General features: G+C 39.9%; 1 protein-coding gene across 4 annotated transcripts; it reads right to left on the bottom strand.

Annotated features, from left to right (window-relative positions):
• Window positions 1-70331: 70331 nt before the first annotated feature.
• On the bottom strand, window positions 70332-233245 carry TAF1A (TATA-box binding protein associated factor, RNA polymerase I subunit A). Of its 4 annotated transcripts, none has more exons than XM_053712525.1 (11): window positions 233118-233245; window positions 232753-232857; window positions 229335-229504; window positions 223402-223515; window positions 221807-221999; window positions 197122-197252; window positions 154751-154909; window positions 140152-140218; window positions 99187-99310; window positions 72427-72581; window positions 70332-70891 (listed from the first exon to the last, which is right to left on the bottom strand). In XM_053712525.1, exons 2-11 carry the CDS (start codon window positions 232853-232855, stop codon window positions 70782-70784), a joined length of 1326 nt encoding a protein of 441 aa, XP_053568500.1. In that variant the 5' UTR covers window positions 232856-232857; window positions 233118-233245; the 3' UTR covers window positions 70332-70781. The 4 variants fall into 4 exon arrangements, with proteins under 4 accessions (XP_053568500.1, XP_053568499.1, XP_053568502.1 ...); XM_053712524.1 differs by having other exon boundaries at window positions 233062-233199; XM_053712527.1 differs by lacking the exon at window positions 229335-229504.
• Window positions 233246-288358: the final 55113 nt, after the last annotated feature.

The following is a 288358-nucleotide window of genomic DNA, read 5'->3' on the forward strand; positions in this document are numbered from 1 at the left end:
CAAGTTTGCCAAAAGTTTCCCTGTTTTATTCCCGTAGTGATATAGCTTGGACTGTAATCTAAGATCATTTTGTGTTGTTTTGTATATAATAAAAGAGTCTCTATCTGCTAAAGCAGATATATATCTGGACCAGTTCTCTGGGGTTTTCTGGTATATGTACCGATTATAAGCGTTTGTTACTGCTCTCAGAAGCTCCCCTTCCCTAATCTTTAATTTCTTGGATCTAGATATACTGAAAGCCAAAATTTCCCCTCTTAAGACTGCTTTGGCTGTTTCCCAGAACAAAGCCGGTCGAGTTATATGCTCACGGTTAAATTGAGCATATTCGCGGAACTTAATGTTCAACCAGTTTTTTAATTTATTGTCAGAGGCTAAATAACGTGGGAACTGGAACCCTCTAGTCCCTTTTTCAAAATTGTTAAGGTGAAATTCGAGGAAAATCGGCGCGTGATCTGATGTAGTGATTGGTGAAATTCCAGCTATTATCTTAGATTTACACAATCTCTTGTCAACAAGGAAAAGGTCTATTCTAGAAAGTGTCTTGTGTGCGCGGGAGTGACAAGTGTATTCTTTAACATCAGTATTCTGTAGTCTCCATATATCGCATATTTTTAAATTTTTGGTCAGTTTGATAAATAGTTTTGATTCCAGGTTATCCCTCTTCGTTTTCTGAGGAGTAAGATTCCGTCTAAGCCTATCGATTGGAAATTTGGGTGCCATATTAAAGTCTCCACCAAGGATCAGGAAACCCTCTGCACATGTCATGAGTTTATTCTGCAGATTTTCCCAAAACTGGAAGCTAAAAACATTAGGGGCATAAACATTGCAAAATGTATACAGTGCTTTTAAAATTTTAATTTTAACAATAATGTATCTACCCTCTCCATCTGTCTCAACTTGTATCACTTCGTATGAGATTTTCTTTCCCAGCAAGATTGCTACCCCACTTTTTCTTTTAGATGTGGAAGAGAATATAACTTCCTTGACCCAGGAAGTTTTAAGCTTACGAACTTCTTCAGGTTTTAAATGGGTTTCTTGTAAGAAAGCTATATCTGTGTTATTTTTTTTTTTAAGTGGGAGAGTATTATTTTGCGTTTAATAGGGGAGGTAAGGCCTCCTATATTCCAGGATGTCATCTTGAACTTATTCTTTATACACATCTAGTGAGACAGAAGAGGAAGAAAATAGCAAAAAAAAAGAAAAGGAAAAAGAGAGAGGGAGAAAAAAAAAAAAAAAGGAGAGGTTCAATATCCCAATATCCCTTGAAAGCCAAGCATTTGAGGAAGAAATGACCCTGCTCCCTCCCCATGCCTTAGACTGGGAGTTTTTCATCTTTATTATTTAGTGGAATGATTTACTGTCCTATTATGCAGCATCTAAATTCTATGTTGGCGCTGAGGGGTAGGTCTCAACATAAAGTTTTTCAGCTTCCTGTGCTGACTCTAAGTGATAAGTGTGTCCGTCTATTAATACTTTCAGCTTTGCAGGATAAAGAAGAGTTGCCCTTACACCTTGTTTTATGAATTTTGTGCAGTGCGGGGCAAGTTCCCTACTTCTTGCAGCTGTCTCTGATGAGTAATCTTGAAAAAGAAGGATTTTTGCCCCATCTAGGAAAATAGGTTGATGTTTACGGTATGCTTGAAGCAAAGTGATTTTATGCTGAAAGTTTAGAATTTTTGCAATTATTGGCCTAGGCCTAGTATTAATTTTACTCAAATTAAGGGGTCCTAGTCTGTGAGCCCTTTCAAAGATTATCTGAGGGTGGGTTTCAGGTATGTGTAGTAACCGAGGAAGTGTATTTGACAGCAGGGTTTCTAGGTCTTCATTTGATTTTGCCTCTGGGACCCCGATAACCCTTAAGTTATTTCTTCTTGACCTGATCTTCAATTTTGTTCTGCATTTTTTTGAGGGAATTATTTGTGGATTCAAGAAGAGATTTATAGGATGCAGTCAGATCCTCAAGATCTGAGATTCTTTGTTCTGCCTCGGACATTCTGCAGGCAAACTGTTTTACTTCATTGGACAGAGATGCTATATCTTGTTTTATTTCGTCTCTCAATAGGTCGAATTTAGGAGTTAAAGCTATCGAGATACTATTGACCAATGTCTGAATATCTATAGACTCCATCGCAGATACAGGGGTTAACGAGGATGTTTGTATCTCTACCGGATTTTCAAGGGTGATTTTATTTCTTTTGTCTCTTTGTCTCCCCGTCATGGCTAAGGGAGAAGTCTTAGGGTGAGCGTGCAAATATTTATCCATATATATCGGTGAGCACCAGGGATATAACGTGTATTGTGGATTATATTGAAGAAGGGGAGAGAGAAAAAAAAAAAGGGAGTGGGGGGAGGGGTAGTGGTGTATGTGAAGTGAGGGGAAAGAGGGCAATGTGCAAAAGAGTGAAAATAATGTCCCCCAAATTAATTTGGGTGATTGTGACAAAAAGAAAGAAAGAAAATTATTCCGTGTTATGTTAGTGAGAGTGTGAATTCTTGTGTTAATATTCTCCCTTACAGCCGTGAGGGGAGGAGAAGTGGTTTGTTTTACCGAGTCTCTCGCTTCCTCTTTCTAATATAACTATATCAGGGCCAATAATTACCATGATTATGTGTTATGTTATCTGCAGTAGTGGCTCACAGACTGGGTGGAGAGCCACAAGGTCTGTTATATTCTACTTTTTATCTGAGTAGACCAATGTCGCTTCTATTTCGATTTATGATAATAGATTGTGTTTACACTTTGTAGACAATATTATTTACTTCCCTCTCCTCTCCCTCCCTCCTCTATCGTCCTATTTGTGGAAATTTAACTTTATGTTCCAGTGTTGCCTATAAAGAATATTAATCTTGTTAAAGGCTTAGAGATAGAAGATACAATATCTGAACCAATTTTAAGCTAAGTAGGCCCACAAATTAATAATCTCCTGAGTGTTAGAATTTACTCTCTTATTCCCTTCAGTAGAGGGGGCTCAAACTTCAGTAAGTGTTCTTTTTATCAAGTTACCCTCCTTCCCCACCCTCGTAGCAATTTAGAGATGGGAAAGTCAGCTTTTCTCAATTGCCACAATTTATCTTGCTATGTACACTTATATTTTAGGGAAGCCCCAAAAGAGAAAAGAAAAACATAGGAAACACATTTTTTTCCCCTTCTCTCACTCCCCTCCCCCTCTCCTTCCTTCCCCTCCTCTCCTCTTCCTCCCCCTTTCCCTCTACCTCAATTCAAGTTTTGAAATATTGCTTTAAATGTTAGTAATATCTCCTGAGATAGGCGAAAAATGTATCAGCTTCAGCTTAACATAAAAAGATAGTTGTATCAAGACAGAATGAGAGCATAATATAGCATTATTTCAGTGATACTTTGTACCCAACCTGTGGAAAGATTAATTAGTTCTGATAATGGCACCAGAATGATAGTTTGCAACACTTAAAAGTAGCACTTTTCCTTTCCTTCTTTTTTAGTGATAAAAATAACAATTACTGTAGCTTTAAACTGTCTATGGAGGAAGGGTTACATTACGATGTCATGTTTTTTATCCCCTGGGTTACTGTACTTTGACTCAGAATATTGACTTTTATACTGTACAGATATAATTTCTTTATGTTTAGCAAGACAAGTAGGATAGTAAAATGTGTATAAGAGAAAGGGCTAGATTACTCCCATACAGACTAAGCGTTGTACCAATATGTTGTACAGCTGCACACCTAGATGCTTATAACATGTTGTATGGAATTACATTTTCCTGCTGAAGTGACTACTTATTCATTATTAAGGCATTTTGAAGGGACATAGTACATATCATGAAAGCCAAAACATAATATAATATCTTATGAGCAGATGCCCCTGCAGTGTGCCAGTACCGATACTCAGTAGCTCAAGATCCCAGAGTCAACAGGGGAGAATAGGAGTAATGTTCCACTCTAGAACACGGCAAACAGCGATATTGAGTATCACCCCAAGAGATAGATCAAGCTTGGCACTGAAAAGAGAAATACAATAATACCTGACCCAGTCCGTGGGAGTCGCGGCTATCAGAAAAGGACTTCACACTCAGCAACCATCCACAGCCCCCTCATATAACACCGGTAAGGGGGAGCAGCCAAGCATATCCGTCTCTGAAATTCTTACGGAGGCACCATCCAAGGCCAGTGCACCTGTGACCGAGTGAGGCTGTGTACCGGAATCCGCCTCAATCAAGCCCCCCTCTCACAGTAATAGTGAAAGGAGAGAGACGGTAAGGAAACCCACAAAAGCACCGGCCTCAGTCAGCGGGTCAGAGAAAGCAGTGAGCCGAGCAGCTCCATCTCAATAGGTCCCCAACAGCAGGCGTGGAGCAGAGATCGCAAACATGGACAGGCTCCAGTTGTCCAGGGGTCACCTCCGTAGTCGCTTCAGGAATCAGGCACCTCAGATACCCAGACGAGCCCCCTCATGCAGCATCGGTGGGAGGGGGAAGGAAGCGCAGTTCAAGACCAGACCGGGATGACAACTTTCGATCCGGTGTCAGCAGGGAGACCACAGCCAAGTAAGTGGAGGGGGAGGTAAAGATGTAAAGGCGGTGCACCTCCACAACTCACCCGAGGGCTTTTACAGAGGAAACAGCTGATCACAGGTAGAGGCGAGTACCCCGCTGGAACACTCCTCAGATCATAGGGGGACCGCAGCTGATTGCAATGTTTCTCTTGGGCACCGAGCCAGAAGCCCCAAACGAGGTGAAAGCAGCAGCAGGTAGATTCTTTTTTTATTCCTCCTTTTTCTAGATGTTAGCCGATGCTGTGAAGCGTGTCCCCCCTCACGCAGCACTCGTGGGAGGGGGGAGGTATTGGTCTTGTTTTAATACTTATTGCACCTGGGATTATAACTCTTAGCTGGTGCTTGTATGAGGAACAAGAAGACTGATATGGAGCAAGGTAGATGAGTAAAACACCCAGTCTTTTTCAGAGGCTGTATTAAACAATGTAGTGCGATGATATGGCACTAATGGGGCTCCGGTAGTGGTGGTAGAAAACTAAGCAAGCCACCCAAGGTCTGGGTTTTTCCGTCGCGAAAATCCTCCGCCAACAGCTCACAGGGAGACATAGAGCAGGTGTTTCACCGACCTTACACACATGCTCCTCCCCCGGAAGCCCACAGAACATCAGAGCCTGGGATTTTAAACAACTTTCTAATTTACTTCTATTATCAATTTTTCTTCATTCTCTTGGTATCTTTTGCTTAAAAGGCAGGGACGTGTGCTTAGGAGCCGTCCCATTTCTGGAGTTTTGCAAGAACGTTATCCATTTTTTTCTTTCCAGGCATGGAGAGTCCACAACTTCATTCCAATTACTAGTGGGATATTCAACTCCTAGCCAGCAGGAGGAGGCAAAGAGCACCCCAGCAAAGCTGTTAAGTGTAACTTCCCTTACCCATAATCCCCAGTCATTCAGCCAAAGGAAAATGGAAAAAGAAGAAACACAAGGGTATAGAGGTGCCTGATGTTTACTCAAAAAAACTGCCAAATTACAATTAAAAAAAGGGCGGGGTCCTGGACTCTCCATGCCCAGAAAGAAAGAAATTTATCAGGTAAGCATAAATGTTGATTTCTTTCCTATGGCATGGAGAGTCCACAACATCATTCCAATTACTAGTGGGAACCAATACCCAAGCTAGAGGACACTTAATGAACAGGGAGGGAGAAAAAGGCAGGAAGCTTAATTTTTGAAAGCCCAAGAAGAGGAGACAGCCCTAGTGGAATGAGCCGTAATTCTCTCAGAAGGCTGCTGTCCAGCAGTCTCATAAGCAAAACAAATTATACTTCTTAACCAGAGGGAAAGAGTAGTAGAAGTGGCCTTCTGACCCATACACTTTCCAGAAAAAACAACAAACAGGGCAGAAGATTGCCGAAAATCTTTTGTAGCTTATAGGTAAAATTTAAGAGCAAAACACGTTCATTATTAGAAGAAGGATTAGGAAAAAAGAAGGAACAACAATTTCCTGATTAATATTTCGATCCGACACCACCTTAGGGAGAAACCCCAATTTAGTACGAAGGACCGCCTTATCTGCATGAAAAATAAGGTACGGGGAAATCACACTGCAGAGCTGAAAGCTCAGAAATTCTGCGAGTGAAAGAAATAGCAAGAAGAAACAAAACCTTCCAAAATAACAATTTTATATCAACAACATGCATCGGCTCAAACAGAGCCTGCTGCAAAACTTTAAGAACAAGATCAAGGTTCCAAGGAGGAGTAACAGGTTAAAACAAAGGCCTGATTCTGACCAGCGCCTGAAGAAAAACTTGAACATCTGGCAAATCTGCCAGACGTTTGTGCAAAAGAATAGACAGTGCAGAAATCTGACCTTTCAGAGTATTGACTGACAAACCTTTCTCCAGGCCATCCTGAAGAAAAGATAAAATATTTAGGCCATACCTGATGTAAATCTTGCGAGTAACCGGTTTGCAAGCCTGAAGCATAGTATCAAAGACTGCTTCAGAAAAACCACGTCTAGACAGAACTAGGCGTTCAATCTCCAAGCAGTCAGCTTCCGAGAATCCAGGTTTGGAATGGATCCTGAATTAGAAGGTCCTTCCTCAGAGGTAACCTCCAATGAGGTATAGATGACATCCTTATCAGATTCGCAAACCAGATCCTGTGAGGCCATGCAGGAGCTATTAGAATTACCGATGCTCTCTCCTGTTTGATACGAGCAATGACTAGTGGAAGGAGAGCAAACGGAGGAAACAGGTATGCCAGAGAAAAGATCAAAGGAACTGCTAGACCTTGAACCGTAATTTGGAACCTTGGCGTTTTAACGAGACGCCATCAGATCAAACTCTGGAACCCCCCACTTGAGGGTTATCTGAGAGAACACTTCTGGACGGAGAGCCCACTCCCCGAGATGAAAAGTCTGTCTGCTCAGAAAATCCGCCTCCCAGTAGTCCACTTCTGGAATGTGGATGGCAGATAGGAGACAATCGTAAGCTTCCGCCCACTGCAGAATGTGAGTCACCTCCTTCATGGCCAAGGAACTCAGAGTTCCTCCCTGGTGGTTGATGTAAGCCACTCAGGTGATGTTGTCTGATTGGAATCTGATAAACCGGACTAAAGATAACTGAGGCCAAGCTACCAAGACATTGAAGATTGCTCTCAACTCAAAGATGTTTATGGGGGAGAGTGAACATCTCCCGAGTCCACAGGCCCTGAGCTTTTAGAGAGCCCCAAATTGCTCCCCAGCCTAATAGGCTGGCATCCGTAGTCACAATCACCCAGGAGGGTCTCAGGAAGCAAGTGCCCCGAGCCAGGTTTTCTTGAGAAATCTACCACGAGAAATGGTCTCCGTTCCACTGACTGAGCATGCATAGTTGCAGAGGCCCCAGATGGAACTGAGCAAAAGGAATGATGTCCATGGAAGCCACCATCAGACCAATCACCTCCATGTATTGAGCCACTGATGGCCGACTAGCTGACTGGAGAGAAAGGCAAGAAGCAAAAAGTTGATTTTCTAACATCCGTCAGGAAAATCTTCACAGACAGGGAATCTATGATTGTCCTTAGGAAACACATTCTTGTAGCTGGAACTAGAGAACTCTTTTCCAGATTCACTTTCCACCCGTGGGAATGTAGAAAAGACAACAACATCTCAGTATGGGATTTTGCTAGTAGAAAAGATGACGCCTGACCTAAGATGTCGTCTAGATAAGGCATTACAGCAATTCCCTGGGATCTGATCACAGCCAATAGAGCTCCCAGAACCTTTGTGAATATTCTGGGAGCCGTGGCAAGACCAAACGGAAGTGCAACAAATTGGAAATGCTTGTCCAGAAAGGCAAACTTTAGAAACTGGTGATGATCCCTGTGAATGGGAACATGTAAATATGCGTCCTTCAGGTCTATAGTTGTCATGAACTGACCTTCCTGAACCAATAGAAGAATGGAACGAATAGTTTCCATCTTGAAGGATGGGACCCTGAGGAATTTGTTGAGGCACTTTAAGTCTAGGATTGGACGAAAAGTTCACTCCTTTATGGGAACCACAAATAGATTTTAATAGAATCCTAGACCTTGTTCCTCTAGAGGGACTGGTATAATAACTCCCAGGGAGGATAGGTCCTCTACGTAATTTAAGAAGGCCTCCCTCTTTACCTGGTTTTAGGATAGTCTTGACAGGAGAAATCTGCCCCTTGGAAGGCAAGACTTGAATCCTAAAATTTTGTTATTCCCAGGCTGGCTGGACTTCCAAGAAGACTTTAATTGGTCTGGTTTGGAAGAAGAAGAGGAAGACTTCTGTCCCTTAAAGTTGCAAAAAGAACGAAAATTAGAAGTCTGACAACCCTTAGGTCTTTAAAGACGCATCAGCCGACCAAGATTTTAACCACAGAGGTCTACGAAGCTAAGACAGTGAAGCTAGACATCTTAGCTCCCAGTCTAATTACCTGTATATTCGCATCGCAGATAAAGATATTGGCTAGTTTAAGAGCCTTAATCCTATCTTGGATCTCCTCAATCGTAGTCTCCTCTAAGATCAGATCAGACAGGGCATCGCACCAATAAGATGCTGCTCCCGCAACCGCAGCAATACTTGCCGCAGGTTGCCACTGTAATCCTTGATGGATGTACATCTTCTTTAAGCAAGCCTCCAGCTTTTTATCCATTGGATCCTCAAAGAAACAACTATCCTCTATAGGAATGGTAGTTCTTTTAGCTAAAATGGAGATAGCTCCTTCTACTTTAGGCACAGTGTCCCATGAGTCACAAATGGAGTCATCAACAGGAAACATCTTTTTGAAAACAGGGGAAGGGGAAAAATGAACCCCTGGCTTATCCCATTCCTGAGCTATAATTTCAGACATCTTGTCTGGAACAGGAAAAACATCATCAGAAGAGGGAGAATCAAAAATTCGGTTAAGCTAAGAAGACTTTTTAGGGTTGACAGAACCGAAGGTTCAGAGTCATCCAAAGTAGCTAGAACCTCCTTCAGTAGTAATTGGAGATGTTCAAGCTAACTGACAAATGTTTAGCTTTCCTCTTACGGTTGCCCGAAGTAGGGAAAGCAGACAAAGCCGAAAGAACTGCAGAAGAATTCTGAGCGGCAAATTCCCCAAGTAAATAAACACCTCAGGAGGTTGAGAGGACACAGAAGGCACAGTATGAGAAACAATTAAGGCCTGGGACATTTGAGGAGAAAGCTGAGGCATATCATGCACAGCATTATCCTGAGAGACACTTGGCTCAGAATGGAGTAATAAGGATTACTATGTCCCAAAATGTATCCATATGAGGATGAACCTCTAAAGTGCTGCTTCAGTACCTAGAAGGCAAAGGCACTTACCTTAGATCCAGTTGCAGGACAGACACTGCTACTTCAGTGTGACAGGTACTTCACTCCCTGTCATTGACCTGTAGAAAAAGTAAAAACAGAGTAACCAACTCTGGCTTTCTACAAAGGGGTACCAAAGTGTTAAAAGTAAAGCAAAGACTACCTCGCCACCTTTGTCCTGCTAAAAGCCACCACTACTCTTACTAAAGAGATTGATGTGGACACAGCTAGACCCCAAACCTTGCTTGCAGGAAAAAGGACCGTATCTTCAGACATCAACTTCACACATCATCCATTGACAGAGGCAAAGAGAATGACTGGTGATTATGAGTAAGGGAAGTTACACTTAACAGCTTTACTGGGGTGCTTTTTGCCTCCTCCTGCAGGCCAGGAGTTGAATATCCCACTAGTAATTGGAATGACGTTGTGGACTCTCCATGCCATAGGAAAGAAAACAAATCATGTAATCTCCAAAGTAAATATTCACGAGAACTTGCTAAACACTTGCATACACACAGACACAGGGACACACACACAAAGAGTTATACACATACACACGCACAAATACATATACACATAAACACACGCACAAAGACAAATACACACATATACACATACAAACATCTATCTATTAATGCAATATATATGAAACCCCCAAATGCAGATTTCTTGATACAATACTTACCCAAACTACAAAGTGTGAAAGCCAATAGAACTAAAGGCAATAGTTAGCTAAATAAATTAAAGATTCAGAGTTACCTCTAAACTGTAAGCTCCATGGGCACTCTCTTATTATACCCTCCTAGAATGTAAGTTCATTGGGCAAAATCTCTCATTATATACTTGTATAAAACTTTTAAAATAACTGTAAGCTTCTTACAAATATAGCCATAAAAAGTGCTGCCCCCCCATTCTGTCGCAGGCCAAAATACACCCCTGGGTGAAGGCAAAGACTGGGAGGAAATTCATGAATGCCTAGGAAAAGCATAGGGCTATTTTTAGAATTAATTAAATTTAAATTATTAAACTTCCAAAAGAAATATGGGGAGATTTGATTGGTCATCTGGTGCTTATCTGCCACCAAAAGCTTTGATTATATGCAAAATATTGTATTTAACAAAATAAATAAAATTACCACTGACAGCTTTTGCTCTTTATAGGATGTAAAATAACACAACGTCAAGAGTCCAGCCATTCAAATAATATAGAAATTGTATGATGATTCTTTACTTCTGGAATAACAATTTCTTACAAGGTAAGGACACGTGTACAAACAGTAAGATTACATTATTATTCAGTAGAGCCATTTACTACTAATTTTATAGAAGTGCTGAATTCTTCAGCGTTGGAACTGTTTTTTTCATTGACTTCTAGGCAGTCGTCCATCATTTGGTAAACGAGCTTGTTAAACAACAACCATTAAACTTCAACCAGGTACAGAAAGAGTTTATTTGGTTTGTCACTTCTCTCTGCCTATAGGATAAAAACAGATGTGCTTCAATACATCCAAAAGTATTTAGTGACAGAAGTATTTAGTGATATCAAACTTTCATTACAACCTAGTGCTGACCTGTTTACACATTTGCAGCAACTCTCCTTCACATACCTGTAGTGTAACCTAGGTTCCAAAATTAAGTGTTTAGTGTCCCTTAAGCACTGCATTACATAATATCTACATACAAAATGCCTTGCTTTAAAAGCAATTAAAAAGTATACATTTCTTATCATAAGTTGTATTTCTTGCAATCCAGTGACATACTCCTTGAAACGTTAGCGTCCCTTTAAGCACTACTTTACAAAAAATCGACATACAAAATACCATACCCCCCAACTGTACCGATTTTTGCGGGACAGTCCCGATTTTAGGGGTCTGTCCCGATTTGCCCCAGGCATGTAAAAAAAAAAAAAAAAAAAAAATTTTTTTTTTTTTTTTAATTCTATTGGGCCCATACTCAGAAGCAGTTGGCTTTGCTCTCACAGGGTTAGATAACTGTTATATTCCCTGTGAAAAGGAATGGTGTGTGGGTTAAGCAGGAGTAAGAAGGCTGTATACACTCTGACCACGGGTAATGGTGACCTCTCTAACCTACCTCTGGTAATGATGATATCTAACCCCTGGTGATAATACTAGCATGCCTTCATGAGCAGTGCTAATACCAGGTTAACGAACAGTGTAACGAACAGTGGCAGCTGCAGACTGCCAGCTAATGTGCTTGCCAACCCCAGGACCCCACACAATGAATTACAGATACCCATATATGATGTAGTGTGTGTGTCTATCTGTATCCATAACTGTATGTGTGTATCTGTATGTATACGTTTATGCTATGTAGTGTGTGTGTGTCTGCATGTATAAATGTAAGCTATGTAGTGTGTGTATGTGTATCTGCATGTATAAGTGTGTATCGGCATGTATAAGTGTATGCTGCATGTATAAGTTTATGCTATGTAGTGTGTGTGTGTGTCTGCATGTATAAATGTAAGCTATGTAGTGTGTGTATGTGTATCTGCATGTATAAGTGTGTATCTGCATGTATAAGTGTGTATCTGCATGTATAAGTGTATGCTATGTAGTGTGTGTGTGTCTGCATGTATAAGTGTATACTATGTAGTGTGTGTGTATCTGCATGTGTAAGTGTATGCTATGTAGTGTGTGTGTATCTGCATGTATAAGTGTATGCTATGTAGTGTGTGTGTATCTGCATGTATAAGTGTATGCTATGTAGTGTGTGTGTATCTGCATGTATAAGTGTATGCTATGTAGTGTGTGTGTATCTGCATGTATAAGTGTATTATATGTAGTGTGTATCTGCATGTGTAAGTGTATGCTATGTAGTGTGTATGTATCTGCATGTATAAGTGTATGCTATGTAGTGTGTGTATCTGCAAGTGTAAGTGTATGCTATGTAGCGTGCTACTGTGCATTTTTGCTGACTTTAAAGGCCAGAATCTAGAATATTAATGGGGAATGCAGAGAGTAGTTTTAAAGAATTTATTAATAAATGTGCAATTAAGATAAAAATATTTAGCAATGTCTTTGCAAAGGCTAATTAAATACAGCGCACACATAGCCATACCAGCAGTTTGAGCTTGTGTTTGATTTGCTGCCTAAGTGTATTAAAATATATGACTTTATTTAGAATTTTATTTTTATTACTTTGGTCTTATGATTTTTTAAGCCCCGCCCACCACGTTTAATTTTTTTGCGGGGGGGGTGTCCCTCTTTTGAATTTTGAAATGTTGGGAGGTATGAAATACCATGATTTAAAAGCAATTAAAACTATTATTATTATTCTTTATTTATAAAGCGCCAACAGATTCCGCAGCGCTGCCCATGGGTACAAGGATAAAAATACAACGGAGAAACAATACAATAAAAGACAAAAAAATAATCAGACAAATACAGGGGGAATTGAGGGCACTATTCCTGTGGAAACTTACAATCTAGATGGGTAGGAGGATGGGAAACAGGAGGTGGGGACTGCAAAGGTGAGAATGATATTATTGATGTGATATATGAGGGCAACTGTTAGGTAACTGAAATTCATTTGTTAATGAGCTAGGTCTTTAGGAAAAGGAGGAGAGGTTAGGGGAAAGTCTGACAGCTTGAGGAAGTGCATTTCAGAGGGTTGGTGCTGCACGAGAGAAGTCCTGTAGTCAAGCATGAGAGGACAGATATGACAGATATGTCAAGCAATCTGACGTGACGTGCGGTGAGGTCAGAGGCTGGGGAGGCAGTACATTGGTGACAATCCTCTAAAAATTTATCTTGCTGCCCATATACAAATTTATACTACACTGCAGTGGGTGGAGATCCATTTATTATTTATTTTTCCCATTGCCACCAATACCATCTCTGCAGCATATCAGGCTTTATTGTTAGTTTTGTACTATACTGCACTACACAGCAGAACTAAAACTAAAGGCTGAAGGAAAGAGAGGTAGCAGTCGCTTTCTGACCTCTCCTCTTACCAGAATAGACAAAAAGGATGATTTTTGCCTGAAATCTTTAGTTGCTTGTAAATAGAATTTTAAGGCACAAACCACTTCAAGATTGTGTAAAAGCCGTTCCTTCTTTGAAGATGGATTAGGACACAGGGAAGGAACAATGATTTCCTGGTTAATATTCCTATTAGAAACAACTTTCGGAAGAAAACCAGGTTTGGTACGCAAAACTACCTTATCTGCATGGAACACCAGATAGGGTGAATTACACTGCAAAGCAGACAATTCTGAAACTCTTCGAGCAGAAGATATAGCTACCAAAAACAAAACTTTCCAAGATAATAACTTAATATCTATGGAATGTAAAGGTTCAAACGGAACCCCTTGAAGAACTGAAAGAACTAAATTTAGACTCCATGGTGGAGCCACAGGTTTATAGACAGGCTTGATTCTGACTAAAGCCTGAGCAAACGCTTGAACGTCTGGTACCTCTGCCAGACGCTTGTGTAAAAGGATAGACAGAGCAGATATCTGTCCCTTTAAGGAACTAGCTGACAAACCTTTCTCGAATCCTTCTTGGAGAAAAGACAATATCCTTTGAATCCTAATCTTACTCCACGAGTAACCCTTGGATTCACACCAACACAGATATTTCCGCCATATCTTATGGTAAATTTTCCTGGTGACAGGCTTTCTGGCCTGGATCAGAGTATCTATAACTGATTCAGAGAAACCACGCTTAGATAGAATTAAGCGTTCAATCTCCAAGCAGTCAGCCGCAGAGAAACTAGATTTGGATGCTTGAATGGACCCTGTATTAGAAGATCCTGCCTCGTTGGCAGTGTCCATGGTGGGACAGATGACATGTCCACTAGGTCTGCATACCAAGTCCTGCGTGGCCACGCAGGCGCTATCAGAATTACCGAAGCCTTCTCCTGTTTGATTCTGGCTACCAGACGAGGGAGAAGGGGAAACGGTGGAAAGAAATAAGCCAGATTGAAGGACCAAGGCGCTACTAGAGCATCTATCAATGCCACCTTGGGGTCTCTGGACCTAGATCCGTAGAGAGGAAGTTTGCTGTTCTGACGGGACGCCATCAGATCCAATTCTGGAATGCCCCATAGCTGGGTCAGCTGAGCAAAAACCTCCGGGTGGAGTTCCCACTCCCCCAGGTGAAAAGTTTGACGACTTAGAAAATCCGCCTCCCAGTTGTCTACTCCTGGGATGTGAATTGCAGATAGATGAGTGATCCTCCACCCACCTGATTATTTTGGTTACTTCCTTCATCGCTAGGGAACTCTTTGTTCCCCCCTGATGATTGATGTACGCTACAGTCGTGATGTTGTCCGACTGAAATCTGATGAATTTGGCCGCCGCTAGTTGAGGCCATGCCTGAAGCGTGTTGAATATCGCTCTCAGTTCCAAAATGTTTATCGGGAGAAGAGTCTCTTCCCGAGACCATAGGCCCTGAGCTTTCAGGGAGTCCCAGACCGCACCCCAGTCTAACAGACTGGCGTCGGTCTTTACAATGATCCACTCCGGTCTGCGGAAGCACATTCCCTGAGACAGGTGATCCTGAGACAACCACCAGAGAAGAGAATCTCTGGTCTTCTGGTCCAGTTGTATTTGAGGAGACAAATCTGCATAAACTCCATTCCACTGTTTGAGCATGCACAGTTGCAGTGGTCTGAGATGTATTCGAGCAAAAGGGACTATGTCCATTGCCGCTACCATCAATCCGATTACCTCCATGCACTGAGCTACAGATGGCCGAGGAATGGAATGAAGAACTCGGCAAGTAGTTAAAAGCTTTAACTTTCTGACCTCCGTCAGAAATATTTTCATTTCTACCGAGTCTATTAATGTTCCAGATAAGGTGCTACTGCAATGCCACGCAGTCTTAGTACCGCCAGAAGGGACCCTAGCACTTTTGTGAAAATTCTGGGAGCGGTGGCCAACCCGAAGGGAAGGGCCACGAACTGGTAATGCTTGTCCAGAAAGGCAAACCTTAGGAACTGATGATGATCTTTGTGGATAGGAATATGTAGGTACGCATCCTTTAGATCCACGGTAGTCATATATTGACCTTCCTGGATCATAGGTAAGATTGTTCGAATGGTCTCCATCTTGAATGATGGAACTCTGAGGAATTTGTTTAGAATTTTTAGATCTAGGATTGGCGTGAAAGTTTCTTCCTTTTTGGGAACCACAAACAGGTTTGAGTAAAAACCCAGTCCTTGTTCTGTAATTGGGACTGGATTACTCCCATCTTGAGTAGATCTTCTACACAGCGTAAGAACGCCTCTTTCATTGTCTGGTCTGTAGACAGACGAGAAAAGTGGAACTTTCCCCTTGGAGGGGAGTCCTTGAATTCTAGAAGATATACCTGAGTAACGATCTCCAATGCCCAGGGATCGGGAACATCTCTCGCCCAGGCCTGAGCAAAGAGAGAGAGTCTGCCCCCTACCAGATCCGGTCCCGGATTGGGGGCTACACCTTCATGCTGTCTTAGTAGCAGCTGCAGGCTTCTTGGCCTGTTTACCCTTGTTCCAGCCCTGCAAAGGCTTCCAGGTTGCCTTGGGCTGTGAAGCGTTACCCTCTTGCTTTGCGGTTGCAGAGGTTGAAGCAGGACCGCTCCTGAAGTTGCGAAAGGGATGAAAATTAGCCTTGTTTTTAGCCTTAAAAGGCCTATCTTGCGGGAGAGCATGGCCCTTTCCCCCGGTGATATCTGAAATAATCTCTTTCAACTCGGGCCCGAAAAGGGTCTTTCCCTTGAAAGGGATATTTAGTCATTTTGATTTGGACGACATGTCGGCCGACCATGACTTGAGCCAAAGCGCTCTGCGAAAGCAGAATTTTTCGCTGCTAACTTAGCTAATTGCAAAGCGGCATCTGTGATTAAAGAATTAGCCAGTTTTAGAGCTTTAATTCTATCCATGACTTCGTCATATGAAGTCTCCCTCTGGAGCGACTCCTCCAGAGCCTCAAACCAAAAAGCCGCTGCAGTAGTTACAGGAATAATGCAGGCAATAGGTTGGAGAAGGAAACCTTGTTGAACAAATATTTTCTTTAGTAAACCTTCTAACTTTTTATCCATAGGATCTTTAAAAGCACAACTGTCTTCAATTGGGATGGTTGTGCGCTTGGCTAGTGTCGAAACTGCCCCCTCTACCTTAGGGACCGTCTGCCACGCGTCCCGCCTGGGATCAGTTATGGGGAACATTTTCTTAAAGATAGGGGGGGGGAACAAAAGGTACACCTGGTCTCTCCCACTCCCTACCAACAATATCCGCCACCCTCTTAGGGATCGGAAACGCATCAGTGTATACAGGGACTTCTAGATATTTGTCCATTTTACACAATTTCTCTGGGACCACCATAGGGTCACAATCATCCAGAGTTGATAAAACCTCCCTAAGCAGTACGCGGAGGTGTTCCAATTTAAATTTAAACGCTAGTGAATCTGATTCTGCCCGCTGAGAAACCTTTCCTGAGTCAGAAATTTCTCCCTCAGACATCACATCCCTCGCCCCTACTTCAGGGTGTTGTGAGGGTACATCAGATAAACCTCCCAAAGCTTCCGACTGCTCCTCATCTGTTCTTAAAACAGAGCTATCGCGCTTTTTAGGGAAAACTGGCAGTTTGGATAGAAAGGCCGCAAGGGAATTATCCATGACTGTCGCTAGTTGTTGCAATGTAATAGGTGCCAATGCACTAGAGGTACTAGGTATCGCTTGAGCGGGCGTAACTGGTGATGACACATGTTGAGAGGAAGGCGGACTATCCTCATTACCTTCAGTCAAAGAATCATCTAGGGCTATATTTTTAAGTGACACAATATGATCTTTAAAGTGTATAGACACATTAGTGCACTTGGGACACATTTTGAGTGGGGGTTCCACCATGGCTTCTGAACACATAGAACAAGGCCTTTCCTTAGTGTCAGACATGTTTAACAGATTAGTATTATACACAAGCAGGCTTGGAAAACACTTTAATCAAATAAAAAACACAAATTGAAATAAACGGTACTGTGCCTTTAAGAAATAAAAAGCGCACAGAATTTTACAAAACGGTGAAAAATGAACCAAATCTCTTGACATTTTCACAGTATGTGCCTAATGCTTTGATATAATTGCACAACAAGTTTCAGCCTGATTAACCCTTTAATGCCCAAACCGGAGCAGTCTAAAGCCTACAACCGGTTAATAAACTACAGCACCTTGCCACAGCAGCCTGCTGTGGCCCTACCTGCCCTTAGGGATTAGTTTTGGGGAAAGCAAGCCTCTTGAAGTCCTCAAACAGTCTCTGGGCCCTCCATGTGAAGCAGCATGAACTATCTGTCAGAATTAACTGCGCAACTGAGGCGTGAAATTAGGCCCCTCCCACTCCACTCCGGAGTTGTGAGGCCTTCAGAAACCCAAAATAGGTGACTAAAATAATGCCATGTGGAAAAACCCCGCAATAAACACACCAAAAGTGTTTAAAAGTGTCTATAATGAGTATTTTGTTAAATAAAATAATCGATTGCCCTGCAACAGTGTCAACCAGCCTATTGAGCCCTCTTAAATAAGCCTTTAGTTCTATACTGAGTCTCAGAACATGGCTTACCCTTCCCACATTGGGATTCTTGTCAGTCTTCTAGCATTACCTTGTCTTGACTAGAAAAAAGATGACTGAAACATACCTTAATGCAGTTAAGCCTGCAAACTGTTCCCCCCAACTGAAGTTTTCTGGTACTCCTCAGTCCTGTGTGGGAACAGCAATGGATTTTAGTTACAACATGCCAAAATCATTTTCCTCTCAGCAGAATTCTTCATCACATTTCTGCCAGAGAGTAAATAGTACAAACCGGTACCATTTAAAAATAACAAACTTTTGATTGAAGATATAAAACTACAAATCTAACACCACATTCACTTTACCCTCCCGTAGAGAGGCCCTGCTGCCAGAGCCGGCAAAGAGAATGACTGGGGGGTGGAGCTAGGGGGGGAGCTATATGGACAGCTCTGCTGTGTGCTCTCTTTGCCACTTCCTGTAGGGAATGAGAATATCCCACAAGTAAGGATGAATCCGTGGACTGGATACAACTTGCAAGAGAAATATCTTCCTTTTTTACATAGAGATGCTCAGGTGATATTTTCCTGTCAGCTTTTTACAGTTATGCTGCATCAGTTTCAAGTGATTTAGCATATGAGTATTATGTCCCTTTAACTACCTAATAGATGATTAGACTATAGGTGTAATAATGAATTTAATATTTAATGTTTATTGGGGATTGGTAACTAAGTAGTTTAAATAGATATTGTCCCTAAATGTATATTAATTCATTTTTCCCTTATACATTTTTCTTTAATGGTATCATAGTAAAATATGTGTTAGTATTTCCATATATTTACTTGTGTTTTTTAACAGAGATTGGAGGTTTTTTGTACATAGATCCCATTGTAAAATTTGTGTATGTTTTTATTAACAATTGTTGTTTTAACATTGTTTGTCAGCACTGGAAGGGTTAATATTTCATCCTTTAAATAGGTCTCACTTCCCTTGCACCTCAGCCTATGAATAAGCGCCACTAGGGGGCGCAAAACGCATCAGGCCATCTCTCTACTTTCCTCCCTTGTCCTGTGTCATGCCCATCTTGTATTTTATATATATATTTTTTCATTAAAGTTCATATATTTTTTAAATTTTTCTATTGCGCCTGATTTTTAGTAGTACCTGCCATCTCGCCTTCCTAGTTTGTATTGCACATTTGCGGTCACGGATCAGACCGCGGCTACGGCACTCTGCCAGCTTACCTGTCATTGGAGGAATTCACTGAGTAAACAGATTCCGGTTCCGGACGCAGCTATACCGCGTGGATTACACTGTGTTTGCTAGCAGCTTCATATCCACACACCACGTTTGGCAAGCCGTCGGATTACACAGATATCCTATCATCTTCAGTATACCCAGACAAGCTTCTAAAGCGAAAACTAGCGAGTAAATGTTATTTGCCCACGCTTTGTTTTTTGCATTGCATGTTAACTGTCTGGTGATTGCGACAGGGATATTTGACCCGTTCTCAGTTTAAGTGGTAAGGACTTGATATTTGTATACCGGAGCAGTCTGTTGACACAGGCATAAGTAACTAAGGTGCATTAGATACATATACAGTTTGATATTATGGCTGACACAGACAGGGAGGTTTTGGGATCTAATTTAACCCATTATGTACTGGACTCTGTTTCTGACATGGGTATTGTGGAGACTAATGACATATTTGACATACACAACTGAGAGGAATTTTTTAATAAAATATTCTCAAAAGCAGAGAGTGACATTGAAGATTCAGGTTTAAAAGTTAACTTTAAAGCTTTACAAAATATCTCTGATTTACGATTAATGTGGGATATTGTGGCATTCAATAAATATGTGGAGGCGGATAGGATCCCTAGGGGTCTTAGAATTAAAAAATATCCTTCATTTGAATTTGATGATCCACCTGATATGGAGGAATGGAATGCAGCCCTAACAGAATGCTCTTTTAAACTCATCAATATTTTGATCAGAGTAAAAGAAAAGAATAGAATGAGGCTAAAAATTAAAGTTGAAAACATTAAACAGGATCTTAAACCCTTAGAAGCAAGTCCTAAATATTTAGAACATAAGAAGAAAATGGATGAAACACTGAAGAAATGTGATCAGGAACAAGCCTCAAGAAAAGGGACTAAATTCATACGGGACAAAGAGGATTATGATCAAGACAAAGTATATAATTGGGCGGAGGTGCGTCAACAACAGCGTGACTATAAAAATAAATCTTGGAAAAAGAAACAACAGTCACAGAAAATGAATAAAGAGAAAGATCCAACTAAACAAGTTCCTAAAGCCATCCTTAAAAAGAAGAATGCCAGGAAAGCAGCATTCAGCGCCTCAGAAGGAGAGTCCACAGATTAAGAAGCAAATTCTTCAGCAGCATCTTCCATTTCTTCTTTTTGTTCATCTACACCTTCTTCTTCCTCTTCTCCTTCTTCTTCTTCTTTTCCTCCCTCATGTGCTTTTTTACAGGTGTCGTCGGGGGGAAGAATTGGAGGAACAACCAGTAGCTCGTTTGAAAACAAGGAAAAATGTAGAAAAAGGAAAAAATATAGAAGAAGATGGCGAAAAGGAAGAAAAAAGAAAGAACAAGACGAAAAGGGGACAGAAGTAATCAGTCCAATGTCACCTGCTACATCTTTGGTAGAAGGACTTAATGTCATTAACATTTCTCAATATGTGTTAAACGAGAATGAAATGTCAGTTTTGTCCAAAGGTTTGGGCTTTGCCCCCACGAATAGACTTTCAGGTTTTAACACACTTTTGGACATAAACAAGTTTATTCGTAAATTATCTCTAAAAAGTTTTTTTGCCCTAACAGATAAAGGAATTGAAAAGGGATGTAATGAGTCTATTGAGTCTAATGTTGATAATATATTCCCTCATTTACCATTTATTGATGCATGTTCTGTTGCCACTCTCAATGAACTATACAATATGGAGGGCAGTGATCATGAGATCCCCAAGGATAGGCTTCAGAGACCAAAGAAACATGGGTCGAAGTTTTATCCTGTTAATTTTAGGGGCCCTATGATCAATGCCTACCAGAGATTGCTTCAAGATGATATACTTAAACTAGATGCTGAAGTTAGCCTTGGCAACGATGCTGTCACCCGTAATCTTAAATATCAGGAACGTATTGCTATAAACACATTGAAAGATAATGGTGATATTGTGATCAGAAATTCTGAAAAGGGTGGCAGCATCGTTGTCATGGATAAATCTTATTACTTTGGCGAGGCACAGAGACAGCTTTCTGATACCAGTGTATGTATATAAGTTGCTGCCATATAATCCGGTTCATGTTTTTAAAAAGGAGATGGGTAAGCTTGTTGAAGATGGCATTCTTAAAACTGAAGATATGGAAATACTGGTTCCTGAGTATCCTATTACACCACTATTCCATCATGTACCAAAAATACATAAGGATAGTAAATGCCCACCAGGTAGACCTATAGTTGGGGGTATTAGCTCCTTATTGGAACCTTTAGGAGAATGGATGGATACCATATTGCAGCCCATAGCAAAAAGACAACTTAGCTATTTAAGGGATACAACAAACTTGTTAACTACACTTGACACTATCCAAAGGCAACCAAACTATAGCTGGATCACTGCGGATATTACTTCACTCTATACCAGCATACCTCAAAATTTAGGTATTAGAGCTGTTGAATACTTTTTGGAGAATTCAGACTAAAGCCTGTATACACTACTTACAAAAAGCCTCTTGAGTACGTTGATATTTGCAATTCAAATATCTTTAAAATAATTTTTGGAATATGCTTGCATTAGCAAAAATGTTTCTGAAAAAGTGTTCACAAGCTTAACTCGTTTAGTACGAGTATACATAATTAAAGGGATTCTGAACCCAATTTTTTCCTTTCATGATTCAGATAGAGCATGCAATTTTAAGTAACTTTCTAATTTACTCCTATTATCATTTTTCTTCGTTCACTTGGTGTCTTTATTTGAAAAAGCAGGGATGTAAGCTAACGAGCCAGCCCATCTTTGGTTCAGTACCTGGGTATAGCTTGCTGAGTGGTGTCTAAATGTAGCTACCAATCAGCAAGCTCTACCCAGGGTTCTGAACCAAAAAGGGTCCGGATCCTAAGCTTACATTCCTGCTTTTTCAAATAAAGATACAAAGAGAACGAAGAAAAATTGCTAATAGGAATAAATTAGAAAGTTGCTTAAAATTGCACGCTCTATCTGAATCGTGAAATATTTTTTTTGGCTTCGGTATCGCTTTAAGCTAGGTGCATCTCCTTTGGGCTCTTTTGCATGCTCCTAGCTTTGGATGCATGTGCACACCGTCTAACTATACTTAATGACCCGTGTGCACAAAAAAAGTCTTCACAAAATGAATGATCATGGATTTCTGCAAACATAAGCCTGATGCAGAATTTGAGTCCCTTTAAGTATGGTATATTTAATCCAGCTTCTCTGGGGATAACTATAAAGCACAATTTAGAGAGCATTTTTAAAGGTAAACTACTGGAAACATGGTCAAAATAATTAGTGAATGGACATATTTTCAATTATGTATACATTTTGTGGAGGATTTTAATTTAAAGGGACATTTTACACTAGATTTTTCTTTGCATAATTTTTTTTTAGATGATCCATTTATATAGCCTATCTGGAAATGTTTTTGTAACAATGTTACATGTGACTCTTGCTTATGTGTCTTTTCATATGCAGGGAAGGGGGGAGTGTCTGCTCCGCCCCCCAGTCCTTTTTACTGGGTGTCCCAGTCAACCTCATCAACACTGCTAAACTGGGAGCTTCTAAGTAAGTTTCTAAAAGGTTTTTTACTGGATTTTTAGATCAGTATCTGTGCATATTCTTGTTTATAGTAGTGTCTATTACATGCAGTTAAATGATTATTGGTGTATACCGTCCTTTTACAACAAGGTATACATTTAAATGTAGACAATATAGAGCAGACGTGCTCAGTGAGGTTCTTCTGCAGGCCTCAAGTTTAAAAGCAATCAGAAGGGACATAAGATACACAACAGCACTATCCCTCAGCTTCCATAGGTTCACCAATGAAGAACAGCAATGGATGACAGCTATCAGATAGTAGGTGATTGCTGAGGTTTATGACCTACACTATAAATGTTTGTATCCATTCACTGATAACAGGAGATCCTTATCAGTGCACTATGATACCAATCTTTCAATTTATGTTTTACAAAATAATACAGTTGGTTTTAAATATTTTTTAAAGTTCTAATATCTATTTGTCCAGTTTCATCTGGGAAAATGCCAGATTGGATTAAACATCTCCTGGACAGTTTCCTCTGTTTTCAAAGAAGGGGTGACACAGCATTTTCCCGTGCATGATATTTGTAATTTTGTTACCTGGCTGCAATGAAGCAGCCAGGCCCAATGTCCTCTGTTTAATGTCCCTTGCACATATGTGGTGATTTAGGAACATTTGAGGAAACAGAAGAAGCATATTGCAACATTCACACAACATGATTTAAAGGTTAGCGGGTACAGGGCCAGGTATCTGATGTGTATGTATAAGTCTGACAGAGAGGTTACACATCTGATATTGGTATGTGGCTAAGGGCCTTCAAGGCCTTGAAAAATGATCTAAGGACAGATTTAAGTATGTGACATAAAGAGGCTTTAAACCATAGCTGTATGATCTGAGGTCTATTTTGGATATGTGGCTGAGAGGGGCTTCATGTAATATCTATTAAGTGGTATTAGATGTAAAAAGTGTTACTTGCATCACTGGTGACCAATTATGTTAAAGTGAAGTGAAAGCATGATGGTGTGGGTGGGCCTGAGGCTAACTGAAAGCTCTGCTATTGGTGGCTGTCTTTGATCCACAGAAGGTTGCATTTTAAAAATTAACACTTTCAGTGGTGCTCATTTTTTAACAGAAAAATATTAATAAAATCAAGTATACTGCAAAATGATTTCTAATGATATTTAAGATAAACAGCTGTGTATTTCAAAATATTGTTTTTGTGATCCTTTAAAAGCTCTGGATATACTGCAGGGAAGTCAAGGATATTCTTCTATTAATTTGCCAAAACAAACAAGTCTAATCAGTTTCTGATTTATAGGCTTGACAAATGTTGGCAACACTTTATCAGAGAACCTCTCGTTCTTCGCAATCAAGGTGTCAGTAGCCAAGCTTAAGTTTTTTTAGTCATATAAAACTGAAGCAGATAGAAGACAAGAGAAAGAATGCTCCAGAAGAACCATATAAAAAAACAAAGTGCTTCTCAGCAAGGATGGAGAAGGGCGGATGGTTTTCTTTTTTGACTAGCTCTAACTTCAACTGTTGAATCACAGAACACAATAAAGACATAAACTTGATAAAGTCTGTTTTGTATCCTTGCATGTGTCTCAAAAAAACCTCCCTTCAGCACAATACTTGATCGCCTGAAAAGGCTGCAGAGTACTCCTTGCTTTATAGTAACTGATTTTCTAATCAACAAATGATACACTTACATAATGCAAGAATGTTTTATGTTCTCATTGAGTAAGAAAAATGCATGCAAAGCTACCATAGGGAAAACAATCAATTCTTTTCCTTGCACAAAAATAATGCATGGTCCTGCAATCGCTGACTAGTTATGTTGATCCTCGGAAGTGAAAACACCTTCACGTTTCTTTCCTGGGAATAGTCCTAGATATAATTAACAACAATGACTGTGAAGGGATTAAATTAACAGGAAAATGTTAAAGACTGCTTTCTTTGTTGAAAAAAAAAACATTGCTTTGCTATAATGTTAAGATAAAAGGTCACTAAGGTCTGTTGAAACTTGATATTAGCTAGAGGAGCAGCAAGGATCTTGGTGACAAAGTGGAACTGAAAGCGTCCTACGGCTAGGTTGTCAGCCTTTAGAGCAATGAAGATATAAGAATACAATTGTTCACAAGACACTTGCAGAAACTTGGAAAAACAAAACCTTTCAAGGAGAGTTCTGATAAAGTCATATTTATCTTTGGTCTGAAAAGCCTGAAGACCAGGTTCCTGAAAATGAATAACTTGAACATCAGGCTTCCTTGGGCTTGAGTTATGGGCCCTTATTGGAAGGCTTCTTAGAATTCCAATAGAGTTTCATAGGAAAGGAAGACCACCTGTTTTGAGAAGAACCAATTTTATCCTTACAATTCTATATTGTGGAATGAAATACATCTTTAACCTCTGCCATCAAAGATTCCAAATCAGATCCAATCAAAAAATTACCTTCAAAAGTAACACCCATAGGCAAATGCTTTCAACCAATATTTACTACCCAGGTCTTAGCCATAAAGTCTCATGATCCTGTATCAAGAAGGGTTTGAATTTAACAGAATATTAAAAATGTCATTGCAATAAAAAAAAAAAAATTAAGATTAAAAATATATATCACACGTAGACTGACAAGTGCTTACACCAGATAACCATAACCTCTCCTTTTTGATAGGAGCAGCCTTATGGGTAATCATACCCTTTTCTGGTGTGTCATCTTACAAACACTGGGCAATTGTGCCCCTTTTCTTATGTTGTCTTTACATAGGAGGTTTTTCTCTTTACTTAAAAGGACATGAAACCCAAAATGTTTATGTCATTATTCAGATAGAACATGCAATTTTAAACAACTTTCCATTTTATTCCTATTATCAAATTAGCTTTTTTCTCTTGGTATCCTTTGTTGAAGTAGCAGCACTGCAATTCTGAGAGCTAGCTGAACACAACAGATAAGTCAATCACAAAAGGCATATATGTGCAGCTACCAATCAGCAGCTGACTCCTCAGTAGTGCATTGCTGCTCCTGAGCCTTCCTAGATATGCTTTTCAACAAAGGATACTAAGAGAAAGGAAATACATTTGATAACAGAAATAAATTGGAAAGTGTATCTGAATCATGAAAGAAAAATGTTCGGTTTCATGTCCCTTCAATGCCCCTTTTTTCTTCTTGATTTAAAAAAGTAATTATTGACGAATCTTCGGGAATCATTTAACGAGGATTGTATAAGATATAAAGTATATGCAATATATTCAGATTTATATATGTACTGTATATATCATTTTTCAGTCAGGTTATGTTCTTGTGAGCTGCAAACTTTGCAAATAAGGTAACAAAATGTATTAATTACTCCTGATGGAACAGCTGTTTTTAGAGGTGAGAAGCGTGTTCTGTTATAAAATAAATTACTTTTATTGAAAACTTTGCACCGACTGTTCCATCTAGAGCTTGGGAAAGTTGCCTGCTTTTAACGTGGAACAGATTGCTGGGAAACTGAAAAATACTCATTTGTCATTCAAGCACCTGTTAGTGATATTTTATCACATTTATTTGCAGGGAAAACAATTGTGCTACTGGAGTGGTTCTTTGTTTTATACAATTTGAAAATTTCAGCTGAGCTTGTATTTATTCCTGTGACTACTGGAGAATCCGTTTGCTGGGGAAAGAACCCAGCAGGTCTATAGTGCATCTGTTTAATTTGTTTACTACTTGCTAAAACAATATTATACCATATTCTTCAGAATAATTAAGATTGCCATGATAACAAAAATAATTCTATACAAACTTTAATTTCACTAAACTAATAGGCAACATTCTTGACAGACGCTAATTAAGCCTTGTATTTGGCAGGAGGCTCATGCCTTGGAACACCTAGTGGACATATTTTTTTGCTCTGTAGTGAATAATATATATATATTAAAGGGATAGAAAACCCCAAAAAATATCTCATGATTTGGATAGAACATGCAATTTTAAACATCTTTCCTATTAGCAAGCTCTTCTTAATATATTTGCTTTATTCTATCTTTATCATTTGCTGAAGGAACAGCATTGCACTGGCAGCTTGCTGAACACATCTAGTTAGCCAATCACCCAAAGACAAATGTGTGCAGGCATCAATCAGCAAATAGCTCCCATTAGTGTATGATATGTGCATATTCTTTTTCAGCAAGGGATACCAAGAGAACAAAGCACATTTGAAAAAAAGAAGTGGATTTATAAGTGTCTTAATATTATCTGAATCATGCAAGTTTAATTTTGACTTTCCTATCCCTTTAAGTCCAGGGTAATGACTAAGCACAAGGGAGGGGCTATTGTGTGCACCTCTACCAGTATTATTGCAAAGGATAATTGTCAACCCTATTCCCAACTTATTCTTGGGTAAGCTACACATAGGCATTCATATGCAATGCCAGTCAAGCTTTTTGATCGACTCCCAGTGTGATTAAACTGTTTGGAGAAAATGGCATATGCACAGATCAAACTCTGTGGGGAGCGTGGCCTGAGAAAGACTGCCATCTGACTAATCTACAGACAAACATGATAAGACAAAATCTTTTAAGAGGTCTGTACAAAAAAAATAATAATTGAATCAATGCAAGAATGGGGGAACTTCTGGGAGTTGGCCATGTTTAGGCGCATTGCTGTCTGCTACTTGAGCTGCCATGATGTTTAAAATCACATTCTATTGCTGCCATCCATCCTTGAGAATTCCAGATCTGTAGAATAGCATGAATCCTTCATCAAATGAAGCTAATATCGTTAAGACTGTAGAGAGCACCAGCATATCGGAGCAAATAAAGGTTGTGTCCTGGTGCCAACTGTTCTCAAGAAAAGTTTAGAGGATGCAGTTTGGGACAAAGCAGTGGGTGACCTCTCCCAAAGGTTAGAAGATGCACACCTGGAAGCATTGCTCTATACTGTCCCCTTTAGGGTTAACCAAAAGTAAGGAATGCCCAGCACTTACTGCAACCAGGTGCACATACCCCACAGATCAGATCAAAAAGTAGCAGCACCACTTGGTTCAATATTCAACAATGTTTATTGAGACACCATATAAACATTTAGCACAACGTTTAGGTCCAACTGACCTTAAACATGTTGCAACATCATTAAGGTCAATTGGACCGAAACGTCGTGCTAAATATTTAGATGTCTCAATAAACATTGTTGAATATTGAACCAAGTGGTGCTGCTACTTTTTGACCCCTCTAGGGTTAACCCATGATTGAATGGCATGACCAGAGATTATAGTGGATCTCATACTCTGAAGACCTTACATATTGAGGAGTTGGGACAAAATGTCTCCCAAGAGAAGGATGTTATTTTTTCTGCCTTAGGGCGCATACTATCTGGAGGAATATCTGACTCAAAGAAAGCAAAGCCTGCAAAATGGTTAGTCATGTTGAGACAGCAATGGGAGATTGAGAGACATCTTTGTGGCGTAAGTAAAACGGAGTAGGGTAAACTATGGGGCCTATTTAACAAAGGTCTGTCGGACCTGATCAGGTGCGGATCAGGTCCGACAGACCTCGCTGAATGCAGAGAGCAATATGCTCTCTGTATTCAGCATTGCACCAGCAGCTCTTGTGAGCTGCTCGTGCAACGCTGCCCCCCTGCAGATTCCCGGCCAATTGGTCGCCAGCAGGGGAGTGTCAATCAACCCGTTCGTACTCGATCGGGTTGAATTGCGGCAATGTCTGTCCACCTGCTCAGAGCAGGCGGACAGGTTATGGAGCAGCAGTCTTTATGGCTTCAATCTCCATACGGAGCTCAATAGATATGCCCCTATGTCTTGACGGTAGTGGAGTGGACAGCTTAGTGACTATTGTCCTCTTGGGTCTAAACTGCAACATATTTTATGACCTACGTGATGTTATTGCCCTCTCATTGGTTTCCTTTATCTCTTTATCACGGCTGATAAGCCTGAGATTTAAGAATATATTTAGTTATAAAGTACACATACAGCAAAGGGATTGATGCAGTGGTTCTCAACCCAAGTCACCTCAAGGCCCAGTAAATAGTAGGGTGTGTCCAGGGCCCGGTAGAGGTGTGTGTATGTATGTATGTATGTATATATATATATATATATATATATACACACATACACATAATTATATATATACACACAGTAAAGGAAGGCACTCACTGGTCTTTTTCTTCAAAATAACTTTAATAATTGTGACGTTTCGGGGACACACTCCCCTTCCTCAGACAAAGACAAACTAAAAGTGACTGGACTTATAAAGCCAAACTAACCCCTCCCAGTGAAAATTGCGCCAAAACAGTTGTCATGGTGATCCTCAAAAACATTATAGTCATGTGATGAGTGTTACTCATGTGAATTAATGCTGTTCAACAAACTATGTAATGTTCACATATAGGTATATTGCAACATATTAAAAATTATATTAAAGTATGTGGAAACAAACTGATATATAGCATACTATACCAATAACCACATAAAGTGAACAAAAACACAAGTGTAATAAAATATAACATATTGTTGTGTTAAAAGGTATCGTGGGAAAAACTATACATTCTCCTGCTCTCAAAGTGAGTGAAATGGATGAATACCTAAGTGTCCCCTAACACATATTGTGTCCCTGAACCTGTGTAACGGTGTCTATATCAAAGTGTATGTGAACTAAATTATGTACATAATAATAGCCTTCTGGATAATCTGAATATAAATGCTGATTGCATAACCTAATCAGAAAATCTCTAAACGTTAATTTAAGAAAATACTGTAAGCAGCGTTATAGGATCAAAAGTACTAGTCATTTCAACAATAATGAACTAGCAAGTTACAGCAGGTAATTCATCCTGTGCTATAACACACAAACCAGATATAGTAATACGGCTATGAATCCAACCATCGGCTCATATGTTCCATGCATTCTATCGCAGCCCTTTCTACTTGTTAACTCAAGGGAAGCATACCTGTTCCTTCTCTTTCTTGTGTATCCGTAACATCACCGTAAATACAACTAATCTGAGAGAACAGCGTGGCCCCACGATGAGTATCTGCGACGCACATAGCCGGCAATGTGTACTGACGTCAAGCAGCTGCGCGCTGTATTGTGTGTCAGGTAGTCATGGTGATGGTACACGCTGTGGCGAGGATCATTTAGAGGGAATGCCCTTACTAGAATTACTCACATACTGTGTAGTCCAGCATTATCAAGTAAATAAGTTAAATGCTAAGTCTAAAGGACTCTAAGCAGCCAATTCACTACGTGCAGTAATATGTGTGATGCTGGACTCTAATCACTGTGTCTATAATCTATAGAGTTATTCAACAGCACTACTTATAGAACATCGTATCTATTCAATCAGAGTGAGCCAAACATCAATGTTGCCAGTGATACATAAAAAGCCAGAGCTATATGACAAGATAAAAATAAGAATAAAAATAAAGTAAAATTAAAATAAAATTGAAAAAATAAATAAAAATAAAAAATAAAAAATAAAAAATAAAAAATAAAAAATAATAAAAAATAAAAAATAAATATAAAAGAATAAAATAAAATAAAATAAATAAAATAAAGTAAAATAAATTGAAATGTAACAGAAAATATAGGACAAAAACAAAACTGAAATTGAAATAAAGAAATGCAAGGACTGATGAAAATAAATAAAATAAATAAAATAAACTGAAGTAAAATAAACTGAAGTAAAATAAAATAAATAACATGAAATAGCATAGAATAAAACATAAATAAATAAAAATAAAAATAAATATATAAAAATAAAAATAAAATAAATATAAAAATATAAAAATAAACCTAAAGAATACACATATATAAACATAAAGGATGAAAATATAAATAGAGACAAGAGTAGAAAAGAATCCCAAAAGATATGAAGAGAGTGAGAAAACAAAGCAAAGAAGTGCATAGAGAACCCAGAACATCCCATGAGGATATAGACAAAGAAATTAAATAAAACAAGGAAGAGGAGAAAAGAAACTAAACCCCATAGTGAAAAACAAAATAGAAGGATGAGAGTGGAGATGAATGGATCGTCAACTCTCATAGGTAGAATTCAAAGGATAAAGTCATATAGTCCGTCTTCTACTCTAACTTCTTCATAGATATCCACTGCACAGCCATCGGAGTCCCCAATAGTTCAAAGGAAACAGTGCCAGTCCAGGTTCACGTTCAGTCCCTTCGGGCGTATGGTATTAAGACGGAAGGTCCACTTGGATTCGATTTGTAATAATTTGTTGTCCCGGTCCCCACCCCTAGAGGGCACAGGGACATGGTCTATGAGCTTAAATCTAAGATCCTGTACACTGTGTCCACTGATAGCAAAGTGGTGTGCCACCGGTTGTTCACTTCCATGATTTTTGATGGCTGTTCTAATGGCCGATCGATGGTTCGCCATGCGGGTGCGGATGTCATCCACTGTTTTCCCTACATAGAATAAACCGCATGGGCAGTTGATTAAATAAACCACATGTGTCGTGGTACAGGTCAAGTAATGTTGTATCTTGAAAGTTACATTTGTATACGGATGACGGAAGGTCGCCCCCGGAATCATCGCATGACAGGTAGTGCAACCACTGCAACGATAGCACCCTTTCTTGTTAGAAGATAGCCAGGTTTTTCTATCATAACAATGTTTGGGGTCTGTTATTACCAATTGGTCCCTCAGATTGCGGTTTCTCTTGAATCCCACTCTTGGACTTCCCCATTCGCCAAATGGAAGACCTGTATCATCCTTAATGATATGCCAGTGGGTCCTTAGACACTGTCCTATGTTCTTTACATCTGGGCAGTATCTAGTTACAAATGTCATCCTCTGTGTATCATCCCTTGTTAGTCCCTCCTTGGGAACATCCTGTTCCTTCATACATGCCAAGAGATAGTCCCATTTGTAGCCCCTAGCCAAAAACTTCTTTGCCATTTCTTCTAGCTGTGTTTTCATGACATCAGCATTGCTGTTGTTTCTGTTAACTCTTGTCATCTGGCCCCGTGGTATAGCCTTTAATAATGATGTAGGATGGCAACTATGGGCGTGTAGTACTGAGTTCCTATCTGTAGGCTTCTGGTATAATGTTGTTCCTACAGACATGCCATCCCTAAAGATACATAGATCCAGGAACTCCACCTTCTCTTCACTACAGCTCATTTTAAACTGAATGGGGTGGTTCAACCCATTCAAGTGGTTGAACCATTCTTGTAAGGATTCTTTTGTGCCCCCCCAAACAATGAACAAGTCATCTATATAACGCTGGTACATAATGACTTCTTTCTTCTGGAACACCTTCATGATCTCTTCCTCATAGTTTTCCATATAAAGATTAGCAAATGAAGGGGCAACATTCGAACCCATGGCGGTTCCCTTTATTTGGCAAAAATACGAATTTTCAAATTTGAAGTAATTCAGTCTCAGGCTTAGCTCCAGAAGTTGTAATAGGAAGTGTGCTGGTGGCCCCACATACGGATATCTGCTCAGGGTTTTCGCTACCACTTTAATTCCTTCCTCTTGGGGTATAACCGTATAGAGGCTGTTCACATCTGCTGTTACCAAGATCCACTCCTCTTCCATCCTAAAGCCTTTTAATTTGCCAATGAGATCCATAGAGTCCCTAACATACGATCTCATATTCTTGACCAATGGTTGTAAAAAGAAATCAATCAGTTGAGATAATGGTGATGTAATGGATACACAAGAAAGAGAAGGAACAGGTTCCTCAGATTAGTTGTATTTACGGTGATGTTACGGATACACAAGAAAGAGAAGGAACAGGTATGCTTCCCTTGAGTTAACAAGTAGAAAGGGCTGCGATAGAATGCATGGAACATATGAGCCGATGGTTGGATTCATAGCCGTATTACTATATCTGGTTTGTGTGTTATAGCACAGGATGAATTACCTGCTGTAACTTGCTAGTTCATTATTGTTGAAATGACTAGTACTTTTGATCCTATAACGCTGCTTACAGTATTTTCTTAAATTAACGTTTAGAGATTTTCTGATTAGGTTATGCAATCAGCATTTATATTCAGATTATCCAGAAGGCTATTATTATGTACATAATTTAGTTCACATACACTTTGATATAGACACCGTTACACAGGTTCAGGGACACAATATGTGTTAGGGGACACTTAGGTATTCATCCATTTCACTCACTTTGAGAGCAGGAGAATGTATAGTTTTTCCCACGATACCTTTTAACACAACAATATGTTATATTTTATTACACTTGTGTTTTTGTTCACTTTATGTGGTTATTGGTATAGTATGCTATATATCAGTTTGTTTCCACATACTTTAATATAATTTTTAATATGTTGCAATATACCTATATGTGAACATTACATAGTTTGTTGAACAGCATTAATTCACATGAGTAACACTCATCACATGACTATAATGTTTTTGAGGATCACCATGACAACTGTTTTGGCGCAATTTTCACTGGGAGGGGTTAGTTTGGCTTTATAAGTCCAGTCACTTTTAGTTTGTCTTTGTCTGAGGAAGGGGAGTGTGTCCCCGAAACGTCACAATTATTAAAGTTATTTTGAAGAAAAAGACCAGTGAGTGCCTTCCTTTACTGTGCATATTCATCTGCTGGCACCCTGGCATCAAGTTTGGAAAGTGAGAGTGCTCTCTATCTACATATATATATATAATTATATATATATATATATATATATACGTATATATACACACACTGTATACACAAATACATATATATACTGTATATATATATATATATATATATATATATATATATACACACATATATATATTATATATATACACATACACACACACACACATATATATATATATATATATATATATACATACACATATATATATATATATATATATATATATACATACATACATATATACATACATACACACATATATCGATGACGAATCTGGCTTCCTCAAATAGTTGCATGCCCCCAATCTAATCGTTGCTGGAGTCCAGCTTGTGAGGCAACGTAACGATTGGAGGAACCCGGATTCGTCATTGATCTGATAACTACAGCAGGAGATGCGGGCGGAGGACCGTCAGTCTGCTTTCCATAAAGAAACGGTAAGTATTTTAAAAAAGAAGCTCCAATGTAAAGTTTAATTAATTTAAGTACCCCTGTTTTTAAGAGTATTTTTAGATACCGGGCACTTATTCATTAAACTTTACATTCACTTTAGCAAAATTTGTTTCAAGTTAATTTTAGAGGCAAAAAGAAAATGTATGCTTACCTGATAAATTTGTTTCTTTTTAGACACGATGAGTCCACGGATCATCTTCATTACTTATGGGATATTCACCTCCTGGTCAGCAGGAGGAGGCAAAGAGCACCACAGCAGAGCTGTTAAATAGCTCCTCCCTTCCCTCCCACTCCAGTCATTCGACTGAAGTTAGGAAGAGAAAGGAAAAGCCAAGGTGCAGAGGTGTCTGAAGTTTATAATAAATAACAACCTGTCTAAAAGAACAGGGCGGGCCGTGGACTCATTGTGTCTAAAAAGAAACAAATTTATCAGGTAAGCATAAATTTTCTTTTCTTTTTAAAGACACGATGAGTCCACGGATCATCTTCATTACTTATAGGATACAATACCCAAGCTAGAGGACACAGATGATACGGGAGGGACAAGACAGGGAACCTAAACGGAAGGCACCACTGTTTGAAGAACCTTTCTCCCGAAAGCAGCCTCAGCCGAGGCAAAAGTATCAAATTTATAGAATTTCGAAAAGTGTGAAGAGAGGACCAAGTTGCAGCCTTGCAAATCTGTTCCACAGAAGCTTAATTTTTGAATGCCCATGAGGAAGCAACAGCCCTAGTGGAATGAGCCGTAACCCTCTCAGGAGGCTGCTGTCCAGCAGTCTCATATGCAAAACAGATGATACTCCTCAGCCAAAAAGAAAGAGAGGTAGCCGTAGCCTTCTGACCTCTACGTTTCACAGAGAAAATTACAAACAAAGAAGAGGACTGACGAAAGTTCTTAGTCGCTTGTAAGTAAAATTTTAAAGCACGGACGACGTCCAGATTGTGCAGAAGACGTTCTTTCTGAGAAGAAGGATTAGGACACAAGGAAGGAACAACAATCTCCTGATTAATGTTCCTGTCTGAAACAACCTTATAAAGAAAACCTAGTTTAGTACGTAAAACTACCTTATCTGAATGGAAAATAAGATAAGGCGAAGTGTATTGCAACGCCGAGAGCTCAGACACTCTACAAGCTGAAGAAATAGCAACAAGAAATAAAACTTTCCAAGATAACAACTTAATATCTAAGGAATGCATCGTCTCAAACGGAACCCCCCTTGAAGAACTTTTTGAGAACTAAATTCAGACTCCATGGAGGAGTAACTGGCTTGAACACAGGCCTGATCCTAACTAAGGCCTGACAAAAATGATTGTACATCTGGAACCTCTGCCAGACGTTTATGTAAAAAAAACAGATAAAGGCAGAGATTTGACCCTTTAGAGAACTTGTCGATAAACCCTTCCTCAAACCTTCTTGGAGAAAAGACAAAATTCTGGGAATCCTAACTCTACTCCATGAGTAGCCCTTGGATTCACACCAATAGAGATATTTACGCCATATCTTATGGTAAATCTTTCTACTTACAGGCTTATGAGCCTGAATCATGGTCTCTATGACCGAGTCAGAAAAACCCCGCTTGGATAAGATTAAGCGTTCAATCTCCAAGCAGTCAGCTTCAGAGAAACTAGATTTGGGTGAAGGAAGGGCCCTTGAATGAGAAGTTCCTTCCTCAACGGAAGTCTCCAAGGTGGCAGGGATGACATGTCCACCAGATCTGCATACCAAATCCTGCAAGGCCAAGCAGGTGCAATGAGGATCACTGATGCCCTCTCCTGCTTGATTCAAGCATTAACCCGAGGAAGAAGCACAAACGGGGGAAATAGGTAAGCAAGGCTGAAAGACCAAGGAACCAACAGAGCATCTATCAGTTCCGCCTGGGGATCCCTGGACCTCGACCCGTATCTCGGAAGCCTGGCATTCTGACGAGATGCCATGAGATCTAAGTCCAGCCAACCCCATTTGAAATTCAGGTTGGAGAACACTTCCGGATGGAGTTCCCACTCTCCTGGATGAAAAGTCTGCCTGCTCTGGAAGTCCGCCTCCCAGTTGTCCACCCCTGGGATGTGGATCGCTGACAGATGGCAAGAATGGGCCTCCGCCCACCGGATTATCTTGGCTACCTCGGTCATCGCTAAGGAACTCCTCGTTTCTCCCTGATGATTGATGTAAGCCACTGACGTTATATTGTCCAACTGGTATCTGATAAACTGGGCCGAAGCCAACTGAGGCTAGGCCAGAAGAGCATTGAAGATCGCTCTTAGTTCCAGGATGTTTATAGGAAGAACAGACTCTGCCTGAATCCATACTCCCTGAGCCTTTAGGGAACCCCAGACAGCTCCCCACCCTAGAAGGCTGGCGTCTGTTGTCACAATCACCCAGGATGGTCTGCGAAAGCAGGTTCCCTGGGATAGATGATCCAGAGACAACCACCATTAAAGAGAATCCCTTGTCTCCTGTTCCAGGGTTATTCGAGGAGACAAGTCTGCAAAATCTCCATTCCACTGCCTGAGCCATGTTTAACTGCAGAGGCCTGAGGTGGAACCGAGCAAACGGGATGATGTCCATTGCCGCCACCATCAGTCCGATTACTTCCATGCACTGAGCCACTGACCTCGACAGGTATCTAGAATCTTTGATTTCCTGACCTCTGTCAGAAAAATCTTCATAGATATAGAATCGATTAGAGTTCTCAAGAAAGTTACCCTTGTCCTCGGGATTAAGGAACTTTTTTCCAGATTTACCTTCCACCCGTGAGTTCTCAGGAAGGATAGCACAACGTTGGTATGAGATCTTGCTTGTTGACAAGATGGCGCCTGGATTAGAATATCGTCCAGATAAGGTGCCACCGCAATGCCCTGCGGTCTTAGAACTGCCAGCAGAGACCCCAGAACCTTTGTGAAAATTCTGGGTGCCATGGCCAGACCGAAAGGAAGAGCCACGAACTGAAAGTGTTTGTCCAGAAAGGCAAACCTCAGGAAACTGTGATGATCTCTGTGGATAGGAACATGTAGATATGCATCCTTTAAATCCACTGTCGTCATAAATTGATCCTCCTGGATCAATGGAAAAATGGTACGAATAGTTTCCATCTTGAATGTTTAGACTCTTGAGGTCTAAGATAGGTCTGAAGGTTCCCTCCTTTTTGGGAACTACAAACAGATTTGAAAAAAAAACCCTGCCCCTGTTCCTGTACTGGAACGGGAATAATCACTCCCAGAGAGGAGAGGTCTCTTACACAATGTAAGAATGCCTCTTTTTTATCTGGTATGCAGATAATCTTGAAAGAAGAAATCTTCCTCGAGGAGGAACTCCAGTCTGTATCCCTGAGACACTATTTCTATTGCCCAGGGATCCTGAACGTCCCAAACCCAAGCCTGAACGAAGGAAAGTCTGCCCCCTTCCAGATCCGGTCCCGGATCTGGGGCATGCCCTTCATGCTGTTTTGGATTCAACAGCAGGCTTCTTGGATTGCTTACCCTTGTTCCAAGACTAGTTGGGTCTCCAAGTAGGCTTAGAGTGTTCTGGTTTAGAAGAGAAAGAATTTCCCTTGAAATTTCGAATAGAACGAAAATTACTCTGTCGTCCTTTCTGTTTATTTCTCTTATCCTGAGTGTAATGAATTAATTAACTGTATCAATTCAATCCTTTGTATGGATCACAACTGTGGATGATAGATTTTGTATCACTTAGCTGTAAATTAACATATGGATAAATGTTAATTTTAGGGCACAAAGTGAGTTTATATCGAATTCACAAACTTGGATTAATATGTGAATAGGTGTAGAAACTCTCACTATGTTTATACTTGCAAATTAATAAAGTATAAATTTTCCACACTGGAAAAATAGCAATGAAGATTTTATGCTGGTAAAATAATTCGAAGTACAGCCAAAATGTTTAGGAAACCTCTGAGACCACACTACCTGCATATAGAGATTAGCAGGGAAATGTTCTGTGGCAGCAGAGCATGTGAATCAGTGAGCCAGGCTGAGACAGAACGGTTGAACAGCTGATATGAAGTCTGCTTGTGAGCTGAGCCGTCTGGAATAGTTGTGATGTCACTGCTTAGGAATGTCTTGCAGTGAGCAGCTCCGTGTTTGCTGAAACTTGCAATGCAGAGTGGCAGTTGAATTAGAGGATAACAGCTTACCGGGAAATGTAAAAGTATCAATCTTGCAAATTGTGACAAGCAGGTCACGCTGTTGTAGTGTCAATAAATCACTTGATAAACTTCAGCAGTAGCGGAGCAGAAGTAGCAAGTTCTGCCTAGGCAGAAAGCAATCCAGTTTCCTTGTAGAAATTCAGGTTAACAATTTAGGAATAAACTTTCTAAGGTTTGAAATAGCTGGAGCACGGGGGGCGGAGCCAACTTTGAAGCAAGAAGGTCACATATCTCCACAGCTCTGAACATATACATAAAAAAATTAAGCTTTGCGGCCGTCTGTGACCTCTTATTTACTCTTATGCCCATTAGAGAAGACCAGAAACTGTAGCTGCTCTCAGCAACGAATCTTAGTGTGAGTAATTCTACAAAAATGGACCTCCATAACCTGAGTGCGCTCAGCGCTGAACACGCGATCTGAGGTAGCCATTTTACGGCCTAAACAGCACATTCAATAGGGAGCTAAAGACTATAACTTCTGATCTCTAACTTAAGGATCTACTGTCCTGTCTAGATATGGAGGATGCGGAGCACATTTTGGGGCAGATGCACGCCCTTTTAGACAGTTGTGGAGACGTGTTCGGATGCCAAGTTATAATGGAGCCCCGACAGACAGTTACAGCGCTAGCAGCACATGCTGTTCAGTCACGCACTTGCCATGAAGCCCCGGAGTTTGGGAAAGATCAGGGATCGCAAAATCTGACATCCCCTCCGCATCAAGTACGGATCTCTTTGGAAGGGACACGCATGACAGCAGGACTCTGCATAGCAGTAGCGGATTTAGGCGACAAAACCTCTGTCATTGAGAACCTGCGATCCCCAAGCGGTGTTGGCCGAGCCTATACATTATTAGAGGAGGCAGACTGCAGTACTGTGACTAAGGGATATCCTCGGCCAGTGTCAGAGCCACTTCCCCAGGGTCCGCGACTACTACCACCCCGCATCCGGCAAGGGCCTTTACATGGTAAAGTTAAGCATTACGAGCACATTCAAGTACCTCCTCACATTGTCACGCTGGGGTCAAGAACGGAAGACCCTATATCTCTGAAACTGTGGCACCAACTGAAGGATAACACGGAGCGGCTTATGCCTCTCACCTCTTGGCACAAAAGCTCAGGCATTGGATAGACTTGAGGGACAGCTATAGGCTAGAGTGCCTGCCCTAATTCAGCCCTTCATCATATAGCAAATAAGGACACACACACTGTTATAACATTAACATAGGCTCCACATGTTTTATATTGCAGGAACAGGATTCTATGATGGTGACTGATGCTATATCCTTACCCTGCAAGTGTAGCTTTTCGACCCATAACCATAAGTCTTATATCTTGATATTGCCCTTTTTCAAATTGATGTTTGCAGCTACTTACTATTTTGGAATAAATAATAATATAATATTGGCAAACTCAAGCTCTGAGCTTTATACAAATTTCCGCCCAGATATAATTACCTTTTTATACTTACAGGCTCTTTCCTGCTTACTTGCACCCAGCATGATGTAAAAAGAATCTAAACACTCTACTACACAATACCCCCATATCTACAGTTTTCATACTTTAAGCATATGATTGGAGTTTAGGTATAGTTCCTAGCTACGACACATTGCTGCCAGCGGCCGGGGCAGCGGTGTGCCTATTTTTTGTAAATACAAAGCTCCATAGAAGAGTTTTAGCCACAGTCTCCCACTGTAATGTAAATCTGCCCTTATAAATAATGTACTGATATGCTTACCTGTATATAATTGACTAGTTCTAAGAATACACAAAAGCTGCTCATAACCTAAGTGGGGGGCAGTAGAAATGTTAGCATTGAATGCATTGGTGATGGTAGTTTATTTGGGTATTCCTTTAAGGGATTCAGTTTTGTCTGGTTGGGCTCTATATATTTTTTATGACTGTTGTGTTATCCTGTTTGTTGTCCCACGCCAGACATCTATGCTTAACAATGTGAGAGTAACAGAAATATATGAGAACTTGAGAATAGGTTGGTCACCTGACCATGTCTACAACTATTGTACTGCAAGTAAGATTATATTCACTATCCTGACCAGGTGTTATATAAATAGAAGTCACTTATGCCATAACGTCTAATGTAGCTATATTGCGTCTAAACCTTACAAAATGTGATGTATGTTTTTTCCTTTAGTAGTTGGTTCTCTGCTTGCTGTTGTGTCACACTTGTGCTGGCCGGGTGTAGGGCCCATGCCTGGCCGGCGAAGTTTAGCCACACTGGTAAGAAAAATTATGACTTTTTCGTTATGGTAAGGAAATATTTATAATTTGCTTCTCAGCAACACAGGCCATCCTATGGTATTCCTTCCATCATAAAGACAGGTTTGGTGTTACATTATATTTATAGATTATATCTTTGTCTTGGGCTGCTTAGTTTGTTCATTAGACGGAGACTCATACAGAATTTTCATGCCTTTTGCACTCTCAGACACATGCGTGGAATTTGTTAAATATTCTCATTTAATACTAATTAACATTAATATGTGCTGCAGGTTCTCCATGTTGCGACAGTGGCTCCCTGGAACAGAGCTAATGATCTCTTCACAGGAGAAACCTAGTTCAGCAGTACTAACCCAAAACCTCACTTTCCTTGACCTCATAGAGCTCCTTTAGGGGTATTTACTTTCTATATTCTTAGCACCGTACTTTTCATATAGATAGTGCCCTAGCACACTGAGCCCTTTATTGATACACACTCTTTCAGTTTACCTAGGATATGGGTCTGCCATCTCTGTTGTGAGTGGGTACATAATTCCTAAGCAGTTCCCTTTGCTCCAGTATATATCTAGATAGAAGGGTTACTCCAAATAGCTAATTAAGCTGTCCGTATGCATATAATCTTAGTTCTTTATCAGTATTGCTACAGTAAATTCTCGAATTTATAGAACCCATTATATAACACATTTTCGCTTGGTCTTGTTTATTATATTTTAATTACCACCTCCCCCCCCCCCCCCATAACGACATAATGAGTCTCCTAGATATAGGAGAACTACATTTGCGGTTTCTCTTGCTTATACCGCACCTTCTACTACTCCCTTAGAAATTTTCCTTACTATATCATACAACACCATAATAAAGAGTCCATCTAGTCCCATTAGACCAGTAGGTCTGCTCAGATGGTGGTTTGATGGTTTTCTGGAGGATCCTATTTATTACTAGGGGAGATCTTACTATACTATACAGAACTTACTATACTATACAGAATCTATTGTATCCTACATATTATACTATAATTTGTATTTCTCTTTTCTTTTAAACCTAATAGATGGTTAATCTATTTTTCAGAGTTATACAAACATTTCACTATATTATAAACTAGAGGTTCCAGTTTAATCCTTTGTAATTTGTTGTGTTGATTCCATGAATGCTAATGGTTAATGTAACATTGACTTGTATAACACTTTTGTATAATTGGAATTCTTCTTTGTTATTTTATTTGCACAACCTCAATAAAAAAATTAAATTAAAAAAAAAAAAAAAAAAAAAAAAAGAAATAGCTGGAGCACAAAACATATGCAGAGAGCTCAGTTAGGTTAATTTCTTATCACTAAGCACCTGGCTGGCCTCAAGAGTAACTTTAAATAGGGTAAGGGGTTGGCCTGAGTTTGTAAAGGTGGTATAGAGAGATTACAGCTTTTTGTAAAGGTGTAACAGAATTCCTGACAGAATGCCCCCTTCAGGCATGTCGTCCCACGGCTTGCATGCGTGGTCTTTCGGGATTCCGTCGATGGAACTGAGAGATAAGTCTTGGGGTATTGACATGGTTAACGGGTTCCCATGTGTCCTCGTCAGAGGAATATCCTTTCCACCTAACCAGGTACTGAAGTTGACCCCTGTTGATGCGTGAGTCTAGTATGTTACCTACTTCATAAATATTATCCTCTAGAATTTGTGTTTTTGGAGGTAATACTTGGGTGCTGTTAATAGCTGCTGGTTTTAGTGAGGATACATGAAAAGTGGGATGTATACTTAAAGATGAGGGTAAGCGAAGGGTTATAGCATTTTGATTGACGACTTTAATAATCTGGAAGGGTCCAACAAACAGAGTAGCTAACTTCTTACTGGGAAGTTGTAGTTTTAGATTTTTTGTGGAAAGCCAGGCCCAATCTCCTATGGAATATTGTGGAGATGGTCTTCGTCTGAGGTTGTAGTATTTCTTTTGTACAGCTTGAGCTGTCTGGAGGTTTTCTTGGAGTAACTTCCAATTCTCGTGTAAATGGATTACAACAGGATTCCGTTGTTGTTAAGACCATCTTTGGGTGGAATGCGTAATTTGCGTAGAAAGGTGTCATTTTGCTAGAGGAGTTAAGGGAGTTGTTGTAAGCAAATTCAGCTAGAGAGAGGTATTTATTCCAATCTCCCTGATGGTAGGTGCAGTAACACCTCAAGTACTGTTCAGACCACTGGTTTAATCGTTCCGTTTGGCCATTAGTCTGGGGGTGGTAAGCAGTACTATAACGATGGTCGATTTGGAGTTTCTGGCATAAGTTTCTCCAAAAACGAGAGGTGAACTGCGTGCCTCTATCGGTGGTGAGAATCTCTGGAATTCCATGGTACTTTACTACATTATCAATGAATAACTGAGCTGTTTCGGCTGAGGTTGGGAGTTTGTGGTGAGGTACAAAATGAGCCATTTTAGTGAGGAGGTCTATTATAACCAAGACTGTATTCATTCCGGCTGAAGTAGGTAATTCAACAATGAAGTCTAGGCCTAAGTGAGTCCAATGTCTTCCAGGGACTGGTATTGGCATGAGTAATCCGTATGGGGGTCTTTTTTCGGATTTTGATGTGATACATCTAGTACAAGCCTGTACATAGAGGCGAATCTCCAGAGCCATTCCTGGCCACCAGTAAGCCCTACTTATCAGCTCTTGAGTTCTCTGGATCCCAGGGTGTCCAGAGAGAGGAGTATCATGATGTTCTCTAATGATGTATTGTCTTAAAGTAGTCGGAACATACAACTTATTTTGTTTGTAGTAGAGACCATCCGATCCTATACGTAGATCAGGTGGAAGTTCCTGTTCAGTTTGCAAGGCTTTTTTAAACTTGGAAGTTGTGGTGGTAATGCTTCCAATGTATGAGTCGTGTGGAATTATAGCCGAAGGGTTTTCGCTACAATCGGGTTTAGGGTCTCTACGGGATAAAGCATTTGCCTTACCATTACGAGAGGCTGGCCTATATACTATCTGGAATAGGAATCTACTGAAATAGAGACTCCACCTCACTTGTCTTGAGTTTAGAGTCTTATTCCTTTGAAAATATTCCAAATTTCTATGGTCTGTATACACTATTATTGGTAGTTGAGTTCCTTCTAGTAGATGTCTCCAAGTCTCAAAAGCTCTTTTGATGGAGAGTAGTTCCTTTTCGCCTATGGGGTAGTTTCTTTCGGCGGGGGACATCATCTTGGAAAAGAAGGGTATCGGATGTAATGGATGCATTAGGCTTTTTCTCTGAGAAAGAACTGCTCCCAAAGCATAATCAGATGAGTCTACTTCGAGGAAGTATTGGAGATCAGGATTGGGGTGATGTAAAATGGGTGCTGATGTAAAAGAGGATTTCAAATATTCAAACACTTCTGCTGCCTTTTCATTCCAAAGAAATCTGGAAGTGCAACCAGTAAGCGAGGTCAATGGTTTAGCTATACCAGAATACCCTTTAATGAATTTTCGGTAGTAATTACTAAACCCTAAAAACCGCTGTAGATCCTTGCGGCTTTGTGGGGTAGGCCAGCTCTTTACCGCTTCTACTTTGTCTTGTTGCATTTGAATGCCCTCGGATGAGATATTGTATCCCAAGAAGGAGATCTTTTCAGCATGGAATATACATTTTTCGGCCTTGGCATATAATCGATGTATTTGAAGTCTGGATAGGACCCAGCTGACGTGTTTGATATGGTCTTGTAAATTCTGGGAATAAATGAGAATGTCATCCAGATAGACCACTACACATATGTCAAGGAGATCCCTGAAAACATCATTGATGTAATGCTGAAAAGTTGCAGGAGCATTACATAATCCAAATGGCATAACCAGGTATTCGTATAGGCCATATCTCGTTCTAAACGCAGTTAACCATTCATCTCCCTCTCTTATGCGAATGAGGTTGTAGGCCCCCCTGAGGTCCAATTTGGTGAATATCTTAGCTTGATGGAGTCGCTCAATAAGTTCAGGAATTAAGGGGAGTGGATACCTGTTTTTAACGGTAACTTTATTGAGCTTTCTAAAATCAATGATCGGACGTAGTGATTTATCTTTGTTTCTAACAAAGAACATACCAGCTGCCGCAGGAGACACGGACGGCCTGCTGAACCCTTTTTTTAGGTTTTCGTCTAAATAGCCTTTTAAATGTGCTAATTCAGGTTGGCTTAGAGGGTAGAGATGACCATGTGGTATTACTGAACCAGGTTTCAGATCTATAGGGCAGTCATAGCTACGGTGTGAAGGTAGTGTTTCTGCCTCCCTCTTACTAAATACTTCGGTATATTGTAAATATACTTCAGGTATATCTGTAGTTTGTTCAGCTATGTGGATGGTATGTGATGAATGGTAACAATTTGTTTTACAATGAGAGGAGTTCAAAGTGACTTTTAAGGTTTTCCAATCTATGGAGGGTTCATGGAGGCGTATCCACTGAATACCTAGAACGATTGGAAAAAGATGAGAAGGTAAAACATCAAATGACATGTATTCGAAATGGCAGTTTTGCGTGGTAACCATTAAAGGAACCGTGTGGTGTGTTATCGGACCGCTAGCTATGTATGTACCATCCACAACACGAATGGAGACAGGAGAGCTTTTTTTTTCAAGTGGTATTTTATTTGCCTTAACAACCTCTATGTCTATATAATTCCCATGTGCCCCAGTGTCGAGAATGGCCTCAGAAGATAGGCGTCTACGGTCCCACTGCAAAGAGAGAGAGATGAAACAATAATTAGGTTTGTTCTGCTGTGAGGTAGTACAATTGGTTAGCAGACACTTACTGTTTTTCAGAAGAATGGGGCAGTCCTTGACTGAATGTGCTGGACTAGCACAATAAAGACACAACGAGAGAGTTTTTCTTCTTTGCTTTTCCTCAGTAGACAGAGGTCCCCTCAAGAGCCCTATCTCCATTGGTTCCTGAGATGTCCCACCACTACCTATGGGTACTGCGGAAGTGGGGGTTTTACGATAAGTAGGTTCTGGACCATGGCGTTCAGACTTCCTCTCCCTTAGGCGCCTGTCTATTTGCATAGATAATCTCATCAATGCTTCCAATGTGTCAGGTAGCTCCACTCTGGCAAGCTCATCTTTAACACTATCTGAGAGTCCCAGTCAGAATTGATTTTTCAAGGCTACCCTGTTCCATTGAGAGTCCGTTGAATACTGTTTGAACTCAGTAATATACTGTTCAACTGGTTTCGTACCCTGTTTGAGGGCTCTCATCTTTGTTTCTGCTGTAATCTGTGAATTTGTATCAAGGTATAGCTCATCCATGGCCTGAAGAAAGTCTGGGAGAGAGAATAGAATGGGGCTGTTAGATTCATAGTATGAGTCCGCCCATATCCTGGGTTCTCCGCGCAGATAGGAGATCATAGTCAAAACCTTTAAATGGTCGGTAGGATAAGTCTTTGGTTTGAGTGTGAAAGTGAGCAAACAGGCATTTTTGAACTGACGATAAGTTCTTCTGTCCCCAGAGAATAAATCAGGACTGGATATTTGTGGCTCAGGATGAGTGTCTTGTGATGGTGTTTTGTGTCCTATGGAATCTCTAATGACCTTTCTTAGAGTTTCATTTTCTATTTGTAAACTGTTCATAGCTTGACCTAATTGGTCCACCTTCTGTGACAGTTCATAAACCATCTGTGGTAAATCCACTGGATCCATCTTACTGGCTTAGTGATTCTGTAATGAATTAATTCACTGTATCAATTCAATCCTTTGTATGGATCACAACTGTGGATGATAGGTTTTGTATCACTTAGCTGTAAATTAACATATGGATAAATGTTAATTTTAGGGCACAAAGTGAGTTTATATCGAATTCACAAACTTGGATTAATATGTGAATATGTGTAGAAACTCTCACTATGTTTATACTTGCAAATTAATAAAGTATAAATTTTCCACACTGGAAAAATAGCAATGAAGATTTTATGCTGGTAAAATAATTCTAAGTACAGCCAAAATGTTTAGGAAACCTCTGAGACCACACTACCTGCATATAGAGATTAGCAGGGAAATGTTCTGTGGCAGCAGAGCGTGTGAATCAGTGAGCCAGGCTGAGACAGAACGGTTGAACAGCTGATATGAAGTCTGCTTGTGAGCTGAGCCGTCTGGAATAGTTGTGATGTCACTGCTTAGGTATGTCTTGCAGTGAGCAGCTCCGTGTTTGCTGAAACTTGCAATGCAGAGTGGCAGTTGAATTAGAGGATAACAGCTTACCGGGAAATGTAAAAGTATCAATCTTGCAAATTGTGACAAGCAGGTCACGCTGTTGTAGTGTCAATAAATCACTTGATAAACTTCAGCAGTAGCGGAGCAGAAGTAGCAAGTTCTGCCTAGGCAGAAAGCAATCCAGTTTCCTTGTAGAAATTCAGGTTAACAATTTAGGAATAAACTTTCTAAGGTTTGAAATAGCTGGAGCACAAAACATGTGCAGGGAGCTCAGTTAGGTTAATTTCTTATCACTAAGCACCTGGCTGGCCTCAAGAGTAACTTTAAATAGGGTAAGGGGTTGGCCTGAGTTTGTAAAGGTGGTATAGAGAGATTACAGCTTTCTGTAAAGGTGGAACAGAATTCCTGACACTGAGGAAGGAGATGACCCTTACCTCCCGTGATATCAGAGATAATTTCTGTCAGGCCAGGTCCAAACAAGGTCTACGCCTTGTAAGGAATCGCTAGAAGCTTAGACTTAGATGACACCTCCGCAGACCAAAGCTTTAACCATAAGGCTCTGCGGGCTAGGATAGAGAACCCCAAACTCTTAGCTGCCAATTTAGTAATTTGCAGAGAAGCGTCCGTAATAAAAGCATTAGCTAACTTCAGAGCTTTAATTCTGCAAACAGGTGTATAATATGTATTAATACTTTCCCCTTCTGGTGAACCGCAGCCGTCCCACAGTCTCTCCCAAGGTCTGTGTGAATAGATCAGGTGTGCTAGCTGGAGGCGCTGGTTCAGCTTGTATCAGTCGTTGGTATCTTCCTTTCCTTTCTCGGTTGTATAACTCTAGGTGCAAAATAGTGGTGCTGAAATATCAGACAATACACCCTACAAAGGTGAATATCTACTCACAGTGTATATTGCAGGTTACCGGCTCCTTCCCAATATGAAAAAACAATATCACAGATTCAGTAAAAAAAGTTTGTCTTTATTTGGCTCAACGCAAAAGCGTTTCAACGGTCCCAGCCGTCTTTCTCAAGAGCAATAAAAGTGCTTTACAAACCAAAGCATACCTTTCCGCTGTACAGGCGGCCTTTAAATACATGTCAGTTACGCTACCTGCTTCCCCATTGGAGGAGAGCAGGTTTACACCCGATTCAAAATTTCAATTGTAAATTTAAAATAAACATCTAAAAAAACATAAAAAACAATATTAATTATATTAGAAACTATAAGTTTGTTTTAAAATATAAAATTTCTGTAGATATCATCATTTTTGCCGGTTTTGTAGCTCCCTTTCAGGTAGTTTTCTGTTTCAAGTTCTCTTTCAGGTCCGGTATGTCAGTGAAGATCACATGTTATAGGTTGTCCAATGAAATTCAGTTTCTGGTATAGTGATGTGTTGTAGTTCCCTTTCAGGTAGTTCTCTGTTTTAGGTTCCCATTCAGGTCTGATATGTCAGTGGGTATCACATGTTATCGAATGTCCAATGAAAAACAGTTTCTGATATAGTGATATTGATTGCCTTTTCTTTTTTTTCTCAAAATAAAAAGACATAAGTGTTATTCACAGATACAAAGTTTCTTAGATGAATTCTGCTTATCCAAATATTTAGAGGAGGTAGAATAAATTGCCACTTAGAAGTTTGTTATAAGTTGGAATAGATACTTTTCATAATTAAACATTCATATTATAAATAGACTTCTATACTTATTGAATGTTAAATATTGACTCAGCGACTTGTGTGTTGCATATAATTTCTTGAAATTAAGTGTGAGAATTATATTCTTTTGGACAATATGTGTATATATAAACATTAAGTGTGATGATATAACATGAACTGTCTGTATAAATACATGTATATTTTGTCCCCCTTTCATGTACTAATGTTTTTCAGTATTCACTTTACACAAATTTTACTGGTTTATTCGGGCCCCAATTTTTCTTAGGAACACATTATAGATTATCATCTGTTTTGCCCCCCTTTCATATGTTGAAGGTTTTTAAGACAAAAACAGCTTCTTTTTTTTTGTGTGTGTCCTTATACTTGTATTCACCTCAACAAGAACAAAAAATGTTACTGATTTATTTAGGCCCCATATTTTCACCTTTTGAATTTATCATTTATTTTGCCCCCCTTTCATATGTTAAGAGTTTTTTTAGACAAAGGCAGCAATTTTTGTGTCCTTATTTAGACCCCATTGGGCATATGTTCTAAGTGTATGTATCCATTTTAATTCTCTTTGGTCTAGTTGTTTTGCCAGATTACCACCCCTCCAATGAAGTTCAACCTTCTCAATTCCTATCCATAGAAAGGATTCTTTTGTGAAATGTTCACAATTGTTGCAGTGTAGCGGCACTCCGTGGTCATCATGATTCTTTTCTATTTTATTTTGATGTTCCATGATTCTTGTTTTTCAAAATCTGGACGTTTGTCCTAAATACTGGATTTTGCAGCCACATTGCAACAAATATATCACATTTTTACTTTTGCAAGTAATGAATTCTTTTATTTCAAATTTTTTTCCTGTAACTGTGGAGTCAAATGTTTTGTGTGTTCTTCTGGTGTATTTACAACCTTTGCATTTGCCGCAAGTGAAGAAGCCTGTCATGTTACTTATTTGTAAAGGTTTTTTGGGGGCTATGCTATGTTTCAAATGTTGTCCTTTTCTGAAGATAACTGTGGGCTTAGCTTGAATTATAGGTCCTAGATATTCATCCTCCTTTATAATGTGCCAGTGCTTTTGTATAATTTTTTTGATTGTATGATGTTCTACATTAAATGTGGTCACAAATTTAGGGAAATTATTATTAAATGAGGTCTCATTTTTGTGTTTGTTTTCTAACAGGGTTGATCTTATTTTATTTCCAACTTCTTTTCTTTCTTGTTCTAAAGCTCTTTGGTCATATCCCTTTTGTATGAATCTTTCTTTGAGTATTCTTGATTGTTGTTCGTAATCATCTATATTGCTGCAGTTCCTGCGTATTCGTAGGAATTGGCTTTTTGGTACTGACTTTAGCCAGTTAGGATGGTGGCAGCTATCATGTCTAATGTAGGTGTTAGTGTCACACTTCTTAAAGTATGTTTTGCTGTGGATTTTTTCATCTATAGTGTAAAGAGTTAAATCTAAAAAATGTATTTCTTTTTTGTCATATTCTACTGATAATGTGACTTGCTGATAATTGTTATTAAGTATTTGTACAAATTCTATGAGTTTGGACTCACCCCCCCTTCCATATGCACAGAATGTCATCTATATATCTATGCCAGGACACCAGGTCTGCACCAAATTCTTGATTATGCCATATATGAGTCGTCTCAAAATAATCCAAGTAAATATTGAAATAATCCAAGTAAATATTGGCATAACTTTAATCCTATCTTGGATCTCCTCTAAGGAAGTCTCAGTCTTGAGAGACTCGGACAGAGCATCAAACCAATAAGCTGCTGCACTAGTGACAGTAGCAATGCACGCAGCCGGCTGCAATAGCAGACCCTGGTGAACATAAATCTTTTTAAGTAGACCCTCCAACTTCTTGTCCATGGGATCTTTAAAAGCACAACTATCCTCAATGGGAATAGTAGTTTGTTTGGCTAAGGTAGAAATAGCCCCTTCAACCTTAGGAACCGTTTGCCAAGCTTCCCTGATGGCGTCAGCTATAGGAAAACATCTTTTTGAAAATAGGAAATGGAGAGAAGGGAATACCTGGTCTCTCCCATTCCTTGGAAACAATCTCCGAAGCTCGCTTTGGCACTGGAAAAATGTCTGAGTAAGAGGGAACTTCAAAATATCTGTCCAATTTACTCGACTTCGCAGGAGCGACCACTACTGTAGAATCACAGTCGTCTAAAGTAACCAAAACCTCCCTGAGTAACAGGCGGAGGTGTTCTAGTTTAAACCTGAAAGATACAACCTCTGAATCAGTCAAAGGCAATGAACTTTCTGAGTCTGAAATTTCGCCTTCTGATAAAACCTCAATACCCTCCATCTTAGTTCCCTGAGAGGGTACATCCGAGATTGCCACCATTGCATCAGAAACCTCACTGACAACATGGTTGTCTTTCCTCTTACACTTGCCTTGTAGCATAGGAAAAGCAGACAACGCATCAGAAATTATGGAAGACATAAGTGCAGCTATGTCTTTTAAGGTAACTCCAGCAGGTGCTAGAGCAGAAGTACAGGGCACTGCTTGTGCGGGCGTTAAAGTTTGGGACACTTGGGGAGAAAGCTGCAGCATACTCTGAATCTCGTTAGACTCCTGAGAAGCATCCGCTTTCGAAAAATTTTGTTCATGAAAAATCTTTTCTCTATAACTGAAAGCCCTCTCAATACATGAGGGACAAAAAGGAATTGGTGGTTCCACATTGGCATCCAAACACATGGAGCAAGTAACATTTTGTACGGCTTCTATATACATACTGAAGTACAGAAAAAAACATTTTTTTTTTTTTTTACAATAAACTGTTTCTGGCACTTTAAAATTTAAAACTAAACGTTTTTACTGCAGGAAGAAAAAATGTGTTCTAAAATGAAAAGCAAAATTTATACAGATTATCTTAACTCAAATAATTTTGAATGTCTAAAACAATACTGTATCTTTAAATTTTAAACGGAAACTATTTTCCTTGCCTTAAAGAAAAAAACGTATCCTCAGATAAATATTACAAAATTCAGACCCCTCTACGCCACAGCAGCTCTACTGAGGAGCCTACCTGCCGACCGGTCTCACTGCAATGTCCCAGTGGTGCAGATGATAAGGGCTCTATAACGCCAAAAACCACTTGCTTCTAGTTTACTGAAAAACCATGCGGTTCTAGTGCGACACTGATTCTCCAGCTGTCCTGATTGTTTGAGAAGTAAAGTCGCCCCACAGCAAACCGGGAACAGCTCCGTGTACCAGACAAACTGAAAACTGTGCAGCGTAATTTGCAAGCATGCAAAAACAATAGCCCAGCCCATCGTGGGCGTTAATAATACACACAACCCGACCGGCTTCATTTTTAGCTAAATAAACTGATAGGGAAAAAATAAACTTAACTCCCAGCCCCAGTGCCTGTACTTAAGCTGTAAGGAAAAAAAACCTCCATACACAGAGAACATGATGTCCCATCATACAGAGCCCCAAATTTCGGAGCCTTATAGGTGATAGAAGTATAATCAAAGTGCCCACTTTCCTCTGAGTCTGTTTCTTCCCAGAATAAAAAAGTCAGCACTTACCTTAATGCTGTCCGACAGCAGGACAGCCCAACAGGTTTAAGAGGTCCTCTCCCTCCCATAGCCCTGTGGAAATTGATAAGGCCTGAGTTAGACTTGCTTCGGCCATCAGGATAAGGGCAGCATAAATGTATGGGAGGCACAGTGAGAATTATGTCCCACCAGTTCCCATTGCTCTAAAGCCACCAAGAGCTCTACTGAAGAGACTGATATGGACTATGGCTACACCCTAGAACAAAGCAGCACAATCTTGCACTACTTAGAATCTATTCTAAAACCTAACTTTACCTCTTCCTAGCACTAACGTAGGCAAAGAGAATGACTGGAGTGGGAGGGAAGGGAGGAGCTATTTAACAGCTCTGCTGTGGTGCTCTTTGACTCCTCCTGCTGACCAGGAGGTGAATATCCCATAAGTAATGAAGATGATCAGTGGACTCATCGTGTCTTTAAAAAGAAAATGTTTCATTTTATTTTCTAGCCTGATGTATTTAACCGTAACAACTATAGGTGTCTTTGTTGCTAGATATTTTATTGGTTTCTGAACATGCAATACTTTATATTTTAGTACCGTCTTGCAGGTAAAGATGTTTGATTTACCTTTTTGTTGTACAGTGTTCGCCTATGTGATTTATGTTCACGTAATATGTTATACATGTATAATGTGGTAGTGGTTTATCTGTGATATGGGTGTAATACTTTATATTTTTAGCCTCAATAAAAAATGAATAAAAAAAAAAAAAAAAGAATACAAAAACACACATGTATGATATTTTTTATATTCAATTTGTATTGAAATTTACATAGAAAATACAAACCAGCACCTGGTTTACCAATATTCATTTCATATGATAATACTACTTTGACAGGAGAGAATAATAGGTCCTTACCATCCTGAGAATTGATAACAGGTAAATTGCAATGTTTATAGAAATGCGTACACCAAAATCTTAAAGGGACATGATACCCAAATGTTGAAGTACTTTTAAAGTGATGCAGACTACAAAATAATTACCTGAACATCTCTATGTAAAAAACAGAATTTATGCTTACCTGCTAAATTACTTTCTCTTACGGTGTATCCAGTCCACGGATTCATCCTTACTTGTGGGATATTCTCAATCCCTACAGGAAGTGGCAAAGAGAGCACACAGCAAAGCTGTCCATATAGCTCCCCTCAGGCTCCGCCCCCCCAATCATTCGACCGACGGTTAGGAGAAAAAGGAGAACCATAGGGTGCAGTGGTGACTGTAGTTATTTTAGAAATTAAATTTGAACCTGACTTAATTGTCAGGGCGGGCCATGGACTGGATACACCGTAAGAGAAAGTAATTTATCAGGTAAGCATAAATTCTGTTTTCGCTTACTTGGTGTATCCAGTCCACGGATTCATCCTTACTTGTGGGATACCAATACCAAAGCTTTAGGACACGGATGAAGGGAGGGAACAAGTCAGGTCACCTAAACGGAAGGCACCACTGCTTGCAAAACCTTTCTCCCAAAAATAGCCCCTGAAGAAGCAAAAGTATCGAATTTGTAAAATGTGGCAAATGTATGCAGTGAAGACCAAGTCGCTGCCTTACAAATCTGTTCAACAGAAGCCTCATTCTTGAAAGCCCATGTGGAAGCCACAGCTCTGGTGGAATGAGCTGTAATTCGTTAAGGAGGCTGCTGTCCAGTAGTCTCATAAGCCAATCGGATGATGCTTTTCAGCCAGAAGGAAAGAGAGGTAGCAGTCACTTTCTGACCTCTCCTCTTACCAGAATAAACAACAAACAAGGACGATGTTTGTCTGAAATCTTTAGTTGCTTTTAAATAGAATTTTAAAGCACGAACCACGTCAAGATTGTGTAAAAGTCGTTCCTTCCTAGAAACTGGATTAGGACACAGAGAAGGAACAATGATTTCCTGGTTAATATTCTTATTAGAAACCACTTTTGGAAGGAAACCAGGTTTGGTACGCAAAACAACCTTATCTGCATGGAACACCAGATAGGGTGAATTACACTGCAAAGCAGACAATTCAGAAACTCTTCGAGCAGAAGAAATGGCTACTAAAAACAAAACTTTCCAAGATAATAACTTAATATCTATGGAATGCAAAGGTTCAAACAGAACCCCTTGAAGAACAGAAAGAACTAAATTTAGACTCCATGGAGGAGCCACAGGCTTGTAAACAGGCTTGATTCTAACTAGGGCCTGTGCAAACACCTGAACGTCTGGTACAGCTGCCAGACGCTTATGTAACAGGATAGACAGAGCAGATATCTGTCCCTTTAAGGAACTAGCTGACAGACCTTTCTCCAATCCTTCTTGGAGAAAAGACAATATCCTTGGAATCCTAACCTTACTCCACGAGTAACCCTTGGATTCACACCAACAAAGATATTTCCGCCATATCTTATGGTAAATTTTCCTGGTGACAGGCTTTCTGGCCTGTATCAGAGTGTCTATAACTGATTCAGAGAAATAACGCTTAGCTAGAATTAAGCGTTCAATCTCCAAGCAGTCAGTTGCAGAGAAACTAGATTCGGATGCTTGAAAGGACCTTGAATTAGAAGATCCTGCCTCGATGGCAGTTTCCATGGTGGGACCGATGACATGTCCACTAGGTCTGCATACCAAGTCCTGGTGGCCACGCAGGCGCTATCAGAATTACCGAAGCCTTCTCCTGTTTGATTCTGGCTACTAGCCGAGGAAGAAGAGGAAACGGTGGAAAGACATAAGCTAGACTGAATGACCAAGGCGCTATTAATGCATCTATCAATGCCGCCTTGGGATCCCTGGATCTGGATCCGTAAAGGGGAAGTTTGGTGTTCTGATGGGACGCCATCAGATCCAAATCTGGAATTCCCCATAGCTGGGTCAGCTGAGCAAAAACCTCCGGGTGGAGTTCCCACTCCCCCAGATGGAAAGTCTGACGACTTAGAAAATCCGCCTCCCAGTTGTCTACCCCTGGGATGTGAATTGCAGATAGATGGCAGGAGTGATCCTCCGCCCATTTGATGATCTTGGATACTTCCTTCATCGCTAGGGAACTCTTTGTTCCTCCCTGATGATTGATGTACGCTACAGTCGTGATGTTGTCCGAATGAAATCTGATGAATTTGGACTCCGCTAGTTGAGGCCACGCCTGGAGCGTATTGAATATCGCTCTCAGTTCCAAAATGTTTATCGGGAGAAGAGATTCTTCCCGAGACCATAGACCCTGAGCCTTCAGGGAGTCCCAGACCGCACCCCAGCCTAACAGACTGGCATCGGTCGTGACAATGATCCACTCCGGTCTGCGGAAACTCATTCCCTGAGACAGGTGATCTTGAGACAACCACCACAGAAGCGAGTCTCTGGTTTTCTGGTCCATTTGTATTTGAGGAGACAAATCTGCGTAATCCCCATTCCACTGTTTGAGCATGCACAGTTGCAGTGGTCTGAGATGAATTCGGGCAAAAGGGACTAAGTCCATTGGCGCAACCATTAACCCGTTAGTGACAGCTGACGTAAGGCACTCAGCATAAGATGTTTTTTTTAAAAAAAATAAAATAAAAAAAGTGTATTTTAAATAAAATAAATATTATATATACTTTGCCTGCAGGCAAGATGGTGTCTGCAGGCAAGATGGTGCCGGGTGCTGCCCTTCTAAGGGCATGGCTTCAGTTTGGAGGGTGTTCCTAGCTTGCCTCATCATTAGAGGCAGGCTAGTAACATCCAATCAGAAACTGCCTCTAAATGTGATCACTTGTTAGAGTGATCACCATTTGGCTGATCAAGTCAATATTTGTAAATATTGACTATGACCACCATGGATCTGCCTCCCTCTCCTCACTTGTTGTTTAGTGAAGGAGAGAGACAGATCTGTATTGAGAGGGAGAGTGCAATTGCATTTAAATATATAATTGTTAACCCTGCCTGTGCCATTGATCTCTGCATAAGCATTGATCTTGCACAGGAGCACACAGCAGCACCTTTTTTGCTGTCTGCATTTTTTTAGGGGTTAATTTAAAAATATAATTTTTTTTATTAATTTTTTATATCACTGCTTTAGGCATTGATTATAGTTAATATTTTTAGGCGTTGATATCACTGCATTGATATACAGGCTCTTCTAAGAGTCATTAACACCGTCTGTGCGCAGATCACTGCTTTAGGCGGTGGTTAATATTTATTTAATTTTATTGTAAGACCCAAAGTCTCTTATAATAGCAATTAACCCCTTTTTTGCTGCAGATAACTGCTTTATCACTGCTTAGGCATTTATTTAAATTTATTTAATTTTTTTTGTAAGAGCCATTAACGTAGGTTCTGTGCGTAGATCACTGCTTAGGCATTGATTAATTTTATTGTAAGACCCAAAGCCATTGACCCCTTTTTGTGCCGCAGATCACTGCTTTAGGCATTGATATCACTGCTATTTATTTTTTTGGTAAAAGCCATTAACCCCTTTTCTGCAGCAGATCACTGCTTTAGGCATTGATATCACTGCTATTTTTTTTTTTTTAAAAGCCATTAACCCCTTTTGTGCTGCAGATGACTGCTTTAGGCATTGATATCACTGCTATTTAATTTGTTAATTTTAATTTTATTGTAAGACCCAAAGTCTATTATAATAGCCATTAACCCCTTTTGTGCTGCAGATAACTGCTTTATCACTGCTTAGACATTGATTTAAATTTATTAAGTTTTTTTGTAAGAGCCATTAACGTAGGTTCTGTGCGTAGATCACTGCTTAGGCATTGATTCATTTTATTGTAAGACCCAAAGCCATTAACCCCTTTTGTGCCGCAGATCACTGCTTTAGGCATTGATATCACTGCTATTTATTTTTTTGGTAAAAGCCATTAACCCCTTTTGTGCCGCAGATCACTGCTTTAAGAATTGATATCACTGCTATTTAATTTGTTTGTAAAAGCCATTAACCCCTTTTGTGCCGCAGATCACTGCTTTAGGCATTGATATCACTGCTATTTAATTTGTTTGTAAAAGCCATTAACCCCTTTTGTGCCGCAGATCACTGCTTTAGGCATTGATATCACTGCTATTTAATTTGTTTGTAAAAGCCATTAACCCCTTCTGTGTGTAGATCACTGCTTTAGGCATTAATATATATTTATAATGGCACAGCGTTTTTATACTGCTGACGAGGCTTATGCCATCCTGGCTTCAGATTCTGAGGCCTCTGCCTCTGACGCAGGCTCTGATTTTGACCCTGGTCAGTGCTCAGATACATCATCTAGTGAAATAAGTGTATCTAGAAATGAATCTAGTGCTAGTGATGTATCTGTGGCTTCTGAGCCCCCTTCCAGAAGGAGACGTGTTGCTCCAGCTGCTGAGGAGTGGGTAGTGCCTAATCTCCAGAGGCCAGATATCCCTCCTTTCACAGAAAATCCTGGCATCAATCTGGATGTCACAGGATTTACCCCCCTTCAATTTATGCAGCTTTTTATGGGGGATGATGTTTTGGGGAACATTGTCTCCCAAACTAATATGTATGCCCAGCAATTCCGTGCTGCTAAGCCTCAGTCTTTTTGGGCAAAGCAGCAATGGGCCCCCATTGACGTGTCAGAATTTCTAAAATTCTGGGCACTCACAATGCTGATGGGCATAATCAAGAAGCCATCCATCCGCTCCTACTGGAGCACTAGCCCCATCTGCTGTACCCCCATTTACAGACAGTCTATGCCTAGGCAAAGGTATGAAATTATACTTCGTTTCATGCATTTTAATGACAACAGCCTTTGCCTCCCTAGGGAGCATCCCCAATTTGACAGGCTGTACAAGATCCGCCCCCTGATAACCCACTTCACTGCCAGGTTTGCAGAGGCTTATACACCTGGAAAGAATATCTGCGTAGATGAATCCCTGATGAAGTATAAGGGAAGGCTGGGATTCAAGCAGTATATTCCTTCCAAGCGCTCCAGGTATGGAGTGAAAGTGTATAAGCTCTGTGAGAGCGACAGTGGGTATACTCAGGCCTTCCGGGTGTATGAAGGGAAGGATACCCAGCTTGACCCTCCAGGTTGCCCAGAACATATGGGAACCAGTGGCAAGATTGTCTGGGACCTAATTCAACCCCTAATGAACAAAGGGTACCACTTGTATCTTGATAATTTCTATACAAGTGTCCTTTTATTCAAGCTACTGTATTGTTTTGATACAGTAGCTTGCGGTACTATCCGTAAGAACCGCATAGGATTCCCAGAGCAACTGTCACGCACCCGGCTACGAAGGGGGGAGACCTCAGCTCTGCGCCAAGAGGAGCTCTTGGCAGTCAAATATAGAGACAAGAAGGATGTATACCTTCTCAGCACCATCCACACTGAAAGGACTGTGGAGGTCTCTGTACGTGGCACAGCTGAGGTCACAAACAAGCCAGTGTGCATCAAGGCCTATAACCGGCATATGGGTGGGGTTGATCTGGCAGATCAGCTGCTTCAACCCTACCTAATTATGCGGAAGACAAGGGCCTGGTACAAAAAGGTTGCAATTTATCTTATGCAAATTGCAACCTACAACGCTTTCTTGTTGAACAAAAAAGCAAATCCCGAAATGAAACTCACTTTTTTGCAGTTCCAGCTCCAGGTCATTTCGGTGATTTTGTACCAAGATGCACCTGCTCCCCAGGCGGTGATGGGGGAAAGCAGAGTTGGGGCTACCCACTTTATTTTTAAAATTCCTCATACTACCACACAGCAGAAACCACAAAAAAGATGCAGAGTCTGCTATAAAAGGGGGCTGAGAAAGGATACCACATTCTACTGTCCTGATTGCCCTGGACAACCTGGACTCTGCATTGGTGACTGCTTTAAACGCTACCATACATTGGTGAAATTTTAATTTTTTTTTACATTTACTGTTCCTGAATTTATTTTTATTTTTTACTTTTACTGCTCCAGACTTTTTCTTTGTAATAACTTACAACAGGATCTCCTAAATTAGAGTAAAAAAGCAGTGTGTGTGTAAAACTGAAAATTGAAAAATTACCACCATACACTGTCTCCAATTTGTTTGGCTAAAACGGTTCCATCAAAGGCATCAAAGCACTCCATATACAATACCTTGGGGTGTCAACATTTCAAATATATACACTTGCATGCCAATAAATAGACCTGGGGTATGCGATTGGCCCCAAACTAAAGATAGGCCTATGAGAAGAAATACTCTCACTTTTAACTAAAATTACAAGACATAAAATTCTAACAGAACCTTCCCAAACTCCTGGCAAACCTATGCATGGGGGACATAGGTGTACTCAGGAGGTCTTACAGAAAACAACCTGTATTGTGTTTTTGCAATAACTTACAACAGGCTCTCCTAAATTATAGTCAAACAATGTAAAACTGAAAATTAAAAAATTACCACCATACACTGTCTCCATTTTTTTGGGCTAAAACGGTTCCATCAAAGGCATCAAAGCACTCCATATACAATACCTTGGGGTGTCTACATTTCAAATATATAAACTTTAATGACAATAAATAGACCTGGGGTATGCGCTTGGCCCCAAACTAAAGATAGGCCTATCAGAAGAAATACTCTCACTTTTAACTAAAATTGCAAGTCATAAAATTGTAACAGAACCATCCCAAAATCCTGGCAAACCTATACATGGGGGGCATAGGTGTACTCAGGAGGTCTTACAGAAAACAACCTGGACTGTTTTCTTGCAATAACTTTTACCACGTTCTCCAAAATCACAGCCAAAAAGCAATGTGTGTGTAAAAATAAAAAATACCACCACACACTTTCTCCAAAGACTGTTGCTTGAATTAGTGCATGGAAAGTGTTAAAATACCAGCATTTTAAATACCCTAGGGTGTCTACTTTTCAAAAATATATGGTTTGTTGGGGGTAAATTACATTGGCTGGCTTCAGAAATGTTCCAAATAGGACATGGGTGCATGATGACAGATTTGAAAATTTCAAGTTGGAAAACTGGAATGCACCCCCTAAAAATAAGGCCTTTTAGCCCCCAGGGTACCCAACACACCTATACATGGGTGGTATCACTGTACTCAGGAGATGTTGTTGAACACATATTGAGGTGTTTTTTGACAGTAACACATAACAGGAATTGAGAATCCATGCCTAAAGTACAATGTTTATGAAAAATAACACAAACAAAATGACTACCCAAAAGTTTGCCAAAGACTGTTGCTTGAATTAGTGCATGGAAAGTGTTAAAATACCAGCATTTGAAATACCCTAGGATGTCTACTTTTCAAAAATATATGGTTTGTTGGGGGTAAATTACATTGGCTGGCTTCAGAAATGTTCCAAATAGGACATGGGTGCATGATGACAGATGTGAAAATTTCAAGTTGGAAAACTGGCATGCGCCAACTAAAAATAAGGCCTTTTAGCCCCCAGGGAACCCAACACACCTATACATGGGTGGTATCACTGTACTCAGGAGATGTTGTTGAACACATATTGAGGTGTTTTTTGACAGTAACACATAACAGGAATTGAGAATCCATGCCTAAAGTACAATCTGTATGAAAAATAACACAAAAAAATGACTACCCAAAAGTTTGCCAAAGACTGTTGCTTGAATTAGTGCATGGAAAGTGTTAAAATACCAGCATTTGAAATACCCTAGGGTGTCTACTTTTCAAAAATATATGGTTTGTTGGGGGTAATTTACATTGGCCGGCTTCAGAAATGTCCCAAATAGGACATGGGTGCATGATGACAGATGTGAAAATTTCAAGTTGGAAAACTGGAATGCGCCCCCTAAAAATAAGGCCTTTTAGCCCCCAGGGAACCCAACACACCTATACATGGGTGGTATCACTGTACTCAGGAGATGTTGTTGAATACATATTGAGGTGTTTTTTGACAGTAACACATAACAGGAATTGAGAATCCATGCCTAAAGTACAAAATGTATGAAAAATAACACAAAACAATGACTACCCATAAGTTTGACAAAGACTGGTGGTTGAATTAGTGCATGGAAAGTGTTAAAATACCAGCATTTGAAATACCCTAGGGTGTCTACTTTTCAAAAATATATGGTTTGTTGGGGGTAAATTACATTGGCTGGCTTCAGAAATGTTCCAAATAGGACATGGGTGCATGATGACAGATGTGAAAATTCCAAGTTGGAAAACTGGAATGCGCCCCCTAAAAATAAAGCCTATTAGCCCTCAGAGAACCCGACACACCTATACATGGGTGGTATCACTGTACTCAGGAGATGTTGCTGAACACATATTGGGGTGTTATTTGGTAGTAACCCTTAACATTCTCAGTACATGTATTCTTAAATTGCTATTTTGTCAAAAATTCACCACTTATTTTTTTTCTTTTAAAACTTTGGCATTGATTGGTGCTAAAATGGTTGCATGAAGAGAGTCAAAATACCCCAAGTTTAATACCTTAGGTTGTCTTCTTTTTAAAAATATATACATGTGAAGGATTATTCAGTGATTCCTGACAGATATCAGTGTTCCAATGTAACTATCTCTAGTTTTGAAAAAAAATGTTTTGGAAATAGCAGTGTGCTACTTGTACTTATTGCCCTATAACTTGCAAAAAAAGCAAGGGGCATATAAACATTAGGTATTTCTAAACTCAGGACAAAAATTTGAAACTATTTAGCATGGTTTTTTTTTGGTGGTTGTAGATGTGTAATAGATTTTGGGGGTCAAAGTTAGAAAAAGTGTGTTTTTTTCCATTTTTTCCTCATACTTTATATATTTTTTTATAGTAAATTATAAGATATGATGAAAATAATGATATCTTTAGAAAGTTCATGCAATGGGAAGAAAAACGGTATATAATATGTGTGGGTACAGTAAATGAATAAGAGGAAAATTACAGCTAAACACAAACAGTGCAGAAATGTAAAAATAGCCATTGTCATTAAGGGTAAGAAATTTGAAAAATGGTCCGGTCATTAAGGGGTTAAACCAATTACCTCCATGCACTTAGCCACAGAAGGCCGAGGAATGGAATGAAAAACTCGGCAAGTATTCAACAGTTTTGACTTCCTGACCTCTGTCAGAAAGATTTTCATTTCTACCGAGTCTATTAGTGTTCCCAGGAAGGGAACCCTTGTGAGCGGGGACAGATAACTTTTTTCTACGTTCACCTTCCACCCGTGAGACCTTAGAAAGGCCAGAACAATGTCCGTATGAGCCTTGGCTCTGTGAAAGGACGACGCCTATATCAATATGTCGTCTAGGTAAGGTGCTACTGCAATGCCCCACGGTCTTAGTACCGCTAGAAGGGACCCTAGCACCTTTGTGAAAATTCTGGGAGCGGTGGCCAACCCGAAAGGAAGGGCCACAAACTGATAATGTTTGTCCAGAAAGACGAACCTTAGGAACTGATGGTGATCTTTGTGGATAGGAATATGTAGATATGCATCCTTTAGATCCACGGTAGTCATATATTGACCTTCCTGGATCATCGGCAAGATTGTCCGAATGGTTTCTATCTTGAAAGACGGAACTCTGAGGAATTTGTTTAGAATTTTTAGATCCAGGATTGGCCTGAAAGTTCCCTCCTTTTTGGGAACTACGAACAGGTTTAAGTAAAAGCCCAGTCCTTGTTCTGCAATTTGAACTGGGTGTATCACTCCCATTTTTAGAAGATCTTCTACACAGCGTAAGAACGCCTGTTTCTTTGTTTGGTCTGAAGACAAACGAGAAATGTGGAACCTTCCCCTTGGGGGAGAATCCTTGAATTCTAGAATGTACCCCTGAGCAACTATTTCTAATGCCCAGGGATCTGGAACATCTCTTGCCCAAGCCTGAGCAAAGAGAGAAAGTCTGCCCCCTACTAGATCCGATCCCGGATCGGGGCTACCCCTTCATGCTGTCTTGGTAGCAGGAGCAGGCTTCTTGGCCTGTTTACCCTTATTCCAGCCCTGCAAGGGTTTCCAGGTTGCTTTGGGCTGGGAAGCGTTATCTTGCTTTGCGGCAGCAGAGGTTGTGGCAGGTCCGCTCCTGAAGTTGCGAAAGGAGCGAAAATTAGCCTTGTTTTTGGCCTTAAACGGCCTATCTTGTGGAAGGGCATGGCCCTTGCCCCCAGTGATATCTGAAATAACATAATTTATGTAAGAACTTACCTGATAAATTCATTTCTTTCATATTAGCAAGAGTCCATGAGCTAGTGACGTATGGGATATACATTCCTACCAGGAGGGGCAAAGTTTCCCAAACCTTAAAATGCCTATAAATACACCCCTCACCACACCCACAATTCAGTTTAACGAATAGCCAAGAAGTGGGGTGATAAGAAAGTGCGAAAGCATAAAAAATAAGGAATTGGAATAATTGTGCTTTATACAAAAATCAAAACCACCACAAAAAAAGGGCGGGCCTCATGGACTCTTGCTAATATGAAAGAAATGAATTTATCAGGTAAGTTCTTACATAAATTATGTTTTCTTTCATGTAATTAGCAAGAGTCCATGAGCTAGTGACGTATGGGATAATGATTACCCAAGATGTGGATCTTTCCATACAAGAGTCACTAGAGAGGGAGGGATAAAATAAAGACAGCCAATTCCTGCTAAAAATAATCCACACCCAAAATAAAGTTTAATGAAAAACATAAGCAGAAGATTCAAACTGAAACCGCTGCCTGAAGTACTTTTCTACCAAAAACTGCTTCAGAAGAAGAAAATACATCAAAATGGTAGAATTTAGTAAAAGTATGCAAAGAGGACCAAGTTGCTGCTTTGCAAATCTGATCAATCGAAGCTTCATTCCTAAATGCCCAGGAAGTAGAAACTGACCTAGTAGAATGAGCAGTAATCCTCTGAGGCGGAGTTTTACCCGACTCAACATAGGCAAGATGAATTAAAGATTTCAACCAAGATGCCAAAGAAATGGCAGAAGCTTTCTGGCCTTTTCTAGAACCGGAAAAGATAACAAATAAACTAGAAGTCTTTCGGAAAGACTTAGTAGCTTCAACATAATATTTCAAAGCTCTAACAACATCCAAAGAATGCAACGATTTCTCCTTAGAATTCTTAGGATTAGGACATAATGAAGGAACCACAATGTCTCTACTAATGTTGTTGGAATTCACAACTTTAGGTAAAAATTCAAAAGAAGTTCGCAACACCGCCTTATCCTGATGAAAAATCAGAAAAGGAGACTCACAAGAAAGAGCAGATAATTCAGAAACTCTTCTGGCAGAAGAGATTGCCAAAAGGAACAAAACTTTCCAAGAAAGTAATTTAATGTCCAATGAATGCATAGGTTCAAACGGAGGAGCTTGAAGAGCCCCCAGAACCAAATTCAAACTCCAAGGAGGAGAAATTGACTTAATGACAGGTTTTATACGAACCAAAGGTTGTACAAAACAATGAATATCAGGAAGATTAGCAATCCTTATGTGAAAAAGAACAGAAAGAGCAGAGATTTGTCTTTCAAGGAACTTGCGGACAAACCTTTATCTAAACCATCCTGAAGAAAAATAAGTCTTCCAGACTCTATAATATATCTCTCTAGATACAGATTTACGAGCCTGTCACATAGTATCAATCACAGAGTCAGAGAAACCTCTTTGACCAAGAATCAAGCGTTCAAACTCCATACCTTAAAATTAAGGTTTTGAGATCCTGATGGAAAAAAGAACCTTGAGACAGAAAGACTGGTCTTAACGGAAGAGTCCACAGCTGGCAAGAGGCCATCCGGACAAGATCCGCATACCAAAACCTGTGAGGCCATGCTGGAGCTACCAGCAGGACAAATGAGCATTCCTTTAGAATATTGGAGAATACCCTTGGAAGAAGAACTAGAGGCGGAAAGATATAGGCAGGATGATACTTCCAAGGAAGTGATAATGTATCCACTGCCTCCGCCTGAGGATCCCGGGATCTGGACAGATACCTGGGAAGTTTCTTGTTTAGATGAGACGCCATCAGATCTATTTCTGGAAGTTCCCACATTTGAACAATCTGAAGAAATACCTCTGGGTGAAGAGACCATTCGCCCGGATGTAACGTTTGGCGGCTGAGATAATCCGCTTCCCAATTGTCTATACCTGGGATATGAACCGCAGAAATTAGACAGGAGCTGGATTCCGCCTAAACCAGAATTCAAGACACTTCTTTCATAGCCAGAGGACTGTGAGTCCCTCCTTGATGATTGATGTATGCCACAGTTGTGACATTGTCTGTCTGAAAACAAATGAACGATTCTCTCTTCAGAAGAGGCCAAGACTGAAGAGCTCTGAAAATTGCAAGGAGTTCCAAAATATTGATCGGTAATCTCACCTCCTGAGATTCCCAAACCCCTTGTGCCGTCAGAGATCCCCATACAGCTCCCCAACCTGTAAGACTTGCATCTGTTGAAAATACAGTCCAGGTCGGAAGAAAAAAAGAAGCCCCCTGAATTAAACGATGGTGATCTGTCCACCACGTCAGAGAGTGTCGCACAATCGGTTTTAAAGATATTGATTGAGATATTTTTGTGTAATCCCAGCACTATTGGTTCAGCATACAGAGCTGGAAAGGTCGCATGTGAAAATGAGCAAAGGAGATCGCGTCCGATGCAGCAGACATAAGACCTAAAATTTCCATGCATAAGGCAACCAAAAGGAATGATTGTGACTGAAGGTTTTGACAAGCTGATATCAATGTTAGACGTCTCTTGTCCGAAAAAGACAGAGTCATGGACACCGAATCTATATGGAAACCTAAAGCGGTTACCGTTGTCTGAGGAATCAATGAACTTTTTGGTAAATTGATCCTTCAACCATGATCTTGAAGAAACAACACAAGTCGATTCGTATGAGATTCTGCTAAATGTGAAGACTGAGCAAGTACCAAGATATCGTCCAAATAAGGAAATACCAATACCCTGTTCTCTGAATACAGACAGAAGGGCACCGAGAACCTTTGTAAAAATTCTTGGAGCTGATGCTAGGCCAAACGGTAGAGCCACAAACTGGTAATGCTTGTCTAGAAAAGAGAATCTCAGAAACTGATAGTGATCTGGATGAATCAGAATATGCAGATATGCATCCTGTAAATCTAATGCAGACATATAATGCCCTTGCTGAACAAAAGGCAGGATAGTCCTTACAGTTACCATCTTGAATGTTGGTATCCTTACATAATGATTCAATATTGACAGATCCGGAACTGGTCTGAAGGATTTGAGCTTCTTTGGTACAATAAAGAGATTAAATAAAACCCCAGCCCCATGTTCCAGAACTGGAACTGGCATAATTACTCCAGCCAACGCTAGATCTGAAACACATTTCAGAAATGCATGAGCCTTTGCTGGGTTTACTGGGACACTGGAAAGAAAAAAATCTCTTCCAGGAGGCCTTAACTTGAAGCCAATTCTGTACCCTTCGGAAACAATGTTCCGAAAAACAGAGATTGTGAACGGAATTGATCCAAATTTCTTTGAAAAAAACATAATCTGCCCCGTACCAGCTGAGCTGGAATGAGGGCCGCACCTTCATGTGGACCTAGGAGCTGGCTTGGGTTTCTATAAGGCTTGGATATATTCCAAACTGGAGAAGGTTACCAAACTAATACTGCTCCTGAGGATGAAGGATCAGGCTTTTGTTCCTTGTTGTGATGAAAGGAACGAAAACGATTATTAGACCTAAATTCACCTTTAGATTTTTTATCCTGTGGTAAAAAAGTTCCCTTCTCTCCAGTAACAGTTGAGATAAAAGAATCCAACTGATAATCGAATAATTTATTACCCTGGAAAGAAAGGGATAGCAAAGATGACTTAGAAGACATATCAGCATTCCAAGTTTTAAGCCATAAAGCTCTTCTAGCTAAAATAGCTAGAGACATATACCTGACATCAACTCTAATGATATCAAAAGATGGCATCACAAATAAAATAATTAGCATGTTATAGAAATGCAAATGATAATTATGATCTGTTATTTGTTGCGCTAAAGCTTCTAACCAAAAAAGTTGAAGCTGCAGTAACATCCGCTAAGGATATAGCAGGTCTAAGACGATTACCTGAACACAAGTAAGCTTTTCTTAGAAAGGATTCAATTTTCCTATCTAAAGGATCTTTAGCAGGAGTAGAGACAGTCCCATTAATCTTAGGGATTTTGTCCCAAAACTCTAATCTGTCAGATGGCACAGGATATAATTGCTTAAAAACGTTCTTAGAAGGAGTAAATGAATTACCCAAAATATTCCACTCCCTGGATATTACTTCAGAAATAGCACCAGGGACAGGAAACACTTCTGGAATAACTACAGGAGATTTAGAAACCTTATTTAAACGTTTTAGATTTAGTATCAAGAGGACCAGAATCCTCAATTTCTAATGCAATTAATACTTCTTTAAGTAAAGAACAAATAATTCCATCTTGAACAAATACGAAGATTTATCAGCATCAACCTCTGAGACAGAAACCTCTGAACCAGAAGAACCATTATCAGTATCAGAATGATGATGTTCATTTTAAAAATTCATCTGAAAAAAGAGAAGTTTTTAAAAGACTTTTATGTATACTAGAAGGAAAAATAACAGACATAGCCTTCTTAATGGATTTAGAAACAAAATCTCTTATGTTATCAGGAACACTCTGAGTATTAGATGTTGACGAAACAGCAACAGGTAATGTAATAGTACTAAAGGAAATTTTATCTGCATTAACAAGTTTGTCATGACATTCAATACAAACAACAGCTGGAGGAACAGATACCAAAAGTTTATATCAGATACACTTAGCTTTGGTAGCTCCAGCACCGGGCAGCGATTTTCCTGAAGTATCTTCTGACTCATCTGAACATCTTGCAATATGTAATAGAAAAAAACAACATATAAAGCAAAATAGATCAAATTCCTTAAATGACAGTTTCAGGAATGGGAAAAAATGCCAGTGAACAAGCTTCTAGCAACCAGAAGCAAATAAATAAAGAGACTTAAATAATGTGGAGACAAAAAATGACGCCCATATTTTTTAGCGCCAAAAAATGACGCCCACATTATTTGGCGCCTAAATGCTTTTGGCGCCAAAAATGACGCCACATCCGGAACGCCAACACTTTTGGCGCAAAAGAACGTCAAAAAATGACGCAACTTCCGGCGACACGTATGACGCCGGAAACAGAAAAAAAATTTTGCGCCAAAAAAGTCTGTGCCAAGAATGACGCAATAAAATGAAGCATTTTCAGCCCCCGCGAGCCTAACAGCCCACAGGAAAAGTCAAATTTTTTAAGGTAAGAAAAAATGATTGATTCAAATGCATTATCCCAAATATGAAACTGACTGTCTGAAAATAAGGAATGTTGAACATCCTGAGTCAAGGCAAAGAAATGTTTGAATACATATATTTAGAACTTTATAAAAAAGTGCCCAACCATAGCTTAGAGTGTCACAGAAAATAAGACTTACTTACCCCAGGACACTCATCTACATATAGCAGATAGCCAAACCAGTACTGAAACGAGAATCAGCAGAGGTAATGGTATATATATATATAAGAGTATATCGTCGATCTGAAAAGGGAGGTAAGAGATGAATCTCTACGACCGATAACAGAGAACCTATGAAATAGACCCCGTAGAAGGAGATCATTGCATTCAAATAGGCAATACTCTCCTCACATCCCTCTGACATTCACTGCACGCTGAGAGGAAAACCGGGCTCCAACCTGCTGCGGAGCGCATATCAACGTAGAATCTAGCACAAACTTACTTCACCACCTCCATAGGAGGCAAAGTTTGTAAAACTGATTTGTGGGTGTGGTGAGGGGTGTATTTATAGGCATTTTAAGGTTTGGGAAACTTTGCCCCTCCTGGTAGGAATGTATATCCCATACGTCACTAGCTCATGGACTCTTGCTAATTACATGAAAGAAATAAAATATTTTACCTCAAAATATTCTCAGTAGCCACATCCCACTGTAAAGGGACTTTAAGCAGCCAATCAGGATGCAGGTCCAGGACTTGCAAGGTAGCGTGCATCTGGCATGTGCAGGCACTGTGATGTTATTTCCTTACTTAGTTTAAGGAAGGTTAATATGAAATCTCATGAGATTTCAGTAAAATGTCATGAGATCACAGTGAAGCAAAACATGACCTCAGCATTGCTGATGTTAACTGGTTATTTTTTTTCTTCAGCCTGCAGATAGAGAGTATCTGAAGGATAACTGTTCACAGAGCACTTACTATTGTGAGCTGAAGACATTTTGAGGTAAAATATCTTCCTTTTTATATAGAGATGTTGAGGGGATATTTATTTGTCAGATTTTACAGTTATGCTGCATCACTTTCAAGTCATTAAGCATATGGGTATTATGTCCCTTTAAGCAAAATCAAAAACAGTGAATAGAAAATGGAATGCGGAGGTGATAACTTTATGTAAATGATGATAAGACGGATTGGGAAAGGGGAAAAGAAAAAGAGGTAAAGAATGGAAATAAGGGGGAAAAGGGGGGGTCGTGAAAGCCCAAGTATAACTATGACAAACAGTTTTCTTTCTCAGACATCTAATAGGCCTACCTTGGTTAAAGCGTGATATGGATTGTTAAAATATAGGGAAATCACTTTTGTATTAAAGGGACATGAAACACAACATTTTTATTTCATGATTCAGATAGATTATACATTTTTAAACAACTTTCCAATTTACTTCTTTTATCAATTTTGCTTCATTCTCTTTATATCTTTTATCGAAGAAGCAGAAATGCACTCCTGGGAGCTAGCTGCAATGAAAATGGGCATGCAGCTAGCTCCAAGCTTCTGAGCGTATCTAGATATGCTTTTTTAACAAAGGATGCCAAGAGAATGAAGCAAATTAGATAATAGAAGTAAACTGGAAAGTTGTTTAAAATTGTATTCTCTATCTGAATCATACATTTTGGGTGGTTTCATGTCCCTTTAATAAAAAACAAAATAGAAAAGTCAAAAGTGAACTTTCATGATTCAGATAGAACATGTTATTTTAAGACACTTTTAAATTCACTTTATTTTCACATGTACTTGGAAACCAATGTTGAAAAATAATATGAACATATCCTACACTAGTGGGAACGAGCTGGTGATTGGTGCCTGCAGACAATTGCCTCTTGTGATTGGCTCAGTAGATGTGTTCAGTTAACTCTCAGTAATGCATTGTTGCTCCTTCAGCTATGGATATCAAGAGAATGAAGCAGATTTAATAATAGGAGATATCGGAAAGTTGTTTAAAATGTTATGTTCTATCTGAAACTTAAAAGATAAAGATATCCCTTTAAACCATTTCTATATATCAGTGTTTTTCAACCAGTGTGCCGTGGCACACTAGTGTGCCGTGAGAGATCCTCAGGTGTGCCGCGGCAGACTGACAACAGTGCAGGTTTTTTTTGACTGAATGTCAATATGTCATGTATAGTTTGTAGGAGGCATGGCATGACAGCACAGTACAGTGTGTGTGTATATATATATATATATATACTGTATATATATCCTGTATTAGGCTACAATGTGTGATTTTGTAAAATTTTGGGATGGTGGTGTGCCACAGGATTTTTTAATGTAAAAAAGTGTGCCACGGCAAAAAAAAGGTTGCAAATCACTGCTATATATGCATATAAACAATACAAAATTGCATACATTTAAATCCAGGGAAGCATACTTTGAAAAGCCTCAAGATACGTTTCTCTTATTGCCTCTGTTGTAGCTAATTAGGGTGAAAACCAGACTTTAAAAATGACAGCATTAAAACATAGAAAATAAAGCAATGATATCCTGTAAAAGTAGAATGGAAAACTGTTATAAGCCCTTCTTAACAAGAATAATGCTTCTATTTGCCCGATTCAATGAATATGGTATTCAATAAGGTGTTTAACGTAAGAGAGATCTTTTCAATGTACAGTATATTAGAGTTTGGGTGTTTTAATGCATGTTTCTGTCCTAACTAAATCATTTTTCCTGTCAGACTTGACTTAATGGAATGTGCACAATAAATACTGCTGTATTAGATTCAGTTGAAATAGCTTTTATTTGATACGATTTTAGAGCAAAAAGAAATATAAATAAAAAATATCAATTTCAGAATGTGCTTTGTTGTAACCTCTGCATAGCTTTTCTTAGAAAGCCTATGTTTTTATTGTGCTACCTTGGGACATCACAAACCATACAAACACCAAGAGAAACTTTGGTTTGTGTTGTCATTGAATATATACGCAAGCATAACGGGAAAAAGTAATAGCTATCGGCAATTCCAGTGTAAGAGGAATACTATGTTCACTTTATTCCCTATAGTGAAACTGAACCTGCAGTAAACATCAGTGTTATTTCTATAAGTTGGAAGCCGTGGGAAGCTCATTCTCTAGTATATTATCAGATACCAATAATGCCACTTGATCTTGACAACCGCTGTGCAACGGCAGCAGAAAGACTAGAATCCATAACAATGTCATCTGTAGAGAGTCAGTCAGGATTTGAAGAGCTGTGATGCTTTACAAATTTCAGCATTGAAGTAATGTTTTTGTTTGGTGATTCACTTCCAAGACTACAAACAGCAGCAAAATACCTGCAATCTATAAAATGAACTAAAATGGGTTATTTTGTTAAGTAATATTCACTTTTTTGTTTTTATGTTTATTAATAAATACAGTGATAAAAACAAGGGATAAAATGTAAAACTATGGCTTGGAGCTTAGATTACAATAAAATATAGGAGTACAGTTAGCCCTCAGTTTACGCCGGGGTTAGGTTCCAGAAGGAATGGTTGTAAATCGAAACCATTGTAAATTGAAACCCAGTTTATAATGTAAGTCAATGGGAAGTGAGGGAGTTAGATTCCAGGCCCCTCTCAAAATTGTCATAAGTAACACCTAATACATTATTTTTAAAGCTTTCACATGAAGACTTTAAATGCTAAACAGCATTATAAACCTAATTAAATAATCACACAACAGACTGTATCATCAAACTAAGGTTAATGAACAAAAACATTTTTTTACTTGCATTTTTCTGCAAACAGTTCTCTGCATTGTTAGCATGTTAGATAATATTGGGTCTGCACCTATTCTATTCATTTCAATGTGGAGTAATTAATAGGCAGTTAGGCACCCTCACGTCAAGCAGCTGGACAGGAAGATAATAGGGAAGTGGCTGCTAGATCTTGTTGCTCGATAGGTCTGGTCTGCTCTGTGTACACAGATTAATTTCAGTCTGCTAAGTTGCATAACTTTGCTGCAACACAAGCGGACAGCTCCACCTACTGGCTATTTTAATTAGTGCACTGCTTTTCGATGCTTTTCAATACCAGTCACATGACTGAAAAAAAAAGGTTGTTATTCTGAAACGGCGCAAATTGAACCGGCGTAAACCGAGGGCCACCTGTATAATGAATGTATCTCACTGTGTAGAGACAAGTTACAGTGACATTTGAGTATTCAGAGGTCATGGTCACCATCACTTGGCATGCAAATATTTCATGTGAAAATGACATGGGATTTTGGCATTCGAGTAGTCAGCTGTCATTATGAATATTTACTTGTCTTTTTAGTATTTCAGTGTGAAACTGCATTAGACTATGAATCTTTTTATTTGACTTGTCAGACCACACGGTTACCTGCAATAATGGGTTTTGGCATCTCAAATATCATGTAATTTCAATAATACGGTCACTTCAATCAAAATTATATATATCATAAATATATAAATGTTTTATTTTGATTGACATTTGAGTTGGCGAGAAACACACCCAAATAAATGACTCATCACAGACACCCTCAAACAAACTGCATCTGAGTGAGCTTTTTTTTATTTATTTTTTTAAATAAAAAAAAAAAAAAAAAAAACATGTTCAGGAATCCCAAAATCTGGTTTGCATCTGCAACTCAATACCTGAACGTGGTACATTTAAACGTGGGTGTTTATGGCTGTATATTCATTTTAGCTATTAGTAAAAAAAATAGTAGTTTCATATTTAACTAAGCGTAACAAACATAGCGTTGTTGTGCTTCCAATGTGCATAACACAGACTCCTACAACCTAAATTAGACAGTAAACATTTTTAGCATTATAAGAAGCAGAGAAATAAGAAAGACAATTAAAAGAGACTTGCCTTGTCCTAGTAAAGTTCCAGCCACCAGGGCTTTATGTATTGCAAGGTTAATATCGTTCTTCCAGTCCTTTTTTACATGGAATTTGTTGAAGTGATAAGCAGGCCACCATCTCTTCCTGGACTGCCACTCTTCTAGTATCCAGCTCTTGTGCCTTCTAGCGATAAAACAGAACACACATTTATATTTAATAAAGATGGTAAACACTCCCTGCAAAGTAACTGTCCTGTACATCTCCAGGAATCTAAATTTTATTCAATAAAGCTGAGACTATTTTTAAGGGAAACCCAATAAAATACAGGGTATGGGTCTTAGCTTTCCAGATTTTTACCCCATTCCAATCAATCAAATTCTTAAGTGAAAACATTGTACGGTGTATCAGGAGATTTCTGTTCTTTTTCTAAGCCATCTTAATCTATTAGAAGACCATACAACACAGGACAAATAATGATTAAAATATAAACAGACGGGGCGGAGCCAACTGTAGAGCTAATAGGACGTGTATTGGTGCAGCTCCCGGGCCCAAGATCCTAATTTAGGGGTCTATCCACATTCTACAGCAACCTTTTTGTACCCAACATATATGAGGATGAACCTAAGACCTCATATTGACTTTTCATGAACCTTTGGGGACCCGGAGAGTCTGTACCAGTCCGTCGTCACTGCTTTATCCTGCAGAGGTGGGAAAGTGAGCCGCCATCTTGGAGACGCACTACTCTGTTTACAGGCCTCTAGCCGTCTATCTAACTGAGGGACCGCTGCAAGCCAACTTCTCATCAGGGATACTAACTCAGCCAGTAATATGGAGTTCTCGCTACTATTCCTGGAGGAGATGAGGCGCCTATTGAAAAAACACCATACTAGTTTGGCTGACAATCTGTACGCAGCTCCTAGCAGACAGAGCGCCTGTCAGCCCCGACGACAACCCGACCTTGCTGAGCCTGTTCTATATAGGGCTCATCAGCACACATATACAGATGCGGTCTACCCATCTCAGGGAGCCGCAACAAATCGGAACTCCCCCAGCATAGTTCTAAGCCCAGTGAAGACACTGGCTTTGCGGCGGCGACCTGTGAGGGGTAAATACCGGGAGCCTCAGGGGAATTTTTTACCGCTCCACAGCAGCATACTACTGACCGTTAACCTCAGTGACACAAAAGCATGGGGGCGTTTGCCCTGGACTTTCCCATATATCTGTACAGCTAAACCTTTTGACTTTCAGCTTCAGTGCTCTCATGACGGGAGAGGTGAGGAGCTGTATTCACCTACTGATACACAATGCACTGGGGCGGGAGCCCGGCTCCACATTGAAACGCTATACCCGCAACTTCAGCCCCGGACCCAGAAGAGGGCAGAACAGCGGGAACAGTCTCTCTCACCCGCATTTGGTAATCCTTGCTTATTTGGGGCTAGCTGTAGCTCTAGACCGTTGTCAGAACCTTACCTCTTGAGCGATCCTCAGCAGTGTAACGCACATATCTCTGAAGAGACTTTGGGCAAACATCAGAACATCTGCAGTGGTGAAACGGCCTCTTTCCTAGCCATAAATTTAGATCTGTTCCCTGGTAGCACATTTGTCTCTGTTTTCTTCGTTATGCACTCAGACCAACCTGAACAGTTAGCCCGGAGAGATTGCTCCAATCTGCGGTCTGGTGTGGGGTAAACAATCTGCTATGTTGAAGCACCACATCTGATTTATCTCAGACTTACCCTTGCCTCTATGATAGTTAATGACTCGATGCTACAGTTACCTCCTTTAGTTTATTTAACCCTAGTTTACTTCAAAGGTTCAGCTGGTTTGTTTTTTACCAGATACAATATGCTCCCATCACTTATAGTGTCTTTATTGCTACAGTTTTCTTCTGACTAGTTCAATTATGCTATCTATATACTGACTAGATTGTTTTATGGGATAATGGTGGTGTTTATATATTGTTATATTCTATATAGCCTCCTTATTGTATGCACTCACCGTTAGATTAACAAAATTTCAATGTTTCTCTGCATAGTCTTTCCATATTTGCAGGCTCTCATGTTATGTGTATGCTCATTGTGCCTAGGTGCAATTTGTGTGTGTGACTTCTTGCCGCCAGCGGCCGAGGCGGCGGGACGTTCTATTTATCAAACAGCCTCACAAACCAGCTTTAGAGATAGTCTTGTAACATAGTACCGCCTGCAGCACACAAGCAAAGCTCCAGCTCTTCATTGTGTATTAAGACTGCAGTTTTGTTCCTAATATTATATTTATGCCAGAGTATTTATCTAGGAGTGCTTTAATCATACTGGTATTTATAGCCTTCTCTACGCTTTGATCCCAATTACCTTAGGTTGTCACACCTACTAGCGCAGGCTGGCCCTGCATTTACATTTAGTAGCACTATGTCTTAATTCTATAATTATTACGAGTACTTTATGGCTCTCCCAAATGGTTCCAAATTGAATTACTAGGTTTCAGTATATAGAATATAGCTTTCATTTACGCCCATCTAGCTCTTCCCACGGACATAAAGTCTTGTTTTCTCGCAAATAATATACTCCTTATTGGGATGCAATGCCTTATTACATTACCTCTCTTATTTTCGTGTCCCCTTCATATTTACTATAGGTATGGCTTTTATTGTGTCTATCTCATTTGATATAAGTCCATTTACTGCATTTAAATTCCCCCCCCCCCCCCCCCACTATTACCCCCTTAGAATAAACCTCCCTACATTCCCTCATCATAATCCCAGAGCTAAGCTTTATAAGATGTGTCAGGCCCATACAGTTAGACCTTTTTCCCTTGATATTTTGGATATGACATTGTCCCACTATACACTGGTTCTTTGTTAAGCATTTATTGTTAACCCATATATGCTTCTTTTCATATAGCTAGGATATTGAGTCATCCTGAGGCATGTTTACTCAGTCTCTTTGTCACAATTATTGCAGGTATGGCCATTAATGTGTATATCTTATTTAACATAAGTCCATTTCCTGTATTTAACTTCCCACCTCCCCCCCCTCACCCCCTTCACTATTATTCTCCTGAAATATACCTCCCTGCATGGGAGATTTCACCACGCGGTTTATCTTGTACATACCGCACCTTAGAGATTTTACCAATCTTACATTTCATATCGCATTATATAGTTGGAAATGACATGTTTTGAAATATAGCTGGATAATTTAATATATCAATGGGACCATCTAAAGTATATAGCGTATGAGTAATAGAGTAAATGAGGTTCCAGACCTTAGCCCAGTACTTCCCCCAGTATGAATCTTGTTTTTCTACATGTCAACCATTTTATTGTGAAGTATTATATCTGTGCTATCCTTGGCTTAATACCTTGCATTAGTTGTATTGTTTTTTCCATGACCTTAAAGTATTCACTGTATATGTAATTATGAAAATGAGGTTCCAATTTTCAGTTCACTATTTTTTCCAGTGTGAATCTTGCTCGTCTACATGGAAACTGTTTTATTGTGATGTACTATATGTGTATTATTTCTGGCTTATTACCAAGCATAAGTTGTATTGATTTTTTCCACAACCTCAATAAAAAATTTAAAAAAAAAAAAAACAGACATAAATCAGTTGATTAGAAACAAAATTTCCCTCTGGATCTGCTGCAGCTTCACACAGGATCTCCAAGCAGCCAAAACCCACAAAAGTGCACAAAGCTTCTGAAATAACAAAAGTACTACTGATGAATGTGTTTTCACACTGGAATTATATAAAGATTCTAATATTTGTAGGTTTGTGACTAGATTCTCTCTTTCGTCCATAAGTGGATGCTTTTGTATCTGGATAATCTGATGCAGGAGGATTTATAACACCAGATGAGTTTAGATTGTTGAGCACAGAAACTATTTGTGATTTTTGGTCTAATAAAAAATAAAATAAAAAAGATAATCGAGTAATACTAAGGTTTAAACATTTTTCATGTTAGCAATATGGTATTATGTTGGCAAAGATGCCCTAAAACGTTGTTATTACTATGAGAAAAATGTATCAACTTTGCAAGCGGACACATTCTCAAATAGAAAACCTGTTTGCCTGCAGTCGCCACTTGAGATCCAGCATTGCATGTCAAAATGTACTGTTGTACAAGAGCTCTCTTGTACAACCAATTGCACAAGAGCAGGGCATATCAATCACCCCCTACAAGTGGGGTCAGGGTGATTTATCTCACCTCCTCTGCAGTGGCAAAGAGGTTAAAGAAGCTGTTTCTGCTCCTTAAATCTGTGGTTGCCGGCTCATGCAAGCTGCACTGTAAATCTTCAGAAGCTGCAAATACAACTTAATAAATATTCCCCTATGAATAAGTTACTAGGATGTAAGACAATATATCAATAAACTGCTTGAAAGTGGAGAACAATTCTGGTATGCTACAAAGAGACATAAAAGTAAAAAAAGAAAATGCTGTGATGTGATAGTTATATGCAAGCAATGGTGCAATAACAAAATGTGTTTAGCCGCTGATTTACTGGGCTTGGCTATGCACATATGCTTCTTCTCATTGGCTCAGCTAACTATCTCCAGCTAGCTCCCAGTAGGGCATTGCTACTTCTGAGTCTACGTTTTCCTAGGTAAACTTTTCAACCATGGATAACAAGAGCATGAACTAAACTTGCTTAGTTTTGACTTTCATGTGGTTTCAAGGAAAATCTAATTGAAAACATATGAAAAACTATGAAAACAATAAAAACTATATTGCATCATTGGCCTTTTAAATAAGTTTTTTTCAGTCATTTTCACAAAAGCATTATGCTGCCAAAGCAAAATTGCAACATAATGGTAAATGAGTCTAGTACTGATAATTATGTAACATGCCTGAGTGCAGGTTATTTCACATGACAAATAGTATACATTTACGGCATGTGCACAATTAATTTGATAAAAACCGGGTCATGTTATAATTACATTATTCTTCATTGCAATCACTCTGATGATTATATTTAAAGTACAATTTTCAGAATGTAAAATGTGATTAAAGGGACAGTCAAGTCCAAAAAAAAAACTTTCATGGTTCAGATAGGGCATGTAATTTTAAACAACTTTCCAATTTACTTTTATCATCAATTTTGCTTTGTTCTCTTGGTATTCTTAGTTGAAAGCTAAACATAGGAGGTTCATATGCTAATTTCTTAGACCTTAAAGGCCGCCTCTGCATTTGACAGTTTTTCACCACTAGAGGGCATTAGTTCAGGTGTTTCATATAGATAACATTGAGCTCATGCACGTGAAATTACCGAGGAGTGAGCACTGATCAAAATGCCCTGAGAGAAGAGGCGGCCTTCAAGGGTTTAGAAATTAGCATATGAACCTCCTAGGTTTAGCTTTCAACTAAGAATATCAAGATAACAAAGCAAAATTGGTGATAAAAGTAAATTAGAAAATTGTTTAAACTTACATTCTCTATCTGAATCATGAAAGTTTATTTTGGACTAGACTGACCCTTTAAGAGAAATCTCATGAGATCACAGTAAACTAGTTTATGACCTCAGTACTGCTGATACTGATTGGCTGCTGTTCATTTCTTCCTCTTTTTTTTTTTACCTGCAACTGGGCAGTAACTGAAATAACTTTTTACACAGCACTTACTTTGGTGAGCTGATGAAGTTGTGACGTAAAAACAGAATTTATGCTTACCTGATAAATTACTTTCTCCAACGGTGTGTCCGGTCCACGGCGTCATCCTTACTTGTGGGATATTCTCTTCCCCAACAGGAAATGGCAAAGAGTCCCAGCAAAGCTGGTCACATGATCCCTCCTAGGCTCCGCCCACCCCAGTCATTCGACCGACGGACAGGAGGAAATATATATAGGAGAAACCATATGATACCGTGGTGACTGTAGTTAGAGAAAATAATTCATCAGACCTGATTAAAAAACCAGGGCGGGCCGTGGACCGGACACACCGTTGGAGAAAGTAATTTATCAGGTAAGCATAAATTCTGTTTTCTCCAACATTGGTGTGTCCGGTCCACGGCATCATCCTTACTTGTGGGAACCAATACCAAAGCTTTAGGACACGGATGAAGGGAGGGAGCAAATCAGGTCACCTAAATGGAAGGCACCACGGCTTGCAAAACCTTTCTCCCAAAAATAGCCTCCGAAGAAGCAAAAGTATCAAATTTGTAAAATTTGGCAAAAGTGTGCAGTGAAGACCAAGTCGCTGCCTTACATATCTGGTCAACAGAAGCCTCGTTCTTGAAGGCCCATGTGGAAGCCACAGCCCTAGTGGAGTGAGCTGTGATTCTTTCAGGAGGCTGCCGTCCGGCAGTCTCATAAGCCAATCGGATAATGCTTTTAAGCCAAAAGGAAAGAGAGGTAGAAGTCGCTTTTTGACCTCTCCTTTTACCAGAATAAACAACAAACAAGGAAGATGTTTGTCTGAAATCTTTAGTAGCCTCTAAATAGAATTTTAGAGCACGGACTACGTCCAAATTGTGTAACAAACGTTCCTTCTTTGAAACTGGATTCGGACACAAAGAAGGTACAACTATCTCCTGGTTAATATTTTTGTTGGAAACAACTTTCGGAAGAAAACCAGGCTTAGTACGCAAAACCACCTTATCTGCATGGAACACCAGATAGGGCGGAGAACACTGCAGAGCAGATAACTCTGAAACTCTTCTAGCAGAAGAAATTGCAACCAAAAACAAAACTTTCCAAGATAATAACTTAATATCTACGGAATGTAAGGGTTCAAACGGAACCCCTTGAAGAACTGAAAGAACTAGATTTAGACTCCAGGGAGGAGTCAAAGGTCTGTAAACAGGCTTGATCCTAACCAGAGCCTGAACAAATGCTTGAACATCTGGCACAGCTGCCAGTCTTTTGTGAAGTAAAACAGATAAAGCAGAGATCTGTCCCTTCAGAGAACTTGCAGATAATCCTTTCTCCAAACCTTCTTGTAGAAAGGATAGAATCTTAGGAATTTTTATCTTGTTCCATGGGAATCCTTTAGATTCACACCAACAGATATATTTTTTCCATATTTTATGGTAAATTTTTCTAGTTACAGGCTTTCTAGCCTGAATCAGAGTATCTATTACAGAATCTGAAAACCCACGCTTTGATAAAATCAAGCGTTCAATCTCCAAGCCGTCAGTTGGAGGGAAACCAGATTCGGATGTTCGAATGGACCCTGAACAAGAAGGTCCTGTCTCAAAGGTAGCTTCCATGGTGGAGCCGATGACATATTCACCAGGTCTGCATACCAAGTCCTGCGTGGCCACGCAGGAGCTATCAAGATCACCGAGGCCCTCTCCTGATTGATCCTGGCTACCAGCCTGGGGATGAGAGGAAACGGTGGGAATACATAAGCTAGGTTGAAGGTCCAAGGTGCTACTAGTGCATCTACTAGGGTCGCCTTGGGATCCCTGGATCTGGACCCGTAGCAAGGAACCTTGAAGTTCTGACGAGACGCCATCAGATCCATGTCTGGAATGCCCCATAATTGAGTTATTTGGGCAAAGATTTCCGGATGGAGTTCCCACTCCCCCGGATGGAATGTCTGACAACTCAGAAAATCCGCTTCCCAATTTTCCACTCCTGGGATGTGGATCGCAGACAAGTGGCAGGAGTGATCCTCCGCCCATTGAATTATCTTGGTCACTTCTTTCATCGCCAGGGAAGTCCTTGTTCCCCCCTGATGATTGATATATGCAACGGTCGTCATGTTGTCTGACTGAAACCTTATGAATTTGGCCTTTGCTAGTTGAGGCCAAGCTCTGAGAGCATTGAATATCGCTCTCAGTTCCAGAATGTTTATCGGGAGAAGAGACTCTTCCCGAGACCATAGACCCTGAGCTTTCAGGGATTCCCAGACCGCGCCCCAGCCCACTAGGCTGGCGTCGGTCGTGACAATGACCCACTCTGGTCTGCGGAAGCTCATTCCCTGTGACAGATTGTCCAGGGTCAGCCACCAACGGAGTGAATCTCTGGTCTTTTGATCTACTTGAATCGTCGGAGACAAGTCTGTATAATCCCCATTCCACTGTCTGAACATGCACAGTTGTAATGGTCTTAGATGAATTCGTGCAAAAGGAACTATGTCCATTGTTGCAACCATCAATCCTATTACTTCCATGCACTGCGCTATGGAAGGACGAGGAACAGAATGAAGTACTTGACAAGAGCTTAGAAGTTTTGATTTTCTGACCTCTGTCAGAAAAATCCTCATTTCTAAGGAATCTGTTATTGTTCCCAAGAAGGGAACTCTTGTTGACGGGGACAGAGAACTTTTTTCTTTGTTCACCTTCCATCCGTGAGATCTGAGAAAGGCTAGGACGATGTCCGTATGAGCCTTTGCTTTTGACAGGGACGACGCTTGAATCAGGATGTCGTCCAAGTAAGGTACTACTGCAATGCCCCTTGGTCTTAGAACCGCTAGAAGGGACCCTAGTACCTTTGTGAAAATCCTTGGAGCAGTGGCTAATCCAAATGGAAGTGCCATAAACAGGTAATGCTTGTCCAGAAAAGCGAACCTTAGGAACTGATGATGTTCCTTGTGGATAGGAATATGTAGGTACGCATCCTTTAAATCCACGGTAGTCATAAATTGATTTTCCTGGATAGTAGGTAGGATCGTTCGAATAGTTTCCATTTTGAACGATGGTACCCTGAGAAATTTGTTTAGGATCTTTAGATCCAAAATTGGTCTGAATGTTCCCTCTTTTTTGGGAACTATGAACAGATTGGAATAAAATCCCATTCCTTGTTCTCTTATTGGAACTGGATGTATCACTCCCATCTTTAACAGGTCTTCTACACAATGTAAGAATGCCTGTCTCTTTATTTGGTTTGAAGATAATTGAGACCTGTGGAACCTTCCCCTTGGGGGTAGTTCCTTGAATTCCAGGAGATAACCTTGAGAAACTATTTCTAGCGCCCAAGGATCCTGAACATCTCTTGCCCAAGCCTGAGCAAAGAGAGAAAGTCTGCCCCCCACTAGATCCGGTCCCGGATCGGGGGCTATCCCTTCATGCTGTTTTGGTAGCAGTGGTAGGCTTCTTGGCCTGCTTACCCTTGTTCCAGCCTTGCATTGGTTTCCAGGCTGGTTTGGGTTGTGAAATATTACCCTCTTGCTTAGAGGATACAGAATTAGAGACTGGTCCGGTTCTGCGAAAGGGACGAAAATTAGGCTTATTATTAGCATTAAAAGACCTATCCTGTGGGAGGGCGTGGCCCTTTCCCCCAGTGATGTCTGAAATAATCTCTTTCAAATCAGGTCCAAATAATGTTTTACCTTTGAAAGGAATGTTAAGCAATTTTGTCTTGGAAGACACATCCGCTGACCAAGACTTTAGCCAAAGCACTCTGCGCGCCACGACAGCAAACCCTGAATTTTTCGCCGCTAATCTAGCTAATTGCAAAGCGGCATCTAAAACAAAAGAGTTAGCCAATTTAAGTGCTTGAACTCTGTCCATAACCTCCTCATACGAAGATTCTTTACTGAGCGATTTTTCTAGTTCCTCGAACCAGAAACACGCTGCCGTAGTGACAGGAACAATGCATGAAATTGGTTGTAGAAGGTAACCTTGCTGTACAAAAATCTTTTTAAGCAAACCCTCTAATTTCTTATCCATAGGATCTTTGAAAGCACAACTATCTTCGATAGGAATAGTAGTGCGTTTGTTTAGAGTAGAAACCACTCCCCCTCGACCTTGGGGACTGTCTGCAATAAGTCCTTTCTGGGGTCGACTATAGGAAATAATTTCTTAAATATAGGGGGGGGAACAAAAGGTATGCCGGGCCTTTCCCACTCTTTATTTACTATGTCCGCCACCCGCTTGGGTATAGGAAAAGCGTCGGGGGGCACCGGAATCTCTAGGAACTTGTCCATCTTACATAATTTCTCTGGAATGACCAAATTGTCACAATCATCCAGAGTAGATAACACCTCCTTAAGCAGTGCGCGGAGATGTTCTAATTTAAATTTAAATGTCACAACATCAGGTTCAGCTTGATGAGAAATTTTTCCTGAATCTGAAATTTCTCCATCAGACAAAACCTCCCTCATGGCCCCTTGAGATTGGTGTGAGGGTATGTCAGAACAGTTATCATCAGCGTCCTCTTGCTCTTCAGTGTTTAAAACAGAGCAATCGCGCTTTCTCTGATAAGTAGGCATTTTGGATAAAAGATTTGCTATGGAGTTATACATTACAGCCGTTAATTGTTGCATGGTAATAAGTATTGGCGCACTAGATGTACTAGGGGCCTCCTGTGTGGGCATAACTGGTGTAGACACAGTAGGGGATGATGTAGTATCATGTTTACTCCCCTCATTTGAGGAATCATCTTGGGCAATATCATTATCTGTTGCATTACTGTCCTTACTTTGTTTGGACACTATGGCACAATTATCACATAAATTTAAATGGGGAGACACATTGGCTTTCATACATATAGAACATAGCTTATCTGATGTTACAGACATGTTAAACAGGCTTAAACTTGTCAACAAAGCACAAAAAACGTTTTAAAATAAAACCGTTACTGTCACTTTAAATTTCAAACTGAAAACACTTTATTACTGAATATGTGAAAAAGTATGAAGGAATTGTTCAAAATTCACCAAAATTTCACCACAGTGTCTTAAAGCATTAAAAGTATCGCACACCAAATTTCAGAGCTTTAACCCTTAAATTAACGGAACCGGAGCCGTTTTTACATTTAACCCCTATACAGTCCCAGAATGAGGCTCTGTCTATTACTAGAAAGGCCCCCATCTGAAAAAGGTGTCCAACACAGTGCCTGCCGTTTTTCTAAACATTCCCCAAGATTATAATACCAATAATTAGTTAGAATCTGCATAATATGCCTAGTAAAGCAATTGTTTTAGCCCAGAAAAATGTCTACCAGCTTTTAAGCCCTTTTTGAAGCCCTTTATTCTTTTATGTTTAACTAAGAAAATGGCTTACCGGTCCCCATGAGGGGAAATGACAGCCTTCCAGCATTACATGGTCTTGTTAGAAATATGGCTAGTCATACCTTAAGCAGAAAAGACTGCTAACTGTTTCCCCCAACTGAAGTTACTTCATCTCAACAGTCCTGTGTGGAAACAGCAATCGATTTTAGTTACTGTCTGCTAAAAATCATCTTCCTCTTACAAACAGAAATCTTCATCCTTTTCTGTTTCAGAGTAAATAGTACATACCAGCACTATTTTAAAATAACAAACACTTGATAGAAGAATAAAACTACAAAAAACTCTTAACCATCTCCGTGGAGATGTTGCCTGTGCAACGGCAAAGAGAATGACTGGGGTGGGCGGAGCCTAGGAGGGATCATGTGACCAGCTTTGCTGGGACTCTTTGCCATTTCCTGTTGGGGAAGAGAATATCCCACAAGTAAGGATGACGCCGTGGACCGGACACACCAATGTTGGAGAAATATCTTCCTTTTTTACATAGAGATGTTTAGGTGATATTTTCCTGTCAGCTTTTTACAGTTATGTTGCATCACTTTCAAGTGATTTAGAATACAAGTATTATGTCCATTTAAACCAGAAAAAAACATAACTTATGCTTACCAGATAATTTTATTTCCTTCTGTACAAGGAGAGTCCACGGCTTCATTCCTTCCTGTTGGGAAATACTGAATCTGGTCACCAGGAGGAGGCAAAGACACCCCAGCCAAAGGCTTAAATACCTATCCCACTTCCCCTATTCCCCAGTCATTCTGCTGAGGGAACAAGGGACAGTAGAAGAAATATCAGGGTATAAAAGGTGCCAGAAGAAAACACAAAATTTGGAGAAAACATGGGCGGGAGCCATGGACTCTCCTTGTACAGAAGGAAATGAAATTATCTGGTAAGCATAATTTATGTTTTCCTTCTTTATACATGGAGAGTCCACGGCTTCATTCCTTACCATTGGGAAACTTATATCCAAGCTCTAGAGGACACTGAATGACAACGGGAGGGACAAAAAGAAGACGGGCCCTAATCTGAGGGCACCACAGCCTACAAAACCTCTCTCTCGAAGGCTGCTTCAGTAGAAGCAAAAACATCAAATTTGTAGAATGTAGAAAAAGTGTGTAAGACATACCAGGTAGCCGCCTTACAAATCTGCTCCATAGAGGCCTCGTTCTTAAAGGCCCAAGAGGAAGCCACTGCTCTAGTAGAATGAGCCGTAATTCTCTGAGGAGATCTATGTCCCGCTGTTTCACAGACTAAGCGGATCAGACTCCTCAACCAAAAAGATAAGGAAGTCGAAGAGACCTTTTGACCCTTACGCTTCCCAGAATATGCCACAAACAAGGTCTAAAATCCTTAGTAGCTTGAAGATAAATCTTCAAAGCACGAACCACGTCCAAATTATGAAGTAAACGTTCCTTCGAAGAAGAAAAATTAGGACACAAAGAAAGGGCCACAATATCTTAATTGATCTTACGGTCTGACACAACTTTAGGAAGGAACCCTAACTTAGTTCGTAGGACAGCCTTATCCGAATGAAACACCAGATAAGAAGGCTCACATTGCAAGGCCGGCAATCTGATACTCTATGCGCTGAGGCAATAGCCAGTAGAAAGAGAACTTTACAGGTCAACAATTTAATATCAATTTCATGCATAGGCTCAAACGGAGCCCTTTGCAAAATTTTAAGAAACAAATTCAGACTCCAAGGTGGAGCTGAAGATCTGAACACAGGTCTGATCCTAATCAGAGCCCTAACAAAAGACTGAACATCTGGAAGCTCAGAAATCCTCTTGTGCAGTAAAATAGACAAGTCCGAAAATCTGTCCCCTCAAGGAACTGGCCGAAAGACCTTTCTCCAGACCATCCTGGAGAAACAGCAGAATCCTGGCATCCTTAACTTTATGCCAAGGAAAACCACACTCTTCACACCAGAATAAGTAGGTTCTCCACACCTTATGATAGATGCGACGAGTAACCGGCTTACGAGCTTGGATGAGAGTATCAATAACTCTCTCTGAAAAACCTCTCTTGGCTAGGACTAAGCGTTCAATCTCCACGCAGTCAGCCTCAAAGAATCTAGATTTTTATGAAGAAAAGGACCTTGTACCAGCCGATCCATGCGAGAAGGTAACTTCCATGGAGGAGAAGATGACATCTTCACTAGGGTCCGCAAACCACGTCCTTCATGACCACGATGGAGCAATCGGTATTACTGACGCTTGTTCCTGCTTGATGTGAGCCATAACTTGAGGAAGGAGTGGTTATGGTGGAAAAAAGGTAATTAGATTGAACCTCCAAGGCACCACTAATGCATCTATTAGCTCCGCCTAAGGATCCCTGGACCTCGATCCATATCTCAGTAGTTTGGTATTGAGACGAGACACCATGAGATCTATCTCCGGCGTCCCCCACCTGAAACATACCTCCGCAAACACTTCGGGATGGAGAGACCATTCCCCCAGATGAAAAGATTGTCTGCTGAGAAAATCCACTTCCCAGTTGTCCACACCCGGAATGTGGATCGCTGACAGCAAACAGCAGTGGGCCTCCGCCCACTTCAGAATCCAAGATACTTCCCTCATCGCTAGGGAGCTTCTCGTTCCCCCCTGATGGTTGATGTAAGCCACCGAGGTTATATTGTCTGATTGGAATCTGATAAACCGGGACAAACCCATAAAAAGCCAAGCATTCAGAGCATTGTAGATTGCTCAAAGCTCCAAGATGTTGATCGGAAGCGTTTCTCCTGAGACCACAGGCCCTGTGCCTTCTTGGCACCCCAAACAGCTCCCCATCCTGAGAGGCTCGCGTTCGTAGTCACAATCTCCCAGGATGGTCTGAGAAAGGATGTCCCTCTGGACAGATGATCTGGACAAAGCCACCAAGAGAGCGATTCTCTCGACCGGCTGTCCAGGGAAATCTGTTGAGACAGATCTAAATGATCACCGTTCCATTGCTTCAGAATGCACAGCTGTAGTGGTCTGAGATGGAAACCTGGCAAAAGGAATTATGTCCATGCTGGACACCATGAGACCAATTACCTCCAAACACTGAGCCAAAGATGGTATTAAGGAGGTCCGGAGGGCAAGACATGCTGAAGCAAGCTTGCACCTTCTCTGGTCGGTTAAAAATATCCTCATGGATTTTGAATCTATTATAGTACCCAGGAATTCTACCCTGGTGCTTGGAATAAGAAAACTCTCCATCCATGTGATCGGAGAAGAGAGAGAAGAGATGACGAATGGTCCTCTGCTAGACGAAAGGATGGCGCTTGAACCAGAATGTCATCCAAGTAGGGAGGTACTGCTATACCTTGGGTTCTGGCGATGGCCAGGAGAACTCCTAGAACCTTTGTAAAGATTCTTGGGGCTGTAGCTAGACCAAACGGAAATGCAATGAACTGGAAGTGCTGATCCAAGAACGCAAACCTTAGGAACTGGAAATGGTCCCTGTGGATTGGAACGTGAAGGTAGGCATTGTTCAGATCTATAGTGGTCATGAACTGTCCTTCCTGAACTAGAGGAAGAATGGACCTTATTGTCTCCATCTTGAACGAGGGGACATTTAGAAATTTGCACTAAGGGCCTCAGACACCGCCATTTTTAACTGCGCTGTAAAGTCTGATGGTAAAAGGCTCCCTCCAGATGGAGGATCAGGCGTGCTACGGGAAGTTGCATGTTACAATGGAGATGATTGATGGGTACGCACCTCACGGGACGGCGAGTCCTCAGAGGTGGACAGCTCAATCGTACTAAAGGGGTTAACCTTCTTAGACATAATAACCTAGTTGATGCATATGGAACATAGTTGAGAGGGCGGGCACACCAAGGCCTCCTCACACTATAGACAGGTATTACTATTAGGAATTGAGGGAGTACCATCAAGCATATCAGGATCCTCCATAGCTTGTACTAACAACAGTAGGATACAAATAAATGCACTTTTTTTTATTTCTCACAAAAACGGCACCTTTATACCCCCAATGACTGGGGCACTCACCACCTCCTAGACCCAGGCAACCAGAGAAGAAGTGACCTCTCTGACAGCTAGCTCGGTCAGGAAAGAGAAAACGAAAGTGTGACCACACCTGATCACACCCGGCCACGTGGTGCGCAATGCAAGACTGGCCCTGCTATGAGAAAAAGCGCACCAAGCTACGAAGCATTCAAAGTGAAAGTAAAATACCTGTATGTTCTGTTAACGCATAACAACAGTCTATGAGCCCAAATAAATCTGACACATAAAGCAGCATAAATCAAAGAAAACCCATTTCATTAATCTCCACTGTTCAGTAACCTCCATCAGGAAATATTAACCCACGATTCTATAAAGAAAAAATGAGTCACACTGTGACCCTGTCTTCAGCAATTTCAATATAAGTAAAATTTGAAACGATCTTACCAGAATCCATGCTGTGGAACAGAAACACAGCCTCTCACGTGTGACAGTCTTCTAGCATCGCTCCTGAAATGGACTTGAGTGAAGGAAGCAGACAGTGAAACTCGTCAACACTTGTTGCTTAAGGAGCTGTTAGCGAGCAGTCTGGATTGGTTCGCAGAAAGACTCTCCCTGCATCTCCAGACTCTAACTTTTGTCAATTCTCTCACTGAAAGGCTGACAAGACTACTTAAAACTCCAGTTCCATAACGAAAGGCATATATACCTCCTGAGGAACAACTCAGAAACCTTCTGACACTTCTCTGCCATCCTCCTGTGACAAAAGGCAAATAATGACTGGGGGATAGGGGAAGTGGGAGAGGTATTTACGCCTTTGGCTGGGGTGTCTTTGCCTCCTCCTGGTGGTCAGGTTCAGTATTTCCCAACAGTATGAATGAAGCCGTGGACTCTCCTTGTATTAAGAAGGAAACAATTGTGTTTATAACTGTGTAAAATCATTGAAACGGAAAAAATAGACTATGAATAACCAAGAAATTACACTTTAAGGCCGGTCTAAAAACTGAATTTGCAAAAAGCTGCTGAAGCTTGTGATCACTATGTTTGCTAGCTAAAATGAATTGCTTAAATTCTGAAAACCTATGAAAAGCTATGAAAGGCTGATTTGTTAAGGAATTCTGATAGTTTGGAATAACAGCTTCTGTTGAAAGCATCTGTTTACTTAGAATAACAGTATCAACTGCAAATTTGACCTGATGCACAATGCTAAGGGGGTCAGGACACTACACAATTAAAAGGGACTTTCACAAATCAGATGCAATGCAATTAAAATAAATAAATAAATAGAACTGACATTTCTTTGCTTTCCATTTAACCCACCAACCCTCTCCAAGAGATGGCACCAGTTGCAACTTCACAATAATAGGACGCAAATGTCAAATTACACTTCACAGGTTTTACCACGTTAAAGGGACATAAATCCCAATATATTTCTTACATGCAATAAAAAAAATTAATTTACTTTTATTATCGAAAGTGCTTAATTCTATTGGTATCTGTGATGAGAGTGGGAGGTGACGTCACCGGATGGGGGTGTGGCTTATAGCCGTTATGGTCTTTGTCGCAGTTACTAAGTTAGATGAGTTGTACAAGCTGTTTACTTCTATGCTCTGCAATAAAATAGCGTTGTACCTTCTATGCTGTGTCCTGCATCTCATGACATGGTGTCAGAAGTACTTGCCTGCACTAATGTTTACTGAGTAATGACGATGTCAAAGTTTACGCCACCTGAGCCTTTTGATTTCTCTCAGCCTGCAGCTTGGCCCACATGGCGTCAGCGGTGGAGAGTGGTGAAGTACAAGTTAATTCTCTTTTATACTCTATGGGGAAAGATGTGGAGCCAGTGTTTAATGCCTTTACATTCCAAGAAGGGGAAGAATTTGACTTTGAAATAGTTATGAACAAACTTAGTGCTCACTTTGTGCCCAAAAGAAATGTGATTCATCAGAGGGCTTGTTTTCACAAACATGTACAGCATGTGGGAGAATCTGTGGAGTCTTTTGTGCGCAGCCTGTATGAACTAGCTGAATTCTGTGAGTTTGGTGTTGCTAAAGAAGAGCAAATAAGAGACAGAATAGTCATAGGAATTGCAGATGCTGAGGTCTCACTGAAGCTTCAGTTGGAGGCTGAATTAACGTTAGATTGGGGCTATTAGGATGGCCCGCCAGAGTGAACTGATGAAAAAGCAAAGTGCTGATCTGATGTCTGAGAGTATTGTGGATTAAAAAAAAACAGTTCAGGAGAGCTACAGGTGAAAGGCACAGTGTGAGCGGTAGACCAAGGGCAACAAATAGGCCCAGAAGCGAATAGGCGCAGCAGGCTCGCTGCACGCGGTGTAACCGTACCCATGATCAGAATGTCATATGCCCCTCTAAAGTACAAGCAGAGGAAATTCACCATGTGGGTACATGTAATTATAGGTCAGTGTGTTAACAACCTATTGAGCAGGAAAGCAGCCTGTGGTTTGGGCCTTGTCGCCAGAGTAATTGAGATTTCGGAAGACATGTTTGGTGAATTGGGCCTACTGAATTGCAACCCAGTCTGAATATCACTTAAAATTGATGCAGTCCCATACAGCATTACCACTCCTCGTAGAATTCAGACTGCCTCAAGTGGAGAAGGAACTTCTGCGTATGAAGAATATGGGAGTTATTGAAAAGGTTGTTGAAGCAACTGACTGGTGTGCTCCCATTGTGCCTGTTGCAAAGAAAAACGGGAAGGTACGCATCTGCGTAGACTTGAAAAGGCTGAATGAGGCGTTGAAGAGAGAGAGATATGTGCTGCCGACGCTTAAAGATATAACTCCGAAATTGGCTGGGGCGAAGTTCTTCTCTACACTGGATGCTTCCAGCGGCTTCTGGCAGATACCTCTAGATCCACAGTGCCCGAAACTAACTACCTTCATTACACCGGTAGGTCGATTTTGCTTCTGCAGACTCCCCTTCGGGATATCCTCTGCTCCTGAAATCTTTCCAAGAGAGATATGTTCCCTCCTAAGGGACCACAAGGGCACGGCAGTCATCATGGACAGCATTTTAGTGTACGGGTCTACATTGGAAGAACATGATCAGTGATTGAGCTGTGTGCTGTAGACCATTAGAGAGTCCGGTCTGAAATTAAATAAAGAGAAATCCCATTTTAGAAAATCTGAGTTATGTTACTTTGGGCATATCATCAATGAAGGTGGCATGAAGCCGGACCCAGATAAAATCCTTGCTATTGAACAGATGAAAAGTCCTTATGATGTACACGAGCAGAGACAAATATTGGGCCTTGTGAATTATGTGACAGGTTCCTTCCAGATTTATCCACAGTACTACACCCTATCACAGAGTTGTTGAAGAAAGATGTTGCCTGGGTCTGGGGTCCTTCACAGGAAGAAGCTTTTGTACAGGTCAAGTCCTTGCTGGGGTCTGCCCCAGTGCGAGGGTTCTACAGCCCTTCTAAAAAGACTGTGGTTAGTGCTGATGCGAGCAGTTATGGGCTAGGGGCCGCCCTCCTGCAACTGAATGAGAATAAACTACAGCCCATTGCCTATTGTTCCTGTACACTGACAGCTGCTGAGTTGAAATACACCCAAATTGAGAAAGAGTGCCTGGCTGTAGTTTGGGCCTGTGAGCGCTTCCAGCGTTACTTAGTGGGTTTAGAGAAATTTAGTCTGGAGACTGACCATAAACCGCTAGTCCCTCTAATCAACTCCTATGATATTGACAAAACACCCCTAAGATGCCAGAGACTTCTGATGAGGCTGCTTAGGTTCAACGTTCAGGCAGTGCATTTGCCGGGGAAACAACTGGTAGTGGCAGATACACTTTCCAGGTTCCCGCTGGCTGCTGCTGAAGAATTTTCAATGGAATCAGATGTGAAAATGTTATGTGGATTCAGTTATGGCATCCAAATCCATTTTGTCAGGAAAGCTAGAGCAATCAAAAAAGGAGACACGTTTAGATACAGACCTTCAAGAAGTTATTAAGTACATAAAAGAAGGTTGACCCGAGAGCCGGGCAGCCTGGATGTCTAAGTTCTTACCAGTCAGAGAGGTTGCAGCTCACGGAGCTGGATGGGTTAGTGCTGTTTCAAGACCGCATTGTCATTCCTGTTAGCATGCGGCAGGAGATGTTAAGCAGGATTCATGAAGGCCACTTAGGCATTACAAAGTGCAGAGAAAGGGCAGCTAAGGCGGTACGGTGGCCTGGGATCAGTTCCGACATTGCAAGCCATGTGTCAAAATGTGCCTTTTGCCGGGAACGCCTGCCGACTCAGAGAAGGGAGCCATTGATTTCTACCCGACTCCCTGCAGGCCAATGGCAGAAAATAGCTGCATATTTGTGCGAAATGCATAGGAAAAAGTACCTAGTTGTGACTGACTACTATTCCAGATATTTGGAGATTGCACTCTTGAATGAGATCACCAGTCAAGCCGTTATCACTCGTCTCAAGAGTTTGTTTGCTCGGTGGGGCATACCAATGAAGTAAGAAATAACGGAATACAGTTTGCTTCCATGGAGTTCAGTTCCTTCAGCAGTGAATATGATTTTGTCCATTGTACGTCATGTCCACATTACCCGCAGGCCAATGGAACAAAGTTCATTTTGAAGCAATATGAGCCGTACCTAGCTCTCTTGGCCTATAGGGCGACTCCCATCCAAGCCACAGGCTTTAGCCCAGCACAGTTGATACAGATCCGCACTACACTACCCCCTGTGTGTGTTTTCCAACCAGCCCGCTATGTTCCTCGGGACGAGGTTCTTAGGAGGGATGAAGAGGCAAAAAGGGGCTACCTATTCTTCTACAACAGAAAACACTCCGTGAGGCCCTATCAGGAACTGAATTTGGGCAAAAATGTCAGAGTTAAGCTGGATGATAAGAAGAAATGGAAGACGCCTGCTATGGTAATAGGACGCTCTCCAGAATCAAGGTCTTATGTAGTCCTTACTAAAGAAGGGAGAGTCACACGTCGCAATAGAAGACATCTTCAGCCAGTACCTGAGAGTTTTGGACTAAATGCCTTAGAGCCACAGCTGGTGGGATCCCGTTTTAAAAGGTGTACCTTCCCCTCAGCAAGACCACAGAGGGGATACTTCTTTGCTTCCAGCAGACTCTCAATCACCTACTTCTGTATCAGAGGACAATTCACATAAAATGACGTCAAGTGGAAGAGTTGTGAAACTTGCAGCCCGCTACCGGGATTAACACTGTAGTTAGAGCAGTGACCAGAAGACTGGGCAGAATAATCCCATGGTCCCTGTGGACTAGGGTAGTCTACCCCAATGTTCAAGTCAGGATTTTATTTCTTGTTGTTCATATATATTCTCTTTAACTTGTTATTTGTTGCACACTAAACAAAACTATTTTTTTATGCTTCTTGTATACCTTGTTATTGGTTGTGCTATAAAAAAAAATGTATGCTTTGTCCTTTGAAAAAGGGGAAGATGTGATGAGAGTGGGAGGTGATGTCACCGGATGGGGGCGTGGCTTATAGCAGTTATAGTCTATGTCGCAGTTACAAAGTTAGATGTGTTGTACAAGATGTTTACTTCTATGCTCTGCAATAAAATAGCATTGCACCTTCTATGCTCTGCCCTGCATCTCATGACAGTATCCTTTGCTGAAATGTAAGTGGAGTGTACAAATGTCTGGACCACTATATGGCAAACTTGTTATACATTTGTAAGAGCACTAGGTAGCAACAGTGTTTCCTGCCACATAGTGCTACAGAAATCCAAGAAAGAAGACTATGAGAACAAAATAAATTTGATAATAGAAGTAATTTTTTTAAATTGCATGTTCTGTCTGAATCACAAAAGAAAAATTTGGGGTTTCATGTTCCTTTCATTAAAGGTATTTTGCAGGTACTTATAGTTTTCAGTTCACGTTCACGTTTCTTGTAATGGTTTTCAGTTTCTTGTATTTTTATGTAACAATGCTTAAGTAGTAGAACAGATTAGCAAAAGGCAACAATCTGTAAGAACACATCAGCATTTTACCTGGTAAAATTTATGTATCCCACACACACCATTTTATTTCTTGGCTAACCAATATGTTTTGATAGGATACAATGATACACATATGTGTTACTTCATATACTACAAAAATTATGCTGGAGACCCATAATAACATAAATTATGCTTACCTGATAATTTTCTTTACTTCTGATGGAAAGAGTCCACAGCTGCATTCATTACTTTTATGAAATAAGAACCTGGCCACCAGGAGGAGGCAAAGACACCCCAGCCAAAGGCTTAAATACTCCTCCCACTCCCCTCATCCCCCAGCCATTCAGCAGAGGGAACAAGGACCGGTAGACGAAATTTAAGGTGAAAGGTGCCAGAAGAATAGATAAGGACGCCCCACAAAAAATTAAGGGTGGAGAGCTGTGGACTCTTTCCATCAGAATAGAAAATTATCAGGTAAGCATAATTTATGTTTTTCTTCTTAAATGGAAAAAGACCACAGCTGCATTCATTACTTTTGGTAAAACAATGCCCAAGTTATAGACGTCATTGAATGCCAAGACCGGAGGGTACAATAGGCGGCACATACTGAGGGCACCAGGCCTGAAATCCTACCCAACAAAAAAACTTTAAAAGGAAAGGCCCCAATGACATTGACCCGCAGATAGTCCAGAATCCAAGCTAGAGACCGCAAATTGGACTCAACTGAGCCAACAGTGAGCCAACAGTCCTCCAGGAGACACAGTCGCCCAACAGTCGGTTCTTCACCACTCCTCCCACACTAATGAAGGGGACACCAGCCTAAACTCCCAAAGGGACAAGGCAAAAGGAGAACCAAAGGAAACTAAAAGGTCACCACAATCCATAAAAGGAAACCTCCAATAGTGAGCCCAGCTCACAAAGTCCAAAATGGGCATAGAGAAAAGGAGGCTACGCCTAGACCAAGCGGAACCCGGGATAAAACCAGGCAGAGAGTCAGAGAAAGTATTCTCTCCAACATCATGTAAGCAGTGAAAGACAACTGAAGACAGTGTCCACACAGCGTCTGAACATAGAATACAAAAGTATCCAACCACAAAAAAGTGTGTAACAGACTCAGACGAAAAACCCTGAGTCAGAACACAGAGTCAACATCAGAACGACACAGAGGATACTTGCTAGTAAGTAGAAGCAGCCAACAAGAGAACAGACTGCAAAAGCAACCCCCAGACAGAGGGCACACTCTAGGCAACCTAAGCCACCAGACCTACACACAGGTCTCCAAAAGGGGAACACATAACCACAATCGAGGCCCCCCGAGGAGAGGGTACACCCAGAGCCCGAAGAAGGTGTAATCCTGGACCCTCTGCCTGTAAGCCTATGGAGCTAGCAACTATGCCCACCTAGATCCTGAAAATGACAACGTCTTTCAGAACCCACACCCAGCCGGACAAACCCAGCATCAGCGGATCCTAAACAGGGGAACAGAAGAACCCCGAAAACAGCTCAAGAACGAGCGGAAGAATGGCCACAGCCATCCCCACAGATCACAGGTACAACCGGACTCTTAAAATAGACGACAAGGCCGTAGACCGAAAGAATCTTGCAAAAAGGCCCAACAAAGTCTCAACTTGGGAGCCAGCAAGACTCCAGATGGAACGTAACAACCCAGAGAGACACCCCTCTCCAATAAATTAACCCACAGTTCGAACCTCCTGAATCCAGGAGAAGCCCCAAGAAAGGGACTACATCTCCATAAGAAGGAGAGTAACCCCTTAAGAAAAGGGATGGAGCCAGAAGGGCAACATCTGTCCTCAAGGCACGAAGCCACCGGCTAAAGGAGAGATCAATCCCCAACACAGATGTCCTGGGAAAGGACCCCCCTAAAATTAGCTTGCTAACACACATTCCCTGTGTACTGGATGCAGCAGAGACACTTTAAATCCATTTGCCTGCAGAGTAGTTAATCCAAGGGTAACCCTAGCAAGCTGACCTGGGGAATCCAACCCTAAGGCGCATCAAGCCTAATGAGTAACAGACACTCAGAAAACCTGGCCAACCGTGACCAGGTCAGGCAGATTGAGTAAGGGACATAGCTCAAGTTCCCAGTACTGGGGAACCCCAAACCAGCCCTTAGGCCTAAGATTCCAGTAACAACCCATAACTGGGTCCACAGGGGAAAACGCTGAGCGAAGCTTCAGCAACCGGAAGCCTCAGGGAGAAAACAGGTCAGGGCACCCAATTGTTCAATCAAACAATACCGAGAACTAAAACACCCCGTCTGACAAAAAAACAGACACAAGGGATAAAAATGCAGGGCTAGTCTCCACATCACCTCCATACAAACAGAGGAATACAGGGATAAAAGGCGCAAAGCCCTCCCAGATCCGGGGAGCCCCGAGCTAAGCCCAATGTCCCCACAGCGATCAACCATCTCCCAGAGGGAACCCAGGTCCCTAAAAGGAGACCTTACTCACCCGGAGACAACGTAAGAAGATCAAGAAAGTCTTATAACTCAGCTAGACAGTACACGGTCAATGTGCAAAAGCTGCAGCTAGTTCCATTAAACAACTTGCGAGCACACATTCAAGGTGCAAAGAGATGCAGCTGGTTTCAAAATGAAACCTTCCGCATGCTAGTCAGCTATACACACTACTAGCTGTTGATGGACCAAGTCCAAAAAGGACAAATCCAGAGCCAGAAAAAAGGCCAAACCGCTCAAACAGCGGTAAGAGGGTGCTAAGCCTTCCAACCCTCCACTGCGTGGGGGAGGAAACTCTAGGGTCTGATAATACCAGACGTACAAGAGAGTGACGCAGCGGAAACTCCACTGACCCAATCATCCATGATTGAAGGCTATAAGGACTGAAACAATCCTTCCCGCCTCACGGACTCACAGGTCCTCTTGAATGCTTAGTTGAAACATGTAAAACAAATGTTAACCTGAGCACTCGGAGCCTCGTCCAAACCAGCCAAGCAGAACAGCGCCACGTATCTGAACAGCCACAAAACAGAACGAACCCAACAGGACCAGCGTGCACCCAAGGCCCTAACCGGCAAGCTGCATAAATCCTCCCTCAGAGGGGAAGAAAGGAAAACAGACATTTTTAACATAGGACTAACATGTCCAAAACAACTTCCGAAGAAGCAACAAAGAGTATCGATCACAGAAGGTTCCCGAAGGAAACAAACAAAATAAAAAACATCCTATCGGATAAAAAGAAAATATAAGGCAACCCGGAGGTTAACGCCCAAGAAGAAACAGGCCTACCCACAGGACCAGCCAAACTGAGCCCTGATCTTCCATAAACTGGGAAAGATCTCAATAAAATAACAATCAGGAGATTACATCATCCCCACATGTCTAATTAGGTGCACCATTCGAATTAGCAGACTGAAAATTCCCGTATCCGATAAGGATAGGGTCATTTAATAACTGAAAAACATGTCTGAGTAATACGCGAAGGCACGCAATTCTGTAACGAAAGGCACAACATTTAGGGACAGTTACACCCGCAGGGATCTGTAGAGTCCCTCCCCAAGGCGGGAGACCCGGGACAATAGGGCACGCAAATATAAACGTCTGGACTCTGCAGACGAAATAATCACCAAAAATACGTGGAAGCGAAAACGTGCTGCAACCTCCGGGGGGAACACACTGCCCTGCATGGAGGAATAATCATAAACTGGGTTACCCGCATGTGTAGAAGTATTAAGCGGTAGGGAACTCACTTCTCAGAGGACGTGACCCCCAGAGGTGGATAGCTCAGCTGTCCCCTTGATTCCCCAAGCCCAAAGAACAAGGCGCTCTCATATGGCATACAGAACATAACTGGTTGACATGTGTCAACGAGGCCAATCCGGATTCATCGGATGCAGAATCTGAGTCTGAAATTAAAACCGTTTCAGCATCAGAATCCTCCATAACTGGATAGAGGATATGCAAATATGGACTAAGAATTAAAATTAAATGGCAGCTGACACCCAAAATGGCTGGGGCACTCACCACCGCCTAAGAACCAGACCCCTGCGGACTAGAATTGCTCCTTCGCCACACGGTCAGGAATGCGGAAATGGAAGACGGAAAGTAATCACGCCCGGCCACAAGGTGAACCGTACAGTCCAAAAAAACGCGCCCAACCATAAGGTTGCGTCACTTCAAGAGGCCTTAATGTTCCAAACCATGAGCCCAATTAACACGACACATAAGCAGGTTGAATCACATAACAAACATGATTAAAACCCCCCTGTTCAATAACCCCCCTCAGGAGATATTAACCCTCGATTCCAAGATACTAAAGGAGACTCACTGAGACCCTTATGTTAAGTTAGACCCGCAAGGTGGTAGCGTCTCGGGAAAACATCTGAATTACAGTACATTCATGAAGAAAGTAAAATGAAACGATCTTACCGGAATCTACGCAGTGGAACAGGAACACGGCCCTTGAAGTGTGACGGATAGTAGCATCGCCTCCACCATGGAATTGAGAGAAGAAAGCAGGCAGCGGAGCGAAGTTCGACAACGCTGATTGCTTGAGGAGCTGTTAACATGATTCGGGATGGTTGCGCAGAAAGACTCTCCCTGCATCTCCAGACTCTAACTTTCATCCAAACCCTCACCGAGAGGCTAATAGGATTACTTAAAACTCCTGTCCCATGTCGAAGAGTACTACCCTCCATAAGAGACAAAAAAAATTCTGACACTTCTCTGCCAACCTCCTGGGATGAAAGGTAAAGAATGACTGGGGGATGAGGGGAGTGGGAGGAGTATTTAAGCCTTTGGCTGTGGTGTCTGCCTCCTCCTGGTGGCCAGGTTCTTATTTCCCATAAGTAATAAATGCAGCTGTGGACTCTTTCCATTTAAGAAGAAAATCAGGGCTAGTTTTTTCCTCAATGTTTAGAAAAAGGTAACCATATATTACATATACATTTTACACAAAAAAGTACCCCTTTTTTCAATATTGTACTAAGAAAGTTGGAGAACAAATGTAAAAAAACAGTCAATGTTACATATAAAAGGCCTAACTTCCTAGATAGACTTTTAGAATTAACAAAAATATATTTTGATAGTACAGATATTCTAAAATCGCCCGTATTTAATAAATAAAATACCTTTAAAATCTCTGTCCAGAAGTGCCATACTGACTGCTGCATTTTTTACAATTTTATCAAAAGCGAGCAGTCCAGCCAACCCCACAATGACTGCTCACTTCAATTAACAGTAGGTAGCTGCTGTGCACGTGTAGTAGCGGTAACTTGAGTTGTTACTCAGAATGTGCAGACAGATCACTGGGGCGCATGGTGACTTTCCGTTTGGATTAACTGCCGCTTGCTTATTAGAATAAAAATAAAAAAATGCAGTCAGTGGGGTCAGCTGGCGGAACCTTTTAGGCAGAGATTTCAATGGTACTTTATATATAAAATAAAGGCAATTTTTAATAGCTTTGGCAATACTACCACATAGTAGTCCTTTTATTTATAACCTTCATTGTGCATTTCAATCATTTTAAAAAGCCACAAAAATGCAAAATGCCAAAGACAGAGAAAAACTAATTGTTTACAGAAATTTCCATATCTTGGATGGTGTCCCTAAGTGGCACTTACCAGGAGCCAATCAGAAAGACTAAAGCCTGAAACCTACCTTTTCAGGTGGTTATACAACTCCTTCCTGCTACATGCCATCCATTTCTTCTTTAGAAAAAAAATAAAAACAAAGAAACAAGACAGACATTCTCTGGAACAAGCGAATATAAATCATTGTCTAAGAGAAAACAGTCCCTAACTCTGGTTTATACGATTCTAATGTTTAAAATAGGAAAGAAGCCCCCTACAAGCTAATTTTGCATTTTCCAGACTACCTTTCTGGAACTTATTTGCAGCATATGGATTTGCAACTAAAGTGAGTTTTACAATCAGAGAAAAAGCTTTTATGGATGAGAAATTCTAAAACAGGACTTTTTACCTTCTGAAAGATTTTTTAAGTTGCTTTACTAAACAGTGCCAGGCATTTACTTCACTCTTCCAGCCAGAGAAATCCAAAATATTAAAAATAACTTCCACTGCAAGCTGGTTATGTTCCTCCGACTCTGTAAATACAAAAACTGTACAGTTTACAAAACATCACAATAAAGAAGCTCATGCAATAATTCCAAAAGTATTAGTGGGGAATCCTAAAAGAAACAGCAAATAGGAAATATTAAATTTATATATTTCCCTTAAAGGGATATAAATCTCAAAAATTTTAATTTCATAATTTAGTTAGAGCATGTACTTTTAAACAACTTTCCAATTTACTTCCATTATCTTTGTTGAAAAGCATAGTTAGGGTAGGCTCAGCAGCAGCAATGCACTACTGGGAACTAGCTGCTGATTGGTGGCGGCACATATAAGCCTATTGTTATTGGATCACCTGATGTATTCAGCTAGCTCCCAGTAGTGCATTGCCGCTCCTTCAACAAAGACACTAAATGAATAAAGCAAATTTGATAATAGAGGTAAATTGGAAAGTTGTTTAATACTGTATTTTCTACCTGAACCATGAAAGAAAAATGTGGGGTTTCATGCCCATAAAAAAAAAAAAACCTCAAACCAATTTAATGATCACAAAAAAAGTAAGTGAAAAAAACAGAATTTATGTTTACCTGATAAATTACTTTCTCCAACGGTGTGTCCGGTCCACGGCGTCATCCTTACTTGTGGGATATTCTCTTCCCCAACAGGAAATGGCAAAGAGCCCAGCAAAGCTGGTCACATGATCCCTCCTAGGCTCCGCCTACCCCAGTCATTCGACCGACGTTAAGGAGGAATATTTGCATAGGAGAAACCATATGATACCGTGGTGACTGTAGTTAAAGAAAATAAATTATCAGACCTGATTAAAAAACCAGGGCGGGCCGTGGACCGGACACACCGTTGGAGAAAGTAATTTATCAGGTAAACATAAATTCTGTTTTCTCCAACATAGGTGTGTCCGGTCCACGGCGTCATCCTTACTTGTGGGAACCAATACCAAAGCTTTAGGACACGGATGAAGGGAGGGAGCAAATCAGGTCACCTAAATGGAAGGCACCACGGCTTGCAAAACCTTTCTCCCAAAAATAGCCTCAGAAGAAGCAAAAGTATCAAACTTGTAAAATTTGGTAAAAGTGTGCAGTGAAGACCAAGTCGCTGCCCTACATATCTGATCAACAGAAGCCTCGTTCTTGAAGGCCCATGTGGAAGCCACAGCCCTAGTGGAATGAGCTGTGATTCTTTCAGGAGGCTGCCGTCCGGCAGTCTCGTAAGCCAATCTGATGATGCTTTTAATCCAAAAAGAGAGTGAGGTAGAAGTTGCTTTTTGACCTCTCCTTTTACCAGAATAAACAACAAACAAGGAAGATGTTTGTCTAAAATCCTTTGTAGCATCTAAATAGAATTTTAGAGCGCGAACAACATCCAAATTGTGCAACAAACGTTCCTTCTTCGAAACTGGTTTCGGACACAAAGAAGGCACGACTATCTCCTGGTTAATGTTTTTGTTAGAAACAACTTTTGGAAGAAAACCAGGTTTAGTACGTAAAACCACCTTATCTGCATGGAACACCAGATAAGGAGGAGAACACTGCAGAGCAGATAATTCTGAAACTCTTCTAGCAGAAGAAATTGCAACCAAAAACAAAACTTTCCAAGATAATAACTTAATATCAACGGAATGTAAGGGTTCAAACGGAACCCCCTGAAGAACTGAAAGAACTAAGTTGAGACTCCAAGGAGGAGTCAAAGGTTTGTAAACAGGCTTGATTCTGACCAGAGCCTGAACAAAGGCTTGAACATCTGGCACAGCTGCCAGCTTTTTGTGAAGTAACACAGACAAGGCAGAAATCTGTCCCTTCAGGGAACTTGCAGATAATCCTTTTTCCAATCCTTCTTGAAGGAAGGATAGAATCTTAGGAATCTCAATTGCGAAAAAATATGAAGGAATTGTTCAAAATTCACCAAAATTTCACCACAGTGTCTTAAAGCCTTAAAAGTATTGCACACCAAATTTGGAAGCTTTAACCCTTAAAATAACGGAACCGGAGCCGTTTTTAACTTTAACCCCTTTACAGTCCCTGGTATCTGCTTTGCTGAGACCCAACCAAGCCCAAAGGGGAATACGATACCAAATGACGCCTTCAGAAAGTCTTTTCTATGTATCAGAGCTCCTCTCACATGCGACTGCATGTCATGCCTCTCAAAAACAAGTGCGCAACACCGGCGCGAAAATGAGGCTCTGCCTATGATTTGGGAAAGCCCCTAAAGAATAAGGTGTCTAAAACAGTGCCTGCCGATATAATCTTATCAAAATACCCAGATTAAATGATTCCTCAAGGCTAAATATGTGTTAATAATGAATCGATTTAGCCCAGAAAAAGTCTACAGTCTTAATAAGCCCTTGTGAAGCCCTTATTTACTATCTTAATAAACATGGCTTACCGGATCCCATAGGGAAAATGACAGCTTCCAGCATTACATCGTCTTGTTAGAATGTGTCATACCTCAAGCAGCAAGAGACTGCTCACTGTTCCCCCAACTGAAGTTAATTGCTCTCAACAGTCCTGTGTGGAACAGCCATGGATTTTAGTAACGGTTGCTAAAATCATTTTCCTCATACAAACAGAAATCTTCATCTCTTTTCTGTTTCTGAGTAAATAGTACATACCAGCACTATTTTAAAATAACAAACTCTAAGCCATCTCCGTGGAGATGTTGCCTGTACAACGGCAAAGAGAATGACTGGGGTAGGCGGAGCCTAGGAGGGATCATGTGACCAGCTTTGCTGGGCTCTTTGCCATTTCCTGTTGGGGAAGAGAATATCCCACAAGTAAGGATGACGCCGTGGACCGGACACACCTATGTTGGAGAAATAAATGTTACAGTATCACATCCAGTGTTCTCCCCGGGACCTTTTTAGCGGTTGCACCACCCGGCTGATTTCACTGACCACCCGCCTAAAATGTTAGCCAATATTAAAAATGTTCAATTTTTATTGCACAAATAATACTTAAATACATTTATGTTAAATTATGCAATTCATTTGTGCTTTGGATAGCTGAAAATGATATAATATTAGAAAATACTACACTTCCCTACCTCGATACTTCATTATGCCACCCGGCTGGCAAAGTTTTTGTGGAGAACACGGACATCTATTAAAAAAAAAAGTTTTTGTACGTCTTCTTAAGGTGACAGTGACTGCTTTTGTTAATACAAGGTTTGCAAACATATCAAAGCATTTTATTAGAATAGGATTTGCAACGCTGCTTAGGGCTATCACTGTTCAACATATCTGAAAGGTGCACAGGACCATAAATATCTCTTACACTTTGAGGATGAGAATAAAGATTTCAAACATTGAAACATATTTGCTTAAAAATACAAACAATATGTTGTTGTATTTTTAATGCAGTCTCATTTAAAGTGGTCTGGAACTCATCTGTTTTTAGCATTATAATTACTCCCCCTCATAGTCATAACTCACAACATGTTTCTAAAATCCGTGCAGATACAGGAATGTTTTATTCTGATCCACAACAGCTTAAATCTGACTATTTGTAAAGATTAAAGACTCCGAACATTAATGACTGTACCTTTTAATCCATCAAATCAAACAAAATAACATTTCAATTTGGGAACCCCTGACCCCGTACTGCTGATGTTCTGACGTACGGCAGAAAGCAGCTCTGAATTCTAATGAATTTACTGGAAATAGTTTATCTCTAATGGCTGTAAATGTGAATAAGAAAGGATGTCAATTAACACTTAATTGAAATAGTATTGAAGGACATCCTTTCTGTCTTTTTTTTTTTCCATTCATTGTGTTAAAATAGCCCCCTTTTGCTGTTTTCTTCAAACCACAAACCTGGTATAATTGTAAGGAAAGGAACTAGTCACATTGTTTTGAATATTGACTTGTTAGTTTTGTTTGTAGCTTTATAGCCAAAAAGCTCAATTATTTTCAAGATAATGAGATCATCATAATGGATAGTCATAAGACAAGACACACAGAGGTAGGTATACAGAAATGGGCATAAAGGGGTAATAGTAAGCTTGGAGTGTACAGCAATGTTTAACAAAAGCTAAACAATGTTGAAAAATGTTTTCAGCATTTTTTATTCATCCCATAACTGAGGCTGGTAACAAGTACATGTGCTGTGTGAAGATCCCAGAGTACTAAGCAGTCAGTTCCCTGGTAAACATATTGTCTAAGCAGCAGGATTTGTTCATTAGTTCTACATAAGTGAGGTATGTTCCATATAATCTCTCAGCAGACCAACCCCAAAATATCAGTGGTATGGTCTGCTGTTCATTTGATAGGGCATAGTATATCAAGAAAATAGATCAAACCAACCAATAAGGGACATCAGTGGACTGAGAAGGTAGTGCATTTTAAGGCTACTTTATCACTATGGGAGAACTGTTTGGCTTCTTTGGCTTCTTTGATTATGAAAGACAAAAATTCCTCTGCCTCCGATGTATTAAATGGTACAGTAAACACCTTGTAATTAACAGACACATTTGTTGTGTTGCTATAGAATAGTATATCAGACAATTATTGACGTTTTTAAAACAAAATATCCTATTTACTGCAATCACTTTTACATAGCCAAACTCCACCTACCATTTTACTCATTTTGAGGAGCCAATCAGTGCGACAAGGCTAGTCACGGTCATAAAGTTAGTATAATATGCATTGTTTTGCCGTTACCAGATAAAGCCACTTAGAGACACAGAGGTAGTCGAGAAGTGTGTGCACCAGCCGGCTCCCAGCGTTTGTCTTACCTAGGGATCGCTTAGGACGGACATCCTTTTTAATCTTTTACAAGTGCAAGTATCTCTGTTTTTAAAGAATATATAGAAAGAAGTGTATATGTGCGCTAGACAGCTCACGGGGTTATTAGATATTTCATCAGACTAGTGTCTCTATTTATACTGGATACTGTGACTTCAATGTCAGCAATCTCTGTTTGTACCATCAGAGATTGCTGGCATTGAAGTCACAGTATCCAGTTGAAGGATTGAAACGGATTCAAAAGGGACTCTATTTCTGCAAAAGGAATCCACTAAAACTCTGCGCAGAGTAAGGATATATGAATCGTCACGGAACTACTTCCCATAGTAGTGTATGCAAACAGTGACGTCATCAACCCGGAAAGCCAAACAAACGGAGCTGCACAGACACCTGTGCCCTGCTGGATGCACGGAAAGTTCCCAAACTGAATCAAGGTAGGCACATAGAGGTGTAACAGCCCGTTTGAGTGTGGCATTCCTCTGAGGATAATATTATCTTTTTACAAAGTGTAAAATAAAGCCATCGAACAACTGGACTTTTCTCTAACAATTCGGCAGCAATCTATTAAGATTTCAGACATCTGTCCACTATACAAATTGGACTATTGTTTGTCTATTACATCTACGTTAAGGACAATAATATCACATATACCTTTGAGTTAAAAAGGACTTTTCAAACATCTAAGCGCTATAAACTGCAAAATTCCTGATGCACAAGGAAATTAAAATATAAGGTGGATATTGATTAAATAGAGATGTTTATACAGAGGACCGGTCATATACAAGATTAAGTTTTATATACAGTTGTATGTTTTAAATAGATTTGTGCATGTCACAGACCTTTTTACTATCATTTTAGAATCTTGCATAGTAATAAATATATATATTTTATTATATACCTTCTGATTTTGTTTTTGTTTTCCATTTGATTATTACTATAATTATCCAGGCAAATTTAAATAGAGACACTAGTCTGATTAAATATCTAATAACCCCTTCAGCTGTCTAGCGCACATATACACTTCTTTCTATATATTCTTTGTATCAATCCTATCTTTTTTTTTGGGAGCAGATTAGTATATGTGTAGGGGGCTACTTGCGAACTATTTTACACTCTCACCTTACATATCTCTGTTTTTAAGCAGCGTTATGTAACAGTTTAACAAAGCTTTTTGAGTCAAGTCTTATTGTACTATTGAAGGCTTCATTCAGTGCTGTCTTTGGGTTAAACACTGAATGACTTGGCTTTCATCAATATGTAGTCGGGCTAGCCTTGAGAAGTCAGCATGGTGCATTTAATTAGAAATTGCTCAAATTTTAGAGCCAAGTTAAATGAAAAGGGGGCCAAATAATAATAATGAAAATATATTGCAAAGTTGATTCATTACGCATAACTAAACATTTTATATAAAATCTCTCAAGATATTTACTGTCCCTTTAAAAGGGACAGTATACACCAATTTTCATATAACTGCATGTAATAGACACTACTATATAGGCACAGCTACTGATATAACAATCAAGTATAAAACCTTTTAAAAACTTACATATAAAAATTAGTGTATGAATATATCTTTACTTCTATTTTTCATACAGTGTCTAATTGTTTACACAATTTCATACCGTGTTTATACAGACAGTACTAGGCCATTTTGGCGCCCTTGTTCCTTTGTGTTTTAATTTATTTGCCAAAGCTGCTTTGACACATTGAAACGACACAGAAGGTGAGATAATTAGAGGGGAAAATAAATACGTAAAGATGATAGAGGGAGATACAAAACAGATGTTTTCCAAGAGTGAAGTGCTACCCTGACAGGTAATTTGTCCTAACAGTAGGGTGACCATATTACCGCTTTAAAAAGGGACACATATGAAAAATACATATGTCAGGGTTATTATACAAAACATTTCAAACAGCCCTGACATATGTATTTTCATATGTGTCCCTTTTTAAAGCGATGATATGGTCACCCTATCTAGCAGGGTAGTAAATTAAGCTAAAAAAACTGCCAAAACATAGCTACTATACTAGAAAGTAGTATTCCTGAGAAAAACAAATTCACATTACATCACTTTTTAACCAAAACAAAAAAACAAACAACAAATACATGTTGCCAGGAAATGTTTGTTGTGCAGGCTAAAGCCAATACATAATAGGTCAGTTATGTGGAGAACTATAATCTTGGCTTATTTTTGCATTACGATTTGAGCATGGACAACTGTTAAACATTTATGATATACAGTATATTTTAGTACATGTGAAACGTATCCATACAATTACTCCTTTAGTACTGAACCATTTCACACCCTTGGCAGTGTTTTCCACAGGAACTATTTTAATGGGTAAACAAACCGCTGACTGATTTCACTGACCACCCAGGTCAAATTTAAGCCAATATTTATTTTATTTTAAATCATTGTTTTGTTGCACCAATTATCATTTAAAAAAAAAAAAAAGGGATATTATCCCCCCCCCCAAAAAAAAGAATCTTTCATGATTCAGATAGAGGTTACAACTTTAAAAAAAAATCCATTTTACTTCTCTTATCCAATTTGCTTCATTCTTCAGATATCTTTTGTTGTAGAAATAGCAATGCACATGGGTGAGCCAATCACAAGAGGCATCAATGTGCAGCCACCAATCAGCAGCTACTGATCCTATCTAGATATGATTTTCAACAAAAGATATCAAGAAAACTAAGCATATTAGTAAAGTGGAAAGTTGTTTAAAATTGCAAATATGGGTTTCATGTCCCTTTAAATTAGCTTTTTCAGAATACGATACAGCTGGCAACATTTTCTATGCAGAACACTTGTTTGTGCTATATTTGTGTTTACATACAAACAGCTTTTCAGTTTCTTTCACATGTACGGATATATACAGTATATATATTTTAGCCTGAGGGGATGAGCAGAAAACAAACAGCTGGATTTGTTTTATTAAAAGTGCTGCTCTCAACAATCCCAAGATGCTCTGAATCTGTGTTGGCTTTTATAAAAAGCATATCGAGGATGATTCAGCAAAAGCGTCAGATAGAACTAGGAATATTCAAAAATGTTTCTGGAATGATAGTTTTTTACATAATCATCAGAGGCACCGGTATATCTTTATGGCATTCACGGCAACAGAGTTGACAATTAGAAATAAATGTGTCACTGTTCCTGACACAAACATGACTGTGGAGTGATGAATCTGAAAAAGATGAATGTTTGCAGGAGCATAAGGGGAAACCTTAATCAAAACATGCAGTATATGTGTGGGTGTGTGTCATATATATATATATATATATATATATATATATATATATATATATATATATATATATATATTAAAAGGGTCATGAAACCCAAAATTGTTCTTTCCTGATTCAGAAAGATCATACAGTTTTAAATAAGTTTCCAATTTACTTCTATTATCTAGTTCACTTCCTTCACTTGGTATCCTTAGTTGAAAACCATACCTTAGTAGGCTCCAGAGCAGCAATGCACCAGCTGCTGATTGGTGGCTGCACACATATTCCTCTCTTCATTGGCTCACCAGATGTGCATTGTGCTCTTTCAGCAAAAGATACTAAGAATATTAAAATTTGTTTAAAAAGTTGTTTCAAATTTTATGTTCTATCTGAATCATGAAAGAAAAATGTTGGGTTTCATATCCCTTTAAGTGAAGGTTTTACTTTCCAATACTCACATATTAGTACAAATCATTAATATGACAGCGAATACTATGGTGCTACGCTAAATGAGTGGTATAGAGCTATCATTATCCAGGAAGCTGAGTGAAAGCAATGTTAGATGTTACAAAGTAAGCAATTATAACGTGGATAAATTAGAACTCACTAGTGGCCATGTGAGTTTTTATTAACCTGTGGTTTAATATAATTAATGATAGCTATACATGAAGCTGTAAAATTAAAGGCTGAGTTTCCATTGAGGTAGTAAAATTGGAAACGGGTAGTAAAAACAGTTATCGCCATTAAAGTCTATGGAGAATTTTTATCTGATCCCCAGTTGCCAAATGTTAACACCTCACTGGTAACTGGACCAAAGTTGGTAAACATTATGAACGAGGTGGTCATATTTCTTTTTGTCTTATACATTTTTTTAGTTATATGTTTCATTAAGAAAGATTTTTTCTTCTTTTAAATGTTTGTTCTGTAATGTTTTTAACCCCTTAACGACCAGCGCCGTACCCTGTACGTCGCTGCAGTCCTGGGCTTAATTCTGCCGCAATCTCACTCAAAATAGCGAGATTGTGCTATATCTGCATGCCCCGCGAGTGGGGCACTGCAGAAATAGATTTGCAGAGTTGTCGATGCAGAGAGGGCTACTCTGTGGCCCTCTCGGCATTGAACAGCGCTGGTGCCGATCGTTGGTGGGTGGGAGTGTAATGAGGGAGGTGGGTAGGCGGCCCATCGCTGGAGGAGGCGGGAGGGGGGCGGGACCGCTAAGCCACGCAACACGTTAGGGAAAAAAAAAAAAGTGTGAGGAAGGGCAATGAGGGGATCCTATGTGGGTTCCATTGAGGGAAAGGGATCTGGGAGGAGGAGGGGCAGCTACACTACAGAACAAAACTGGGTACTGGCAGAAAACTGCCAGTACCTAAGATGGCGGTAAATAGGTAGAGGGGGAGGCTTAGAGAGCTGTTGGGGGGGGGGTCAGGGAGGATAATACACTGCAGAAAACATAAAAAAAAAATATTAAAAAAGCAGCCTTTTATTTTAGTACTGGCAGACTTTCTGCCAGTACTTAAGATGGGAGTGATCTTTGGGGGGTGGGGGAGGGAAGAGAGCTGTTTGAGAAGGGTCAGGGGGTGGGATGTGTCAGGTGGGAGGCTGATCTCTACACTAAAGCTAAAATTAACCATACAAGCTACCTAATTAACCCCCTCACTGCTGGGCATAATAGAAGTGTGGTACACAGCGGCATTTAGCGGCCTTCTAATTACCAAAAAGCAATGCCAAAACCATATATGTCTGCTATTTCTGAACAAAGTGGATCCCAGAGAAGCATTTACAACCATTTGTGCCATAATTGCACAAACTGTTTGTAAATATTTTCAGTGAGAAACCTAAAATGGTGAAAAAGTGAACATTTTTTTTTTTTTTTTGATCGCATTTGGCGGTGAAATGGTGGCATGAAATATACCAAAATGGGCCTAGGTCAATACTTTGGGTTGTCTGCTAAAAAATATATATAGTTTTGAAAGGTAAATATAAAAAGGCTCTATTTCTGTTTAAATGTAGTGATGGCAAAAATGCTAAAAATGCTCTGGTCTTTTGGGGAAGTTTTTGTCTTTAGGGGTTAAGGCATTTTCATGATGCTGGTATCCTTTATGAAGTCACTTGTTCTATGCTCTAAGAGAAAAATTATATAGTGTTGCAGGTACAAATGTCTTTGAATTGCCCAACCTCTTACACATGCGATTATATATATATATATATATATATATATATATATATATATATATGTGTGTGTGTGTGTATGTGTATGTGTGTGTGTAAATATGTGGTCAATCAGATGCCTCCCGGATGGTATTGCATGATGGATAAGTACCTGCCTGTACATGCTTTCCTGTTTGCCTTCAGACACTCATTCTTGTATCACTCTCCAGTCCTTCAGCAAACAAACTGCACCTGCTGACATTTTTCTGCACCTCAGTTCCTATCTTTTTGTGCTTAGTTGAGTCACTTGGCCTAGTTTCCATGTCAAAAGTGTGGCTTTTTGGCCACAAGTCTTCCATAAAGACCACTTCTGACAAGACTTCTCTGGACAGTAGATGGGTGTACCAGCGTCCCACTGGTTTCTGCCAATTCTAAGCTGATACAACTGGTAGACATCTTGTATTGGTTCTTGTCCAACCAATATTTTTGAAAGCATTCTTACTTTTATGCTGGTGTGAAAAAAACATAAATTATGCTTACCTGATAACTTAATTGTCTTCCGTGGGAAAGAGTCCACAGCCGCATTCATTACTTGTGGGAAATAAGAACCTGGCCACCAGGAGGAGGCAAAGACACACCAGCCAAAGGCTTAAATACTCCTCCCACTTCCCCTATCCCCCAGTCATTCTGCCGAGGAACAAGGAACAGTGGAAGAAATATCAAAGTGAAAAGGTGTCAGAAGATCAAACACAACAACGCCTCAAAAACGGACGGGGGGCTGTGTACTCTTTCCCACGGAAGAAAATGAAATTATCAGGTAAGCATAATTTATGTTTTTCTTCCTAATGGGAAATAGTCCACAGCCGCATTCATTACTTGTTGGAAAACTTTACCCAAGCCAAAGATGACACTGAATGCCAAGACAGGAGGGTAAGAGGCACCAGCCTAAATCACATTCCCAGAGAAAAAAGTCCTGTTTCATCTGAAAACAGGGAACAAAAATAATTGAACAAAACGGCCCGATGGACACAAATAACAGACAGTCCCAAGCTAGAGACCACGAGCAGACACAACTGAGACAACAAACCTCGAAGACACCGTCTCTCAGAGGCAAATCCAAGCCACACCCCCTTAGACCAACTAGGGGACCCCGACTAATAATTCCGAGAGGGAATAGCAAGTCAGAAAAAAGGAACAAAACCAGGTCTTCCAGGAAGACAACGAAGGTCCGCTCTTGAAGCCCATCAAGGACCAAAGGAAAAAAACAGAATTTATGTTTACCTGATAAATTACTTTCTCCAACGGTGTGTCCGGTCCACGGCGTCATCCTTACTTGTGGGATATTCTCTTCCCCAACAGGAAATGGCAAAGAGCCCAGCAAAGCTGGTCACATGATCCCTCCTAGGCTCCGCCTTCCCCAGTCATTCGACCGACGTAAAGGAGGAATATTTGCATAGGAGAAACCATATGATACCGTGGTGACTGTAGTTAAAGAAAATAAATTATCAGACCTGATTAAAAAACCAGGGCGGGCCGTGGACCGGACACACCGTTGGAGAAAGTAATTTATCAGGTAAACATAAATTCTGTTTTCTCCAACATAGGTGTGTCCGGTCCACGGCGTCATCCTTACTTGTGGGAACCAATACCAAAGCTTTAGGACACGGATGAAGGGAGGGAGCAAATCAGGTCACCTAGATGGAAGACACCACGGCTTGCAAAACCTTTCTCCCAAAAATAGCCTCAGAAGAAGCAAAAGTATCAAACTTGTAAAATTTAGTAAAAGTGTGCAGTGAAGACCAAGTCGCTGCCTTACATATCTAATCAACAGAAGCCTCGTTCTTGAAGGCCCATCTGGAAGCCACAGCCCTAGTGGAATGAGCTGTGATTCTTTCAGGAGGCTGCCGTCCGGCAGTCTCGTAAGCCAATCTGATGATGCTTTTAATCCAAAAAGAGAGAGAGGTAGAAGTTGCTTTTTGACCTCTCCTTTTACCAGAATAAACAACAAACAAGGAAGATGTTTGTCTAAAATCCTTTGTAGCATCTAAATAGAATTTTAGAGCACGGACAACGTCCAAATTGTGTAACAAACGTTCCTTCTATGAAACTGGATTCGGACACAAAGAAGGTACAACTATCTCCTGGTTAATATTTTTGTTGGAAACAACCTTCGGAAGAAAACCAGGCTCAGTACGTAAAAACCACCTTATCTGCATGGACCAGATAGGGCGGAGAACACTGCAGAGCAGATAACTCTGAAACTCTTCTAGCAGAAGAAATTGCAACCTAAAACAAAACTTTCCAAGATAATAACTTAATATCTATGGAATGTAAGGGTTCAAACGGAACCCCTTGAAGAACTGAAAGAACTAGATTAAGACTCCAGGGAAGAGTCAAAGGTCTGTAAACAGGCTTGATTCTAACCAGAGCCTGAACAAACGCTTAAACGTCTGGCACAGCTGCCAGCCTTTTGTGAAGTAAAACAGATAAAGCAGAGATCTGTCCCTTCAGAGAACTCGCAGAAAATCCTTTCTCCAAACCTTCTTGTAGAAAGGAAAGAATCTTAGGAATTTTTATCTTGTTCCATGGGAATCCTTTAGATTCACACCAACAGATATATTTTTTCCATATATTATGGTAAATTTTTCTAGTTACAGGCTTTCTAGCCTGAATAAGAGTATCTACTACAGAATCTGAAAACCCACGCTTTGATAAAATCAAGCGTTCAAACTCCAAGCAGTCAGTTGGAGGAAAACCAGATTCGGATGTTCAAATGGACCCTGAATAAGAAGGTCCTGTCTCAAAGGTAGCTTCCATGGTGGAGCCGATGACACATTCACCAGGTCTGCATACCAAGTCCTGCGTGGCCACACAGGAACTATCAAGGTCACCGAAGCCCTCTCCAGATTGATCCTGGCTACCAGCCTGGGAATGAGAGGAAACGGTGGGAATACATAAGCTAGGTTGAAGATCCAAGGTGCTACTATTGTATCCAATAGAGTCGCCTTGGGATCCCTGGATTTGGACCCGTAACAAGGGACCATGAAGTTCTGACGAGAGGCCATCAGAACCAAGTCTGGAATGCCCCATAATTGAGTTATTTGGGCAAAGATTTCCAGATGGAGTTCCCACTCCCCCGGATGCTCCTCCATCGCCAGGGAACTCCTTGTTACCCCCTGATGGTTGATATATGTAACAGTCGTCATGATGACTGATTGAAACCTTATGAATTTGGCCTTTGCTAGTCTAGGCCAATCCTTGAGAGCATTGAATATCGCTCTCAGTTCCATTATGTTTATCGGGAGAAGAGAGTCTTCCCGAAACCATAGACCCTGAGTTTTCAGGGGTTCCCAGACCGCGCCCCAGCCCACCAGACTGGCGTCGGTCGTGACAATGACCTATTCTGGTCTGCGGAAGCTCATTCCCTGTGACAGGTTGTCCAGGGTCAGCCACCAACGGAGTGAATCTCTGGTTATTTGATCTACTTGTATCGTCGGAGACAAGACTGTATAATCCCCATTCCACTGTCTGAGCATGCCCAGGTGCAATGGTCTTAGATGAATTCGTGCAAAAGGAACTATGTCCATTGTCGCAACCATCAACCCTATTACTTCCATGGACTGCGCTATGGAAGGAATAAGAACAGAATGAAGTACCTGACAAGAGCTTAGAAGTTTTGATTTTCTGGCCTCTGTCAGAAAAACCTTCATTTCTAAGGAAACTATTATTGTTCCCAAGAAGGGAACTCTTGTTGACGGGGACAGAGAACTTTTTTCTATGTTCACTTTCCACCTGTGAGATCTGAGAAAGGCTAGGACAATGTCCGTATGAGCCCTTGCTTTTGACAGAGACGACACCTGAATCAGGATGTTGTCCAAGTAAGGTACTACTGCAAAGCCCCTTGGTCTTAGCACCGCTAGAAGGGACCCTAGTACCCTTGTGAAAATCCTTGGAGCAGTGGCTAATCCGAATGGAAGTGCCACAGGTAATGCTTGTCCAGAAAGGCGAACCTTAGGAACCGAAAATGTTCCTTGTGGATAGGAATACGTAGGTACGCATCCTTTAAGTCCACCGTAGTCATGAATTGACCTTCCTGGATGGTAGAAAGGATCGTTCGAATGGTTTCCATTTTGAATGATGAAACCCTTAGAAACTTGTTTAGAATCTTGAGATCTAAAATAGGTCTGAATGTTCCCTCTTATTTGGGAATTATGAACAGGTTGGAGTAAAAACCCATCCCTTGTTCTCCTAATGGAACAGGATGAATCACACCCATGCTTAACAGGTCTTCTACACAGTGTAAGAATGCCTGTTCGAAGATAATTGAGACCCGTGGAACCTTCCCCTTGGGAGTAGTTCCCTGAATTCCAGGAGATAACCTTGAGAAACTATTTCTAGCGCCCAAGGATCCTGAACATCTCTTGCCCCAACCTGAGCAAAGAGAGAAAGTCTGCCCCCCACCAGATCCTTCCCAGATCGGGGGCCAACACTTCATGCTGTTTTGGTAGCAGTGGCAGGTGACTTGGCCTGCTTACCCTTGTTCCAGCCTTGCATCGGCCTCCAGGCTGGCTTGGTTTGAGAAGTATTACCCTCTTGCTTAGAGGGTGTAGAATTTGAGGCTGGTCCGTTTCTGCGAAAGGGACGAAAATTTGGCCTATTTTTAGCCTTAAAAGACCTATCCTGTGGGAGGGCGTGGCCCTTTCCCCCAGTGATGTCTGAAATAATCTCTTTCAAGTCAGGGCCAAACAGTGTTTTACCCTTGAAAGGGATGTTAAGCAAAAGCGCTCTGCGCGCCACGATAGCAAACCCTGAATTATTCGTCGCTAATCTAGCTAATTGCAAAGCGGCATCTAAAATAAAAAAGAGTTAGCCAATTTAAGAGCTTGAACTCTGTCCAAAACCTCCTCGTACGAAGATTCTTTATTAAGCGACTTTTCTAGTTCTTCGAACCAGAAGCACGCAGCTGTAGTGACAGGAACAATGCATGAAATTGGTTGTAGAAGGTAACCTTGCTGAACAAACATCTTTTTAAGCAAACCCTCTAACCTTTAATCCATAGGATCTTGAAAGCACAACTATCTTCTATAGGAATAGAAGTGCGTTTGTTTAGAGTAGAAACCGCCCCCTCGACCTTGGGGACTGTATGCTATAAGTCCTTTCTGGGGTCGACTTTAGGAAACTAATTTCTTAAATATAGGGGGAGGACAAAGGGTATGCCGGGCCTTTCCCACTCCTTATTTACTATGTCCGCCACCCGCTTGGGTATAGGAAAAACATCGGGGGGCACCGGAACCTCTAGGAACTTGTCCATCTTACCTAATTTCTCTGGAATGACCAAATTGTCACAATCATCCAGAGTAGATAATACCTCCTTAAGTAGTGCGTGGAGATGTTGAAATTTAAATTTAAAAGTTACAATATCAGGTTCTGCTTGTTGAGAAATTTTCCCTGAATCTGAAATTTCTCCCTCAGACAAAACCTCCCTCCTGGCCCCTTCAGATAGGTGTGAGGGTATGTCAGAAAAGATATCATCAGCGTCCTCTTGCTCCTCAGTGTTTAAAACAGAGCAATCACGCTTTCTGATAAGTAGGCATTTTGGAAAAAAAATGCATGCAATAGAATTATCCATTACAGCCATTAATTGTTGTATGGTAATAAGTATTGGCGCACTAGATGTACTAGGGGCCTCTTGTGTGGGCAAAACTGGTGTAGACACAGAAGGGGATGATGCAGTACCATGCTTACTCCCCTCATCAGAGGAATCATCTTGGGCAATATCATATCTATGGCATTATTATCCCTACTTTGTTTGGACATTATGACACAAATATATCACATATATTTAAATGGGGAGACACATTGGCTTTCATACATATAGAACATCGTTATCTGATGGTTCAGACATGTTAAACAGGCTTAAACTTGTTAACAAAGCACAAAAAACGTTTTACAATAAAACCGTTACTGTCCCTTTAAATTTTAAACTGAACACACTTTATTACTGAATATGTGAAAAAGTATGAAGGAATTGTTCAAATTTCACCAAAATTTCACCACAGTAACTTAAAGCCTTAAAAGTATTGCACACCAAATTTGAAAGCTTTAACCCTTAAAATAACGGAACCGGAGCCGTTTTTACATTTAACCCCTATACAGTCCCAGGTATCTGCTTTGCTGAGACCCAACCAAGCCCAGAGGGGAATACGATACCAAATGATGCCTTCTATAAGCTTTTTCAGTGGTTCTTAGCTCCTCACACATGCATCTGCATGCCATGCTTTCCAAAAACAACTGCGCATTAGAGGCGCGAAAATGAGGCTCTGTCTATGACTAGAAAAGGCCCCCAGTGAAAAAGGTGTCCAATACAGTGCCTGCCGTTTTTATTAAAACAATCCCCAAGATTTAACAACTATTAAAAGTAATAATCTGCCAAATATACTTAGTAAAGTAATCGTTTTAGCCCAGAAAAATGTCTACCAGTTTTTTAAGCCCTAATGAAGCCCTTTATTCTTTTACTTAAACAAAGAAAATGGCTTACCGGTTCCCATAGGGAAAATGACAGCTTCCAGCATTACCGAGTCTTGTTAGAAATGTGTCATACCTCAAGCAGCAAAAGTCTGCTCACTGCTTCCCCCAACTGAAGTTAATTCCTCTCAACAGTCCTGTGTGGAAACAGCCATCGATTTTAGTAACGGTTGCTAAAATCATTTTCCTCTTACAAACAGAAATCTTCATCTCTTTCCTGTTTCAGAGTAAATAGTACATACCAGCACTATTTTAAAATAACAAACTCTTGATTGAAGAATAAAAACTACATTTAAACACCAAAAAACTCTAAGCCATCTCCGTGGAGATGTTGCCTGTACAACGGCAAAGAGAATGACTGGGGAAGGCGGAGCCTAGGAGGGATCATGTGACCAGCTTTGCTGGGCTCTTTGCCATTTCCTGTTGGGGAAGAGAATATCCCACAAGTAAGGATGACGCCGTGGACCGGACACACCTATGTTGGAGAAACATAAAGCATCTGCATAGACAGCTAAATAGCTTGTCCAAGAGCCAACTGCAAAAGCAGGGACAAAAAAGGAGAATCCCTTTCCCAGCTAACCAGCTGAAGGGGGCCAAGGCAAACACCCCAGACCAAAAATAGACTGATGGTGCCACCCAAAGAAAAAATCCTGCAACCAGAGAAAAGAGACCAGAAAAACAATCATCACTAAAACAAACGTCCTGCCAACAGAGGGGTCTCATCCAGAGGATCCAACCCCCCAGAGGGTTCAGAGAACACCTCATCCGGGACCCAAGCAGCCTGAAGGCTAAGGAGGAGCAGGAAATCTCAACAAGATCCGACCACGCCCTGGGAAGACTTACCTGTCGCAGACAAGGTGAAGCCCAGGAAACAGATTCCCACCTCCAGTCAAAAGAGAGGGAAGAAAACAACAAGCCACGTTAAGAAGAGTGTGATGTGAAACACGGGGAGATCCACCCAGAAAAACTGGAGGAAATAAAAACCAAGAGACAAGCCCACAAGGCATCACTATCCCTGAAAAAACAAGGGACCAAAGTGACAAACCACTCCCACAAAGGAACAAGATTCCCCCAAAGGAAGATGGAAGGCAGGGAGCACCTGCCACAGGACACGAGAAGAAAAAACCAAGACAGACCGAAACTATCCAGCGCCTAAAAAAAAAAAAGAGCAAAGACTTCCAAGAGACAACATCTCGGACCCCCACACCAGAGATGGTAAGACAAGACAACCTGCCGAAAACACATCTGCCTCTAGAAATTCTTCAGAATGCAGAAACGAAAAGGGGAAAAGGTACACCACAGATGGTCAGATCCATGTCCCAAAGAATGAGAAACAACAGGGCAAAAAGGACCCTTCGAAAAGAGATCCAAAGGCACACACTTTCTCACAACAAGGGTACCACAAACGGAAGAAAAGCCCAGACTCCTCAAAGGGGAGACAAGGAAAAACCCCATTCTGACCCAACTCCAAACACCGAAGGGAAAACGGGACAGGTATAGAAACAGCTATACCGACTCTTCCACAATCCTGAGCCCACACCATATCCACTACCAGATCTGAGCAAGGAGGACGCTACAAGAGATTCCATTGGCCAAAACTCGAGTCAATACGACCTGAGCCACTACCAGACCAAATCAACCTGGTCAGACAAATCCCAGCCGAGGAAAAAACCTTGAAACAGAGGAACTACAAAGAGGACACAGGAAAAGTCCTGCGAAAATCGCAGAAACGATCCCAAACTAGAAGAACCCCGGACCAGCAGCCAAGATCCACAATACCCAGAAAAAAACGGATCACACCCCGGGACCCGACCCCAAGGGATGGAAGAAGACAACCGGAAGCACAAGTTCCAGCACCGGGAAAGGATCCAAGTCGTGCCAAAACATCCGGGTTCCCATTGGAGCAAAAACTCCAATAGTCACAGGTAAGGCATCCTGCATGGCAAGCTGTAAGCTAGCCACTCGACAACAACGGCCACCAATTCTCCCCAAACTGAGCACCGTAAAAACCGGGAACAACCAGTACAAGAGAACCAACCTAGGATCCAGAGATGAACCATCAAGAGGCAGCCCAAAAAGATCCTAAACCGCCCACAGTGGATAAGCCAATCCCCTGGAATGGGGATGAAAAAGCGACGTGGTAGAACTCCACCGACCCAGTCACCAGAATGCAGACTGACTTGGGCTAACCCAAGCCCTCCCAACATCCTGACCCGAAAGGCAACGATGTGAATGTATAGTGTAGTTTATAAAAACAAACCACAAGAACAAGAGAACCTCAAGGTCCCGCCAAACCAGCCAGGCACAACGTGGGTCACTAACCAATTAACAAGGAACACAGAAAACTCCGTATTAACAATCCCGGAACAAATTCCGTGGAGAAACTAGCAAATCAATCCCAGAAATTCCATAGGAAAAGAGATAATAAAATGAAATAAATCCTAACCGGATGAAAAGAAATAACATTCAACCCATAGGTATCCGCCCAGAAAGAACCAAGCCTCCGTAGGACCCGCCAAACGAAGGCCGGAAGCTTCAATAAAAAAATCTGGGAAAGATTACGATAGACCGACAGGAGATTACATCATCCCTACTAGTCTAGTTAGAAGGATCATAAGAGAACTGAGAAGCTCCAGGCCGTTAAATAAAACGATTCCCCCAACAAATCAAAAAGACGACGTAGTAGGAGACGCAGGCATGCAATCCTATAACAAAAGGCACAACATGGAGGAACAATCACCCCGGGGGAAAAATTATAGTGCCACCCACGGTCTGGACAACCGGGAAAGTTGGGCAGGAACACAACCACGAAGAAACATTGGGGTCCTGCAGACGAACAAGCGCCAACAACAAATTAAAAAGAAAATGTCCCGTCATCTCCGGGGGAAACAATCCACCCTGTGCGGAGAAGCCCGAGGAACCCGGCACACTACGAAGGCCCAAGAGACATGACTGGTAGACTTGTGTCAACGGGGTCAAAGTACAATCCTCATCAGAGAACGATTCAGAATCTGAAATAACAATAGTCCCAGCATTAGAATTCTCCATGGCTAAAGACTATCAAAAATGAAGCACTATATGGAAAAACTACCGGCACCTGACACCCACAATGGCTAGGGCACTCACCACCTCCTACCACCTCATATGACCAGACCTTAGCGGAGCAGACTTTCTATCGTTGTCACATGGTCAGGAATGCAGGAGAGGAAAAACCACCAAGCGTAACGACGCCCGGTCGCCTGATGAACCGCGTAATTCAAAAAGCACGCCACCAGAAGGCAGCAAACTAGGCCCACAGAAAAAAAGTTAAGCAAGGCTGGAACCTAGCAAAAAGGTTACAACCAGCATCCGAAGGTGGATCTGCATCCTGCACTTTCAGTTTGCAAGTCCAGAGAGAAAGCCACTATGCCACAACATAGATTAACGCTAGATGTCTCAGCCTTAGAGTCCATACCCACTACACAAGGCAAGTTGAATCAAATAAGAAACATGATTAAAGGAACCCTCCCCGTTCACAAATCCACCCTAAGGAAGAAATTATCCCTTGATTTCCAGATCGGTACAGAAGGTGCCTCACTGAGACCCATACTTAGCTGTCACAATAAATCACATTACATCAATGTAATAAAATGAAACAATCTTACCAGAATCTACGCCGCAGAACAGGAACATGGCCCTTTAAGTGTGATGAATAGTAGCATCGCCTCTGTCATGGACTTGAGAGAAGACAGCAGGTAGCTAAATGAAGTTTGGCAATGCCAAGTCCTGAAGGAGTTGTTAATATGAGTCGTGATGGTGTCGCAGAGGGAACTCCCACTGCATCTCCGGACTCCAACATTCGCCCAGGCCCTCACTGAGAGACTGACAGGACTACTTTAAACTTCTGTCCCATGTCAAAGGGTAGTACCCTCCATAAGAGACATCTGTAAAAAACAAAATTTATGCTTACCTGATAAATTTCTTTCTTTTGCGATGTAAGACGAACAAGCGCCAACAACAAATTAAAAAGAAAATGTCCCGTCATCTCCGGGGGAAACAATCCACCCTGTGCGGAGAAGCCCGAGGAACCCGGCACACTACGAAGGCCCAAGAGACATGACTGGTAGACTTGTGTCAACGGGGTCAAAGTACAATCCTCATCAGAGAACGATTCAGAATCTGAAATAACAATAGTCCCAGCATTAGAATCCTCCATGGCTAAAGACTATCAAAAATGAAGCACTATATGGAAAAACTACCGGCACCTGACACCCACAATGGCTAGGGCACTCACCACCTCCTACCACCTCATATGACCAGACCTTAGCGGAGCAGACTTTCTATCGTTGTCACATGGTCAGGAATGCAGGAGAGGAAAAACCACCAAGCGTAACGACGCCCGGTCGCCTGATGAACCGCGTAATTCAAAAAGCACGCCACCAGAAGGCAGCAAACTAGGCCCACAGAAAAAAAGTTAAGCAAGGCTGGAACCTAGCAAAAAGGTTACAACCAGCATCCGAAGGTGGATCTGCATCCTGCACTTTCAGTTTGCAAGTCCAGAGAGAAAGCCACTATGCCACAACATAGATTAACGCTAGATGTCTCAGCCTTAGAGTCCATACCCACTACACAAGGCAAGTTGAATCAAATAAGAAACATGATTAAAGGAACCCTCCCCGTTCACAAATCCACCCTAAGGAAGAAATTATCCCTTGATTTCCAGATCGGTACAGAAGGTGCCTCACTGAGACCCATACTTAGCTGTCACAATAAATCACATTACATCAATGTAATAAAATGAAACAATCTTACCAGAATCTACGCCGCAGAACAGGAACATGGCCCTTTAAGTGTGATGAATAGTAGCATCGCCTCTGTCATGGACTTGAGAGAAGACAGCAGGTAGCTAAATGAAGTTTGGCAACGCCAAGTCCTGAAGGAGTTGTTAATATGAGTCGTGATGGTGTCGCAGAGGGAACTCCCACTGCATCTCCGGACTCCAACATTCGCCCAGGCCCTCACTGAGAGACTGACAGGACTACTTTAAACTTCTGTCCCATGTCAAAGGGTAGTACCCTCCATAAGAGACATCTGTAAAAAACAAAATTTATGCTTACCTGATAAATTTCTTTCTTTTGCGATGTACCGAGTCCACGGTTTCATCCTTACTTGTGGGATATTGTCCTTCCTAACAGGAAGTAGCAAAGAGAGCACCACAGCAGAGCTGTCTGTTTAGCTCCCCCCTTAACTCCACCCCCCAGTCATTCGACCGAAGGCCAAGGAAGAAAAGGAGAAACTATACGGTGCAGAGGTGACTGAAGTTTTCAATAAAAAATACTATCTGTCTTGATAGACAGGGCGGGCCGTGGACTCGGTACATCGCAAAAGAAAGAAATTAATCAGGTAAGCATAAATTTTGTTTTCTTTTGTAAGATGTACCGAATCCACGGTTTCATCCTTACTTATGGGATACCAATACCAAAGCTTTAGGACACGGATGAAGGGAGGGACAAGACAGGAACCTAAACGGAAGGCACCACTGCTTGCAAAACCTTTCTCCCAAAAATAGCATCCGAAGAAGCAAAAGTATCAAATTTGGAAAAGGTATGAAGCGAAGAACAAGTCGCAGCCTTACAAATCTGTTCAACAGAAGCATCATTTTTAAAAGCCCATGTGGAAGCCACCGCTCTAGTGGAGTGATCTGTAATTCTTTCAGGAGGCTGCAGTCCAGCAGTCTCATAGGCCAAACGGATGATGCTTTTCAGCCAAAAGGAAAGAGAGGTAGCCGTAGCCTTTTGACCTCTGCGCTTTCCAGTATAGACAACAAACAAAGAAGATGATTGGCGAAAATCTTTGGTTGCCTGCAAATAAAACTTCAAAGCACGAACCACGTCCAAGTTGTGCAACAGACGTTCCTTCTTAGAAGAAGGATTAGGACACAGAGAAGGAACAACAATTTCCTGATTGATATTCCTGTTAGAAACAACCTTAGGGAGGAACCCAGGTTTGGTACGCAAAACCACCTTATCAGCATGGAAAACAAGATAAGGCGAGTCGCATTGTAATGCAGATAGTTCAGAAACCCTTCGAGCTGAAGAGATAGCAACTAGAAACAGAACTTTCCAAGATAGAATCTTAATATCTATGGAATGCATGGGTTCAAACGGAACCCCCTGAAGAACATTAAGAACTAAATTTAGACTCCAAAGCGGAGCAACAGGTTTAAACACAGGCTTGATTCTAACTAAAGCCTGACAAAAAGACTGAACGTCTGGGACATCAGCCACACGCTTGTGCAATAGGATAGACAAAGCCGATATATGTCCCTTTAAGGAACTAGCTGACAATCCTTTCTCCAATTCTTCTTGAAGAAAGGACAAAATCCTAGGAATCCTGATCTTACTCCATGAGTAGCCTTTGGATTAGCACCAAAAAAGATATTTACGCCATATCTTATGATCAGGGTACTGCTAGAGCATCTATCAGTACTGCCTGCGGATCCCTGGACCTGGATCCGTAACAAGGAAGTTTGGCGTTCTGACGAGACGCCATCAGATCCAATTCTGGTGTGCCCCATAGCTGAACCAGTTGAGCAAACACCTCCGGAAGGAGCTCTCACTCCCCCGGATGAAAAGTCTGACGACTTAGAAAATCTGCCTCCCAGTTCTCTGCCCCTGGGATATAGATCGCTGATAGATGGCAAGAGTGAGTCGCTGCCCATCGGATTATCCTGGAAACTTCTATCATCGCCAAGGAACTCCTTGTTCCCCCCTGATGATTGATATAAGCTACAGTCGTGATGTTGTCCGACTGAAACCTGAATGAATCCGGCCGAAGCCAGCTGAGGCCACACCTGAAGAGCATTGAATATCGCTCTTAATTCCAGAATATTTATCGGTAGGAGGGCCTCCTCCTGAGTCCACAAACCCTGTGCTTTCAGGGAATTCCAGACTGCACCCCAGCCAAGTAAGCTGGCGTCAGTCGTCACTATAACCCACGCTGGCCTGCGGAAAACACATTCCCCTGGACAGGTGATCCTGTGACAACCACCAAAGAAGAAAGTCTCTGGTCTCTTGATCCAGATTTATCTGAGGAGACAAATCTGCATAATCCCCATTCCACTGTTTGAGCATGCATAGTTGCAGTGGTCTGAGATCAAGCGAGCGAACGGAACTATGTCCATTGCCGCTACCATAAGTCCGATTACCTCCATACACTGAGCCACTGATGGCCGAGGAATGGAATGAAGAGCTTGGCAGGTGGTTAAAATCTTTGATTTCCTGGACCTCCTGTCCACCGAATCGATCAGAGTTCCCAGGAATGGAACTCTTGTGAAAGGAATAAGAGAACTCTTTTTCACGTTCACCTTCCACCCATGAGATCTTAGAAAGGCCAACACTATGTCCGTGTGAGACTTGGCTAGTTGGAAAGTCGACGCATGAATTAGGATGTCGTCTAGATAAGGCGCCACTGCAATGCCCAGCGGTCTTAGGACCGCCAGCAGGGACCCTAGCACTTTTGTGAAGATTTTTGGCGCCGTGGCCAACCCGAAGGGAAGAGCCACAAACTGGTAATGCCTGTCCAGAAAGGCAAACCTTAGGAATTGGCGATGATTTTTGTGGATAGGAATGTGTAAATACGCATCCTTTAAATCCACGGTGGTCATATATTGACCCTCCTGGATCATTGGTAAAATAGTCCAAATGGTCTCCATCTTGAAGGATGGAACTCTTAGGAATTGGTTTAGGATCTTGAGATCTAGAATTGGTCTGAAGGTTCCCTCTTTTTTGGGAACCACAAACAGATTGGAGTAGAAACCTTGTCCCTGTTCTGGGCAGATCACTCACATGGTAAAAAGGTCTTCTACACAGCATAAGAACGCCTCTCTTTTTGTCCGGTTTACAGACAATTGAGAAAGATGGAATCTCCCCCCTTGGAGGAGAATCTTTGAAATCTAAAAGATACCCCTGGGTTACAATTTCTACGGCCCAGGAGTCCTGAACGTCTCTTGCTCAGGCCTGAGCAAAGAGAGAGTCTGCCCCCTACTAGATCCAGTCCCGGATCGGGGGCTACCCCTTCATGCTGTCTTAGTGGCAGCAGCAGGCTTTTTGGCCTGTTTACCCTTGTTCCAAGCCTGGTTAGGTCTCCAGGTTGGCTTGGATTGAGCAAAGTTCCCCTCTTGCTTTGCAGCAGGGGAAGAGGAAGCGGGACCACCCTTGACGTTTCGAATGGAACGAAAATTATTTTGTTTGGTCCTTGTCTTATTTGACTTATCTTGGGGAAGGGCATGACCCTTCCCCCAAGTCATGTTTGAAATGATCTCTTTTAGTGCAGGCCTGAATAGGGTCTTACCTTTGAAAGGGATGGTCAAAAGCTTAGATTTTGATGACACATCAGCCGACCAGGACTTAAGCCATAACGCTCTACGCGATAAAATGGCAAAACCTGAATTCTTTGCCGCTAACTTAGCGAGATGAAAAGCGGCGTCTGTAATAAAAGAATTAGCTAGTTTAAGAGCCTTAATTCTGTCCAGAATATCCTCTAGTGGGATCTCCACCTGAAGAGCCTCTGCTAGAGCCTCAAACCAAAAGGTAGCTGCAGTGGTTACAGGAACAATGCACGCTATAGGTTGAAGAAGAAAACCTTGATGAACAAAAATTTTCTTTAGGAGACCCTCTAATTTTTTATCCATAGGATCAATGAAAGCACAACTGTCTTCAATAGGAATAGTTGTACGCTTAGCCAGAGTAGAAATAGCTCCCTCCACCTTAGGGACCGTCTGCCATGAGTCCCTCATGGTGTCAGATATGGGAAACATTTTCTTAAAAACAGGAGGGGGAGCAAACGGAATACCTGGTCTATCCCACTCCTTAGTAACAATGTCCGAAATCCTCTTAGGGACCGGAAAAACATCAGTGTAAACAGGAACCTCTAAATATTTGTCCATTTTACACAATTTCTCTGGAACTACAATAGAGTGACAATCATCCAGAGTCGCTAAAACCTCCCTGAGCAATAAACAGAGGTGTTCTAGCTTAAATTTAAATGCCGTCATATCTGAATCTGTCTGAGGGAGTAACCTTCCTGATTCAGAAATCTCTCCCTCAGATAGCAAATTCCTCATCCCTACCTCAGAACATTGTGAGGGAGTATCGGATACGGCAACTAAAGCGTCAGAAGGCTCAGCATTTGTTCTTAACCCAGAGCTACTGCGCTTCCCTTGCAACCCTGGCAATTTAGATAAAACCTCTGTAAGGGTAGTATTCATAACTGAGGCCATATCTTGCAAGGTGAAAGAATTAGACGCACTAGAAGTACTTGGCGTTGCTTGTGCGGGCGTTACTGGTTGTGACACTTGGGGAGAACTAGATGGCAAAACCTGATTTCCTTCTGTCTGAGAATCATCCAATGCCAAACTCTTATAAGTCAAAATATGCTGTTTGCAATTTATAGACATATCAGTACAAGTGGGACACATTCTAAGAGGTGGTTCCACAATGGCTTCTAAACAAATTGAGCAATGAGTTTCCTCAATGTCAGACATGTTGACCAAGCTAGTAATGAGACAAGCAAGCTTGGAAAACACTTTAATGAAAAAAACAAAATTTTCAAAAACGGTACTGTGCCTTTAAGAGAAAAAAAGACCTACACAAACTGCAAAAATGCTTAAAATTGTCTCAAATTTTCCGAAATTTTTATAGTACACCCACTAAGTTATAGTAAGATTGCACCACAAATATCTAAGCAATACACCCCCAAATGAAAAAAAACGGATTGACAAATGTCCAAAACCGGTAAAAAAAAACCCTGTCAGCACCTTGCCACAGCTCTGCTGTTGCCCTACCTGCCCTTAGGGAACGATTCTGTGGGAATAAAGCTTTGAGTGGGCCCCAGAAGAGTACCAGGACCTCTGGAGACTTGCTTGCTGCTTGCCTGCATCAACTAAGTGCGCAACTGAGGCGCAAAAATAGGCCCCGCCCCTCTCACTCGATGTTGCTGGGGCCTACACAAAAACCTTTTTTTGAAAGCCATGTGGGTTATAAAAACCCATAAATAAGCCAAGTGTACCCTCAAACATATGTCCCATAAAACACAAACGTTTGCCCAATATTATTATACACAAACTGAGTACCCATAAGATTAGCCCTGTATGTAAGCTAGTAATGCCCCTTATATAACTAGGATTACTGCTTACCCTTCCCCTAATGGGGAAACTTTCAGCCTTTCTGAGTTAACACAGTCTCTGCAGAAAAAATGACTGAACATACCTCATTGCTGTATAGCAAGAAACCGTTCCTCACACTGAAGTTTTCCTGTACTCCTCAGCTTCTGTGGGAACAGCAGGGAACCTTAGTTACAAATGCTAAGATCATCATCCTCCAGGCAGAAATCTTCATCTATGTCCTGCCTGAGAGTAAATAGAACAACACCGGTACCATTTAAAAAAAACAAACACTTGATTGAAGTAAAATAAAAACTAACAGTTTAACACCTCTTCTCTTTACCCTTCCAGCTTAGAGCCAGCAAAGAGAATGACTGGGGGGTGGAGTTAAGGGGGGAGCTATATAGACAGCTCTGCTGTGGTGCTCTCTTTTCTACTTCCTGTTAGGAAGGACAATATCCCACAAGGATGAAACCGTGGACTCGGTACATCTTGCAAAATAAATAAATAAAAGTACAATAATCAAAACTAAAAACTTCTGACACTTCTCTGCCAACCTCCTGGGATGAAAGGCAAAGAATGACTGGGGTATAAGGGAAGTGGGAGGAGTATTTAAGCCTTTGGCTGGGGTGTCTTTGCCTCCTCCTTCAGGTTCTGAATTTCCCAAAAGTAATTAATACAGCTGTGGACTCTTTCCATTTATGAAGATAATAAATCTAATGGTGGCCTAAGACTTTTGCACAACACTGTATAATATATATATATATATATATATATATATATATATATATTACATACACACTAATCTCTCTCTCTCTCTCTCTATATATATATATATATATATATATATATATATATATATATACACACACACACACACACACACACACACACACACACACATATATATATATATATATAGTATATACATACACACACACATATATATATATATATATATATATATATATATATATACAGTATATACATACACACACGTATATATGTAAGGCTGTGATGGCACCACACAAACAGATTCAGGTATCCTATCTGCTTAATGCACATTAACAGATATAGGCAGACATTGAACAGCCCAGGTCTCCTAGAAATCTGTGCACTGAAAAGCATGCATATATTTACCATCTGTGTGTATATACGTCAGCAAAACCCTTAATAGGTTAATCAAAATCAGGGAATATTGGAAACTGATGTTGCAAACAGCCAAAATGTGCATGTTTTAATTTCCAAATATCGTGGGGGGGGGGGGTTAAAAAAATGAATATATTTGATGTAATGAGAGAGAGAGAGAGAGAGAGAGAGAGAGAGAGACTTTTAAAAATACTTTATTAAAACAATATATTCATATTTCATAGTATTAATCAATAAATACAAAGTGTAAAATATGATCTTGAACATCATATAAAACATCATTTATTACACCATTCATTTCTAAAAGCTTACAAATCTTGAATTAACAGACAGTATTTAAATTCTAACTTTTTCTTGACATAATCAATATTTTAAAAATTGGAAGAAAACCATTTGAAATCATATCATTATTTGACTTATTCTTTCTACTCTTATAAATAGCAAGTTTAGATTGCCCCTTTAGAAAATCAACTGACAATTTTCTCTCCTTTTTTTTTTTAAATAAAAATGGCGAAAATAAAAAGAGTCAGAAAATTCCAAAGAAAACTCCTGAAAAACCGAACAGTGGCTTTAAAATCGGTCACAAAAAAGAAAACAGCGAAAAATAGTTTAATTTTGTAAACAAAAAGGACAAAAGGATAATACTTGTGAATTAATAGCGCCATGTAAAATTCTCCACTGCAAATCTCCAGATTTTTTGGGGATTGGTGGTTTATACAAAATCCTCCATTCTGGATTAGGCAACCCTACTGGTAAATGGCCCCTCCAAACAGTATCTGGAAACTTTTGTAACTGTGAGAAATACTTTGATTTTAAAATCATTTGATAAAGCTTTTTCCAATTATATTAAATGACAAATTAAGGAAAGTCTTAGAATAGATTATCTTCAGCGTCCAGCACCTGTGTATCCAGTGGGTGACAACGCCATCCAAGACCTCACACCGAAAGTCCCAAAAGTTAATCCAATAGAGCAAATCAGATGGCAGCACTCCAGTAATCTTAAAAGATGTATTATTTATTCACAACAACTCCAAAAAAGACAATAAAACAAAAATGTTTCGGGTGTTAGCCCTTAATCATGATGCAACATGATTAAGGGGTAACACCCGAAACAGTGTTGTTCTATTGTCTTTCTGGGAGTTGATGTGAATAAATAATACATCTTTAAAGATTACTGGAGTGCTGCCATCTGATTTGCTCTAATACATTAAGGAAAATCTCACATTTTAACAAGAAACCAATGTCACCTCTTATTTCCTGTACACAAGAAGAAACAAACACAGTGTCAGGGTGCCAGGAATCAGACTGAGATGAGAAGTGCAAAAATAATTACACCTTTATTAATAGCAAAAAATAATAAAAAGTCCACAAGTCAAATAACAAGCCAGGAATCAAAAACCAGAGCTGGTAGTCAGACGAGCCAAGTCAGGAGCCAAAGCGAGTAGTCAGACGAGCCGGAATCAGGAACAAGGAAAACAGCAGAGTCAGGAACAAGCCAGGGTTCAGGGAACAGGAACCAGGAGGGACGTCAGATAGCCAGGTAATATACAGGAGCTCTCACAAACAGGTCTGAGACAACGCAAAGGCAAAGCATACTGAACAGAGGCCCTTTAAAAAATAAGTGATGACATCACAATTCTGAGACTGCATCCTGTCTCACATGGATGATGCACACCAGTCTGGCCATAAAAGGAAGTGCAAGAAATGAGCAGCATCCCCCCACAATGCACCATAGTCTGCAAGAGAGGTGAGTAAAATGGCTGCCAGCAGCACATGGCAAACAAAACAGGTAAAAACCCTGACAATAACCTCCCCTCAACGACCCCGCCCCCGAGGGAGGACAAAAGGCTTATTGGGAAAAAGGCTTATTGGGAAAACGGCATGGAAGGCACGGAGAAGGGCGGGAGCATGAACATCAGAGGAGGGAACCCATGAACGCTCCTCCGGACCGTAGCCCCTCCAGTGAACCAAATACTGTACGCGGCCCCTGGACATACGAGAGTCAATAATGCTGCTGACCTCATACTCCTCATGGTTGTCAACAAATATAGGATGGGGACGAGGCAACACAGTGGTAAACCGATTACAAACCAATGGTTTCAAGAGGGAGACATGAAACACATTGGAGATGCACATTGCAGGAGGAAGGTCAAGAGCGTAAGCCACAGGATTGACCCGTCGGGAGTATTCGAAAAGGACCAACATAACGGGGAGCCAGTTTATTGGAAGGCACACGAAAGTTCAAGTTGAGGGAGGACAGCCAAACTCTCACCAATCTATAAATAGAAGAAGAGACAGATGCGCCACATGGCCCGATATTGTTTGGTCCAAAGATATATAGTGAAACTGTGTAAAATTACACTCAAATGTGTTGTAGCACTCCAAATAGTGCAATAGGAGCAGCCCAGTCTATGACAGTCACCCAGCAGACCGACCTCTTGGTGATGAAAGGAAAACCTGTAGTATAAAATACAAAAGACACAGAGGTGCCTATATGGCCTAGTACAGTTGGAACCAGGGGAGATGCAGTACAGATGGTATAATATGCACTCACATTTGTTGTAGCATCTCCTGTGATGCTAGTATGGCAGGATGGGATCAATATAGTCACCCAACAGACTTGTGCAAGTCTCACACTTTCGCAGAGCACACCAGTGTGCTTGTGGAAATAGACTGGTTATCAGAGCAAACCAGCTTGCTCCCTCCGGTATGCTCTCTCCTTGCAGGTGTGGATAAAGACAAACCCACTGGAATACAAGTAGGTGGACAATGTGTAACAATAATGTTTGATACGCGTTTCTCAGCTCACTTGGCCGTTTCCTCAGGCACTGGTGTGCTCTGCGAAAGTGTGAGTACCCTGGGATCAGAATACTGCTGTGTGGGGGTGATTGAGGCTGTGGATACACACAATGGTCGCTTTTGTTTGTTTTTAAACCTGCACAGATTGGCCTCTATCCGTGAGAAGAAAGAATTTGATCTGCCATTAGGGAGAGTCCACTGCTGACAGTCAAGAAAATTTTGAACTTTTTTCAAATCAAAAGTGGACTTTTATACTGGGACATTCATCTTTAATGAGGTGCCATTATCCATTTGAATTAACTAACTTTTATTTTGTTTTATCTAAAAAACATTTATCTTCATCTGGTGATCATTTATAGTTTTATTAGCGCCCTCTGGTGTTTTTATTACACTGTTTTTAAGAATACCCTGAGACATGAATGAATCGGGCAACAAGGATGGTTGAAACCCATAATTCGCCATGAACAGGGATAACTTGGAGGAAGCATTAATAGCACTATTACGAGCAAACTCAGCTCAAGGTAACAGTTCAGACCAATTATTGTGGTCATCTGAGACATAGCAACAGAGGAACTGTTCCAGAGCTTGATTAGACCGTTCCGCAGCCCCATTGGATTGAGGGTAATATGCAGAGAAGAAGGAAAGCTGGATCCCCATTTGAGCACAAAAGGAACGCCAAAATCTGGAAACAAACTGGCTACCCCGATCCGACACTATCTTCTTGGGTAACCCATGTAAACGGAAGACCTCCCGGGCAAAAATTGAAGCAAGCTCCTGAGCGATTGAGCGGTAGGCAACTTCTTCAAGGGAATGCAATGTGACATTTTAGAAAAACGGTCAACCACCATAAGGATAACAGTACTGCCATTGGAAACAGGGAGCTCGACAATGAAGTCCATGGAAAGATGTGTCCAAGGACGCTCACCATTAGCAATAGGTTGAAGAAGACCCACAGGAAGACGTCGAGGAGTCTTATTCTGTGCACAAACTGAGCAGGAGGCAACATACGCAGCAACATCAGAACGAAGACCTGGCCACCAGAATTGTCGAGTGACAGACCAAATCATTTGGTTCTTGCTTGGGTGACCTGCGGCTTTAGGATAGTGGTAAGTGTGCAAAAGTTTAGTTCGAAGATTCTCAGGAACAAAACACTTACCACTAGGTTTCTCAGGAGGTGCATTGGTTTGTGCAGCCAAGATCTGCTCCCCCAAGGTAGAAGTCAAATTAGTACGTATGGTAGCCAAAATATGGTCAGGAGGTATAACTGGAGTAGGTAGAGACTCCGCCTTGGACAAAGGCGAAAATTGTCGAGAGAGGGCATCAGCCCTAAAATTCTTACTACCAGGCAGGTAGGAGAGCACAAAATTAAACCGAGACAAAAATAGCGCCCATCTGGCCTGTCGGGGTGACAAACGTTTTGCTTCAGAAAGATATGTTAAATTCTTGTGGTCAGTAAGAATGAGCACTGGCACGCTAGTACCCTCGAGAAGATGCCTCCATTCCTTAAGTGCCAAAATTATAGCCAGTAATTCCCTGTCGCCAATTTCATAATTGATCTCCACTGGAGACAATTTCTTAGAGAAGAAACCACATGGATGCAAGGAACCGTCAGGCATAGGATGTTGAGACAAGAGGGCACCTACTCCAGTCTCAGAAGCATCAACCTCAAGAACGAAAGGCAGGACAGGGTTAGGATGAGCCAGAACTGGAGCAGCAGCAAAGGCAGTCTTAAGACTATCAAAGGCCTTAATAGCAGTAGGTGACCAATGGAGTGGATCATTCTCTTTACGGGTCATGTCTGTGATAGGTTTGACCAAGGAAGAAAAGTTTTTAATAAACTTTCTATAGTAATTGGCGAACCCCAAAAAACGTTGAATAGACCGAAGACCAACTGGGCGAGGCCACTGCAGAACTGCAGATAACTTGTCAGGATCCATGGAGAACACTGCAACGTAGATAACATAACCTAGGAAGGTTACTTGAATCTGATGGAACTCACATTTCTCAAGTTTACAAAACAGGCCGTTCTCACGTAGTCTCTGAAGAACCCATGAAACATCAGAACGATGAGCCTCAAGTGTGGGTGAGTGCATGAGGATGTCGTCTAAGTACACCACAACACACTGTTGCAACATATCTCGTAGGACATCATTTATAAATTCCTGGAAAACAGCAAGAGCATTACATAGGCCAAAGGGCATTACAAGATACTCATAATGCCCGCTCCTGGTGTTAAATGCTGTTTTCCATTCGTGGCCCTCCTTGATCCTAATGAGATTGTACGCTCCTCTCAAATTAAGTTTAGAAAAGACCGTAGCTCCCTTGAGGCGGTCAAAGAGTTCCGTAATGAGCGGAATAGGGTAAGCATTCTTAATGGTAAGACGATTAAGACCTCTATAATCGATGCATGGTCTTAACTTGCCACCCTTCACAAAGAAGAAGCCAGCTCCTGTAGGAGAACAGGATTTGTGGATGATCCCCTGTGACAGAGCATCGGCAACATACTCCTCCATAGCACAACTCTCCGCAACAGAGAGTAAACCCGGCCCCCGAGGAGGAATGGCTCTGGGTTGCAGGTCTATGGCACAATCGTAAGACCGGTGAGGAGGCACGCAATTTTTTACCGGCACGCACCTTGTCAAAAACGTCTATGAACTCTTGGTACTCCTCTGGCAATTGAGATACCAAAAAAGTGCACAAGACTTTAACTGGTTTCCGAAGACAAGTGGAAATACATTGTGGAGACCATGACAAAATTTCCGACCTGTGCCAATCAAGATTGGGATTGTCCTTTTGGAGCCAGGGATAACCCAGAACAACCGGAAAATGCGGAGAGTTTATCACCTGGAACTAGAGGGTTTCAAAATGAAGAGCCCCAACAGCCATGGATAACGGGGCAGTTTCGTGAGTAACGAGTGCGGGCAGAAGGGGCCTGCCATCAATGGCCTTAATAGCAGTAGGTGACCAATGGAGTGGATCATTCTCTTTACAGGTCATGTCTGTGATAGGTTTGACCAAGGAAGAAAAGTTTTTAATAAACTTTCTATAGTAATTGGCGAACCCCAAAAAACGTTGAATAGACCGAAAACCAACTGGGCGAGGCCACTGCAGAACTACAGATAACTTGTCAGGATCCATGGAGAACCCTGCAACGGAGGAAGGTTACTTGAGTCTGATGGAACTCACACTTGTCGAGTTCACAAAACAGGCCGTTCTCACGTAGTCTCTGAAGAACCCGTGTAACATCAGAACGATGAGCCTCAAGTGTGGGTGAGTGTATGAGGATGTCGTCTAAGTACACCACAACACACTGTTGCAACATATCTCGTAGGGCATCATTTATAAATTCCTGGAAAACAGCAGGAGCATTACATAGGCCAAAGAGCATTACAAGATGCTCATAATGCCCGCTCCTGGTGTTAAATGCTGTTTTCCATTCGTCGCCCTCCTTAATCCTAACAAGATTGTACGCTCCTCTCAAATCAAGTTTAGAAAAGACCATAGCTCCCTTGAGGCGGTCAAAGATTTCCATAATGAGCAGCATCCCCCACAATGCACCATAGTCTGCAAGAGAGGTGAGTAAAATGGCTGCCAGCAGCACATGGCAAACAAAACAGGTAAAAACCCTGACACACAGAGGGAAAAGATAAATCAGTGGAAGGAACTCTGCCATCTAAAAAGAAAATCTTCAACATTTCTAAATTATTATAAGAAAGAGCCGCTTGTAAATCAGTTAGATGTTTTGCAACAAATGTTCAGATCTAACTTCTAAAACATTAGCCAAAAAAACTGTTGTCTTTCAAGAGAATGTTGTAAAATCCCCAATCTTTCTTACTTTACTACCAATAAGTAACCTCATGAAACTTTTAGACTTTAAAAGTGGTACGTTTAACAGATAATCAGAGGAAGTTCTAAAAACCAATACCAATCTATAGTCTCTACTTTTAAATTAAAGGAATAGTAAACCCCAACATTTTCTTTAATGATTCAGATTGAACATACCATTTTAAAAAACTTTCCAATTTACTTATATTATCAAATTTGAGAGAGAAAGAGAGAGAGAGAAAGAGAGAGAAAGAGAGAGAAAGAGAGAAAGAGAGAGAGACAGAGAGAGAGAGAGAGAGAAAGAGAGAGAGAGAGAAAGAGAGAGAGAGAGAGAGAGAGAGAGAAATATAGAGAAAAAGAGAAAGAGAGAGAGAGAAAAAAAGAGAGAGAGAAAAAGAGAAAGAAAAAGAGAGAGAAAAAGAGAAAGAGAGAAAGAGAGAAAAAGAGAGAGAGAAAAAGAGAGAGAGTAAGAGAGAGAGAGAGAAGAGAGAGTAGAAGAGAGAAAAAAAGAGAGAGAGAAAAAGAGAAAGAAAAAAGAGAAAGAAAAAGAGAGAGAGACAGAGAGACAGAGTCAGACAGACAGAGAGAGAGAAATGCTAGAGTAAATTTTGAGCAGTGTTTTGGGTCGTTGTCTTGTTGAAATATCCAGCCCCGGCATAACTTCAACTTTGTGACTGATTCCTCAACATTATTCTTAAATATCTGCTGATATTGATTGGAATCCATGCGACCCTCAACATTAACAAGATTACCAGTACCGGCACTGGCCACACAGCCCCACAGCATGATGGAACATCTACCTAATTTTACTATGGGTAGCAAGTGTTTGTCTTGGAGCGCTGTGTTCTTTTGCCGCCATGCATAACGCCCCTTGTTATGACCAAATAACTAAATCTTTGTTTCATCAGTCCACAGCACCTTCTTCCAAAATGTTTGCATACCTCAAGCGACTGTCTGTGGCGTGTGTGCAGAAAAGGCTTCTTCCGCATAACTCTTCCATACAGCTTCTCCTTGTGCAAAGAATTGCTGAATTGTTGAATGATGCACAGCGACACCATTTGCAGCAAGATGATGCTGTAAGTCTCTGGAGGTGGTCTGTGGGCTGTTCACCATCCTTTGCCTCTCTGATATTTTACTTGGCCTGCCACTTCTGGCCTTAACAAGAACTGTGCCTGTGGTTTTCAGTTTCCTCACAGTGGACACTGACAGCTTAAATCTCTGCGATAGCTTTTTATTGCCTTCCCCTAAACCATAATGTTGAACAATCTTTGATTTTAGGTCATTTGAGAGTTGTTTTGAGGCCCCCATGTTGCCACTCTTCAGAGGAGAGTCAAAGAGAACAACAACTTGCAATTGGCCACCTTAAATACCTTTTCTCATGATTGGATGCACCTGTATATGAAGTTCAAGGCTTAATGGGCTCACCAAACCAATTGTGTGTTTCAATTAATCAGTGCTAGGTAGTTACAGCTATTCAAATCAACAAAATGACAAGGGTGCTCAAATTTATTCACCTGTCTAATTTCGTTTTGATGCATTTTGCACATTTTCTGTTAATCCAATAAACCTCTTTCACTAATGAAATATTACTTTGTCCTTCAGTTATTTTTTAGATCAAAATGAAATTGCTGATCCAAACACCCAATTATTTATAAATGAAAATCATGGAAATTGTCAGGGGTGCCTAAACTTTTGCATACGACTGTATATACACATACAAATACATCTTTAACATAGAGATACATACTGATACATTGTTAAAGTCCTTTGGCTGGTCTTTTTTTTTTTCTAACACCCAAGAACTTTTCTTTGAGCCCTTATAACTTTTTTTGGAAAATATTTTCTTAACAAAATGTTTATTAGATGGTGTTATTATGAGTATAACTGTACTTTGTAATGTATTTTTGATGTGTTTTGTGACTGTTTTTAGTTTTGCAAAACAGTTAACCACAGCTCCGAGATCGTGGTTTCACTCAACTTGTATTAAAAGCGCAATTATAACGGATCACAAAAACACTATAGCTTGCGCAAAAACATTTCCGCCTCACTTATAATCTAATCCTAAATTAATAAAGTCCCACGGTTTCCAATATCATTTGTATGCCGATGACACCCAAAACTACTTCTCTGCACCAGACCTATCTCCTTCCTTGCTAACCCGTGTCACTGTCTTTCTCACATCTCTTCCTGGATGTCCTCTCACTACCTCAAGCTAAATCTCTCCAAAACTGAGCTCCTCATTTTCACCCCTTCTTCCAAAATCTCCACCCCCAATCTCTCTATAGCTGTCGACAACTCCATCATTACCCCTACCCCGCATGCCGATGTCTCGGGGTCACATATGACTCAGATATTTCTTTCACTCCTCACATTCAGTCCTTGCCTAAAGCCTGCCGCTTCCACCTTAAAAACATGTCTAAAATTAGACACTTCCTTACACAAGACACAACTAAGATTTTAATCCACTCTCTCATTCTCTCCCGCCTCGATTACTGCAACTCTGTCCTCTCTGGTCTCCCCACCTGCCGCCTAGCTCCTTTACAATCCATAATGAATGCCTCTGCTAGGCTTATCTTCCTTACACGTCGCTCTTCATCTGCTGCACCTCTCTGCCAATCCCTTAACTGGCTTCCTCTTGCCTCTAGGATCAAACACAAAATTCTCACTCTGACATACAAAGCCCTCAACTGCACTGCTCCCCCCTATATATCAGACCTTGTCTCCAGATACTCTCCCTCCCGTCCCCTTCGCTCTGCTCATGACCTCCTACTCTCCTCCTCTCTGGTTACCTCATCACACTCCCGTTTACAGGACTTCTCCAGACTGGCTCCCATCTTATTGAACTCTCTGCCTCGCTTCACAAGACTCTCCCCTAGTTTTGAAAGCTTCAAGCGCTCCCTAAAGACTCTACTGTTCATGGATACATACAACCTATGCTAACCTTACTTTATACCAGTTCCACTCCTCCATTGCTATCCCCTTAGCATGTAAGCCTTAGAGTTCAGCTGTTTGTAGATCACCTTCTTAAGAGCTGACTACAACAGTGCAACTCTTGGCAGGGCCCTCTACCCATTTGATTCCAATAATTGTTTTGTTGTACTCTCCCTTTGTTTATAACGCTGCGGAATCTGTTGGCGCTCTACAAATAACCGATAATAATAATAAGCATGATCTACATGATCAAAAGCTTTTTTCTTGGTTTAAAGAAATTAGACAAGAACTAAAACAAAAAATCTCTAAAGCAGATAAAAATCTTTAACAAAAAAAATATATATATTAAAAAAGGAATATAAAACTCAAAAAAAAAATTTCTTCATGATTCAGATAGAGCATGCAATTTTAAGCAACTTTTTAAATTAATCCTATTAACAATTTGTCTTCGTTCTCTTTGTATCTTTATTTGAAAAAGCAGGAATGTAAGCTTAGGAGTCGACCCGTTTTTGGTTTAGAACCCTGGGTAGCACTTGCTAGTTGGTAGCATTTTGGCACGTTTCAATGTAAAAACAAAACAAACAGGAAAAACATAATGTATGTAAGAATTTACCTGATAAATTCATTTCTTTCATATTGGCAAGAGTCCACGTTTGGGATATACAATCCTACAAGGAGGGGCAAAGTTTCCCAAACCTCAAAATGCCTATAAATACACCCCCACCACAATTCAGTTTAACGAATAGCCAAGAAGTGGGGTGATAAGAAAGGAGCGAAAGCATCAACAAGGAATTGGAATAATTGTGCTTTATACAAAAAAATCATAACCACCATAAAAAGGGTGGGTCTCATGGACTCTTGCCAATATGAAATAAATGAATTTATCAGGTAAATTCTTACATAAATTATGTTTTCTTTCATGTAATTGGCAAGAGTCCATGAACTAGTGATGTATGGGATAGCAATACCCAAGATGTGGAACTCCACGCAAGAGTCACTAGAGAGGGAGGGATAAAAATAAAGACAGCCAATTCCGCTGAAAAATTAATCCACAACCCAAATCAAAAGTTTTAATCTTTATAATGAAAAAAAATGAAATTATAAGCAGAAGAATCAAACTGAAACAGCTGCCTGAAGTACTTTTCTACCAAAAACTGCTTCTGAAGAAAAGAAAACATCAAAATGGTAGAATTTAGTAAAAGTATGCAAAGAAGACCAAGTTGCTGCTTTGCAAATCTGATCAACAGAAGCTTCATTCTTAAAAGCCCAGGAAGTGGAAACTGACCTAGTAGAATGAGCCGTAATCCTCTGAGGCGGGGATTTACCCGACTCCAAATAAGCATGATGAATCAAAAGCTTTAACCAAGATGTCAAAGAAATGGCAGAAGCCTTTTGACCTTTCCTAGAACCAGAAAAGATAACAAATAGACTAGAAGTCTTCTTGAAATCTTTAGTAGCTTCAACATAATATTTCAAAGCTCTTAACACATCCAAAGAAAGTAAAGATCTCTCCAGACAATTCTTAGGATTAGGACACAAAGAAGGGACAACAATCTCTCTACTAATGTAGTTGGAGTTCACAACTTTAGGTAAAAATTTAAACGAAGTCCGCAAAATCGCCTTATCCTGATGAAAAATCAGAAAAGGAGACTCACAAGAAAGAGCAGATAATTCAGAAATTCTTCTAGCAGAAGAGATGGCCAAAAGGAACAATACTTTCCAAGAAAGTAATTTTATGTCCAGAGAATGCATAGGCTCAAACGGAGGAGGCCTGTAGGGCCATAATAGTAAAAAAAAAAAAAAAGGCACTCTCTAATTCAAGTGTTTTGTTTTTAAAGGGATAAAAAGGTCAAAATTTAAATGTGCATGGGTGCATTTCAATTTGAAATATATGCATTTTGCAATATACTTCTATTAGAAAAAATGCTTTTAATAAAAAATGATTACTGTTTTTCTGCAGAATACGCACATATGCTGTGAGGGCTTGTGCACTAGTACTCAAACACCACGCCTTTTTAGAGAGCTGGCAGTAGTATGTATTGCTTCTGAAGACGTAATTTGTGTCATACAAGCTACTGCTGACTTTCTGAGAAGGTGTGGTGTCTTAATACTGGTGCACAGGCCCTCACCAGATATGTACGTATGCTGCAGAAAAACAGTAATAACTTTTACTAGAAGCATTTTTGCTAATGGAAGTTTATTGCCAAAATGCTTCTTTCTTTCCTAAGACATGGAGAGTCCACAACGTCATTCCAATTACTAGTGGGAATATAACTCCTGGCCAGCAGGAGGAGGCAAAGAGCACCACAGCAAAGCTGTTAAGTGTCACTCCCCTACCCATAATCCCCAGTCATTCTCTTTGCCTCTGTCAATGGAGGAGGTGAAGTTTGGTGTCTGAAGAAATTAATTCCTTATTTGGGTACTTTTCCCTGCAAGTAAGTATTTGGGTTTAGCTGAGTCCACGTCAATCTCTTCAGTAGAGTAATGGTGGCTTTTAAGCAGTTAGGAAGTTGTGAGGTGGTCCTTACTTTGTTTCCTAACATATTGCTGCCCTAGTTATAGAAAGCCAGAGTTGGTTACTCTGTTTTTTCTTTTTCCACAGGTCTCTGTAAGGAGTATGTGTCCTTTCCCGCCTGGTGAGCTGTCTATCTGCCGGACAGTTGGATTTGCAGGTAAGTGCTTTTGTCTTCTAGGTCTTGGAGACTTGCACTTTTAAGGATTTTCTGCATTACTTATTTGGGACATGTTAAATCCTTAGTAAAGGATTTTTATTTAGGCAGTGTGCAGGTACATGATATGTATGTGAAAGACTTAAGGTTTTATCACCTTTATGAGCATGAAGGTGTTAACTTTAATTCTGTGGCTTATTTATTTATTCAACTTTGTACTGGTGGATAAATATGGTAGCAAAAGTAACAGTACCCAAGACCTTCCCATTTAACAACAGATTTATCATTTTAATTCCAATGTTTATGGTAGAAGCTGAGAAAGTTTTATGGCGTTGAATGTTATTCTTGTTTTTAAAGCATTGTAATATTTTACTACATATTTTTTTAACAACTTTCATACTGTTCATGGCACCATACCGTTCACTGATGTCCAGTCATAAAAAACTGCACAATTATTTTTTAGATTTTTAATTCATTCTAATATCTTTGCCAAGTTTCATGGCAATATGTTCAGCATTTTGGATTTGAACTGTGATAGGGTCCATGAAAAGAAAGAAAAAAAACCTACCAATAGACATTCAAAGGCAACTGAACTGGATAATGGAAAGTCAACTTGAACTGTGGTAGCAGAGTTCAGACATATACCATAATGTTACATTTTCTATTAGTGTAAAGTACTGTAACAATGATCCTACCAGACTGTTCCAGCAGCTTCACAAATTCCAACATCAGTTTGTGTGATGGAACCTGTAAGTAGAAAACCTTTAAAGAAAAAAAAAATGTAAAGATCAGAATAAACAGAAAATCAGTTCAGGCGACATTTATTTTAAAAGCAGGAACGTAAATTTTAGCAGCCAGCCCATTTTAGGTTCAGCACCATGGATAGAGCTTGCTTATTGGAGGCTTACATTTACCCATTAATAAAGCAAGCATAACCCAGGTACAACCAAAAATGGGCCGGCTCCTATGCATCACATTCCTGCTTTTTAAATAAAGATAGCAAGAGAACAAAGAAAAAATGCTAATAGGAGTAAATTAGAAAGTTGCTTAAAATTGCATGCTCTATCTGAATCATGAAAGAAAAAAAATTGGGTTTAGTGTCCCTTTAACTGATACAAAAAGGTATTAAAAATGTAAACAGTAAACACTGTGATTGCAATACTTAATGTGTATTAACAGAAAAACTTTAATATTCTTTCATTAACTAGTTTTCAAATGCTGAAATAAAATTCTAAAGTGAATCAATGGATCTTGTATGACAAATAGTTTTAAACAGTCAACAACATGGTATTTTGACAACAAAAAATATCTAATATCGAGATTATCTGGTTTATCACAGGTGTGATGGAATCATCCCACATTTTGACAAAGCTCCACATCCAGGAAGCCACGTTCAGAGTATGGAAATCCATAAAAAAAAAGGAAATTTATGCTTACCTGATAAATTGATTTCTTCTAAGATACGACGAGTCCACGGATTCATCCTTTCCTTGTGGGATATTATACTCCTGCTAACAGGAAGTGGCAAAAAGCCCCACAGCAGAGCTGTCTATATAGCTCCTCCCTTGACTCCACCCCCCAGTCATTCGACCGAAGGTATAGGAAGAAAAAGGAGAAACTAAAAGGTGAAGAGGTGACTGAAGTTTTAAACAAAAAAAATATATAATCTGTCTTAAATTTACAGGGAGGGCCGTGGACTCATCGTATCTTAGAAGAAATCAATTTATCAGGTAAGCATCAATTTCCTTTTCTTCTACAAGATACGACGAGTCCACGGATTCATCCTTTACTTGTGGGATACAATACCAAAGCTACAGGACACGGATGAACGGGAAGGCACCACTGCTTGAAGAACTTTTCTCCCAAAAATAGCCTCAGAAGAAGCAAAGGTATCAAATTTGTAAAATTTGGAAAAGGTATGAAGGGAAGACCAAGTCGCAGCCTTACAAATCTGTTCAACAGAAGCATCGTTTTTAAAAGCCCATGTGGAAGCCACCGCTCTAGAAGAATGAGCTGTAATTGTTTCAGGAGGCTGCTGTCCAGCAGTCTCGTATGCCAAACGGATGATGCTTTTCAGCCAAAAAGAAAGAGAGGTAGCCGTAGCTATTTGACCCCTACGCTTTCCAGAATAGACAACAAATAGAGAAGATGTTTGACGGAAATCCTTGGTCGCTTGTAAGTAAAACTTCAAGGCACGAACCACGTACAAGTTATGTAACAGACGCGCCTTCTTAGAAGAAGGACTAGGACATAGAGAAGGAACAACAATTTCCTGATTAATATTCTTATTTGAAACAACCTTAGGAAGGAATCCAGGTTTAGTGCGCAAAAATACATTATCAGAATGGAATATAAGATAAGGCGAGTCGCATTGTAACGCAGAAAGCTCAGAAACTCTTCGAGCAGAAGAGTTAGCAACTAAAAACAGAACTTTCCAAGATAGAAGTTTAATATCTATGGAATGCATGGGTTCAAACGGAACCCCTTGAAGAACATTTAGAACTAAATTCAAACTCCATGGCGGAGCAACAGGTTTAAACACAGGCTTGATTCTAACTAAAGCCTGACAAAATGACTGAACGTCTGGGACATCTGCCAGACGCTTGTGTAGTAAGATTAACAAAGCAGAAATCTGTCCCTTTAAGGAACTAGCTGATAATCCCTTCTCCAATCCTTCTTGGAGAAAGGACAAAATCCTAGGAATCCTGATCTTACTCCATGAGTAGCCCTTGGATTCGCACCAATAAAGATATTTACGCCATATCTTATGGTAAATTTTCCTAGTGACAGGCTTTCGAGCCTGAATCAAGGTATCAATGACTGTAACAATCAATCCTGCTTAGTTTGATTACAAGTAAAGGTATGTAGCACAATATCAATTGAGAGTACTATTACTTTGGTAAACCCATATGGATATATGTGCAGTTAATATAAGATTAATGTTTCCCTACAAAAAATACACACTAAAGTATTATCTGTATTATAGGAATCAAAATCAAATGCAATCTTGGAAATAAGCAGGCTTGTAATAATACAAAAAGATATAGGAATAGGTGAAACTTTCTTATGAGTAAGTAAGGAATAATTATAATATATTGCGTAACATAAGAAATTAAACACACAGCAAGTAAGTCTTATCCAATGTAGTATTGATAGATTGTTATAATGGAGAACTTCTGCAGATATAGTTATAGTTGCAAACGTGGTAATGTACCTTGAAAACTGTGAGTGCGGTAAGTAAGAACAAACACTTCCGGGTTCTGTAGGCTGTGGCTGCAGCAGCAGCAGAGACACGCTGAAGCGAGCTAACAGTCAGCGTGTGACGTCACGATTCTCCGGTGCAGCAGAAATCAACATAAGGATAATATAACAGAACAAATAAGATTAACATATTAGAGCTTCAATAACCGGTTATTCTTTATGGCTGCCACAGACTTGGTTGTTAAATAATATGAGCTGATAAGTTGAAACAGGTAACGTAACTTCCCAAAATAAAGACAGTCTTGAATAAATGAAAGTACTTGCCAAAGTAAGATTTCCAAAAGATGTTGCAACAGGCTGGAATTAAATATGAAATCCGTAGTAGGTAGATCTTGAATGAGGAAACTTGAGTTGCTGTAAGTTAATTCAATTTTAACCTTACAGAGATATGAGAGGCTCAGTGTTACTCTGAGGAAAATAACAAAATACTAAGCAAGGTGTGTTCAGTGAACAGGTGTTTTATGGGAGTAAGTAAGATATGATTGGTTGAATTCTAATTAAAGAAACAGTACACCCAAAAGCCTGACATGACTCCCCCCTCAAACAAGCTGATCCTCAGCTTGAAGTCTGGGGCGATCTGGATATCTCCTGTGAAATTGGGAAACAAGTCGAGGAGCATTAAGATTAGATGCGGGTTCCCAGGAGTCATCTTCCTCCGAGTACCCCTTCCACCTAATTAAATATTCCAGAATACCCTTGGAAAACCTTGAATCAAGTACTTCTTTAACCTCATAGATTTCAGAGTCTTGAATGGAAGTGGTCGGTAGTAATTGGGGTGTGTTATTTCTAGTAGGAACGTATGGTTTGAGGAGGGAAACATGGAAAGTCGGATGTATTCTCATAGATGATGGTAAATCCAGAGTGACTGCATTCTGATTTATTACCCTAGTGATAGGGAAAGGTCCACAGAATTTTTGTGTCATTTTCCTACTAGGAAGATGTAGCTTTAGGTTTTTTGTTGACAACCATACCTGGTCACCAATTTGATATGAAGGTGGTTGTCTGTGTCTCAAGTCATAATAGTGTTTTTGGGAAGACTGAGCTTTTGAAATGTTTTCCTTGATAACCCGAAAATTGTCTAGAAGTGCATTATTCCATTCATCTACGAGAGGAGAATTGGAAGGAGTAGTACTAACTGAAGTGATGGTTGGATGGTACCCATAATTTGCGAAGAATGGAGATAATTTTGTGGATGAATTGGTTAGATTATTGTAGGAAAATTCAGCGAAGGGTAAGTATGTTATCCAATTTTCTTGCTGGTAGGAACAAAAACATCGTAGGTACTCATCTAACCATTGATTGATTCTCTCAACCTGTCCGTTGGCTTGTGGATGAAATGCAGTGGTGTATTGATGGGTTATGTTAAGAGATTGACAGAGACTTTTCCAGAATTTAGATGTGAACTGAGATCCCCTGTCAGATATCAAAACTGTTGGTACCCCATGAAGCCGAATCACATGTTGTATAAATAAGTTGGCTGTTTCTGCTGAAGTGGGAAGCTTATGAAATGGAATAAAATGCGACATTTTGGTGAAACTATCAACAACTACCATGATAGTGGTAAAATTCTTTGATGGAGGTAGATCCACAATGAAGTCAACTCCTACTTGTTTCCAAGGTCTGTCAGAAGTTGGAATTGATATTAAAAGTCCATAAGGTAATTTCCGCTCAGTTTTGCATACTTGACAAGTAACACAACTCTTTATATAATCAGAAACGGTTTCCTTCAAATGAGGCCACCAATATGTCCTTGTTATGAGTTCGATAGTGCGTGATTCCCCTGGATGTCCAGCTAAGGGTGAATCATGGTGAAGTTGTAAAATTTGTAGTCTCAATTCTTTAGGAATATAAATCATATTCTTGTAGTAGTATAATCCATCTTTCAATTCCAAAGGAACCTTAGTGTCAGTAGGTGAATTTTTTGAAGAATTCTTTATATCAGTTAGAAAGTCTGAAGTTAATCCGATGAAGCGTTCAGGAGGAATTATAGCAGTAGGATTTTCGTTATGAATAGGTTCGGATAGTTGTCGAGAGAGTGCATCCGCTTTTCCATTTTTGTTTGCTGGGCGGTATTGGATTTGAAAGTCGAATCTTGCAAAGTAAAGACTCCACCGTACCTGTCTAGCTGATAGAGTCTTGTTATTTTGCAGGTATTGGAGGTTTTTGTGGTCCGTATAAATTATGAAGGGCATTTTTGCACCTTCTAGTAGGTGTCTCCAAAATTCTAAGGATTTACGGATGGCGAGTAATTCTTTGTCTCCTATTGCGTAATTCCTCTCTGCTGAAGTCATACTTTTTGAAAAGTAGGAGATTGGATGTAGAGGATCTTTGGGTGTTTTCTGTTGTGAAAGTACTGCCCCAATCGCAAAGTCTGAGGAATCAACTTCCAATACGTATTGTAAATCAACATTAGGAAATTTGAGTATGGGTGCTTCTGTGAAAGTTTGTTTCAAGAAGTCAAATACTTTGGAATGACTTTGATTCCAATGGAATTGTTGGGTTGAACCAGTAAGTTGTGTGAGTGGTCTCACTATTGATGAAAAGTTCTTTATAAATTTTCTGTAATAATTGGCAAACCCCAAAAACCTTTGGAGAGACTTCTTATCTTTAGGAGTTGGCCAATTTTTTACTGAATCAACCTTCTCGGTTTGCATTTGGATACCAGCAGGAGATATAGTGTAGCCTAAGAATGAGATAGTGGTATTGTGAAATGAACACTTTTCTAATTTGGCATATAGTTTATGTGTTTGTAACCGAGCTAATACCCAACGGACATGTTTTATATGTTCTGGCAAGTTGTTGGAGTAAATTAAGATGTCGTCTAAGTATACTACTAGACATATGTCTAATAAATCCCGGAAGATATCATTAATAAAGTGTTGGAACGTTGCGGGGGCATTACAGAGACCGAATGGCATCACTAGGTACTCATAGAGTCCATACCGAGTTCTAAATGCTGTGAGCCATTCGTCTCCTTCTCTTATACGTATGAGATTGTATGCCCCACGCAAGTCCAACTTAGTAAAGATGGTAGCATTACTTAATCTTTCAATTAATTCCGGTATGAGAGGTAACGGATATCGGTTTTTTACAGTCCGTTTATTAAGCTCTCGGTAATCTATTATCGGCCTGAGGGAATTGTCTTTGTTGGTTACAAAGAACATTCCAGCTGCTGTGGGTGAAGAAGAGGGTCTGATAAAACCCTTTCGAAGATTATCTTGTAAGTATTGTTTTAAGTGTAACAACTCAGGGTGACTCAATGGATACAAATGACCAACCGGTAATGTTGCACCTGGAATTAATTCAATTGGGCAATCATAAACCCGATGGGGTGGAAGAGTTTCCGCCTCAACTTTACTAAAGACCTCTATGAAGTCCTGGTATGGTTCCGGTATTTGAATCTGTTCTAATTCTGTGTGTAGTATTTTATGATGTGGGAAGCATGTATTTTCACAGAATTTTGATTGGAAGGTAACAGTTAAAGTTGACCAATCTATATAGGGATTGTGTGTCTGAAGCCAGTATAACCCTAATACTATAGGAAAATGAGGTGATGGAATTACATCGAATGTTATATATTCGGTGTGACCATCTTCAGTAATAACTAATATAGGTACTGTGTTGTGAGTTATAGGACTATTTGCAATTACAGAGCCATCAATAACTTTGATTGAAACTGGTGTTTTCTTTAATACAATAGGTATTTTATTTTTCAATACAGTAGATTTGTCTATAAAGTTTCCAAATGCTCCAGAATCAACGATGGCAGAAGTAGACAATCTATTAAGGTCCCACTGCAAAAGGAGAGATAGTTTGCAATAAGAAATTTGTTTATCTAGACTTTGAGAGTTGTTAATATGAACAAACTTACTCTTTTTATTTTTTTGTAGTGTTGGACAATTCATAACTGTATGACTGGGATTTGCACAATACATACAGAGGTGATTAGTTCTTCTTCTTATCCTTTCTTCAGGGGTTAATGGTCCACGTATAACTCCTATTTCCATGGGGGTGACATGCTCCGTTGGAGGTGTTTTTATGTGTGCTGAGGTGGACATAGTGGCTTTAAATGTTGGATCTGAATAAGCACGTTCAGCTTTGCGTTCCCTGAGCCTCCGGTCGATTTGGGTTGAGACTTTTATTAATGCATCCAGGGTACTTGGAAGCTCTATACGTGCTAGCTCATCCTTAACAGGATCAGACAGTCCCAATCTAAATTGGTTTCTGAGCGAAACCAAACTCCATGCTGAGTCTGATGCGTACAGCTTAAATTCAGTGGTATATTCCTCCACTGTCTTTTTTCCTTGTTTTAAGCTCCTCATCTTTTGTTCAGCCGTTAGTTGAATATCAGTATCTCTATATAGCTCATCCATAGCTTGGAAAAAATTTGTTAGTGAATCTAGTAGGGGGTCATTTGTTTCACACAAATGATCTGCCCAAATTCTGGGTTCAGATCTTAGAAAAGATATTGTGGACAAAACCCTTACCCTGTCAGTGGGGTAAGTTTTTGGTTTTAAATTGAATAGCAGGTAGCAGGCATTTTTAAACTGCCTATAGGTTTTCCTATTACCATTATATAATTCTGGCAAGCTTATCTGTGGTTCAGAACTGGGGGTTTGTTATTCTTTTACCTCCTTTATAAGCTCTCTGAGAACCTGATTTTCTAGTTGTAAGTCCAGGATAGCCTGTCCCATTTTGTCTACCTTTTGACTCAGGTTATAGACTACTTGGGGAATTTCAGCAGGTTCCATTTTCTTTTAAGGCTTAGTATTATGTAACAATCAATCCTGCTTAGTTTGATTACAAGTAAAGTTATGTAGCACAATATCAATTGAGAGTACTATTACTTTGGTAAACCCATATGGATATATGTGCAGTTAATATAAGATTAATGTTTCCCTACAAAAAATACACACTAAAGTATTATCTGTATTATAGGAATCAAAATCAAATGCAATCTTGGAAATAAGCAGGCTTGTAATAATACAAAAAGATATAGGAATAGGTGAAACTTTCTTATGAGTAAGTAAGGAATAATTATAATATATTGCGTAACATAAGAAATTAAACACACAGCAAGTAAGTCTTATCCAATGTAGTATTGATAGATTGTTATAATGGAGAACTTCTGCAGATATAGTTATAGTTGCAAACGTGGTAATGTACCTTGAAAACTGTGAGTGCGGTAAGTAAGAACAAACACTTCCGGGTTCTGTAGGCTGTGGCTGCAGCAGCAGCAGAGACACGCTGAAGCGAGCTAACAGTCAGCGTGTGACGTCACGATTCTCCGGTGCAGCAGAAATCAACATAAGGATAATATAACAGAACAAATAAGATTAACATATTAGAGCTTCAATAACCGGTTATTCTTTATGGCTGCCACAGACTTGGTTGTTAAATAATATGAGCTGATAAGTTGAAACAGGTAACGTAACTTCCCAAAATAAAGACAGTCTTGAATAAATGAAAGTACTTGCCAAAGTAAGATTTCCAAAAGATGTTGCAACAGGCTGGAATTAAATATGAAATCCGTAGTAGGTAGATCTTGAATGAGGAAACTTGAGTTGCTGTAAGTTAATTCAATTTTAACCTTACAGAGATATGAGAGGCTCAGTGTTACTCTGAGGAAAATAACAAAATACTAAGCAAGGTGTGTTCAGTGAACAGGTGTTTTATGGGAGTAAGTAAGATATGATTGGTTGAATTCTAATTAAAGAAACAGTACACCCAAAAGCCTGACAATGACCAACTCAGAGAATCCCCGCTTAGATAAAATCAAGCGTTCAATCTCCATGCAGTCAGTTGCAGAGAAATTAGATTTGGATGTTGGAACGGACCTTGAATGAGAAGGTCCTGTCTCAGTGGCAGTTTCCACGGTGGCAGAGATAACATTTCCACCAGATCTGCATACCAAGTCCTACATGGCCACGCAGGCGCTATCAAGATTACCAAAGCCCTCTCCTGTTTGATTCTTGCAATCAGACGAGGTAGGAGAGGAAAAGGAGGAAACACATAAGCCAGGTTGAACGACCAAGGTACTGCTAGAGCATCTATCAGTACTGCTTGAGGATCCCGTGATCTGGACCCGTAACAAGGAAGTTTGGCATTCTGACGAGATGCCATCAGATCCAATTCCGGTGTGCCCCATTGATGGATCAATGCCGCAAACACCTCCGGATGGAGCTCTCACTCCCCCGGATGAAAAGTCTGACGATTTAGAAAATCCGCTTCCCAGTTCTCCACTCCTGGGATATATATTGCTGATAGATGGCAAGAGTGAGTCTCTGCCCATCGAATTATTTTGAAAACCTCTATCCACGCTAGAGAACTCTTTGTTCCCCCTTGATGATTGATATAAGCTACAGTCGTGATATTGTCCGACTGGAATCTTATGAACTTGGCCGAAGCCAGCTGAGGCCACGCTTGAAGCGCGTTGAATATTGCTCTCAGTTCCAGAATATTTATTGGTAGTAGGGACTCCTCCTGAGTCCACACACCCTGAGCCTTCAGGGAATTCCAGACTGCACCCCAGCCCAAGAGGCTGGCGTCCGTTGTCACTATGACCCATGCTGGCCTGCGGAAGCACATTCCCTGGGACAGATGATCCTGTGACAACCACCAATGAAGAGAGTCTCTGGTCTCTAGGTCCAGATTTATCCGCGGAGACAAATCTGCATAATCCCCATTCCACTGTTTGAGCATGCACAGCTGCAGTGGTCTGAGATGTAGGCGAGCAAACGGAACTATGTCCATTGCCGCTACCATTAACCCAATTACCTCCATACACTGCGCCACTGATGGCTGAGGAACGGAGTGAAGTGCTCGGCAAGTAGTTAGAATCTTTGATTTTCCGTCAGAAAAAATTTCATGTCTACCGAGTCTATCAGAGTTCCTAGGAATGGAACTCTTGTCAGAGGAACTAGTGAACTCTTTTTTATGTTCACCTTCCACCAGTGAGATCTAAGAAAAGCCAACACGATGTCCGTGTGAGATTTGGCTAGATGGTAAGTTGACATCTGAATCAAAATATCATCCAGATAGGGCGCCACTGCTATGCCCCGCGGCCTTAGAACCACCAGAAGGGACCCTAGCACTTTTGTGAAGATTCTGGGAGCTGTGGCCAACCCGAAAAGAAGGGCCACAAACTGGTAATGTTTGTCCAGGGAGGCGAACCTGAGGAACTGGTGATGATCTTTGCAGATAGGAATGTGAAGATACGCATCCTTCAAATCCACGGTGGTCATATATTGACCCTCCTGGATCATTGGTAAAATTGTTTGTATGGTCTCCATCTTGAACGATGGGACAGGAAATTTGTTTAGACTTTTGAGATCTAAAATCGGTCCGAAGGTTCCCTCCTTTTTGGGAACCACGAACAGATTGGAGTAAAACACCTGCCCTTGTTCTAATTTTGGAACTGGACAGATTACACCCATGGTATGTAGGTCTTCTACACAGCGTAAGAACGCCTCTCTTTTTGTCTGGTTTATGAAATCTCCCTCTTGGGAGAGAATCCTTGAATTCTAACCGATACCCCTGGGTGACAATTTTAATGCCCAGGAGTCCTGAATGTCTCTTGCCCAAGCCTGAGCGAAGAGAGAAAGTCTGCCCCCTACTAGATCCGGTCCCGGATTGCGGGATTCTTGGCCTGTTTACCTTTATTCCAGGTCTGGTTAGGTCTCCAGACTGACTTGGATTGTGCAAAGTTCCCCTCCTGCTTGGAGGCGGATGAGGAAGTAGAGGGACCGCCTTGAAAGTTTTGAAAGGAACGAAAATTATTCTGTTTGGTCCTCATTTTAACCGTCTTGACCTGAGGAAGGGCATGATCTTTACCTCCAGTAATGTCAGAAATTATCTCTTTTAGTTCAGGCCTGAATAGGGTCTTACCCTTAAAGGGAATAGCTAAAAGCTTGGATTTAGATGACACATCAGCAGACCAAGACTTAAGCCATAACGCTCTACGCGCTAAAATGGCAAAGCCTGCATTCTTTGCCGCTAATTTAGCCATTTAGAAAGTGGCATCTGTAATAATATCCAAAATATCATCTAATGGGGTCTCAACCTTAAGAGACTCCTGTAGAGCCTCAAACCAAAAAGCTGCTGCAGTAGTTACTGGTACAATGCACGCTATAGGTTGTAGAAGAAAACCCTGATGAATAAACAATTTCTTTAGAAGCCCCTCTAATTTTTTATCCATAGGATCTTTGAAAGCACAAGTGTCCTCAATAGGTATAGTTGTACGCTTAGCCAGGGTAGAAATAGCTCCCTCCACCTTAGGGACCGTCTGCCACGAATCCCGAATGGTGTCAGATATGGGAAACATTTTCTTAAAAGTAAGAGGGGGAGAGAACGGAATGCCTGTTCTATCCCATTCCTTAGTAACAATGTCCGAAATTCTTCTAGGAACTGGAAAAACATTAGTGTAAGTAGGGACCTCTAGATATTTATCCATTTTACACAGTTTCTCTGGTGGAATGACAATAGGGTCACAATCATCCAGAGTCGCTAAGACCTCCCTGAGTAACAAACAAAGGTGTTCAAGCTTAAACTTAAAGGCTGTCACATCTGAGTCTGTTTGAGGGAACATCTTTCCTGAATCAGAAAGCTCTCCCTCAGACAGCAATTCCCCCACCCCCAAATCAGAACACTGTGAGGGTACATCGGAGATGGCCAATAAAGCATCAGAGGGCTCAGCATTTACTCTAATACCTGACCTGCTGCGCTTACCCTGTAAACCTGGCAGTTTAGATAATACCTCTGTAAGGGTAGTAGACATAACTGCAGCCATATCTTGCAGGGTGAAAGAATTAGACGCACTAGAAGTACTTGGCGTCGCTTGGGCAGTCGTTAAAGGTTGTGACACTTGGGGAGAAACAGATGGCATAACCTGATTCTCTTCTGACAGAGAATCATCCTGAGACATACTTTTATCAGCTAAAACATGTTCTTTGCAATGTAGGGCCTTTTCAGTACATGAGGGACACATTTGAAGTGGGGGTTCCACAATGGCTTCTAAACACATGGAACATTTGCTTTCCTCAATGTCAGACATGTTAAAACAGGCTAGTAATGACCACAAACAGGCTTGAAAACACTCTATTTAGTGAAAAAAATAACAATCTGAAAAAACGGTACTGCGCCTTTAAGAGAAAAAAAACAAACAATTTTTCCAAAACTGCTTTACAATGATAAAATTATCTCAATTTTATTATATATGTATCCTAACTTGCCAGCTAAGATTGCACCACAAGAAAAGGAATACTTAACCCTTATGTAGAAAAACGTTATACAAAAAACGTTATGATTAACCAAAAAAAAAACCTGCACCTTGCCACAGCCCGGCTGTGGCGCCTACCTGCCCTCAGGGGTCTGCAAAATAAGTTTAACCCTTCGATTAGGCCCAAACTTTCCTGAGAGTCCCACCGGAGCTGGAGCTTGCTGCTTGCATGGGGAATACAACTGCGCAACTGAGGCGCAAAAATAGGCCCCGCCCATCTACCTCGATGTCTCACAGCCTTGCAAAAAAACGCTACAAAGCGGTCTAAAAACCTAGCCATGTGGGCTCATATACCCAAGTCTAACAGAAGCCATGTGCACCCTCCATTGCCATTATAAATTAAAACGTTTGTCACAAAAAACGTTAATTTACCTCCATAGAATCGTTTGCCCACAAACATTATGTTATCAGTGTCAACCATTTTTTACAGCCTAACATACAGGTCCAGTAATACCCCTCTCTATACATTAGGATTACTGCTTACCCCTTCCCTCAAGGGGATACTGTCAGCCAATTCTGAAATAACACAGTCTCTCCAGAAAAAAATGACTGAACATGCCTGTAGCATGAAAAACGTTCCTCACACTGAAGTTTCCTAAGTACTCCTCAGCCATTCTGTGGGAACTACTCTGGATCTTTTTAACAACTGCTAAGATCATCAGTCTCCAGGCAGAAATCTTCATCCATCTGCTGCCTGGGAAAAAATAGCACTCACCGTTACCATTTAAAATAAAAAAGGTCTTGCTTGAAGAAAATAAAAACTAATATTTTATCACCTCTTTCACTTTACCCTTCCTATTACTTAGTATAGGCAAAGAGAATGACTGGGGGGTGGAGTCAAGGGAGGAGCTATATAGACAGCTCTGCTGTGGTGCTCTTTGCCACTTCCTGTTAGCAGGAGGATAATATCCCAAAAGTAAAGGATGAATCCGTGGACTCGTCGTATCTTGTAGAAGAAAAGTATTTAAATACTTCTACTTGTATGTAAATGGTCACCCTTATTTGTGTAGTGGAAACTTTTTTTATATAAAGATATATCCCGCTCTGGTCTGGAAGTGGGAGCGAGCTACATTCAGTTCAATGGCGCGATCAGGCACGCTGTGATTAGACAGTGCGCCCGTGAAGCCCTTTTGAAAACAAAGACCCGATCAGAAGAGCCTGGAGAGGAGACCAGGTAAGTGCAAGTTTAATAGCAAAAATCTCTCAAAGCTTTTGATTTTGAAAGCTGGGGTTAAGATAATCTTATATAATTCTGCACTATGTGCAGAATTATATAACATTACTTTTTAAGTTTACTGTCCCTTTAAAGGGACATTGTGTACTAGATTTTTCTTTGCATAAATGTTTTGTAGATGATCCATTTATATAGCCCATCTGGGAGTGTAACTTTTTTTCATTTATTTTTTTTCAGGTTAGAGGGGTTACAGAGGACAAAAAAGGGGGAAAAAGTATTATACAGGTAATGTCTTAATACATAAATTGAATATACATTATCAATGTTTCACTTCTTAAAAACATTCGACTTAATTTCATCAGGCAAAACAATTATCACATCCATATAACTTTGGGATTATACATAAACAGAGCAGGGATATCACATATATTACCATTCAAATTAACACAGTGTTTTCCTTTAAATATCTCAGATGCCGAAATACAGCCCTTTCTATCCTTCTAAATTTAAATTCCTTTTATTTTGTTTGAGTACTAGACCAGTTTTTATTATAAATATAGAGTTAAAATTCCTTAATATTATATCTTGAGACAGAAGGAATTAAAGATTCGAACTGATACTTAATTATGAAAGCAAATCATGGAGTGCGAAATATTTATCATTACTTGATACTAGTTTCCCCGTCCTCTCCAGCCTACTCTCTTTCCAACACTACTTAGTATGATATAACATGTATATTTACATATAATGTATAGGATAGGAAAGAGAACATATAATGTATGTCACAGTAGTAAACTCGTTCCTTATTCTCTATCATTCTCAAGTCATAATAAACTTTAAATCTAATAATATATGAACAATTGTGTCTCTAACCCATCTTTCATTAATCCTCACTTCCTGTATATTCCAACAAATAATAACAACAACAACAATGGAAAAAAAAAATTAAAAAAGGAGAAAAACAGAATGTAACAAAGAAGCAGTTCTTTCTCCGCCTACATCTGGGAGTTTTTGTAACTATATAGTTTTCCTTATTTTTTTACTAACATTGTGCTGATTTTCAGACTCCTAACCAAGCCCCACAGCGTCAGATGTATACACGCGTTTACAGACTCCTGCAGGCTCCTGTTTAAGTTATCTGTCTTTTCATATGCAGGGAATATGGGAGTGGCTGCTCTTCTTGTTTTTCCAGACACATTTTACTGGGTGTCCCAGCCTAACCTCATCAACAGTGCTAAACTGTGAGCTTCTAAGTAAGTTTATAAAAGGTTTTATACTGGATTTTTAGATCCGTTTATGTGCATATTCTTCTTTATAGTAGTGTCTATTACATGCAGTTATATAAAGACTGGAGTACACTGTCCCTTTAATACATACCGCATATAGCTGCTGTTCACACAGCTAGAGAGAAAGGAGTGAAATTGGACAGTGAAAGAACGTGTGTCTGTATAAAGGTTCTCATTCCTAGGTACTTCCTGTACACAAATTTAGTATGTTCTTTAAATAATAAAAAGTATTTTAGAAGCCTAAATCCTGACATTTGTGTGTGTGTGGTTTTACGGTACTCTCTTAGCAAACCCACCTTTAATACTTTTATTAGATGGTCTTCAGAGGCCTCATTCCTTTTTAAGAACTCATAGAGATAAACATGTGCGTTAGGATTTGACGGATACTTGCTATTGTAGGCATAGTCTGTTAATAGTTCCTCAGCCTGCTTGTGTTTTCCAGAAGACTCAAGAAGCTGAAATTAAAAAAAAAATGAAAAGCAGCCTTTAGATATAAAGCTTTTCTATTAATAGTTTTAAACAAACATCAACTTTTTAATACAACAAGGCTTAATGGTCTAAAATGTAGATGATCTAGTTCAATCCTTGATTTTTCCAAGGGTCTAAAATTTGGGGTTTTGAAGCCCCTCATATTGTTCCCTCAGCGTTGCCTGCCTTACAGTTAAATGCGCTAGCAGTTGCTTCAGGCTGCCTATTAGTTGGAACTACTTTTCCCAGATATTACAGGCATAACCACCCCCACCCTCTTAGCTCCTGGAGGCCTCTCCGCACAAAGCCTTTGGGTATGACCATAGTGACCCACAACATCAACCTTCTAGTCACTGTTACTTGTCCCCACTTGTTTAAAGGGGTCTTGTCAAGCTGTCACGACAGATCATGTTTGGCAAAATTCAGCAGCATGAGATACCTATCCCGATATACCCCAGGCTGAGGATATCAAAAGCTGCAGCCTGGAATATCTGGTGTTCAGGGATCTGTGTTATAGGTTTGGCTATTAAAGGGACATAATACTCACTTGAAAACTAGTGCAGTATAGCTGTAAAAAGCTGACAGGAAAATATCACCTGAGCATCTATATGTAAAAAAGGAAGATATTTTACCTCACAATCTCCTCAGCTCAGCAGAGTAAGTTCTGTGTAAAAAGTTATACTTCAGCTGCTGCTCAGCTGCAGGTAAAAAAAATAAGAAATGAACAGCAGCCAATCAGCATCAGCAGTGCTGAGGTCATGAACTCTTTTACTGTGATCTCATGAGATTTCACTTAATTCTCATGAGATTTCATAGTAAACTTCCTTAAACTGAATAGGGAAATAAGATGAGTGTGCACGAAGCTCAATCCCTTAGCTGTCCCGGGATAGGCATACCGATTTTCTGCTTAGAAGTCATTTACAATGGGATGTGACTACTGAGGAACTTTTGAGGTAAAATCTTTCTTTTTTACATAGAGATTTTCAGGTGATATTTTCTAGTCGGATTTCTACAGCTATGCTGCATCACTTTCAAGTGTTTCAACATTTGGGTATCATGGCCCTTTAAATATCTTGGCTGGTAGAGAGGCCAGCAAATAAGGTGTTTATTGGTTTAAAGCTAGATTACAAGTGGAGCGCAAAATATCGCTTTGGCAAAAGCGATATTTAAGCTCCATTTAGTAATTCCAGCGCATGCAAATGTGTGCTGGTACTACAAGTTAGCTGCAACGTGAACACGATCTTGGTTTCGCATTGCATGGTAGCTTTGCGTTCACTCTTCCATAGGCTCCAATGGGAGCCTCGTTCTGATGCCGTCATACAAATGTAAATATATATGTATATTTTTATATACCTATATTTTTATGTGTTAATATGTGTATATACCCATATTAACACAAATATATATGTATATAAGAATATACATTTATATTTACAGGGAACACACAGTTCCCATATACCACAATGTAAAGGCACTTTTCAGTGCTGGATTTTTTCTAACACCCCACACCCGCCAACTTTAACCATTAAAGACTGTTTTGTGCAATTTCTCTTTTTTTTTTTAATTAATAAATACCAACAATATGCTTTATTTTGGTGTCAATTGGGGGATATTTAGAAAATTAACCAGCGGTCTGACCTCTGGTTAATTTTCAGAGCACTAATTGCTGCCGCAAGCTCATGGCAAATTTGCACTTTTACGGGCATGGGATAAATTAGCGCTCCACTTGTAATCTAGCCCATAGATGGATGTTTAATCACACTCACCTATCTGTACAAAAGCAAAACAGGAGTCCACTGGATATTTTCAACTGATAGCAGAGGTATTCATTTTAAAAAAAGTTTTTGTTGACATTTCAAAGTAAAGAGATTTTCATCAGTTATTGCAGAGTTATGAACATGATAGTAAGTGGGCATAACAGTTTAGAAGTGGAACTCTAAAATGCTCTGAGGTGTTTTATTGCACGGGCTAAATAAATGGTTGAGGCGTACACATAAGCAAGAATCCCACTGAAAAAAACAACTTGCAAATGGAAGATTTTTTTATTTTTTTTTGGTGCAAATGGTTTTTATGATTATTGATACCAGTCATACATTCTATAATCACTCTAAGATGTCAACGAGACCAAACAGTGTTTTACATAAAAACATGTGAGATTTTGGTAGGGGGGAATAACTATCCTGCCTAATGTGTCACAAAAGTAGATTGATGCACTTGGTCTTCATAAATCACTATTTATATAATCTTTGTTAAAAGCATATTAAAAAAATAAGAAAGAGACAAAGATCTCTTTGTGAGTTTGGTCAGAATCCTCACACCCTGAGGCATTGCATTAGTACCTTTTATTTTAGGCATCAGTACCTAAAGGCATTACAGTACAAGACATTGGTACCTTTTATTTTATTTATTTTTTCTTTTAAGAATCAAGCCCCTCGTCCTAGCCTGAGGAAGTGCGGATTATGTGACAAATATAGCCTTAAAATATATAAAAATAATTTGTATTCTAAGGGTTTGTTACATTGCTTAATTAATATTTCAAAGAAAAAGAATTCTGAAGAAAAGAGAATTACTGTTCTGCAAAAATTACTCAACAGTTTATTAAAACCTGTGAGTACAGATTTTTATACACACACACACACATATACATATATATATATATACACAGTGATGGAAAAATATCACTTTGGTTTATTAGCCAAGGGTTAAAAGCTACTAGCCTAGAGAGAAACAAATGTACTAGTCCACTCAATGTTAATAGGACATAGTAAAATTTCAATATTAATTGGAAATAGTTAAATTTCAATGTTAATAGGAAATAGTTAAATTTCTAAGTCGACCGGGACCAGTGGGCCGCTGAAACTTTCAAGTTGTGTGTGTCATATTAAAGTAAAAAAAATATAACAATAGCGATTAAGTTAAGGCATCCTTAGCTCTGTCTCAATTTATCTCTTCCCAAGTAGATAAATAAAAAAATAAATACAAAAGTAAAAGTTGCTGAGATGGAGCACTAAAAAAGCACAGATACCAGGAGGATGAGTTAGATAAAAAATTTAGATACATTTATTATACAGTATACTCATTTAGATATAAAATGCTTACACAAATTAAAAATACAAATAAAATCCTGAGTACTGTAGATATATTCAGGGACGTCTCCCTATAAAATAGTAATTATGGCTGTATATCTTCAGAGTATGTGTTTGCTCAAAACTTCCACAAATTATCTACACAGTATATTCACAGAGTAAACACACAATAAACCACAGAATAAAAAATTCTTAGTATCGATCAATAGCAATCATAAGTAGGTGATGAGATATTGGTATATCCGCAATATTCTTTTCAATACCCACAAGTAGCAGTTCTGCTTAATATGCACCTTAGATGCGCAAGATAGTGCTGCTTTGTTTTATATACACGCTTGGTGCGAGAGACCGTGCAACTTCCAACAGCTAATTAGTGCTGGTTGCAGGTCCACCTATCTATCCTCAAAATCATCCTACAGAGCAGCATGTATATTATTACTAAATGACCGTGCATGCAACTACAAAATGTCTTGTATTCCTTTAACAAGGTACTAATGTAACTGCTGGAAAACGTGAAGAACTGAAAATGTGACAATTGAATAAGTTCCTAGTCCTTTCCACCTTAAAGGCACATGAAGCCAAAAAAATGTCTTTCATGATTCAGAAAGACCATGCAATTTTAAACAACTTTCCAATTTACTTCTAGTATTTAATTTGCTTCCTTCTCTTGTTATCCTTTGCTGAAATGTTTATCTAGGTAAGCCCAGGAGCAGCAAAGGATCTAGGTTCTAGCTGCTGATTGGTGGCTGTGTGTATATATATATATATATATATATATATATTCCAATGGATTGTCCCCACTTGTAGCGCAAAAAATCTCTCTCCAAAGAAAAGTAAAACTTCCTTTATTGTAGTAACAAAAGTAAAAACATGACAGCCTACACACGACTGTAATAAAGCACTTAATGTAAAAACACAGTGTCAGTGATCTGAACCACATGCAGACATGTTTCGTGCAGTTGCGCACTTGATCACTGCTTGAAAGCAATCCTGATCACACCTGCTTTATAGCACTTTTCTTAAAGAGACATTTGTAAATGTTAGACACTGTGTGCTTGAACTCTCTCTTTACTGCCTATCCTTTGTTGAAGAACATGTTTCAAAAAGTTATTTAATACATTTGCAGAAAATTTTTTCTCTTCTACATGTATATTAATAATAATATGATGTTAACTTTTATATATTAAGAATTTTTTCTCTTCTACATGTATATTAATAATATGATGTTAACTTTTATACATTAAAAATTACCTTATGTCTTTGCCTCATTTCTCATAAGTATATCTTATACCACTAGATAAAATTGCAGTCTTTCAACTGTAGTACTTTGATGTAATTTATATATGACACTATGTGTCATACAAAAAATGTTAAATTTATTTCTAGAGTAAGGTTTAGAGTTTACAATATATGTAAAAATAATTTATTGTTTAAGACTTATATGATGGCCATATATTATTTCTCCCCTTTTCCTTATCTAAAAGAAAAGCTGTTGTGTATATATTAATTCACAAAAAGATCCAGGTCTCTACGCATATTGAGACCTAATGGATTACATGTTTTTAATGTGAAAATCCAGAAGACTTCACGTTTGTTAAGTTTATCTTCTCTGTCTCCTCCTCGTTTCCATAGAGGAACATGATCTATACCTTGAATTTTTAATAAAGACACATCTGAATTATGTTGACTTTTAAAATGTCTCGACACTGGTGTGTCGGTGTCATCATCCTCTATTGATCTGAGGTGCTGAAGAAACCTATCTTTAATGCTACGCTTGGTTTTACCTACATAGTTAATTTTACAGAGATCACACGTAAGTAAATATACTACATGTGTAGTTGAACAATTTATGTAATACTTAATTTTATAGTCTTGCTGGGTAGCAGACGAAGAAAAAGTATCGCCCTCAATGACATGGTTACAAGTTTTACATATATTTCTCCTGCATCTAAAGAATCCCTTTCTCTCTTTTAGCCAGCATTTATTGTGTTTTATTGGAAGATTAGATGGAGAGAGGTAGTTTGAAAGTGTTTTTCCTCTTTTGGGTATAATATCTACACCCTCTTCCATTATAATTTTTAGTACTGGATCTGAATATAACACAGGTACAGTATCTTTAATGATTTTGCTGATGTTTTTAAAATCAGTACTATAGGTAGTTATAAACCTGGGTTTCTCAGTGTCCCTTTTTTTTGCATCTTTCCTTTTATATTTTAGTAAATCCTCCCTAGTTTTTTGCTGAACACTTTCTTTTGCTTTAATTAAAGTGCCTTCATTATATCCTCTCTGTTTTAGTCTTTCTTCAATAATTTTACACTGTTTATTATAATCTTCCTCATTAGAGCAATTTCTTTTGGCCCTAATGAATTCACCCTTTGGTATTCCTTGTAGCACATGTCTCGGGTGACATGATTTGTATAAAAGTGTAGTATTGCCTGCTGTTGGCTTTCTGTAAAGTATAGAGACTATTTTTTCATGTTCTACATCTGCTTTTAATGTAAGATCTAGAAAGTCTATTGACTCCGTACTTTCTTCTCCTGTGAATTTCAACCCACATTTGTTATTATTTAAATAAGCACAGAAATCTTTTACTTGATCTGTGTCTCCTTCAAAAATGAAAAGTAAATCGTCTATATATCTGAAAAAAATGTATGATTCTCTCTCTATGGGGATTTCTCTCTCCAAAGACGTGGAACAGCTCCCACCAACCCATAAATAGGTTGGCGTATGATGGGGCAAACTTGGCCCCCATCGCCGTTCCACGCCTTTGGAGAAAGAAATCTGATCCAAACATAAAGAAATTATGCGTTAAAAGATATTCAATTGCATTAAGTATAAACATTTTTGTTGCTGATTCATAGTCAGTACACTGGTTCAAGAAAAATTCTATAGCTGTCATGCCTAAGTTGTGATCTATACAAGTATACAAGGATGATACATCCACTACTAGAAATCTGTAATTTTCTTTCCATTTGATATTCTGTAACTTATTAAGCAATGATGTGCTATCCTGTATGTAACTTAGTAAATCTTTAACAAGTGGTTGTAAGAAAGTGTCCACCAGATCTGATAACGGCTCATTTAATGAGTTAATACCTGCAATTATAGGTCGTCCTGGTGGACAGACTAAATCTTTATGTAACTTGGGAAAATAATGAAATATTGGAATTACTGAATTAGTTGGAGTTAGGACTTCTTCTAATGTAGGAGTTATGATATTGTTTAGTTTAGCTATCTTAGTGATTTTAATTAGCTCTTTTCTAAACTCTCTCGTGGGATTACCATCTAGTTTGATATATACTTCTTGATCAGACAATTGCCTTTTGGCTTCTTTAATGTAGTCTACAGTATTTAAAATGACTACATTTCCTCCTTTATCAGAAGGGCGGATCATTATATATTTATTTTCTTGAAGAGTTAATAAAGCTGCTTTTTCTTTATTTGTTAAATTAGAGTACCTTCTTTTTTTACTTTTTAGATTCTTTTCATGTAGTATTCTTAACTTACTTTCCACTGTTTTCTGGAAAATATCTAACACCTTAGGTCTGGTGTGTACTGGATAAAAGGTGCTCTTTTTCTTTAAGTGACCAAATTTGATATCTTCTTCCATTATCTTATCTATAGATTCTCTATTGCTATCCTCAGCTAGTTCTTGCAAATCTTTAATAGCACATAAGTCAGGAAATAACAAGACATCAGTAATGGCTGACGTGACACTCTCATTAATATCATTTTTAGTCTCAACTTGTGTCATATGCTCACTTTCTGAAAAAAAATGTTTTTTCAAAGTAAGTTTGCGTACAAACTTGTTAACGTCTAATACTGTTTCAAACAAATTAAACTGAGCTGATGGCACAAAGTTGAGACCTTTGGACAAAAGATTAATCTCTATGGAGTTCAGGGTAACATCAGACAGATTACAGACACTCAGATCTGCATTTATTTCTTTTTGTTCTGTCCCTGTGATCTCGTGATGTATTTCTTCTGTTGTCCTTTCCTCTGATGTTGTTTGTTGTATCTGTTTCCGCTTGCTGCCCTTGCCCCTACTTCCTCTATGGGTTTTTTTGTTTTTCTTGGGAAAGTCTGGGGGTCCTCGTTTTTTGACTCCTTATGAGATCCTGATGTTGTAGCTTGTACCTCCAGTTCTTGAAATACTGCTGGTGTTTCTTCCTCAGTCTGCAAATCATTATCAGATGAGTCAAATTCGTATTCTGTGTCTGAGAATGTCACAGTTTTTCCTCCTTTATGTATTCTTCTCTGTTGCCTTCTCTGAAATCTCCTAGGATATTCTTCCTGTGTCCATCTGTAAACTTGTTTCTGATCGTAATCTTTTTTGTCTCTTGTTATTTTTCTTGACTTAAATTGCCATATTTCTTGTCTGAAAGTATTCATGGTTGTTTCAAATTTTTTGTCATATTCCTTAAAGTCTTTGTGATGTTGAAAATCTCTAAGTTTGTTTTGAACCTCTTTCATCTCCTGTAACAGCTCTGCTTTTTGTTTTCTTTTGTGCTCCATGAGCAAATCAATTAATGCAAATGAGCATGCATCTAGAATGCTGTTCCATTTGGAGATAAATTCTGTATCCATAATCACAAAGGATGGAAATTTTCTTATACGAAGACCTCTTGGTATTCTGTGTTCATGCTTGTAAATAGAAAAAGATTTGAGATCTAGATCCAATTTAATGTCCTTTTTTCTTAAGGAATCCATTTCAAAGAAAAGACTGTCTATAGTATGTATTATTTGATTGTAGGTTTCAGATACTTCATCCTGAAAGTCTCCCAACACATAACTTGGTTCACTTGAATTATCCATATTTGTTCAAGGATTTTTAGGCAGAATAGAGTACTTACACAAATGATTTGTGTGTAAATTAGTGCTTTATTGTGTGTAAAGGCTGTTACTTTTGTTTATTTAGAGATCAGAGTATGTGATAAATCCAATCACCTTAGTGTATATTTAGGTACAAATCTAATCTCTTTTTCTTTTTTGATCCTTTTTATATATCTCCCCTTTAGACCGTGTATCACAGTTTCATTTGTAAGTCAGGTATATTGGATAATGCTTTCCTAGTGCAAACAACTTTGTTACTGTTGCTGTTAATTAACCACAGATTGCACCTGTTTGTAGCTTTGTGCTTAAGTGGAAAGGAATACATATGATCTTATGTGGCTGCTCAGACTTAAATCAACAGACATAGTATGCAAAAGAACACTTTGTAAGTAAGTAGCGCACACATAGACTTTAGCAATGTAATTTCAAAAGGTACCTGTATACCACTCACTGTCCGGTAACACGCTGGGGAGCAATTGGCTCAGGGTGTATGGAGATCTGCAGCTGTGGAGACTGAGCCGGTCTGTAGTCAGCGTCTGAGTAAATAGAATATATTCCAATGGATTGTCCCCACTTGTAGCGCAAAAAATCTCTCTCCAAAGAAAAGTAAAACTTCCTTTATTGTAGTAACAAAAGTAAAAACATGACAGCCTACACACGACTGTAATAAAGCACTTAATGTAAAAACACAGTGTCAGTGATCTGAACCACATGCAGACATGTTTCGTGCAGTAGCGCACTTGATCACTGCTTGAAAGCAATCCTGATCACACCTGCTTTATAGCACTTTTCTTAAAGAGACATTTGTAAATGTTAGACACTGTGTGCTTGAACTCTCTCTTTACTGCCTATCCTTTGTTGAAGAACATGTTTCAAAAAGTTATTTAATACATTTGCAGAAAAATTTTTCTCTTCTACATGTATATTAATAATAATATGATGTTAACTTTTATATATTAAGAATTTTTTCTCTTCTACATGTATATTAATATGATGTTAACTTTTATACATTAAAAATTACCTTATGTCTTTGCCTCATTTCTCATAAGTATATCTTATACCACATTAAAAACATGTAATCCATTAGGTCTCAATATGCGTAGAGACCTGGATCTTTTTGTGAATTAATATATACACAACAGCTTTTCTTTTAGATAAGGAAAAGGGGAGAAATAATATATGGCCATCATATAAGTCTTAAACAATAAATTATTTTTACATATATTGTAAACTCTAAACCTTACTCTAGAAATAAATTTAACATTTTTTGTATGACACATAGTGTCATATATAAATTACATCAAAGTACTACAGTTGAAAGACTGCAATTTTATCTAGTGGTATAAGATATACTTATGAGAAATGAGGCAAAGACATAAGGTAATTTTTAATGTATAAAAGTTAACATCATATTATTAATATACATGTAGAAGAGAAAAAATTCTTAATATATAAAAGTTAACATCATATTATTATTAATATACATGTAGAAGAGAAAACATTTTCTGCAAATGTATTAAATAACTTTTTGAAACATGTTCTTCAACAAAGGATAGGCAGTAAAGAGAGAGTTCAAGCACACAGTGTCTAACATTTACAAATGTCTCTTTAAGAAAAGTGCTATAAAGCAGGTGTGATCAGGATTGCTTTCAAGCAGTGATCAAGTGCGCAACTGCACGAAACATGTCTGCATGTGGTTCAGATCACTGACACTGTGTTTTTACATTAAGTGCTTTATTACAGTCGTGTGTAGGCTGTCATGTTTTTACTTTTGTTACTACAATAAAGGAAGTTTTACTTTTCTTTGGAGAGAGATCTTTTGCGCTACAAGTGGGGACAATCCATTGGAATATATTCTATTTACTCAGACGCTGACTACAGACCGGCTCAGTCTCCACAGCTGCAGATCTCCATACACCCTGAGCCAATTGCTCCCCAGCGTGTTACCGGACAGTGAGTGGTATACAGGTACCTTTTGAAATTACATTGCTAAAGTCTATGTGTGCGCTACTTACTTACAAAGTGTTCTTTTTATATATATATATATATATATATATATATATATATATATATATATATATATATATATATATATATATATATATATATATATACACACACATAAATAAACATACACATACTCTGATTGTCATTGGCTCACCCATGTATTCAGTAGTGTATTGCTGTTCCTTCAACAAATGATACCAAGAAAATGAAGCAAATTTAATAATAGAAGTAAAATGCAAACTTGTTTAAAATTGTATGTTCTACCTAAATCATGAAAGAAAATATGTGGGTCTCATGCCCCTTTAAGGATAGACAAAAATAGGAACAGGAAGAATGGTAGAACTGAAACTGCCATTAAGCTATTTGTGCGCCCCTACTTACAAGTTCTATGCACCATCCATCTGGCAAACAAGGGGTTTAGATAATGACCCACCTGTGCTACTAGTAAAGCTGATTGGAACAGCGCCAGAGGTACCGAGCAGTACTTTGCAGAATCGCTAATTATAAAATGACATGTGCTAACGTATTATTACTATAACTAGTCCTAAAGCCCGTGTACACTGGCAATTTTTTGCAGTACAGTGGTCCCACCCCTTGCTCTCTCTTTCTCCCCTCTCTTTTGCTCTCTCTCTCCCCCCTCTCTTTTGCTCTCTATCCCTCTCTTTTGCTCTCTCTCTTCCCCCTCACGTTTGCTCTCTCTTTCCTCTCATTTGCTCTCTCTCTCTCTCCTCTCTTTCTCTTGTTAAGTGTATCCAGTCCACGGATCATCCATTACTTATGGGATATATTCTCCTTCCCAACAGGAAGTTGCAAGAGTCCACCCACAGCAAAGCTGCTATATAGCTCCTCCCCTAACTGCCATTACCAGTCATTCTCTTGCAAGTCTCAACATAGATAGGAGGTCGTGAGAGTCTGTGGTTTTTCATACTTAGTTTATTTCTTCAATCAAAAGTTTGTTATTTTTAAATGGCACCGGAGTGTGCTGTTTATCTCAGGCAGTATTTGGAAGAAGAATCTGCCTGCGTTTTTTCTATGATCTTAGCAGACGTAACTAAGATCCAGTTGCTGTTCTCACACATTCTGAGGAGTAAGGTACTTCAGAGGGGGAATGGCGTGCAGGCTTTCCTGCAAATAAGGTATGTGCAGTAAAATATTTTTCTAAGGAATGGAATTGACTAAGAAAATACTGCTGATACCGAAGTAATGTAAGTACAGCCTTTAAATGCAGTGAAAGCGACTGGTACCAGGCTGATTGATAGAGATATATGCTAAGGTATGTGCAGTAATATATTTTTATAAGGAATGGAATTGACTAAGAAAATACTGCTGATACCGAAGTAATGTAAGTAAAGCCTTAAATGCAGTGATAGCGACTGGATCAGGCTTATTAATAGACATACATACTCTTATAAGAATGTGTTTTAAAACGTTTGCTGGCATGTTTAATCGTTTTTTAACATATGTTTGGTGATAAAACTTATTGGGGCCTAATTTTTCCACATGGCTGGCTTAAATTTTGCATAGAAACAGTTATAGGGAAGGTAATCCACAGCTCAGCTGTGGCAGTTTTGTTGTGTCTGTTTAAAAAAATGTCGTTTTTTTTTTTTATTATCTGTTTTTTGCATTAAGGGGTTAATCATCCATTTGCAAGTGGGTGCAATGCTCTGTTAACTTATTACATGTACTGTAAAAATTTCGTTTGATTTACTTTTTTCACTGTTTTTCAAATTTTGACAAAATTTGTTTCTCTTAAAGGCACAGTAACGTTTGTTATATTTGCTTGTTAACTTGATTTAAAGTGTTTTCCAAGCTTACTAGTCTCTTTATTAGTTCTAAAATGTCTAACATAGAGGAGGCTCTGTGTTTATTATGTTTAAAGCCATGGTGGAACCCCATTTTAGAATGTGTACCAGATGTACTGATTTCATGTTAAACAATAAAGATCATTTTTTGTATTTAAAAACATTATCACCAGAGGATTCTGTCGAGGGGGAAGTTATGCCGACTAACTCTCCCCACGTGTCAGACCCTTTGACTCCCGCTTTAGGGACTCACGCTCAAATGGCGCCAAGTACATCAAGGGCACCCATAGCGTTTATTTTACCAGAGGATTCTGTCGAGGGGGAAGTTATGCCGACTAACTCTCCCCACGTGTCAGACCCTTTGACTCCCGCTCCAGGGACTCACGCTCAAATGGCGCCAAGTATATCAATGGCGCCCATAGCGTTTATTTTACAAGACATGGCAAAGGTTGTGTATAATACACTGGCAGCAGTATTAGTCAGACTACCTGAAATTAAAGGAAAGCAAAACAGCTCTGGGGGTAGATACAGAGCATACAGACGCTTTAAGAACCATGTCTGATACTACCTCACAATATGCTTAGTCTGTGGGTGATATTTGTGACTCAGGGAAGATGATTTAACCTGATTCTGATATTTCTACATTTAAAATTTATGCTTGAGAACCTCCACTTGTTGCTCAGGGAGGCTTTAGCTGCTCTGAATGAATGTGTACAATCGCAGTGCCAGAGAAATTGTGTAGACTGGATAAATAATATGCAGTGCCGGTGTGTACTTATGTTTTTCCAATACCTAAAGAGGTTTACTAAAATTTTTCATAAGGAATGGGATAGACCAGGTGTGCCGTTCTCTTCCCCTCCTATTTTTTAGAAGAATGTTTTCTAATAGTTGCCACCACACGGGACTTATGGCAGACAGTTCCTAAGGTGGAGAGAAGAGTTTCTACTCTAGCTAAGCGTACCACTACCTCTGGCGAGGACTGTTGTGCTTTTTTAGATCCAATGGATAAAAAATGTTTATTCAACAAGGTTTTATCCTGCAGCCCCTTGCACGCATTGCTCCTGTCACTGCTGCTACGGCGTTCTGGTTTGAGTCTCTTGATGAGGCTTTACAGGCTCCATTGGATGAATATATTTGACAAGCTTAGAGCACTTAAACTAGCCAATTCCTTTGTTTTCTGATGCCTTTGTTCCTTTGACTAGACTAACGGCTAAGAATTCTGTTTTTTACTATACTGGCGCACAGAGCGCTATGGCTTATATCATGGTCAGCTGTCGTGACTTTAATAAATAAGCTACTTAACTTCCCTTCAAGGGGCAGACCCTATTCAGGCCTAGTTTGAAGGAGATTATTACTTATATCACTGGAGGAAAAGATCATGCCCTTCCTCAGGACAGGTCCAAATCAAAAGACAAAAAAGGCCTAATTTTCGTGCCTTTCGAAAATTCAAGGCAGGTGTGGCATCAACTTCCTCTAAGGCAAAATAAGAGGGAACTTTTGCTCAGTCCAAGGCGGTCTGGAGACAACCGGACCTGGAACAAAGATAAGCAGGTCAAGGAGCCTGCTGCTGCCTCTAAAACAGCATGAGGAACGGACCCCTATCTGGTAACGGATCCTATAGGGGGCAGACTTCATTCTTCGCCCAGGCGTGGGCAAGAGATGCCCAGGATCCCTGGGCATTGGAAATTATACCCCAGAGATATCTTCTGGATTTCAAAGCTTTCCCCCCCAAAAAAGGGGAGTTTTTGCCTTTCACATTTATCTGCAAACCAGATAAAGAAAACAGAATTTATGTTTACCTGATAAATTACTTTCTCCAACGGTGTGTCCGGTCCACGGCGTCATCCTTACTTGTGGGATATTCTCTTCCCCAACAGGAAATGGCAAAGAGCCCAGCAAAGCTGGTCACATGATCCCTCCTAGGCTCCGCCTTCCCCAGTCATTCGACCGACGTAAAGGAGGAATATTTGCATAGGAGAAATCATATGATACCGTGGTGACTGTAGTTAGAGAAAATAAATCATCAGACCTGATTAAAAAACATAATTTATGCTTACCTGATAAATTCCTTTCTTCTGTAGTGTGATCAGTCCACGGGTCATCATTACTTCTGGGATATTACTCCTCCCCAACAGGAAGTGCAAGAGGATTCACCCAGCAGAGCTGCATATAGCTCCTCCCCTCTACGTCACTCCCAGTCATTCGACCAAGGACCAACGAGAAAGGAAAAGCCAATGGTGAAGTGGTGACTGGAGTATAAATTAAAAAATATTTACCTGCCTTAAAAACAGGGCGGGCCGTGGACTGATCACACTAAAGAAGAAAGGAATTTATCAGGTAAGCATAAATTATGTTTTCTTCTGTTAAGTGTGATCAGTCCACGGGTCATCATTACTTCTGGGATACCAATACCAAAGCAAAAGTACACGGATGACGGGAGGGATAGGCAGGCTCTTTATACAGAAGGAACCACTGCCTGAAGAACCTTTCTCCCAAAAATAGCCTCCGAAGAAGCAAAAGTGTCAAATTTGTAAAATTTGGAAAAAGTATGAAGCGAAGACCAAGTTGCAGCCTTGCAAATCTGTTCAACAGAGGCCTCATTCTTGAAGGCCCAAGTGGAAGCCACAGCTCTAGTAGAATGAGCTGTAATTCTTTCAGGAGGCTGCTGTCCAGCAGTCTCATAAGCTAAACGAATTATGCTACGAAGCCAAAAAGAAAGAGAGGTAGCGGAAGCTTTTTGACCTCTCCTCTGCCCAGAGTAAATGACAAACAGAGAAGACGTTTGTCGAAATTCCTTAGTTGCCTGTAAGTAAAATTTTAGAGCACGGACTACATCCAGGTTGTGCAGTAGACGTTCCTTCTTTGAAGAAGGATTTGGGCATAAAGAAGGAACAACAATCTCTTGATTGATATTCCTGTTAGTAACTACCTTAGGTAAGAACCCAGGTTTAGTACGCAGGACTACCTTATCCGAATGAAAAATCAAATAAGGAGAATCACAATGTAAGGCTGATAATTCAGAGACTCTTCGAGCCGAGGAAATAGCCATTAAAAATAGAACTTTCCAAGATAACAACTTTATATCAATGGAATGAAGGGGTTCAAACGGAACGCCCTGTAAAACATTAAGAACAAGGTTTAAACTCCATGGTGGAGCAACAGTTTTAAACACAGGCTTAATTCTGGCCAAAGCCTGACAAAAAGCCTGGACGTCAGGAACTTCTGACAGACGTTTGTGTAACAGAATGGACAGAGCTGAGATCTGTCCCTTTAATGAACTAGCAGATAAACCCTTTTCTAAACCTTCTTGTAGAAAAGACAATATCCTAGGAATCCTAACCTTACTCCAAGAGTAACCTTTGGATTCACACCAATATAGGTATTTACGCCATATCTTATCGTAAATCTTTCTGGTAACAGGTTTCCTAGCCTGTATTAAGGTATCAATAACTGACTCAGAAAATCCACGTCTTGATAAAATCAAGCGTTCAATTTCCAAGCAGTCAGCTTCAGAGAAGTTAGATTTTGATGTTTGAAGGGACCCTGTATCAGAAGGTCCTGTTTCAGAGGTAGAGACCAAGGTGGACAGGATGACATGTCCACCAGGTCTGCATACCAAGTCCTGCGTGGCCACGCAGGTGCTATTAGAATCACTGATGCTCTCTCTTGTTTGATTCTGGCAATCAATCGAGGAAGCAACGGGAAGGGTGGAAACACGTAAGCCATCCTGAAGTCCCAAGGTGCTGTCAGAGCATCTATCAGGACTGCTCCTGGATCCCTGGATCTGGACCCGTAACGAGGAAGCTTGGCGTTCTGTCGAGACGCCATGAGATCTATCTCTGGTTTGCCCCAACGTCGAAGTATTTGGGCAAAGACCTCCGGATGAAGTTCCCACTCCCCCGGATGAAAAGTCTGACGACTTAAGAAATCCGCCTCCCAGTTCTCCACTCCCGGGATGTGGATTGCTGACAGGTGGCAAGAGTGAGACTCTGCCCAGCAAATTATCTTTGATACTTCCATCATAGCTAGGGAGCTTCTTGTCCCTCCCTGATGGTTGATGTAAGCTACAGTCGTGATGTTGTCCGACTGAAACCTGATGAACCCCCGAGTTGTCAACTGGGGCCAAGCCAGGAGGGCACTGAGAACTGCTCTCAATTCCAGAATGTTTATTGGCAGGAGACTCTCCTCCTGACTCCATTGTCCCTGAGCCTTCAGAGAATTCCAGACGGCACCCCAACCTAGAAGGCTGGCGTCTGTTGTTACAATTGTCCAGTCTGGTCTGCTGAATGGCATCCCCCTGGACAGATGTGGCCGAGAAAGCCACCATAGAAGAGAATTTCTGGTCTCTTGATCCAGATTCAGAGAAGGGGATAAGTCTGAGTAATCCCCATTCCACTGACTTAGCATGCACAGTTGCAGTGGTCTGAGGTGTAAGCGTGCAAAGGGTACTATGTCCATTGCCGCTACCATTAAGCCGATTACCTCCATGCATTGAGCCACTGACGGGTGTTGAATGGAATGAAGGGTGCGGCAAGCACTTTGAAGTCTTGTTAGCCTGTCCTCTGTCAGGTAAATCTTCATTTCTACAGAATCTATAAGAGTCCCCAGGAAGGGACTTTTCTTTTCGTTCACCTTCCATCCATGTGACCTTAGAAATGCCAGCACTAACTCTGTATGAGACTTGGCAGTTTGAAAGCTTGAAGCTTGTATCAGAATGTCGTCTAGGTATGGAGCTACCGAGATTCCCCGCGGTCTTAGAACCGCCAGAAGAGCACCCAGAACCTTTGTGAAGATTCTTGGAGCTGTAGCCAATCCGAATGTAAGAGCCACAAACTGGTAATGCCTGTCTAGGAAGGCAAACCTTAGGTACCGATAATGATCTTTGTGAATCGGTATGTGAAGGTAAGCATCTTTTAAATCTACAGTGGTCATGTATTGACCCTCTTGGATCATAGGTAAAATTGTCCGAATAGTCTCCATCTTGAACGATGGAACTCTTAGGAATTTGTTTAGGATCTTTAAGTCCAGGATTGGTCTGAAAGTTCCCTCTTTTTTGGGAACCACAAACAGATTTGAGTAAAACCCCTGTCCCTGTTCCGATCGTGGAACTGGATGGATTACTCCCATTAACAAGAGCTCTTGTACGCAGCGTAGAAACGCCTCTTTCTTTGTCTGGATTGTTGACAATCTTGACAGATGAAATCTCTCTCTTGGAGGAGAGTATTTGAAGTCCAGAAGGTATCCCTGAGATATTATCTCTAGCGCCCAGGGATCCTGAACATCTCTTGCCCAAGCCTGGGCGAAGAGAGAAAGTCTGCCCCCCACTAGATCCGATCCCGGATCGGGGGCCCTCAATTCATGCTGTTTTAGGGGCAGCAGCAGGTTTCCTAGTCTGCTTGCCCTTGTTCCAGGACTGGTTAGGTTTCCAGCCTTGTCTGTAGCGAGCAACAGCTCCTTCCTGTTTTGGTGCAGAGGAAGTTGATGCTGCTCCTGCTTTGAAATTACGAAAGGAACGAAAATTAGACTGTCTAGTCTTGGCTTTGGCTTTGTCCTGAGGCAGGGCATGGCCTTTACCTCCTGTAATGTCAGCGATAATCTCTTTCAACCCGGGCCCGAATAAGGTCTGCCCTTTGAAAGGTATATTAAGCAATTTAGACTTAGAAGTAACATCAGCTGACCAGGATTTTAGCCACAGCGCCCTGCGTGCCTGAATGGCGAATCCTGAATTCTTCGCCGTAAGTTTAGTAAGATGTACTACGGCCACCGAAATGAATGAATTAGCTAGTTTAAGGACTCTAAGCCTGTCCGTAATGTCGTCCAGAGTAGCTGAACCAATGTTCTCTTCCAGAGACTCAATCCAGAATGCCGCTGCAGCCGTGATCGGCACAATGCATGCAAGGGGTTGCAATATAAAACCTTGTTGAACAAACATTTTCTTAAGGTAACCCTCTAACTTTTTATCCATTGGATCTGAAAAAGCACAGCTATCCTCCACCGGGATAGTGGTACGCTTAGCTAAGGTAGAAACTGCTCCCTCCACCTTAGGGACCGTTTGCCATAAGTCCCTTGTGGTGGCGTCTATTGGAAACATTTTTCTAAATATCGGAGGGGGTGAGAACGGCACACCGGGTCTATCCCACTCCTTAGTAACAATTTCAGTAAGTCTCTTAGGTATAGGAAAAACCTCAGTACTCGTCGGTACCGCAAAATATTTATCCAACCTACACATTTTCTCTGGTATTGCAACTGTGTTACAATCATTCAGAGCCGCTAACACCTCCCCTAGTAATACACGGAGGTTTTCCAGTTTAAATTTAAAATTTGAAATATCTGAATCCAGTCTGTTTGGATCAGAACCGTCACCCACAGAATGAAGTTCTCCGTCCTCATGTTCTGCCACCTGTGACGCAGTGTCTGACATGGCCCTAATATTATCAGCGCACTCTGTTCTCACCCCAGAGTGATCACGCTTACCTCTTAGTTCTGGTAATTTAGCCAAAACCTCAGTCATAACAGTAGCCATATCCTGTAATGTGATTTGTAATGGCCGCCCAGATGTACTCGGCGCTACAATATCACGCACCTCCCTCTGAGCGGGAGATGTAGGTACTGACACGTGAGGCGAGTTAGTCGGCATAACTCTCCCCTCGTTGTTTGGTGAAATTTGTTCAATTTGTACAGATTGACTTTTATTTAAAGTAGCATCAATACAGTTAGTACATAAATTTCTATTGGGCTCCACTTTGGCATTGCAACAAATGACACAGGTATCATCCTCTGAATCAGACATGTTTAACACACTAGCAAATAAACTTGCAACTTGGAAATACAATTCAATTAGAATAATATTAAAATGTACTGTGCCTTTAAGAAGCACAGAAGATCTATGACAGTTGAAAATTAATAAATTGAAACAGTTATAGCCTCAATCCTTGTAAACAACACAACTTTAGCAAAGGTTTAATCCCATTAGCAAAGATAACAAATTCTGAAAGCAGGAAACAAATTACAGAATAAACGTTTTTTATCTCAGTCAAACTATAATTCTCACAGCTCTGCTGAGAGAAATTACCTCCCTCAAAATAAGTTTGAAGACCCCTGAGCTCTGTAGAGATGAACCGGATCATGCAGGGAATACAATGAGTTGCTGACTGAAATATTTGATGCATAGAAAAAGCGCCAAAAAACGGCCCCTCCCCCTCACACACAGCAGTGAGGGAGAACAGAAACTGTCAGAAAAACAGATTAAGCAACTGCCAAGTGGAAAAATAGTGCCCAAACATTTATTCACACAGTACCTCAGCAAATGAAAACGATTTTACATTCCAGCAAAAACGTTAAACATAATCTCTAGTTATTAAACAGCTTTATGTATTTCTTACAGTGTAATTCTAGTGAAGTACCATTCCCCAGAATACTGAAGTGTAAAGTATACATACATGACATTATATCGGTATGGCAGGATTTTCTCATCAATTCCATTGTCAGAAAATAAAAACTGCTACATACCTCTATGCAGATTCATCTGCCCGCTGTCCCCTGATCTGAAGTTTACCTCACTCCTCAGATGGCCGAGAACAGCAATATGATCTTAACTACTCCGGCTAAAATCATAGCAAAACTCTGGTAGATTCTTCTTCAAACTCTGCCAGAGAGGTAAAAACACACTCCGGTGCTATTTTAAAATAACAAACTTTTGATTGAAGATATAAAACTAAGTATAATCACCATAGTCCTCTCACACATCCTATCTAGTCGTTGGGTGCAAGAGAATGACTGGGAGTGACGTAGAGGGGAGGAGCTATATGCAGCTCTGCTGGGTGAATCCTCTTGCACTTCCTGTTGGGGAGGAGTAATATCCCAGAAGTAATGATGACCCGTGGACTGATCACACTTAACAGAAGAAAACCAGGGCGGGCCGTGGACCGGACACACCGTTGGAGAAAGTAATTTATCAGGTAAACATAAATTCTGTTTTCTCCAACATAGGTGTGTCCGGTCCACGGCGTCATCCTTACTTGTGGGAACCAATACCAAAGCTTTAGGACACGGATGATGGGAGGGAGCAAATCAGGTCACCTAGATGGAAGGCACCACGGCTTGCAAAACCTTTCTCCCAAAAATAGCCTCAGAAGAAGCAAAAGTATCAAATTTGTAAAATTTAGTAAAAGTGTGCAGTGAAGACCAAGTCGCTGCCTTACATATCTGATCAACAGAAGCCTCGTTCTTGAAGGCCCATGTGGAAGCCACGGCCCTAGTGGAATGAGCTGTGATTCTTTCAGGAGGCTGCCGTCCGGCAGTCTCATAAGCCAATCTGATGATGCTTTTAAGCCAAAAAGAGAGAGAGGTAGAAGTTGCTTTTTGACCTCTCCTTTTACCAGAATAAACAACAAACAAGGAAGATGTTTGTCTGAAATCCTTTGTAGCCTCTAAATAGAATTTTAGAGCACGAACTACATCCAAATTGTGCAACAAACGTTCCCTCTTTGAAACTGGATTCGGACACAAAGAAGGCACGACTATCTCCTGGTTAATATTTTTGTTAGAAACAACTTTTGGAAGAAAACCAGGTTTAGTACGCAAAACCACCTTATCTGCATGGAACACCAGATAAGGAGGAGAACACTGCAGAGCAGATAACTCTGAAACTCTTCTAGCAGAAGAAATTGCAACCAAAAACAAAACTTTCCAAGATAATAACTTGATATCAACGGAATGTAGGGGTTCAAACGGAACCCCCTGAAGAACTGAAAGAACTAAATTAAGACTCCAAGGAGGAGTCAAAGGTTTGTAAACAGGCTTGATTCTAACCAGAGCCTGAACAAAAGCTTGAACATCTGGCACAGCCGCCAGCTTTTTGTGAAGTAAAACAGATAAAGCAGAAATCTGTCCCTTCAAAGAACTTGCAGATAATCCTTTCTCCAAACCTTCTTGAAGAAAGGATAGAATCTTAGGAATTTTTATCTTGTTCCATGGGAATCCTTTAGATTCACACCAACAGATATATTTTTTCCATATTTTATGGTAGATTTTTCTAGTTACAGGCTTTCTGGCCTGAACAAGAGTATCAATGACAGAATCTGAGAACCCTCGCTTTGATAAAATCAAGCGTTCAATCTCCAAGCAGTCAGTTGGAGTGAGGCCAGATTCGGATGTTCGAACGGACCTTGAACAAGAAGGTCCTGTCTCAAAGGTAGCTTCCATGGTGGAGCCGATGACATATTCACCAGATCTGCATACCAAGTCCTGCGTGGCCACGCAGGAGCTATCAAGATCACCGATACCCTCTCCTGTTTGATCCTGGCTACCAGCCTGGGAATGAGAGGAAACGGTGGGAACACATAAGCTAGGTTGAAGCTCCAAGGTGCTACTAGTGCATCCACTAGAGTCGCCTTGGGATCCCTGGATCTGGACCCGTAGCAAGGAACCTTGAAGTTCTGACGAGACGCCATCAGATCCATGTCTGGAATGCCCCACAATTGAATTATTTGGGCAAAGATTTCCGGATGGAGTTCCCACTCCCCCGGATGAAATGTCTGACGACTCAGAAAATCCGCTTCCCAATTTTCCACTCCTGGGATGTGGATTGCAGACAAGTGGCAGGAGTGAGTCTCCGCCCATTGAATTATTTTGGTCACTTCTTCCATCGCCAGGGAACTCCTTGTTCCCCCCTGATGGTTGATATACGCAACAGTCGTCATGTTGTCTGATTGAAACCGTATGAATTTGGCCTTTGCTAGCTGAGGCCAAGCCTTGAGAGCATTGAATATCGCTCTCAGTTCCAGAATATTTATCGGGAGAAGAGATTCTTCCCGAGACCAAAGACCCTGAGCTTTCAGGGGTTCCCAGACCGCGCCCCAGCCCACCAGACTGGCGTCGGTCGTGACAATGACCCACTCTGGTCTGCGGAAGCTCATCCCTTGTGACAGGTTGTCCAGGGTCAGCCACCAACGGAGTGAATCTCTGGTCCTCTGATCTACTTGTATCGTCGGAGACAAGTCTGTATAATCCCCATTCCACTGACTGAGCATGCACAGTTGTAATGGTCTTAGATGAATTCGCGCAAAAGGAACTATGTCCATTGCCGCGACCATCAAACCTATTACTTCCATGCACTGCGCTATGGAAGGAAGAAGAACAGAATGAAGTACTTGACAAGAGCTTAGAAGTTTTGATTTTCTGGCCTCTGTCAGAAAAATCCTCATTTCTAAGGAGTCTATTATTGTTCCCAAGAAGGGAACTCTTGTTGACGGAGATAGAGAACTTTTTTCTACGTTTACTTTCCACCCGTGAGATCTGAGAAAGGCCAGGACAAGGTCCGTATGAGCCTTTGCTTGTGGTAGAGACGACGCTTGAATCAGTATGTCGTCCAAGTAAGGTACTACTGCAATGCCCCTTGGTCTTAGCACCGCTAGAAGGGACCCTAGTACCTTTGTGAAAATTCTTGGAGCAGTGGCTAATCCGAATGGAAGTGCCACAAACTGGTAATGCTTGTCCAGAAAGGCGAACCTTAGGAACCGATGATGTTCCTTGTGGATAGGAATATGTAGATACGCATCCTTTAAATCCACCGTGGTCATGAATTGACCTTCCTGGATGGTAGGAAGAATTGTCCGAATGGTTTCCATTTTGAACGATGGAACCTTGAGAAATTTGTTTAGGATCTTGAGATCTAAGATTGGTCAGAATGTTCCCTCTTTTTTGGGAACTATGAACAGATTGGAGTAGAATCCCATCCCTTGTTCTCCTAATGGAACCGGATGAATCACTCCCATTTTTAACAGGTCTTCTACACAATGTAAGAATGCCTGTCTTTTTATGTGGTCTGAAGACAATTGAGACCTGTGGAACCTCCCCCTTGGGGGTAGCTCCTTGAATTCCAGAAGATAACCTTGGGAGACTATTTCTAGCGCCCAAGGATCCAGAACATCTCTTGCCCAAGCCTGAGCGAAGAGAGAAAGTCTGCCCCCCACCAGATCCGGTCCCGGATCGGGGGCCAACATCTCATGCTGTCTTGGTAGCAGTGGCAGGTTTCTTGGCCTGCTTACCTTTGTTCCAGCCTTGCATTGGCCTCCAGGCTGGCTTGGTTTGAGAAGTATTACCCTCTTGCTTAGAGGATGTAGAACTTGAGGCTGGTCCGTTTCTGCGAAAGGGACGAAAATTTGGTTTATTTTTAGCCTTAAAAGACCTATCCTGAGGAAGGGCGTGGCCCTTACCCCCAGTGATATCTGAAATAATCTCTTTCAAGTCAGGGCCAAACAGCGTTTTCCCCTTGAAAGGTATGTTAAGCAATTTGGCTAAAATCTTGGTCAGCATCCGCTGACCAAGATTTTAGCCAAAGCGCTCTGCGCGCCACAATAGCAAACCCTGAATTTTTCGCCGCTAATCTAGCTAATTGCAAAGTGGCGTCTAAAGTAAAAGAGTTAGCCAATTTAAGAGCGTGAACTCTGTCCATAATCTCCTCATAAGAAACATAATTTATGTAAGAACTTACCTGATAAATTCATTTCTTTCATATTAGCAAGAGTCCATGAGCTAGTGACGTATGGGATATACATTCCTACCAGGAGGGGCAAAGTTTCCCAAACCTCAAAATGCCTATAAATACACCCCTCACCACACCCACAATTCAGTTTAACGAATAGCCAAGAAGTGGGGTGATAAAAAAGTGTGAAAGCATATAAAATAAGGAATTGGAATAATTGTGCTTTATACAAAATCATAACCACCACAAAAAAAGGGCGGGCCTCATGGACTCTTGCTAATATGAAAGAAATGAATTTATCAGGTAAGTTCTTACATAAATTATGTTTTCTTTCATGTAATTAGCAAGAGTCCATCAGCTAGTGACGTATGGGATAATGACTACCCAAGAAGTGGATCTTTCCACACAAGAGTCACTAGAGAGGGAGGGATAAAATAAAGACAGCCAATTCCTGCTGAAAATAATCCACACCCAAAATAAAGTTTAACGAAAAACATAAGCAGAAGATTCAAACTGAAACCGCTGCCTGAAGTACTTTTCTACCAAAAACTGCTTCAGAAGAAGAAAATACATCAAAATGGTAGAATTTAGTAAAAGTATGCAAAGAGGACCAAGTCGCTGCTTTGCAGATCTGGTCAACCGAAGCTTCATTCCTAAACGCCCAGGAAGTAGAAACTGACCTAGTAGAATGAGCTGTAATTCTCTGAGGCGGAGTTTTACCCGACTCAACATAGGCAAGATGAATTAAAGATTTCAACCAAGATGCCAAAGAAATGGCAGAAGCTTTCTGGCCTTTTCTAGAACCGGAAAAGATAACAAATAGACTAGAAGTCTTACGAAAAGATTTCGTAGCTTCAACATAATATTTCAAAGCTCTAACAACATCCAAAGAATGCAACGATTTCTCCTTAGAATTCTTAGGATTAGGACATAATGAAGGAACCACAATTTCTCTACTAATGTTGTTGGAATTCACAACTTTAGGTAAAAATTCAAAAGAAGTTCGCAACACCGCCTTATCCTGATGAAAAATCAGAAAAGGAGACTCACAAGAAAGAGCAGATAATTCAGAAACTCTTCTGGCAGAAGAGATGGCCAAAAGGAACAAAACTTTCCAAGAAAGTAATTTAATGTCCAATGAATGCATAGGTTCAAACGGAGGAGCTTGAAGAGCTCCCAGAACCAAATTCAAACTCCAAGGAGGAGAAATTGACTTAATGACAGGTTTTATACGAACCAAAGCTTGTACAAAACAATGAATATCAGGAAGAATAGCAATCTTTCTGTGAAAAAGAACAGAAAGAGCAGAGATTTGTCCTTTCAAAGAACTTGCGGACAAACCCTTATCTAAACCATCCTGAAGGAACTGTAAAATTCTCGGTATTCTAAAAGAATGCCAGGAAAAATGATGAGAAAGACACCAAGAAATATAAGTCTTCCAGACTCTATAATATATCTCTCGAGATACAGATTTACGAGCCTGTAACATAGTATTAATCACAGAGTCAGAGAAACCTCTTTGACCAAGAATCAAGCGTTCAATCTCCATACCTTTAAATTTAAGGATTTCAGATCCTGATGGAAAAAAGGACCTTGTGACAGAAGGTCTGGTCTTAACGGAAGAGTCCACGGCTGGCAAGAGGCCATCCGGACAAGATCCGCATACCAAAACCTGTGAGGCCATGCCGGAGCTACCAGCAGAACAAACGAGCATTCCTTCAGAATCTTGGAGATTACTCTTGGAAGAAGAACTAGAGGCGGAAAGATATAGGCAGGATGATACTTCCAAGGAAGTGATAATGCATCCACTGCCTCCGCCTGAGGATCCCGGGATCTGGACAGATACCTGGGAAGTTTCTTGTTTAGATGGGACGCCATCAGATCTATTTCTGGAAGTTCCCACATTTGAACAATCTGAAGAAATACCTCTGGGTGAAGAGACCATTCGCCCGGATGCAACGTTTGGCGACTGAGATAATCCGCTTCCCAATTGTCTACACCTGGGATATGAACCGCAGAGATTAGACAGGAGCTGGATTCCGCCCAAACCAAAATTTGAGATACTTCTTTCATAGCCAGAGGACTGTGAGTCCCTCCTTGATGATTGATGTATGCCACAGTTGTGACATTGTCTGTCTGAAAACAAATGAACGATTCTCTCTTCAGAAGAGGCCAAAACTGAAGAGCTCAGAAAATTGCACGGAGTTCCAAAATATTGATCGGTAATCTCACCTCCTGAGATTCCCAAACTCCTTGTGCCGTCAGAGATCCCCACACAGCTCCCCAACCTGTGAGACTTGCATCTGTTGAAATTACAGTCCAGGTCGGAAGCACAAAAGAAGCCCCCTGAATTAAACGATGGTGATCTGTCCACCATGTTAGAGAGTGTCGAACAATCGGTTTTAAAGATATTAATTGAGATATCTTCGTGTAATCCTTGCACCATTGCTTCAGCATACAGAGCTGAAGAGGTCGCATGTGAAAACGAGCAAAGGGGATCGCGTCCGATGCAGCAGTCATAAGACCTAGAATTTCCATGCATAAGGCTACCGAAGGGAATGATTGTGACTGAAGGTTTCGACAAGCTGTAATCAACTTTAGACGTCTCTTGTCTGTTAAAGACAGAGTCATGGACACTGAATCCATCTGGAAACCCAGAAAGGTTACCCTTGTCTGAGGAATCAAAGAACTTTTTGGTAAATTGATCCTCCAACCATGATCTTGAAGAAACAACACAAGTCGATTCGTATGAGATTCTGCTAAATGTAAAGACTGAGCAAGTACCAAGATATCGTCCAAATAAGGAAATACCACAATACCCTGTTCTCTGATTACAGACAGCAGGGCACCGAGAATCTTTGTAAAAATTCTTGGAGCTGTAGCTAGGCCAAACGGCAGAGCCACAAACTGGTAATGCTTGTCCAGAAACGAGAATCTCAGGAACTGATAATGATCTGGATGAATCGGAATATGCAGATATGCATCCTGTAAATCTATTGTGGACATATAATTCCCTTGCTGAACAAAAGGTAAGATAGTCCTTACAGTTACCATCTTGAACGTTGGTATCCTTACATAACGATTCAATATTTTTAGATCCAGAACTGGTCTGAAAGAATTCTCCTTCTTTGGTACAATGAAGAGATTTGAATAAAACCCCATCCCCTGTTCCGGAACTGGAACTGGCATAATTACTCCAGTCAACTCTAGATCTGAAACACATTTCAGAAATGCTTGAGCTTTTACTGGATTTACTGGAGCAAAAAAAAGGGGGTTAAATAAACTAGCGCTTAAGAGTTAATATCCCTTGCCCTATTCTCCTACTATCTACTTCCCAGATAGAAAGGTGTATAAAGTGAAAAAGTTATGGAGATTAGGCGCTTAATCTGCAAAAGGGATAAAGGTGTGTATGGAGGTCGTTGGCTAAATATGTAGAAAAAACTGGACCTTGGACAGAATAAGTGAAAAATTCTTCTACAATTTATTTTCAAAATAAAAACATGATAATACCAAGATAAAATAAATCACAATCCCTAAGTGTTGCAACACTATATCGATCAATTCATAAAATTTCTAAAATTCAGATATACATTTGTTTCATACACAAATAAAAGGATTTATCTGCTCTTTTGTATCCTTTGTTCAAAGATTTTAGATAGAATGTATTCTTTTATTTCAACACAATTAATAATATTTGTCTCTATTTGATATTTTATATCTATATTTCATCAACTTTAAAATTACAAATATGTAGCAAAAAACATAATTTATGCTTACCTGATAAATTCCTTTCTTCTGTTGTGTGATCAGTCCACGGGTCATCATTACTTCTGGGATATAACTCCTCCCCAACAGGAAATGCAAGAGGATTCACCCAGCAGAGCTGCACATAGCTCCTCCCCTCTACGTCAGTCCCAGTCATTCGACCAAGAAACAACGAGAAAGGAGTAACCAAGGGTGAAGTGGTGACTGGAGTATAATTTAAAAGATATTTACCTGCCTTAAAACAGGGCGGGCCGTGGACTGATCACACAACAGAAGAAAGGAATTTATCAGGTAAGCATAAATTATGTTTTCTTCTGTTATGTGTGATCAGTCCACGGGTCATCATTACTTCTGGGATACCAATACCAAAGCAAAAGTACACGGATGACGGGAGGGATAGGCAGGCTCATTATACAGAAGGAACCACTGCCTGAAGAACCTTTCTCCCAAAAATAGCCTCCGAAGAAGCAAAAGTGTCAAATTTGTAAAATTTGGAAAAAGTATGAAGCGAAGACCAAGTTGCAGCCTTGCAAATCTGTTCAACAGAGGCCTCATTCTTAAAGGCCCAAGTGGAAGCCACAGCTCTAGTGGAGTGAGCTGTAATTCTTTCAGGAGGCTGCTGTCCAGCAGTCTCATAGGCTAAACGTATTATGCTACGAAGCCAAAAAGAGAGAGAGGTAGCAGAAGCTTTTTGACCTCTCCTCTGTCCAGAGTAAACGACAAACAAGGAAGAAGTTTGGCGAAAATCTTTAGTTGCCTGCAAGTAGAACTTGAGGGCACGAACTACATCCAGATTGTGTAAAAGACGTTCCTTCTTTGAAGAAGGATTTGGACACAAGGATGGGACAACAATCTCTTGATTGATGTTCCTGTTAGTGACTACCTTAGGTAAGAACCCAGGTTTAGTACGCAGAACTACCTTGTCTGAGTGAAAAATCAGATAAGGGGAATCACAATGTAAGGCTGATAACTCAGAGACTCTTCGAGCCGAGGAAATAGCCATTAAAAACAGAACTTTCCAAGATAACATTTTTATATCAATGGAATGAAGGGGTTCAAACGGAACACCCTGTAAAACGTTAAGAACTAAGTTTAAACTCCATGGTGGAGCAACAGCTTTAAACACAGGCTTGATCCTAGCTAAAGCCTGACAAAAGGACTGGACGTCTGGATTTTCTGACAGACGTCTGTGTAACAAGATGGACAGAGCTGAAATCTGTCCCTTTAATGAACTAGCTGATAAACCCTTTTCTAAACCTTCTTGTAGAAAAGACAATATCCTAGCGATCCTAACCTTACTCCAGGAGTAACCTTTGGATTCGCACCAGTATAGGTATTTCCGCCATATTTTATGGTAAATCCTTCTGGTAACAGGCTTCCTAGCCTGAATCAGGGTATCAATAACCGACTCAGAAAAACCACGTTTTGATAAAATCAAGCGTTCAATTTCCAAGCAGTCAGCTTCAGAGAAGTTAGATTTTGATGTTTGAATGGACCCTGTATCAGAAGGTCCTGTCTTAGAGGTAGAGACCAAGGCGGACAGGATGACATGTCCACTAGATCTGCATACCAAGTCCTGCGTGGCCAAGCAGGTGCTATTAGAATTACTGATGCTCTCTCCTGTTTGATTTTGGCAATCAATCGAGGAAGCAGCGGGAAGGGTGGAAACACATAAGCCATCCTGAAGTTCCAAGGTGCTGTCAAAGCATCTATCAGAACTGCTCCCGGATCCCTGGATCTGGACCCGTAGCGAGGAAGTTTGGCGTTCTGGCGAGACGCCATGAGATCTATCTCTGGTTTGCCCCAACGTCGAAGTATTTGGGCAAAGACCTCCGGATGAAGTTCCCACTCCCCCGGATGAAAAGTCTGGCGACTCAAGAAATCCGCCTCCCAGTTCTCCACTCCCGGGATGTGGATTGCTGACAGGTGGCAAGAGTGAGACTCTGCCCAGTGAATTATCTTTGATACTTCCATCATTGCTAGGGAGCTTCTTGTCCCTCCCTGATGGTTGATGTAAGCTACAGTCGTGATGTTGTCCGACTGAAACCTGATGAACCCCCGAGTTGTTAACTGGGGCCAAGCCAGAAGGGCATTGAGAACTGCTCTCAATTCCAGAATGTTTATTGGAAGGAGACTCTCCTCCTGATTCCATAGTCCCTGAGCCTTCAGAGAATTCCAGACAGCGCCCCAACCTAGTAGGCTGGCGTCTGTTGTTACATGAATGGCATTCCCCTGGACAGGTGTGGCCGATGAAGCCACCATAGAAGAGAATTTCTGGTCTCTTGATTCAGATTCAGAGTAGGGGACAAATCTGAGTAATCCCCATTCCACTGACTTAGCATGCATAGTTGCAGCGGTCTGAGGTGTAGGCGTGCAAAAGGTACTATGTCCATTGCCGCTACCATTAAGCCGATCACCTCCATGCATTGAGCTACTGACGGGTGTTGAATGGAATGAAGGACACGGCATGCATTTTGAAGTTTTGTTAACCTGTCTTCTGTCAGGTAAATCTTCATTTCTACAGAATCTATAAGAGTCCCCAAGAATGGAACTCTTGTGAGAGGAAAGAGAGAACTCTTCTTTTCGTTCACTTTCCATCCATGCGACCTTAGAAATGCCAGAACTAACTCTGTATGAGACTTGGCAGTTTGAAAGCTTGAAGCTTGTATTAGAATGTCGTCTAGGTACGGAGCTACCGAAATCCCTCGCGGTCTTAGTACCGCTAGAAGGGCACCCAGAACCTTTGTGAAGATTCTTGGAGCCGTAGCCAATCCGAATGGAAGAGCTACAAACTGGTAGTGCCTGTCTAAGAAGGCAAACCTTAGATACCGGTGATGATCTTTGTGGATCGGTATGTGAAGGTAAGCATCCTTTAAATCCACTGTGGTCATGTACTGACCCTCTTGGATCATGGGTAAAATTGTCCGAATAGTTTCCATTTTGAACGATGGAACTCTTAGGAATTTGTTTAGAGTCTTTAAATCTAAGATTGGCCTGAAAATTCCCTCTTTTTTGGGAACCACAAACAGGTTTGAGTAGAACCCCTGTCCTTGTTCCGACCACGGAACCGGATGGATCACTCCCATTGTTAACAGATCTTGTACGCAGCGTAGAAACGCTTCTTTCTTTATCTGGTTTGTTGACAACCTTGACAGATGAAATCTCCCTCTTGGGGGAGATAATTTGAAGTCTAGAAGGTATCCCTGAGATATGATCTCTAGTGCCCAGGGATCCTGAACATCTCTTGCCCAGGCCTGGGCGAAGAGAGAGAGTCTGCCCCCTACTAGATCCGGTCCCGGATCGGGGGCTCTCGGTTCATGCTGTCTTTGGGGCAGCAGCAGGTTTCCTGGCCTGCTTGCTTTTGTTCCAGGACTGGTTAGGCTTCCAGCCTTGCCTGTAACGAGCAACAGCTCCTTCCTGTTTTGGTGCAGTGGAGGTTGATGCTGCTCCTGTTTTGAAATTCCGAAAGGGACGAAAATTAGACTGTCTAGCCTTAGCTTTGGCCTTGTCTTGAGGTAGGGCGTGGCCCTTACCTCCCGTAATGTCAGCGATAATTTCTTTCAAACCGGGCCCGAATAAGGACTGCCCCTTGAAAGGTATATTAAGTAATTTGGACTTAGAAGTAACATCAGCTGACCAGGATTTTAGCCACAGTGCCCTGCGTGCCTGTATGGCGAATCCTGAGTTCTTAGCCGTAAGTTTGGTTAAATGTACTACGGCCTCCGAAATGAAAGAATTAGCTAGTTTAAGGACTCTAAGCCTGTCCGTAATGTCGTCTAGCGTAGAGGAACTAAGGTTCTCTTCAAGCGACTCAATCCAAAATGCTGCCGCAGCCGTAATCGGCGCGATACATGCAAGGGGTTGTAATATAAAACCTTGTTGAACAAACATTTTCTTAAGGTAACCCTCTAATTTTTTATCCATTGGATCTGAGAAAGCACAGCTATCCTCCACCGGGATAGTGGTACGCTTAGCTAAAGTAGAAACTGCTCCCTCCACCTTGGGGACCGTTTGCCATAAGTCCCGAGTGGTGGCGTCTATTGGAAACATCTTTCTAAATATTGGAGGGGGTGAGAACGGCACACCGGGTCTATCCCACTCCTTAGTAACAATTTCAGTTAGTCTCTTAGGTATAGGAAAAACGTCAGTACTCGCCGGTACCGCAAAGTATTTATCCAACCTACACAGTTTCTCTGGTATTGCAACAGTGTTACAATCGTTGAGAGCTGCTAAGACCTCCCCTAGTAGTACACGGAGGTTCTCCAATTTAAATTTAAAATTTGAAATATCTGAGTCCAATCTGTTTGGATCAGAACCGTCACCCACAGAATGAAGCTCTCCGTCCTCATGCTCTGCGAGCTGTGACGCAGTATCAGACATGGCCCTAGCATTGTCAGCGCACTCTGTTCTCACCCCAGAGTGATCACGCTTGCCTCTTAGTTCAGGTAATTTAGACAAAACTTCAGTCATAACAGTAGCCATATCTTGTAATGTTATCTGTAATGGCCGCCCAGATGTACTAGGCGCCAAAATATCACGCACCTCCCGGGCGGGAGATGCAGGTACTGTCGCGTGAGGCGAGTTAGTCGGCATAACTCTCCCCTCGCTGTTTGGTGAAATTTGTTCACATTGTACAGATTGACTTTTATTTAAAGTAGCATCAATACAGTTAGTACATAAATTTCTATTGGGCTCCACCTTGGCATTGGAACAAATGACACAGATATCTTCCTCTGAGTCAGACATGTTTAACACACTAGCAAAAAACTTACAACTTGGTTATAATCTTTTTTAGCAAAAAACGTACTGTGCCTCAAAGAGGTACTAACGATTAAATGACAGTTGAAATAATGAACTGAAAAACAGTTATTGCATCAAATTTTAAAACAACACAACTTTTAGCAAAGGTTTGTTCCCATTAGTAAAAAACAACACTAATTAAATTTGTACATAAGAAAACAAAACAACGTTTTTTATACACAGTCACTATAAGAATTCTCACAGCTCTGCTGAGAGAATTTACCTCCCTTCAAAGAAGTTTGAAGACCCCTGAGATCTGTCAGAGATGAACCGGATCATGCAGGACATATAAAAGTAGCTGACTGGAATTTTTTGATGCGTAGCAAAGAGCGCCAAAAACGGCCCCTCCCTCTCCCACACAGCAGTGAAGAGAAACGAAACTGTCACAATTAAAGCAAAAAACTGCCAAGTGGAAAATAATGCCCAAACATTTATTCACACAGTACCTCAGCAATGTAAACGATTCTACATTCCAGCAAAAACGTTTAACATGAGAATAGTTATTAAAAGGATTAGTGACCTTAACACAGTAGTTCCGGTGAAATACCATCCCCAGAATACTGAAGTGTATACATACATGTCATTTTAACGGTATGGCAGGCTTTTCTCATCAATTCCATTCAGAAAATAAAAACTGCCACATACCTCAATGCAGATTCATCTGCCCGCTGTCCCCTGATCTGAAGCCTTTACCTCCCTCAGATGGTCGAGAACAGCAATATGATCTTAACGACTCCGGTTAAAATCATAGTAAAAAATCTCTGTCAGATTCTTCCTCAAACTCTGCCAGAGAAGTAATAACACGCTCCGGTGCTATTTTAAAATAACAAACTTTTGATTGAAGTCATAAAAACTAAGTATAATCACCATAGTCCTCTCACACATCCTATCTAGTCGTTGGGTGCAAGAGAATGACTGGGACTGACGTAGAGGGGAGGAGCTATGTGCAGCTCTGCTGGGTGAATCCTCTTGCATTTCCTGTTGGGGAGGAGTTATATCCCAGAAGTAATGATGACCCGTGGACTGATCACACATAACAGAAGAAACTAACAATTAGTTAAAACAATTTAAATGCAAGATTATAAATGGTGTCCCCACAATGGCTGTTTACTTATATTGGTTGTAATTTTGTGTATCTAAAAAGTTCATCAAAGCATTTGTAAGTAATTGGAGATAAATTACTGAGGGCTGTGTTCTTTTTCCTTATATTTATGTTGTGATATATTACGGTTTCACAGTTACCTCTTTGTATCCTCAGTGAGCTTAATTTGTAGAAAAGGAATGTTCCAAACAGTGTTTAGGGGTGATTTTCTTACCCTCTCTTGTGAGCTGTTACTACTCACGGCTTCCCAGCGGTTCCTATGTGTCCTCAGTTTGACTCTCAGACAAGGGGTTCCGGTAGGTAATTTTCTTTGTGTTACCTTGTCACTGGTCTTTGTAGAAGTGCTCTGATTACAGCACCAAACTGTAGACAATCCTTTTGTTTCTGTAACTTGCGCAAGTTAGCTTTTGTGTTTGTAGTTCCTCAATCTCCTGCACTTAAGTACTTCTGTACGCAGGAAAAAAACAGGCTTTTTCTTTCTTGGTGTTCACACAGATATCAACATGTTTCACCAGCAACCCTGGCTTTATCAAGATCTTGATCTTGATAAAGCCAGGGTTGCTGGTGAAACATGTTGATATCTGTGTGAACACCAAGAAAGAAAAAGCCTGTTTTTTTCCTGCGTACAGAAGTACTTAAGTGCAGGAGATTGAGGAACTACAAACACAAAAGCTAACTTGCGCAAGTTACAGAAACAAAAGGATTGTCTACAGTTTGGTGCTGTAATCAGAGCACTTCTACAAAGACCAGTGACAAGGTAACACAAAGAAAATTACCTACCGGAACCCCTTGTCTGAGAGTCAAACTGAGGACACATAGGAACCGCTGGGAAGCCGTGAGTAGTAACAGCTCACAAGAGAGGGTAAGAAAATCACCCCTAAACACTGTTTGGAACATTCCTTTTCTACAAATTAAGCTCACTGAGGATACAAAGAGGTAACTGTGAAACCGTAATATATCACAACATAAATATAAGGATAAAGAACACAGCCCTCAGTAATTTATCTCCAATTACTTACAAATGCTTTGATGAACTTTTTAGATACACAAAATTACAACCAATATAAGTAAACAGCCATTGTGGGGACACCATTTATAATCTTGCATTTAAATTGTTTTAACTAATTGTTAGTTTTTGCTACATATTTGTAATTTTAAAGTTGATGAAATATAGATATAAAATATCAAATAGATACAAATATTATTAATTGTGTTGAAATAAAAGAATACATTCTATCTAAAATCTTTGAACAAAGGATACAAAAGAGCAGATAAATCCTTTTATTTGTGTATGAAACAAATGTATATCTGAATTTTAGAAATTTTATGAATTGATCGATATAGTGTTGCAACACTTAGGGATTGTGATTTATTTTATCTTGGTATTATCATGTTTTTATTTTGAAAATAAATTGTAGAAGAATTTTTCACTTATTCTGTCCAAGGTCCAGTTTTTTCTACATATTTAGCTAACGACCTCCATACACACCTTTATCCCTTTTGCAGATTAAGCGCCTAATCTCCATAACTTTTTCACTGGATTTACTGGGACACGGGAAAGAAAAAATCTCTTTGCAGGAGGTCTCAACTTGAAACCAATTCTGTACCCTTCTGAAACAATGCTCTGAATCCAAAGATTGTGAACAGAATTGATCCAAATTTCCTTGAAAAAACGTAACCTGCCCCCTACCAGCTGAGCTGGAATGAGGGCCGCACCTTCATGTGGACTTAGAAGCAGGCTTTGCCTTTCTAGCTGGCTTGGATTTATTCCAAACTGGAGATGGTCTCCAAACTGAAACTGCTCCTGAGGATGAAGGATCAGGCTTTTGTTCTTTGTTGAAACGAAAGGAACGAAAACGATTATTAGCCCTGTTTTTACCTTTAGATTTTTTATCCTGTGGTAAAAAAGTTCCTTTCCCACCAGTAACAATTGAAATAATGGAATCCAACTGAGAACCAAATAATTTGTTACCCTGGAAAGAAATGGAAAGTAAAGTTGATTTAGAAGCCATATCAGCATTCCAAGTTTTAAGCCATAAAGCTCTTCTAGCTAAAATAGCTAGAGACATAAACCTGACATCAACTCTGATAATATCAAAAATGGCATCACAGATAAAATTATTAGCATGTTGAAGAAGAATAATAATATCATGAGAATCACGATGTGTTACTTGTTGCGCTAAAGTTTCCAACCAAAAAGTTGAAGCTGCAGCAACATCAGCCAAAGATATAGCAGGTCTAAGAAGATTACCTGAACACAGATAAGCTTTTCTTAGAAAGGACTCAATTTTCCTATCTAGAGGATCCTTAAACGAAGTACCATCTGACGTAGGAATAGTAGTACGTTTAGCAAGGGTAGAAATAGCCCCATCAACTTTAGGGATCTTGTCCCAAAATTCTAATCTGTCAGACGGCACAGGATATAATTGCTTAAAACGTTTAGAAGGAGTAAATGAATTACCCAAATTATCCCATTCTTTGGAAATTACTGCAGAAATAGCATCAGGGACAGGAAAAACTTCTGGAATAACTACAGGAGATTTAAAAACCTTATTTAAACGTTTAGATTTAGTATCAAGAGGACCAGAATCCTCTATTTCTAAAGCAATTAGGACTTCTTTAAGTAAAGAACGAATAAATTCCATTTTAAATAAATATGAAGATTTATCAGCATCAACCTCTGAGACAGAATCCTCTGAACCAGAGGAATCATCAGAATCAGAATGATGATGTTCAGTTAAAAATTCATCTGTAGGGAGAGAAGTTTTAAAAGATTTTTTACGTTTACTAGAAGGAGAAATAACAGACATAGCCTTCTTTATGGATTCAGAAACAAAATCTCTTATATTATCAGGAACATTCTGCACCTTAGATGTTGAAGGAACTGCAACAGGCAATGGTACTTTACTAAAGGAAATATTATCTGCTTTAACAAGTTTGTCATGACAATCAATACAAACAACAGCTGGAGGAATAGCTACCAAAAGTTTACAGCAGATACACTTAGCTTTGGTAGATTCAGCACTTGACAGCGATTTTCCTGTAGTATCTTCTGTCTCAGATGCAACGTGAGACATCTTGCAATATGTAAGAAAAAAAAAAAACAACATATATATATAAAGCAAAATTGATCAAATTCCTTAAATGACAGTTTCAGGAATGGGAAAAAATGCCAAAGAACAAGCTTCTAGCAACCAGAAGCAATAAAAAATGAGACTTAAATAATGTGGAGACAAAAGTGACGCCCATATTTTTTCGCGCCAAATAAGACGCCCACATTATTTGGCGCCTAAATGCTTTTTGGCGCCAAAAATGACGCCACATCCGGAACGCCGACATTTTTGGCGCAAAATAACGTCAAAAAATGAAGCAAATTCCGGCGACACGTATGACGCCGGAAACGGAAATAGAATTTTTGCGCCAAAAAAGTCCGCGCCAAGAATGACGCAATAAAATGAAGCATTTTCAGCCCCCGCGAGCCTAACAGCCCACAGGGAAAAAGTCAAATTTTAAGGTAAGAAAAATGTTAAAATGCATTATCCCAAATATGAAACTGACTGTCTGAAAATAAGGAAAGTTGAACATTCTGAGTCAAGGCAAATAAATGTTTGAATACATATATTTAGAACTTTATAAACAAAGTGCCCAACCATAGCTAGGAGTGTCACAGAAAATAAGACTTACTTACCCCAGGACACTCATCTACATATAGTAGATAGCCAAACCAGTACTGAAACGAGAATCAGCAGAGGTAATGGTATATATAAGAGTATATCGTCGATCTGAAAAGGGAGGTAAGAGATGAATCTCTACGACCGATAACAGAGAACCTATGAAATAGACCCCTTAGAAGGAGATCACTGCATTCAAATAGGCAATACTCTCCTCACATCCCTCTGACATTCACTGCACGCTGAGAGGAAAACCGGGCTCCAACTTGCTGCGGAGCGCATATCAACGTAGAATCTAGCACAAACTTACTTCACCACCTCCATCGGAGGCAAAGTTTGTAAAACTGAATTGTGGGTGTGGTGAGGGGTGTATTTATAGGCATTTTGAGGTTTGGGAAACTTTGCCCCTCCTGGTAGGAATGTATATCCCATACGTCACTAGCTCATGGACTCTTGCTAATTACATGAAAGAAAGAATCTTTATCGAGCGACTTTTCTAGTTCATCGAACCAGAAACACGCTGCTGTAGTGACAGGAACAATGCATGAAATTGGTTGTAGAAGGTAACCTTGCTGAACAAACATCTTTTTAAGCAAACCCTCTAATTTTTTATCCATAGGATCTTTGAAAGCATAACTATCTTCTATAGGGATAGTAGTGCGTTTGTTTAGAGTAGAAACCGCCCCCTCGACCTTGGGGACTGTCTGCCATAAGTCCTTTATCGTTTTAGCCCAGAAAAATGTCTACCAGTCTTTAAAGCCCTTGTGAAGCCCTTTATTCTTATTTAATAAAAATGGCTTACCGGATCCCATAGGGAAAATGACAGCTTCCAGCATTACCAAGTCTTGTTAGAAATGTGTCATACCTCAAGCAGCAAAAGTCTGCTCACTGTTTCCCCCAACTGAAGTTAATTCCTCTCAACAGTCCTGTGTGGAAACAGCCATCGATTTTAGTAACGGTTGCTAAAATCATTTTCCTCTTACAAACAGAAATCTTCATCTCTTATCTGTTTCAGAGTAAATAGTACATACCAGCACTATTTTAAAATAACAAACTCTTGATTGAAGAATAAAAACTACATTTAAACACCAAAAAACTCTAAGCCATCTCCGTGGAGATGTTGCCTGTGCAACGGCAAAGAGAATGACTGGGGAAGGCGGAGCCTAGGAGGGATCATGTGACCAGCTTTGCTGGGCTCTTTGCCATTTCCTGTTGGGGAAGAGAATATCCCACAAGTAAGGATGACGCCGTGGACCGGACACACCTATGTTGGAGAAAGAGACATTCTTGCATTGTGTACGTGACCCATTCAGTTCCAATAGAGGAACAGGGACACAGTTTTCCTCAAATCGGTTTGTGGTTCCCAAGGAAAGGAAACCTTCAGACCTATTTTGGATCTAAAAGATCTTAAACAAATTCTTTAGATTTCTATCATTTAAGATGGAAACTATTCGTACCATCTTAACTATGATCCAGGAGAGTCAATAGAGGACTACAATGGATTTGAAGGATGCTTATCCTCACATTACGATGCATAAAGATCACCATCGGTTTTTCAGGTTTGCCTTTCTAGACAGGCATTACCAGTTTGTAGCTCTTTCCTTTGGGTTAACTACAGCCCCTAGAATCTTTATGGAGGTTCTGGGGTCACTTTGGCGGTCCTTAGGCCGCGGGGCATAGAAGTGGCCCCTTATTTAGACGACATCCTGATACAGGCGTCAAACATCCAAGTTGCCAAGTCTCATACGGACGTAGTACTGGCATTTCTGAGATCGCATGGGTGGAAAGTGAACAAGGAAAGAGTTCTCTATCCCCAATATCAAGGGTTTCCCTCCTAGGGATTCTGATAGATTTTGTAGAAATTAAAATTTACCTGACGGAGTCCAGGTTGTCAAAGTTTCTAAATTTCTGCCGTGTTCTTCATTCCATCCGCGCCCTTTGGTGGCTCAGTACATGAATGTAATCGGCTTAATGGTAGCGGCAAGGGACATAGTACCGTTTGCACGCCTACATTTCAGACCACTGCAACTATGCATGCTCAGCCAGAGGAACGGGGATTACACAGATTTGTTCTCCTGTTAAATCCGGACCAAGAAACCAGAGATTCTCTTCTCTGGTGACTATCTCGGGTCCATCTGTCCAAGGGTATGACCTTCCGCAGGTCAGATGGGACAATTGTTACAACAGATGCCAGCCTTTCAGGTTGGGATACAGTCTGGAACTCCCTGAAGGCTCAGGGATAGTGGACTCAGGAGGAGACCCTCCTTCTAATGAATATTCTGGAACTGGGAGCGATATTCCATGCTCTTCAGACTTGGCCTCAGTTAGCAACTCTGAGGTACATCATATTTCAGTCGGACAATATCACGACTGTGGCTTACATCAACCATCAAGGGGGAACAGAAGTTCCCTAGCAATGTTAGAAGTCTTAAAATAATTCACTGGACAGAGACTCACTCTTGTCTAAAAGCTATCCCTATCCCAGGTGTTGAGAACTGGGAGGCAGATTTTCTAAGTCGTCAGACTTTTCATCCGGGGGAGTGGGAATTCCCTCCGGAGGGGTTTGCACAAGATCAAGCAGGAGAGTGCTTTGGTGCTTTTGACAGCGCCTGCGTGGCCACGCAGGACCTGGTATGCAGATCTGGTGGACATGTCATCCTTTCCACCACGGTCTCTGCTTCTGAGACAGGACCCTCTACCTCAGGGTCTTTTCAACCATCTAAATATAACTAATCTGAGATGGACTGCCTGGAGACAGAACGCTTGATGTTATCAAAGCATGGCTTCTCCGAGTCAGTAATTGATACCTTAATACAGGCATAAAAGCCTGTCTCTAGGAAAATTTAACATAAGATATGGTGTAAATATCTTATTGTTATGAATCCAAGGGTTACTCATGGAGTAAAGTCTGGATTCCCAGGATATTATCTTTTCTCCAAGATGATTTTGAGAAAAGGGTTGTCAGCTAGTTCTTTAAAAGGACAGATTTCTACTCTGTCTATTCTTTTGCACAAGCGTCTGGCAGGTATTCTAGACGTTCAGGCATTTGGTCAGGCTTTGGTTAGAACCAAGCCTGTGGTTAAAAATGTTGCTCCGCCATGGAGCTTAAAGCTGGTTCTTAAGGTTCTTCAAGGAGTTCCATTTGAACCTTTTCATTCCATAGATATCAAACTTCTATCTTGGAAAGTTCCTTTTTGGTAGCTATTTCCTCGGCTCATAGAGTCTCCGAGTTATCTGCGTTGCAATGTGATTCTCCTTATCTGGTTCTCCGTACGGATAAGGTCGTCCTGTGTACCAACCTGGGTTTTTACCTAAGGTGGTATCTAACAAGAATATCACTCAAGAGATTGTTGTTCCATTCTTGTATCCTAATCCTTCTTCAAAGAAGGAACGTCTATTACACAATTTGGACGTGGTTCGTGTTTTAAAGTTTTACTTACAAGCTACTACAGATTTTCATCAAACATTCACCTTGTTTGTTGTCTATTCTGGACAGAGGAGAGGTCAAAGGACTTCAGCAACCTCTCTGTCTTTTTGGTTAAAAAGCATAATTCATTTAGCTTATGAGACTGCTGGACAGCAGCCTCCTGAAGGGATTACAGCTCATTCTACTAGAGCTGTGGTTTTCACTTGGGCCTTTTTTAAATGTCGCTTCTGTTGAACAGATTACAAGACGGAGTCTTGGTCTGCGTTTCATACTTTTTCAAATTTAACAAATTTGATACCTTGCTTCTTCGGAGGCTATTTTTGGGAGAAAGGGTTTTTTACAGGCAGTGGTAACTTCCGTTTAAGTACCTGCCTTGTCCCTCCCATCATCCGTGTACTTTAGCTTTGGTATTGGTATCCCATAAGTAATGGATGATCCGTGGACTGGATACACTTAACAAGAGAAAACATAATTTATGCTTACCTGATAAATTTATTTCTCTTGTAGTGTATCCAGTCCACGGCCCGCCCTGTCACTTTAAGGCAGGTAATTTTTCCATTAAACTACAGTCACCACTGCACCCTATGGTTTTCCTTTCTCTGCATGTTTTCGGTCGAATGACTGGTAATGGCAGTTAGGGGAGGAGCTATATAGCAGCTTTGCTGTGGGTGGACTCTTGCAACTTCCTGTTGGGAAGGAGAATATATCCCATAAGTAATGGATGATCCGTGGACTGGATACACTACAAGAGAAATAAATTTATCAGGTAAGCATAAATTATGTTTTTGCGCTCTCTCCCCCCTCTCTTTTGTGCTCTCTCCCCCCTCTCTTTTGTGCTCTCTCCCCCCTCTCTTTTGCGCTCTCTCCCCCCACTCTTTTGTGCTCTCTCCCCCCACTCTTTTGTGCTCTCTCCCCCTCTCTTTTGCCGTCTCTCTCCCCCCTCTCTTTTGCTGTCTCTCTCCCCCCTCTCTTTTGCTGTCTCTCTCCCTCTCTTTATCCCCCTCTTCTGCTCTCTCTATCCCCCCTCTTTAGAGCTCTCTGTCGGCCCCGGCATCTGGCCCCGCTCGCGTCATTCCCCGCCCATGTCACGTCTGGGCCCCCGCCCACGCCGCACCCGCCCGGCCACCCCTACTCCACCACACGCCAGGTCAGTTGGAAGGCCAGGTGTGTTTGTCCTCGCGCGCAGTCTCTACTGCGCATGACAGCTTCGGACAAACACACTCAGCCTTTTATTATATAGGATGGCCCTTTAAGCGTGTTTCTACATGCAAGCCAACATTGTTGCTGCAGGGACAGCTTACAGATTGGAAAATCCATTAAAGAAAACAAACCCGAGACAAAATAAAATCAATAACTTGTGGCTAACTAAGATAGGATTAAAAGCATCCACCTGGCAGGCAAATTAGCAGATCATTTTTTAATGACTTAAAGTCAAAGTCCTTGAAAATATTTTAAGGCTAAATATCTTACAAAATAATTTATATTAAAAAGCTCTTTATTTGTAAAGTCTTTTGAAAACCAAGAAAGAGGGGTGTGAAATGCTGTGTATTAGAGTTAGGATTTTTGCCTATCTGTGATTGCATGATAAGGGGGGTGGGGGGGTTCACATACAGGTAGAAATTACTTTATCCAAACTGCTTGGGACAGGAAAAGTTTTGGATTTTAGGAATATTTGCATCTGTAAAATTGGAAAGCTTGGAGTGGGGATGGGATCAAGCAACAATATCTTATATTAATCAGACAAGATTCACATAATACAGCTTATACATGAAACCTAAAGCTACATTTATATCATTTGTAATACTTTTGTAAACCATCAGGTACATTGTACAGTACTGTATTCAGAAAGGTAAAAGTTATTCTTTTAAATAAATACAGACTATCATTTGAATTTTAGAACACAAATAAAAACAAATCAAAAATACAGGTAGAGACGATTGTGACTAACTCGGGGGGGAATGGCAATTTTTTAATGTTATTCTTAAAAAAACAACAACTCTGGATTCCAGAATAATTCTGGATTTTGAAATTCCAGATTTGGGGATTTGTACCTGTATTGGCTAGGTTATGGAACAAACAACTCTTTGCTGAAATAAAAACACATGCAGTCCTTAGTGAAGCAGGCACAAAAGAAAATTGTCTATGTACACCTTAGTGCTGTATACAAATCATAACATTGTTTTTGAGAGTAACATTAGTGAACAGAAAATGTTTAACTTACATCAACATAGCTGAGTACAAAAGGGTCCCAGACACCAGGCACCTTAATTATCTCCTGGAAAGAAGCAGTTGCTTGTCGGTATAAACTGCTCAAATTTTGATCAGCAGAAGCCTGAGAAGCAAAATCCTGATCTGAAAAACAAAGACATTTTCTGTTTTTTACTTTTTCAATTTAGAAGTGTGTATGAGATTTTCTATATATATTCCACAGAAGACCCAGCACTCACTCACTCCAACAAAACATCCTCCGGGGGGGCACTTTTAAATTCCCATATATATATTGCGGGGTAAAAAATAAATAATATATATATACATATATATATATATATATATATATATATATATATATATATATATATATACACACACACACACACACATACATACATACACATATATACATACATACATACACACACACATATATACATACATACATACACACATATTTTATTTTTTTTCTCCGGAGCCCAGAAGGAAAATTATTCTATTCCACCCAATGTTAAAGATAGGAAAAAGGCATACCTTTAACACTCTGCAGTAGGTACAAAAAAAAAAGTATTTTGGAACACATTAAAGGGACAGTCTAGTCCAAAAAAAACTTTAATGATTCAGATAGGGCATGTGATTTTAAACAATTTTCCAATTTACTTTTATCACCAATTTTGCTTTGTTCTCTTGATATTCTTAGTTGAAAGCTTAACTTAGGAGGTTCATATGCTAATTTCTTAGACCTTGAAGGCCGCCTCTTATGTGAATGCATTTTAACAGGTTTTTCACCACTAGAGGGTGTTAGTTCATGTTTTTCATATAGATAACACTGTGCTCGTACACGTGAAGTTACCTGGGAGCCATCCCTGATTGGCTAAACTGCAAGTCTGTCAAAAGAACAAATAAAGGGGCAGTCTGCAGAGGCTTAGATACAAGATAATCACAGAGGTAAAAAATATATAAATATAACAGTGTTAGTTATGCAAAACTAGGGAATGGGTAAACAAGAGATTATCTATCTTTTAAAACAATAACAATTCTGGTGTAGACTGTCCCTTTAAGGGGGAATACATTTTATAACAGAGGCACATGACAATGCAAACTGATATAGGAGAAAACAAGCTTTATCCCAAACAGTTTACAATCTATTTAGTAAAACATGCACTTTTCTCTAACATTAAAAGCAAAACGTAATTTAGGGAGAATGAAAACTGGATCATTTATAAACCAGTATTCAGAAACATGTAAAATATTGCCACCTACAGGTTATAGGAAAACAATTGTCGAAACAAAAATTGAAATATACTATTCAGTTTGGTAGGAAAACGGCACAGAAACAAATCAAAGTGAGAAAAAAAAAGTAAATATTACATCATTGTATAATAAATATAAGATCACTTTTTTCCCTAAAACTTGTGGGCGATTCATTTGTTTAATTAAAGGAGGGGCAACACAGATACAGCAGTTGGCACTTGGGGTTCATCTTGTCCAGCAGAAACTTCTTACATTTCTGAGAACCATAAAACATGTCCATATAAGTCAGAGCTGGCAAAGTGACATACGTTGCATGAAGCTACACAAACACTTAACTCATACAAAAGGTTTGCCTTCTAGCTGCTTTGGAAATAGACTTAAGGCTTCATCACATTCAGAAATACAATGTTCAAAGAATTCTGTGAATAAGAAAAACCTCTCTAAAAGGAAAACACATGCAAGGATGACGAAAATTTCTTAGAAGTGAAGAAACTAGAAAGTAGTTAAAGCTAAGTATTCACATTGACACATCTCCATAAATATATTTTACTACTTTCGTTTTTGTTGTAGGACACCAATATACTTTTGTATAAAAACCAGGTGACTTGCATGCATTCCACTTGTGACAGCCTAATCTATACCTACACATGGTTCCCTAATTTGATAGACAATCCCACATTACACTTTTATCCTCTCCTCTGTATCTTCTTTACGCAACTGGAAACCAGGGATAAGATCTAATGAAGGCACTATTGACTTAAAGGACCAGTAAACACAGCAGATTTGCATAATCAACAAATGCAAGATAACAAGACAATACAATAGCATTTCAAATGAGTAGTAGATTCTTTTCTAACACATTTCAAAGTTATGTATGTTTCCACTCCCCCTGTACCATGTGATAGCAATCAGCCAATCACAAATGCATATACGTATAGTCTGAGTTCTTGCACATGCTCAGTAGGAGCTGGTGACTCAGAAAAAGTGTAAATATAAAAGAATGTGCACATTTTTTTAATGGAAGTAAATTGAAAAGTTGTTTAAAATGACATGCTATATCTCAATCAGTCAAATTTAATAAAACCTGAGTGTCCCTTTAAGTGACATATATTTAAAAAAATATTGATGAACAAGGAAGTTTAGGGCACATTCTTCTTCAGTGATGTTTAAAAAGATTGCAACTAAAACTTTAAGTTCACAGGGGCCGACAAATCTGTTTAAAATTTAGGAGCCAGTTAGAATATTTAGGAGCCAGGCAGTGGTATCTGTATATATTAATCCAGAGAGTGACCCAAAAAGTTAGGAGCTTCCTGGCTCCTGGATTTAACTAGCCCTGCTCTAATAGTATCAGAACCAAAGCCATTTAGAAATCCTTCACTCTGGAATAAGAGTATGAGTCCAAATAAATCCCACGTGACTACAATTCACTCAGGCTATAAAAGAGTTTTGGTTATTTTCTCTGAGGATATAGACATTTTCTGATCTAGTGATGTATACTGAATACTCATCACCAAATCAAATGTTTAATGGCTAAACTCAGCTGCCAAGCCATGATATACAGATCCTGAACATCTGGATGAAAGAGACATCCTTGTAAACATGCACCACTTGTGAAAATCAGGAATGCCTTGACCAATAAGACAGAGCTAACGTTACTCTTATTTTGAAAGGGCACCTGCATTAAAATGGAACAGAGGAGGGGACTTCCGTTGGGGGTGGAGCTGACCGATACGCTGCACAGTTCCAAACCGGCTTGGAAGAGCGAGGGCCATGAAAATCTGCCTCCCCGCTATTACCCGTTGGGCCCTGTTCACATTAAGGGCTTGTATGGGCATAAGGCATATTCTTAGCCTTAGCGTCGGAAGACTTCTATGGCAGTTATTGCCCTGTGGTAAAAACCACACTTTGCATCCGGAGGACATCAGCAAGGTGCTGTTCCAGGGAAAGGACAGTACCGCTGATGAGCCAGGTTTTCCCGCTGCATTAGAGATCAGAGAGAAGGCTGGGGTTGTCTGTCCGCGGAGGGATCCGTGGGTGGCGCCTCTTCCTCGCGGTGGCCCTGTTGGCGGAGGAAAGCTTCCTGATGGTCGGTCGGTAAACCCTGGAATCCAGGACATCTCCTTGAACGGGAGGTTATTTCTGTCTGGCTGAACAGCTAAAGGTTACTGCTGTTTGTTAAGGATCCAGCTATCCCTCTTACTACAAGCACTGCAAGTACTGGGTTGTTACTCCTTGTGCTATGCTCTTATCGGACTGTTTGTTCCAGCTATAAATGGTTGTGGGTAGCCTACGTGTAGATCAATAGCTACTGATAATATTGGGAACTGCCTAACAATCCCTGTTGGGTATTGGAGATACAGGAATACAGTAAAAGGTGAGAGTAAGGGCTAGAAGCTTAAAAGGCACAAATCTAAACGACTTAAAAATGCTTTAAAAATGGTATAAAACTATTTAATACATATGATAAAAATAACAATGCTACAACAATGTAAAAGAGATTAAGCGCATGGATCCATGACTATAGCTTAAAAACATACATACAATATACGAATGTGTAAAAAATACATAAAAGATACAAGAGATGGGCTTGATAAATAACAATATGTTAGGCGAGAAATGAACTTGGGGTCGATAATGGTGATGGATGCGAGTGATAAATATAATAGAAAACACAATCAAAATCTAATAATGTTCACAACAAAGATAAACCCTGTGAAGTGATTGAAAAAAATTGTGATCAAAAAGCTACGTAGGGTCCAAATAATGACAAATAAAAAATATCTCTGAGACAAAGTCAAGTGTGATAAGTCCTCCAAAGATGTTGTGAAGATGTACTGAGGTGTTAGATGTAAGTTCAAAAAATATAATCAATCGAGTGTCCAAGTGAAACAATAATACAACGATTCTGTCAGATGCAAAAAAGAGAAAAAATGAATAGTGTAAATGTGGACCACATATAAAAATGGTGAAAAAATGGAAGAAAAAGAGAAAAAATATAGGATGAAGTAATTATCCAGAAGAGTGTCCAAGTGCTAGATATGCTTGAAGGCAGACAAAACAATAGTAAGAATGTGAATAAAAATAAAAATACAAAAAACCTGTGGAAAAAAGAAAGAAAACACAATAGTGCAAAACTGTTTGTACACAGTAAAAAAACAATTGAAGATAAGCTCACCAGTATGTCAACGAGTTTCGGCCTGGATTAGGCCTTTCTCAAGACTATCATATATATTGGAGATACAGGAAAAAGTCGAATAGAAGTTACATTAGTTGAGGCCTTTTTGGGTGTTTGATATTTTTGCAAAGATCCTTGGTTCGATTGAACTTTAGAGCTTCACCTTATAAAGCTGCTTTTCTTGGTCCCATATTTATATTTCCAAAAACATTCAGGCTGTGACTTTAAGCTCCAGGTTATGGTTGTAAAAAAGATAAAGACAAAGAAGAAGAGAGAGGAAGAAGGATAGAGAAATGAGGAAGAAAAAGAGAAAATGGGAAGGGAAGAAAAATCATTGAATCTTTTTTCAACCTCCGACCTAGAATCCTTCCTGATTGCACCTTTTGCATTCAAAACTATTTTGCATTGTGCAGTGAAAAATCTTCCATTTAACATTCTGGGGTTGATATCTATAAAAAAAAATGTAATTGTAGCGTGGCATAAATTCTGTTTTGTTGGAGGTTTCACCAGCATTTTCTGAATTTCTTCTGATAGTTGGTAACCAAGAATGTATGTGCCAGGAATTTATCAGGAGGTATACAGGTTATGGGCAGATCAAGGGTTGCTTTTTGTCTATCAAATCTTGTCAGACCAACAGATTATGACCCCTGAGTTATTTTTTCAAAAATGTAATCTTCCCAGATCTAACATCTGCGCTTATTTCCAGTTGAGGCATTTTGTTTTTACTCAGAAGTGGGATTATGAGGCTTTGGCTGCCTGGTCCGATATCAAGGTTGTTATTCAAAGATTTGCTGCTGGCAATTCTTCAATATCGCTTATATATGATATCATGCTGGCCAAACAGGGCATATTACTGGTTAAAGGGACACTAAACACCTGATAAAAATCATTAAAAAGTATGTTTTATTATGAATTAAAATCAAGTAATCACTACTGTCTAGTTTATTTGTTCACCTTACCCCTAAGTGTTGAAAAAAATCGATTTAAAGATGAATGCTAATAAGGTGCATTATTCTCCCATGTAAGGTGCCATATTAGAACGCACGTTACACTGGGTCACAGCAGTCATGTGACTTGTGCAGATGAAAAACACAGCAGCAGCAGCACTCAATGTTATGCAGACAGAGCTTGTCCTGCAGTTTATGTTATAAATATGTTACAGGAAAAAAAGATTTTATTATTATGTTTTTGTATGCAAACAAAGCTTACTTTTTCAAACGTTACCACTGAATTCCTAATGTGTGTGACTGTACATAGCACTCGGCAGGGTTATAAATGTAAATCATTTTCTTCTCTGAGTCTGACAAGCTCCGGTCTGGAGAGGGAGGGGCCGAGGGGGAAGAGAGAGCAGAAAGACTCCGTGAAGAAAATAGACTGAGTAACTCATGCTGCAAATACTTTTTACTGGAGATTTGTTCTATGCAATATTTTATTTTCATACATCTGCATTACATATATTACTGTATATATGTGATGTAGATGTATGAAAATAAAGCATGAGTTATTTAGTCTATTTTAATCACGGAGTCTCTCTGCTCTCTCTCCCCCCTCGGCCCCTCCCTCTCCAGACCGGAGCTTGTCAGACTCAGAGAAGAAAATGATTTACATTTATAACCCTGTCGAGTGCTATGTACCATCATACACATTATGAATTCAGTGGTAACGTTTGAAAAAGTAAGCTTTGTATGCATACAAAAACATAATAATAAAATCTTTTATTCCTGTAACATATTTATAACAAACTGCAGGACAAGCTCTGTCTGCATAACATTGAGTGCTGCTGTGTTTTTTTATATGCACACATTATAGGTACTCTAGGGAGATATGAAGTGTGTGTCATGTGACTACTGTGCTGTTAAAATATGGCGGCATACATAGCTGCATCAAGCCCTAGATATGTATAGTAATAGAAACAATTTTCTTGAAATGTTTTGTGTAAGCTGAAGTTACAGCATAAAGAGCTGTACTCAGTTTTTTTATTATTACACAGTAGAAGTTAGTTTTAATTATTTTTAGCAGTCAAGTGTTTAATGTCCCTTTAATAAATTATGTAATTTTTTAGGTGGGGGGTTTCCCTCCATAGATGAGGATAGGATAAGACAAAGTTTTGCTGTGTTAGACAAATTGCAGATTTATATGACTTGGAGAGAATCTCACATAAAACCAATTAATATTTATTATTTATCCCAACTTAAAATGTCTCAATTTTACCCATCTCAATCTTATGCTTGCCCACGTTGTGCACTTCATAATGCAGATATAACTCACATGTTTTGGTTATGCCCTAAAATTTGGCAGTTTCGGCAGAAAAAAATGGTATTGGTATAATAGACATTATACGGATACAAGATTGATTACATCGGAAGTGATCTTTTTTTTATCAAGTTATGAGTACAGACCCTCCTCAGGTTTAAAAGTTTTGAATACTATTATCTTAACAGCAAGACATCTTAAAGTTAAAAATTGGAAAGATCACGCCGCCCTTAGTTTTTCACTGTTTTTAAAACAAATTCTATTCCAAAATCTATTTCAATCTTAATACAAAATTTGCAGTTGAAGGAAGGATAAAACGCTTCTTGCTGGGCTGGCTCCCCTATAATCAAATCTTACCCTTTGCCGATTCAAAGACGTATTTTAGCCCCATTTCTGCAAGTAGGGGGAAGTTAACACTCTGGTTGTAGAGTCAGTTCTGTTAGTAAGGTCTTATTTGTTCAGTAAGAATGTATTAAATGAGAATGAGAGGGTTTGGTAGGGTGGGTCTTCCCCCCCCCCCCCGTTTTTTTGGGGGGGAGGGGAGGGGTTGTTTGTTTGTTGTTTTTTGTTTGTGTTTGCCTTATATAAGATAAAATTCTCAGATGATGTACGATTTTCTAATTTGCAGATGTGAGAATTATAAGACATGTACTTTATTTGTGTTTTGATCAACTGCTGAAATGTCAGATTTTTATTATTTTTAGACATGGATGTGAATTTATTTTCGATTTTTGGCATCCTGCAAGATGCGAGGGAAAATTTCTGTCATTTTTGCATATTCCTTACACTGTTGGATTTAAAAAAAAAAAAAAAAAAAGGGGAATGGAGGAAATATAATAGCAGAAAATCTTACAGTATAAAGTAGGCATCTACTACATATTCTTTATGGAAACAAGTACCAGCTAACTTAGAATAACCTGCCTGACAATTAATCGTCCATGGAGGGTGTATTACCTAACCACGGTATGTCCTGTCTAGCTTCCTGCATCAGTTGAAGACATTGGAGCACTTTCACAGTTATATACTACAGAGGAGTCTGAATATGTTGAAGGACTAATTGTCCAACACATATATTAGTAACATGGAGTCAATTGGAGACAATAAACATGGACAAAGCAATATATAAAATAGGGAAGTTTCTTTTGAGATTAAACTCAATTTTCATATCCATAAACATCAACATAGCACAAAAACCTGTCATGTAATGATTGCATACACCTTAGTTGGGTAATATAGTAAGCGTTCAATCGTAGAATATATAAATGAGCCAATTTAACAAGAATTCAATATTTTCTATTTTATAGCCAAACTCTCTGAAATACCGCTAGCAAGGTTAAAGAAACCAGTCATGTCTCAGAGGCATACCATTAAACCGTAAACGAGGTAGAAGGATCAGGCTCATTAATATGGAGGACATCTCATAACCATACTAACAAAGAAGAAAAAAAACATTGCTCATTTGTCCAGGTTCTACTATATGGCACTATCATCCACCATATTAGCAGAGGCAACATTTAACAGAAATATAAACAATGTAATAAACCTGCCAAGTAAATACACAAAAACAAAGCCAAGAACGATAAGCTCCAGAAAAAAACTATATACCGTTGTGACCAACATATCCTGCCACAATGTAGCCAACAATGATGATAGAAAAAAACATTATCATTATTAATATAAAATAGCCTGACTGCCGGGGGGGGGGGGGGGGGCGGACAAAGTCACACAATCAACTTCTTTTACTTTGCTCTATATAAAAGGGGGTATTTTAAAATGTATTTTTTTTTTCCACTGTGAATGTGAAATGGGCATGAAAAACAATAAATGTTTATGATTCAGATAGAGCATAACATTTTAAGCAACTTTCCAATTTACTTCAATTATAAACTTTGCTTTATTCACTTGGTATCCTTTGTTGAAGGAGCAACAATACACTAATGGGAGCTAGCTGAACACATTTAGGTGAGCAAGTGACAAGAGACATAGCCACCAATTAGCAGCTAGTTCCCAGTAGTGCATTAAGCATAACTTAGTATGCTTTTCACCAAAGGATGCCAAGAGTATAAAGTAAATTAGATAAAAGAAGTAAATTGTAAAGTTATTTAACCCCTTAACGACCGAGGACGTGCCAGAAAACGTCCCACAAAAAAACACCCTTAACGACCAAGGACGTTCCTGCTTTTATGGTATTGCAGTGATGCCACGATATTGAGGCGTCCTGCAATACCAATTTTTTACAAACTGATACAGAGAGAGTCACTATGTGGCCTTCTCTGCACCGGTAGCGATGGTGCCGATCGATCATCGTTGGTGGGTGGGAGTATTGGCGGCCCATCGCTACCCAGCATCTGGTTCTTCTATGTGCAATGTGCACGCCGGGTGCCGGGAGCGTGCGGGGGGGCCTCCGTGGGGTGCACCCGCGCAGCAGCCACTGCCATCAATGAAAGTGAATGGGAAGGAGGGAGAGCGAGGGGGGAAATAAGGATTGGAGGCTCTGGGAGGGGAAGAGGAAGGGGGGTTTTGAGGAGGGCTGCTACACTACAGATGGCGGCACATAGGTAGCGGGGGGAGGGTTAGAGAACTGTTTGGGGGAGATCAGGGAGGTTGGGGGCTTAGGCGGGGTCCATCAGAGCTACATAATTATTATTTTTTTTAAAAAGCCTTTTATTTTAGTACTGGCAGACTTTCTGCCAGTACTCAAGATGGCAGGGGCAATTGTGGGGTAGGGGAGGGAAGAGAGCTGTTTGGGAGGGATCAGGGGGTGGGATGTGTCAGGTGGGAGGCTGATCTCTACACTAAAGCTAAAATTAATTTTAACGCATTTGGCGGTGAAATGGTGGCATGAAATATAACAAAATGGGCCTAGATCAATACTTTGGGTTGTCTACTACACTACACTAAAGCTAAAATTAACCCAACACGCTCCCTACAAGTTCCCTCATTAACCCCTTCACTGCTGGGCTAAATACAGATGTGGTGCGCAGCGGCATTTAGTGGCCTTCTAATTACCATAAAGCAATACCAAAGCCATATATATCTGCTATTTCTGAACAAAGGGGAACCCAGAGAAGCATTTACAACCATTTATGTCATAATTGCACATAATAATGTAAATAATTTCAGTGAGAACCCTAAAGTTTGTGAAAAAGTGAACTTTTTTTTTTTATTTGATCGCATTTGGGGGTGAAATGGTGGCATGAAATATACCAAAATGGGCCTAGATCAATACTTTGGGGTGTCTACTAAAATAAAATATATAAATGTGAAGGGATATTCAGGGATTCCTGACAGATATCAGTGTTACAATGTAACTATCGCTAATTTTGAACAAAAAAATGGTTTGGAAATAGCAAAGTGCTACTTGTATTTATTGCCCTATAACTTGCAGAAAAGCAAAGAACATGTAAACATTACCGTATTTTTCGCTCCATAAGACGCACTTTTTTCCCTCTCAAAAGTAAGGAGAAATGTCTGTGCGTCTTATGGAGCGAATGCAGGACCTGTGCTTGCATTTTTAGGCTAACTGGTACCGGGTAATGTTGTGATGGTGTCATCTGTGATCCTGAATTGCTGCACAGTGTCTGCGGGAGCCTGGGGGCTGAACTGAGTGAGCCGGAAGCTCCTGTGTAAAGGCCCGGGAATCTGCAGCTAGTACTCTGAAAGCAACAGGTGAGAGGATTCGCCCCCCTCGTGTTCAGTGAAAAACAAACGTTTAGGGCAATTGGAGCCGGTAATCAACTTCCAATACATTTATTTCAAACAGCCTCTATTACCTCGATCCGGACCGATATTCATGATAAATCCATTCAAAGGATTCATGGCAGGCTGTCCTCTCATTTTGTGTCTGCCTGCCACGAATCCTTTAAATGGATTTATCATAATTACCGGTCCGGATCAAGGTAATGGAAGCTGTTTGAAATAAATCTAATTAAAGTTGATTACCTAGCTTATTAAAATTGAAATCCATAGTGGCAAAAAACATCCAGCATGTCCGCCGGATCAGCTGAGATCCACTGATCAGGCGGACATGCTTGATGTCTTTTGCCACTATGGATTTCAATTTTAATAAGCTCCAATAAAGTTTGATAAACTACCAGTATCTCTGGATCCTGACCTGCTTTGCATCTCTGGCCGAAATTGGATAGTCCGGAGGCAAGTTCTGTCATCTACCGTAGCAGAAGGGAGTGTGTCACATGACCGGCACAACACAGAGGACCTGACAGTTTGATTATTTATAGTACCGTAACACATACACTTCTCCCTATTGCATACCCTTAAGGTGCATTTCAGCATCATCCACCGATCATACACTACACAGTGTGTGATATGAATATTCTTGTTTTGGTTTGGGATATTGTTAGGGTTAGGTTTAGGTTATTAGGGTTAGGGTTTAGGTTATTAGGGTTAAGGGTTAGGGTTTAGGTTATTAGGGTTAGGGTTTAGGTTATTAGGGTTTGGGTTATTAGGGTTAGGGTTTAGGTTATTAGGGTTAAGGTTTAGGGTTTAGGTTATTAGGGTTTAGGTTATTAGGGTTTAGGTTATTAGGGTTAGGGTTAAGGTTATTAGGGTTAGCCTCCTCCCCTTGGCACATCAGGCATCATGAAATAGAAATTGTCCCCCCCAGGGCACCTAATGACATGTTACCGTACCGTATATACCGGTAGTTATCATAAACATTACAGTCCTTTATTTACTGGTATTTAACGTATTTGTATACGGTATACCTGTATGTTTGATTTTAGCCACCAATTACGGTAGCAAGAGCTACTCAGGTGCTGAACCAAAAATGAGACAGCTCCTAACCTTACAGTCCAACTTTTTAAATACAGATAGCAAGAAAAGAAACCAAATTGATAATAGGAGTACGGTAAATTACCGTAGAAATTTGCTTAACATTGCATGCTCTGTCTGAATCATGAAAGAAAAAAAATGGTGTTTGATATCCCTTTAACTAGCAATGGGGATGGTATGTACCGGTAATCATGGCGGGGTGGGGGGCGGCAAAATGTATCCTCGCCGTAGCGCACTACCGTATATCCCAGAAAGTCCAGAAGTCAAAATCTACCGTATGTATAAATCCAAGATGCTTTACGGTACCGGTATTTCATTTCAAACTTTAAAAGCCTTCATAAAACACTGCTATTCACCAAACATAATCACAGTGTGTACAGGTCTTATGGAGCAAATGTGTGTGTGCCCTGGAGCCAAATCACCAAGTGCAGGGGTGAAAAGCAGGGAAGCATACTGAGATTGTGCGGCATGGAGGAGGGAAGGATGCAGAGTTGTAAATTCTTACCGTACTTTAATATGGATGCAATTCTATTTACCGTAATATTTCTTTAATATGGAGGCAATTTTATTTGATTTGTGCCACCAGAGTGTGTTTTCTGAATTATGATAAGACCATGCTCAGAGATAACGCAAAAGGTCAGTGCTCAGTGGTAAACATTGGAGATAGTGGTACATTACTGACAGTTTTTTCATCACTGTATTTTCTTGCAGAAAACCCTCCACGTACATACCAGTACAAAGATGATAAAGCAGAAAAGAATAGCATATAAGATTCCTTTTAAACTAGAGGTAGTAAAATATGCAAAGGTGCATGGAATCAGAGCAGCAGAGAGAAAAAATGATAAGAGAGTGGAGGAAACAGGAGGATCAGCTGCAAAAAGCGAATAAAAGTAAGCACACTTTTCTTGGGCATGCTGCAAAGTGGCCACAGTTAGACGTGACCATGAAAGAACGGATCACACATCACCGGAATAATGGCTTATCAGTCTCTACAAAAATGATAATATATGAAGCCAAACGCATTGCTGTAGAGAAAGGCATTCATGATTTTACTGGATCACTATTGTGGTGCTACAGGTTTATGAAAAACAGAATTTATGCTTACCTGATAAATTACTTTCTCCAACGGTGTGTCCGGTCCACGGCGTCATCCTTACTTGTGGGATATTCTCTTCCCCAACAGGAAATGGCAAAGAGTCCCAGCAAAGCTGGTCACATGATCCCTCCTAGGCTCCGCCTACCCCAGTCATTCGACCGACGGACAGGAGGAAATATATATAGGAGAAATCATATGATACCGTGGTGACTGTAGTTAGAGAAAATAATTCATCAGACCTGATTAAAAAAACCAGGGCGGGCCGTGGACCGGACACACCGTTGGAGAAAGTAATTTATCAGGTAAGCACAAATTCTGTTTTCTCCAACATAGGTGTGTCCGGTCCACGGCGTCATCCTTACTTGTGGGAACCAATACCAAAGCTTTAGGACACGGATGAAGGGAGGGAGCAAATCAGGTCACCTAAACGGAAGGCACCACAGCTTGCAAAACCTTTCTCCCAAAAATAGCCTCCGAAGAAGCAAAAGTATCAAATTTGTAAAATTTGGCAAAAGTGTGCAGTGAAGACCAAGTCGCTGCCTTACATATCTGGTCAACAGAAGCCTCGTTCTTGAAGGCCCATGTGGAAGCCACAGCCCTAGTAGAGTGAGCTGTGATTCTTTCAGGAGGCTGCCGTCCGGCAGTCTCATAAGCCAATCGGATAATGCTTTTAAGCCAAAAGGAAAGAGAGGTAGAAGTCGCTTTTTGACCTCTCCTTTTACCAGAATAAACAACAAACAAGGAAGATGTTTGTCTGAAATCTTTAGTAGCCTCTAAATAGAATTTTAGAGCACGGACTACGTCCAAATTGTGTAACAAACGTTCCTTCTTTGAAACTGGATTCGGACACAAAGAAGGAACAACTATCTCCTGGTTAATATTTTTGTTAGAAACAACTTTAGGAAGAAAACCAGGCTTAGTACGCAAAACCACCTTATCTGCATGGAACACCAGATAAGGAGGAGAACACTGCAGAGCAGATAACTCTGAAACTCTACTAGCAGAAGAAATTGCAACCAAAAACAAAACTTTCCAAGATAATAACTTAATATCTACGGAATGTAAGGGTTCAAACGGAACCCCTTGAAGAACTGAAAGAACTAGATTTAGACTCCAGGGAGGAGTCAAAGGTCTGTAAACAGGCTAGAAGGGACCCTAGTACCTTTGTGAAAATCCTTGGAGCAGTGGCTAATCCGAATGGAAGTGCCACAAACTGATAATGCTTGTCCAGGAAAGCGAACCTTAGGAACTGATGATGTTCCTTGTGGATAGGAATATGTAGGTACGCATCCTTTAAATCCACGGTAGTCATAAATTGATTTTCCTGGATAGTAGGTAGGATCGTTCGAATAGTTTCCATTTTGAACGATGGAACCTTGAGAAATTTGTTTAGGATCTTGAGATCCAAAATTGGTCTGAATGTTCCCTCTTTTTTGGGAACTATGAACAGGTTGGAATAAAAACCCATCCCTTGTTCTCTTATTGGAACTGGATGAATCACTCCCATCTTTAACAGGTCTTCTACACAATGTAAGAATGCCTGTCTTTTTATTTGGTTTGAAGATAATTGAGACCTGTGGAACCTCCCCCTTGGGGGTAGTTCCTTGAATTCCAGGAGATAACCTTGAGAAACTATTTCTAGCGCCCAAGGATCCTGAACATCTCTTGCCCAAGCCTGAGCAAAGAGAGAAAGTCTGCCCCCCACCAGATCTGGTCCCGGATCGGGGGCCATCCCTTCATGCTGTTTTGGTAGCAGTGGTAGGCTTCTTGGCCTGCTTACCCTTGCTCCAGCCTTGCATTGGTCTCCAGGCTGGTTTGGGTTGTGAAGTATTACCCTCTTGCTTAGAGGATGTAGAGTTAGAGGCTGGTCCGTTTCTGCGAAAGGGACGAAAATTAGGCTTATTTTTAGCCTTAAAAGACCTATCCTGTGGGAGGGCGTGGCCCTTTCCCCCGGTGATGTCTGAAATAATCTCTTTCAAATCAGGTCCAAATAGTGTTTTACCCTTGAAAGGGATGTTAAGCTGTCACAACGCTCAGTCTTGTATCTAGAAAAATACAGACAATAGCGAATGAAGTACTGAACCACAACTGCTGAGTCAAATAGATACTAATAATAATTTGTAGCAAAAAGATACAGGGAACCACACTTGTAAGTGTAGGAGCAATAGTGGTTACCTTGTATCACCAGGCTGTAATTGTTATAGGGATTTACAAGCACATTAACCCTATTGCTGCCACATGTGCTAATTAGCACTAACAATTGCAGCAGGGAGAAATGTACTTTAGTTTTCCCAAGGAATGCAAGATCATAAAAAGAGAAAAAAAGTATGTGCACAAACATGAAAAAATGGCAGAGAGTATGACCCCTTGTATTATAGGTAGAACCGGTTGAAAAACATAAAAATGGTATGAAAAAATAAGAGTCAATACGGCAATAAGGAAAAGCCAGATGAAAACATAAAAGGTTAAGCTGAGCGGTAGTTAATCAGAGTTATCCGGCAACAAAGTACAATAAGGCTGGTGAGAGATATAGGAATAGATATGTGAATATATCTTAGACAAATTCGCACACTTACTAATTATGGAGTGGTAGAAGTACACAGACTGAAAGCGGTTTATCCGGAGAGAGTGAGCAGCAGGCGTGTGACGTCACCGCAAGGAGAGCCGTTAGCGTAGCACTTGGAAGTAGAGCAGAGCTGTAAGTGAAACCGGAGATCCGAGTTGTAGGTAGGTGAAGGGTAAATCCGGAAAGACACTGACACAGAATGAGAGTTAAAGCAGGTTTGCTGTATGTTGCGAATAAAGTGTGAACAGCGTTCACAGTTAAGAGAGGAAAAACAAAGTAACTTCAGTGTGAACAGCGTTCACAGGTGAATCTGCAGCAGCAGGGAGACTGAGGTGTGAACAGCGTTCACAGGATAGGCTCAGGATAAGAATGAGATATTCACTTCAATACTAAGCAATGAGGGAAGGGCCAATGTGGTGTTTATATAGGGTGGAGTGATTGAAGTATTGGAATCCTTAAAGGGACGGTCTGATGATGGTATTAACCATTCTCTAAGAGGAAACCTGACAGGATCCCCCCTTCAAGGAGCGACACCGGAGCTCAAGGTGCTGGACGTTCAGGGTTCCTCTGATGGAAACGAGAGATCAACCTGGGAGCTGAAATGTTAGTCGCCGGTTCCCAAGAATCATCATCCTGAGGGTAGCCCTTCCAACTAACCAGGTACTGCAGAGTGCCATGACTGAGCCGTGAATCCAGTATATCTCGAACCTCGTATTCTAGGTTCGGATCAATTTGAACAGGGGGAATGTAGGAAGGTTTGGAAGATCCCCTCAGAGCACGGTACGGCTTAAGCAGGGACACATGAAAGGTTGGGTGGATTTTCAAAGTACTAGGTAGAGTGAGACGAACTGCATTGACATTGATTATGTGTTCTATTGGATAAGGTCCAACATAGAGAGGTGACAGTTTTTTGGAGGGACAATTCATTCTGAGATTCTTGGTCGAGAGCCAGACCAAATCTCCAACCTTATATTGTGGTGGTGGTGTCCTATGTCTATCATAATATTTTTTGTACATAGTTTTAGCGTTCTGTATAGAGGTTTCAATACACTTGAAGTTCGAAGAGATGATGTTTGAGATCTCAGAAATGGTGGGAGAGGTAGAATCTTGGGTTGGATGTAATTGAAATGTAGGATGGAAGCCATAGTTAGAGTAAAATGGTGTCTGATTAGTAGCTGAGTGTAATGTATTATTATAGCAGAACTCAGCATATGGAAGATATTCTGCCCAGAGATGTTGTTGTGTGGAGAAGTAGGACCTCAGGAATTGTTCTAGCCATTGGTTACAACGTTCCGTTTGTCCATTTGACTGTGGGTGGTATGCACTGGTCAGTCGTCTATCAATGTGGAATAATCTACAGAATTCCTTCCATAATTTACTGGAGAATTGAGTTCCACGGTCGGATAGTATAGTTTGAGGTAAACCATGAAGTTTGATAAAATGACTGATGAGGAGCTGAACAGTCTCGAGAGAAGTAGGTAATTTGTTAAATGGGATGAAATGGCACATTTTGGTGAATAGGTCTACGACAACAAGGATAGTATTGTTTCTTGCGGATAGTGGTAAATCGACTATGAAATCTAAGGCAATTTCAGTCCAGGGTCTTTTGGGAGTTGGTAGTGGGAGTAAAAGACCATAGGGAGGTTGTTTTTTCCTCTTAGAAGTGGTACAAGTAGGACATGTTAAGACATGTTGTGTAATATCACTACTCATCTTTGGCCACCAATAGTTCCTTTTGGCTAATTCTTGAGTTTTAGCAATTCCAGGGTGTCCAGCAAGAGGGGAGTCGTGTACTGCTTCGAGTAGAGATCTTCTAAGAGATGGTGGAATATAAAGACGGTTGTGGAAACAGTAGCATCCCTCTGAGTTACGTTGTAAGAGGGGAAGTGGTTTAGTCTGATCAGTTTGTTGTTCCTTCATAAGAAGAGGTAAACTGTCAAAAGTAAAACAAAGAAAGTTCTGAGAAGGAATCACAGTCTGTTGAGGATGAGAGGTATTCGGTTCTCCCGGCATTCGTGAGAGAGCATCTGCCTTCTGGTTTTTTGAGGATGGACGGAAGTTAATGAGGAAGTTAAACCGTGAGAAAAAGAGGTTCCACCTAACTTGTCTGGCGGATAAGGTTCTTGTAGTTTTCAGGTATTGGAGATTACGGTGGTCTGTATATATCTGAGTTGGTAATTCAGTACCTTCTAATAGGTGACGCCAATGTTCGAGAGAAAGTTTTATGGCGAGGAGTTCCTTCTCCCCTATGGGGTAGTTTTGTTCAGCGGTGCTTAGGGTTCGTGAGTAGAAGGCCACAGGGTGTAAAGGTTTCGTTATGGCGAGCCTTTGTGATAAAACTGCACCTATCGCATAATTGGAGGCGTCGACCTCTAAAATATACTGGAGTTTAGGGTCTGGAAAATGTAGAATAGGTGCACTAGTGAATTTCTGTTTGAAGTAATCAAAAGCTTCCTGTGACTCAACTGTCCATTTAAAAGGTATGTTGGCTTTAGTAAGTCTGGTTAGAGGTATTGCTAACTTAGAAAAATTTCTTATAAATTTACGATAAAAGTTAGCAAACCCCATGAAACACTGTACCTGACGTTTGGACTTTGGTGTAGGCCAATTTAATATTGCTGTTATTTTCTTATCCTCCATACGAATCCCAGAAGGGGAGATCTCATATCCAAGGAACGAAATAGTTTGTGAATTGAAAATGCATTTCTCAGCCTTGACATACAAGTAATTACTCCTTAGCCTAGATAAAACTTGTCTAACATGATGTACATGCTGTTCATAGGTCTTGGAGTATATAAGGATATCATCCAAGTAAATAACTATAAATACGTCTAGGACGTCTCTAAATAGGTCGTTTATCAGATGCTGGAAGGTAGCAGGGGCATTACACAACCCGAATGGCATGACGACGTATTCAAAGAGGCCGTACCGAGTACGAAACGCCGTCAGCCATTCGTCGCCAGATCTTATACGGACCAGATTGTATGCTCCCCTTAGATCTAACTTCGTGAAGAATCTAGCCCCTTCGAGTCTCTCAATGAGCTCAGGGATAAGAGGTAGGGGGTAACGATTCTTCACTGTGATCTTGTTTAATTGACGATAGTCAACTATGGGTCTAAGAGTCCCATCTTTATTTTTAACAAAAAAAATACCTGCTCCAGCTGGAGAGGTGGAAGGTCGGATAAAGCCTTTTTTTAAGTTCTCTTCCAGATAAGTTTTGAGGTGTTCTAATTCAGAATTTGATAGTGGAAATATGTGTCCAAAGGGAATCTCTGATCCTGGATAGATCTCTATGGGACAATCGTACTTCCTATGAGGAGGAAGACTTTCAGCCTCCTTTTTACTAAAGACATCTGTAAAATCTCTATAAACCTCAGGTATGTCACTATGAGTAGTCACTACAGAAGTTTGAAGAATGCTGTTTGGGAGACAGGTTTTTATACAATAAGGAGAATTAAATGTAAGTGTTGATGTATTCCAATTAATCTGTGGGTTATGTGTATGTAACCATTGAATGCCTAAAACTATAGGTGAAACAGGAGAACAAATAACGTCAAATGATAAGTATTCCTTATGGTGGTCAGAACATGTTACCAGTAGGGGGATAGTATGGTAATCTACAGGCCCAGTGGTTATGGGATTCCCATCTATACCTCTTAAAAAGACAGGAGAGTTTTTTTTCATCAGTGGTATTTTATTGGTAGTGCAGAAATCTTTATCAATGTAGGAAGCTGTGGCTCCAGAGTCAATTATCGCGGAGGCGGGTAGACGCAACTGATCCCACTGCAAAAGAAGGTGTAATCTTAGATAAGAGGATGAACTGTGCTGGGTGTTACAACAAAAGGATTGAGAAAGGTTCTTACCCTTATTTTGTCTCAAGAGGGAAGGACATTCCTTGACTGTATGGTCCTTAGATGCGCAGTATAAACATAAGTTATTATTACGTCTTCTAAGTTTTTCTTGGGGTGATAAAGGTCCTTTTACGAATCCAATCTCCATAGGTTCAGTAGAACTTTTGCTGGATGATTGAACATGTGTACTTGTACCAAGCTTTTTTGAGATAGGGTCATGACTGGACCTTTCCTGGTGTCTTTCCCTAAGACGCCTATCTATAGCTATGCTGAGTGTCATTAACTCTTCTAGAGTGTTAGGGAGCTCTGATCTTGATAGCTCATCCTTAATACCATCTGAGAGGCCTAATCTGAATTGATTTCTGAGGGAAAGGTTGTTCCACTGGGAATCCTTTGCCCACTTTTTGAATTCTGTGATATAGTCCTCTACCACTCTCTTTTTTTGTTTAAGAGCCCTCATAGCGTTTTCAGCGGTAAGCTGCTTGTAAGGATCTTCATAAAGTTGGCCCATTGCTATGAAAAAATTCTCAAGAGAATTCAATATCTCTTCATTACTTTCAAAATAGGTATTAGCCCAGGTACGTGGCTCTCCTCTAAGATATGATATAGTAGTGAGTACTCTAACCCTGTCATTAGGGTAGGTTTGTGGCTTGAGCGCAAACATTAACAGACAGGCATTTTTAAACTCCCTATAGAGGGTCCTGTCACCATAGAACTTTTCTGGGGGCTAACCTGCGGTTCTGTAAGAGGGATTCTTTTATCCACTACGTCCCTAATATAGGCTTTAAGTGAATCATTTTCTGCTTTAAGGGTATTTAACCCAGTAGTTAAAAGGTCAACCCTTTGATTTAATGCTTGCATCTGGACATTGATCTCAGCTGGGTCCATAATTGGAAAGGCTTAGTATTCTGTCACAACGCTCAGTCTTGTATCTAGAAAAATACAGACAATAGCGAATGAAGTACTGAACCACAACTGCTGAGTCAAATAGATACTAATAATAATTTGTAGCAAAAAGATACAGGGAACCACACTTGTAAGTGTAGGAGCAATAGTGGTTACCTTGTATCACCAGGCTGTAATTGTTATAGGGATTTACAAGCACATTAACCCTATTGCTGCCACATGTGCTAATTAGCACTAACAATTGCAGCAGGGAGAAATGTACTTTAGTTTTCCCAAGGAATGCAAGATCATAAAAAGAGAAAAAAAGTATGTGCACAAACATGAAAAAATGGCAGAGAGTATGACCCCTTGTATTATAGGTAGAACCGGTTGAAAAACATAAAAATGGTATGAAAAAATAAGAGTCAATACGGCAATAAGGAAAAGCCAGATGAAAACATAAAAGGTTAAGCTGAGCGGTAGTTAATCAGAGTTATCCGGCAACAAAGTACAATAAGGCTGGTGAGAGATATAGGAATAGATATGTGAATATATCTTAGACAAATTCGCACACTTACTAATTATGGAGTGGTAGAAGTACACAGACTGAAAGCGGTTGATCCGGAGAGAGTGAGCAGCAGGCGTGTGACGTCACCGCAAGGAGAGCCGTTAGCGTAGCACTTGGAAGTAGAGCAGAGCTGTAAGTGAAACCGGAGATCCGAGTTGTAGGTAGGTGAAGGGTAAATCCGGAAAGACACTGACACAGAATGAGAGTTAAAGCAGGTTTGCTGTATGTTGCGAATAAAGTGTGAACAGCGTTCACAGTTAAGAGAGGAAAAACAAAGTAACTTCAGTGTGAACAGCGTTCACAGGTGAATCTGCAGCAGCAGGGAGACTGAGGTGTGAACAGCGTTCACAGGATAGGCTCAGGATAAGAATGAGATATTCACTTCAATACTAAGCAATGAGGGAAGGGCCAATGTGGTGTTTATATAGGGTGGAGTGATTGAAGTATTGGAATCCTTAAAGGGACGGTCTGATGATGGTATTAACCATTCTCTAAGAGGAAACCTGACATAAGCAATTTTGTCTTGGAAGACACATCCGCTGACCAAGACTTTAGCCAAAGCGCTCTGCGCGCCACGATAGCAAACCCTGAATTTTTCGCCGCTAATCTAGCTAATTGCAAAGCGGCATCTTAAATAAAAGAGTTAGCCAATTTAAGTGCTTGAACTCTGTCCATAACCTCCTCATACGAAGATTCTTTATTGAGCGACTTTTCTAGTTCCTCGAACCAGAAACACGCTGCCGTAGTGACAGGAACAATGCATGAAATTGGTTGTAGAAGGTAACCTTGCTGAACAAAAATCTTTATAAGCAAACCCTCTAATTTTTTATCCATAGGATCTTTGAAAGCACAACTATCTTCGATAGGAATAGTAGTGCGTTTGTTTAGAGTAGAAACCGCCCCCTCGACCTTGGGGACTGTCTGCCATAAGTCCTTTCTGGGGTCGACTATAGGAAATAATTTCTTAAATATAGGGGGGGGAACAAAAGGTATGCCGGGCCTTTCCCACTCCTTATTTACTATGTCCGCCACCCGCTTGGGTATAGGAAAAGCGTCGGGAGGCACCGGAACCTCTAGGAACTTGTCCATCTTACATAATTTCTCTGGAATGACCAAATTGTCACAATCATCCAGAGTAGATAATACCTCCTTAAGCAGTGCGCGGAGATGTTCTAATTTAAATTTAAATGTTACAACATCAGGTTCAGCTTGTTGAGAAATTTTTCCTGAATCTGAAATTTCTCCCTCAGACAAAACCTCCCTCCTGGCCCCTTCAGATTGGTGTGAGGGTATGTCAGAACAGTTATCATCAGCGTCCTCTTGCTCTTCAGTGTTTAAAACAGAGCAATCGCGCTTTCTCTGATAAGTAGGCATTTTGGATAAAATGTTTGCTATAGAGTTATCCATTACAGCCGTTAATTGTTGCATGGTAATAAGAATTGGCGCACTAGATGTACTAGGGGCCTCTTGTGTGGGCAAAACTGGTGTAGACACAGAAGGGGATGATGTAGTATCATGTTTGCTCCCCTCATTTGAGGAATAATCTTGGGCAATATCATTATCTGTGGCATCGTTGTCCCTACTTTGTTTGGACACTATGGCACAATTATCACATAAATTTAAATGGGGAGACACCTTGGTTTTCATACATATAGAACATAGCTTATCTGATGGTACAGACATGTTAAACAGGCTTAAACTTGTCAACAAAGCACAAAAAACGTTTTAAATAAAACCGTTACTGTCACTTTAAATTTCAAACTGAAAACACTTTATTACTGAATATGTGAAAAAGTATGAAGGAATTGTTCAAAATTCACCAAAATTTCACCACAGTGTCTTAAAGCCTTAAAAGTATTGCACACCAAATTTCAGAGCTTTAACCCTTAAATTAACGGAACCGGAGCCGTTTTACATTTAACCCCTATACAGTCCCAGCTATATGCTTTGCTGAGACCCAACCAAGCCCAGAGGGGAATACGATACCAAATGACGCCTTCTATAAGCTTTTTCAGTGATTCTTAGCTCCTCACACATGCGTCTGCATGCCTTGCTCTCCAAAAACAACTGCGCATTAGTGGCGCGAAAATGAGGCTCTGTCTATAACTAGAAAAGGCCCCCATCTGAAAAAGGTGTCCAACACAGTGCCTGCCGTTTTTCTAAACAATCCCCAAGATTATAATAACCATTAAGAGTTAGAATCTGCAAAATATGCTTAGCAAAGCAATCGTTTTAGCCCAGAAAAATGTCTACCAGTTTTTTAAGCCCTTATGAAGCCCTTTATTCTTTTACTTAACTAAGAAAATGGCTTACCGGTCCCCATAAGGGGAAATGACAGCCTTCCAGCATTACATAGTCTTGTTAGAAATATGGCCAGTCATACCTTAAGCAGAAAAGTCTGCCAACTGTTTCCCCCAACTGAAGTTACTTCATCTCAACAGTCCTGTGTGGAAACAGCAATCGATTTTAGTAACGTCTGCTAAAATCATCTTCCTCTTACAAACAGAAATCTTCATCTCTTTTCTGTTTCAGAGTAAATAGTACATACCAGCACTATTTTAAAATAACAAACACTTGATTGAAGAATAAAAACTACATTTAAACACCAAAAAACTCTTAACCATCTCCGTGGAGATGTTGCCTGTGCAACGGCAAAGAGAATGACTGGGGTAGGCGGAGCCTAGGAGGGATCATGTGACCAGCTTTGCTGGGACTCTTTGCCATTTCCTGTTGGGGAAGAGAATATCCCACAAGTAAGGATGACGCCGTGGACCGGACACACCTATGTTGGAGAAATAAGATTCTGTCTTTTCATAAATTTTGTAATTGATGCTAGGAAGAAAAATGGGTTTGAAATTGACCAGATTGGGAATATGGATGAAGTCCCGCTAACCTTTGATGTGCCATCTAATAGGACTGTTGATCTGAAAGGTGCCGGACATGAGAAAACCCATTGTAGACGGCACCACATTGCCACTCATGTTAATTTTCAAAAGGAAAACATTTCCAAAAGAAGTGATTCCAAGAGGAGTTGTTGTACATGTTCATGAGAAAGGATGGATGGACGAAAATGGAATGAGACTATGGCTTGAAAAAGTGTGGTGCAAACGTCCTGGAGGGCTTCTGAAAAAACCTGCCTTATTAGTGCTTGACCAGTTTAGAGCACATATTAGCGAAACTACAAAAAAGTGCTTTAAAGAAGTAAAGACTCATCTAGCTGTAATTTCGGGAGGTCTTACCAGCCAGCTGCAACCTCTCGACGTTTCTATCAACAAACCATTTAAGGTCTTTATGAAAGAGGAGTGGAACAAATGGATGGCTGCTAGTAATCATGATATGACACCAACTGGACGAATGAAGAGGCCCTCTATCACTCAAGTTTGTGAATGGGTGAAAACATCATGGCACTCAGTGAAGGAGGAAATCGTTGTACAGTCATTCAATAAATGTGGCATTATCAATGCTTTGGATGGAACCGAATATGATTTCTTAGCTGCAGAGGAAGAAAGTGATGTTTGTGATCTCAGCTTCTTAAATTCTGACTCTAGCGATTTAGAGTTTTTGGGGTACACAGACTAGAAGAGTACTTGAAAGCTTAAAGTCTCTCTTCCTTTGTTAATGACACTGATGATTCTATTATTCTGTTATAGTTTATTAAATAGTTTACTACACCATTTGATTCAGAATATTTTTTTTCTTGTTTTCCTCCTCTAAAAACTAGGTGCGTCTTTTGGTCAGGTGCGTCTTATGGAGCAAAAAATACGGTAGGCATTTCTAAACTCAGGACAAAATTTAGAAACTATTTAGCATAGGAGGGGTTTTTTTGGCGATTGTAGATGTGGAACAGATTTTGGGGGTCAAAGTTAAAAAAGTGTGTTTTTTTCCATTTTTTTCCACATATTTTATAAAAAAAAAATATATAGCAAATTATAAGATATGATGAAAATAATGGTATCTTTAGAAAGACCATTTAATGGCGAGAAACACAGTAAATGTGTGTGGGTACAGTAAATGAGTAAGAGTAAAATTACAGCTAAACACAAACACAGCAGAAATGCAAAAATAGCCCTGGTCCCAAACAGACAGAAAATGGAAAAGTGCTCTGGTCACAAAGGGGTTAATAGTGCATACTATATGAAATGTAAACTTTTAATTTTAACTTCATTGCCACTTAATTTCCCTCTAAATGGAAATAAAACCCAAACTTCCTATATTAGATACATTGTACAAGGAACATATACAAACCATCAGCTTACCAATCACTCCAGCCTTCTTGTCTAACCACTTGTGATAGTCCAGCAGTGCTCTGTAAGCCTGAATTAGTTTAATATACTTCTCCTGGGACACAGACAGGGAGCCATATCGCCAGCTTTCTACCATAGACAGGTTCCGGTAGGCCTCTTCGGTCATGTCATTGCACAGGAGATAAAACACATGCTCCAGGCTAATCTGCAACAGATATGGCACAGTGCAGGCTGATTCACATATTATACATTTATTACAACCCATCAATACACTTATTAGTGTACTCTATTCATTTGGTTAATGAAAAAAAAAGTATTGTTATAGGCATAGTAAAGTGGGTTCTAGTTTAATAAAAAAAACAAAATAAACACCAATATAAACTTTAAAACTACTGTAAAAGTTGTATTTTACTTTTGTTCTCTTAGTTTTTAAATTATCGTTTTGCCAATATTAAAAATGATCCAGTTTATTTAAAACAGTTGTCCTTTTCATAATTCTATTAGATCATTTAAAAGCTATTGATAGGTTTATTTTGTGTTCCTACTTTTAAAGTTGGATTAAAAAAAAAGTATTACAAAAAAAAAGCAATGCATGTACTTATTGTGCTCACAAAAAGTACTTAAAATGCATTACTTCATTGGCTTGTGTTTACTATCACTTTAAAGCTGGGCTCGAAAAACAATGCAAAGCCACTGATGTGTGCCCCCCACTTCTCCTCGCTAGTTGCCTCAAGCCACACCTAAAACATATCATATTATAATTATATATATTTATTTATTAGTAGCTGTATTAGTCCAGTAGTTAAATATAAAAATTACAAGAGTATTGCAGTAATACCTTTTTTTTTTTATTGGACTAGCAATACATAGTAAAAGACAAGCTTTCGAGAGTTTACTCACTTCCTCAGGACTGAAGCAATATTGATCAATATGATAGAATTATTCATTGATGTCTTGGAAAGAAGGGTGGCTACAGAGAAAGGAGAGATCTGGGAGACGATTTGCTGGGTGTTATAAATAACAGATCAGTCGGATGGTTAAAAAAAAAAAATGCAGGGGGGGTTGGTGGAATGACAAAAAAAAAAAAAAACACACACACACACAGAGTTGCAGGGTAGATGCTGGATAATCTTAGGACATATTATCTCTGTCTTACAATTATCCACATATATCTGCCAGTGTGCTTTTTTTTGTTATTCCAAAACCCCCCTGCATTTTTTTAACCTTTCAGGGCGGGGGCAAGTGGACAAGATCAGAACAAAGTTCAGGGGAAAAAAAACAAGACACGTGATCGTCGCTGCAATTACGTGACTACAATACCGCTGATTGGATTGGTTGCCAGGCATGTCCCCCAGTCATATCTTCAGTTAACTCTTTGAGGAAGAAAGCAAGATGACAAAAAAAAACTTGGGACGTTCCAGACCTGTGGAAGAGAGTAAACTCTCGAAAGATTGTCTTTTACTATGCAATGTTAGTTCAATACAAAAGGTATTATTGCATAAACTTGTTATTTTGTCCTTCATTCAAATGCTATACCATAATCAGCTATGTATTGCTAGTGCTACCACACATTCCAGAATACTTTGTATGAAAAGCTCACCACTTACTGAGAGGTAATTTTTCACACCAATATTTTTCATTCTTTCATTGAAAAAGTTGATATCCTCCGGAGTGGCTTTGGGATGATGTAAAAGGGTCTCATTTCCCAGCCTCCAGATGAGCTATAAAACATAGTGCAAGAAACATTTACTTTGTGCATAAAAGAGTCACTGGTATTGTTTTAAAGAAACAGAGAACTTAAAAATCAGGACTATAATTCATAAGTGTATGTTTATTTGCATAATTACATTGCAGTGGCAAGTGCACTAGAGAGGAAAATTTAGTTCATATGGCAAAGATACATGTGATTTACTAATTCTATATTCTACCAATTCCTTTTGTATGTAGCTTCATAAAGCAAGTATGTGTGTGCACAGATTTATAAAAGAAAAGTTTGATGGCACCACTACAGATAAATAGTCTCTTATCACCATTCACAATTAGGGCCTTTGAGAAAGCTGGGAACCAGGCGAAACATGTCAGGGAGAGGGGAGTGAGCTGATGGGAGCTCTATAGTCTATTTTAAAAACTTGTAAGCAGTAAATTAGTTGGGGGACTGTGGTCACGTGGTAGCAGTTATTTTCAACTCACTATTGGGGCTTATGTCGGCTCCTCCGTGGAGCATAAGTAGTAGCAGTCAATTGTACGATCAGCCGCTGAAACCGGTCTACATGCTGTAACAGCTAATAGAGATACATAACACGCTCTATATAGTTACTAACATTGAGCAGGAAAGTTGATAAAACAGTTATATTTTACAAATCTCACAATAACATCCTAATAATCCTGTATAAAATATCAAAGTATAACAAAACTTTAATACTGTAGCTTTTATAGAGCTATACTATTGAATATTCTATATTAAGCTGGGAACAGTTGTTAATATCAGTTAAGGCTGTTTCTCCATATAAACGGACCGGTACTATCTGTTAGGATATAATACAATAGTGGTCTCATATGATTAACCGTTATACCTGAGCCTTTCAATGGTGCTATTATCAAGAATTATAACCTGAGATATTGGTGGTTTAATTCTAGAACCAAATTAAAAAACATAACAAGCACCATATCTAGAAAGATTCAGAAACAAGAGGCGAACTATTTAAATTTACTAAGTATGCACCAAACATGCTGACAATACACAATATATGTTAACAAATTGGAAATTCATAAGCCATATTATAGCTCGACACTATACCTGTGATTAGCAGTTATCTGCAAATATATCTATCTGATAATCTAATATTTCAATATGATGTTCAACAATTGTTACTAAATGAACAATTCATGCTAATACTGATATTATAATTACATAATAGGGGAACTGATATAATCTCAGCTCCAATACTACAATTGAATCCAGTAAGCACGAAGACCTTGGTGTCAAAGTACCAGAAGTTGCATATAATATACTTGGTGATACATATTGTTCAACAATTGTTACAAAGAGAACTATTCATGCCAATATTGATATTATAATTGCAATAAAGTGGAACTGATATTTTTCCAGCTCCAATACTATAACAGAACTTAGAAAGCACTAAGACTTTAGTGTAAAATTACCAGAATTTGCATATAATATTTTTGGTGACATATGATTATTATCTGGTAGATTGATAACTTCAGTTATTCTGGTAATATACTAGGAATAATCAAGTATATCCAATTTTGAGCCTACATTTATTTCACTACCAGCACCAACCCTTTACTAGTCAGATATCAAACTGACAGTAATGTCTGCTAACATTTTAGTTTTAATCTAACCCATGTTTTTAAATATGTTCTAATAAAGATTAATATTTTTTAACTCATATGACCTATCAAGTTCTCCTACATAAATTGTTCACAGAGTCTTAGGAATGCTACCATAGTATCCTTGTCTTCAATTCTGTATTGAATTTAAGTTAAATGTGCACAGATTTACCCATGGTTCTTTTTTTGCAGCAAAAACAGCATGCTGAGGATTTCAATTTGAAAATGAATCTACTAAATTGCCTACATATGTAAATGTCCTACAAAAGAAAATTGACAATAGAAGTAAATTTGAAAGTTGTTTAAAATTGTATGTTCTATCTGAATAATGAAAGAAAAATGTTGGGTTTTATGTTCCTTTAAATCAGCCCCGGAGAAGCAGTATTCTACCAGTGATTGGCAGCTATACGCAATCACCTCCTTGACTAATTTAGTGCAGTGGTCTCAAAGTAACGACCTGGGGCCATACGAGGCCCTAAACATAGTTTAATATGGCCCTCCCTTGTTTTAAATTCAATATTTTTAATTGAGTTGAAAATGATACAGAATCAGCAGTAAAACATTGTAAAATATACAATCTTGTATGAAACATATAAAGAAAAATATGTGGTATTCTTTGGTCATACAAACTCAAAAATACCTAGATGTGTATAATAAACAACTGGACAGTTTCTAGAGATAATCGAGAATTTACATATATGAGGTAAAATGGGGAAGGTAGGGAAAGGAAGAAACTACAAGGAACAAGAAAATTCTCGACATTTCAGAAATTCAGCAATTTTTTGGTTATACCTTTAGTAAACAGGTGATGGAGGTATATATTGGTTCCATATAAAGAGGATGTTTGTGAAATGATTAGTCTTGTTAGAGAAATTGTGGTATAATTCTTCTAGTGTCATAACATGTTTTATTTCTTTTAACCATTGACTTATATTAGGAATTTTGGGTGATTTCCAGAAACGGGGGATAAGCCTCTTAGCACAGTTAATCAAAATCTGGAGCAAACCTGTCTTGAATTGGCAATGAAGCTTCGGTAAATTATTAAAGGGACACTGAACCCAAATTTTTTCTTTTGTAATTCAGAAAGAGCATGCAATTTTAAGCAACTTTCTAATTTACTCCGATTATCAATTTTTCTTTGTTCTCTTGCTATCATTATTTGAAAAAAGAAGGCATCTAAGCTTTTTTTTTGTTTCAGTACTCTGGACAGCACTTTTTTATTGGTGGATGAATTTATCCACTAATCAGCAAGGAGAACCCAGGTTGTTCACCAAAAATGGGCCGGCATCTAAACTTACATTTTTCAAATAAAGATACCAAGAGAATGAAGACAATTTGATAATAGGAGTAAATTAGAAAGTTGCTTAAAATTTCATGCTCAATCTGAATCACGAAAAAAAGAAATTTGGGTACAGTGTCCCTTTAAGCAAAATCACTTGGGGATCAAGTTATATCTGTATTTAATATGTTATTTATTTGTCCCTCAACTTGATGCCAGAACACTTTAATGTATGAGCAGTTCCACCATAAGTGGGACAGTGACCCTTGACCTCCACATTTCCTCCAACATCTAGGCGAGACCACCGGGTAGATTTTGTGGAGTCGAACAGGTGTCAAATACCACCTTGATAAAAGTTTATAATTGGTCTCCACTATATCCAATGAAGGATCTCTTGATGGATTTAAAACATCTTTCCCAAACTGAGTCGTCAAGTTGTATGTCCAGTTCACGCTCCCATTGCGAACGGAGAGAAGAGGGTTTTGGAGAGGATGAAAGTGTAATTAAGTTGTATGTGATAGATGTTTGGGAGTGTTGGGGAGAAGGCAGAATGTTTCAAACGGAGTTAGGGATCTGGTAAACTGACTCTTGTCAGGATGTTTATTGATAAAGTGTCGAACTTGAAAGTATGAAAACCAGGTGTGAAGTGGAGGGCCTATATCATCTTTTATCTCCTGGAAGGTTTTAATATGACCACCTTTTATTAAGGAGCAAATAGGAACACGCCTGGGCCTCCCATCAGCGTCAGGCCCTCCCTTGTTTTATAGGTAAATTATTAATTTGGCCCAATCAAATGTTTTAGGGTTCTAAGAGGTGTAACAAATTGATGTTTTACTTAGGCACTGACAAGATAAATATAAAGACAAGCATGCATTGTCCAGTGTAGACTCCTATTATGCACTACTCAGATAAATGTCACTTTTTATTCAGTTCCAGAATGATCACTTCACTTGGAGCTCACAAGATAAATATACACTGTGTAAGTCTATTGTGGACTACATCTCCTACCATGCAGTACTACTTGGGTAAATGTCACTTCCAGTTTCTAGTATATCCCGTTTCAAAGCACTCACTCTGTTCTAGTGGCCCCCATGGGAGAATAATGCTTTGCCTGTGGCCCCCGGATACAATGAGCTTGATACCCCTGGTTTAGTGGCTCTGCTGTATAGTGGATTTCTTGGTCTGAAGCTGACCCATATGCATTAATCCATTTTCACAGCTTTATGTCATTTTAACATTAAATTAATAAGATTAGATTAGATTATAAACAATTTATGCATGCAATTAAAAAATAAAACTCCTTTACAATTTGTTTCTGTTAGCAAATGTGCTTTGTCCTCTTGGCATCCTTTGTTGAAGAGTAAAACTAGGTAGGCTTATAGGATCTGAGGAGCATGCACTCTATGGCTGCAGTGTTTGCAAAAGTGTAAAACATTTTATTTACCAAACAGCACCTACTGAGCATGTGTGAGAGTTAACAGCTCATTTGCATACAAGTTTGATTGGCTAAAGGCTGTCAGATGATAAGCAGGAAAGGAAAATTAAAATAAACTTTGAAATGTATAAGAAGAAAATCTACTGCTTGTTTAAAATTCAAAGGTAGGTATTATTGAATTGTCTTTTTTGTGTGCATTTGTTGATATGCAATTCTGCTGTAAGCTTAAAAAAGGGACATAATTTCATGATTCAGATAGAGCATGAAATTTTAAAGGGACACTGAACCCAAATTTTTTCTTTCATGATTCAGATAGAGCATGCAATTTTAAGCAACTTTCTAATTTACTCCTATTAGCAAATGTTCTTCATTCTCTTGGTATCTTTATTTTAAAATCAAGAACATAAGTTTAAATGCCGGCCCATTTTGGTGAACAACCTGGGTTGTTCTTGCTGATTGGTGGATACATTCATCCACCAATAAACAAGTGCTGTCCAAGGTTCTGGACTTTATTTTTCAAATAAAGATAGCAAGAGAACAAATACGAATTGATATGAGTACATTAGAAAGTTGCTTAAAATTGCATGCTCTATCTGAATCACAAAAGAAAAAATTTGGGTTCAGTGTCCCTTTAAGCAACTTTCTAATTTACTCCTATTATCATTTTTTCTTCATTCTCTTGCTATCTTTATTTGAAAAAGAAGGCATCTAAGCTTTTTTTCTTGGTTCAGACCTCTGGACAGCACTTTTTAATTGGTGGATGAATGTATTCACCAATCAGCAAGGACAACCTAGGTTGTTTACCAAAAATAGGCAAGCATCTAAACTTACATTCTTGCATTTCAAATAAAGATACCAAGAGAATAAAGAAAATTTGATAATAGGAGTAAGTTAGAAAATTGCTTAAAATGTCATGCTCTATCTGAATCACGAAAGAAAAAATTTGGGTTCAGTGTCCCTTTAAAGTGAATGTAAATTTTGATGCTAAAGTGCGGTTTTTAAAAATTTGATTAAAAACAGGGGCACTTGAATTCATCAAAATTAACATTTCACTCGTGTTGTGAAAAAATACTTACCTTTTAATCTTGACAGCCACTCCAGCTTCCTCCGCCCGTCGCAAAGCCTCTTCCAGGGTCTAAAATGTGGAATCCGGCTTCCTCCAATCACGGCTTTGAATCAGACAATGATTCCCCCGGGGGGGAAGCCGTGATTGGAGGATGACCGATCCATCATTTCTGACGTCAGAAATGGCTTTGCGATGACCGGGGGAAGCTGGAGCGGCTGTCAAAATTAAAAGGTAAACATTTTTTCACAACAAGTGAAATGTAAAATTTGATGAATTAAAGTGCCCCTGTTTTTAATCAAATTTTTAAAAACTGGGCACGTTAGCATCAAAATTTACATTCACTTTAAGTAATCTAAGCAAAAAATAAATAAAAACCAATAATAATTAGCTTTTTAAGTTAATGTCCCACCTCAGGAGCACGTGACACTCTTTGCCAGGTATTACTTTCAAGACTCTGAAAATAACTAATCAGGAAGTCAGCCGCTCTCTGCCACTGGTTTTTGAAAAGTGCATCATGAATCAAACTAAAACATAGATCTGTTGTCTTATTCAACCCCTCAATTCTCTTATTATCAGCACCTAAAAACAAATACAAATACAAAAAAAAAAATTTTGAAAATCTGTAGCTTGATGTCATTTTCATGATGTAAGTAAATGTTCTCTAGATCAGGGTTCTTCAAACTTTTTTCCCCATGACCCAGTGCCATGATAGCACAAACCTTCACGACCCCATTTTTATGCTTAGTCTGAAATATTTTGAAGTAATATACAACAAGATAGCTGCATTTTTTGGCAAAATTACTAAAATATGTGCATACTTTATTCCTGATTGTAGTCAAACTTGAAAGTATTGTAAAAGTTAACAACACACACACACTCTTATACAACAATCACACCACACACTCTCAAACAACACACACAATAGACCCTCTCAAACACACACACGCCACAACACTGTCATACAACAAACACCACACACACTCTCATACAACACACACCCACCACACACACACTCATACAACACTCAAACCACCCACTCATACAACACACACACACACTCATACAACACACACAATAGACCCTCTCAAACACACACACGCCACAACACTGTCATACAACACACACCACAAACACACATACAATAGACACTCTCAAACACGCCACAACACTGTCATACAACACACACCACCCACTCATACAACACACAAACACACCACCCACTCATACAACACACAAACACACCACCCACTCATACAACACACACCACCCACTCATACAACACACACCACCTACTCATCAGTGACGTGCAGTGACGTCAGAGGATGGTGAGGCAGTGGCTAGGATACGCCTTCATTCTTTAGATATCCTTTGTTGAAGAAATAGCAATGCACATGGGTGAGCCAATCACATGAGGTATCTATGTGCAGCCACCAATCAGCAGCTACTGAGCATATTTAGATATGATTTTCAACAAAGGACATCAAAAGAATAAAGAAAATTAGATATTAGATGTAAATTGGAAAGTTATTTAAATTTTCATATGGGTTTCATGTCCCTTTAAATGGTGTCTTGGAAAACTGGTCTACTTAGTAAACATCTGATTTTAGTCTAAAAGGATTGTAACAGAAACACTTGCCAGATAACACAATGCTTGCTCTGATTATGAGATCTAGAAATCCATGCCCATTAAAATATGTTTAAAACATACATTTTACTTTAATGCTGCAAATTATGCTTATAGATTCTTTCATTACATAAGGGATGAGAGTCAGAGGGGGAGGAAGAGAGACAGAGAGAGAAAGAGACCATGGGGGAGAACAACACATAAGGAGAGAGATGGATAGATAGAGAGAGACACACACACACACACAAGGGGGGGGGGACCACTGCATTTTAAAGTAATAAAACAGCAGAGCTACAGAGAGTTCAGAAAATTAGTCTATAATTTAGTTTGAAGTACAGAGGCAAGCTGCTAAGTTAGTTACTTTAATAAGATGTGGGTGAAACACTGCTCTCTGTGCCTCTCTCCTGCTCTGTAAGGATTCAGGAAGTGACAGTGGCACATTCCACTGCACTTAGAGGGGAAGAACAGAACTCTCTTTTTCACTTTAGCAAAGCTAGCAGGTTCACAGGACAGCAACAAAATATATGAAAGTTGTTTTTTTGCGTTTTTGTTTTGTTTTATATGATTTAACATCCAGCCCCAACCCTATGTTCCACTTACTAATGCCTCTCACTGGATTGGTTCAGCCCAAATAGGACTGCCTCAAATAAGCAGTTAATGAGCCATGCAATGATCTTAACCACTTGCATCCAGTAGATGGCACAGCATGTTGTGTAATGGTGGGCAGACCTGCTTGTGCCTCTTCATTGCACAACATATAGCTGTGAGAAAAAAAAATGCTGGGGGAAAAAATTTACAATTTTTTTTTTAAAGCCAATAAAAAAAATATATTTTTGCCCATATGAGAGGTGAAGCACTGCCTCACCTGCCTCTAGTGACTGCACATCACTGCTACTCATACAACACTCAAACCACCCACTCATACAACACACACCACCCACTCATACAACACACACCACCTACTCATACAACACTCAAACCACCCACTCATACAACACTCAAACCACCCACTCATACAACACACACCACACACTCATACAACACACACCACACACTCATACAACACACACCACACACTCATACAACACACACACTCATACAATACACTCCTATAAAACCCACATCACACACACTCTCCTACAACACACACTCAAGTTGTGACTCAGTAAACATGGTGTTGCGACCCAGTAATAAATCCCAAACCTTGGTTTGAAGAACCCTGCTCTAGTTTGTGTAATTACTTTAAAAAAAGCAAACCAGGCACATATTGAAATGAAAGGAAATGTAATTATACTGTACATATATACAAAATCACTAACGCCCTTTAACAACGACAACTACAGAGGATTTTGTTAAGGTAAAAAATGTAAAAATATTTATGGAAAAATCCAGACTATCTTCAGCTACAGAAAACAGAGATTTGAAAAAAAGTGTCACATAAAATAAAGCCCCCTTAAAGGGACAGTAAAGTCAAAAATGTACTTTTATAATTCAGATAGAGCATGCAATTTTAAATAACTTTCCAGTTTGCTTCTGTTATTAAGTTTGCTTCGTTCTCTTAGTATCTTTTATTGAAGAGTAAAACTAGGTAGGCTCATAAGAGTTCTCTGAGGAAGTGTGTCTGGTGGCACAGAAAATGCATCAGATCTCACCTGTTATGACTAAAAATTGGATGTAATCTATGTACTTTGTTTACAATAAACAATAGACTTTTTAATTGCAACAAGGATTATGCCTGCATCTTTACTTAGATTTGAATTATAATAGTCTCATAAAAGCTCAGGAGTGTGCACGTGCCATTAGCACTCTATGGCAGCAGTATTTTACCTTATTATTTGTAGCTTTGTTATACAATGTTGCAAAACACTGCTGCCATAGAGTGCTAATGGCATGTGCACACTCCTGAGCTTTTATGAACCTACCTAGTTTTACTCTTGAATAAAAGATGCGAGAATGAAGCAAATTTGATGAGAGAAGTAAATTGGAAAGTTGTTTAAAACTGCATGCTCTACCTGAATCATGACAGTTTCATTTTGACTTTACTGTCCCTTTGAGAGGAAATTTGCAAGTTGGGGGGGGGGGGGTAATCGCAAACAAAAGTGGTACAAAATCATAGAGAAGGCTCAGAGATGGTGTTAGAGGTGAATGGGCTACCAAATCAATATGTCTTTCCATCTTTACAGAGAAAAATATTGGTGCATACTTGAATTTGAAGAATGTACAGGCGGATCTGGTAAACAAATATTAGCCACATCCTCTGGATCAGACTCTTCTGTCACTTCATCTAAATGTTCGTTGTTCTCCATTTCTAAAAAACAGACACATACATCATAAATTCATCACACAATGGAAATATGAGATAACCAAGTCACATTTATTCAAAGGTTTTAGTTGGTACTATTTGTACATTTCCAGCGGAGAATTGTTACAAGAAAACTAAAGTATTCTGCCCTTTAAACGTTTTTTTATTGGTAAACAAAAATGAAGGTCTAAATTAAATATGAACACATACCAGACGCTGGGTGTATCAACCATATTTATTATAAAATAAGATCAAATATCAATTACTAGTTGAAGATCACAGAATTCAGTAGCACTCGAATCGCTGTTATAACCACGCTGCTTCCGGTACCACACAGCAAATGCGTCAATCATCCCGAGCCATATTACGATTGGCACAATTTAGTACAGGGATGTCTACTCTTTGCGAATAGACGAACCTCTTTACCGATTGGATAGTTCTTGTCACGTACTGAAGGTCAAACGTACTACAAATCCCAGAAACCATTGCAGTTATTTTTCAATTCCAAACTGTTTCTTGGGCGCTAAAGGTGTTTTGTTTGCGAGGCGCAATTTTTTTTTTAGCGAGTATAATTTTGTTGGCTGACTGTAAATGTTCTATAAATGGCGTCATTCTCATTCAGTACCATTTATCTCTGCAACCCATGATAACTGTCTTCTTGGTTGTTAACCGAATGTCATATTGCTCCATAAACATATCTGTTCTTTGCAGGAGTATAGCAAATCTTTCTATACGTTGTTGAAAAGTAAACCTAGAAAACCAACATGCTCTGGAGTGTACACCTGTTTTTAGCATTTTATGGTCGAAGCATTTGCAACAAAGTATAATATTGTTACCAAAAAAAAAAGATTGTAAAAATATGCTAGCAACTCTTCAAGTCTATGTGCCAGATTACAAGTGGTGCGCTACAAACGACCGCGCTTACTTGAACGCATATTACAAATTGAAAGTAAATGCGTTCGCTCAAGCGCAAACAAATTAAGCGTACAATGGGATTACACAACTCTGCATACCTAGCATAAAATGTAAGCGTTCAAATCAAATGTGCACTAAACAACATAAATACATTAAAATAAAGTGTTGAACGCATTTAAACGCTATCTGATAATAATTATTAATATAAATTATCAGGGCCGGTGTCCTGTTGGTTTTTGCTGCCCGTCGAATTTTGATACCCTCTCAGTGCGTATGCGCACACTTCCGTCATCGCATTCCACATATGTTGTAAAGCATGTGTGGAATGCGGTGACGTATGTGCGTTCATTCGCACTGAGAGGGTAGTAAAATTAAAAGGCTAGCTATGAAATTTCAATGCTTTGTGCATGCGTGCCTCACGCACAGGGCCGCCACTAGAAATTTTGGGGTCCCTGACTTAACCATTGATCAGGCTCCCCCCCCCCCCAAATGTTCCCATCTGTCATCTGTACTCTATATGGTCTTGGTGGAACCATAAGCTGTGGTTCTCAGTCTCATACCATTAGATCTGGTTAAATGCAGGATTTAGGCTTGTTTGTATGTATTTCAAAATTAAGTCAGCTATAGTGTAAACTGAACAGTGTTAAGTTATCCTGTCTCATTTTAAACACTGAGCAATCTTAGTCTGAGAGGGGTTGTTTTCAAGCCGTCTACTTTACCTGCCTTCGCCGGTTCAATACGCCCGCCTAAGCTCGCCTACCATCGCCGCCGCGGACCTGCAAAAATTCGCCTAAGTTATCAAAAAAGCTGTCAAAAAGCCGCTCACCAAGTACGGGGCGATGAGCAGCGGACTGTGATAGTTATCACTCATCCAATCTCGCTGCTCTTCAGCTTTATTGATACCCCTGTCACTAAGCACCCACACTAACTACACTGTTCTACCGCCTATACCGGCGCCCCCGGAGCCCCCCGCAACTCAATAAAGTTATTAACCCCTAAACCACCGCTCCTAGACCCCGCCGCAACTCTTATAAATGTATTAACCCCTAAACTGCAGCTCCCGGACCCCGCCGCCACCTACATTATACCTAGTAACCCCTATCCTGCCTCCCCTATACCGCCGCCCTCTATAATAAAGTTATTAACCCCTATCCTGCGGATTCCGGACCCCGCCCGCAACTAAATAAATAGTTTAAACCCTAAATCGCTGCTCCCGGACCCCGCCGCAACCTATATTAAACTTATTAACCCCTAATCTGCCCCCCCTACACCGTCGCCACCTATAATACATTTATTAACCCCTATCCTACCCCCACTACACCGCCGCCACTGTAATAAAATTATTAACCCCTAAACCTAAGTCTAACACTAACCCTAACACCCCCCTAACTTAAATATTAATTAAATAAATCTAAATAATATTTATCTTATTAACTAAGTTAATCCTATTTAAAACTAAATAGTTACCTTTAAAATAAACCCGAATATAGCTACAATATAAATAATAATTATACTGTATTGTAGCTATCTTAGGATTTATTTTTATTTTACAGGTAACTTTCAATTTATTTTAACTAGGTACAATAGCTATTAAATAGTTATTAACTATTTCATAGCTACCTAGTAAAATAAAAGAAATTAACCTGTAAAATAAAAACTAACCTAAGTTACAATTACACCTAACACTACACTATACTTTAATAAATTATTTCTATTTAAAACTAAATACATACCTGTAAAATAAAACCTAAGATAGCTACAATATAATTAATAATTACATTGTAGCTATTTTAGGATTTATATTTATTTTACAGGTAACTTTGTATTTATTTTAGCTAGTTAGAATAGTTATTAAATAGTTATTAACTATTTAATAACTACCTAGCTAAAAGAAATACAAAAAAACCTGTAAAATAAATCCTAACCTAACACTACACTATCATTAAATTAATTAAATAAATTACCTACAAATAACTACAATTAAATGCAATTAAATAAACTAACTAAAGTACAAAAAATAAAAAAAGCTGTTACAAAAAATAAAAAAAATAAGTTACAAACATTTAAAAAATATTACAACAATTTTAAGCTACTTACACCTAATCTAAGCCCCCTAATAAAATAACAAACCCCCCAAAATAAAAAAATTCCCTACCCTATTCTAAATTAAAATGTTCAAAGCTCTTTTACCTTACCAGCCCTTAAAAGGGCCTTTTGCGGGGCATGCCCCAAAGAATTCAGCTCTTTTGCCTGTAAAAGAAAAATACAACCCCCCCCAACATTAAAACCCACCACCCACATACCCCTAATCTAACCCAATCCCCCCTTAAAAAAACCTAACACTACCCCCCTGAAGATCTCCCTACCTTGAGTCGTCTTCAGCCAGCCAACCATCGATGGAACCGAAGAGGAGATCCGGAGCGGCAGAAGTCATCATCCAAGGGGCGCTGAAGAAATCTTCCATCCGCTGAAGTCATCATCCAGGCGGTGCTGAAGAAGTCTTCCATCCGGGCGATGTCATCTTCCAAGCGGCGTCTTCAATCTTCATCCATCCATCCGGAGCGGAGCCATCTTCAGACGAGCCGACACGGAGCCATCCTCTTCTTCCCGACGACTAACGACGAATGGATATTCCTTTAAGGGACGTCATCCAAGATGGCGTCCCTTCAATTCCGATTGGCTGATAGGATTCTATCAGCCAATCGGAATTAAGGTAGGAAAAATCTGATTGGCTGATTGAATCAGCCAATCAGATTGAAGTTCAATCCGATTGGCTGATCCAATCAGCCAATCAGATTGAGCTTGCATTCTATTGGCTGTTCCGATCAGATTAGGGGTTAATAAGTTTAATATAGGTTGCGGCTGCGTCCGGGAGCGGCGGTTTAGGGGTTAAACTATTCATTTAGTTGCGGCAAGGTTCCGGGATCGGCAGGATAGGGGTTAATAACTTTATTATAGGTGGCGACGGTATAGGGGGGGCAGGATAGGGGTTAATAGGTATCATGTAGGTGGCGACGGGGTCTGGGAGCGGCGGTTTAGGGGTTAATACATATAGTTGTGGCGGGGACCGGGAGCGGCGGTTTAGGGGTTAACATATTTATTATAGCTTGCGGTGGGCTCTGGAAGCGGCGGTTTAGGGGTTAATAAGTTTATTATAGTGGCGGTGGGCTCCGAGAGCGGCGTTGTAGGGGGTAATAACTTTATTTAGTTGCGGCGGTGTAGGGGGGGCAGATTAGGGGTGTTTAGACTCGGGGTACATGTTAGGGTGTTAGGTGTAGACAGCTCCCATAGGAATCAATGGGATATCTGGCAGCAGCGAACATGAACTTTCGCTATGGTCAGACTCCCATTGATTCCTATTGGATCCGCCGCCTCCAGGGCAGCGGTTTGAAAACCAGGTACGCTCGGCCGTGCCGTGCATACCTGCTAGTTTTTTGATAACTAGCAAAAGTAGTCAGATTGTGCCGCACTTATGTGCGGAACATCTGGAGTGACGTAAGAATCGATCTGTGTCGGACTGAGTCCGGCGGATCGAAGCTTACGTCACAAAATTCTACTTTTGCCGGTATCTAGGGCTTGATAACTAAGGCGAATCAGCCTCGCCACAAATACGCTGCGGAATTCCAGCGTATTTGAGGTTGACGGCTTGATAACTACCCCCCTGAGAGTATAACATTTTATGCAGATGTAAAAATCTTAGATAAAATGCCTCTTTGCATCTGGAAAGTCCTTGCATAAAGAGGCAGTAACCTGGAATGTAATTAAAATATATATATTAATAAAAAAAAAAACTCATATCTGCCAAAAGGGCACCTACCATTTGTGTATTGAGGAGGAAACATTGTGGAATGGCTTAAATATAGAATTTCTACAGCATTGTCAAATAATCATAAATACACTGCTGCATATTGTTAAAAAATGTGTTTTTATGGACCCCTGGCCCCACCATACCACTACTACCACACTGAAGTTACAATCCAAAATTGCACAAAGAAATAAAAAACATTTACTAAGTCCTACCTCCTCTGCAAATGAAAGTTATCTTCCGTCTGACTCAGGCACACACTGCACAAACTTAAGTGCCAAGTCTGTCTCACACTGTGCATAGTGGTTTAGTGCACACTCAGAAATCCTCTCAAATGCTAATGCTTTACTCCTTATAATGACATTTCCCACGCTCAATAGCACTCTGCTGTAGTACCTTCTGGTGGCTGCCAAAATGTAAAAAAAAATATATTTTTTAAAATAAGTTGTTTTTGCCTCATAGGGCCCTCCTGGCCCTTTGGGCCCCTGACAGGAGTCACCCCTGTCACCCCCTGATGGCGGCCCTGCTCACACACCCCAGATATGTAAATAAAATTAACATTAACAAACATAAAATTAACATAAAGGGACGTGAAACCCATTTTTTTTTTTCTTTCATGATCTAGAAAGAGCATGCAATTTTAAACAACTTTTTAATTTACTTCTAGTATTTAATTTGCTTCATTCTCTTGATATCCTTTGTTGAAAAGCATAGCTAAATATGCTCAGTAGCTGCTGATTGGTGGCTGCACATTGATGCCTCGTGTGATTGGCTCACCCAGGTGCATTGCTATTTTTTCAACAAAGGATATCTAACGAATGGAGCAAATTAGATAATAGAAGTAAATTGGAAAGCTATTTAAAATTGTATTCTCTATCTGAATCATAAAATACATTTTTGGGGTTTCATGTCCCTTTAACAGTTTCTCCAACAGTAATTTGCAGCTCCATATCTCATCACAATTAAAGGTTGCTCCTAAATTAATTAACTGTAATGTTGTGGAATGCAGTGATGCAAGTGTGCAAATGTGCACTGAGAGGGTAGCAAAAATCTACCTCAACCAAGGGACCAAGTGGGTTCAATGCACCCAGGCAGCACTTGACAAGGGGCAGCACATCAGTGACTGAGTCAGTCATTGTCAGACACCACTCCTTTCCTCTGTCTCCATGGAGGAAGTCGCTGGCTCCCAGCAGGATAACCTCATCATGGACAAAGACACAGAACCAGTCAGGGGCGACATTCAAGGCGGGGCAAGTGCATCTTTTCCCTATCTTCCTTGTGCAATTGTGCATAAGCAGTGGTTGCATGCAGGTAGGCAGGCTTAGTAAGGTCAGCGGCCAGGCTAGTAGGTTAATATGCTATTCAGTTGCTACTGGGGAGGTGTCATTGCATTCTCAAATCCAGACAGCACAATATCTTGAGCCGGTGTTCTATCAGATTCTGCTCCTTTGTCAGAATCTGCTCCCTCTGAGTGCGCATGCTCTGTATGATGTAATTGCTATATATTTATTAGGAATGTGGGAAGTGCGATCATGTCAATCAGCAACATGCGCACTCAGAGGAAGCAGATTCTGACAAGGAAGTTATGCCGGATCTTGCTGCCGATGCGCGCCTGCGCTGTTTAAAATGTAATACTGTCAAACAAATGAATAGTGTATATTATATATATTTATATATATATATACAGGCAAAGTTCAATCAAATCACTTCTCACGGCAGTGCCGGCCTTTGGGGGTAAAATCGAGGCGGCCCAAAAAATTTAAAAATGGCGCAAAAAAGTGTCAGCATACAAAAAATAAAACTTATAAAAAAAATGTAAAGAAAAAGTTTGTGTGAACCCGCGGGGGGGCCATTTTTAAATTTTTTGGCCGCAATTTATTTCCCAATCCCGGGCTCCTCCCGCTTTGTGCGAGTACAATGCAACTTGAGTCTCTTGCACTTAGCTGCCTGCCCGGGATCAGTGGAGGTGCTCCGGGCAGCAGCTCATGATGTGCCTAGAGAGTAGTGACGGAACTGGCACGGGGGGTAGCAGTCAGGACTGTATACCAGGAGCTGAGGATGGTGAGGTGCAGATACTCTCTTGAAGGATGAACCCGGTCACCACCTCCCTGGATGGGAAAAGTCCAGAGATGGAGATCCCTGCAAGCTTAGCTGATGTGCCCAAGAAGAACCCCAACTTTAGGAGAGCCAGGTTGGCGGCAGCTGGCATTCTGAGTGTGGAAAACATGCTCAATTACCTGGACAGGTAGTGGTACACAGTAGCAGGTAGGACCTAGGATACTGGCTGGCACTTGACACTAGCCCATTGCAGTGTCTCATATTGCAGTGAGAAGAGTTGATGTGCTGTTAACCCTGTGGGGAACACAGGGACATATAATAGCAATATTTCACCACTTTGTTCCTTAAATAAAATCCATTAAATATTTATTTTCAAAGAACTATAATTGAGGGGTTGAAAAAATGCTGCATTCTTAGAAATGATTAGTATCACATATGCATGCAGAGGGATCAATGTTTGTGATTTGCTGATCAGCAGTACATGTCCAGAAAAGAGACAAATTGTGTCTCTATTATGGTTTATATTTGTATTTAATTGTATTCTAATGAGCAAAGAACTGTAATATACTAGGCCCATCAGCATATATCCTAACCCTGGAAATAATAGTGACAACTTCATATGCTGTAATCAGTTGGGGCAATAAGGTACTAAGATATTGCATTGTGTATTTGTGTTTAATCTATATTTGTCATTGCCTATAGTTAGTAACATCAAGTGAAATCAAAACCAAATTGGGTTGTTTTTTATTAATTTTGTTAAGTGACTTTCTGTGTGTCCTAGTGATTGCTAGAGGTAGAAAGTCATTCTTTCTGTATGAAATCTGATTCTTGGCACAATGCAGGGTTTAGGCAACAGTCATAGCTAAGTAATATTCTGGTAATTAAAAAAATAAAGCTTTGAGCACACTGGGTAATTTCAGCCAGACATTAATCTGATATCTAATTCTAAAAGACAGATATTAACTGATTCAACTCTATTCCAACAGTTATTGTACAGATGCACTCACTCACAAGATATTTTCATAAGTAACGTGTAAATTGTTATTCTGTTATTCACATAATATGATCTGTTTAACATACAAGGTCTGTTTGACTGTTGTTTACTTGATACGCCCACTTTGTGATGTTAGTTCACTCCATTCTATTGTGACGATTGCCCAAACAATGGGTAATAAAGTTAAACCAGACTTTACAATGCATTCCCATCCACATCATAATATACCTCACACATGCCTTCATGTTAGCCGTGTATCTCACGAATAAATTAGAGGATGCGTTATGAGTGGGGAGTGTAATACTCATAAATACACATGGTACTGCTAATCCGGGTCTTTTCGTTTCACCAGCGTAATATAGACTTATAAGAATTACGTAGTTCGCATATAGATCCGGATGAGGGAACACGTGTTATGTGTCAGAAGTTGTTAATACACTACGCCCCCTGTTTGTGATATCATAATCTGCCCACCAATCGTGATGCAGAGAATCTTCACATGCCCACATCACAGCTACACACAGTGTAGATAGGCTGCATGAGGGGCGGTTTCAGATGTAGCACCATGATTGGTGGTGTCAGTATAATACAATATATTTAATAATTATTCTTTACAACAAACCCCCAATAAAATGCATATACGAAACAATTAAAATTAATGTAAATTCCTAAATTCTTTATATTAGTTAAAATTTATAGACACATTTAATTATATTTTGTCAGGGTGCCAGGAATCAGACTGAGACGAGAAGTGCAAAAATAATCACACCTTTATTAATAGCAAAAAATAATAAAAAGTCCACAAGTCAAATAACAAGCAAGGAATCAAAACCAGAGCTGGTAGTCAGACGAGCTGAGTCAGGAGCCAAAGCGAATAGTCAGACAAGCCGGAATCAGGAACAAGGAAAACAGCACAGTTAGGAACAAGCCAGGGATCAGGAACCAGGAAGGACGTCAGGCAGCCAGGTAATACACAGGAACTCTCACAAACAGGTCTGAGACAACGCAAAGGCAAAGCATACTGAACAGAGGCCCTTTAAATAATAAGTGATGACATCACAATTGTGAGACTGCATCCTGTCTCACATGGATGATGCACACCAGTCTGGCCATAAAAGGAAGTGCAGGAATTGAGCAGCATCCCCCATAATGCACCATAGTCAGGAAGAGAGGTGAGTAAAATGGCTGCCAGCAGCACATGGCAAACACAACAGGGAAAAAAACCCTGACAGTACCCTCCCCTCAATGACCCCTCCCCCACGGGAGGACAAAAGGCTTATTGGGGAAACGGGCATGGAAGGCACGGAGGAGGGCGGGAGCATGAACATCAGAGGAGGGAACGCAAGAACGCTCCTCCGAACCGTAGCCTCTCCAGTGAACCACATACTGTACACGGCCCCTGGACATACGAGAGTCAATAAGGCTGGTGACCTCATACTCCTCATGGTTGTCAACAAAGATAGGACTGGGATGAGGCAACACAGTGGTATGACATGAAAAACATTGGAGATGCGCATAGCAGGAGGAAGGTCAAGAGCATAGGCCACAGGATTAACCTGTCGGAGTATTCGAAATGGACCAACATAATGAGGAGCCAATTTATTGGCAGGCACACGAAGGTTCAAGTTGCGGGAGGACAGCCAAACTCTCTCACCAACCTGGTAGGAAGGTGCGGGCAGACGCCTACGATCAGCCTGGAACTTTTGGCGCTGCATAGAATGATGAAGGCAGTCCTGAATCTGCACCCACGTGGAACAGAGTTGCCGGAGATGCTCCTCCAAAGCTGGAATACCCTGAGACATGAATGAATCGGGCAACAAGGATGGTTGAAACCCATAATTCGCCATGAACAGGGATATCTTGGAGGAAGCATTAATAGCACTATTACGAGCAAACTCTGCCCAAGGTAACAGTTCAGACCAATTATTGTGGTGATCTGAGACATAGCAATGGAGGAACTGTTCCAGAGCTTGATTAGACCGTTCCGCAGCCCCATTGGATTGAGGGTGATATGCAGAGGAGAAGGAAAGCTGGATCCCCATTTGAGCACAAAAGGAACGCCAAAATCTGGAGACAAACTGGCTACCCCGGTCCAACACTATCTCCTTGAGTAACCCATGTAAATGGAACACCTCCCGGGCAAAAATTGAAGCAAGCTCCTGAGCGGTAGGCAGCTTCATCAAGGGAATGCAATGTGACATTTTAGAAAAACGGTCGACCACCATAAGGATAACAGTATTGCCATTGGAAACAGGGAGCTTGACAATGAAGTCCATGGAAAGATGTGTCCAAGGACGCTCACCATTAGCAATAGGTTGAAGAAGACCCACAGGAAGACGTCGAGGAGTCTTATTCTGTGCACAAACTGAGCAGGAGGCAACATATGCAGCAACATCAGAACGAAGACCTGGCCACCAGAATTGTCGAGTGACAGACCAAATCATTTGGTTCTTGCCTGGGTGACCTGCGGCTTTAGGATAGTGGTAAGTGTGCAAAAGTTTAATTCGAAGATTCTCAGGAACAAAACACTTACCACTAGGTTTCTCAGGAGGTGCATTGGTTTGTGCAGCCAGGATCTCCTCCTTCAAGGGAGAAGTCAGATTAGTACGTATGGTAGCCAAAATATGGTCAGGAGGTATAACAGGAGTAGGTACAGACTCCTCCTTGGACAAAGGCGAAAATTGTCGAGAGAGGGCATCAGCCCTAACATTGTTACTACCAGGCAGGTAGGAGACCACATAATTAAACCGAGACAAAAATAGCGCCCATCTGGCCTGTCGGATAGATAAGTTAAATTCTTGTGGTCAGTAAGAATGAGCACTGGCACGCTAGTACCCTTGAGAAGATGCCTCCATTCCATAAAAATTATGGCCAGTAATTCCCTGTCGCCAATTTCATAATTGCACTCCGCTGGAGGCAATTTCTTAGAGAAGAAACCACACGGATGCAAGGAACCGTCAGGCGTAGGACGTTGAGACAAGAGGGCACCTACTCCAGTCTCAGACGCATCAACCTCAAGAACGAAAGGCAGGACAGGGTTAGGATGAGCCAGAACTGGAGCGGCAGCAAAGGCAGTCTTAAGACTATCAAAGGCCTTAATGGCAGTAGGTGACCAATGGAGTGGATCATGTCTGTGATAGATTTGACCAAGGAAGAAAAGTTTTTAATAAACTTTCTATAGTAATTGGCTAACCCCAAAAAACGTTGAATAGACCGAAGACCAACTGGGCGAGGCCACTGCAGAACTGCAGATAACTTGTCAGGATCCATGGAGAACCCTGCAACGGAGATAACATAACCTAGGAAGGTTACTTGAGTCTGATGGAACTCACATTTCTCGAGTTCTCACATAGTCTCTGAAGAAAAAGCAAGCCGTTCTCACGTAGTCTCTGAAGAACCTGTGTAACATCAGAACAATGAGCCTCAAGTGTGGGTGAGTGTATGAGGATGTCGTCTAAGTACACCACAACACACTGTTGCAACATATCTCGTAGGACATCATTAATAAATTCCTGAAAAACAGCAGGAGCATTACATAGGCCAAAGGGCATTACAAGATACTCATAATGCCCACTCCTGGTGTTAAATGCTGTTTTCCATTCGTGGCCCTCCTTAATCCTAACGAGATTGTACGCTCCTCTCAAATCAAGTTTAGTAAAGACCGTAGATCCCTTGAGGCGGTCAAAGAGTTCCGTAATAAGCGGAATAGGGTAAGCATTCTTAATGGTAAGACGATTAAGACCCCTATAATCGATACATGGTCTTAACTCGCCACCCTTTTTCTTCACAAAGAAGAAGCCAGCCCCTGCAGGAGAGTAGGATTTGCGGATGATCCCCCGCGACAGAGCATCAGCAACATACTCCTCCATAGCACAATTCTCTGCAACAGACAGAGGGTACACCCGGCCCCGAGGAGGAATGGCTCCGGGTTGCAGGTCTATGGCACAATCGTAAGACCGGTGAGGAGGCAACGTACCGGCACGCACCTTGTCAAACATGTCTAGGAACTCTTGGTACTCCTCTGGCAATTGAGAAACAGAAGAAGTGCACAAGACTTTAACTGGTTTCCGAAGACAAGTGGAAATACATTGCTGGGACCACGACAAAATTTCGGACCTGCGCAAGTCGAGACTGGGGTTGTGCTTTTGGAGCCAGGGATAACCCAGAACAACCGGAAAATGCGGAGAGTTTATCACCTGGAACTGGAGGGTTTCAAAATGGAGAGCCCCAACAGCCATGGATAACGGAGCAGTTTCGTGAGTAACGAGTACGGGCTGATGGGGCCTTCCATCAATGGCCTCAATAGCAAGCAGAACGGACCGAGGCAAAACAGGAATGGAGTGCTTTGATACAAAAGCACTGTCAATGAAATAGCCCACAGCACTGGAGTCAACAAGAGCCTTGGTGACTATGGAGGAGTCCACCCTGGAAAGGACAACCATGACCAAAGGTTTCTCCTTAAGCGGTTCCGGGACGAGGATAAACCACCCAAGGTTTGCCCCCGACAGGACCTTAGGTGTGAGCGTTTCCCGGCCGCGTAGGACAAGACTTCAAAAGGTGGCCCTGTAACCCACAATAGAGGCAGAGCCCCTCCCTCCTCCTAAAGGCCCTCTCTGCCACGGAGAGACACGTGAATCCCAGCTGCATCGGCTCAGCAGTACCTGGAGACTCGGGACCAGGAGGCATGGGAGGAGAGGGAGGCATGGGTGGGAACGAACACGTAGGAGAGAACGGAACAGGAAGCTTCTGCAAGCACTCCTTGAAAGAGGGCCTCTCTCTGAGTCTGATGTCAATTAGGATAAAAAAAGACACCAATGCCTCGAGATCCTCTGATAAATCTCTGTCATTAACTCTGTCTTTGATCGCATCAGAGAGCCCATGAACGAAGGCGGCAACAAGGGCTTCATTGTTCCAACCTACCTCTGAGCAACAGATCTTCTACCTTGCTGAATGGACATGAGTCATTTAGCAGCAGAGGAGGCGCGAGCCGGAACATCAAATACCCTTCGAAAGGAGGCCACAAATTCAGGGTAATTTGAAATCATAGGTTTATTAGTCTCCCACAAGGGATTAGCCCAGGCAAGAGCTATGTCAGAGAGTAACGAGATGAGAAATCCCACCTTAGCTCTGTCAGAGGGAAACGCCTGAGGTAACATCTCAAAGTAAATGCCCACCTGGTTCAAAAACCCTCTGCACTGAATAGGATCGCCTCCATATCGCTGAGGTAGAGGGGTAGAACCGGACATGCTCCTGGTAGGCATAGGTGCAGCAGCAGAAACAGGAGCAGCCGTAACTTGCGGGACACTTTGTTCCAAATGTGCAGTGCGAGTCAGCAGGGTTTGCAGGGCTAGTGCAAATTGATCCAAGCAGTGATCCTGTACATCCATCCTGGAAATGATGGCAGGTAAAGGTGGATTATTAGCACCATCAGGATTCATGGCCTTTGCGTAATGTCAGGGTGCCAGGAATCAGACTGAGACGAGAAGTGCAAAAATAATCACACCTTTATTAATAGCAAAAAATACTAAAAAGTCCACAAGTCAAATAACAAGCCAGGAATCAAAACCAGAGCTGGTAGTCAGACGAGCCAAGTCAGGAGCCAAAGCGAATAGTCAGACGAGCCGGAATCAGGAACAAGGAAAACAGCAGAGTCAGGAACAAGCCAGGGATCAGGAACCAGGAAGGACATCAGGCAGCCAGGTAATACACAGGAACTCTCACAAACAGGTCTGAGACAACGCAAAGGCAAAGCATACTGAACTGCAATGAAACTGTAGCAATAATGAATGTATTTGCTTTAAAATATCAAATTATATACTTAACAATTTCTTATACTTTACAAGATCACCAGTTTGAGAATTCAGTTAATATCCAAATATGTCTATCGTCATATGTTTAGAGAATTTATGCACATTTGTAAGAGAATTAATCTTGATAGTCTCTTATCCACAAAGAGTGTCCCAACGTATTTGTCTTACAGAAAATTGTGTTCGCACACTGATCCTTCTATAAGCAAAGATGGCAGCAAGCAGGATTGCAAAAGTAGTTACCAACCAAAAATGTTTCCACCAAGATCCTTCTCTCTCTGTGCAGGGAGTTTTTGTCTAAGACAAGACTCCTCCTCATTTCTTAATTATTCGATAGATTTGGGTACGCTCTTTTCTCTGATTGGCTACTGGGAAATTTCATTTTCAACAGCCAAATGCCTTTTGGCTGTAATACTGTATTTAGGCCATTGGGGCAGCAGACAGAGACAAACAGTTTCATTCAAATATTGCTGCAGTTCAATTATCTAATTTTTTAAATGTTTATCAAATAAACTATTTCTTTATATTAATAAACCTGTCTGGTCATATGTTTAATCTACATGGATCATATTTTGTTATTTTTCCTGATTATTTTAATATGGAACATCAGTATTATTTCTTATTTATAATTGTTTATTAGCCATTTCAGCATGCCATTCCATTGACAGAAAGGAAAAAAAAAAAAATGGAGCAACACAAAAACCTCAGGTATCCCTGAAGATGTAATACAAACGATACACTTAATCATAGTGTCATGTCATCACATTATTATACATAGATTTAAATAAAACACATTGCTCCGAACATTGAAAGTATATATCTAAATATATTAACAAAAAAAAAAAAAAGAAAAGTATTTCTATAGGGTCAATAATTGTTACTAAAACCTTATTTGCATTATGACATTGGAATTTTCTTATATCATAAAAAAAAAAAGAAAAGAAAAAAGAAAAAGAGCAGTGGGGCAGCAACAAAAAAGAAAAGAAAAAAGAAAAAGAACAGCGGGGCAGCAACAACAAAAAAAAAAAAAAAAAAAAAAGGATTTACCCTCCCGGCGCCCTCGTCCCCCATCCCCATACCAACCCCCAATGGTTAACTACACAGGGTATTCATTATTCGCTATAGCTTGTTCCATGTATATTGTACCCCTGAAAGGTGCAATTATCTGTCTCTGCATGTTTTCTGGTAAGCTAGTAATTACACTTTTCCATTTGCAAAAAAATTTCTTAACTTGAGCTTCTGAGTTTACAGACGTGTCAATTTGTTCTAAGATAATTTGATTTTGAAGCTTTTGCTTGAATTCTTTCAAACTTGGGGCCTTTTTAGATTTCCAGTATTTTAAAATTAAAAGCCTTCCCGTGATAATTATATTATTCAGTTGTCGAATGTTTTTAAGTACTGTCTCTTCTTGATTAATGAAAAAAAAGACATTCTTATCTATTATTTGAAAATTACTTTGATTAATTTTACTAACCCAGTTACCTATCTTGTACCAAAATCTTTTAATTTTATAACAGTACCAGAAACAATGCTGCAGATCTGCGCTATTACTCTTACACTTCTGGCAAGATGTCATAGCTTTGTCCCATTTAGCCTTTACTTGTGGGGTAATATAGGCTCTATTTATAAATTTGGTATGTGTCTCCCTCCATGAGGTGGAGACTGTCGCTCTATCTATAAGGCTAAAACTTTCTTGGATTCTTTCTGGCGGGATCAGCCAGATTTCTGCTAGTTTTTGTAGATTACTGAAACCGTTATTAGAAATTATCAGTCTATATATTGTTGAAATACTATACCTACCTGCCTTGAAGAGCTTTAAAATGGGTTCTATAGGGTCCCAGGCATCTATCGCCATATTATTTTGTAATATTTCTTGTAGATAGTGCCTAATTTGTAGAAAGGCATAGAATTCTTTGTTTTTATCTCATAATCTTGCTTTATTTTAGCAAAGGTCTTACAAGTCCATGCTTCTCTATCTATAAATTGAAATACATTGGTAATCCCTTTTTGAGCCCATGTCTTAAATACACTTGAATCCAATGCTGGCACAAAGTTAGGGTTTCCCACTATGGGTAGATAGGTAGAAAAAGAGCTGTCGATGTCTAAAATGTGTAGTATTCTTTGCCATGCAGTAATTACCATCTGTATAACGGGTAGGTCTTTGATTTTATAAGGCCTTTTATCTCTAGGTATATGAAGAAGAGCATTAAGCGAGAATGGGTATACTAAGACTCTTTCTAATGGGAGGGCTGCGTAGTAATCAGTTTCTGTCAGCCAATCTAAGGCGATCTTACCAATGCAGACTAAATTATACATTTCTATATCAGGTAACCCTAGCCCTCCTTCGGTCCTAAACAACATAAGTTTTTTATATGAGATTGCCTTCCTTTTTTCCCCCCAGAGAAATTGTATACACTCTTGTTTGAACCTATTAAGGTCCTTTTTTTTAATTATTATTGGTAAATTTTGCATTAGGTACAACAATTTGGGGAATAGGAGCATTTTAATTAAATTAACTTTGCCTGTTAACGTAAGCTTAAATTTTGCCCACTTTTCCATGTAGTATTTTATTTTAAGAAAGATTGGTGGGTAGTTAAAGTCGTACCAATCTTCAAAATTAATTGACAGTTTGATACCCAGATACGTGAAGTGATCTTTTGTTTCTCTAAAGGGGGAAATTTGTAACGAGTCCTTATTTTTTTTAAGCCAATAAATTTCTGTTTTTGTGAGGTTTACTTTATAGCCCGAAAAAACCCCGAAATCACATAGTATTTGGTTTAAAGTAGGAATATTTTTTTTTGTATTGGATAATAACACTAATAGATCGTCCGCATATAGCAGTGTTGTTATCTTCCTTTTACCTATTTTAATCCCCTCCAGTTCTTTCCTAAGCTGGATAGCCAGAGGCTCGAGCGCTAGATTAAATAAATAAGGAGACAATGGGCAACCCTGTCTTGAGCCCTTGTGTAAAGGAAAATAATCTGTAATGGTGTCATTAATAATAACTGCGGCAGACGATAACTGGTATATTGCTTGTATAAATTGAAAGAAAGGGCCCTCGACTCCATATTTTTTCAATGCTGTAAATAGATGATCCCAAGTTATGGAGTCGAAGGCCTTCTCTGCATCAATTGATACTATTGCTGCGTCTAAATCTGTGGTATATAATTCCGTTTCTACTTGTTTGTGGTATATATTAAGTACTAGCTGGAGTTTACGTAGATTGCGTGATGAGTTTCTGCCTGGCATGAAGCCCACCTGGTCTTTATGAATAAGGGATCCAATAACATGTTTAAATCTTTGTGCAATTATAGACATTAAAAGTTTATAATCACTATTTAGTAGTGAGATCGGCCTATATGAGCCTATTTCCTCTGGATTTTTGTTTTTTTTAAGGATCAAAGTTATAAGTGATGCCGCAAAATATTTTGAACGTAAATTATTTTTAATAAAAAATTGGTTGAATAGGGAGACTAGTAATGGTGCAATGTCCTCCGCTAGTAATTTGTAGAGTTCTGAAGGGAGTTGGTCTGGACCAGCAGCTTTATTAGATGCCAGTTTTTTAATTGCATTAGTTACTTCAAGTAAAGTGATAGGAAGATTTAGTTCGTCCAGGCTTGATTTATCTAATTTTGGGACCCCAATTTTATCCCAGAATTCATTTTTAGCTTGTGTATCGATTACTGTCTCTGAGTAGACTTCCTTAAAATATTTACATATATAACTTTGAATTGCTGAGTTATTTATAATGCGGCCTTCTGTAGTCTTAATAGCTGTAACTGGCTCTTTTTTCTTTTTGGCTCTAGTTAAATTAGCTAACGCTTTGCCTGCTTTACCCCCATGTCTATAGAAAAAAAACCTCTTCCTAAGATCGTCTTGTGCCACCTTTTGTGTCAGAAATAATTCCCTTTCTTTTTTAACTTTTTGATATGATAGCCAAAGTACCTCAGATGGGTCACTAGTGTAAGAATTAAATGCATTACGTAACTGTGAGGCAAGTTCTAGATCCCTAGCCATTTGCTTTCTTTTATGTACTACCAAATATGCTTTTATTTCACCCCTTATCACTGCCTTAAAGGTCTCCCAAAGTATTTCTGTTTTAATTTCACTTGTTTCATTAGTCTGTTTGAATTCTATCCATTTTAATCTTAGCCATGCCTTGAATTGTGCATTTGACACGAGATGTCTAGGAAAGAACAACCTGCCCAGATTCATTTCTTGTGGGTTGCGTATTTTAATATGTAAGGTGATGATGGCATGATCTGAAATAAGTATTTCTTGTATTTCGGGTTTCAATTCTAAACGCAACATTTTGTCACTTACTAAGAAATAATCTAGCCTAGACAATGTACGATGTGCGTATGACTCACATGAAATTTTTTTCAGGTCTGGATTTTGAATCCGCCAGATATCATTAAGGTGTAGTAAATTAGAGAAGTTCTTAAATATTTTAGCTTCTTGTTTACTATTTTTGTTTAATGATGGCTTTAGTCTGTCTAGCGTGGGGTATTTAACTATATTTAAATCGCCTGCCACAATTAGATTCTCTGAAAAGTAGGGTAGTAATTTTCTTTGTAACTTTACCCAGAAGGCATTATCTGTTTTATTAGGGCCATAAATATTGCAAAATGTAAATTTCGTCCCGGCTATTTCAAGTTGAATGATGAGATATCTCTCATCTTGGTCTATCTCCGTATTGAATATTTTAAATTGAATTTTTTTATGAAACAAAAAAGCGACCCCTTTTTTTCTATTCAAACATGGTGTACCCACTACTTTGCCTACCCAGTCAGTTTTGAGTTTGCCTAGCTCAATTTCATTCAAATGCGTTTCTTGAAGAAAAGCAATGTCTACTTTATATCTTTTTAACTGTTTTAATATTTTTTTACGTTTCTGTGGCGAAGTTATCCCCCCAACATTCCAGGAGGCAAGATTAAGTTTATTGTTCATTTTTACAAAATTATATTATCTGGCAGTATAGCCTTTCCGCAAGAAAAGGGGCGGGTAGTGGGGGGGGGAGGGTCGGGGAGAGAAGAAAAAGAGAGAAAAAAAAAAAAAAAAACCCGCAACCAAACACAACACAATTAAAAAAACAATAATACTGAACCGTATCGGTCTCCATAGCCGAATTCAGTGCAAAAAACATTGTAATTAGACATTCCATTTTAACATAGTCATAAGTGATTAGATATCAGTCTATTTATTCCTAGTTATTTTAAAGTGTAATATTTTTCAGTTTTGCAAATTCCTTAGCTTCCTCTGGAGTGTTAAATATCTTATTTTCTCCCTCTGTTAAAATCTTAATCTTTGCTGGGTAGATGACCGTGGCTTTAATCCCTGCCTGAATTAATTTCGTACATATTGGGGTTACTTCTTTCCGTTTTTGTGATGTCTCAGATGAGTAATCCTGAAACATTAAGATAGATTTACCTTCAAAGATTAATGGCGCTTTTTGTCTATAGCATTGCATACATTTTACCTTATCCTGAAAGTTTAAGAATCTAGCTATAATCGGTCTTGCTTTAACTGTTCCATCTGGTAAGGTCCTAACTGGCCCTAGGCGATGAGCTCTTTCAACTATTAATGGTAATAAATTAGGTGTTATTCCAAGTCTCTGAGGTATTAACAGTGAGACCAGGTGTATTAAGTCTTGAGGCTCGCTCGCTTCGGGTATACCCAAAATTCTAACATTATTGCGACGCGAGCGATCTTCTAAATCAGTTAGTTTATATTGTAGACTTGCTATCTGTGTGTTCTGCTCCTTCATTATGTGCTCTTGTATTATCTTAGCGTCCTCTAAATCGGATATACGTTGTTCCGCTTCATTAAGTCTTAATGTAAATTGTTTAATTTCTGTTGTCAGATTATTTATATCTGCTTTGATTTGCTCAAATTGTGGTAGCATAAGCTCCGCAATCTGTTTGACTATGTCCTGTGTCTCTGTGCACGCAGTATCTACTGTAGGGGATGTTAGAGGCAAATTCCCTGCGTTATCAATGCTAGTTCTGTTTTTCTTATCTCTAGCTTTGACTGGCATATTTGGTGATTGTGTCTTGTAATTAGTTATAAATCTCTCCATATGCTGAAAGTTTAATGCAGTATGATATTACTTAAAAAAGAGAGGTGGAGGGAAGAAGGCGAAAAACAGTACAAATAAGTGCTTAAATGACAAAATTAAATGATAAGAGATTGTGAGTACGTGTGTTGGACTATATCTTAGATATATATTTGTAATTATCTATACATGCACGTACGTTCCCTTTTACACGTGCAGATCAGTTGTCTTTATATATATTTTCCAGAGCAATTTATCTCAATTCTATAAATATTTCCAGCCCTAGTAAGCCTAGATTTCACTCTTCTCAGGCCTTCTTATTCTGTGCCAAAAATATAGATAACTTATAGAAAACCTTTAAAGAGATATATGCAAGAAAGAGAATTTATATGTATATCATAGGATTCAAAAAAATAGGCCCTTACAGATGTTAACCTAGCAGAACCTGCTACAAATACTCTCTAGGTAATATATCTTGATTCTATGAGTAGTTTCACTCCTAGTAAACCTAGGTTTCAATCTCTCAGGCCTTCTCTTTTGGAGCAGCGAATAAATATAAATATCCTATGGGAGACCTTAGGCAAGTTATATACAATAAACAAATTTATGCTAGCAAATCAAATTGCAATAAGGCAAACCCATCCAAAAAAAAAAGAAAGATTTCCCCCCCCCCCCCTTTCCTTCTTTTTTCCCTTTAGAATTGCTACCTCTGGTTAGAAGTGCAGGATATGTACAGCATGTAACTAAATTTTAGCAGTTCCTTTTGTTTCTTTGCATTTAACCATTCAAAATCATACAAAAAATCATTCAAAAAAGAAAAAGCATTGAAAATTTTTAGATTAAACTCTTTGGTAACAATAAACAAATAATTATTCAGCTTATGATGTAGCCTTATTTAGGTAAGGCTGCCAGGGTTAGGGTTTATCATGCACTCATGAGATCTTTTTGAGGCATATTTGCCCCTATCTGTGTATACAACTGTCAGATCAAGGCAGTGGGGCTCTCTATTGTTTCCCTTAATTATTGCAGCAGATTGTTCCGTGGGGAAAAACCCTATGTATTTTGTAACCAGAATTTTGACAGTTAAGCAGTTCCTGAGTCTGGGATTAATATTGCTGGGGAGAAACCCTTTGTATTTTTAGCCAGAATTTTAACAGTTAAGCAGTTCCTGAGTCTGGGATTAATATTGCTGCAAGTTCCCCAATATGACAAAACTCTGTTCCACCAGATATTCCGTTTTGAAACACAACCAAGGCTACTTTATTGCTTTTAAGCCTCTCTCTATAGACGTTTTGTGAATGTCTCACTTCTCTGCAGTTTTTCGCCCCTCACCAGCTCTCTTGCTAGTGTCCATCAATTGCGGATGGGCTGCTTAGTTCTGTAGTATCTTTAGAAAGTTGCAGCTTTCTTATCTTATAACGTACCCCCCTCCGGTTACCTTACCAGAGTCCACCAAGTCACAGTTGGGATACCTCTTTATCACAGCAGAATTCCAATCTTGTCATGCTGTTGGCGTGGCCATCCATGCAGTTTTCACCACTCACGTGCCTGTTGTTTCCAAGCCTTTGGCCTCACTGTTGTTTGCCCTGTAGCGCTGTGTCACCTTATGACCTCCTCAATGGTGCTTTAACATCGGGCCCGATATCGGTCAGCATAGGCCTGGGGAAGAGGCCTCGTTCCCCTGCAATTGATCCGGGCTGCAAGCTGCTCTCTGTCAGAGCCTCGGTATCCGCCGGCCGTCTAAAGAAAAACACGGCCCCAAGGATGGCTTGCCAGTGTGTTGGGGAGCGGTTGTACTCCTTCCCGCTCAGAGTACCTCCACGCTAACACCGTGCGTGGCTCCATCCCTTCCGCTCCTTCCGGATCTGTGTCTAGAGTTCCCATCAGTATTATTTCTAACATCATATTATTATTATCCTAAAATCCAATTAAAGTTGTATTTGATTATTTTTTTATATTCATATAAAAACACAGCATATTTCACATTCAGTACACCTCTTTCTGCGTGCGTAAAACATATTACACAATTTATGGGACAACCACACATGTATTTGTTATATGACTGAAAAATAAAAAGAATAGGTTATTTATATTTTTTCATTTAGTAGACATTCACATTTAATATTATACGAACAGACAATTTCATATCAATTTATTTGTATCTATTATTTAATAGTCTGAGGCACATATTTAATGTTTGAAAACTATATATATGCTTTTCCAAACTTCAAATGCTTAAGACTTTTATGATTTAAAAAAAAGTACATAGGTTAAGACATGTTAAAATCTTAACTCTCAGGTTTTCAACTTCCTAGGCCTAGATAATCTCCCAGATTCATGTGTTCATATTTAATATGTTGTTTGAATATATATACATATATTAATTTGAGTATCTTAACTACATGAAGATTATATAGATAATTTGTTATCAAAAGTACATAGGTTGATATTTTGAAATCTTAATTCTTGGCTTCTATGCTTTTAAAGAACACATGGCTGGGGCACGATGCGTATGTAGCTCAACAGGGGATCATTTAACATGTAGCTGGTAAAAACTACAATTCCTTGAACATGTTTGTAGATTCAACCATTCCCACAGACGGACCGTCTATTCCCCACAGGGGACCTGTGAGTTCATTATCCATCTTGGGCAGGAAACTCCATATATGGACTTATACATCTGAGGGTTTCAAAATGCTAATATTTACTTTGAAGTAACTGCCTGATCTTTGAAATGACTGCCTGAACTAATTAGAACCAAATGTTTATTTTTTTGTTCTCATTTGGATGTATTGTAATATTATTAAAAAGGTTTTGGGGTTGGTCTGCTATGAGACCAATTCACTTCAAAATATTTAGCCAAACAATAATTAGAAATATTAGATTTTATGATACCTCTGTAGTTTATTTAATGCTATTCACAGATACCCTGACATAACCCCCCCTTCCAATTTTCAATGGATGTAGGACACATGTATTGGAATTGGCTTACAGTCAGTGGTATTTGGTGAGTCTATTGACAGTATGCATCATAGACAGCCTTCTATGAAGAGAGTACGTTAATTTTGATCCCTTATACTCATTAGCTAGGCATCTTTAAACTACAATGTTTTTAGCGTATTTGGGGATATGACACTTAATTTTCCCTTTATGACCTGTAGTTTGGATCTAGGATGGCACGCTTGCAACTGATTAATATGACCCATTTATCCATAAAAGTATAATTTTTAGGTATCCTTTCCTAATTTTATATGCGACTGGAGATATTTTGTCAGTAACGACAAAAGGACCCTTCCATGATGGAAGAAATTTCTTCTCCTTAACCTGATCTCTTCCAAAGTTATAAAGATAAACTTTATCATTTATTTCATATTCCTTTTTTGGACGTTTTGAGATCATAATATGTTTTAGTGGCAGTTGCAGACTTTTCTAAGTTCCTTTGAGCAAATGCAAAGGCATATTGCAGGTGCTTTCTTAGGTTCTCCACATATTGATGTGTATTGGCAGCGTTTATCAAGTTCTGGTCTGATGTACGGTACAGTAGATGCTGAGGTAGAACCATTCTTCTACCAGTCATCAATTCAAAAGGTGACATCTTGGTAGCACTACTTAGAGTTGCTCTTAATGCTATTAGGACTAGAGGTAATTTTACATCCCAGTCTTTACCCGTTTTACTCGCAAACTTTTTGAGGATTTTCACAATGGGCTGGTTGTAACGATCTACACCACCACTTGAGGCAGCTCTATATGCAATATGGAGCTTTCTTTTGACCCCTAGTATTTTCTACATTTTGGTCATCACTTCGCTAGTGAAGTGGGTTCCCCAATCGGATTCGATTCTTTGGGGCAAACCAAATCTGGAAAATACGTGGTTGATGAGCAAAGCTGCGCATGTTTCAGCACTATTGTTAGGTGCACTGATGCACTCTACCCATTTAGTGAATAGGCATGTCACTGTTAACATGTATTTGTTACCTCTTGATGACCTAGTTACTGGACCAATTAAATCAATTTGCATATCTGACCATGGCATTGCCATCCCCCTTTTCTGCAATGGCGCTTTATGCGTTGGTGCAGTGGGTTGGAACTGTGGACAGATTAAACAACCTTGACAGTAAGTTTGAACATCTTTCAACATGTGTGGCCAAAATGCGTAATCACGCAATATTTCATACATGAGTTTGGCACCACTATGGCCAGATGTGGAAGCATCATGGGCATGTTGAAGCATTAGACCTCTGAACTTGGTGTGTACCACCCATTGCTGGATGCCAGTTTTGAAAGGTTCTAATCAACAAACTATCCTGTAACTTGAATTGTGACCTGGATTTCATTAAGATTCTAAGATCTTCCTTGCCAATACAATCATCTTTTGAGATGGGATGGCCTTCAGGATCTTCTATGTGTTTATAGAAGATGCCTACAATGGGGTCTTCTTTTTGACTAGTGATCAGGTCCTCAGTAGGAGAATCCTCCTGACTCCATTGTACCATGTTAGGCTCACTCTGTTGTTTAGCCTGGTTTCTGGTAATGGCTTCTACGTGAATTGCACCCATTAAGTGGTCGATATTAGGGAGTTCTCAAGTTATGGCTCCTTGTTTGGCTAATGAATACGCAAGATCATTGCCTTCCTTATCAGGACCTAGAACCCTGGAATGACCCTTGGTCTTATTCCAGTGTATGGTTAACCCATTGGATACCACTAGATTATCAATCTCGCAGAACAACTTGCCATGCTTGACTGGTTTGTTGTTACTTTTCTGCATGCCATTCCTATTCCAAGTTGGCAAGTATTCAACAAAACTGTCACGCATGTAATTTGAGTCAGTAATGATCACAAACTCATGAATACTGTGTTCAATAGCCATCTTAATGGTTTTTAGAACAGCAGTTAGTTCTGCAACTTGACTAGATCATGGTCCAATGTTGAAACCTACATAAATGTTTGGGAATCCATTGGCCCAAGTTATACTAATGCGCGCGACTTGTTTGCGCTCATTATCAATACTGACATGGTAAGAACAACCATCAATATATACCCAAGGTAATGTTTGACACTGGTCCTCATTGTATATCTTATACAGGGAAAGTAATTGTTCCTCCAGGAAATCATCTTCTGATAATTCTTCCCCATGATCCTTAGCAGTACAGTCGTGGAGCTCAGCAAGCCCCTGTGCAACTGGATTCTTTTTATTCTGCTTGTAGCAAATTTCTAAAGGCCAGCCTTGTAAGGAAAGAGTCCAAGCTGTTATGCGGCTATTAGACAAGTTCCCCTCTCTTATTCTCTCACTTTGCAAATATAGCAAAGGCTGGTGGGCCGTTTCTACAATAATTTTCTCGCCTTGTATATAGCTGCGGAAAATTTGTAGAGCCCAAACAGTAGATAAAAAGGCTTTTTCGCAATCGCTAAATTTTATTTCTACTGGGGATAAAGTTTTGCTCCCATAAGCAATGACTTTGCTTAAAGGGACATTCAACACTGCCCACAACATTAATCTATGTTGAAAAACTATAAATAAAGATCAAGCTGCAACGTGCCCCCTTTCTCTTACTTCCTGCCTTCACTGTTGAATCGTCTACGATAACTTCAAAATTGGTGTCCTAACATGGCTTCCTAACTCCCCCCACCGTGACGTATTCAGCTTCTTTTTCAAACCAGCAGCCAATTATAGCCCATTCCTCGGACTGAAATCCAAGCGCGTTCACGGCCGTTAGCGCATGCGCGATACACTAGGAACACTAAAAGCAGAACCATAATAAGCCAAGTTGTTTCCGTTCCGCTTATATTACGCATAGTACTCTATTTCATTCTATTAGGTAAAACCCGATCCGATATGCAGCGTCGCCCGCAAATGTCGGCGACGCTGAATTTTGCGCTGGTTTGGTATCCTATATACGGCGTAACCTCTAAGTTACGCCCGTATATTTCTGCCGTCGCCCGTAGTTTTTTGGGCCATAGGCAGGTATACCAAACCCGTGCAGTTTGGTATCCAATATACAGCGTAAGGACTTACGTGGCGAAAATGGAGAAATCTTACTCCATTTTCACCTCGCCACAAAAAGCAGCCATAGTAAGCCTTACGCTGTCTATTGGAGCCCCGTAACTCCCTAAACTACCTGCCAAATAAACCTAACACCTAACGCATGCGCATTGTCTATCTACCTGTCAACCGCGATCTTCTAAATAAAACCGAACAACTAACACATGCGCAATGTCTATCTACCTGTCAACCGCTATCCTCCGCCGCAATCCCTAATAAAATATTTAACCCTTAAACCGCCGCCCCCTACATTAACTACCCCCTAATGTGATCCCCCTACACCGTCGCCAACTATATTAAACTACCCCCTAAAGTGAGCCCCTTACACCGCTGCCATCTACCTTACCTACCCCCTAAAGTGAGCCCCTTACACCGCCACCATCTACCTTACCTACCCCCTAAAGTGAGCTCCTACCCCGCCGCCATTTATTTTAAAATTAACCCCTAATTTAATCCCCCTACCCCACCGCCACCTATATTAAATTATTTAACCCCTAAAATACTAAACTATCCCTACCACTAAACCTAAGTCTAACCCTACAAATAGCCCTGAAAAGGGCTTTTTGCGTGGCATTACCCCAAAGTAAACTGCTCTTTTGCCAGCCCTTAAAAGGGCTTTTTGCGGGGCATGCCCCAAAGAAAACTGCTCTTTTACCAGCCCTTAAAAGGGCTTTTGGCGGGGCTTTGTCACAAAGTAATCAGCTCTTTTGCCTACAATCTAAATCCCCCTACACCGCTGCCACCTATAATAAATGTATTAACCCCTAATCTAATCCCCCTACACCGCCGCCAGCTATATTAACTATATTAACCCTAATTATATTAGGGTTAATATAATTATTATATTATATATATTAACTATATTAACCCTAATTATATTAGGGATAATATAGTTAATATCGTTATTATATTATATATTTATATATATATATATATATATATATATATATATATATATATATATATATATATATATATATTAAGTATAATAACCCTATCTATATCTAACATACCTAACTAAATTCTTATTAAAATAGATCTAATTAATATTAATATTATTAATGAAAATATTCCTATTTAAATCTAAATATTTACCTATAAAATAAACCCTAAGATAGCTACAATGTAATTAATAATTACATTGTAGCTATTTTAGGGTTTATATTTATTTTACAGGTAACTTGGTATTTATTTTAACTAGGTACAATAGCTATTAAATAGTTAATAACTATTTAATAGCTACCCAGTTAAAATAATTACCAATTTACATGTAAAATAAATCCTAACCTAAGTTACAAATACACCTACACTATCAATAAATTAAACTACAAATATCTAAACTAAAATACAATTAAATAAACTAAACAAAATTACAAAAAAAAAAAACCCTAAATTACAAAAAATAAAAAAAAGATTACAAGATTTTTAAGCTAATTACACCTATTCTAAGCCCCCTAATAAAATAATAAAGCCCCCCAAAATAAAAAAAAATTCCCTATCCTATTCTAAATTAAAAAAGTTCAAAGCTCTTTTACCTTACCAGCCCTTAAAAGGGCCTTTTGCGGGGCATGCCCCAAAGAAAACTGCTCTTTTGCCTGAAAAAAAAAACACAATACCACCCCCCAACATTACAACCCACCACCCACATACCCCTAATCTAACCCAAACCTCCCTTAAATAAACCTAACACTACCCCCCTGAAGATCTCCCTACCTTGTCTTCACCCAACCGTGCCGAACTCCTCATCCGATCCGGGCGATGTCTTTATCCAAGCGGCAGCAAAGTCTTCTTCCATCCGGCGGCATCTTCCATCAAGCGGCATCTTCCATCAAGCGGCATCTTCAATCTTCGCTCCTCCGTGGAGCATCCATCCCGGCCGACGACTGAACGACGAATTAGGTACCTTTAAATGACGTCATTCAAGATGGCGTCCGTTGAATTCCGATTGGCTGATAGGATTCTATCAGCCAATCGGAATTAAGGTAGAAAAATCTGATTGGCTGATTGAATCAGCCAATCAGATTCAAGTTCAATCCGATTGGCTGATTGATTCAGCCAATCGGATTGAACTTGAATCTGATTGGCTGATTCAATCAGCCAATCAGATTTTTCTACCTTAATTCCGATTGGCTGATAGGATCCTATCAGCCAATCGGAATTCGACGGACGCCATCTTGGATGACATAATTTAAAGGTATCTCATTCGTCGTTCAGTCGTCGGCCGGGATGGATGCTCCGCATCGGAGGAGCGAAGATTGAAGATGCCGCTTGATGGAAGATGCCGCTTGATGGAAGATGCCGCTTGATGGAAGATGCCGCCGGATGGAAAAAGACTTTGCTGCCGCTTGGATAAAGACAACGCCCGGATCGGATGAGGAGTTCGGCTCGGTTGGGTGAAGACAAGGTAGGGAGATCTTCAGGGGGGTAGTGTTAGGTTTATTTAAGGGGGGTTTGGGTTAGATTAGGGGTATGTGGGTGGTGGGTTGTAATGTTGGGGGGTGGTATTGTGTTTTTTTTTTCAGGCAAAAGAGCAGTTTTCTTTGGGGCATGCACCGCAAAAGGCTCTTTTAAGGGCTGGTAAGGTAAAAGAGCTTTGAACTTTTTAAATTTAGAATAGGGTAGGGAATTTTTTTTATTTTGGGGGGCTTTATTATTTTATTAGGGGGCTTAGAATAGGTGTAACTAGCTTAAAAATCTTGTAATCTTTGTTTTATTTTTTGTAATTTAGTGTTTGTTTTTTTTGTAATTTAGTTTAGTTTATTTAATTGTATTTTAGTTTAGATATTTGTTGTTTAATTTATTGATAGTGTAGGTGTATTTGTAACTTAGGTTAGGATTTATTTTACAGGTAAATTGGTAATTATTTTAACTGGGTAGCTATTAAATAGTTATTAACTATTTAATAGCTATTGTACCTAGTTAAAATAAATACCAAGTTACCTGTAAAATAAATATAAACCCTAAAATAGCTACAATGTAATTATTAATTACATTGTAGCTATCTTAGGGTTTATTTTATAGGTAAGTATTTAGATTTAAATAGGAATATTTTCATTAATAATATTAATATTAGATTTATTTTAATAAGAGTTTAGTTAGGGATGTTAGAGTTAGATAGGGTTATTATACTTAATATATATAATATAATAACGATATTAACTATATTAACCCTAATATAATTAGGGTTAATATAGTTAATATATATATAATATAATAATTATATTAACCCTAATATAATTAGGGTTAATATAGCTGGCGGCGGTGTAGGGGGATTAGATTAGGGGTTAATGTTTTTAATATAGGCTGCGGCGGGGTAGGGGGATTAGATTAGGGGTTAACACATTTATTATAGGTGGCAGCTGTGTAGGGGGATTTAGATTAGAGGCAAAAGAGCTGATTACTTTGTGACAAAGCCCCGCCAAAAGCCCTTTTAAGGGCTGGTAAAAGAGCAGTTTTCTTTGGGGCATGCCCTGCAAAAAGCCCTTTTAAGGGCTGGCAAAAGAGCAGTTTACTTTGGGGTAATGCCACGCAAAAAGCCATTTTCAGGGCTATTTGTAGGGTTAGGCTTAGGTTTAGTGGTAGGGATAGTTTAGTATTTTAGGGGTTAAATAATTTAATATAGGTGGCGGCGGGGTAGGGGGATTAAATTTGGGGTTAATAATTTTAAAATAGATGGCGGCGGGGTAGGAGCTCACTTTAGGGGGTAGGTAAGGTAGATGGCGGCGGTGTAAGGGGCTCACTTTAGGGGGTAGTTTAATATAGTTGGCGACGGTGTAGGGGGATCACATTAGGGGGTAGTTAATGTAGGGGGCGGCGGTTTAGGGGTTAAATATTTTATTAGGGATTGCGGCGGAGGATCGTGGTTGACAGGTAGAAAGACATTGCGCATGCGTTAGGTGTTAGGTTTTATTTAGCAGATCGCGGTTGACAGGTAGACATTGCGCATGCGTTAGGTGTTAGGTTTATTTGGCAGGTAGTTTAGGGATTTACGGGGCTCCAATAGACAGCGTAAGGCTTACTATGGCTGCTTTTTGTGCCGAGGTGAAAATGGAGTAAGATTTCTCCATTTTTGCCACGTATGTCCCTACGCTGTATATTGGATACCAAACTGCGCGGGTTTGGTATATCTGCCTATGGCAGAAATATACGGGCGTAACTTCTATGTTACGCGGTATATAGGATACCAAACCAGCGCAAAATTCAGCGTCACCGGCATTTGCGGGCGACGCTGCATATCGGATCGGGCCCTTGATGCGGATAGGGGTTTTACCAAATAGAATGAAGTAGAGTACTACGCAGTAATATAAGCGGAACGGAAACAAATTGGCTTATTATGGTTCCGCTTTTAGTGTTCCTAGTGTATCGCGCATGCGCTAACGGCGGTGAACGCGCTTTGTATTGAAGTAGGAGAGATGGGATATCACTGGCAGCTAGTTTGAAGAAGAAGCTCTATACGTCACGGTGGGGGGAGTTAAGCAGCCATATTAGGACACCAATTTTGAAGTTATCGTAGACGATTCAACAGTGAAGGCAGGAAGTAAGAGAAAGGGGGCACGTTGCAGCTTGATCTTTATTTATAGTTTTTCAACATAGATTAATGTTGTGGGCAGTGTTGAATGTCCCTTTAAATTATCATGCTTTTGGTATAAAACAGCACTCATGCTTATATCTGTGTAACCTGTTTCTAAGTAGAAAGGTTTACCACCTTCAGGGTACGCTAAGTAAGGTGCCTGAGTAAGTTTTCTCTTCAGCTCTTTGATGGCTGTCTCTTGAGTCTCACTCCAGTGCAATTTCACATCCTTCTTTAGAAGAAGTAGCAGTAGTTTAGCTAATTCTGCATAATTATCAATAGATTTGTGAAAAAAATGTGTCATACCCAGGAATGATCCACCTTTTTCTTCTGAGGATTTAACCCTTCAGAAGTAACTTCATGTCCTAAGAAGTTTACATGAGTGCGGCACCATTGAGCTTTTTGTAGGGATAATTTGACACCTGCCCTTTTAAGTTGGCTGAGGACATGTTTAAGTTCTGTGATGTGTTATTCAAAGTCTGTGCTTTTGATTAAAACATCATCAACATAAGATAAGGTCCCCCTTTCCAGTGCATCAGGCATTGCCTTATGCATGAATACAGCAAATTCATGTCCAGAATTTATGTATCCAAATGGGAGTCTCTGGAATGCATATTGGACCTTTTGGAACGAGAATGCAAGCTTATACTGGTCCTCTTCATGTACCTTTATGGTCCAATATCCCTGTGCACAATCAATGGCAGTGAATATTTTGGATCCCTGCATCTGTGCTAGGCACTGTTCAATATATGGCACAGGCCAGCCAGACATGTACACTCGTTTGTTTAGCTGTCTTAAATCAGCAAACACAATTGTCCATTGGGCTTAAGAACACCTAGAATAAGATTGTTATAAGAGCTATGCACCTGTCTGATAATACCTCTTTCTTCCAAGTTCCTTATGATTTCTGCAAGAGAATCATATGAGGCTAAAGGAAGTTTGTATTGTTTAACAAAGACAGGTGGTGCATTGGGATTTGTTTGGATTCTTGCAATGTACAAGTCTGTAGTCCCACAGTCATAAAAATCCCAAGCAAAAATATCCTTGTGCTCCATCAGGAGTTCTCGTAGCTGTCGGCGTTCATCATCACTGGAACAGCCATTAGCTAAAGATATTTGCTTTTCGACTATTTGCTGAAATCCTGGAAAGTTTTCAGGCTGTTCTATCTCATAGGCTTCTTCCAACCTAGAGGTGAGGTCCCCTTGATTATAATTTATATTGCCCCCATGACTCTGGGTATTTGATCGGATGATCAAATACTAGAGAGGCTTCTTCAATTTTACAGATGCCTTCCTCTGAGCTGAAGGGATAAATAGACTGAATTGTAAATAGTCCCTCTGGCATAGATGCATAGGATTGTCCTATTAATTGTTCTTTAGTTAAATATTCTTCAGGAATTAGCCCAATTACATTATTCTGGAATCCAAAAGTGTAATAACTTGATTCCAGCGCATATCCTATGGTAGTTCCCTTGGATAAGGTTATATCCTGTGGGGTCATGTTATGCACAATAACATGTATTGGAAGAGTTCCAATATTTACCATAGCAGTATGGGTCATTGTTATACCCAGATTTTGCATTCTATAGGAGAGGCAAATTAGTGTCTCAGAAGTTTTTAATTTCTGACCTCTTTATTTATCAGATCCAGCAGGGATCACAGCATATGGTAATTGCTGGTTTGATTTTAGGGCGGCATTTTCATCCTGAAATACTTCAGGGTCCCCCTTTAACCTTCTCCAGAGGCAAGTGTTAATCAAATCTATTTGTATAGCATATCTATGTAAAATATCATTGCAAACGTATATTTGATTATGGGGAGTATTTAAAACTAAAAACAGGTGTTTTGCTGATTTATTACCTATAGAGATAGATAATAAGCATTTAGCTTTCAGACCTGTCACCCAGGCCGTGGACACAGTGGTCTTGTGGAGAAAGATATTTAATAACTTTAGGTTCAGCTATCTGCGCTAATAAGCCTTCGCTTACATAGCTAGATTCCTGTTTTAAGTTCAATTTAGCATACTTGGCTTTACTAAGGTCATGCACTTGTATAGGGATAAATAGATCATCCTTAACTCTCTCAATTCCTGCGAAGTATTCAGTGTGGTCTCCCCCTTTAGGGATTTTATGATCCCCCTTGTGGAGAGATATGGTTAATACATCGCCGTCTTAGGAAATATTTGCTATCTTTCCATGTGAAATCTTAAAAGTATTACCATCAGAGCCACTTAAAGGAGTCTGATCATCTATTTGTAATGATGATGATGTGATTTCAGGTATAGAGTCATTCCTGAAATGAATCTCCACAGAATCTGGCTTCTCTTCCACCACGTGACAGTTATGTTGGGTGCGAGATATACCGTATCGCTCATAATTGATAGGCCTTTTTACTTGTGACCAAATTACATTATTTATGCAATCAATTATGGTGCTTAACCGCTTCAGGAGATAACTACCAATAATTAAACGATCAGTTGGCAGATCCACTATAATGACAGGGTGTCTTATGACCCTGTTCCCCAGTTTAAATTTTAACCATGCTGTACCGTAGACTTTTAGAGAGTCACCCCCAACACCTATTAGTGAACCATCAAATTCTTTTATTTTAGGTTTGTGGGGAGTTAGCTCATTTAGCTGTGTGTAGTACCTGTGGGATAAAATAGTTGCCTGAGATCCAGTATCAATTAATCCGATGATAGGGTTGGAAACTGAATCCTGGAGCTCAGCTAATACATAATATCTCCCTGCAGTTTCTACCATTTCACACATAAAATTGGCATTATCACATATCTGTGGGCTTCGCCACATGTTACCTGAATCCGCCGTGTTACCTGATCCAGAAGAAACTTTATTCTTACCGGCCCCCTCTATAATAGGATCGACTGGGTTCTTGTGTACTGCATCTGTGGAAAAAAGGTTAAGAGAATGCTGCAGAGGAAGAGATTTATTAGAGCTTCCAGGCTGAGGTTGCTTGTCATCACAGCTAAATCGTCCGATTCCGATCTGTAGGGAGAAAATATGATTAGTACCATTATTGTCATTTATCATTTCATTTGGTATATTTCTTCCCCCTCTCTCAGGTAATACTGCAGTATTTATGACTGTGCCTGTGGCCCACTGCTGGCCACTGGCTGTACCCCTAAAAAAAGGTTTGTTAGGTTGCAGAGCCATAAAAGCTTGACTCATATAAGTAAATAGTGTACATAATTGACTAACTTGCTACTGAGTTGGCCCACTTGAATGGACAAGCTATCTTTACCCATGGACCGATTTTTTGATGTCCCAGGGTATTGATTCCTGGATCCTTGGGATCCCTCAGAATCATAGCTATTTCTCCTATTTTGATGTGGTTATCTTTGGGGTTCAACTGAGCATAATCTCTCTGCGCCTCAGCCCGTGTTAAGGGAGGGGCAGAGTTAAAACTTTTTGGTGATGGCCTGTTTTCTTGGGCCACCTCAGCATAGGTTTTCTTTTTAGACTGAGGGGGCTAGGTGACACCCTAGTTTCTGCCACAATTTTGGGACTGGGTTTTGATTCCCTTTTAACCCCCTGTTCACCGGACTGCTGAATAGAGTATAACTTTGTACTCTCTTTGATCAGCCAGTCCAATGAGCAGTGCTCATCAAAATATCTAGCTAAATTAAGTTTGATGGGCGCAGGCAATGCTTCGAAAAATAAATTCACAAATTCTGAGCATTTAAATATAGGATAATCTTCAGCCATACTGTACGCACTTTTTAGTACAGAAAGTAATTCTATAGGGCTTTGATTCGCACTACATTTTAAACCATATACAGCTATTTTCGCTGTAGTTTTAGTGCGATATTGCCCAAATTCTTTTCTGCACTGTCGTTTTATCTCATTCCAGGAATGAATATTCATATCCTTTAGTGAAGCAAAGAATTTGTGATATTTATTTTCAAATACCCAGGGCAGAAAGTACATTTTTGACTGCTCACTTGTGACATTCATTATGGATAAAGCATTTTCATAGGTCACTAAGTGGTCAATTATAGAATTGGTTCCCTTGCTGGAGAACTTAGGTACTGCACTACTTACAAATGTAATTATTTTAGGGGTGTCATATATTTTATTAGGCATATCTTGGGCTTTTCTAGGAGACTTATTTTTGGAGTTAGAGCATTCCCTATCTTCCCTTTTAACTACGGGGAGACTCCTTACGTATATTAGTATTATGGGGGCTATTTGGGTAGCTAGCTCCACCCTCTGACTCACTATAATCACTATCCTTCCCCTCTGAAGTGTAGCAGTTCTCTGAATTTAAAACATGAGGGATTGTCTATGTGGGAAGTTTATTTCTGAGCCAATCAGTGACCTGTATTTAAATTCTTCCCTAAAGTTCTGTAATTCATTTCTGATGTATTCCTTAAGGGAGTTAGAATTATCTGCATTATTCTCATTGTTAATAGAGGGGTTTTCATTAGGATGATACAGTCTTTTTAAACCACTTAATTCTCTCTGGCTTTATGCGAGTTCTTTATGCAAATCTTCTATCTGAGCTACTAGACTTTGGTTATATTTTTGTAAGGTGGCCATGTCGGCTATATCTAAATTCTCTTTGCAACTGCGTGATTAGCGAATACTATCTTCTAGCCCCTGTATTTGCAATTCCTTTTCTATACAGAGGAGGGACATTTCGTCAATAATGCATATTACCAGGGCCAATATTTTAGTATTAGTTCATCCCGTTTTTTGAGATTTTTGCATTGATTAATTTTTAATAATTCTTGGAATAATTCACTTCTTTCATTCCACCTTTCATCATCAATAGCAATATTTTTAGCCTTAATTGCAAGCATATCCATATAATCATTTATATCGCTCTCAATATTACACCTCTTTTCAATGTGACCTATAATGTCCATCTTAAGGACATCCCCCTGAGTGAGGGGCAACCTTGTGGAACATATTTCAACACTATGTATAGAATTAATTGATTCACTTCTGGTTACAGACATTATTATATTGGCTTAGTATTTATTTAAATTAAAACGCTAATACAATTTTGAACAATAATAATAAGAAAAAAATATATTTTCAAAATATTAATATTAATTTTAAAATATGAAAACTTTATATTTTTTTATCAATTTTTCAAAAAAATTAATTTTTAATAATATTTTTTTCAATAATAATTTATATTTACTACAAATAAATTATATCAATGTGATAAATATTAATAATATCTAAAGCAGTGTCTCCAAATAATATGTCAGTATATGGCCAGGTTATAATAAAATATATTTAATAATTATTCTTTAAAACAAACCCCCAATAAAATGCATATATACGAAACAATTAAAATTAATGTAAATTCCTAAATTCTTTTGGCTAGATTTAGAGTTTTAGCGGTAAAAACCTGCGTAGCTAACGCTGCTTTTTTTCCCAGCGCACCCTTAAGACAACGCTGGTATTTAGAGTTGTCTAAGGTGCTGCGTTAGGCTCAGAAAAGGGTGCGTTGAGCCTAATTTAGCTCCACATCAACCCTCAATACCAGCGTTGCTTACGGTAGCGGTAAGCTGGAAAAAACGTGCTTGTGCACGATATCCCCATAGGAAACAATGGGGCAGTGTTCAGCTGCTAACACAGCCCCATTGTTTCCTATGGGGAAACACTCTCTAAGTCTGCACCTAACACCCTAACATGAACCCGAGTATAAACACCCCTAACTTTACACTTATTAACCCCTAATCTGCCGCCCCCGCTATCGCTGACACCTGCATTATACTATTAACCCCTAATCTGCCGCTCCGGACATCTCTGCAACCTATATTATTCCTATGAACCCCTAATCTGCTGCCCCTAACACCGCCGACCCCTATATTATATTTATTAACCCCTAATCTGCCCCCCAACCTCGCCACTACCTTACCTACACTTATTAACCCCTAATCTGCCGACCGGACCTTGCCGCCACTATAATAAATGTATTAACCCCTAAACCGCCGCACTCCCGCCTCGCAAACACTATAATAAATGTTATTAACCCCTAATCTGCCCTCCCTAACATCGTCGCCACCTACCTACAATTATTAACCCCTAATCTCCCGCCTGCACCATCGCCGCTACTATAATAAAGTTATTAACCCTAAACCTAACTCTAACCCTAACCCTAACACCCCCTAACATAAATATAATTTAAATGAAACTAAATAATATTCCTAAAATTAACTAAATTAATCCTATTTAAAACTAAATACTTACCTATCAAATAAACCCTAATATAGCTACAATATAACTAATAGTTACATTGTAGCTATTTTAGGATTTATATTTATTTTACAGGCAACTTTGTATTTATTTTAACTAGGTACAATAGCTATTAAATAATTAATAACTATTTAATAGCTACCTAGTTAAAATAAGTACAAAATTACCTGTAAAATAAATCCTAAACTAAGTTACAAATACACCTAACACTACACTATCATTAAATTAAATAAATAAATTACCTACAATTAGCTAAATTAAAATACAATAAAATAAACTATTCTATAATACAAAAAAAACACTAAATTACAAAAAATAAAAAAGAATTACAAGAAGTTTAAACTAATTACACCTAATCTAAGCCCCCTAATAAAATAAAAAATCCCCCCCCCCCAAAAAATTCCCTAACCTATTCTAAACTACCAAAGTAATCAGCTCTATTACCAGCCCTTAAAAGGGCTTTTTGCGGGGTATTGCCCCAAAGTAATTAGCTCTTTTACCTGAAAATAAAAATACAATACCCCCCCAACATTACAACCCACCACCCACATACCCCTACTCTAACCCACCCAAACCCCCCTTAAAAAAAACTATCGCTAACCCCCTGAAGATCATCCTACCTTGAGTCGTCTTCACCCAGCCGAGCAGAATTCTTCATCCAAGGTGCGCAGAGGAGGTCCTTGATCCGGTAGAAGTCTTTATCCAAGCGGGGCAAGAAGAGGTCCTCCATCCGGTAGAAGTGTTCATCCAGGCAGCGTCTTCAATCTTCATCCATCCAGGGCGGAGCGGAGCCATCTTCAAAGGAGCCGACTCGGAGCCATCCTCTTCAACCGACGACTTCCCGACGAATGAAGGTTCCTTTAAGGGACATCATCCAAGATGGCGTCCCTTCAATTCTGATTGGCTGATAGAATTCTATCAGCCAATCGGAATTAAGGTAGAAAAAATCTGATTGGCTGATGCAATCAGCCAATCAGATTGAAGTTCAATCCGATTGGCTGATCCAATCAGCCAATCGGATTGAACTCGCATTCTATTGGCTGTTCCGATCAGCCAATAGAATGCAAGTTCAATGCAATTGGCTGATTGGATCAGCCAATCGTCTTGAACTTCAATCTGATTGGCTGATTGCATCAGTCAATCAGATTTTTTCTACCTTAATTCCGATTGGCTGATAGAATTCTATCAGCCAATCGGAATTGAAGGGATGCCATCTTGGATGACATCCCTTAAAGGAACCTTTATTCGTCGGGAAGTCGTCGGTTGAAGAGGATGGCTCCGCGTTGGCTCCTTTGAAGATGGTTCTGCTCCGGATGGATGAAGATTGAAGATGTCGCCTGGATGAACACTTCTACTGGATGGAGGACCTCTTCTTGCCCCGCTTGGATGAAGACTTCTACCGGATCAAGGACCTCCTCTGCGCACCTTGGATGAAGAATTCTGCTCGGCTGGGTGAAGACGACTCAAGGTAGGATGATCTTCAGGGGGATAGCGATAGGTTTTTTAAGGGGGGTTTGGGTGGGTTAGAGTAGGGGTATGTCGGTGGTGGGTTGTAATGTTGGGGGGTATTGTATTTTTATTTTCAGGTAAAAGAGCTGATTACTTTGGGGCAATGCCGCACAAAAAGCCCTTGTAAGGGCTGGTAATAGAGCTGATTACTTTGGTAGTTTAGAATAGGGTAGGGCATTTTTTTATTTTGGGGGGATTTTTTATTTTATTAGGGGGCTTAGATTAGGTGTAATTAATTTAAACTTCTTGTAATTCTTTTTTATTTTTTGTAATTTAGTGTTTGTTTTTTTGTATTATAGAATAGTTTATTTTATTGTATTTTAATTTTGCTAATTGTAGATAATTTATTTAATTAATTTAATGATAGTGTAGTGTTAGGTGTATTTGTAACTTAGGTTAGGATTTATTTTACAGGTAATTTTGTACTTATTTTAACTAGGTAGCTATTAAATAGTTATTAACTATTTAATAGCTATTGTACCTAGTTAAAATAAATACAAAGTTGCCTGTAAAATAAATATAAATCCTAAAATAGCTACAATGTAACTATTAGTTATATTGTAGCTATATTAGGGTTTATTTGATAGGTAAGTATTTAGTTTTAAATAGAATTAATTTAGTTAATTTTAGGAATATTATTTAGTTTCATTTAAATTATATTTATGTTAGGGGGGTGTTAGGGTTAGAGTTAGGTTTAGGGTTTAATAACTTTATTATAGTAGCGGTGACGGTGCGGGCGGGAGATTAGGGGTTAATAATTGTAGGTAGGTGGTGGCGATATTAAGGAGGGCAGATTAGGGGTTAATAACATGTATTATAGTGTTTGCGAGGCGGGAGTGCGGCGGTTTAGGGGTTAATACATTTATTATAGTGGCAGCGAGGTCCGGTCGGCAGATTAGGGGTTAATAAGTGTAGGTAAGGTAGAGGCGACATTGGGGGGGCAGATTAGGGGTTAATAAATATAATATAGGGGTCGGGTATGTTAGGGGCAGCAGATTAGGGGTTTATAGGTATAATGTAGGTGGCGGCGGTGTCCTGTCGGCAGATTAGGGGTTAAAAAAATGTATTATAGTCACGGCGATGTGGGGGGGCCTCAGTTTAGGGGTACATAGGTAGTTTATGGGTGTTAGTGTACTTTGTAGCACAGTAGTTAAGAGCTTTATATTCACGCCCATAAAGCTCTTAACTACTGACTTTTTTTGGCTGTAGGTGTCTTGTCGGTAGAGGGTCTACCGCTCACTTCTCACTTCAACACAGAACTCTAAATCTAGGTGCATATATTAGTTAAAATTTATAGACACATTGAATTATACTTATAGAAACCAGAATATGAATCCAACTATACAAGCGTAAACTGTTACAATATTCTTTACAAAGCAAACCAAATATACCTTTGGAATTAACCTTATTCACAATTGAATTGCATTACATCACCACAATAAAATATCACAGTATGGGTCACTAACTTCCAGACCAGTACAACTGAACTACTTAGCCTAAAATGTATCCTATATAACTCTAATTTAAAACATCAGGAATTATATATATTAATTGTGCAAACAGACAATTCCTATGCCAATGTATCTGAGCTGAAATAAATTCTTAATTATCTACAATTAAGACCAATTCTAAAATATATATATATATTTGCAAAGATAAATTACTTAGCATTAATGATTAGTTTTAAACCACACAGGACTATGGATCTAACTTAAAATACAAATTGTGCCCTTTTAAAATTACTAACTGCAATGAAACTGTAGCAATAATGAATGTATTTGCTTTAAAATATCAAATTATATACTTAACAATTTCTTATACTTTAACAGGTCACCAGTTTGAGAATTCAGTTAATATCCAAATATGTCTATCGTCATATGTTTAGAGGAATTATGCACATTTGTAAGAGAATTAATCTTGATAGTCTCTTATCCATAAAGAGTGTACCAACGTATTTGTCTTACAGAAAATTGTGTTTGCACACTGATCCTTCTATAAGCAAAGATGGCAGCAAGCAGGATTGCAAAAGTAGTTACCAACCAAAAATATTTCCACCAAGATCCTTCTCTCTCTGAGACAAGACTCCTCCTCATTTCTTAATCATTTCTTAATAGATTTGGGTACGCACATTTCTTTGATTGGCTACTGGGAAATTTAATTTTCAACAGCCAAATGCCTTTTGGCTGTAATACTGGATTTAGGCCATCGGGGGCAGCAGACAGAGACAAACAGTTTCATTCAAATTTTGCTCCAGTTCAATTATCTAATCTATTAAATGTTTATCAAATAAACTATTTCTTTATATTAATAAACCTGTCCGGTCATATGTTTAATCTTCATGGATCATATTTTGTTATTTTTCCTGATTATTTTAATATGGAACATCAGTATTATTTCTAACATCAAATTATTATTATCTTGAAATCCAATTAAAGTTGTATTTGATTATTTTCTTATATTCATATAAAAACACAGCATATTTCATATTCAGTACGCCTCTTTCGGCGTGCGTAAAACATATTACCCAATTTATTGGACAACCACACATGTATTTGTTAGATGCCTGAAAAATAAAAAGAATAGGTTATTTATATTTTTCATTTAGTAGACATTCACGTTTAATATTATACAAACAGACAATTTCATATCAATTTATTCATATATATTATTTAATAGTCTGAGGCACATATTTAATGTTTGAAAACTATATATATGCTTTTCCAAACTTCAAATCCTTAAGACTTTTATGATTTAAAAAAAAATACATAGGTTAAGACATGTTAAAATCTTAACTCTCAGGTTTTCAACTTCCAAGGCCTAGATAATCTCCCAGATTCATGTGTTCATATTTAATATGTTGTTTGAATATATATACATATATTCATTTGAGTATCTTAACTACATGAAGATTATATAGATAATTTGTTATCAAAAGTACATAGGTTGATATTTTGAAATCTTAATTCTTGGCTTCTATACTTTTAAAGAACACATGGCTGGGGCACGATGCATATGTAGCACAACAGGGGATCATTTAACATGTAGCTGGTAAAAACTACAATTCCTTGAACATGTTTGTAGATTCAAACATTCCCACAGATGGACCGTCTATTCCCCACAGGAGGCCTGTAAGTTCATTATCCATCTTGGGCAGGAAACTCCATATATGGACTTACACATCTGAGGGTTTCAAAATGCTAATATTTACTTTGAAGTAACTGCCTGATCTTTGAAATGACTTCCTGAACTAATTAGAACCAAATGTTTATTCCTTTGTTCTCATTTGGATGTATTCTAATATTATTAAAAAAGTTTTGGGGTTGGTCTGCTATGAGACCAATTCACTTCAAAATATTTAGCCAAAAAATGAAATATTAGATTTTATGATACCTCTGTAGTTTATTTAATGCTATTCACAGATACGCTGACAGTGGATGGCAGGTAGTTTACCTGTATTTAAAAGGGTGGCATTTGGGGCTTCTGATTGTTACTATTCACATTGCATTGAAAAAGGCCACTGCTTGGGGCCAAAACTAGTTTGTGTATTTTTTTAGTTATATTGCATATTTTTCACCCCTGACACCTGATGCCGACATCTGCAGCTATTGGCCAGGAAACGGGGGGGGGGGGGGTGAATGCATGCGTTTTTAATAAAAAAATAATTAAAAAATTCACTTTTTTATAGTTTTGGTTGGTGGGGTCCCATTTACTATAAATAAGGCCGTATCCTCATTTTTATATCATATTATTAAAAGTTATTTTTTAATTACTTACTACTTAGACTAGGAAAGAGTGCTCATTAGCCCTAAATCTTTTATTCTTCACTTATTTTGTTTAACACTGAAGAAATAACACTTTGCTACAATGTAAAGTAGTGAGTGTACAGCCTATATAACAGTGTGAATTTGCTGTCCCCTCAAAATAACTCAACACACAGCCATTAATGTCTAAACCGTTGGCAACAAATGTGAGTACACCCCTAAGTGGAAATGTCCAAATTGGGCCCAAAGTGTCAATATTTTGTGTGGCCACCATTATTTTCCAGCACTGCCTTAACCCTCTTGGGCATGGAGTTCACCAGAGCTTCACAGATTGCTACTTGAGTCCTCTTCCACTCATCCATGATGACATCACAGAGCTAGTGGATGTTAGAGACCTTGCACTCCCCCACCTTCCGTTTGAGAATGCCCCACAGATGCTCAATAGGGTTTAGGTCTGGAGACATGCTTGGCCAGTCCATCACCTTTACCCTCAGATTCTTTAGCAAGGCAGTGGTAGTCTTGGAGGTGTGTTTGGGATAGTTATCATGTTGGAATACTGCCCTGCGGCCCAGTCTTCGAAGGGAGGGGATCATGCTCTGATTCAGTATGTCACAGTACATGTTGGCATTCATGGTTCCCTCAATGAACTGTAGCTCCCCAGTGCCGGCAACACTCATGCAGTATCAGACCATGACACTCCCACCACCATGCTTGACTGTAGGCAAGAAGCACTTGTCTTTGTACTCCTCACCTGGTTGCCGCCACACACGCTTGACACCATCTGAACCAAATAAGTTTATCTTGGTCTCATCAGACCACAGGACATGGTTCCAGTAATCCATGTCCTTAGTCTGCTTGTTTTCAGCAAACTGTTTGCAAGCTTTCTTGTGCATCATCTTTAGAAGAGGCTTCCTTCTGGGACGACATCCTTGCAGACCAATTTGATACAGTGTGGTGCGTATGGTATGAGCACTGACAGGCTGACCCCCACCCTTTCAACCTCTACAGCAATGCTGGCAGAACTCATACGTCTATTTCCCAAAGACAACCTCTGGATATGACGCTGAGCAAGTGCACTCAACTACTTTGGTCGACCATGGCGAGGCCTGTTCTGAGTGGAACCTGTCCTGTGAAACCGCTGTATGGTCTTACCCACCATGCTGCAGCTTAGGATCTTGGCAATCTTCTTATAGCCTAGGCCATCTTTATGTAGAGCAACAATTCTTTTTTTTTCAGATCCTCAGAGAGTTCTTTGCCATGAGGTGCCATGTTGAACTTCCAGTGACCAGTATGAGAGAGTGTGAGAGCGATAACACAAAATTTAACACACCTGCTCCCCATTCACACCTAAGACCTTGTAACACTAACGAGACACATGACACCGGGGAGGGAAAATGGCTAATTGGGCCCAATTTGGACATTTCCACTTAGGGGTGTACTCACTTTTGTTGCCAACGTTTTAGACATTAATGGCTGTGTGTTGAGTTATTTTGAGGGGACAGCAAATTTACACTGTTATACAGGCTGTACACACACTACTTTACATTGTAGTAAAGTGCCATTTATTTAGTGTTGTCACATGATAAGGTATAATAAGATATTTACAAAAATGTGAGGGGTGTACTCACTTTTGTGAGATACTATATATATACAGTATATATATATATATATATATATACACACACACACATATCTATATTTATACATACACACACATATATACTGTGTGTGTATATATATATATATATATATACACACACCCATATATATATATATATATATATATATATATATATATATATATATATATATATATATATATATATATATATATATATATATATATACTAGGCAATAAGCCTGCCCAGAGTGCAGTCTATTTAACAGTAAAATTACCAAAATAAACAATTTTAAATTTACATAAAAAAATAAATGAAATTATCAAAAATAAAAAAATGAAACCTAATCTAATACCCCTATAAAAGGGCCTTTTGTAGGGCATTGCCCTAAGTTATATGATAAGGAGAGGAGTAGGTTTAGCTCAAAAGTAGGAAAGCCCCAATCATTGACCCAAATCTCTAGATGTTATCACAAATAACATACATACAGTGTATGTATAAATATAAAGGTTCAGATGTCCCAAATCACTTGTATCAAATTGCAATGATAAGGTTAAGGAGCATACCTTTCCAGTCGTCCTCAAGAATTTGATACTTCTCACGGAGAGATACGCTATTCCAGTTCCAGCGTTATACCTCTATCCACTGTCGGCATCCTGATCTGAACCTGTGATGGTGTGATGCTGTGTGTCGAAATCCTAGGTAGGTCAGGGTGAGCGTAGGGGTTAACCCAAGGAGCGTGCAGCTGTTAAACTGGTGAATAATGAACAAACAAAAGAAGGTGCTGCTCGTAAAATAAACATAAACATTTATTTAAAAATTTTAAAAATCGCAAATGGAATAAGGTATAAAAAAGGAGTGAGCAGGTGTAAGCAAGACAGGCTTGTGTGTTTCGGCTTTACGCTGTATTCATAGCCATAATGTCAACTTTACTGGGCACTTATTTAAATCCTTAAAACTCATCTGATTGGATAAAACTCTCACACCTACTTCTCACACATTTCCTGAAATATCAATGGCAGAGAACAAGATATGTGAACCAATTACATTGCACAGAACATGAGTCCGGAAAGATTTATATAAAGTTCAAATGTACAAACATTAATTTGCAAGATTATATCTACGCTAAACATCAACAACTAATGCGTGTAGAATAGGGAAATCTATCATAAATTATAGACACCTGAGTGGAAATGACAGATACATGAAATAAGATATATACAACGGCACACACTAAGTTTGTATCAATATATCTAAGCTATACGCCCAAGAATCCTAAATGAATGCAATCTGCGATAAGGCACTAACCTGAAAATCTACAATTTATTACAAGCAACTGAAATCTAGGGCAATTTTAGACCAATGCTGGCAAAAGCGTAAATAACGATCTAAAGAAAAAGTTAGTACATATGTAGAAAACAGCAGCGATAATGTCCCATAGGCAGTTACTCATGTGAATCTATATTGATCTATTTAAAGAAACTACAACTAGTTAGATTAAAAACTAGAATGTGAAAAATAAGGATTAGTGGTAAATCTATACTATAATCGTGTTTGTAATGCATCCGTCGCCATCAGCAGTTGCGCATGCATCCTCAAAAGAATTTACCTGGATGCAGCAAAGCTGCATTCGGCAGCAAAGGCAAACGGAGCATTCCAAAAAAAAAAAGACTGCAATAAGTATTAAAAAAAAACCCTAACTGTCCGCAATAGAAAAAAAAAAAAAAAAAAAAAAACGCCGGCAATAAGTAATAAAGAATAAAAAAAATTACCGCCCATGCGAACTATTAAGAAAAAATAAATAAAAATACCCAATAAAATTATTAACCCCTAAATCCGCCAACCACAACATCGCAAACTACCTAATACATCTATTAAACCCTAATCCGCCAACCCCCCCACAACGCATTAAAACTAATTTAATGACTAAGCCTCCTTACCTAACCTAACAATTCCTAAATTAACCCCTTAATTACATAAAAAATACATTGCAATTAAAATAATAAAAAAAAATACATTACATTAATCTAAAATCACAGAAAATAAAAAAGACTAACATTACAAAAAATAATAAACAACACTATCCAAAATAAAAAAATTAAACCTTATCCCTATGAAAATTAAAAATCCTCCCTAAAATAAAAACATCCCCTAATCTAAGAATAATCTACCAATAGCCCTTAAAAGGGCTTTTTGTAGGGCATTGCCCTAAAGAAACCAGCTCTTTTACATTAAAAATAAAGAAAGTCCCCCTAACAGTAAAAACCCGCACCCACCCAACCCCCCAAAATAAAAAAAAAACTAACACAAATAAACCGAAACTACCCATTGCCCCTAAAGGGGCATTTGTATGGGCATTGCCCTTAAAAGGGCATTCAGCTCTTTTTCACTGCCCTTAAAAGGACATTCAGCTCTTTTGCAAATTGCCCAATAAAGCCTAATCTAAAATAACAAAAAACCCTCAAAATTTTTAAAAAACTAACACTAAAGCCCCAAATAGTTACTCATGGGTTCAGAAGTCCGGTGGAGAAGGTATTCTTCTAGGCAGGTCCATCATCTTCATCCACAGCGAAGGCGGTGCGGAGTGGAGGTCCGGAGCGGTCTTCCCAGATGTGGCGGTCTTCCCAGATGTGCGCAGAGCAGAGGTCCGGAGCGGTCTTCCCAGATTTGGCGATCCTCGACGTGGAGGCTCCTCTTCATTCGATCGTTCGCCGCACACTGAAGATTGAAATCAAAGTACCCCATATTTTTTGGGATACCTTGCATTCCTATTGGCTGCAATTTTCAAAATCAGCCAATAGGATGAGAGCTACTGAAATCTTAATGACTGATTTGAACAGCCACTAGGATTTCAGTAGCTCTAATCCTATTGGCTGTTTTGAAAAATTCAGCCAATAGGAAGGCAAGGTACCCCAATTTGATTGCGGTACCTTGCATTAAATATTCAGTATACGACGGACATCGGATGAAGACGAGCCTCCATGTCGCCGAGGACCACCGCCGCCGCAAGGACCGCCGCCGCCGAAGGACAGCCGCCACCGCCACAGATGACCACCATTGAGGATCACCACATCTAGGAAGACCACTCCGGACCTCCTCTCCGTGCCGCCTTCACTGTGGATGAAGATGATGGACCCGCCTGGACGAAGACATTCTCCGTCGGACTTCTGAAATCGTGAGTACCTATTTGGGGCTTTAGTGTTTTTTTTTGGGGGGGGTTTGTTTTTTTAGATTAGGGTTTACTGGGCAATTCGCAAACAAGCTGAATGCCCTTTTTAGGGCAGTGAAAAAGAGCTGAATGCCCTTTTAACGGCAATGCCCATACAAAGGGGCAATGGGTAGTTTAGGTTTATTAGTTTAGGTTTTTTTTATTTTGGGAGGTTTGGTGGATGAGTGCGTGTTACTGTTAGGGGGGACTTTGTTTATTTTTAATGTAAAAGAGCTAATTTCTTTAGGGCAATGCCGTACAAAAAGCCCTTTTAAGGGCTATTGGTAGTTTATTCTTAGATTAGGGGGTGTTTTTATTTTGTAGGGGCTTTTTTATTTTCATAGGGATTAGGTTTATTTTTTTTATTTTGGATAGTGTTGTTTATTTTTTCTGTATTTTTACTGTTTTATTTTTTTGTAGCTTGGGGGTTACATTTTTCACACATAGACTGCCCTCTGGGCAGGGATATCAACTAGTAAATAAATAAACCGGGGCCATGCAGTTTATGTCACGCCACTCTGGCTGTTGCCAGGGACGCGGCGCTTGCTGCACTGGCCATTGCTAGGAAAGAAGTTGTCTCCTGTGTGTGTGCGGTGGTGATGTCATCGCTGCACGTCTCTTTTCCCCTGGAGCCGGTCAGGATCCCCTGTAGTGTGAATCCTGAACCTATGTAAGTTGCTCACTTTCTACCTATCACTGCCCAAGTATAGGCGTTACTATGTGTGCTCATGGGTGCTATTCTCTGTCTGTGCTGGATTGCCATAACATTACTGAACTCTGCCTGTCTGACTACTCTGCTTGCATAACCCCTAAATAACTGAATTGCCATAACGTTACTGAACTCTGCCTGTCTGACTACTCTTCTTGCTTAACCCCTAAATAACTGGATTGCCATAACATTACTGAACTCTGCCTGTCTGACTACTCTGCTTGCTTAACCCCTAAAGAACTGGATTACCAAAACGTTACTGAACTCTGCATGTCTGACTACTCTGCTTGCTTACCCCTAAATAACTGGATTGCCATAACGTTACTGAACTCTGCCTGTCTGACTATTCTGCTTGCTTAACCCCTAAATAACTGGATTGCCATAACATTACTGAACTCTGCCTGTCTGACTACTCTGCTTGCTTAACCCCTAAAGAACTGGATTGCCAAAACGTTACTGAACTCTGCATGTCTGACTACTCTGCTTGCTTACCCCTAAATAACTGGATTGCCATAACGTTACTGAACTCTGCCTGTCTGACTATTCTGCTTGCTTAACCCCTAAATAACTGGATTGCCATAACATTACTGAACTCTGCCTGTCTGAATACTCTGCTTGCTTAACCCCTAAAGAACTGGATTGCCAAAACGTTACTGAACTCTGCATGTCTGACTACTCTGCTTGCTTAACCCCTACATAACTGGATTGCCATAACATTACTGAACTCTGCCTGTCTGACTACTCTGCTTGCTTACCCCTAAATAACTGGATTGCCATAACGTTACTGAACTCTGCCTGTCTGACTATTCTGCTTGCTTAACCCCTAAATAACTGGATTGCCATAACATTACTGAACTCTGCCTGTCTGAATACTCTGCTTGCTTAACCCCTAAAGAACTGGATTGCCAAAACGTTACTGAACTCTGCATGTCTGACTACTCTGCTTGCTTAACCCCTAAATAACTGGATTGCCATAACATTACTGAACTCTGCCTGTCTGACTACTCTGCTTGCTTAACCCCTAAAGAACTGGATTGCCATAACGTTACTGAACTCTGCATGTCTGACTACTCTGCTTGCTTCCCCCTAAAGAACTGGATTGCCATATTGTTACTGAACTCTGCCGGTCTGACTACTCTGCTTGCTTAACCCCTAATGAACTGGATTGCCATAATGTTACTGAACTCTGCCTGTCTGACTACTTTGCTTGCTTAACCCCTAAAGTACAGGATTGCCATACTGTTGCTGAACTCTGTGTCATGCTCGGCCACTGGGAAGCTCCGGCGGTCCTCTCTGTGTGCTTGATTGGCAGGTAGTCTGAGCCGCCCCTTCCTGATGATGTCACTACCAGGCTTTTTATTCCGGGCTTCCTGTTTCTTCAGTGCCCGTTTGTTTGTTACTCTTTGTGGATCCTGTGAGGACTTCGCTGTGAAACTCTCTAACTGCTGATTTTCTGTTGCCAAACTCTGCAAGGACTGACTATGCTGGGTTAACCCTCAAACTTCTTGATAACCTGTTTCCAAATACTGCAAGTACTGTTTATTCTGTGAAACTCTCAAACTGCACGTTAACCTGTTGCCAAACTCTGCAAATACTGTTTATTCAGTGTAAACCTTCAAACTGCTTGATATCCTGTTGCCAAATACTGCAAGTACTGTTTATTCTGTGAAACTCTCAAGCTGCATGTTAACCTGTTGCCAAACTCTACAAATACTGTTTATTCAGTGTAAACTCTCAAACTGCATGATAACCTGTTGCCAATCTCTGCAAGTACTGATTAATCTGTGTTAACCTTCAAAATACCTGATATCCTGTTGTCTAACTCTGCAAGTACTGACTATTCAGTATTAACCCTCAAACTGCCTGATAATCTGTTGCCAAACTCTGCAAGGACTGACTACTCAGTGTTAACCCTCAAACTACCTGATATCCTGTTGTCTAACTCTGCAAGTACTGACTATTCAGTATTAACCTTCAAACTGCCTGATAACCTGTTGCCAAACTCTGCAAGGACTGACTACACAGTGTTAACCCTCAAACTGCCTGATAACAAGTTACCTACTCCTGCATTATTAACTGTTTCTTGTTTTATCCTTCCTCTGTTTGAGTATAAGTGGACTATCCCTGCTCTCCTGTTTCTGTGGAAGACATTTCCTGAAACCTTTCTCAGAAGTCTATTTGGCTGATATCTTGTATTACTTTAGACTCAGGCTAACTCTGCTCCATATTGTTAGTACATTGTTTTTTAGAGGTTGTCGTGGGGTCATGTCCTGGATAAAACTCAGAGTGCAAGGGTGTTGTTTAAGTTCGCCCTAGCATTTGGGTCTTCTGGACATTTCCTAACCTGACACTCTGCTTGTCTGACCACTCTGCCTGCTTAACCCTTGAACTATTGGATTGCTATACTGGTACCAAACTCTGCCTGCCTGACCATTGGTTTATCCCTGAACTGTTATATTACTGTTTTTTCTTTGTTCCTGATTCCTGCCTGTTTCCGGTCCTTCTATTGGTTTATTCTTGAACTGCCATTCCGCTGGATTTCCTTCCTGTTATCACTAAAGACTACCCTGTCTACTGTGAGTACCACTTACCTCATTTTGCAAACTTTCTCTGCTCTGCGATATTTCCTATCATTTCAGCTTGACGCCGGGATAAGAAGACTACTGTCCAAGTTTGGTCTGATAGTGGAATATCCCACGAGTATTACTATTATTTATTTACCACTTATCCTCATTTTTCACATTCTAGTTTTTAATCTAACTAGTTGTTGTTTCTTCGCTGCATCCAGGTGAATTCTTTTGGCTGCGTGCGCAGCCAACATTCTGTTAGCTGCCTCTCGCTGCCAACATTCCTTTGAGGATGCGTGCACAACTGCTGACGGCGACGGACCCATTACAAATGTGATTATAGTATAGATTTATCACTAATCCTTATTTTTCACATTCTAGTTTTTAATCTTACTAGTTTCTTTAAATAGATCAATATAGATTCACATGAGTAACTGCCTATGGGACATTATTGCTGCTGTTTTCTACATATGTACTAACTTTTCTTTAGATCGTTAATTGTATATATCTTATTTCATGTATCTGTCATTTCCGCACAACAGGTGTGTATAATTTATGATAGGTTGTTAATGTTTAGCATAGATATAACGTTGCAAATTAATGTATGTACATTTTAACTTTATATCCAATCTTTCCGGTCTCATGTTCTGTGCAATGTAATTGGTTCACATGTCTTGTTGTTCTCAGCCATTGATATTTCAGGAAATGTGTGAGAAGTAGGTGTGAGAGTTTTATCCAATCAGATGAGTTTTAAGGATTTAAATAAGTGCCTAGTAAAGTTGACATTATGGCTATTAATATGGCGTAAAGCCGAAACGCGTAAGCCTGTCTTGCTTACAACTGCTCATTCCTTTTTTATGCCTTATTCCATTTGCAATTTTAACATTTTAAAATAAATTTGGATGTTTATTTTATGAGCGTGCAGCACCTTCTTTTGTTTGTTCATTGCCAACAGCTCTTTTACCTAAAAAAAATTGCCAATTACCCCCTAATAGTAAAACCCCCCACCCAACCAACCCCTCAAAATAAAAAAATCTGTGTCTAAAAAAACCTAAGCTACCCATTGCCCTACAAGGGGCATTTTTATGGGCATTGCCCTTAAAAGGGCAATCAGCTATTTAGTGCCTATTAAAAAATAAAAAAGCCCAAATCTGAAAAAAAAACACCCAAAAAGTCTAACCCCAAAATAGGTACTCACAGTTCCTGAAGTCCAGCAGTGAATGTCTTCTTCCAGGCGGCTTCATCTTTATCCAGCGCGGGGACATCTATTTTCTTCCTGCAGGTGCGGAGCGGTCTTCCCTGATTCGCAGATCCAGAGCGGCGGCCCTCAGCAGCGGCGGACCTCAAGGGTGTGGAGGCTCCTCTTCATACGTTGTCCGCCGTACACTGAAAATTGAATACAAGGTACCGCATTTCATTTGGGGTGCCTTGCATTTCTATTGGCTGAAATTTTGAAATCAGCCAATAGGATTTGAGCTACTTAAATCCTATTGGCTGTTCAAATCAGCCAATAAGATTTCAGTAGTTCTCATCCTATTGGCTGATTTAAAAATTTCAGCCAATAGTAATGCAAGATACCCCAATATAAATGAGGTACCTTGCATTCAATCTTCGGACGATCACATGAAGAGGAGCCTCCACGCCGCTGAGGACCACCGGCTCCGGATCCGTGCATCGGGGAAGAACGCATTGCACCTCCAGATAGAAGATGTCCCCGCGCTGGATGAAAATGGAGCCACATAGAAGAAGACCTTCACCGCCGGACTTCAGAAACTTTGAGTACCTATTTTGGGGTTAGACTTAGTTTTTTTTGGGATGTTTTTTTTTAAGGGCTTTTTTATTTTAATAAAGTAAAAGAGCTGATTGTCCCTTTAAGGGCAATGCCCATACAAATGCCCCTTTAGGGGCAATGGGTAGCTTAGTTTTTTTTAGACTTAGGTTTTTTATTTTGGGGGGTTGTGTGGGTGGGGGGGGTTACGTTTAGGGGGTAATTGGTTCTTTATTTAGGTAAAAGAGCTGACCCCTTTAGGGCAATGCCCTACAAAAGGCCCTTTTAAGGGCTATTGGTAGTTTAGTGTTAGTGGGGGTTTTTTTAGATTAGGGATTTTTATTTTAATGGGCAGCAAAAGAACTGATAGCTTAGGTTTTTTTAAGATTTTTTTATTTTGGGGGTTGTGTGGGTGGGGGGGTTTACTTTTAGGGGGTAAGTTGTACTTTATTTAGGTTAAAAGACCTAATTGCTTTAGGGCAATGGTAGTTTAAGGGCTATTGGCAAAGGGTTTCATAGTTTAGTGTTAGATTAGTTTAGGTTTACATTTTTTATTTTGGATAATTAAGTTTATTTTTTTCTGTAATTTTAGATTTTTTTAATTTTTGTAATATTAGTTTTTTTAATGTAATTTTTATTTTTTTATTTTATATAATTGTGGTTAACTTAGGGGGTGTTAGGTTAGGGGGCTTGGTGATTTGATTAATTATTTGCGTTGCCGTGGGTTGGCGGTTTTAGGGGTTAATAGTGTAATTAGGTAGTTGGCGTTGTGGGGGGTTGGCGGTTTAGGGCTTAATAGTATAATCAGGTAGTTGGCGTTGCTGGGGTAGGCGGTTTAGGAGTTAAAAGTGTAATAAGGTAGTTGGCGTTGTGGGGGGTTGGCGGTTTAGGGGTTAATATTGTAATGGATTAGTTGGCATTGTGGAGGATTTAGCATTTATGGGGTTAATAGTGTAATTAGGTAGTTTGTGTTGTGGTGGTTTGGCGGTGTAAGGGTTAGGGTTTTTTTGGTTAATACTTTGTGCGGGCGGTTAGGTGTTTTTTGTTAAAGGGACAGTCTAGTATAAATTAAACTTTCATTATTCAGATAGGACTTTTAATTTTAATCAACTTTCCAATTTACTTTTAGCATCAAATTTGCTTTTTTCTCTTGGTATTCTTAGTTTAAACTAAACATAGGTAGGCTCATATGCTAATTTCTAAGCCATTGAGGGCTGCCTCTTATCACATGCTTTTTAAATCTCTTTTCAACACAAAGAGACAGAAAGTACACGTGGGCCATATAGATAACACTGTGTTCAGGCACAGAAAGTTATTTAAGATCTAGCACAATACAATGCTAAATTTAAGACAATAGATAATAAACAGTCACAGTCATGTGATCAGGGGCTGGAAGAAGGTTCCTAGATACAAGGTAATCACAGAGGTAAAAAGTGTATTAATATAACCGTGTTGGTTATGCAAAACTGGGGAATGGGTAATAAAGGGATTATCTATCTTTTAAAACAATAACAATTCTATGGTAGTCTGTCCCTTTAATGCTTCATGTGAGTGGTTAGGTTTTTTTGTTAATACTTTGTGCGGGCGGTAAGGTTTTTTTTGTTAATACTTCGTAAGGGTGGTTATGTTTATTTTTTATTAATACTTCGTGCGGCAGTTAGGTGTTTTTTTGTTGTTAATACTTTGTGCTGGTGGTTAGGTTTTTTTGTTATTATTTTGTGTGGGCGGTTAGATGTTTTTGTTAAAATGTTTTGTGGGCGGTTAGGTGTTTTTTTGTTAATGTTTCTTTTGGATGCATGCGCAACTGACGACGGCAACGGACGCGTTACAAACATGATTATACTATATATATATGTGTGTGTGTGTATTTATGTGTATATTTATGTGTGTATATATTATATATATTTATATATATATACAGTATGTCACAAAATTGAGTACACCCTACACATTTTTGTAAATATTTTATTATATATTTTCATGTGACAACACTGAAGAAATGACTCTTTGGTACAATGTGAAGTAGTGAGTGTACAGCCTGCATAACAGTGTAAATTTGCTGTCTCCTCAAAATAACTCAACACACAGCCATTAATGTCTAAACCATTGGAAACAAAAGTGAGTACACCCCTAAGTGGAAATGTACAAATTGGGTCCAATTAGCCATTTTACCTCCTCGGTGTCATGTGACTTGTTAATGTTACAAGGTCTCAGGTGTGAATGGGGAGCAGGTGTGTAAAATTTGGTGTTATCGGGCTCACACTCTCTCTCATACTGGTCACTGGAAGTTCAACATGGCACCTCATGGCAAAGAACTCTCTGAGTATCTGAAAAAAAGAATTGTTGCTCTAAATAAAGATGGCCTAGGCTATAAGAAGATTGCCAAGACCCTGAAACTAAGCTGCAGCACGGTAGGCAAGACCATACAGCGGTTTCACAGGAGAGGTTCCACTCAGAACAGGCCTTGCCATGGTCGACCAAAGAAGATGAGTGCACGTGCTCAGCGTGATATCCAGAGGTTGTCTTGGGTAAATAGACGTATGAGTGCTGCCAGCAATGCTGCAGAGGTTGAAGGAGTGGGGGGGTCAGCCTGTCAGTGCTCAGACCATATGCGCACACTGCATCAAATTGGTCTGCATGACTGTCGTCCCAGAAGGAAGCCTCTTCTAAAGATGATGCACAAGAAAGCCCGCAAACAGTTTGCTGAAGACAAGCAGACTAAGGACATGGATTACTGGAACCATGTCCTGTGGTCCGATGAGACCAAGAGAAACTTATTTGGTTCAGATGGTGTCAAGCGTGTGTGGCAGCAACCAGGGCCGGACTAGGAAATCAGACTGGCCCTGGAAATTTGTATGACTCAGCCCCGCCCCCCTCCGGCTCATGGCCCAATGAATCAGGTCCTGCAGAATATAAACATTTTAGGGAGACGAGGGAGGTCTTGCTAGAGGGGTTAGAAAATAAGTGTAAACAAGTGTAAATACACAGTGTGAACAAACAGTTAATAAGTAAATGCAGAAATTCATTTTTTACTATTTAATATATTTTCGTTACTAAAAGCAGTGTAGGTCCTGGTCTAAACTCCCTAATTGGCTGCTTCACTTTCCCTTTTTTTTACTGATTGGTTATTGTGATCGTTAAGTTCAATTTTAAACAGCCCGCCGGTTTTACATATGAATTATGAACAATTGTCAGTATAAATAATTACAGCAATTAGTTTGACAAGGACTTAGCAGATCGTTAGTGATAAAATGATGAAGACTCACAAAATACTGCACATGGGGGAGCGATATGTGCCCTGTATGCTGCTGCTATTGTGTGTTCATGTATATAACCTTAGTAACAGAACTCACCATCTGAACTGATAGTCATAGGGATCCCGTGAGCTTTGTCCTGTAATCCACCCAGACCCAGCAAAGTCCTTCCACACTGTCATATTCCACTTTCTCCAATGGAACAACTGTAAAATGAGGCATCTTTGCACCTCTATCCTGTATGGTAACGGTACAACTGCCTCCCAGGAAATTAACATATCCCTCAACCCCACGCTTTAGATCCCATTGCATCTCCGCCTCAAACTGTTGCTATCCCAGCCAGCAGTGGGGGCGGGGCTAAGGGAACCATGCTGGGCCAGCCCGGCGGCGCACTGACTTGGCCCTGAGTGCAGAGAATACATAGATAGTTAGAAGCAGCGTGCACGTCCCTCACTGCTGCAGCTGGTCTCTAGTCATCAGCTGCCCCTGCCAGCCCACTGGCTGCTGGCCCACCAAGATTTTTCCCGGTTTCCCAGCGGCCCAATCCGGCCCTGGCAGCAACCAGGTGAGTGTTATACTCGTGGGATACTCCTCCATAAGACCAAACTCGGCCAGTAGTCTTGTTATCCCGGCAT

Source organism: Bombina bombina, chromosome 4 (assembly GCF_027579735.1).
Source record: "Bombina bombina isolate aBomBom1 chromosome 4, aBomBom1.pri, whole genome shotgun sequence".
NCBI lineage: Eukaryota > Metazoa > Chordata > Amphibia > Anura > Bombinatoridae > Bombina > Bombina bombina.

Bases quoted from the DNA above. Each gene is read 5' to 3' on its own strand.
- TAF1A (XM_053712525.1), bottom strand. From the start codon at position 232,855: ATGGAGAACAACGAACATTTAGATGAAGTGACAGAAGAGTCTGATCCA. The intron at 229,505-232,752 runs GTATGCACCAAT...ATTTGTTTTTAG, and splicing joins TGTACATTCTTCAAATTCAA to GTGCTGATAATAAGAGAATT. The intron at 222,000-223,401 runs GTAAGTGGTGAG...TATCTGTTGCAG, and splicing joins GTGTGAAAAATTACCTCTCA to ATTAGCCTGGAGCATGTGTT.